Source organism: Notamacropus eugenii, chromosome 5, assembly GCF_028372415.1.
Source record: "Notamacropus eugenii isolate mMacEug1 chromosome 5, mMacEug1.pri_v2, whole genome shotgun sequence".
Lineage (NCBI taxonomy): Eukaryota > Metazoa > Chordata > Mammalia > Diprotodontia > Macropodidae > Notamacropus > Notamacropus eugenii.
Window position 1 is genome coordinate 272,461,188 of NC_092876.1, and position 274,236 is coordinate 272,735,423.

At 38.6% G+C, this 274,236-nt stretch overlaps 5 protein-coding genes, 1 long non-coding RNA gene and 5 pseudogenes across 18 annotated transcripts; 5 read left to right on the top strand and 6 right to left on the bottom strand.

Moving 5' to 3' along the window:
* Positions 1–8,833: 8,833 nt before the first annotated feature.
* On the bottom strand, positions 8,834–9,725 carry LOC140507861 (olfactory receptor 10N1-like; annotated as a pseudogene).
* A 19,241-nt stretch (positions 9,726–28,966) lies between these two features.
* Positions 28,967–29,899, bottom strand: LOC140509153 (olfactory receptor 10N1-like; annotated as a pseudogene).
* Positions 29,900–39,112: 9,213 nt separating this feature from the next.
* Positions 39,113–69,822, top strand: LOC140507862 (von Willebrand factor A domain-containing protein 5A-like; annotated as a pseudogene).
* Positions 69,823–80,167: 10,345 nt separating this feature from the next.
* Positions 80,168–144,069, top strand: LOC140506079 (von Willebrand factor A domain-containing protein 5A-like). Of its 10 annotated transcripts, none has more exons than XM_072612843.1 (20): positions 81,175–81,243; positions 84,308–84,405; positions 85,834–85,885; positions 86,001–86,203; positions 86,601–86,823; positions 86,975–87,150; positions 87,459–87,573; positions 88,386–88,552; positions 88,809–88,897; positions 89,106–89,250; positions 90,266–90,345; positions 90,639–90,753; positions 91,391–91,555; positions 92,037–92,137; positions 129,042–129,277; positions 129,875–129,952; positions 130,598–130,684; positions 141,204–141,340; positions 141,713–141,839; positions 141,991–142,737. In XM_072612843.1, the coding sequence occupies exons 3-20, from the start codon at positions 85,843–85,845 to the stop codon at positions 142,131–142,133; spliced, it is 2,430 nt and encodes an 809-aa protein (XP_072468944.1). In that variant the 5' UTR covers positions 81,175–81,243; positions 84,308–84,405; positions 85,834–85,842; the 3' UTR covers positions 142,134–142,737. The 10 variants fall into 10 exon arrangements, with proteins under 10 accessions (XP_072468945.1, XP_072468943.1, XP_072468944.1 ...); XM_072612848.1 differs by lacking the exons at positions 81,175–81,243; positions 84,308–84,405; positions 85,834–85,885; ... (10 more) ...; positions 92,037–92,137; positions 141,991–142,737 and adding exons at positions 117,334–117,433; positions 121,007–121,087; positions 122,528–122,579; ... (10 more) ...; positions 128,726–128,826; positions 142,771–144,069; XM_072612845.1 differs by lacking the exons at positions 81,175–81,243; positions 84,308–84,405; positions 85,834–85,885; ... (9 more) ...; positions 91,391–91,555; positions 92,037–92,137 and adding exons at positions 117,334–117,433; positions 121,007–121,087; positions 122,528–122,579; ... (9 more) ...; positions 128,085–128,249; positions 128,726–128,826 and having other exon boundaries at positions 141,991–142,752.
* On the bottom strand, positions 120,090–136,080 carry LOC140506082 (uncharacterized). Its single transcript, XR_011967765.1, has 3 exons — positions 133,111–136,080; positions 132,358–132,554; positions 120,090–120,577 (listed from the first exon to the last, which is right to left on the bottom strand). It is a non-coding gene; the product is annotated as an uncharacterized lncRNA (long non-coding RNA).
* Positions 144,070–151,291: 7,222 nt separating the features above from the next.
* LOC140506081 (olfactory receptor 10D1B-like) lies at positions 151,292–178,063 on the top strand. 4 transcript variants are annotated; one of them, XR_011967764.1, is made up of 3 exons: positions 158,787–160,291; positions 163,090–163,220; positions 177,241–178,063. XR_011967764.1 is itself a non-coding variant. In XM_072612851.1 (2 exons), exon 2 carries the CDS (start codon positions 163,203–163,205, stop codon positions 164,133–164,135), a length of 933 nt encoding a protein of 310 aa, XP_072468952.1. In that variant the 5' UTR covers positions 151,292–157,847; positions 163,090–163,202; the 3' UTR covers positions 164,136–166,107. The 4 variants fall into 4 exon arrangements, 3 of the variants coding, with proteins under 3 accessions (XP_072468952.1, XP_072468951.1, XP_072468953.1); XM_072612851.1 differs by lacking the exons at positions 158,787–160,291; positions 177,241–178,063 and adding an exon at positions 151,292–157,847 and having other exon boundaries at positions 163,090–166,107; XM_072612850.1 differs by lacking the exon at positions 177,241–178,063 and having other exon boundaries at positions 163,090–166,107.
* Positions 178,064–179,792: 1,729 nt separating this feature from the next.
* Positions 179,793–180,737, top strand: LOC140509154 (olfactory receptor 10D1B-like). The gene has a single exon (XM_072616987.1). It carries the CDS (start codon positions 179,805–179,807, stop codon positions 180,735–180,737), a length of 933 nt encoding a protein of 310 aa, XP_072473088.1. The 5' UTR covers positions 179,793–179,804.
* A 3,536-nt stretch (positions 180,738–184,273) lies between these two features.
* Positions 184,274–185,256, bottom strand: LOC140509155 (olfactory receptor 10G9-like; annotated as a pseudogene).
* A 48,123-nt stretch (positions 185,257–233,379) lies between these two features.
* LOC140509156 (olfactory receptor 10G9-like) lies at positions 233,380–234,362 on the top strand (annotated as a pseudogene).
* A 3,535-nt stretch (positions 234,363–237,897) lies between these two features.
* On the bottom strand, positions 237,898–238,842 carry LOC140506084 (olfactory receptor 10D1B-like). Its single transcript, XM_072612854.1, has one exon. The coding sequence runs from the start codon at positions 238,828–238,830 to the stop codon at positions 237,898–237,900; it is 933 nt and encodes a 310-aa protein (XP_072468955.1). The 5' UTR covers positions 238,831–238,842.
* A 13,466-nt stretch (positions 238,843–252,308) lies between these two features.
* LOC140506083 (olfactory receptor 10D1B-like) lies at positions 252,309–255,569 on the bottom strand. Its single transcript, XM_072612853.1, has one exon. The coding sequence runs from the start codon at positions 255,405–255,407 to the stop codon at positions 254,475–254,477; it is 933 nt and encodes a 310-aa protein (XP_072468954.1). The 5' UTR covers positions 255,408–255,569; the 3' UTR covers positions 252,309–254,474.
* Between the last annotated feature and the right edge of the window lie 18,667 nt (positions 255,570–274,236).

The following is a 274,236-nucleotide window of genomic DNA, read 5'->3' on the forward strand; positions in this document are numbered from 1 at the left end:
TGTATGATGGTGATGTCATTTTGATCCTCTTCAAGGACAACAACCAACCAACCAACCTCTGACCAGCCCAGCCCTTCATTGTCTGTTACCTCTGGACTACCACAGGCTATTTCCCACCCGAAATCCCATCTAGTCCTCTTCCCTGTTACCTCTGGGTCAGCCCAGGCTATTGGCCTGTCTTTGATCCCAACCAAATCTTCCCATAATCTTTTTCTCTATAAAACAGTCAGCCTTTTCTCTAGCAAATGCACAGATTCTTAAAATCTCACCAGCTACTAATAAACACAATAAACCTTGTCTCTGCCTGAAAAAAGGCTTGAGTGGTTAACTTCTTCCAAGGCAGACTCTCACCCTTTGCCCTACCATTTCAGGGTTCTTAGCACCCCTAGACTGCAACAGAGACAATCTTTTTTGCTTTTGTATTCTCAGTACTTAGCAGGTAACTGTCATGCATTAAGAATTTAATACTTGTTGACAAAAATTATGAGAATAAATATGTTATGGTATTTTTGAAGTTTTTCTAAATGCTTAAGTATAATTACAAATATCATGTGTTTCTGTAACTACTGGAAACAAAAGGTCCATCTAGGTGAAAGGGATAGCTAGTGGAACAGTTAATAATAGAGTGCTAGGCCTGAAGTCAAAAAGAGTCAACTTCCTGAGTTCAAATCTGGCCTCAGACACTTAGGAGCTATGTGACCCTGGGTAAATCAATTAATCTTTTTTGCCTCAGTTTCATCTTCTCTACAATGGGCTGAAGAAGGAAATGGAAAATCATTTCAGTATCCAAATGGGATCACAAAGAATAGACATGACTAAAATGACTCAACAACATCAAGTTGAAAACCTATTTGATTTCATAATTGCAAACAGTGTGAAAATAAAAGTCATTAATAGAAATGAGCACTGCATTAAACTTTGCTACCACTGATCTATTTGGCAGAAATAGAGGGGCAGAGAGAGAGTAAGGGAGAAACTTAAATGCCAACATAAGAAGTTTTGGACTTTACTCAATAGTTAGTAATAAGAAGTTGTAGAAATGACTAATATATATTTGTCATAAATTAAGAATTCCAGTTAGTATAATATCCCTCTTGGTTCTGAGTCAGCTAGTCAGTAATGATTATAGGGTTTTTATAGTCTTAAAGTTCCCAACTGTCACAAAATGCTAAAGGGATATGATTGCTAACAAATTTGCCACAACAACCTTTTCTCATTTAGGAGACTTCAGGTGAAAAGTATCATCCAACATAGAGAATACCATTCACAAGAGAAAGAAGAAAGCAGTTACAAGTAGGGACAGTCTCAGTGTGCTGCCTCCATGCCAAAGAGCAGGGTCTGGGGCATTACATTGCACATGAAGATTCAGAAATCTTCAGATATGACTATATATACCTAGACAGATTATATCTATGTGTACCTATATCTGTCTACAAATACATATACACACACATGGAGAAAGACACAGAGAGAGAAACCAAGAAACTGAGAAACCAAGAAACCAAGAGACCAAGCCTCTTTGATATCTCTGGGAATTGCCTAATTATCTCAAGGGGTCATGATTGGAAAAAGTTTAAGAAGCCCTAGCTACAGGACCAATGAAGGTATTTTCTAAATTACCTAATGGAGAGGTTGCAATGCAGAACAGAGAGGTAGGAAGATTAATTCTAATGTTACCATTCAGACAAGACAGTGAAAATGAGGACCTGGGGCTATCTCAATCAAGCTGTGTTTCACTGACTCACATCTTTCTAAAATAGGGGTCTCACCACATCATTGATGATTCAGTATATTCCAGTGTGTCTCTACTACCTCCAGGGTCAAAGATGAAACCCTCTTTTTGACTTTCAAAACCTTTCATCTGTCCCCTTCCTACTTCCTAAATTTTAACACATTCCCTCTGAGATTATTTCCAATGTATCAAATACGTACCTTGCTTATACATTGTTGTTTGCATGTTGTCCCCCACCACCATCACCACCATTTCCCCTCTAAACGGTAAGCTCTTTGAGATCAGGGCCTGTCTTTTATCTTTATATCTCCAGTCCTTAGCATAGTGGCTGACACATAGTTGGCACTTAATAAATGCTAGGTGACTGATTAACACGGTGAACGGTTTTTGAAAGAATCTGGAGAGAGTCAATGCAGGATTGTAGAAAGAAAAGTATTCATTTTTTTTTTTTAATGATAAGAATGAAGTCTGCCAACTTAGTCCAGTGAACATGACTTTGATTCTTGGTTTACCATCTGAGAGATTATTCCCCAGAAAATCTGCCCCAATTTCAGGGTGATTTTGTATCCATTTTGTCCATAGTTTAAAAGTCCCCACCAATGTATTTACTTTCACTCTACATCAAGAAGAATAAATTCATTCAAAGAAATGATATTTAATGAACTAGTATAAGAAAACAGCAATACCCAGGTCCCACCAGTCCTGGCTTCTTCACCTTCAGGAGCACAGCAATTTGGGAAGGGGTGGATGTATTTCCCCCTCTCTCCCCTTTGAGAGAATTTAATGGCAACTTAGGATGGAAGTATGTTGCAAAATGCATGCATTTACTCAGGTGACCTGAGAAGAGAGTTTCTAACCTTAGACTTTCAACCATTCTTCTTCCTTTTTATTTCAATTTGTGAGCACAGGTCAGAGAAAAGAAGTCTGATTATGTACTTTCCTACACCAAGAAATGACAAGAACAGAAACGATGATTGAATTCTTGAAGAAACAAACATATGGTGGAAGTAGAAATGTGCTTTCCTACTTGGCCTAAAATGAAATTTCTTGGAATACACAAGTTTTGTGTTTTCCCTTCCAGGGAGTTTCAATTTCAGATTTGGAGTTGGAACCATCTATAGAGGGGATTTCTTGAGCAACATAACAATCAGGCAAAGGAAAAGAATGTCCATGTGGCATCTGCAATGCAAAGAAAAGTAGAACTATGACACTTAGGAGGTGGGAGGAAGGGATGAAAGAGCTTAACTTTACCCCACCCCCCACAGTTACAGAGCTACTGTGAGTTATTTGGATAGTATAAGTCCCACAGAAAGGCAGTTTCCTATACAACAGCCGCATAGCCTTTTGGGAGAACTGAGGAGACTAAACCACAAAGGGCAATGTAAATCTGGACAGTACTGCGTAGGAACTTGTCAGAAAGCTAGGAATTCATCACAATGATGAAGTGTTGTTCTGCTGGAAATCATGAGTTCAGATTTTTCTGAGAGGATTTGTCATTAGTGTGTTACATATTTTCCATATCTGTTTATGAATTCCTTATGAGTCCTTTGCATTTTCTGTAGGTTGAAATAAATTTGTTAACTACTATGTGCATTTTTTACTTTGAATACTTATATGGGACTTGAGAATCCTATGATAATAGTTGTGGAAATCTAGACAAAAATTATACCAAACCTTTATTTTAGAGATTTTTCCAGAGTAAAATCTGAGTGGAAGCAATGAGTGATAGAAGCATTGATGAAACCCTAATAAAGCTGCCCCCAGCCCCAGTCATCCACCTTCTTTATAGGCCTCACTGAACAGCAGGCTCACTGCCCCTAGCTAACCAGTACCCTGGGATCCCATTCACATGTTTGAACAGGTGAGTTCTTGCACTCAACTACAATCACATCATCCATTTAGCCCAAGACAGCACCACAATACCTAAGTATCTATCTTGACCAGACAGTACCACAAGAGCTAGCCAATTGCAGGGCAGCATGGCCAGAATGTTAAACTACTGAACCATAGACCTCTACCCTATTACATAATCCCTTGACAAACCCTTCTTGCCTTTTTAATATTCATAATTTCTGTGATGTAATTGCATCTTGACCTTATAAAATCCACCTTGCTTTCTCTGAAGATGCTGATTCTTCTTGGAACTTAGCCAGCTTCATGAGAGGTGTGAATCTCAATAAATGCCTATACTTGGATTAGAGGTAGTCTGATTGAATTCTTTGAGATGGTTCCACCACAAACACAATATGAAATTGCCACAGTTTTGGGGCATCCCTAGGTGGGCTCTAGCCTAAACCCCAACAGTTTTGGCATCCCTAGGTGGGCAGGGTTTAGACAACAGCTTGACCCATTTGGGATCTATCTGCAAGACTGGGTCCAATCCATGTGAGACCACAATCTTGAGAGTCCATTCCCCTTGGGAGGGAGGCACTTAGGGGCCATGAGTTATACATTTCCCATTATCATCCTATACTCCCCTCCTCCTTAGAAATAAACAGGTTCTTATTACATAGGATTCACATTAGATGTATGTATCCCCATTCTCAGTATGGAAAATACAGGAGGCTTACATAACTTTCTTCAAGGTTCCATAAAAGGCCACTTCCTACATGAGTCCTATACTGATCTTCCTAGTAGAAAGTGCCATCCAAACCCTGATGTCAACTTGTATTTCCTTTTATAGATATTGCATTTGTTTCTCATCTGTATATAGATGATAGATGGATGGATGGATGGATGAATGGATGGATGGATGGAGAGAGAGAGTGAGAGAGAGAGAGAGAGAGAGAGAGAGAGAGAGAGAGAGAGAAGAATGTAAGGTTCTTGAAGGCAAGTTTTTGTATCTTCAGGACCTAATACAATACCTGGCAAATAGTAGATTCTTTTTTCCCCTTGGCAAGGCAATCAGGATTATGTGACTTGCCCAGGGTCATACAGCTAGTAAAGCATCAGGTATCTAGACTACATTTGAACTCAGGTCTTTCTGATTCCAGGGAGGGTGCTCCATTCACGTTACTACTTAGATGCCCCAAAATAGTAGATTCTAAATAAGAATGAATAAGGTATTTAAACAAGCAGTGGGAAAAGTGGACAAGCATTAAGTAGCATGTCTTGGAAATGCATATGTATTCAACAAAAGTAGTCAGCACATATGCATGAAAGGGAATAACAAAAAGCACACATGACCAGACATGAGTATGTACGAAACTTAGAGTAAAGAATGAGAAATATTTTTTTAGATATGACCAATGACGTAAATTCTTTTGCTTGACTATGCATATTTGTTAAAAGGGGTTTTAGTTTTCCTTCTTTCTTTCAAGGTTAGGTGTGATTGAGAGGGAGAAAAGGTTTGAGCTTTGTAAATTTTTAAAAACTAGGACCAGTGAGTTGACATACATACACACACATACATGCCTATATATATGCGTGTTTTCATTCATATTTACATATACATATATATGTATACACATATATACGCACAAATATATACATACATATACACATATATACACTAACATACACATACATGTACTTAGATATCTGTAATCATATTCATATATATGTCTATATGCATCTATGCTAGACTGTACTGTACTTGTTTATCCTCTGTTCTCTGAGGGTGGATAACATCTTCTTTCATGAGTTCAAATCTCTCCATATTTTTCTAAGTCCACCAACTCATCATTTCCTACACCACAACACTATTCCAACCTTGTACTGCCTAGTTATTTTAAATAGTCTAAAACAATATTGATTAATATGGCTGATATATAGTGTCATTACCCTCTTTTTTCTCTTTTGATTATATCTATTTTAGCTTTAACTTTGTCTGAACTCTCAATTACTACTCCTGCTTTTCTTCCTAATAAATTCTACTCCTGATCTTTATCTTATGTTTCTATGTATCTCTTATTTTCTATCCCTCTTGGCTCTTCTATTTTACTTCTACCTGCTACCTTGCCCTCCTATTATTTAACCTACCCCCCAAAAGATCCTTCCCTTGTCCTCTCCCTCCCACCCTTTCCCCTTATCTTCTTGTTTCTATCTGAATTGAGAAGACTTTTATAGCTATTCCAGATATATGTTATTTCCTCTTTATTCCATTCCCATTAATCTAGACACCCTTCTATATTTCCTCCCCTTGTCCTATTGCCTCACGCTCTTATTTCTTTATTAATTTAAGTGACTTTTATTCCCTTCTCAATGTATATGTTGTTCACTCACCCAGATCTGATGTGAGTAGGGTTCCCTCTAATAATTCCTCCCGTATCCTCTCCCCCTTCCTATTCCTTTAGTCTCTATTTCTTTCTGAATTTAGAAGGTTTTTACACTCTTCTAGATATATATGTATTTTTCCCTCTTTAACTCATTCCTGAGGAGGATTTCAGAAATACCAGCCCTCCTCTGCCACCTGATTCCTCTGTGTCAGTTCTTCCTCTCACACCTCATTTGTGTAAGATAATTACTCTTTTTATCTTTGTCCTAAACAATTGTATTTTTTAGAATTATATCATCCTCAGATCTATCTCAATCTTACCTTTGAACAACCCAATTACAAAAACCAATCTAGATATACCTTTCACATTTCCTCATGTAAGAAGTAAAGTCTGTCCTTATTGAGTCCTTTTGTACTTTGTCTTTGATGTGTACCTGATATTTCTCTTGGATCTCATGTGCCAATTTTCTATTAAGTTCAGGTTTTTTTGCAACAAAATCCTTAAAGTCTGGTAATTCATTGAATATACATTTTATTTTTCATTCAGAGTTATGCTTAACTTTGCTTGGTATGATATTTTTGTCCACAACCCCAGTTCAATTGTTCTTTGATATATAGTGTTCCAGAACCTGTGTGTGGTCTTTTGGTATCATCACTGATAGGTTGGTCTTATGTGATTCTAATTCTGGCTGCACCATATTTGAACCGGTTTTTTCTTGTTGCTCATAATATTTTCTCCTTGAAGTGGGTGCTTCAGAATTTGACTATGACATTCCTATAATTTTTCTTCATAAGATCTCTTTCAGATGGTGATCAGTGGATTTATTTTTCTATTGTTTTTTCCTCTTCTTGTTCTAATGCTTCAGGATAATTTTATTTATATATTTCTTGTATTATATCAAAATTCTTCTAAATCTGAGCTTTCTTAATCTGAAGAGAGGGATGGTGGTACTGGTGGTAGTGAACAAAACTTTGAATATAATATCAGAAAGTGAGTTTAAATTCCTTTCTTGTTATCATAACTAAGACATTAAATCTGTCAGGACTTCAGTTTTTTCATCTATGAAAAGATAATGATAATACTTGTACTACTTACCATAAATGGTTGTTGGATTAAAAGTACATTGTAAAGAACTCTGTAAACAGCAATTATTCCCTGGCTGTTCAGTTGTTTCAGACTCTTTGTGACACCATTTGGGGTTTTCCTCTCAAAAATACTGGAGTGCTTTGCCATTTCCTTTTCCAGATCATTTTACAGATGAAAAAATCAAAGCAAACAGGATTAAGTGACTTGCCCAGCTAATAAGCATCTGTAATGTCAATGTGATACCCCCAGCAGCTGCTATGATATTCATATCCCTATGGTTGGTTTGCAAAATATAACAAACTTTCCTCCTCCAAGATGAAATCAAAATATTTATTTGAAACATCCCTATTGAGATATCAGAAAGCAAGATTTAGTAAAGTACTTGTCACCAATCCAGGCAGCACTTACATTTCTCTCCTTCATGCCTCCCCATGATCAAGTTCCCCTAGGCAAGTTCTTCCCTCAGCCTCTTCTCTCCCCAGTTTTCCCTCTCCTCATCTTTCCCTCTCTCTACTCAACTTTATCTCTCTCTCCTTAACTTTCTCTCTCTGCCTGCTTCCCTCTCCACCCACACCTTTCCCTCCAAGCAATACAATATATACAGTTTCTAATCAAAGACTCAGCACTTGATTAGCTGAGAGCCCAGAAGTCTGGAAATCAGCTCTTAATTGGGAAGGTGTAGGAATCCCTGTTGTCCAGAGCCTTATTGACCCTACACCAGGGCTTCGTGTGAGACCTATTAAGTGGGTGGGGAAGATCTTATATTCCATTAACATTTCAGTGTCTGAGACCAGAATTGAACTCAGGAAGATGAGCCTTCTTGACTCTAGGCCTGGCACCCTATCCACTGTGCCATCTAGCTGCTCATTGTCTGGTTAATACTGCTTTATTAAAAGGGATTTCATTAGTTTGTTATCCAGATTCAGAGCCAGAAGCAAAATTTTATATATGGCTTGACATTGTTCTATGAATGATCCAACTCCATTAGAAAAGAAATGTGTCTTTTATGAAATCAAGAAATATCTTGTACTAAACATCAGCCATAAATAACCTCATTTTCTGAAAGTAAACTATGTCTGACATCATCTGCTTCTCATGATACACACAGACGTGAAGCAAGAATGTACTTACATTTTCCAAAAGCTCCTTGTAGCTGAGCACTTGTTGTTGACTCGCACCCCTATAATGGAAAGGTGAAATGAAAACCACAGTACTACTCAGTTATCCCTTAATGGACCATAAGCAGAATATTTTTTGGTTACAGTAGGTATCCTAGCTTGGAGTCGGGAAGACATGGGTTTAAGTCCTGTCTGTATTTTAAGAAAAATACAGAATGTGTAATCATGCAGGACTACCTTAACCTCTCTAGCACAAGCAACTTGCTAAGAATATGTTACATTTTAAGTTGCTGATCTACAATGTTGGAAGACATTTCCATATAGGAAGTTATTCACACCAATGAAATAATGGAACTAAGCTTTCCTAAAGAAATATTCACATTTCAAAGAGAGAATATTTCCCTTAAGATGGTCATTTCTATGAGGTTACAGTCTCTGCTGCCTTAATAACAGAGTCTTCCTAAGTTCCAAAAAGAATGTAAATTCTAAAAGGGGATAGTTCTTCAGGAACTTCTTCATCCTACTATTTTTTCTCCCATGGGTCTCATTTCTGGCACACATACCATCCAAAAATCAAAAAATTGTGACAGAGAGAGAGCACAGACATGCCTAACATTTGCAGACAGGTTGCATAAAGAGTTGGCAAAAGGGACTGACCAGGGAGACTGAGGCCTCCTTATTTAGGCCTCTGCAGTTAGTCCTGCCTCACGCAAAACTTTTTTCAAGGCTCTTTTCACTTCTTTGTTTCTCAGAGAATAGATTAAGGAGTTCAGCACAAGTGAGAAAATGTTATTCAAAATTTGAACCACAGCACCAAGCAAAGGGTTGGGTGTGAATGGAAAATAGATGATAATAATTGGTCCATAGCCACACATGATGGCAATGAGGTGGGCACTGCAGGCAGAGAAAACTTTGTTCCTACATTCAACTGAATGGATTGTCAAAGTGGCCATCCAATGAAGGTACTGTAGAAAATAATAGTGAAAAAAACAATATTAAAGTCAGAATGCCACCCTCTGGACTATTGAGTTTTTAGCACAGGCCAGAGATATGACAGAGGGAATGTCAGAAAAGTAATAGTCTACTTCATTGGGACCACAGTGAAGAAAGGTGAGTGATGCCAGTGGAGTGGCCTAGATACAACCTATCAACGAGGTACATGTGGCTAGGACCACACAAAATCTGAGGTTCATAATTACTGTGTAATGCAGTAGATGACAGATGGCAACGAAACAGTCATAGGACATCGGAAAGTATAGAATGCCCTCAGTGAACCCTAAAAACTGATGGAATAAGGGCTGGGAGGCATATCCCCTGTAAGAGATGGCTTGGCTATTTCCAGAGAGGAAGACCAGCAATTTGGGGGTGCTCAATGCAGGAAAAAATATGTCAAAAATAGATGAGTCCCAAGAAGAAATACATAGGTGTGTGGAGGAGAAAGGAGAAGATGATTGTCAAGGGGAAGGAAGTTCCCAGGCAAAGGCTGAAGGTAGTTGATTAAGATAACAAAGAGCACAGACTCCATCTCCTCTGTGTGTGGATTCCCAGAAGAATAAACTCAGTCACCTGCATGTGTTTTTTTTAATTGTCATGAGAGAGTCGGCCCTTGGGGAAGACAGAACAGCAAAGAGTGATATAGATTATAGGGACAGATGTTTTATTAGGTTGGCACAATATATATTCATCTTTGCTAATGTCTGCTTTATGTTGAAAAAGTCTTTTTTAAATATAAGAATTAGGAATACTGTTAAGCTCTTGAAGCAAACACTCCTTTCCCATCAGAGATTGTCATCTTCAACTAGCAGATATCAGGATTGGAAAGCAAAATGGATATCCTACTTGGATAAAATAAGGGCTGCTCAAAAGACAAAGTTGAAAAGGAATGGAGTAACTGCCTTTAGGAATATGAATACTAATCAATAAACATCTAAAATTATTGAAGAAAAATTGCCCACAATTAAAAAAGAAAAAGGCCCCAAATAAGCAGCTATCAGACATGTACTTATAAGCCTTGGATCTTTGCTACCAGTCAGCTAGTTCTCTCAATTCACAGGCAAATCATCCCCAGCACTATGTGACAGGGGAGGTCATCCAGGGCCAGGTCTAGACATCTGCTAGGAGATTAAAAGGTTATATGGTATGAACACCTCTGTTAATACAATCCTGGCCAAGGGCCAGGGTTTAGTGTGTCTAGGGAATGCATATGTAGAGGAACATGCTTATACTAATTTGAAATTGAAGGCCACATCTTGAAATATAAAGAAGTGCCTTTCATTGGAATGCAAAGCCATTCCATCTACCTCAAATAGCCCTCCTGGAGTACCTGAAAGGTAACTCCCAACTTCAAAATACCAAGCATTTCTAATAGATCTTTTGTCTGCTATTGATTCCAAGCATGATCTTTGTGATCACTACTTATAATTTTATATTCTATTAAGATTTACAAAACTCTTTTGCAAATTGATCTCACATAATTCTCAAAACACTGTGAAGTACGTGCTACAAATTTTATCTCTGTTTTACATTTAAGAAAACTGAGTTTGAAAGAATTTAAATGACATACCCATAGTCACAGAGTTAAGTTTCAGATTCTAGATTTGAATCAAGGTCTAACTAATTGTAAGTTCATAAGTCTATCCACTGTATCACATAGCTTCAGAATCAGCCAACCTTTGTCACAGAAAAAAAAAAATAAAACTGAGTTGAGTATTTCAGAGAAGGTGATTCAAGACTTCAATCTTGGTTTTTATGTGTGATCAGGTATTTGTTTCTTTATATGTCAGTGTTTTTGTCTGAATCCAGATAAAAACTCATGAATTTCCTGGGTCAGAGGGGCTCTGTTACCCCTCTACAGATCCTAATAACCCAATACCTTTGTTTCCATTTAGTTCTTTCTCTGGAGATCCTTCTAGGAAGATGATGCTTAACTTTAGAGTCATTTAAAAGTGCCCCTCAATGATGGATCCCCATTCTGTTCTCCATGGAATTGTCCAGGTTTGGGGTGCTGGGGACCCTAAAACACCAAAACGCCCAGTACTGCTCAAATGAATTTGACACAAGCCTTCTTAACGTCAAAGAAAAACAAAGTTTATTAAAGATTTGCCATATTGGGTTGACTCTTAAGGAGCCTAACCCTTTGTAACTCTTACATTTACAAGCAGGCTAGACACAAACTCAACTAGACAGAGTTTAAGCTGGATTGAATCCGAGTGTCATCATGGAGGCGAGATGGAACTTATGCAGAAAAAGATTGAGGGAAGAATCCATGTGTCACCAAGTAGTCTGGGGGCCCCAGGGATGGTCTTGATAGGGGAAGTCAGCCTGGAATGTAGATCAAGTCCAAGGAGCATTCTGATGGGAGTGGCCAGTGTCCAGACAATAGTACCCTGATAAGATGAAGGATCAAAGGCAGGGAGTACCTGGGCTGGGGGAACTGGACTTCAAGAGAATACTGAATCAAATTAGGGGAATCCACAGCACCCCCCAAGGACAGGCTATTCAGAAAAATGGGACCAAAACCCTCTCAGTCCAAGGGACAAAGGTCTCTGCTTGGCCTCATACCCCATCAGAATCAGAAAGAGACATCAAAATTGGGTGAATTTACATATCCAAGGGAAAATATGCTTGACTGGGACTGAGAAATATCTTTCTTCTTTTTGTCAAGTTTCTCATAAAGGGAAGAGGGAGCTGTTTCCTTCTACAGCTCCTTCAATTTTAGGTGCTTTATGGGACAAAAAGATCCTTACTCAAAATTTTAAATAAATGAAGAGGCTTCTCAATAAGAACAGAAAGAAAAGGATTTATTACAATTCTCGAGAAAGGGATGTCCTTCCACCAAGTCGGGGAATCTGATGGAAGGAGACAACTTACAGAAATTGAAGCACAATTTTATACCTTAATGCAGAGAATCCCACCTCCCCACTCTCCCACCTCTGCATTGACTGGGAGGCAGGCTCACAATCTAAGTGCAAAAAACTAGACAAACCCCTGGAAATCTTCACCTATCCCAACACAATTACCTCATCTGATATCTACCTTTACTGCTGATGTGGCTTTAGAAAGGAGGAGAGGGGAAGAAGTGGGAGCTGGTAGCATTGATATGGCAACAGTACAACAAACAAAGGGAAGATTTGAGTAACTTCCAAGTTCCAGCACTTTCACAAAGAAAGCTGGTAAGGGGGGTTGGAGAACCAAGTGACCATCCACAAGCCCTGGATACCTCAAACTCAGGTATCCAGGGAGAGAGACCTTATGGAAGAGAAATTTTATTTAGAAAATTCAACATTTCCCATATTTTTATTATGAAAAGTCTTCACAATCTCCTCATCTCTCTCAGTGCTGTGGAGCAAGAGGGTTCTGTAGCTGGCAACCTTGGCTTCTCCTCATCAGGCCAAGTCACCCACATTGAACCTCACAGAACTCTTTCCCTACCCATTGCAGTGACTTTCTCCTAGACTTTAGAGGACTGCAACTCATACAGGAATGGTGGTGGGGTTATAACTGGCCTTAATCTTCCTTTGTAATTTCATATTCAGATACATCACCAATTCAAGGAATCTGTAGAGCATGAGGAGCAAGTAGAAAAGAGACAACACAATGGTAGAGGTAAATCTCATGATATTTCTCTTGTAAATCAGGTTAAGGGATGACATAAGTTCATTAATTCTTTCTCTGAATGTGTTGATTCCCCCATGGTCTTCTCCTCAGCACTATATGAATTGTAGATAGAATGATGAAATGAAAGGGCTCCAATATCTCCAAGGTAGAAAAGAGGTGAATATGAAAAGGGAATAACCTTGGGCTCAACTAGCCAATTCCAGATCAGTACTGCATTTTTAAAGCCACACAATCTTCTCCCTTAAGCAAATTAACTTTGTTAATTACAATACCTTCCTCTCAACAACTCTGTAAAGTACCTAGCTTAAGTATTAGAGTAACCACAAGGGTGAACCTAAGACTGTCTTTCTTCATAATGAAAAATTACTAGGTGGCAGAGCTATCTTCTAGTGGCAAATACAAACTCCATCAGGAATGTCATCTTCAATAAAAGGAATAGAACTTCTAAAGTGTCAGAAGTTGTGGCTTCTCTCTGCTCCTCCACTCCAAAACCCCAATTATTTTTAAAAATGCAAGTACAAAAAAAAAAAAGGTTTTTAATCATTAGATGTAAGAGAGAGCTTTTCCCTCCACCCATACCACCACTTGTCTAGATCTTTATTAAGATCTCTCCTTCCTTCCCCTTACTTTTTGCCATCAGAACTTTTAGCTTCTGCCTTGCAGGCTAAATGACAACCTCCCTATTCCCATCTACACAGGAGGGAGTACATAATGCTTGCCTTTCTCTAATTCTTAATCCTATTTTCCTTCTTTTCAAAGTCCCTGAGCCCTTGGCTCTTTCACCACCCCTCCTAGCTCCTGATCACAGGTGGAAATGACCACTCACAATACTGTGTGTATGTTCATCCTTCATTGCTGAAGAAGACCATGCCATCAGAGAAATGATGACATGACTTGCACTTTTCTTTGTTTTGAGTGAGTGAGGGCTGTGCAGGTCACCAGCCTCACTTTTCCACCACAGCCATCTGAGTCCAGTGACCAGATATTCATCAGGATGACTGGAGATGACCCAGGATGAGGCAATTGGGGTTAAGGGACTTGCCCAAGGTCACACAGCTAGTGAGTGTCAAGTGTCTGAGGTGAGATTTGAACTCATGTCCTCCTGACTCCTGCATTGGTGCTCTATCCTCTGCACCACCTAGCTGCCTGGCACTCACAATACTAAGAGGGAGGTGTTAACCATATAATGCTGCCCTTAAATGACACTATCTGTCTCACAGAGCCTTACAATCTCTCCTGTCCTCTTCCAGACCCCACAAAAACCCCATGCATTACTATTCATTCTGCAAATTCATCCTATGGATCCCTGAGCTTTTCTATCTGTCCTGTTACCAACTCTTATCAACATGTATGTCTTACTTTTCTAATTTGAATCCTTAATGCCTACCATAGGATATGTACTTTTTCATTCATTTGTTCATTTATTTATTCATTCCCTATAAAAGTAAGATCTTTAAGGGCAAACATCATGAGAATAAATACAATACATAATTTTAAAAGGGTCTTTCCTCAGTTTTTATGAATGGTCACAAATGCCATTTAACTACATTGAGATTTGAAACAAAGGTCTATCTAGTGGAAAATTTATCAAAATCTATAATAAAAGTGAATAGAGAAGTATGAGTCATTTAACCAAAATGTGCATTATACCAAAATGTCTCTCAATTCATCTATTTGTCTAAAAATGCCAACCTCAAATGCCAGTCCAAGAAGTTTAGAGTTTATCTAATGGGCATTATTTAAAATTGTTCATCTGACTAATATAAACTATATCTCTTAAAAAGCTAGGAGATTCCAATTGTGGGAAGTAAAGTCTGTTGTCCACATTCCTAGGTGATAGGGGTTGTGACCTAGCATGGACAGGTTAGAGGTCAGAAATTAATGCCCATGCCCAAGGAGCTGTGTGACGAAGGGCCTATCAGAGAAGAGAACATGGAGTCATATGGCCAGGGGATGGTGGGAGATCCAAAGTTCAGAAAACAGTATAAGAAACCCCATCGTCCTGCACGTGCTGTAAGCTTGTAACCTTACTGGGGAGGCTACCTGTCCATTCAAGGGGAATGGACATAAAGATTAGTAAAAGACTTCCTGATTTCACAACAGGCATTATTCTATATTTGAGGTGAGCATGTTTCTTCTCACTGTTGGGGGCTTCTTAAATGGGTTCACTTCTAACACGATGATAGAAGGGCATTCCTAGTTCTAGCTGAATTAGTGATGTTGACTAGAGTTTTATAGCCTTAAAGTTGCCAGTCTGGATGAAAAGAAATTAAGTAAATATGATTGCTGACTGTCAATGCCCTTTGAAAGATTTTGGAGAATTAGAGAAATGGCAAAGCATTGGAGAAGAGCAAATGTTCATCTCTTTTTCTAGACTTGGAAGAGACAAAAATGGAACCTACAAATTATAGTTTACTGAATCTGACTCTGATTCCTGATGTAATAGTTTGAGGAGATGTTGATATTTAAGGAGAAATTCAGACACTAAGCATTAGGTAAAATGAACTGGAGAAGGAAATGGCAAATCAATGCAGTATCTTTGCCAAGAAAACCCCAAATGGGGTCATGGAGAGTCAGACATGACTGACAGGCCTCAACAACAACAACAATAAAGAATCAGAAGACTCTCATTCATGCTATTGAAGGGATGTGCACAGTTTAGTGACTTTGGGGGCAGAGTTCCAAATTGCTTTTAAGAGCTAGACCACTATACAATTCCACAAAGCTTAACTTTGACCACCTTTCCATTCTCTTTCAATTTTTTTTCTTTTTGTCAACTCTGCCAACATCATGGGTCTGATGTGGATCCTGAAGGTTGATTTAATTTGTATTTCTTAATTAGCGATTTGGAGCACTTTTTTATATGGTTGTTGATAACTTGTATGTCTTCCCTTGAATACTATCTATTCATATCCATTGTCCATTCTTCTTCTTTCCACCCACCATTCAAATTCAACTTGAATTTGTTCCTTATGTATCTTAGATATTGATCTTCATCAGAGTAACATGTTGCAAATATTATTTCTCTTCCCCTCCCTCCATAACTTATTTTCCTTCTAATTTTTATTGCACTTAGTTTTACATTAAAACCTTTCAAAATGTATTTGTAATCTAAATTGTCAACTTTTATGTTTTGTGATCCTTTCTATTGTCTGGTCTTTTCCCTGATCCATAGATTCAAAACATAATTTCTTCCTTTCTACTCTCTTTTGTCTATAATGTCACCTTTTATGCCTAAGGCATATACCCATTTGAAACTTATCTTAGCATGTGGTGTAGGGTGTTGGTTCATACCTAATTTCTGCCAGTCCAACATTCCCAAGATTTTTTGTCAAACAGTGAATCCTTATACCAGTAGCTAGGGTCTTTGGGTTTATTGAACACTATGCTATAACATTCAATTTGTTCTATATTGTATACTGGATCTGTTCCATTGATTGACCTCTTTTTTTAAAACAAATATTTCTAATAAACACTACTTCAGATAGTGACTCAAGGCATGGATTTTTACCAATCCCTATATCATGTAGAAAAATACTGACTTTGTACATCACTTTAAAATTTGCAAGCACTCTGTATATAGCATCTCATTTGAACCTCATGGCAGTAGTGTAAAGTAAAAGTTTTTGTTGCTGTGTAGTCATTTCAGTGGTATCTGACACTTGGGGACCCCATTTGGACTTTTCTTTGCAAAGATACTGAAGTAGTTTGTCATTTCCTCCTTCAGATTATTTTATAGATGAGGAAACTGAGGTAAAGAAGGTTAAGTGACTTGCCTAGGGTCACACAGTTAGTATATGTCTGAGGCCATATTTGAAGTAAGGTCTTCCTGACTCTAGACCCAGTGTTCTTTCTACCCACTGTGCTACCTAGCTAAAGTAAGTGTTACAGGTTTTATTAACTCCATTTTACGGATAAAGACACTGAGGCTCAAAAATGTTAAGTAAGTATTGCACGATCACAGAGTAAGTAAGGACCAGAGGCCAAATGGGACCCAAGTTTTCCTAACTCTAAGTCTAACCATCTATCCTCTACATTATTCTGCTTCTCCAGAAACAGCAAAACTCTTGTCACAGCAAAAGTTGAGCTAAACGTTGCATGCAATGTTGTTCAAACTTTTCAGCCTTTTCTTTTTGTTCTTGTATGGCCAGGTAAAACCTGCTGAATTCTCTGGGTCCAAGAGGTGCAGTCACCCATCCCCAGGCTCATAAAGTTGCTTCATACCTGCTAATCTGAATTTTCTTATAGGAAGGTGGTCCCTAATCATTTGACAGCCCTATTCCACTGTATTTTCACTCTGCAAAGCAAATAGATGGCCAAAAAATTAGGAATTCCATAGTCAAGGGGAAGTTCATTTGAATGGGAATTAGGTTATCTTTCTTCCTTTTCTCTAATTTCTTGTAAAGGAAAGATGGGGGTGTTTCTATCCATGCCTCCTTCTGCTTTAGGTGCCATGAAGCAGGGCTAGTGCTTTGTAGCTAGAGTTCCTAAGTGCTATCCTGAGCAGGCAAAATCACTCAGATTTTGAACAACTGACTTTCCTTATGCATTACAGTGATTCTTTCCTTGATATCAGAAACCCCAGCACTCACACAAGAGTAATGGTAGAATTAAAACTGTTCTTAGTTTCCTTTTGGGTTCTCATATCCAAAAACATCACACACTGAGGGAATCTGTAGAGCAGGGGGAGCAATTAGACCTTGGGTATCTTGAGATTTTAGAAAAGAGAACACTTTGGTAGAGATGTCACACACACATACACATACATATACAGACATATATACATACACACACAGATATATATATATATACTTATGTGGTTTGTGTGTGTGTATATTTATATTTCCTGACAAAACAGTCTCCAGAGTCTCACAGATTCACAAAATGCTTCTCTGAATGTGTTGGTTTCTCCACTCCAACCTCAGCAGTGGTATACACCATAGATACCATGAGAGAAAATCAAAAGTCCTTAACATCTTCAGGTTAAAACAGGTCAACAGGAAAAGAGTGTGACCTCAGACTTCACTGGGGAATTTCAGCTGTCTATTCTCTTTGTAAACCACAAGATTTTCTCATTAAAATACAATCCACTATGCTAATAATAATGATGGTGATGCTTTTCTTACAACAACTTTATAATATGCAAAATGCAAGTGTTCCAGTAATGCCTAAGGTAGGCCTGAGCTTGGTTTTCCTCCAGGCAAATTTTAATTCCATAAGGAATGCACTATTATACTTTCAATCAAAGGAATGGATACAATGAAATCTCATTTCATAGTTTCTATATTCCCACCTTCCTAAAATGAGTAATACTTTTTTGCCTCCCCCACAATCACCCTATAACCTTAACATGGAAAATTAACTAGCTTTCACTGCATAGGGATACAGCCATAAAGAGCCAGTATTATGGTAATAAATACAAGTGATTTTCAAAAGGTTTCCTGAATTCTTAAGTATAATTAAGTGTGACAAGTGATTTTATTACTTCTAAGGACAAACATCTTTCTGTTGGAACACTTATCTAATTTCATAGTGACAGTGAATGGAAAAACATGAGTAATTCTGAGTCATCACTTCTGGTAAGAATCTAAAAGAAGCTTTAACTGACAGGAAAAGGAGTTTATCTTTATTTAACACACTAGATATGTGGTTGTGATAAATTTAAATAGCTTGTCATTAAGGTATGCAATTCAGACATCATCCAGCTCCTCATTGTTCTGAGTTATCAAGTCAATGGTGTTAAGTAGCATTGTATAGACATAATTTTTCCAGTTTTGGTCACCAAGAGTTAAGGAGATGTGATTTTTGAGCTATGAACTTTAAAAGACTGCAGAGGATCTTCAGTGAATAAATAGTATAGGAATGTTAACTGGATTACCAGAAGAATATAAGCAAATAACCAAATGAAAAATTGCTCCAGAATCCTAATAATGCAAAATGAAAAGAGAAATGCAAATGAAAATAATTCCCATTTCTACCTCACACATCACATTGACAAAACAAAAAAAAATAAAATTGATAATTGTTGAAAGCAATGTGGGAGGATGAGTAGTATATTGCTGGTAATTCTCTGAAGTAGTCCAGCCGTTCTGGAAAGTAATTTGACATTCTACCCCAAATTCTCTACATTGAGAATAACCTTTGATCCAAAAATACTACTACTAGGCATTTATTCAGAAAAGACCAAAGACAGAGGGAAAGAACCTATATATATATGAAAAATATTTATTTCAGCCCTTTTCATTAAAGAGCTAGAAAAAAATTAGATACCATCTGAGGAATGGTTGAACAAATTGTGATATCTGAATGTAATAGAATATTATCACATTATGAGAAACAATGAAAGATGAATTTAGAGAGATCTGAGAAGGCTTGCATGAATTGGTCCAGGAGAATTAAGTATAATCAGGAGAACAATTTATACATTAGCTATATTTTAAAGGAAAAAAAAAGAATGACATAAAAATTTTGGTTAACCTGTCCTGACTCCTAAAGGCTTATGATTAAGAATACCTCTTGACTCTTGGCAGAGAGTGACAGACCATTAATGTAAAATAAGGCACACATTCCAGACATGATCAATATGTGAATTTGTTTTGCTTGATTGTAATTGCTCATTATAAGGGAAGAGTTTTGTTTTATTGTTGGAAAATTGTGGGGGAACACCATAGGGTAGAAATGGCAATTCAGGGGAAAAAAGGACAAGAGCACAGACAAGTTGTTTTTAAAATACATAGAAGATAGAAGGTAGCTCAGAATGGGTTGCAGGCAAACAAGGCAGCATTGGTTCTACAATGATAAATTTAATATAGACTTTTTAAAAACTGCATTTATACATGTACAATTTCACATTCTTCTTTACTCCCTTCTCTCCCAACTCCTCCTTCACAGCTTCCTTGCCAGCACTCTTGGTGCCTGCATACACATTCCTCCCTGCTTCCTTCTTCCCCCAGTTCTGGAACCATGAACTATGATCCAATGAACTCTGTCATTCTTTATCAGTGGAGTGCTTCTATTCTACCTACTCCTTTATTATTCCACTCAACATTCCTGCAATTTTCCAGACCAAAATACCTTTTTCTAGCTACTACTCCACAATGTACATTGTCTCCCCCGTTAGAATTAAAGGGTCTCAGTGTGCGAGGATTTTTCCTGGTAGACTTAGAAGTTCATTGCAATGCAAGGACTTTAAAAAATTCCTAACGGTCTTTTAAGGCAAAATGCCTTCCACATCCAGAGAAAGAACTATACAATTCAGTTGCAGATTGAACCAGATCATTTTCTTTTGTAATAAGTTTTGGTTTGTTATGTGATTTCTCCCATTCATTTTAATTCTTCTATACAACATGACTATGGTGAAAATATATTTAATAGGAATGTATGTGTAGAACCTATATATAATTGTATGCCATCTCAGGGAGGGAGGACGGAAGTGGGGGGGAGGGAAAGAAAAAATCTAGGTTGTATGGTAGTGATTGTGGAACGTTGAAAATAAATAAAAAAAGAATTTAAGATTCTGTCATTGTTTTCAAACTTATATTCCCAGTGTTTGGCACATAATAAGGATTTAAGAATTTGATTCATTCATTCACTCATTCATTCATCTACAAGCAATTCTAATTTTCTATTCTTCATTGCAGATAAAAATGTTTGTGCTTGTTGATGTTTGTGAAATTCACAACCAAAAAAAGTATATATTTTTAATATAGACCCTCTTTGATTGGCTGCCTCCATCTTTAAAACTGGTGAAACCCACCTAGTCTCTCTTCTTACACTATTTTTTCAGCTGCTATCCTTTTGGCTACACTCTTTCAAGACTCCTAACTGCTGCATTCAGCATGAATGCCCTGAACTGAACTGGTGAGAGAGGAGGATCTTGCCTTCCCCTACTTGCCTCTCTTTTATCCTAAATCAGAGAAATGGGCCTAGGCATGTTTGTTTCTGTTCTGTGTTGTTAGTTCTCCTTAGTTGCAGGAACTAGAGATGATTCTCATGAAACCCATGGGACCAGGAGTTTGAGCTACAGGAGCCAGGAACACAGGTGGGGTAGTACTGCCCAGAGTGCCAGTGTGATTGAGAAGGCAGGGTACTTTTGGACTTGAGCACCATAGGGGCTCTAATAGGAACATGGTATGAATTTAGTTCCCTTCGCCTCTCCTGAGACAGAAGTGGTACAAAGCATGGAGGGATTTGTGATGGGCTGTTTGCGAATTTGTGATTGTATCTTTTGATGTCAATGGTCCCTTTGTGAAACATTCAGAGTTGCATTAAAAAGGAAGATTATGAAGAATTAGAGAAGTACCACAGAACTGGGGAAGCACAAATGCTGATCCAATATTCAGGAAAGAGAGGAGAATGAAGTCCACAAACTACACTACAATGAACTAGACTTTGATTCCCAGTTTGGTGTTTGGGGCCCTTCTTAAGTTCTGGCCCTCCAGAAAAGCTACCCCAGAATCAAGATACTTTGTGGGTCTACATGAGCTCAAACTATGTACTTCCAAGTTCTTACTGAGGTGTTAATTTTTACTAGTGAAAGGACACAATAAGTTCAGAGGAAAAGCATATAATGAAAAATAAAACAAAGCAGTAATAGCACATTACTCCCAAATCTCTGCATTTTAACCTTTCCCTTTACATTTTTTTCTAGAGTCCAGGGGGACCAAGGGACAGACTTTTTCTTTCCCCACATTCCCTTTCTACCTCCCTCTCCAAGCAGGGAGTGGCAATTTGTAGAAAATGACCAGGTGCATGTGTTTCCCTAGGTGACCTGCAAAGGAGTTTTTTAGCATCAACTTCCCAGTGTTCTTCAATGATACTAAGCTATCCCTTTCTGATTACCTTTCTGAACACAGATCAGAGATTAGCAACCTGATAGTTGATTTTTCCACCACAAGAGAGGCTTTCATTACTTCTTACCTGGACTTTCAATGGCTCCAAACTAGTGTCCCTACATCTTGTCTCTCCTGTTCCAAACTGTCTGACACTACTTGGTTAATTTTCCTAGTGCAATGTACTGCTCTAATCATATTGCCCATTCCACTGCCTTCCTTCACAAAACTTATATGTTTGTTGCTTGTTGAAAAAAGTCCACAATCCTTACCTTGCCCAGCTTGCCCACCCCCCATCTATCCAAATTACACCTTAGTCATAGGACCATAGTATCATACAATGTAGAGCTAGCAGGAAATGGAGGTATTATCTAGACCAACTCACTTATTCTACAAATGAAGAAACCAAGGCCAGTAAAGAGTAAGTGACTGCCTGAAGTTATATGTAGAGGTTGTGTATAACAGAGTCAGAATGTGACTTATTTCTCTGACCCAAAATCATTTAACTATTTTCCTCTTGAACATAACCAATGAACATAGATTGGAATACAAATTATGCCAATGAGGTTCATTAATACCAGTTATTGACATAATGACAAAGTGATAGGAAGCATCATAGGAGTACTAAGCTGAGGAAAATGGATTTGGGGGCGTCAGGAAATGGTGGTGAGGGGAAATTTTCTTGTACTTTTAGACTTTGGGGTCTTCTTTCCCATCACACTGGAAGTTCCTTAAGTGTTAGTTCCCCCCAATTTTTTTTCCCCGTCCATTATGATAAAGACCTGGATCCAAGCAGAACTCAATGAGTTGCTTCATTTGAGCAGCTGGCTCTACCTTCCAGACCTGCCTTCAATGAAGTGAACTTTCTATCCTATCTCCTAAAGCAGAGAGTAGTCCAAAGCTGCTGCTATCAGCTTTCCTATAGCCACATCAAAAACTGAAACTAGTGGGATGGAGGAAGAGGAATGAGCTTTGAGAGGTGGAGAAGTACCTTTTCAACCTTTTATTATACAGTTGTTCCTTTTCTTGTATCTTACATTCTTACCAAACTAGAGTAGTAACCATTTCCCAAACACAGCTATTTACATTTAGTTACAGTATTCATTAATATAGAACATTCTTTACTTATTAAAGTTCTAACTATCTTGAAAGGCCAGGTCTGTTTGTGCACTCAAGTGAAATATGGAGGTCAGTGAGGAAAGGGTGCTGAATCAGCTTAAAGGATTAGCCTTCCTTAGTGTTAATTCATTACATCATTATTTGGTTGGACCTCTTGTTCTCTTGTCTTCTTGTTCTCTTGTCTTGTGTCTAGTCCTCTATCTCATTGGTCACATGACTTAGAAGTCCCTTTACACCAGAGGTTTTTAACATTTTTGTGCTATGGACCCCTTTGTTGAAGGCTGTGGAAACCTTCTTAGAATGTTTGTAAGCATATAAAATAAAATACATACTATCAAAAAGAAAACCAATTATATTGAAATATAGACATCTATATCTATGCATATATATCTAGCTAGCTAGATACACTTTTTTTTACAAAGAACAAGTTCATGGACCCCAGGTTAAGAACTCATGCTTACACTGACTTTTAAATGCAACTGATTACTCTTTAAACATAGGTACACCACAAACTTTAATTGAATAATGGCAATTTCTCCTCCTGAGTATGGGCTCAAGCAAGTTATACTGGTATATAGCCATAATCCTGGTTTCTAAGGAGTCTGGGACTGGTAAATTGCTTGAGTTTGGGAGTTCTGAATTATAGTAGGACTAAAACTGATCAGGTATCCTCACTAAGTTTGACACCAATGTGGTGAGCCCTCTAAGAGCGAGTTGAACAAACCCAGATTGCAAAAATGAAGCAGGTCAGTGCTTTCGTATTAATCAGGAGTAGGATTGGGCTTATGAGCAGCCACTTGGCTTCCAGCCTTGGTAAGATAGGGAGACATAATTTCTTTCCTACTCTCCACAAAAAAATATGGAACTTGTAATGAAATGTATCTCTGGTAGAGAACTACTCTAGCTAAGTTCAAAGAGATCATCAATCAAGAGTGATTGAAAATCAATTCAAACTGTAGAGAAGTTCTGATTACACTGATGGAGAGAATTCTAAAGCCAATAAAATCAAAGATCCTAGAAATATTGAAGTTTGACAGTATTCTTATTATAGAAAGATTATGATATAAACCCATTGTCAGTGTATTTTCTTTGATCATGTTGTAGTGTTATTGGATGAGGGATAAGAAAACTTGGGTTCAATAAGTAGGAGTAACTCTTCCATTTACTAGTGTAGCAGCAGTGTAGCCTATGCATAGGCATAGGGCCTATGGTTATGAGTATGCTGGCATAATTCTTTATTGCCAAACATAACAGACTCTCCACATAGAAGGCAGAACCAAAATATTTATTTAAACACCAGAAAACTGAATCCCAACACCAGAAAGTCAAATCCATCATAGAAATAAAGAAATCTATTCACAATAACAATGCAGTAGGCACCACCATCCCCAAGCCTTCCCCCTGTTAGGGCCTTCCCACAAATGAACACTCATAGCTTGCTTCCTTTCCCTCTCTCAGCTCTAACTGCTGTGACCAAGTTCCTCTCAGCTCTGTTCCACACTTTCTTCTCCACCATTTCCTGCTTTACCTGTTCAGCAACCTTCTCCCACCACAAGCTTCATATGACTCAGGCTTCCATGTGACTTAAGCAGGTCACATGGGCCTATTAATGGATGGGAAAGATCTTCCCATCAGGAAAAATACATTAACAATACAATTAGCTATGTGATCTGAGGTGAGTCAATTCTCTGTAGACTATGGTTTCTTCCCTTCTAACTCAAATAGCCTTTGAGTTACTTTTTCACTCTGGTTGACTGATTTAATTAATCCCCTTCCTTGTTCTTATCTAATATCCTTTGTGACTCAGTGTACTTTAGTTTACACAGCAGGTTAGGGTTTAGGGAGCAAGTTTTACTACTTATTGGAGATCTCATAGGCACCTTGAATTCAACATATCTAAAACCAGAATTCACCATCTTCTCCCCCTAGCTAAAACTACCCATCTTTATTCCAAAGTCCCCCTTTCCTGTTGAGGTCACCACCATCCTTCCCATCACCCAAACTGACATTCTTAGAGTCATCCTCAGATCTTCACTCGCCCTCACCCATATATTCATTCAATTGCTACATCTTGTTTATTGTACCTCCCTGGCATCTCTTGTAGATGTTCTCTTCTATTCACTCCTATAGTAACCATAGATTACTATAGAATATGATATAGGTATTACATGTTGCAAGACTATTGCACCAGTCTCCTTTTTGGACTTTTGTTTTCTAGTCTTCCCCTCTCTAATATATCATTCATTTAGCTATTGAAATAACCTTCCTAAAACCTAATCATCTATCTTGCAGGGTTGTTGTCAGGATAATCAATCAAATGAAATAATATTTGTTTAAAAAATAAGGTGCTTAACACAGTGCCTGTGTAGGAGGTGCTATATAAATGCTTGTTACCCACTGTATCCTGGGCAATCACTAGTCATCTTGACTTATGTCTTGCCACTGGGTTCAGATGACTCTAGAGGAAGGAGTGAGGCTGAAAAGTCTAAAGGACTGCAGCAAATATTTATAGCTATCACCTACAGAAAAAATTATCTTGGGGGTCCTCAATCCATTAATGAATATTTGCTAGAGCTGGAAATGGTTGGGGAAGGGCAGAATAAGAATAGGGGTAGTTGAGCAGTACAGTGGATAGAGTCCTGGCCATGGAGCCAGGAGGACCTGAGTTCAAATCTGGCCTCAGACACTTACTAGTTTTGTGACCCTGGGAAAGTCACTTAACCCCAATTGCCTTTGAAAAAAACAGTATTAGAACAGTTGACCTGGAAAATAGATCCAAGAGAGATAATATCAGTCACACAACTACCTGATAGCCATAATCAAAAGGAGGATCTGGACAGCTTCTTTCAAGAAGTTAACAAGGAAAACTGCCATAATGTCCTGGAATCAGAGGGCAAAATAGGCATTGAAGAAATCCACTGATCACCTCAGGAAAGAGATCCAAAAATAAAAACTCCAAGGAACATTATAGCCAAATTTCAGAACTATCAAGTCTAGGAAAAAGTAACACAAGTGGTCAGAAAGAAACAATTCAAATATTGGGAAACCACAATCAGAATTACACAGGACTTGGCAGCTGCAACATTAAATAGTGAAGATCATGGAACCTAATATTTTGGAAAGCAAAGGACCTAGGAATATAATCAAGAATCAGTTACCCAGGAAAATTAAGCATAATACATCAAGGCAAATAAAAAATAGTCAGTCAATGAAATAGAAGGATTTCAAGATTTCATAAGAAGACCAAAACTAAACCAAAAATATGACATTCAATATCAAGATCCAAGAGAAGCATAAACAGGCAAAAAGTTAAAAGAAAGCATAAGGTTTTCAATGGAGCTAAACAATTTACATCCCAACACAAGAAGATGATACTTGTAATTCTTAAAAATTGTACCACTAAGAGTATACCTAGAAGGAATACATATAGACAGAGGGTCTGGTAAATAAGGTAAATTTGAGGGAATGACATATAAAAATTAAGGGATGAGAAAGAGGAGTACAATGGGTGAAGAAAGAAGGGAGAGATAGAATAGGGTAAATTAATTTTCATGAAAAGGTCCAAAGGACCTATTACAGTGGAAGGGAAGATGGGAGGGTGGGGATCTCTTGAACCTTACTCTCATCTATATTGTCTCAAAGAGGGAATCATATGCACAGTCAGTTGATTATTGAAATTTATCTTACCTGACAGGGAAGTAGAAGGGGAGGAGATCAAGCAAAGGGGTTGGGGGGTGGGGAGAGAGACTGACAGAAGGGTGGGAAAATCAGAGGAGCTGGTAGACAGAAGCAAAGCACTGGTGAGAAGGGAAAGGGTTAAAGGAGAGAGAGGACAGAGCAGGAGGAAGGATGGGATGGAGGGAAATACACAGGTAGAAATCATAACTCTAATGTGAATGGTCTGAATTCTCCCATAAAATTGAAGCAAATAGTGAAGTGGATCAAAAACCAGAATCCTACAACATGTTGTTTCCAACAAATACACTTGAAGCCGAGAAACACAGAGGAAAGATACAGGAGGACATAAAGGACTGGAGCAGAATTTATTATGCTTCAGCTGAAATAAAAAAGCAGATCTCAAACAAAAAAAGCAAAAATAGATCTAATTAAAAGAGATAAAGAAAGCACCATGGACAATGAAGAAATATCACTACTAAAAAATGCATATACTAAGTGGTATAGCATGTAAATTCTTAAAGAAGTCAGTGAGAAACAGGAAGAAATAGATAGCAACACCAAACTAGTGGGGGAACCATCTCAAAACTGGTTAAATCCAACCAAAAAATTAAACAAGAAACTAAGGAGGTAAATAGATTTATTAGAAAAGTTAGATATGACAGATCTTTGGCATGATTTAGACATAAAAGGTGACACCATAAAGAAATTAGGAGATCAAGGATTAGTCTACCTGTCAGATCTATGGGGAGGGGAAGAATTCATGACCAAACAAGAGATAGAGAGCATTACAAAAGGTAAAAGAGATAGCTTTTATTATATTAACTTAAAACACCTTTGTACAAATAAAACCAATGCAACCATGAATATAAGGAAAAGAGAAAGATAGGAAATAAACTTTATAGTGCCTCTGATAAAGGCCTCATTTCTCAAATATAAAGGAAACTGAGTCAAATTTACAAGAATTCAAGCCATTCCCCAACTGATTTTTATCAAAGAATATGAATAGCAGTTTTCAGATAAAGAAATCAAAGCTATTTATACACATGTGAACAAGTGCTCTAAATCACTTTTGATTTGAGAAATGCACATTAAAACAACTCTGAAGTACCATCTCACACCTATCAGATTGGTTAATATGACAGAAAAGGTAAATGGTAAATGCTAAAGAAGATGTGGGAAAATGGGGACATTTATGTCCTGTTGGTAGTTATAAACTGACTCAACCATTCCAAAGAGCAGTTTGGAAGTATGCCAAAAGAGCAACCAAACTATAGGTCATGTCCAGTTGTCCTGCTCTATATCTGGCCAGATGTCTGTGGAGAAGAAAGTGAGGCATCCAACTCATTTGCAAGTCATGCCATTATCTTCCTGATGTCATAGTCCTCCTCAAGAACAAAGGACAAAGACAACAGCACTTCAGTTCACTGCTAGTTCTATACCCCAAAGAGATCATAAAAAAGAGAAAAGGATCCACATGTGCAAATATATCTATAGCAACCTATTTTGTGGTGGCAAGATATTGGAAATTCAGGGGATGCTCAACAATTGGAGAATAGCTGAACAAGGTATAGTATATGAATGTAATGGAATACTAATCTGGAATAAGAAATTATGAACAAGTAGATTTCAGGAAAACCTAGAAAGTGTCTTATGAATTGATGCAAAGAGAAACTGGCAAAACCAGGAATACATTTTACACAGCATCAACAACATTATGTGATGATCAGCTATGCATGGATCAGCTCCTCTCAGAAAGGCAATGATCCAAGAGAAGCAAAAAGGACTCATGAAGGAAAAAAACTATCCACATCCTCATAAAGAACTGATGGACTCTGAATGCAGACCAAAGCATATGTTTTTGACTTACTTTATTCTCTTGTGTTTTTTTTTTTCTTTTGATCTGTTTCTTCCTTCACAGTTGTAACTAATATGGACATACTTTTTACATGACAGTACAAATATAAATTATATCAAACTGCCTGACATTTTCAGAAAAATGGAAGTAAAGAAGAGAGGGGAGAGTTAGGACAGAGGGAGAAAACTTTGGAATTTGAAATCTTATAAAAATTGATGAAAAAAATATTTTGACATTTAACTGGGGAAAAGTTCTGTTTAAAAACAATAAAAAATCTATATTTCCCTGTATTTTGAGTCTAGCCTTAAGCTAAAGAAGGGTCTTTGTCCTGGTGTATTGTGCAATGGCAAGTATTGCTAAATAAATTGATATGCTTAGAAGATCAAATCTTTCTTTCCTAGGCATTTCATCACAATACTGATACATTGCTGAAATATATAAAACAAAACTATTGTGTCTTTTGAGTTATCAGACCTTCTCCAGACATTACCCTGCCCCATCCCATAGCTTCCATACTCACAGAGTATTATTTGTATCTAAGGTTCATCACAGGACAAAGAGGTCATGAAAGTATCCATATCTCAGATTTTAGGGGCAGAAAAAAGTAGAAATGAAGAAAAATATATTCCTTTTATCATTTTATTCCTGAGAGGGAGCTCAAAAAGAAACCAAAAGATCAAACAAGATTTGAAGAGATAATTGTGGCCCATTAGCTACACCTCTCCAATGGTTCCTGACCTGTAAAACACATTTTTTAGGGCCCTCTTTACTTCCTTATTCCTCAAAGAATAGATTAAAGAGTTCAGCATAGGAGTCACCAGGTTATTCAATATTGGAACCACAGCACCAAGCAAGGGGTTGGGTGTAGACTGTAGATAGATAATGATGACTGGTCCATAGGCACACAGGATTGCAGTGAGGTGGGCACTGCAGGTGGAGAAGGCCTTGCGCCTTCCTTCAGTTGAACGAATTCTCAAAATGGCTATCCCAATGCGGGCATAGGAGACAAGAATAGTGAAAAATAATGTTAAAGCCAGAAGACCAACATTAGTGAAACCTACCCTCTGGGCCAGGGAACTGTCAGCACAGGCAAGGGGTAAGACAGCAGGAACGTCACAAAAGTAATAGCTCACTTCATTTGGGCCACAATAGGATAATGAAAAAGTGAATGTAGTCAAGATGGTGGCATCAGTGCAGCCCACCAACCAGGCACCCATAACCAGGACCACACAAAGTCTGGGGCTCATAATGACTGTGTATCTCAGTGGGTGACAAATGGCAACAAAACGATCATAAGCCATTACAGAATAGAGAACACCCTCAGCACACCCCAAGAAATGGTAGAAGAAGAGCTGGGAGGCACAACCCCTATAAGAGATAGCTTGACTTTGCCCTGAGAGGTACCATAGCATTTTTGGAGAGGTCACTGAAGGGAAAAATATGTCAAAAATCGACAAAAGTCCCAAGAAGAAATACATGGGGGTGTGAAGGTGAGAGGAGGATAAGATGGCCAGCAGAATGAGTGAGTTCCCTACCAGAGTAAAGAGGTAGATGAAAAAGAAGATGATGAAGAGCACAGTCTCCAGACCCTCTGTGTGAGGGATTCCCAGCAGGATAAACTCAGTGAGCTCTGTGTGGTTCTACATCTTCCCAGAAAAGTCAGTCCTGGAAGAAGACACCAAAGCCCAAAGTGTGAGTCAGAGACAAGAGAAGTTTGATGATACAAATACATGTGAGGCCAATAATGTGTGTGTGTCCTTCCTTCGTTGCTGAAGAAGACCATGCCATCAGAGAAATGATGACATGACTTGCACTTGACTTTGTTTTGAGTGAGGGAGGGCTGTGCAGGTCACCAGCCTCACTTATCCTTCAGAGCCATCTGAGTCCAGTGACCAAATATTCATCAGGATGACTGGAGATGACCCAGGATGAGGTAATTGGGGTAAAGTGACTTGCCCAAGGTCACGAGCTAGTGAGTATCAAGCGTCTGAGGTGAGATTTGAACTCATGTCCTCCTGACTCCTGCACTGGTGCTCTATCTGCTGCACCACCTAGCTGTCCCTGGCCAATAACCTATGGTTTTGGTTAATCCCATAATATATGATTCTGTCAAAAGACACCAATAGGCTAGGAAAGCAAACCTGCCTGCTCCCATTAAGAAAGAACACCCTCAACTGTTTCATCAGCTCAGCACATTAGAGTTTACAAAACACTTTTCTCATAAACAATAATTAGAGATAAATAGTGCATATTACTCTCCTTGTTTTACAGATGAGGATGTTAAAGCTCAGAGAGTTAACATCACTTTGTTGAGTTAACCCAGCTTGTAGGAGTCAGAGTTGGCACAAATTCAGGGCTTTTCCTGACAAGTCTAGGGAGCTTTTTCTTTATCCCCTTCCCTCAGTGAATGTAAAGGGAAACATTAAATTGGAAACATTTTGGAAAGATTACAAAACATTTACAAAGAAATAAGTGGATTCCTACAACTGATGTGACAACAATAATTTTCTCTCAAAAGTAACAAGGTGACCTACAGTGACAAATGGGCAAACCCAAGGCAGTTTTCTTAAAGCTCTCTGAAGAGAAACAATATGAAACAATAAGGATTTACAGCCTCAGCTATAATACAAGATCATTATATCAGCAAGTACTTCACATGCAGTTATTCAATTAACAAGCATTTATCAAATACCTGCTGGGTACCAGACGTTGTACAAGGTACTGGATGTAACATTTAGATAAATCACAGACCTTCCTCTGAAGGTGTTTGCAGAAGATGAGACATTAAACCAGATATCTCTGAAACACAATAATGCATGAAAGGGGACATTGGGAAATATTTGTGAAGTTTGACTGTTGAAGGATTGAGAATAAATGCGATTGCTAAGGGAAAGGCAGTAAAAGATGAAGAAAACTGCATTTAGAACAGAGAAAAGGGCTAAAGACTGCATTATCAGCTCTGCAGATAAAAAACTGATCTCAAGTGTCGCAGGAATGAAAAATTCATTTGGCGGTCACTTATGGATAGCTTATATGCATAATTAAGGAGGGCTCCAATAGTGGGTTTTATTATGGGTGAAGGAAGGAATAAGTATCTATTATGCACCTACTATGTACCTGGTACTGTCCGTAGGTCTTTGTATGAGGTTAGAGTTCAAGGTACAATGAGAAAGTCTAGGATAGATAGGAATAAACTTTGCTGGATGTTGGTCAGCAACACTAGGTGTTGGACAGCAAAGTCACTCTCTGAGAGTTATGTCCTTTGCCTGAAATGCATTTAAAAGAAACCAACAAATATCCACCCCTGTTGAGGGCATGTCCTGTCACCAGCACCACAAAAAATTATTTATTTTTTTAACAAGTTTTCAAGTAACTTAAGCAAGAAATTTAAAGAAGCAGGGATATTGCAGGAGTTAAATCATCAAAGACAGTGTTTCAACAGGAATTACATGACCTGAAAACTACTTGTCTTAGGCACTGATTGGAACAACCAAACTTAGAAGGGGGACTTGCATCACTCAGAAGTAGGTATAGATTTATTATTTTGACATGGTAAGATTTTGCTTAAATCGTTTTGAGTTTTGAGCAGTTGTGTATTTGAGACTCCATGGAGAGCAATCCAGAGGACTAAATGCTTAATTCTGGAAATGCAGCAGGAGCAGCACCAGCTTTAATAAAGGCAGACTTTGCAGAAATGCTTTGAACAGGACTTCCTGAACTATGGGTATTTCTTACCTAAGCAGAGTCAGCTTGTAAGACAAAGATTCTCTGTAGCCTAGGAGGATTTAAGTATAGTTTATTTCTCCCTCTACATTCCTTCATGTGGTGATCTCATCAGCTTCCATGGATTTAGTTGCCATCTCTATGCTGATGGTTCTCAGTTCTACCTAGCCTTTTCTCAAACCTCTTCAATGACTTCCAATCTCACATCTCCAACTTGCCTTGCAGACATCTTGAACTCTATGTCCAATAGACATCATAAACTCAACAGATGCAAAACCAAACTCATAATCTTTCTTCTCCCCTACCCCCATTCCATATTACTGGAGAGGGCAACACCATCCTCCTATTACCTCAGGCTCAAAACCTAGGAATCATCCTCAACTCCGCACTATCTCTCATTCCCCATATCAAAGCTGTGGCCAAGGCTTATCAATTTTACTTTTGCAGGATCTCCAAGATATGCTTCCTGTTCTCTTGACACTGCATCTTCAATGATGCAGGTCCTCTTCATCTTATACCTAGAGTCTAGATATCCTTCTAGGTCCTTGAGTGCAATCTCTTGACTGAGTCCAAGTTTTACAGAACCAATCCTTTTATTAAGGGAATTTGTTCCATCAAGTTTGAATTCAAAGGGCCGCACTTGAAGACTCAGATAGCCACATGTGACCTATAGGCAGCAGATTCCCCACCCCTGACGATGATTGCAATAACCTGCTGGTGACTCTGCCCACCTGAATTCTCTTCCCAATTCACTTACTTCAGCCACTAAAATTGTTTTCTTAAAGTTCAAGTCTGACTAAGTCATACTCCCCACTCAATAAATTCCAGTGACTCCCCATTGACTCCAGGACTAAATAGCAAATGCTTTATTTGTTGCTTCATATAGATAGATAGATAGATAGATAGATAGATAGATAGATAGATAGATAGATAGATAGATAGATAGATAGATGATAGATAGATAGATATAGATATAGATAGATAAATGGATAGATATAGATATATAGATATGTAAGTATGCATGTACGTAACCCCTGTCTTACTTGCTTAGTTTTCTATATAGCCTCTAGGATTAGATACAAATTGCTATATTTGGCATTCAAAAGTCTTCACAATCCAGCTTCTTCCTACCTTTCCAGTCTTCCTACACCTTGCTCCTAAACATGGACTCTTCTATTCAGTGATACTGGTCTCCTAGCTATTGAAGGAAAAAGAAGTTCTCATCTCTCAGATCTGGGCATTTTCTCTGGCTGTCTGCCATGCCTGGAATGCTCTTCTGCCTCTGTTCCAACTACTGATATCCTTAGCCTCTAAATTCAACTACAATTCTTCTTTTACTGGAAGTCTCCCTCATCCACACTTTATTCCAGTGCTTTCCCTCTGTTAATTATTTCCCATTCATCCTGCATGTACGTTGCTTTGTATATATTTCTTTGCATTTTATCTCCCCCATTACACTGTAAGATCATTGAGGGCAGGAACTCTCTTTTTGTTAAGCAAGAAAACTTTATAAAAGCTCATTGAAAGGAACTGCTAGCATTGGGGAGCTAAGACACGTTTTTGGAGGAGATGGCTTCTGATCTGAGACTTGAAGGATTTGTAGAATTTGCACAGAGGTAAGAAAAGACTTGCAGGTGGAAAAGATCATGAAAACAAGCATGGAATTTCTTCACTTATATAATGAGAGGTATAAGATCTCTTTCAACATTATTTTATTCACTCTTTTTAGGGAATATGAAGTAATCTCTTTTGGCTGAAATGTAGGGTATATGAAGGGAAACAGTAGATAGTGCAGGATAAAGAGAATAGGGCTAGACTACAAAAGGACTTTTAGATCAAACTGAGTTTTTGTACCATTCAGAGAAATTAAAATGCTTTGAAAATCATTTGATCAGAGCTACCCCTCAGGAAGGGCAACTAAATGGATGAGTGGACTGAGCACTGGGCTTAGAATATGGAAAATTAATCTTCCTGAATTCAAAGCCAGCCTCAGACATTCACTAGCTGTGTAAGTGAATGGACAAGGCCCTTAATTGCATTTTCCTCAGTTAATCACCTGTAAAATGAGCTGGAGAAGAAAATGGCAAGCTACTCTAGTACAACCAAGGAAACCTCAAATAGGACTGCGAAGAGTTGGACAGGACTTAACAACAACTAGGACAAGGAACTACTTCAGAAAGGTTAATCTGTGTAGGATGGGGGTAGGGCTGGGTGTGAGGAACTGGAAGCTGGAAGATCTTTAAGGAGATCATTCCTGGAAAGAAGGAAAGGTGTTTGCAGAGGAAATGGGAAAGTAGAGACTGATCTGAGAAAGCAGAGTAAAGCATCTGTAGGCTATTCAAACTTTAAGTTAACCTGCAGGATCAAGCTATTGAAAGCCCTGGATCTAAGAGGTTGAGCTACCATAGGTAGCTCCTACTGTACTCCTCTCTTGTCTTTGGCATTTCAGGAATGACCTTAGGGTGATCTCAAGGTACACTCTCCTCTCCTAGGTCATCTGAATACATTTTCTTCTTCTCTGATGAGGCTAAGGAGAGAGGACCAAAAGGATGAAGGGAAGTCCAGGGCACTTACTCAGCCAAAACGGATGACTGACTAGTGTGAAAAATAGTGTTTCTCTTCAAGGGTAGATGCACCCCTTCAGCTTAGTCCTTGAGCTCATTTAGTTTCCATGGAGCAAGGCCTGGGCCCTAGTCAGGGACTCCAAATGTTCCTTTTTTCCATCATCATTCAAGGATAGGGTGACAATAACACTGAGGTTTGTTTCCCCATCCACAGCAGCCAATTCCTACCAAGCAGGAGGAGCTGCAATGTTTTCCATATTGCTGAAGGCTTAAATGGTGTTGGTCTCCCTCTGGGTTCCCATCCCCTGATATGTCCCCAGATATAGGGAGCCCTCACAGCAGAGGGACCAATTAATTAGATTTCAACTGTGGTGGGAATTTAGAAATGAGAAAACAATAGTAAGAAAATAATAATCAAGGCAAACGTCTCTGGAAAAGGAAGGGTCCTAAGGTTCCTAAGCTTCATCCTAAATACAAAATTGTTGCTACTTATTAACCCTGTGATCCAGTACTTAGGCTTAGGATCTGGCACATAGTAGGATCATAATAAGTGTTTACTGCCTGGCTGCCTGATCTAAAAGGGCTATATTGAAGGCAGCAGAGGTAGATCCCTATACTGCCTGAGCTATCTGCATATTAAGGAAACCCCAGACCAGAAATCTTCTTAGTCATTAGACTTGTGACACTTTATCAGTGCATATGAGGAGACTATGAAAAATGATTTATAATAATTATTGTCTTGGAGATTTAGAGTTTCTTCCAGCCCCCTTCTTCCAAAGTCCTGACTTTAAGCCCAGTTTTTCTTCAGAAGGACATTACTGATAATGAGATTTCATTAACTCTTTTTAATCTGGTCAGCCCTCAAACCAAGTTCTCAAATTATTTAATCTAAGGGAGGAAGCCCATTCTGTTATGACCAGGCTTGGATGGAGACAGATTCTTTTGTCTAAGCAGCCCAAATCCTGAAGGTGCTCTGGTAGCAGATTTTGTCTGCAAAGAGGTAAGACGATGATGAGGTGGCATTAGCCCCAGTTGAAAGGGCATATAAACTGTGTACCTGAACCCCAAAATCAACCTAGTCCTAGACTGGCTCTCCCATGCATATGGACTGTCAGCTTTCAGAGGACTCAGACAACCTAATTCTGTTTGTCTTTCTTACACCAAACTCTGTGTGGGGTTGACAAGACACACCCTGTGATTTTAATACAGAGGAAACATATACTAGAGTCATGGGATAAGTTCTGCTATGCAGTGCAATTTGAACTTTGCTGGTAACATCTTTAGGTAAGGTTGGATGTCATCACTTAATTAGCACATCTGGCAGAAAACCCACTCCTTTCCTAACATAGGCCTTAGCATTATTCCTGTTAGGATGAAAGTTCCCTAAGGAGTTCTGCCCACCACATTAGTTTTACAATAAATCTTTGCCAGCTTGAATTAAAGGAAATGCTTGAATCTGTGAATGCATTCCAGATCACCCTTTCCTACTCTCTAGTTCTTGAGGGACCCCTGAACCCTCAGAACTGCATTAGGACCAATTAACTAGATTTCAACTATGGTGTGGATATAATAAATATAATAAAGGAGAAAACAGTACAGAAAGCAGCAATCAAGACAAACATCTCAGGAAATGGAAGGGTTCTGATCCTGATCCTAAATACAAAATTGTTGCTACTCATTAATCTTTCTAGGACTTCACCTAGTATCTAGTACAACAGGGTATGGGACCTGGACCCCCAAAAAGCAACCCAGTTCCTGAACCTTCCCACACTTCCCCATCTAGATACTCAAAAATCCTTTCAACTGTCTTTTCCTTGTGGCCCTGACCCAGGTCAACCTTTAATTTTCTGTTACCTCTGATCCAGTCCAGCCCTTCATTATCTGTTACTTCAGGACCACCTTTGGCTACTTCCCAGCCTTAAACCCTGATAGATTCCTGTTCTGTTACTTCTTGGTCACCTCAGGCTATTTGCCACTCCTTAATCCTATCTAAATCTTCCCACAATATTTTTCCCTATAAAAAACATCAGTCTTATCCCTAGCAAATGCACCAATTCTTCAAATCTTACCTCTTTCTTTTGGTGACATTATAAACCTTGTCTCTGACTGAAAGAAAACTCCGGTGGTTGAACTCTTTCCAGGCAGACCCGTCCTCACCCTTGCATTTCAGGGTTCCCAAGATCCCTAGGTTGCAACAGTAGGATCATCATTAATGTTTATTGACTGACTGTCTGATCTAAAAAGCTTGTATTAAAAGCAGCATAAGCAGTTTCTGGTAGTGCCGCAGCTGCCCCTTATAAAGAAATCCCCAGATCAGAAATATTCTTAGTCATGAGACTTGTGTCACTTTATCAGTGTGTATGAGAAAAAACAGCCCTTGATTCTATACAGAGAAAACACATGCTAGAGTCATGGGATAAGCTCTGCTATGATGTGCAATTTGAACTTTGCTGGTAATGCAGCTTCTCCCTGTGTTAAGGAGCCAAGCTCCTTCCCTTCTCCCTTTACCCCAAGATACCAGAGAATGTAAATCACAGGGGGAGAGGTCAGTATAGATGACCAAGAGGGACTTGAGAAATGACAAGCAAACCAGGGCTATCTCTTTTACAGATTTGGTTCTCCAGCCCAAATCCTTAATTTCTTGCTGTGCTGCTCATCCTCCTCCTTGGTCCAAGGTTGGCCTAAGGCGGTAGTTTTTAAACTTTAGGGTCTCTATACTCCTTTACACTTAAAAAATGGATTGAGGACCCCCAAGATAATTATTTCTGTAGGTCATAGCTATCAATATTTACTGCAGTCCTTTCGACTTTTCTATCACATTCCCAGGAACCTCATGACCAGGAGCCTCAAGATACTAAAAGATAGCCTCAGCATCTCTGATTAGAGAGATAAGGTTTCCTCCCCAAACCTTCGTTTAAAGAGGGCACTCAAAGCAGCCAACTCTTAATTTGGCCACGAAGGCCTTTCCCATCTAGCTGTCATCCTTCTATTTTTTCCTCTCCTCTCTCTTCAGCTTCCATTTTTTAAAATCACCCTCCCCCCATTAGATTATAAACTCCTTTTTCCTATTTCCATTTGAGGCTCTAAGGGAAGTGGTCAGCATATAAAAACAGGTGCTTAATAAATGTTTATTGATTATTAGAAATTCATTGTTCCATCAATTAACATTTAGTAAACTCCTACTTATGTGCAAAGCATTGTGCAGAACTGGGCCCGGACTAGGAACTGCTTGTAGCAGCATGCGAAAGGATTTGGGGAGGCCCATGAAAAATGTAGAGGATGTAACGAAAGTAAAGATGTAATGAGTCCTTTGTCCAGGCCCTTCTACTAGCCACTTTTGTGTTGTCATGTAACTTGACTGGTGGGTTGCACTGCACACTCCCTACTGCAACAAACAAACCTCCAGCCAATTTAACCAAGATTTGGACAGAAGAAGAAAAAACAAAGAATTTTTTAGCACCAACATGTCTGTTAAAGGACTCATTTCTAAAATATATAGAGAACTGAGTCTAATATAAAATAGGCAGTTTTCAGATGAAGAAATTCATGCTTTCTATAATCATGAGAAAATGTTCTAAATCAGTATTTATTTGAGAAATGCAAATCAAAACAACTCTAAGATGCCACATCATACCTATCAGAATGGCTAATATGACAAAACAAGAAAATGATAAATACTGGAGAAGATGTGGGCAAATTGGAATACTAATGCATTGTTGGTAGAGTTGTGAAGTGGTCCAATCATTCTAGAAAGCAATTTGAAACTATGCCCAAAGAACTATAAAACTCTGCATTCCTTTTGACCTAGCAATACAACTTCCAGGTTTGTATCCCAAAGAAATCATAAAAAAGGGAAAGGACTCACATGTATAAAAATATGTGTAGCAGCTCTTTTTGTGGTAGCCAAGAAATGGAAACTGAGGGGATGCCCATCAGTTGAGAAGTGGCTGAAACAGTTGTGGCAAATGAATGTAATGGAAGATTGCTGTGAAGACTTCAGAAAAACCTGGAAAGACTTATATGAACTGATGCTGAGTGAAGGGAGGAGAACTAGGACAACATTGTACACAGTCACAATGTCCAGTGACTACCCTTGCTAGACTTATCTCTTCCTAGCAAGCAAGGATCTAAGACACCTCCAACAGACTCATGATGAAAATGCTGACCACTTCCAAAAAAAGAACTATGGAGTCTGAATGCAGATCATAGCATATGATTTACTCTCTCTTCTTTTTTTGTTTCTTCTTTCCCATGGTTTCTCCTATTGGTTCTAATTCTCTTTTACAACATGACTAATGTGAAAATAGGTTCAAAGTGAATGTATATGTCGAGCCTATATCAAATTGCACACTGTCTTAGGGTGGAAGGAGGGGAGAAATGGGGAGAAAGTTTGGAAATCAAAAAAATTTGGAAGTTAATGTTCAAAATTGAAAATGTCTTTTAAAAAATAGTTACTAACTGGAAGGATGATGAATAAATAAAGGAAAAAGTATCTAGTTGTTTTTTTTAAAAAAAGACCATTCAAGAGTAGTGAAACATGGATTGAGCTGAAATTGGTAAGGAAACTTAAGGATGACCAAAAAAAAAGGTGAATTTGGCTTCCTTCAGGAAGGTCACAGTTTATTAACTCTCCTTGGAAACAATGACAGCCACTACCAATAGAAACAAACCCTTTTGTTGACTTGAGAGTTCTCTGAATAAAGGTGGGACTGCCCACTTATGTCATCAATCATCCTTTTTCCTGTTCATGTACCTGTTCCAGGGCTAAAGTCACCACTTCTCCTCTAGCCTTTGTGGGTCTCCCATGTGTAACAACTAGTACAATTCTGTCAGTAAGTAAGGCTCACTGAGGTTAAGTAAATGGGTCACTGACTGAAGCTAGGGAAACTTGACTCTTGACTTCTCAGATTGAACAGGGACATATCTGTTCTTTGATCTCAACTTTGGGTGCTTTCTAAATGGTGGATTTTTTCTGTCAGAGAATTTTGGGTCCAACAAAAACTTAAGTTGACAATGGTGTTAGAACATTTGTGGATTACTTAAGATTTCATATTTCTTTGTTTTTATTTTAAATAAGATTCCACCGTGGAATACACTTGTGGTCTCCTCACCCACTTCAAGAAGCCAAGTAAGTCTACCATGAGTACAAGCAAGGATAACAAAAAAGAGAGATATCTCTGTAACCCTTCTGTGGAGTCTTTGGTGCTGAGAATTGAGGGCTGATGTGCATTTCCTTCCTCCAGTGCCCGTTAAGAGCATCTCAGTGGCTGTGTCTTTCCATGAGTTTGTGGCAGATGTGAATGCAACCCTGGACTACAAGAATGAAGAAGCAGATCCTGTGGAAGCATTCTTTGTGTTCCCCATGGATGAAGACTCTGCTGTTTATAGCTTCCAGGCTCTGGTGGATGGGAAGAGTATAGTGGCAGAAATACAAGAGAAGCAGCAGGTAGTAGGGATGGCACCCCAGGTCTCTCCATTGCATTCTTCATGTTCAGTCAGTATGTTTTATTGTAGTCTCAGCTAGAAACACTGAATTGTTTTTGTCCTCAAAATAGTTGCTCAAGCAACTATTTTGCTCATAGTATTCTCTTCTGACAAATGAGGTGATTGACCCAGATGGTCTTCCAGGGGCTTTCTGACCCTAAATCTCTGTTTCTTGACTGACACTATTTGAAGAGAAGTCAGCCTGAGTGGCTGTTGCTTCTCCCCTTAACCTTGCTGTCTTTTTCTTTCAGACTGCCTCCCCTAAGCCCTTTCCTTATCTCCTGCTTCTGCCTCTCTCCCCGAAGACTTCTTTTCCTCTTCTCCTTGTTCCTAAGATATCCTCATTCGTGCTGTTCTTTTTGCCCCTCAGGCTCAGGAGAATTATGAAAATGCCATCTCCCAAGGCCAGCAAGCCTTCCTTCTGGAGCAGGATAGCAGTTCTGGTGACATCTTCAGCTGCAGTGTAGGAAATTTGCCCCCTGGCCAGAAGGCTTCTGTCACTCTGAGCTACGTTCAGGAACTGTCCCTGAAGGAAGATGAGGCTGTTTGTTTTATCTTGCCAGCTATCTTAAATCCACATTATGTCCTGCAAGGTGAGGAGGTTGACTTCCTCCAGTAACAAGGGGAAGGCAGAGTGTGGATGGAAGAACAATGGGGTTATCTGGTTCTGTCTAGATGCTATGGCCTAGGTGAGAAAAGGAAACTTAGTTCCTCTTGGGATCCTCACTGTGTGGCTCATTGCAGAGTCAACTGAGGCAAACAACATCATGTCTCAAATCCCTCAAGTTCCTGGCAAGAAGCTGCCCTGCATATTTACTGTTAGTGTCAATGTCTGCTCTCCAAATGGCATGGAGAAGGTGGAGTCCAACTGTTCTCTGAGTCCCCTGCAGTATTTGAAAGATGACACATCGGTGGCCCAGGTTACTAAATAGGCAGACAGCACATTTGCCTTGGTAGCCCACTTCCATAGCTCAGACCCCTCCTTTTTGTTTCCAGTTACTCTCCAATGTCCTGAACTCACCCATAAGATGATGGTATTGTACCCATTCCTCTTTCTTCTAGACCTAGACATTTCTCCTTTCACACCAATTCCATCCCACCAGAGCATCACTGAATAATGGGAAGTTAACTCTCCAGCCCATTGTTCTCATCTGGGAATTCAGAAGAACCTCCTGGAATTTCCTTCTTGCTCTCCCATTGCTTCTGCTCTGCCTCATCCTAATTCAGGTCTCCTTGGCTGAAGGGCATCAGTTTGATCTAGATGTTGAGATTCTAGTTTACTGCAAGTTTGTGAACAAATCCACTATCTCTGTGGAGCTGACCCAGGCTGGTGCCAAACCAGGTGAGCCAATCTCAGGATTGTTCACCTTACTGAAGATCTACCTTCCAGGCATGCTGACATTTGACAGAGAGGTGCTGGTATAATTGTGGGATGGTTTTAACTATGGAATGTAGTAGTGGTCTCAGGAATCCAAAGAGGGAAATTCACTGCTTTACTGAAAAAGAACAAGCACCCCAATTGACAAATGGTCAAAGGATATGAATAGGCAATTTTCAGAGGAAGAAATTAGAGATATCTATAATCATATGAAAAAATGCTCTAAATCACTTTTTATTAGAGAGATGTAAATCAAAACAACTCTGAGATACATATCACACCTATAAAATTGGCAAACATGACAGAACAAGAAAATGATAAATGCTGGAGAGGATGTGGGAGAGTTGGAACACTAATTCATTGTTGGTGGAGCTGTGAGCTCATCCAACCATTCTGGAGAGCAATTTGGAACTATGCCCAAAGGGCTACAAAAATGTGCATACCCTTTGACCCAGCAATATCACTACTAGGATTGTATCCCCAAGCGATCATAAAAATGGGAAAGGGTCCCACATGTACAAAAATATTTATAGCAGCACTCTTTGTAGTTGCCAAAAACTGGAAGTCAAGGGGATGCCCATCAATTGGGGAATGGCTGAATAAATTATGGTATATGAATGTAATGGAGTACTATTGCGCCATAAGAAATGATGAACAAGAAGACTTCAGAGAGGCCTGGAAGGACTTATATGACCTGATGCTGAGTGAAAGGAGCAGAACCAGGAGAACTTTGTGCACAGCAACGACCACAGTGTGTGTGAGTTTTTTCTGGTAGACTTGGAATTTCGTAATAACGCAAGAACTTATTAAAAAAAAAAAATCCCAATGGTGCGTGGTTTTCTAAGCCAAAACTCTTTCCACACTCAGAGAAAGAAATATCGAAGTCATTCGCAGAATATAGCAGATCATGTCTGTGTGCATGTGTGTTTTTGTGTATCGTGTTTTGATTTGTTATATGATTTCTTCCATTTATTTTAGTTCGACTACATAGCAAGACTATAGTGAAAATGCACTGAGTAGGAAAGTATATGTAGAACCTATACAGAATTGTATGCTGTCATGGGGAGGGAGGGGGGAGTGGGGAGTAGGTGTGGGGGGGATAAAATCTTAATTTTATGGCAGTGATTGTAAAACATTAAAAAATAATAATAATAAAATTAAATTAAAAAAAGAACAAGGAAAGGTTTCATTATTGTATCAAATGTAGAAATGCTAAGGCTTAAAGAAAGAACAAAGTTACTATTCTGACTGTTGAATAGTATACTGTGGTACTTTGACCTAATTTAAAATCAAAATTCAGTGGAGTTTCAGACCCAGAATCCCAGAATTGGAAGAGATAGCAAAGGCCCTACTGTCTAATGCAGGATCTCTTTATAGAAGCCGTTGTCTAACTATGGCTTACCTATGTGTGCTTGCTTAGTTCATTTTGTTGGTAGGACCTTATGTTATGGCTTACCTGCATGTGTCTGCAGAGTTCATTTTGTTGGTAGGACCTTATATTTTATCCAACTTCAACTTAAGTTGATTAGATTAGGCACATGGTTCTAGATGGATGAAATCTTTTCAAAGTCTCTCATATTATGTATGTTTAGCCCAGTTGTGTAGTCCAACATATTTCTCTAATATATTTCACATAATGTCAAGAGATTTAGAGGTATGATCTATGCCTGATGGTTTCTTGTTCTGGTTAGGCTTTCATTGGCAGTTTTTTAAGTTTTCTTAAGTCCTTTTGCAACTACCTCAAAAATGCCAAACAAAATAAAAACACAAGGGATAAAAATTAAGCTCTCTTCTCTCCCTCAGTGCCTTTTCCACATCATTTTGTTTTCTGGTGCCTGCAGTACTTACATACATACTTGTACATATATACGTATATACACACACATACATACATACATACACACATACATATATATATATATATACACATATATATTTGTATATATATATATATATATATATATATATATATATATATATATATATATATATATATATATATATATATATATATACACACATATACACATATATATTTACCTCTGGGTATGTTCCCTAATGGGAGATCCAGCTGTGATGTTGACCTTCTACCCTGAGATTCCTGAGTCTCCAGGAGGGAGCACTGGTGAATTTATCTTCCTCATGGACTGCTCAGGGAGCATGTCATCTGGAATGAATAGCAAAGAAAGTGAGTACCCAATTGCACATTAATAGTGCCAAGGTACGAATATTTGTTCCCTTTCACATATCCTTTTTTTCAGGAATAAAAATGGAATTTAGGGGATTAAGTTAATCTTATAATGCAGTCACTATTTTCTTATGGTGCACTGAATTTGAATGCAACCGTTTTAACGGTAATTCATTGGGACTGAAATCATGGAGGGGAGAACTGGGCGAGGTCTATATATCAGAAGGGTGGAAAATGGCAGTTTTAATTTTTTTAATGTCTTCTCTACCTTTCTTCTCACTCAGAAATCTCTGGTGCTGTTGTTCGAGTTTATCCCTTGGCTGTTTTTTCAATATCTAGGGATTTGGATCATCCTTTGAGTCATTCTTTCCATGAGTCTCTGGCTGGAATCACAGAGCTGGGAAGGAGGATAGGAGGCAAAGGGGGAAATTTTGAGGGAGATATTACAAATAGTGTAGTTACAGAATTTGTAGTATAAGACCTGTCTTTGGAGCTGAGGCTTATGAGATGGGAAAGAGGCTTAACTTCCTGACACTGCTGGAAAAGTCTCTCATAGAATTCTCTTGTATGTATGTGTCTCAGAGAGAGTGTGGAGTACACACAGCAGTCCGTGGAGGAGACTGTGCAGCGTTAACGCTTTAGAAGCTAACCTGGGAGGGACTGAAATCTTAGAGCCACTGAAGAACATTTATAACAAATCATGCAGGCCAGGCTACCCTCCATATGTAAGCAACTGGGACTGGGACAAAGGGAGACAATAGTCTTGTTTAGTTGATGGATCCTCAGCATTAATCCTCTCTGAAGTCAGCAGTGATCAGATTTGTTTGGAGGCAGTTGGCATAAAGTGACTTGCCCAAAGTCACCCAGCTAGTAAGTGTCCGATGCTGGATTGGAACTCAGGTCCTGCTGACTCCAGAGCTGGAGCTCTATCCCTTGGGCCACCTAGCTGCCTCATGCTAAATCACTACAGACTGGGGAAATCTATAGAGTCTCCCCTTCCATAAGAAGAGTCTCATCCCTTGCACTAGGAATGAGATTTCTTGGCTATATGATAACAACTGAAAATTCAAATAGCAATTTATGATGCAAATGACACAAAGAAAAAATTATATCAATGATAATGATGCTTATATTGTTTGATTGTTACAACAACATGGTGAGGTTGTTTGTACAGATATTACTGTCTCCACTTTACAGCTGGGCCAACTAAGGTTTTGGTTTGAGTGACTTGTTCATGGCCACAGTACTATTTAAGTGATAGAGATGGCCTCCAAGCCAAGTCTTTGCTGATGGACAGTGAGTCCATCATTCTTTCTATTACACCCATTACCTCCCCAAATCTCTGCAGGGTTCCAGTAAAAGGTCCCACTCACAGAAGACCCAGACTATGCTTTTGGAGGCTCTGAATCCTCAGAGGTGTCCTGAATGAACCACCTGTGTCACAGATCTTGAGATATTTGTAAAGTGCTTAGCACAGTGTCTGGCACATAGTAGGTTCTTCATAAATACTTATTACCTTCTTCTTGCCACAACTCCATATCCCAGTTGTAACCACACCTACAATTCTTTTTTCTTTTCTTTTCTTTTTTAGTTTGTGGAATTTATTAATGGCAAAATCCCAAGAATGAAAAGGATTATAGAAAAGATCATATAGGCCTCCTCAACTAACATATAGCTGAAACATAAATCCCTTCCAGTATGTCTTTTTGAAAAATTGTATTTATTTACTTATTTTTAGATTTTGACATTCATTTCCACAAAATTTTGAGTCCAATTTTTCTCCCCATCTCTCCCTTCTCCCCACCCCATAATACCTTGCATTCTGATTACCCCTTCTCTCAATGTGACCTCCCTTCTCTCACACCCCACCCTTCTCTTACCTCATCTTATCTCTTTTCTTATACGGCAAGATAAATTTCTATACGCCATTACCTGTGTTTCTTGTTTCCAAGTTATATGCAATAATAATTCTCAACATTCATTTCTAATAATTTGAATTCCAATTTCTCTCCCTCCCTCCCTCCCTACCCATCCCCATTGAGTAAGCAAGCAATTCAATATAGGCTATATATGTATCATTTTGCATAAGACTTCCATAATAATCATGTTGTATAGTACTAACTACATTGCCCTCTATCCTGCCCTGTCCCCACCCTTTTTTTATTCTTTCATTTGACCTTGTCCCTTCACAAAAGTGTTTACTTCTAGCTATTCCCTTCTCCTATTTGCCCTCCCTTCTATCACCCCCCTCTCTCCACTTGTCACCTCCTCCCCTACCTTCCTGTAGTGTAAGATAGAGTTTCATACCAAATTTAGTGAACATGTTATTCCCTCTTTAAGCCATATGTGAAGAGGGTAAGCTTCACTTTTCCCCTCTTACCTTCTCTCTTTTCTCCTCCATTGAACCAGATTTTACTTCTCTCTTTTATGAGTTATAGCTTGCCCCATTCCATTTCTCCCTTTCTCTTCCCAGTATTTTCCTCCCTCATCTCTCAATTTTTATTTTTATTTTTTTTTATGGATATCATCTCATCTGATTCAATTCAACCTGTACTCTTGGTCTATGTGTGTGTGTGTGTGTGTGTGTGTGTGTGTGTGTGTGTGTGTGTATAATCCCTCCACTTACCCAAACACTTAGAAAAGTCTCAAGAGTTACAAATATTATCTTTCCATTTGGAATGTAAATAGTTCAGTTTTAGAAAGTCTTTTATGATTTCTCTTTTCTGTTTACCTTTTTCATATTTCTCTTCATTCTTGTGTTCGAAAGTCAAATTTTCTATTCAGTTCTGGTCTTTTCATCATGAATGCTTGAAAGTCCTCTATATCATTGAATGACCATTTATTCCCTTGAAGTACTATAAATAGTTTTGCTGGGTAGGTGATTCTTGGTTTTAATCCCAGTTCCTTTGACTTCTGGATTATCCTGTTCCAAACCCTTTGATCCCGTAATGTAGAAGCTGTCAGATCCTGTGTTATCCTGATTGTATTTCCACAATACTCAAATTGTTTCTTTCTAACTGTTTGTAATATTTTCTCCTTGACCTGGAAACTCTGAAATTTGGCTCCAATGTTCCCAGGAGTTTCTCTTTTTGTTCTTTTTCAGGAGGTGATCAGTGGATTCCTTCACTATTTATTTTGCCCTCTGGTTCTAGAATATTGGAGTTTTCCTTGATAATTTCATGGAAGATAATGTCTAGGCTCTTTTTTTTTGAACATGGCTTTCAGATAGTCCCATAATTTTTAAATTGTCTCTCCTGGATCTATTTTCAAGGTCAGTTGTTTTTCCAATGAGATCTTTGACATTATCTTCTTATTTTTTCAATCTTTTGGTTTTATTTTCTAACTTATTGGTTCATCTCACAGTCATTAGTTTCCCTGAACTTGATTCTCTCTTTTAAAGAAAGATTTTATTCAGTGAGCTTTTGAGCCTTCTTTTCCATTTGGCTAATTCTGCTTTTTAAAGCCTCCTTCTCCTCTTTAGCTTTGTGGACCTCTTTTTCCAACTGTGTTAGCCTCTTTTTAAAGGTGTTATTTTCCTCAGCATTTTTTTAGTTCTCCTTTAGCTGGCTGCTGATGTATTTTTCAAGCTGTTCTATGACCTGAGCCCATTTCATATTCATTTTGGAGGTACCAGAGGCAGAGGCCTTGACTTCCTCTGACAGTATGCCTTGCTCATCTTCATCTGAAAGGATAAAAGGAGACACCTGTTCACCAAGAAAGTAACCTTCTATGGTCTTATTTTTTTTTTCCCTTTTTTGGGCATTTTCCAACCAGTTACTTGACTTCTTAATCCTTTGTCAAGAGGAGGGTCCTGGTGCTCCTCCTCTCCCCAGTACTATGCTCAAGGCTGAGATTCAGATCAGCTGCTCAGCTCCCCCAAGGGCTATGGGTGGGGACAGGGCCACCACTGAGAGCTGAGGTTCATATCAGCTGCTCAATTCCCCCAGAGGCTTTAAGCTGAGCTGCCTAGACAATGGACCCAGGCTGCTTCCAGGTAGCTACCCACTGCCCACTGGTGCCACCCCGTGGGGCCATTGCTGGGGGAACCTCATTCCCCTCTCTCCAAGCTGGGAAAACCATCCCACACTGAACTTTGGAGCTTTCTTTGGAGCTTGTGAATTGAGGGATCTGGGATCCTCCAGGCTGGAAATTCTGATCCTGCAAGTATGTTCAGGTCCTGTTCCTCCCAGTGCCATGTGATCAGGCCTGAGCTCCCCTCTGCTCAGTGTCCTGTGAGAGAGAACTTCCCTGTCAGCCTTCCAGGTTACCTTTGGCTGGAAAACTCTTTCACTCTGTTTTTCTGTGGCTTCTACTGCTCTAGAATTTGTTGAGAGTCATTTTTTACAGATATTTTGTGGGCTGTGGGGGAAGCGCTAGAGTATGTGCATCTTTCTACTCCACCATCTTGGCTCCACCCCCCACATCTACACTACTGTTTACAAGTGACTTTCCAGCCTCCCCTTATAGACCCACAGTATTATGGAACTGAAGAGTGAGGTAACCTGCTCTATGGTGGAACAAGTGCTGTAGTTTGGGTCAGGAGAGTCCTGGGCTGAGGCACCTGATGTGGCTTTGAAGAATCTGTGCCTGCTTGTCTCCCTCTGTAGCTCTTCCTCTTCACAGATGGAGAGGTATGTGATACATGGAAGGTCATTGTTGAAGTTCAACGTCACAGTCAGAATCACAGGCATGGTTTTCAGGATTCAGCTTGTGATACATAACTTGTTCCCTGTGGCTCTGGGCCTCAGTTTGTTCATCTGTATATCCTCATATTATTTGATATGGGCCAGTCAGCCTCAAAGGTTTCTTCCTGCACACCATCTATGATTCTGTGATGATGATCTGTAGATGATTGGGTATGTTATCCTTCACCAGGACTCTACCCGCTAAGGCATTTGTCCTCTCATTCCCCACTGAAGTAGGGGTCAGGAATCCTTTCCCAAGACTTCCATTGGCCAGCCTGCTGTCTTCTCCTTGCAGTTGTTTCTTTTTTTGGAATTGGAGAAGGGGCTTCCACCAGCCTTATTAAAGGTGTAGCTCAGGCAGGTGAGGATACTACAGAATTCTTCACAGGAACGGAAAGAATGAAGCCCAAGGTGACCTGGTTTTCTGTTTTCCAAAAGCATCTGTTCTACACTGAGGCCCCACAAGAGCTCCTTGAGCAGGGATATGTCCTTGTCCCTACACCCTGTGCTCTGATGATTTTTGTTTGGAGGTGGTTGGGAAATGTGCCTGGTGGGTGAAGAGGGAACTTTCCCTTTCTACAGCCTTCACAGCTATAGACCTGAGAGTTCTTGAGTGTGGGGCAGGGGAGACCTCACTGTGTGTCATGGACTGCAGGATGTTCCCTGGGAAAGTCTCTGGTCATGACAGACAGATGCCCAAGGGACATGGGCATGAAGGGGAAGAAAGATATAAAGCCTGCCTGGGACTTTCCTTGTGTCCCTGGAGGTTCTGGGTCTACATCTTGGATTTACTTTTGCTGTTGATTGTAAAAATCCCACTATCCCAATTTCCCATAAATGACAAAAAGAACTGGGGCACAGATTGCAGTGATATGTTCAGGAGTTTGACAGAGGGTTGAAGCAAGGTTTCTCACATGACCAAGGGGGAGGAAATGTCTTTCAACCCTTGCTTATCGTCTTCCATCAAGTTCCTCCCTTCCTGTAAATCCTCCTTTTCTAGGGGTCTCTTCCAGCTCAAATCCTGTACCTTTCATTGTGTTCCCCCAGGCTCTCAGGTCCCTCAAATGGGCCTTGCAGCCACTGATACAGGATGTCTCCCTGACCTAGATTCTGCCCCTTGGGATGGGGCCTGCCTTGCTCTCCCCAGATCCTATGGTCATCTTCAGGGGTCAAAGGTTAATCATCTATGCCCACTTGAAAGGGACAAATGCAGTAAATCCCCCTTCCTACATTTGGGTCCCATGGTTGTGGTAGTCAATGTCCAAACAATATCCTGGGCTTATCCTTTTCTGTCAGTGGGTGGTGTATCTGCTCATCTGGAAGATGGCATGTGGAAGGCAGGAACAAGTGCTCTAATTTCGTTTCCCTTCTGGTATATGTGGACCTTGATAATGTTTTTTTCATCAACATGATTCCATTCTGATATAATGCAGTATGTGAGACAGAGGCATGGCTCTGGGTTCCAAGGACCTGGGTTCTAATCTCACCTCAGATGCTCATGATTTATGATCAGGGACAAGGCACTGAACTCCTTTGGGTCTCTATCCTGTTATGTAAAATGGGGGAGTCAGACTACATGTCTTCTGAGTTTGCTGCAAGCTGTAGTGCTATAATCTTATGCTTGTGATTTAGACCTTAAGACTCCACTTTAGGAGGCTGTCTACTCCCTGACCTCTCTGTTTATCCTGTCCTAGTCCAAACAGGAAGCAGATAAAGTATGTCTTCATTACACATTCCAAGCTTATGGCTTCACAAACACAGTGCCATTTTCCCTGGATCCCAAAGCAGATGACATGTAAGAATCCTTGATTATTCTTCTCTCCTTTTTCATTTGCCTGTTATTGAGGCTTCTCTTCCACCCTTTCTCATTAATCTCTCTCCTGTAGACTCATACATGTTTTCCTTTTATTCCTCATTTACTTTCCCCAGTTATTAGGAATGCTTAAGAATTCATGATTAGGACTGCCTTCCCAGGTCCCCATTGGTAGCACAAAAGATTGTCTTGTTCCAGACTGACCATTCATCACCTGGCTGCCAAGTCCTTGATCCAGCCCCTTGAGGGAAACTTACAGGATGCTGCAGAAGTGAAGAAAAGAGTGGTGGAAGTTAGCCTTTAGTTGGGAGTTGTCTCTTCTCACACTGCCTACATTGCTATCAATAAGGAACTCAAGCAGCCCATTCAGGGACCTGTAATTTGGAGGGACATTCCATTGGCATCTAACTTTCACAGGCTCTTCTTGTGTCAATGTTTAAGAAGTGGAGGTAAGGTGGATCGGAGTCCTTTTATTTCCATTCTAGAGATATAGAGGTCATATTGTTCTTTTTTGGAACATCAATTTTTGGAGAAGTTTTCCTTTTCTTTTATTGAAATCATAGCTAGAATTTCCAGATGCTTTCTTGGAGTAGCTTTGTTGCTACAATGGGAGGGGGGGGGGGAAGCATCTCTTGGGGGAGATAGAAAATCATAGGGAAGAAGGAAATTCAAGAGGGAAGAAGTATTAAGGAGCAGAAATCTTAGAGGTTAAGAAAGTCATACTTGCTAAAATTATAGCCATTCTATTCCTGTATCCCTTAAACTACACTTATATAGATGGGTGGAAAATATTGTGTAGCTGGGTATTTGCTCCCTAGAAAATACTGGGGACACATTGAACTGCCGGTGTATGGGACCACTTTGACAACTTCATAGACCGAAGCTCCTGGTAGAGGATCTTATAGCTAGAGAGAGACAGTATGGTGGGGGCAACACACCTTGAAGAATAGTGTTCCTTCCTCTGGCCTTCATGACTGACCCATGGAGATTGACACTGTTCTGATCTTAACTCCTGTCCTGCTAGATTTCAGACAGTTTGGCATGTCCTCCTCCCCTTCTATGTCCAAGTGGTGCATGTCCTAGATCTGTCACCATGAGAGAACGTGCTAATACAGGTGAGCTTGATGACCATGATGGTCTCAATCTATGTGACTCAGCCTCTTCCACAATGGTATTTGCCAGAGATAAGATTCCATGTTTTTCTTTTATTTTACATTTTGGTCCTTTCCCCTTGAGGAGTTTTCCAAAGTTCCCTCTATCTTCACAAAAAAGACTTCCATGACTGTAAATTCAGTGAAGCCTTCTTTTAAAATAGCATCACTATAAGGTAGCCCAAGCATTGTATTCACAGAGGATTCCATGGCTAGAAGTGAGTGGGACTCTTGATTCTGCTTTGGATTATTACCCCTTTGTGTACTGTAAACCTCTTGTTCCAAATGATTATTGTCTTGAAGCTTGACCTCTGAAAAGTACTATGCAAGGAAAGGAAGTTGATTTGATTCTGTGGACCTTGCTTGGTTCCCTTGTACAATGCTTACTTATATCATTTCTTCACAAAGTATACTCTTCCTGGTGGCTATGTATCAGCTCTTTCTTTTCCTCTCTTCTCTGATCCAATCTTCACCAGACTTTCAATAAAAGGAGAGGAATCTTGTTTATACAGGTTGGTTCCAAACAGTTCCATCCTTTTCCAGGATCTGCTATCACATATGCATCTGACATGCTCTTTAGTATATGATCTGTGAGCTTATAAGGAGTCACTGAAGTTCATTAAGAAGGGAAGTTACGTTGCTAGGTGTATATTTTATGAAAATTCCTTTTCAAGATGTCTGGAGGGTGGATTGGTGTGAGGAGAGATTTAAAGCAGAAAGGCCAGTAGGAGGTAATACAATAATTCCAGGGATGGTGAATTAGGTTGATTACCAAGTAGGTGGAAAGAAAGGGAAAAGAGTGCTATGGGAAATACATATGATCAGATTTGGCAACTGATCTGACTGTGTGGGGTGAATAAGAGGAATTGAGGATGACTCCAAGACCATAAATCTGTTGAAAGAAAGGTGGGCTATGCCCTTAACAGAAACAAGGAAATTATGAAGGACGGATTTTGAGAGGAAGATGAGTTCTTTTGTGGACATGTTGAGTTTGAGATGCCTACAGGACACTGAGTTTAAAATATACAATATGCACTTGGTCATGTGAGACTTGCTTTAGGAGAGAGATGCAAGGTAAAAATGTAGATCTGGGCACTATCTGCATGGAGATAATTAAATTGATGGGAGCTGGTTACATCACTGACTTAGTATAAAGAGAAAATAGAATAGAACCGTTAGCACAACTACAGTTAGGAATCATTGTATGGTTGATGGTCCAGAAAGGGAAACTGAGAAATTTTAGACAGATGGAGAGCAATATTACAAAAATTGCTAGAATTATAGACATTTTATTCTTGTAACATAAACTACAGTTATGTAGGAGAGTGAGTATCCTATATGCTAAGGATGCCTTCACTGTTAATTGCTGCAGATGGGTGGAGAAGGATTCAGATTCAGATTGAGAAAAGTCTATCTGATTTGGAAGTTAAGAGGCCATTGGTAATTTAGGAGAGAATACGTTCAAGTTAGTAATAAGATTGGATAGCAAGAAAGATGCTGAGAAGTGAGATAATCAAGGAAAGAGAGGCAGAGATTGTAAATAGCCTTCTTATTCATGTTGCCTGACAATCAGCTGGAAATCTCAATCTTGGTCTCAATCTCATTGTTCTTCACTTCCCATCTCTACATTTTTTCCTGCATTCAGCATGTAGCAGAGATTTGAAAACAAAACATAACTGTGGTCTTTAGGTCATTAGTTTCTTGCTCAATTCTTCATGATCTTCGGAAATGTATTCTGGGTTTGTTCTGGTGATATTCTTTGCCTCCATAGGATTGGGAGGTATGGGTAGTGCTTTCCAGGTAAGATAATCTCAGGAGGTTCTCCTATCATGTATTTGAATAGATTTATATCTCAGCAAGACAAAAAAGCTTTCTATTATTATGCTACACGTATAATTGATTCTAGAGGATAAAATCAGAAACCATAGTTAGAAACTGAAAAGTCACAAATGAAAGTTTGATATAAGAAAAAAGCACCTTATAAACTCGAGCTATGCAAAAGGAGAATGGGCATCCTTGAGGGAGAGAGTACCCTTTCACAGGAGGTCTTTAAGTAAAGGCTAGAGGCTTATGGTTGTGGGGTTATATGGAATCTGACCAGAGGACTACTGTGGTCCTTAAAATTGTGAAATTTTGTGATTCTCTGAAAAGGCTGTGTCAGTGAGGAAGTCATCAACCCTTCATTTTTGCCTTATTTTTCTCTGGCTATTTCACAAATGATCCTTCTAGTGAATCTACTTCATCATTCTTCTGAAGGCCATAATGTGCTTTATTAAAGGATTGAGCTCCCAGCATCACCTCCATGGGAAACTCATCAGACTTATTCCATAGCTCCACACATTCTGCCTCTTCACTTCCTTTTCTACGTTAAACTTGCCAGCTTAACATATGTGAGGATTCCCTTATTCTCTTTAGGATACTATGAGTACCCTGAAATATGAAGTTCTTACCTTAAAAATTCATAATTTAGTAATACATTGAAGAATTTTGCTAGTGGTCAAAATCTAGGTCACTTACCTGTAATAAAAACTCGACTCTTCTGGAAAATGAGGGAGAAAAAATTTCCGGTCTCACTGGGCTCTTCCTTATGTTCTTGTTTTTTAAAAGCAATTATTGGTATCATTTGCTTTTACATCCCTTTGTTTCTGAATATTTCTATTACCTGTCCTTTGCACTGTAACAAAAGAGAGCCAATCAACACATTAGTAGTCCCTGACAGTATATGCATTATTCCAAATCCATAGTACCTCAAACTCTGCAAAAAAAAAAAAAAATCCCTCATTCTTTCTGAGTGTTTCATTCTCTGTGATAATCTGGAGAGTCAGAGGCATTCCACCAGAATTTCTTTTCTGTCTTTTGTCAAGTCCAGTTCTTTTGGTAACTTACTATTATAAAAAATAAGTAGAGATTCATAGGTAAGAAAAATGCTGTAGTGATTCATAAGTAGGAAAACTAAAAAAGACAAGAAACTGCAAAAAATAGTTTTTCAAGAGATTTCAGCAATATTTATTGAAATGATTGCCTTGTACAGGGTTAAAATTGAATTAATATCCTATTTTCTTTCAAATAATACTTGAAACAAAAGATGCATTTGGAGGAGAATCACACATCTTAAGGTTGGAACACATACAGCCCACTATAATTTATAGTCAGTAAGTATTATTCACTTTTTTTAAAAAAAAAGAGACTATACTGCCATTGTCTGCGTGAAAAATATTTGTTTTCACATAAATGAATTCTGAAGAACCACAAAATATTCAATTTTGAAAGGAAGTCTCAATAAGTCTACTTGGTAAGAAATGTTCTTAAAGATGAATTCTTCATGAAACTTGGAACTTGATGCATATTCCTGATTTTTCAAAGCTTTCTCCTCACCTCCTTACTTTCTAGTTACCATTCATCAATATATCTGGTTAACCAGAAGAGAAGGAAGACTTACGGGTAGGAGTTTGCCAGTCAGGAATCAGCCAAAGTCAAGACAGGATACTTCCTGAGATCACAATACAGGATGAACCTACTCTTAAAGGTTTCTTTCTGATTCAAACGTTAACCTAACTCTTCTGTCATTTAGTGCATGAATATCTATTACTTCTATTCTCACAGGTTCCTGAAAAATTTCTCTTGCCCTCCATATACGTGTCCAGAGATTCTTTTTCCCTAATTTCTTTCTTTTTGGAAAAAAAAAACATGTAAGAACAATTTTAAACACTTTTTTGAGTTCCAAATTTTACTCCTCCCTCCTTCCTGCCTCTATCTCAGTGGTAAGCAAACTGATATAGGTGTTATATGTACAATCATGAAAAGCAGTTTCATATTAGTTATTTTCTGCAAGAAGACTTGAAAGAGAAGAAGGAAGAAAAAGAAAAATAGTATGCTTCAGTCAGCATCACTTCTTTCTCTGGATGCAGACAGCATTTTTCTTTTTTTTTTAAATTAATTTATTTAACTTTTAACATTCATTTTCACAAAATTTTGGGTTCCAAATTTTCTCCCCATTTGTCCTCTCCCCCCACCCCAAAAAACTGAGCATTCTAATTGCCCCTATCACCAATCTGCCCTCTCTTCTATCATCCCTCCCTTCCCTTGTCCCTATCTTCTCTTTTGTCCTATAGGGCCAGATAACTTTCTATACCCCATTGCCCGTATTTCTTATTTCCTAGTAGTAAGAACAGTACTCAACAGTTGTTCCTACAGCTTTGAGTTCCAACTTCTCTTCATCCCTCCCTCCCCACCCATTCCCTTTGGGAAGTCAAGAAATTCAATATAGGCCATATCTGTGTAATTTTGCAAATGACTTCCACAATAGTCGTGTTGTATAAGACTAACTATATTTCCCTCCATCCTATCCTGCCCTCCATTGCTTCTATTCTCTCTTTTGATCCTGTCCCTCCCCATGAGTGTCGACCTCAAATTGCTCCCTCCTCCCATTGCCCTCCCTTCAATCACCCCCCCACCCTGCTTATCCCCTTCTCCCCCACTTTCCTGTACTGTAAGATAGGTTTTCATACCAAAATGAGTGTGCATTTTATTCCTTCCTTTAGTCTACTGTGATGAGAGTAAGCTTCATGTTTTTTTCTCTCACCTGCCCCCTTTTTCCCTCCACTGAAAAGTCTTTTACTTGCCTCTTTTATGAGAGATAGTTTGCTCCATTCCCATTTCTCCCTTTCTCCTCCCAATATATTTCTATCTCACCCCTTAATTTCATTTTTTTAAGAGATCCAATCCTATTCAATTTACTCTGTGCTCTTTGTCTCTGTGTGTTTATGTGCATGTGTGTGTGTGTGTGTGTGTGTGTGTGTGCGTAATCCCACCAACTACCCAGATACTGAAAAGTTTCAAGAGTTATAAATATTGTCTTTCCATGTAGGAATGTAAACAGTTCAACTTTAGTAAGTCCCTTATGACTTCTCTTTGCTGTTTACCTTTTCATGCTTCTTTTCATTCTTGCGTTTGAAGGTCAAATTTTCTTTTCAGCTCTGGTCTTTTCATCAAGAATGCTTGAAAGTCCTCTGTTTCATTGAAAGATCATTTTTTTCCCCTGAAGTATTATACTCAGTTTTGCTGGGTAGGTGATTCTTGGTTTTAGTCCTAGTTCCTTTGACTTCTGGAATATCTTATTCCACGCCCTTCGATCCCTTAATGTAGAAGCTGCTAGATCTTGTGTTATCCTGATTGTATTTCCAAGGTACTTGAATTGTTTCTTTCTAGCTGCTTGCAATATTTTCTCCTTGACCAGGGAACTCTGGAATTTGGCCACAATGTTCCTAGGAGTTTCTCTATTTGGATCTCTTTCAGGAGGTGATCGGTGGATTCCTTGGATACTTATTTTGCCCTCTGGTTCTAGAATATCAGGGCAGTTTTCCTTGATAATTTCATGAAAGATGATGTCTAGGTTCTTTTTTTGATCATGGCTTTCAGGTAGTGCCAGAATTTTTAAATTATCTCTCCTGAATTTATTTTCCAGGTCAGTTGTTTTTCCAATGAGAGATTTCACATTACCTTATATTTTTTCATTCTTTTGGTTTGGTTTTGTGATTTCTTGGTTTCTCATAAAGTCATTAGCCTCCATCTGTTCCATTCTAATTTTGAAAGAACTATTTTCTTCAGTGAGCTTTTGAACCTCCTTTTCCATTTGGCTAATTCTGCTTTTGAAAGCATTCTTCTCCTCACTGGCTTTTTGAACCTCTTTTGCCAATTGAGTTAGCCTATTTTTCAAGGTGTTATTTTCTTCAGCATTTTTTTGGGTCTGCTTCAGCAAGGTGTTGACCTGCTTTTCACACTTTTTTGCGTCTCTCTCATTTCTCTTCCAGTTTTTCCTCCACTTCTCTAACTTGATTTTCAAAATCCTTTTTGAGCTCTTCCATGACCTGAGCCCATTGAATATTTAATCTGGATGTTTGGGATACAGAAGCCTTGACTTCTGTGTCTTTCCCTGATAGTAAGTCTTGTTCTTCCTCATCTGACAGGAAGGGAGGAGATATCTGTTCACCAAGAAAGTAACTTTCTATGGTCTTATTTTTTTTTTTCCCTTTTCTGGGCATTTTCCCAGCCAGTGACTTGGCTTCTGAGTGTCCTTTCCACAACCACCTTACCTCCAGATCCACCCAGCCAGAGCTTGGGGTCTGAGATTCAAATGCTGCTTCCTAGCCTTAGGGCTTTTGGCGGGGGCAGGTCTGCTATTCAGTGTGAGATTAAGTTCAGGTGCTCAGGTTGGGGAAGGGCCACCACACGGGGCTCAGTTCCCTCAGGGGGTTTATGTGGAGACCTTCAACAATGGATCCAGGCTTCTGCCTGCTTGGGGACCCCTTGTGCACTACTGCCTCCGCTGCTGCCTCCTGAGGGGGCCTGAGTTATGGAGACACCCCACTCCCCTCCTGGAGAGCCAAAAAGACTCTCTCACTCACCCCTGGAGCCTGTAGGTGGAGGGACCTGCGTGGCTGCTGGAGATTCTGTCCCTGAAGCCTGCTGGATCTGCTCCTCTTGGTGTCGCACAGCCAAGGCAGGGCTGGGCTCTGCTCCAGGTCCGGTGTGCAATGGACCTTTCGTGTCCATTTTTCAGGGCTCTCTGGAACAGAAATCTCCTCTACTCTGTTGCTCTGTGGCTTCCACTGCTCCAGAATTTGTTGGGAGTTCCTCTTTACAGATATTTTATGGGCTGTGGGTTTGGAGCTAGCATATGTGTATCTTTCTACTCCACCATCTTGGCTCCCAGAATTTTTCATCATGAGTGTTTTAGGGTTGTCTTAAATGATTGTATTGCTGAGAATAGCCAAGTCATTGACAATTCATCATTTTGCAGTATTGCTGTTACTGTGTACAATGTTTTCCTGGTTCTGCTTACTTCTCTTTATTTCTGTTCTTGTAAGTCTTTGCAGGTTTTTATGAAGTCATCATGCTTATATCATTGCTTCTAGCACAACGGTATTCCATTGTAATCATATGCCACACCTTGTTCAGTCATTCTCCAATTGATAGGCATCCTCTCTAATTCTTAGCCATCACAAGAAGAGCTGCTATAAATATTTTTGTACAAATAAGTTCTTTTTCTTTTTTTAAATTTTTATTCTTTTTGGGATACAGACCTAATAGTGTATTGCTGGATCAAAGGGTTGATTGCTTTCTGGACATAGTTCCAAAATGCTCTCCAGAATGGTTGGATCAATTTACAACTCCACCTACAATGCTTTGGTACCCCAGTTTTCCCACATCCCCTCCAACATTTGTCATTTTCCATGAATGTTAGCCAATCATTGGATGTAAGTAGTACATCAAAATTGTTTTAATTTGCATTTCTCTATTCAATAGTGATTTGGAACATTTTTCCCTATAAGTATACGTGGCTTTGACTTTTTTGTCTGAAAACTTTATGCTTAGAGCATTTATCAGTTGAGAATACCTTGTATTCTTAAAAGTTTGACTCCATTCTTTGTGTGTTTACCTTACTGTAATTCCCCCCTCCAGTTATCTGTTTTCCTTCTAATTTTGGTTGCATTAGTTTTGTCTATGCAAAACTTGTTTAATTTTACATAATCAAAATTTTCCATTTTCCATTTTGTAATGTTCTGTATATTTTGTTTGGTCTTAAATTCTTCCTTTTCCCATACATATGACAGATAAACCGCTCCATGTTCTCCTAATTTGTTAATGGTATTACACTTTGTGTACAAATCATGTACCCATTTTGACCTTATCTTGGTAATCAGTATGACATGTTGCTCTATGTATACCAAGTTTCTGCCATACTGTTTTCCAGTTTTCCCAGCAGTTTTTTCAAATTGGGAGTTATCATCACAAAAGTCTAGATTTGGGGTTTACCAACATTAGATTACTATGGATACTAACTACATTGTATTGTGTACCTAATCTATTCCACTGATCCACCACTCTATTTATCAGCCAGTGCTAGATATTTACTGCTTCATTAACACAGTTTGAGTTCTGGTACAGCTAGACCACCTTCCTTCACATTTTGTTTTTATTGATTACCCTGATATTCTTGACTTTTTGTTCTTCCTGATGAATTTTAATTTTTTCTATGTCTATAAAATAAGTTTTTGACAGTTGGATTGGTATGACACTGAATAAGTAGATTAAGTGAGGTAGAATTTTCATTTTTATTAAATTGGCTTAGCCTATCCATGAGCAATTAATATTGTTCCAGTTGTTTAGATCTGACTTTACTGATGTGAAAAGTGTTTTGTAATTTTGTTCATATAACTCCTGGGTTTATCTTGGCAGGTAGAGACACCCTCCCCACCCTGCTGCCCATGCAAGTATTTTATATTGTCTAGTTATTTTATTTTTTTATTTAGTATTTTCCCCCAATTACATGTAAACATGCAATTTAACATTCATTTTTAAAGTTTTGAGTTACAAATTCTCTCCTTCCCTCCCCATGACCTTCACTGAGAAGGCAAGCAATTTGACTTAGTTATACATTACTTATTTTCAATGGAATTTCTATTTCTATTTTTCTTGCTGTTGGACTTTTGCAATACATAGAAGTGCTTATGATTTATTTGGGTTTATTTTTTATCCTGCCACTTTATTAAAATTGTTAATTATTTCAGCTAATTTGTTTTAGTTGATTCTCTTGGATTCTATTAAGTATATCATCATATCATCTGCAAAAAGCAATGGTTTTGTGTTCTCATTGCCTATTCTAATTCTTTGAATTTCTTCTTCTTCTCTTATTGCTACAGCTAACATTTGTAGTAGACTGTTTCATACTAATGGGGATGATGTACATCCATGTTTCAACTCTGATTATTCTGGGAAGACTTCTAGCTTTTATCCCCATAACAGATAATTTTTGCTGATGGTTTTAGATGAATATTACTTATCACTATAGGAAAGCATTTCTATGCTTTCTAGTGTTTTTAATAGGAATTGTTATTGCTTTTTGTCAGAAGCTTTTCCTTCATGTATTGAGATCATATGATTTCTCTTGATCATGTGATTGATGTGGTCAATTACACTGATAGTTTTCTTTATTGAACCAGCCCTGATATATTCCTAGTATAAATTCCAACTCTCCATACTGTATGATCCTTTGATACATTTTTGTAATCTCTTTGCTCATATTTTATTTCAGTTTAGTATTTATTAAATTTTTACACCAAATTCATTGGGGAAATCAATCTATAGTTTTCTTTTCTGTTTTCAGCCTTCCTTATTTAGGTATCAGCACTATAATTTGGTAGGTCTCATTCTCTACCTATATTTCCAAATAGCTTATAGTTATTGGTATTAATTGTTCTTTTAAATGTTTGGTAGAATTCACTTATGAATAAATCTAACCCTGGAGATTTTCTTTTCTTTAGGAAGTTCACTGATGACTTGTTTAATTTCTTTTTCTCCAATGGAGTTTTTTAAATATTCCATTTCCTCTTCTATTAATCTGGACAACTTATATTTCTATAAATATTCATTCATTTCATTTACGTTGTTAGATTTAACTGGCAGATAATTGGGCAAAATAGCACCAACTAATTATTTTAATTTCTGTTTCATTGGTGTTAAATTTGCCCCTTTCATTTTTGATATTGGTACTTTGGGTTTCTTCTTTCCTTTTTTAAGTAAAATTAACTATTAGTTTATCCATTTTATTGTGTTCCCTCCCCACCCCATCCCCATAAAACCTGCTTCTAATCTTATTGTTACTTCAATGGTGTTCTTACTTTCAATTTTATTGATCTCTCAGTTTTCAGGATTTCCAATTTGGGGTTTAGTTGAGGATTTTTAATTTAATTTAATTTTAATTTTAACCTAGTACAGCGTTTTTTTTTTTTAAGTTTGCATGCCAAATTCATTGATGACTTCTTTCTCTATTTTATTGATATAAGCAATTAGAGATATAAAATTTCTCCTAAGGACTGCTTTATCCTGCATTCCATAAATTTTGGCATGTTATCTCGTTGCTATTCTCTTTAATGAAATTATTGATTGTTTCTATGATTTCTTTGACCGACTTATTCTTTATGATTAGGTTATTGAGTTTCCAATTAAGTTTTAATCTATCTATATTATTGAATGTAAATTTTATTGCATTATCATCTGAAAAGGGTGCATTTAATATTTCTGATTTTCTACATTTGGTTATGAGTTTTTTATGCCCTAATATGAGGTCAGTTTTTGTGCTGGTGTCATGTACTACTGACAAAAAGGCATATTCATTTCTATTCAATTTTCCCCAGAGATCTTTCATATCTAACTTTTCCAGAATTCTATTCACCTCCTTATCTTCTTTCTTGTGTTTCTTGCAGTTAGATTTATCTAGTTCTGAGAGAGGGAGGTTGAGGTCCCCCACTAGTATAGTTTTACTGTCTCCTTCCTCATGTGACTCATTGAATTTCTTAAGAAATTTAAATGCTATGCCATTTGGTCCATATTAGTTTAGTATTGATATTACTTCATTGTTTATGGTACCTTTGAGCATGCTTTAGTTTCCTTCCTTATCTCTTTTAATTAGATCTATTTTTGGTTCTGCTTTGTGTGAAATCATAATCACTATCCCTGCGTTTTTGTTTTTTTTTTTTTTTTACTTAAGCAGAATCATAATACATTGTTTTCAGTCCCTTACTTTTACTCTGTATATTTCTGTTTCAAATGTATTTCTCATAAACAACATATTGTAGGATACTGGTTTTTAACCTATTCTGCTACCCATTTCTGTTCTATAGGTGAGTTCATCTCATTCATATTTATAATGAGGATAACTAATTGTAAATTTCCCTCTATCCTGTTTCCCCTTGTTTATCCTTCTTCCTCTCTTCTCTTTCACCCTGTTCCTCCTCACAGGTGTTTTACTTCTAATCAATGCCTCCTCTAAACCATCTTCTCTTCTATCAACCCCTCTCCCTCATTTTTAATGTTCATCATTTTTTATTTCCCTAAAGGATAAGACAGACTTCTATGTACAACTGAGTAAGTTATTCCCTCTTTGAACCAAGTCCAATTAGAGTAAGATTAAACTTTAACTGCCAGCCCCCATCTACCCCTTTATTCTAATAGCTCTTTTATGCCTCTATTATATGAGATGATTTACTCCATATGTCTCCCCCTTCCCTCTTATCCCAGTACAATCTTCTTTCTCCTCCCTCAATTTTGGGGGTTTTTTCTTGGATATCATCCCACCATAGTCATCTCAAATCCACATCTTTTAGTCTGTGTATTCCTAATTGCCTTTATAGTGATAAAGTTCTAAGAATTAAAAATATCACCTTGCCATGTAGAAATATAAAGTTTATCCTCATTGAATCTCTTATGTTTTCTCTTTCTTGTTTCTGTTTTACCATTTTATGTTTTTCTTGAGTCTTGTATTTGAGGATCAGTTTTTTTATTAAGATCTGGTCTTTTAATTAGAATTGCTTGAAACTCCTCTATTTCATTAAATAACCATTATTTCCCCTGGTGGAGTATGTTCAGTTTTTCTGCATATGTAATTCTTGTTTGTTATCATAACTACTTTGCCTTGAAATAGATCTTATTCCAAGCTTTCTGGTTCTTCTATGTAGAAACAGCTAAATCCTGTGTGATCCTAATTGTGCCTCTGTAATGGTAATTATGAGAGTTAAAGTTCTTCCCCACCCATTGATGGGCCTGCCCATTAAAGGAAGCTTTATTAGAGGAGGCCCACACCTTTTGTTTATTGTCTAATGAGGCCCTGAGCCTCAAGGGTTATGATGCCTTCTGGCTCTGAAAAGTGTATAAATACTCTGAATTGAGGCTTTACTTTGGGGCTTAGTCATTGGAAGTGTTTGTTTGGCCAGACTAGACTGTGGGCAGCCACTAAGGAACATCCCCCCACCCCCACCCCTAACCCCCTCACTTTGAAAAACCAAGTGTAGGTGCTTCTCTCTCTGGTAGCTATGTACATATGGTCAGACAGTTGGATCTGTCTCTGTACCCTCAAGCACCCCAAGATGCATGGAAGGGGAGGCAGGGAGGGAGGGAGAGGGCTGCTATCACAGGCCAACACACAGAGCTTCCAAACTGTCTGATAGTAAGCAATATATACCTCCCAAATCAACAGACAGATGCAACTGCCTGACCACATATACAAAGTTACCAGAGATGGAAGCACCAGCATCTGGGTTTTCAAAGCCAGGGTCTCCTTAGCAGCTTCCCAAAGTCTCCTCTAGCCAAACAAAACACTTTCAGTTAGTAAACCCCAAAGCAAAACCTCACCCAAGGGCATCACAACCCTTGAGAACCAGTACCTTATTAGAAAATTAACAAAAGGTGTGGACTTTCCTACAAATCTTCCCAGGCCCATTAATGGGTAAGGAAGATCTTCTGTACTCACATTATTCAATCAGAGGCACTTGATTATACTGAAACAAAAAAAATGCATTATCAATACAGTCTATTGATCTGTGATGTATGTATTGCTTGCAGATAGACAGTTGGAAGCCCTGTCTGTTGATTATTATTTCTTTCCATTTTCTCTGAAGTTCAGGGTGCTGACTTTTTTCACTGAACTAAGTGAATGATATATGTGTTCTATTAAAATGATTGTTGATCCCTCAAAAGTTGGTTTCCTTTTAGAAAAACAGATTTCAGAACCTGTAATAGCAAGCCATTATGGATGTGTCAGAGTGATTGCTTTTACAGCTTCCAGAATATTTGAATTGTTTCTTTTTGTCTGCTTACAGTATTTTCTCCTTGACCAGGGAGTTCTGGAATTTGGCCATGATATTCCATGATATTGTATTTGGGAATCTCTGTCAGGTGGTGATCAGTGGATTCTTGCCATTTCTCTTTTATCCACTGGTTCTAACATATCAGGGCAGTTTTCCTGGATAATTTCTGAAAATATGATGTCCAGGCACTTTTTTTGAAATTGCCTTTATCTGGCAATCCTATAATTCTTAAATTATCTCACCTGGATTTCCAGATCAATTTTTTTTTTTTTTTCCAATGAGAAAGTTCACATTTTTTATGTTTTTATTCTTTTGTTTTATCATATCTTGATGTCTCATGAAGTCATCAGTTTCCTCAGGTACATTTCACATTTATATGGAATTATTTTTCTTAGGGAGATATTATCTTTTTTTTTTTCCATTGGGCCAATATTTTTTTTAAGGAGTTTTTTCTTTGGTAAATTTTTGTGTCACTTTTCCCACTTTTGGTGTTTCTTTTAACAAGGTGTTAACTCTGGTTTTGATGATTCTCTTGCAGGACTCATTTCTTTTCCCCATTTTCCTTCTTCTTTTCTAATTTGCTTTGAAAAATCCATTTTAATTTTGTAAAAATGTCTTGACATATAATTGGTGAAAATGCTATCTTAAAAATATCATTAAGGGAAAAATGAATACAAATAAATTTTAATCTTTTTCATGAGTTCAATTTTGGGCTTTGGACCAATTTACATTTTTCTTTCAGGCTTTACCTATAAACATTTTTATATTGTTGTTCTTATCTGATGTTCCCTGATACCATAATAACTTTATATAGTCAAGTTTTATTTTTTTGGTCATTTTTCTACCTATTTTCTGACTTTCTACTTTTATGTGAGTGTTGAGCTCTACTATTATATTGTCCCATACCCCTTGTAGTGGGGCTCTGGGGCCTTTCTGCTGACTTTGTCTGGGCTTCAAGGCCTATCAGCAGATTTGCACCATGTTTGGGGTGGTGCTGGTGGCTCACTATTGGCTTGTACTGCTGGCAGTGTCTTGCTGCTGGTTGGTTCTTTGGGGGGGGGGGGCATCACTCTTGATCAGCAGTAAGGGTGGGGCATAACTGGTGGCCTGCACTGGGGGCAGGCACCTTCTTCTCTTGTTGGTCTGTGACTCCAGACTTGTACTGGGGTCTCACCTACCTGATGGATTGCTCTGGGGCTCAGCAAGGCCTTAAGGGAATTGTTGCAGGTGGTGGTTGCTGTCTGAGGCCCCTTTGATATGAAACCTCAGGGCTCTCAAAGTAAGGTTATTGTAAGGAGCCCCCTCCATTTTGCCTTGTTGATTTATCCTGATTTGTCTCTAATAGGACTTTACATTTTCCCTCAGCTGCCATAGGGATGTGAGTGATGCTGAAGTTTGCTGTTTATTCTCCCAGACAAATCCCCTCCAGATTCTCCACTTCTGCACCTGATTTCCCTCCAAAAGGCAGATGGTTCCTGGGAACTGGATGAATCTGTGGCCTCAGTCCTGGGTATGAGTGTTCAGAGTGCATTGGCTGCATTGCCTGATCAGGTAAGATTCCAGACAGAGCAGGGCTTAGGGTGAGTATTAGGGGTTAAAGCAAGAGAAAGGGAGCAAGGGAGTATGATGTGCCTTTAGACAGAGTGATGGGAGCCATTGCCCATTAGATGTGGTCTGTGACTGAGAGAGGTTGATGGAAATACTTTGTAGGCCTTAAAGGTAGATAGTTCCTCATGATCAGTTGTAGAGGGCCAAGCTCTGGACCGTGGCCCCCTGGTGACCCCGGAGACGCCTGGGGGTGAGAACCCGCCTTTGGGTGCTGGGAACGCCCCTTACGGAGCTGAGCTCTGCCTCCAGGGCGGAACATGGGAGGAGCTACGGCAGGGTGTATAAGGGGGAACACGGGAAAGTCGGGAGGACTGGGGTAAGCAATAAAGTGCAGTAAGCAGCCTCCGGTGTACCGTTTGGTCATTCCCCTCCCCCACAGGAGGGGGCCGGAACCACTAGAAGACCGGTATAGCGGGTGGCTTACAGGAGAGGTAAGCTTCTAGGCGGTGGCCCCAGGCAGGCCCGGTGTACTCAGTATACAATTGTTCACTGAGGAGAGCAATAAGGGCAGAGAACTGGAAGGAGAAGTAGGTAATCTATCTGGGATCAGTTCTTTCTATGGCCTTGGATGGGACAGGAACAATCCAAAGATTTGTCTGCCCCTTTCTGGTGTCCCCAGACCCTGGGGCCTTTGTTCTGTATATTCTCTAGAGTAAAGATGTCCCAAGGTGGGCCACTATCTTGGCTGCCCTTACAGATGCACAGCTGCAGTTGGGACCAGAGAGAAGAATGGGAACTCCTGGAAAGGAAGGCTGTGGCATGGATCAGGGCTCGATCTGGTAAGGATTCTACCTTGAGAACCTTTCTCCTTGTAAATCAGGAGACTTACTGTTCCCTCAGGATACTGCCTCATTAACCTGACTACAGTGGGAGATGAAAGAACTGATGGCTTGATTCCTTTGTGTTCCACTTTTTTGGTCTTTCAACCTAGAGAAAGGACTCACAGGTAGTGAGGGAGATAGAGAAGATATGACAATAAGATTGGAAATGACAATGGGAAAGGGTGGTGGAATATCAAGAATCTTGACTGAATAGTCTTGGCTGTCTTTACATTCCTTCTGCCAGGCTACGAGCATCCCTCCTGCTTTAGTCCCATGGATGCCCCCAGGATGAACCTGAGGCTGATCTAACAGCTATTCACTCTTCTGGTTTCAAGAATATTGTACCCCAGAAGTACTTGTGGGGTCAGGAAAAGTGAAAGCAGAATTTAAATGATGAGAAAAGAGAAAGAGCATGACTTTTTGTGGGAATACAGTAGTGCCTTCAGTTAAATATAATAAATGCTTAGTGCATGTTTGCTGTAGCTAGAAATGGTTGGAGAGGGCAGAATGGGAGTAGAAGTAGCTAGGTACTTCTAGTGGATAGGTACTTCTAGTACAGTGGATAGAATGCTGATGCTGGAATCAGGAGGATCTGAATTCCAATCTGAACTCAGACACTTACTATCTGTGTGATCCTCAGCAAGTCTCTTAACTCTCTTTGCTTAAGTTCCTCATCTGTAAAGTGATCTGGAAAAGAAAATGGCAAATCATTCCAGTATTTTTGCCATGAAAACCCTAAGTGGGGTCACAGAGAATCTTATGGTACTGAAATCATACACATAGAACACGAAGAGGAGAAAGAATGAACAAAGGAAGGAGGGATGAAAGGAACTAGGATACAGACTGGTGAAGTGAATTTACTTCTCTGCTTTTCCTGGTATTTGTTGTATTATCCATCTTCTTGTGTTTCCAGACTTTTTCCTAGGTGAATGCATCAAAGCTGCCAATGCTCTCCTGAAATCATCTGTGGATCCTGTGGTCTTTGGCCTTTGAGAACAGAAACCGAAGTGTTTATCTTTGGCTGCTGTTCTTTACCCTCTGTCCTGCTAAAACCTGTTCATGTGCATTCCTTTCTGATTATGCTCATTCCCCACAAGGATTGGTCCATCAGATTCCTCTTGATTCAACTCAAATATTTTTTAAGGGCCCTACTATGTGTTGTGCATATGGGAGGATCTAACACTATGATGACAAAAATGGTAAGACTTCTCACAAGCAGTTTGCATTCTGTTATGGAAAGCAGCAAGTAAACAAATTAGCAAATTTGAAAATATATGCAAAATAAATAAAAATAATTTTATAGGAGGAGGGAAGAAAGGAGAATGAATCAAGAAAGAACTCTTTCAGTTCCACACACTTTTAAACTATATCATTCTTTGTGAGTTACCAGAACATCTGTCACTGCATCAAACCCTGCATCAAAAATCAAAGTTCAGGGCTGGGGAAGGCAGATGTTACTCTAGCTTTTCTCTTTACCCCCTTTACACTCTCAAGGCACATTAAAGAAAGAATGGTTTCCCCTGTTTTATAAATGAGTAAGTAGAGGAAGGGAGGTGCCTAGTTTGAAATGTCTTTTTGTCTATGTGCAGGTAGGGATTTGAGGAGAGAGTGAAAATTTAGATGGAGGAAGGACATGCATGTACCATAACATGTTACTGTATGATAAAATGAGAATTATTTGTATTAGATGACTTCAAAAAATTCTTATAACACTTTATCTTGTACATTACCTAGACAAAGCTGGGAAGCAGGTCAGAACCCAACACAAAGGCAGCTAGAGGTGGAAGACAGGCATTAGGGTTAGCCGAACTCTGTGTGGGCTTTACATCCTCTACTTCTACAAGCACTGATGAGCTCCCAACTTCATCTATGGCAGCTCTTAGAGACGAACCTGTGCTCATGGAGGTAGAATTCTGTGACTATGAGCTGTGGGCCCTTGGCTTTTATGCCCTGTTCTCTGCTCAGCAACAATAGTGATAGAGAGATCTGGGATAGAAACAAGCATCTCCCTCTCTCTGAGATGAAGGAAAAGGCCTTCTCTGCAGGTTGCAATCTTATATCCTCACTTGCTTTGTCATAGGTGTGTAAGCCTTTCAGAAATCCTATTATTTGCTGCAAATAATCTACTCCCCAGGATAAAATGACTTCCTTATTAGTACTATTTGTTTTATCTGGTATTTTCTTCTGCCTAGTCACAGTATTTGGTCCTTACACCCCTAAGCTGCTGTCCTGATTGCCTGCTTTTCCCAGTGGGCAAACTCCATCCCTCCTGCTCTTTTTCTCCATATGCGTCCCACTCTCCCAACCTATAAGTAGGATTCCATCATTCAGACTCTAGCTCCAGTTCCCTTGGGATGGGGATGCCTGTGGCAGGACTTCCCAAGAATGTCTTGATAACCCTGTAATTCATAGCTTTGGTGGAAGAGAAAGCAATGGAATGATCTAAGATCCTTAAAAATCTGCCTTGTTATCTGGTATTGGTAGAACATTCTCAGCATGTTTAGTGGGAGATATACAATCATGCCTTCATCTGTTCTAATCTTTCTCATTTTCTTATCATTTTTTTATGGAGACCAGGAGGTCTTAAGAAATTAGATCTATGACCTTCCTCTAGGCCATAGACCTTGATGCTCAGGGACTGAGGGATTTTATAGATCCTTATGGAGTCCTTGGGAGGTTCCCTCAGAAGTGTGGAGACTTCTAATAACAGGTTAATCTTCAGAATTGTGTATGTTTGTAGAGGGAATTTCTCTTAACTTGCTAAGGTCAATGTTCAAGTCAACCACAACCACTTTTGTCAGCAGCCCTTTTACAGGTCATCAGCTACAGACTGTCTCAGAAGGAGCTTTCCACAGGCCATCAAATGTTAGCAATTGTTCCAGTGATATCTTAGGGGACCAAACTAGCTGTGGTTTAAACCAAAGGCCACTTACAAGAGGCAGTAGAGATTTCTAGTGGTGAGGAGATATTGCAAGTACAAGTCTTTAACACATATTTTTAGAACAGACCCAGTTAATACAGCATAGAAAGATCTTATAAATCAAGTGCAATTAATATAATCAATATGTGTTTAATCACAAGTCATCTTAATAGCTTTAACATAACTAATTCAAACTTCATCCCATTCTGCTTAATTCACAAACAATTGTTCATACCCATTAAATCACAATGAGCTGAGTAAATACTGATTAAATCAAGAGGGATATCAAAATTATCTTTACCCTAATAACTTTCATAAGACTAAGTAATTTAATGTCAGTAGGGAAGGCCATTGTGTTCTGCTCAGGCTTGGGTAGTGACATGTTACTGTCTAGATAGCCCGAATTCAGGGAACGGTGTGATAAAAGAGGTATTTCCTCAGTCCAAAGGTAAAACGATGTTGGGGTAAAGAAAGAATATGTAAATGGTGCATCCTAAGGCCAAGATGTGCTCAGTTCCAAACTGCAGCTTCCACAAATAGACTCATGCATACTGCCAGTTTTGAGAGAAATAAACATGGGTTCAACATAATCCTGTTTGTTTTTCTTTTTTTTCTTTTTTTTTATTTTTTATTTTTTAATGTTTAACAATCACTGCCATACAATTGAGATTTTATCCCCCCCCACTTAACCCCCACTACCCCCCTCCCTCCCCACGACTGCATACAATTCTGTATAGATTCTACATATACTTTCCTATTGAGTATATTTTCACTATAGTCATGCTATGTTGTCAGACTAAAATAAATGAAAGAAATCGTATAACAAATCAGAACATGATACACAAACACATACACATACACAAACATGATCTGCTACATTTTGTGAGTGACTTCCATATTTCTTTCTCTGAGTGTGGAAGGCATTTTGCCTTGAGAAGCACCTTTGGGATTTTTTTTTTTTATAAGAAGTTTTTGCGTTATTACAAAATTCCAAGTCTACCAGAAAAAACTCACACACACTGTGGTCGTTGCTGTGCACAAAGTTCTCCTGATTCTGCTCCTTTCACTCAGCCTCAGGTCATATAAGTCCTTCCAGGCCTCTCTGAAGTCTTCTTGTTCATCATTTCTTATGGCGCAATAGTACTCCATTACATTCATATACCATAATTTATTCAGCCATTCCCCAATTGATGGACATCCCCTTGACTTCCAGTTTTTGGCAACTACATAGAGTGCTGCTATAAATATTTTTGTACATGTGGGACCCTTTCCCATTTTTATGATCTCTTGGGGATACAGTCCTAGTCAAAGGGTATGCACATTTTTGTAGCCCTTTGGGCATAGTTCCAAATTGCTCTCCAGAATGGTTGGATGTGCTTGCAGCTCCACCAACAATGAATTAGTGTTCCAACTCTCCCACATCCTCTCCAGCATTTATCATTTTCTTGTTCTGTCATGTTTGCCAATCTTATAGGTGTGATGTGGTACCTCAGAGTTGTTTTGATTTGCATCTCTCTAATCAATAGTGATTTAGAGCATTTTTTCATATGATTATAGATAGCTTTAATTTCTTCCTCTGAAAATTGCCTGTTCATATCCTTTGACCATTTATCAATTGGGGAATTCCTGTTTGTTTTTCTTACACTGAACTCTGAAGTCTTACAGACCTCACTATGCCCTGAGAAATGGCAGAAGAAAAGCTTGGGGGTACAACCCCTATCAGAGATAGCTTGGCTTTGCCCTGAGAGATACCATAGCATTTTTGGAAAGGTCACCAAAGGGGAAAATATGTCAAAAACATAAAAAAGTGCCAAGAATAAATAGATGAGGATGTGAAGGCATGAGAAGGCTAAGATGGCCACCAGAAGGAATGAGTTCCCTATCAGGGTAAAGAGGTAGATGAAGAAGATGACAAAGAGCTCAGTCTCCAGACCCAACATTCCCAGCAAGGTAAACTCAGCTCTCTGTGGTTCTTCATCTTCACAGGAAAGTCAGTCCTGGAAGAAGACACCAAATCCCAAAGTGTGAGTAAAGACGTCATAGACAGAGGGGGAGTTGGATGAGCAGGACACGTATACATGTGAGGTCAATAATCTGTGGTTTTGGTTAAAGAAAACAGCTTAAACCCATAATTTATGATTCTGTCGAAAGATATCAATAGACTAGGAAAGCAAACCTGTCCTCTTCCATTAAGAAAGACCACCCTCAGCTGTTTCATCAGCGCACATTTATGTGGCATGTTAGAGTTTACAGAACACTTTTCTCATAAGGATATTTAGAGACAAATTGTGTGTATTACTCTCTTTGTTTTAAGGCTCAGAGAGTTGACATCACTTTGCTGAGTTCACTCAGCTGATTAGAGGCAGAGCTGGAACAAAGTCAGGGCCTTTGCTGACAAGTCTAGGGTGCTTTTTCTTTATCCCCTTCCTCCCCATTGAATACAAAGGGAAATATAACTTGGAAAAATTTTGGACAAGTGTCAAAATATGTAAGAGGAAAAAAATGGACAAATGAATACTTACAAGTGATGTGGCGACAATAATTTTCTGTCAACTGTAATAGGGAGACCTATGGTTGGCAGATGGGCAAATCCAAGGCATGCCTCTTAAAGCTCTCTGAACAGAAACAATATGAAACAATAAAAATTCATTTAGTAGCCTCAGCCTCAGGAACTGCTGGACATATAGTTAATCATTCAATTGAGAAGCATTTATCAAACATCTAATATGCTAGGTACTAGATAAAACATTTAGATAAGTCTTCTGAAGGCATTTACAGTTTGGTAGGGAGATAAGACAATAACACAAACATCTATAATACACAACAGTGCCTGAAAGGAGCACTGTACATCTTGGAGATATTTGAGAAGTTTAACAGTTGAAGGATTGGGAATGAATGAGATTGCTAAAGGAATGTTTATAAGGGAGAAGAAAAATGGGCTAAGGACAGAGAAAAGGACTAAAGACCATGTCAATCATTTACCAAAGGTTTAGTTTGATGTCCAAAGAACAAATGAAATTGGTCTCTGCATTATGAGAGCCTTGTTCATGGGCAAATAGAAAGGGGTTCACCTTACCAAAGGTTTGGCCAAGGAACAAACAGAATCAAGCTATACATGGGTTATAATGCACTTATTTATTCTCATTTAGCCAGAGAATCATGCATTATATGGGATCAGAAAATAATTCTGAATTCAGAGGTAAACAAGCTGAAGGAGACCCTTTCTACACTTAGAGCAATTCCAACTTGGGATGCCTGTGTCAACCAAAATTTTAGCCTCATATGTTGTAATGGTAAGGGAATTTGATGATCTTTCCTACTCCATAATAGGCCCATGTGACCTGCTTTGAGCTTTGGCTTAACCCACAGCTTGAATCACATGGAACTGATGGTGGGAGGAGTTTGTTGTATGGGTGGAGCAGGAAGGGCAGTGCAGAAAGAGAGAGTGAGGCAGAGCTGAGAGAGAGCAGGCAGAGCAGAGTAGCTAGCATGAGTAGGAGAGTGAATGATTTTGCCTAAGGGAGCTTGTTTGTGGGGAGGCCTGACAGAGGGAAGAGATGGTTGTGCTCCCTCTATTGATAATCTATATAGATTTCTTTGTCACTATGATGATTTGGATTTCTGGTATTTGAATAAATGTCTTGGTTTCATCTCTGAGGAAGAGGGTTTATGTTTTGCGAATTTACCCCGGAAACACACTTGAATATCAATAGTGGCTACTGTAGGTATCATATTGGCACTACATATATGTTAACCATAATATGAGAAAAGAATTTCTTAATAGGATAGACTGTAAATACAATAAGATAAGTGTCAATGTGTCAATTGAAATTATAAATTCAGAATGTCTGTGTTTCCTCTATCATTAACATGACATAACGTAAGAAAACATAAAAAAAGTTCCATTATTTAAGAAGTTGTCTACCTCAAGGTACCTTATCCTTGGTAGTTATAAACAGAAGTATGCTCCTGGTCAGCTTCATCTGGCCTTATAGTTACTGACACAGGAAGGGGCAAATTAGGTTAATCCAGAGAGCAAAGCCAAGCATGTCCAGTTATTCCAGAGCAAGTAAAGCATTATGGTAGGTTAATTTGACCTCAGAGTAGGCCGACAATGTCTTTCTCCTGACCGGTCAATCCAGGTTTTAGACCATCCATTTAGGTGATGGGGGCATCAAAATAGTTCACAACTTCATTATTAGCTCTGTAGGTAAAGAAGAATGACCTCAAGTGTCACAGGAATGAAAAATCCATTTGAGTCCAATCATGGACAGTTCATATGAAGATTGAAGGGATCCATAGTTAACGAGGACTTGAATAGTGGGGGTTATTATGGGTGAGAGAAGGAATAAGTACTTATTATCTATCTACTCTGTGCCTGATAATTGGCACTTTGTATGAGATCAAAGTTCGGGGTACACTGAGAAAGTCTAAGACAGGTGGGAACAAACTATGCTGAATGTTGGACAGCAACACTGGATGTAGGTCAGCAAAGTCAGTCTTTGAGAGTGATATCCTCACCTGAAAGTTATTCAAGCAAGAAATTTAAAGAAGCAGGGATATTTCAGGAGATAAAATCATCAAAGATGTTGATTCAACAGGAATTAAATGATCCGGAAGGTACAAGTCTTAGGCACTTATTAGAAAAAGCAGACTTAGAAGAGGGACTTACAGCTGGGGTCTGAGATCACACAGAAATAGGTATAGACTTGTTACCTCGTCATAGGAAGATTTTTTAAAATGGTTTTGAGTTTTGAGACTCCATAGAGAGCAATACAAAAGACTAAATTCTCAACTCTTGAAATGCAGCAGCAGCAGCAGCAGCTTTAATAAAGGCAGACTTTGTAGATATGCTTTAAATAGAACTTCCTCATCTAAGGGTCTTTCTTACCTAAGCAGAGTCAACTTGTTAGATAAAAGATTCTCTGTAGCCTAGGAGGGTTTAAGTATAGTCTTTTTTCCTCTGCCTCTATATTCCTTCTCATGGTGATCTCATCAGCTGCCATCCATTTAATTGCTATCTCTGTGGTGATGATACTCAAATCCAGCTAGCCTTTCTTCAGACTTCTTTGCTTACCTCCACTCTCACATCTCCAATTTGCCTTCCAGACATCTTGAACTATATGTTTCATACGCATCTTAAATACATGAGTAAATCCAAACTCATCATCCTTCCTCTCCCCTGTCCCTTACCTTCCCTATTACTATAGAGGCCAACACAAACCCCCTATCCTCTCAGGTTCCAATCCTGTGAGTCTTCCTTCAAATCCTCATTCTCTTTCACTCTCCACATAGAAGCTGTGGCCAAGGCTTATCAATTTTACCTTTGCAACATCTCAAAAATATGCCTTCTATTCTCTGATACTGTGACCACTCTGATGGAGGTCCTCATCACCTTATACCTAGACTACTGTAATAGCCTGGTAGTGAGTGTGCCTACCGGAATTCTCTCCCCATTCTGCTCCTTCCTGCATTCAGTCACTACAGGGATTTTCTTAAAGCTCAGGTTGGACCATGTCACATTCCTTACTCAATAAATTCCAGTATAAATGATGAGGTTAATGGTGAGGGGAACCCCAAAATACCGACATTCCGTGTCGTGCTCGAATGAATTCGACTCAAGCCTTCTTAAAGCCAAAGAAAACAAAGTTTATTAAGGATTCGCCTAATTGGGTTGCCTCTTAAGGAGCCTAAGCATTTGTAACTCTTGTATTCACAAGCAGGCCAGACACAATCCCAGCTAGACAGTCTGAGCTGGATTGCATCTGAGCGCCTTCATGGAGGCAAGGTGGGACTTAAATACAGAGAAGAGTATAGGAGGGATCTGGGGGGTTGGTCTGGTAGTCCAGGGTGATGGGAGGGGGGGTTTAGGAAGGGTCTTGAGGAGAAGTCCAAGGAGGGTCAAACACTGGAAACAGCTGGAGGCTATCAGGAGATATCAGACAATGGAGGGTTTGGATGGGAAGCAGGTGGGGCAATCCAGAGATCTTGATAGGGGCAGTATGGGAATGGGGTTTTGATGGGATCAAGGGTGGGGAGTGCAACAGAGACCTGAAATGATAATGAAAAGCCCATGGGCTTCCTGACACTGCGGAACAAATGGGAAGATTAGATTTGAGTAAGAAAGGCTAGATTCTGTGAGGAGATTCAAGGGGAGCTCAAGGAGGCTCCCAGAGTCTGAACCTCATCATAAATAAATAAAATAATAAATAAATAAGGTCCCAGTTGGACCACAACCAAGATAGTGGCCCACCTTGAGACATCTTTAGACAACATACAGAACTGAAGGCCCTAGGGACCCCAGATGGGAGCAGAAAAATTTTGGGGTGGTTCCTGCCCCATACGAGACCGTAGAAAGGACTGATCCCCGATAGATTATCTACTTCCTATTCCAGTTCCTTGCACTTATTGCTCTCTAAGAAAACTCAAGATGCCCATTCCTGTGCCAGCAACTACAAGGACAGACGAAGCTGACCAGGAGTATTCTTCTATTTATCACTGCTGAGGACAAGGCTCCTTGAACAGCACACTGTCTTGCATAATGGCATTTTTCTTACCTTGGTATTTTAAGGACACATGTTATGTTATTTTATGTTATATTATGTCATGTTAATGATAGAAGAAATACAGGCATCTTGGAAATACAATTTCAACTGACACTTTGATACTTCTCTTGTGTCATGTATTTCCAAACTATCCTATTAAGAAACTTCCTTTCTTGTATTATAGTTCACACATATGGAGACTGAGTTTGGCTGACACAGGTATCCTGAGTCAGGAAGGAAGGGGGAATTGCTCTGACAATATAAGGTACCCTTTGTCTATTCTCCTTGTGCTCATATTCACAATGAACTGCCATGCATATCTCTCCATGCACGATCTGCCTGCTTTCAGAGACATAAACGTGCATGTGCATTGGAATTTTGTTTGTCCTTCTTAGAGCAAACTCCATAATGCTTGATGGTATACATATACATATATATGGGTATGTATATGTATATGTATATATATATGTGTTTATGTATATGTGTATGTATGCATATGTGTGTATATATATATAATATACCTATATATAAATAAGAGAGGTACCTAGTACCTCTCTTACTTTTCCACATTTTCTTTTTACATCTCATAGCCTCTAGCATCAAATACAAAATGCTATATTCGGCATTCAAACTCTTCATAAACCAGCATCTTCCTACCTTTCTAGTCTTCTCACACTTTATCCTGAACATGGATTCTTCTATTCAGTGGTATTGTTCTCCTAGCTATTAAAGGAACAAGAAGCGCTCATCTCTCACCCCTGGGCATTTTCTCTGGCTGTCCTCCATGTCTGAAATGCTCTCCCTCCTCTGTTCCACCTATGGACCTCCCTAGCATTCTTCAAGTCTCAATTACAATCCTTCTTTTTACTGGAAGACTTCCTCATCTTCACTTTATTCCAGTATTTTCCTTCTGTTAATTATTTCCCATTCATCCTACATACAGCTTGCTACATATATCTATATATGTAAATATTTGCATGTTATCTCCCCCATTAGAGTGTTAAAATCCTTGAGGGCAGATAGTCTCTTTTTGCCTCTTTTTGTATGTCTAGCACATAGCTCAGTGCCTGACACACAGTAGTCACTTAATAAAAGTTTATTAATTACTTTTTGTAATGAACAATTATTGTTGACAGAGATTTTTTAAAAAATTAAACAAAAGGCATCATACCTGACAGAAAGGTGCTTATCATCCAATGGGGGACACAGAATATATGCATAGAAAACCACCATACAAAACAGAGTGAGATAAAGGTATGAGATAGCAGCAAGAACTCTGTGTCTGGAGCCAGAGGATCTTGGTTCAAATCCTATTCCTAATCTATGGGATAAAAGACCCTTACTCAAAATTTTAAATAAACGAAGAGGCTTCTTGATAAGAACAGAAAATGATTTATTACAATTCTTGCGAGAAAGGGGCGTCCCTCTACCAGGATGGGGCAATCTGATGGAAGGAGGCAACTTACAGAAATTGAAGCACAATTTTATACCCTAACACAGAGAATTCCACTTCCCCACTATCCCACCTCTCCATTGGCTGGGAGGCAGGCTTACAATCTAAGCATGAAAAACTACACAAAGTCTGGGAAATCTTACCCTATCCCAACACAATTACCTCATTTAATACCTAACTTAACTGCTGATGTGGCTTTAGCAAGGAGGGGAGGGAGAGCAGGGGGAGCTGGGAGTGTTGACGTGGCAACAGTATAACAGACAAAGGGGAGATTTGAGCAACTTCCAAGTTTCGACTACAATCCACAGCACTTTCACAAAGAAAGCTGGGAGCTGGTGGAGGGGGGCCAACTGACTTCTCACAAGCCTTGACTTCCTGAAACTCAGGTATTGAAGGAGAGAGGCCTTATAGAAAAGAAATTTTATTTAGAAACTATATTCTCCATATTTTTATTTTGAAAAGTCTTCACAATGTACTTATCTCACTCACTAATACTTACTAATATTTTACCTTGGGCAACTCTTTGAACCTTCTGGGTCTCAATTTTCCCATGTGTAAAATGAAAGTGCCTTAACAAAAGAACTGAGATCACTTACAACTCTGGATTTGTAATCCTTTTAAAGAAAGAAAGTTTTATAGGAACTCCTACAAAGTAACTTCTAGTACCAGGAAGCAAAGAAGGCTTCTGGGAGGAGATGGTTTCTGATCTGAGACTTGAAGGATGCATAGAATTTCCCTAGAGGTAAGAAAGTACTTTGAGGTGGAAAAAATTGTGAAAACAAGTCCTGGGAGTTTCTTCATTTGGATGATGAAAGGTATAAGATCTCTCTTAGCATTATCTTCTTGACTATGTTTAGGGAATGGGGAGTCATTACTTTTGGTTGGAATGTAGGCTTTGTGAAGGGAAATGGTAGATAAGGTTAGATAAAGAGCAGGGCGAGGCTACAAAAGGGCCTTTAGGCTAAACTGTGTTTTTGCAACATTCAGAGAAAGCAAAATATTTTGAAACTCATTTGATCAGAACTATATTTCAGGAAGGGCAACTAGGTGGGTGAGTGGATTGAGCACTGGGTTTAGAATTAGGAAGATGGATCTTCTAGAGCTTAAATCCAGCCTCAGACACTTAATAGCTGTGTGACCCTGGGGGAGTCTCTAAATTCCATTTGCCTTAGTTTCTCATCTGTAAAATGAGCTGAAGAAGCAAATGACCAACCACTCCATTACTTCCAATAAAACCCCAAATAGGGTTGAGAAGAGTCAGACTGGACTAAACAACAACCAGGACAACAAACTACTTCAGAACGATTAATCTGTGTAGAATGGGGTAGGGTTGTGTGGGAGGAACTGGAGGCTGGGAAATTTTTAAGGAGATCATTTCTTGTAAGAAGAAAAGGTGTTTGCAGTGGAAATGGGAAAATAAGGACTGATTTGAGAAAGCAAATAGACTTGTAGTCTATTCAAACTTTAAGAAGTTTGGCCAGCAGGATGAAGATATTGAAAGCCTTGGATTCAAGAGGATGAGCTACCAGCAGCTCACAGTCCCTACTATGTTCCTCTCTTGTCTTTGGTATTTCAGTAATGACCTTGGGGTGATCTCCAAGGTATACTCTTCTCCTAGGTCATCAATTTCTTCTTCCCTATGAGTCTAAGAAGTGAGGACCAAAAAGATAAAGGAAAGTCCATGGCACTTACTTGGCCAAAAAGGATGATTCATCAGGCTGAAAAATAATATTTCTCTTCAAGGGTGGATGTATTCCTTCAACTCAGTCTTCAAACTCACTTAGGTTCCATGGGACAAGGCCTGAGCCTTAGCCAGGGACTCCAAGTATTCCTTTTTTCTCATCATCATTCAGAGATAGAGTGACAATAATGTTGAGGTTTGTTCCCTCATCTACAGCAGTAAATTCCTACCAAGCAGGAGGAGCTGCAATGTCTTCCATACTGCTGAAGGCTTAAATGGTCTTTGTCTCCCTCTGGGCTCCTAATCTAATAGGGGCAACAACATGCAAAAACAACATATAAAAAGCAAGCTGTATGCAGTCTGGCCTCAAAGCCGTTTTGTAATCTAGCCCTGCTCTCTTTATCTAACCTTATAACCCCAGATGTAGGGAGCCCATTGAGTTGAAGGATTAATTAGATTTCAATTATGCAGTGCACTTAGAAATGAGAAAACAATAGTACAGTAAATAGCAATCAAGACAAACATCTATGGAAAGGAGGGGTCCTAAGGGTCCTGATCCTGATCCTAAATGTGAAATTGTTGCTACACGTTAACCCTGTGATCCAGCACCTGGCCTAACGTCTGGCACATAGTTAAGAAGAAATATGGGACCTGGACTCCAAAGAAGCAACCCAGCTCCTGAACCTTCCCACACATCCTCCCCTCTATACTCAATAATCCTTTCAAATGTCCTTTCCTTGTGGCCCTGACTCAGCCCAAGATTCAATTCTCTGTTACCTCTGACCCAGCCCAGCCTTCAAGTTTCTTTTTTGCTCTCAGACTCAGCCCAGCTTTCAATTCTCTGTTAACTCTGACCCAGCCCAGCCTTCTATTCTGTTACCGTAAAGGCCTGCTGGCAAGTATACATGTTGCATTTGAACAATGTGGCCCACCTATCTGAGTGGCACTCTCTAAAGCATAGTTTGAATACTTGGCAGTTCAGTTCAAGTAAGGACCTCATGTCTGGTACTTTATCCTGCCAGGAAATCTTCAGAATCTTCCTAAGACAGTTCAAATGGAAGCCATTCAGTTTCCTGGCATGGTGCTGGTAGACTGTCCATGTTTCATAAGGCATAGAAAAATGAGGTCAACACCACAGCTCTGTAGACCTTCAGTTTGGGAGTCAATACCTCTTCTCTCCTATACTTTTCTTCAGAGCCTCTGAAACACTGACCTAGGTCTGGCAATGTGTGTGTCAACCTCATTATCAATGTGTATCTCCCTGGAAAGTACACTACAAAGGTAAGTGAACAGACCCACAGCATTCAGAACTTCTCCATTTGTTGTAACCGATGGTTCCATGTAAGGATGGTGTGGTGGTGACTGATGGAGCACTTGTGTTTTCTTGGTGTTAGTTGTTAAGTCAAAATTAGCACAAGCAGCAGAGAATTGATCCATACTGTGTTGCATTTCAGCTTCAGTGGCTGCATTGAGGGCACAATCATCTGCAAACAGAAAATCATGTACCAGCACTCCCCCTTGGGTGTTGGCTTGTAGGCTTTTCAAATCGAAGAACTTACTATCTGTGTGGTAGTTGACCTTGATGCCTTATTCATCCTCATTGAAAGCATTTGACGACATAGCTGAAAACACTGTTCTTTGTTTAAGGTGAACATATTTCTCACAATTGGGGGCTCCTTTCTCACAAGGACAAGTAGTGCCCTTTGATGTGGGGTTTGCCAAGGCATCCTGTAGAAGGTGGGATTTTAGTTTGGACTTAATGTTTGAAAAATATATTAATTCATAAAAAATAGTGATTAGTAAGCTCACTTAATTTATCAAATTACATAATTTTATGGAAATAACTAATTTCAGAACAAAAAGTGAGAAAGTGTCATTGTTTCACTTCACACACAGAGTCTAACATCTGGCTTAACAGAAGACATCTGGATTCTCATATTAGCTTCTTCATTCAATCAATGATCATTTTTTGGTTGAAGTTTATGAAGAAAACCTGGCTTCACATAGTTTGGACAAGGGAATATTTTAATAGGCAAATAGCGTCATAGTATCATGAAATAGCAACCCTGGGGACCCTCTGCAAAGAATTTAGAGAACCCCAGGGGTACGCGGACCAAACTTTGAGAATCCCTGACTGAAGAGCTTTTGGTGAAGCCTTAAGAGCCATATGGTGAACGTTTGAATGTGGAATCATGAACTTGCAGACAATCCCTTGAATTCCTAGGACTTAGTTTGTAGTCAGTGCCTAGGGGAAGGCGGGGCTTTCTCGGAAACCTAAACAGATGCTTCTTTCACTTTTCGGGGAAACCAGCAAGTTGCCAGTACTGAGCAGGTAGGTATGGGCGCGCCCTCCCCAGAAGCTTGGGTCTTACCCCCTTTTCTGCCAGGTTATAGTACCTTAGCTAATGGTGTGCGGTTTCCCTCCAGCCCTCCCAGCCCCATCCCCTCCCTCTTTCACCCTCATAGCACCCCCAGCCTCATCCCCAGCCGCACCCGAACCCTCCCAGCAAGGGCGGCTGTTCTGGGTCAGACTCTGGGGCTCAGATGTCTCTGTCCCTCCAGGCGGTCCGGGCACGGGGCAGCTTATTTCCTTGTCTTCCTGATGGCTCGCTGCCTTCCGTATCCCATGCCCTCCACGCCTATGCAGCGGTGGGACATCCCCTCCTGCTCAGAGTTTCTTGCCACTTTGAAGTCCGGTCTTCCTGGGGGCTGCCCTGCGGGACACATGTAAATAGTATGTGGCGGGTCCTGCTCCTGAATGCGAGGTCCCCTCTTCACTGGGTTTCCTCCTGCCTCCATGGCTGTGGGTCTCCCATAAAGAAGTGGCGTCTGCCCTACTGGGCACCGGCAGATCCAGGCCCTCAGGGATTTCTTATGTCAAGTAGGGAGGGTGTGGCACCAAGAGAAAAGAAGAAAGTCTCTAAATCTGGGCTTCGGTTTGGGAACTTCACTAGTCGGATGTTGACTATCTTTGAAAACCCACTTTCTCCCCCTAGTCCCCTATTAAATGCCCTGCTTTCCACCTAAACTTGGGAGGAAGGCTTGTGCATTGGAAAGGACTCCGGACTTGGAACCAAGATTCAGAAGACCTAACTTTGAATTCTGTTTCTGAACCTTGGACAAATCACTTCCCATGTCTGTACCTCAGTTTCCTCTTTTAAATGAGAAGGGAGTACTTCTCATGGAAACTTCTCTCTCTGACATTCTGCCATTACGAGAATTTAAACCTTGTTGCCCAGACCTCCTGTGGTTCACTCATTTTGTACAATCTTTTTCCCCTCATTGCCTTCCTACTCTTTGCTTAGAACTGTTGCAGGGACAGAGTTTTTGTTCCAGTCAGATCTGTTAACACTGCAGTTTGTATTATCAAGAACTTCCCTCAGGGCAGCAGCCTGTTCTGACTGCTTTTTGCAGGCCCCACCCAACTTTAGCTGGGATTTTGCCTGATTGTTCTTGATCACATTCTTGCAGAAACTTGGGGCTAGTTGTTTAGAGTTGACTTGGAAGGCTCATGTGTAGTAAATGTGGACTTCACACTGAGTTCTCAGGGTGAACCTATGTTCACTACTTTAAGGTGATAATTAGCAAACATTTATTAAACGCTTATTATGTGCCAAGACATCTAGGTGGCACAGTGGATAGAATGTGAAGCCTGGAGTCAGGAAGACTCCTTAGTGAGTTCAAACTCATTCTCAGACACTTACTAGCTGTGTGATCCTGGGCAACTCACTTAACCCTGTCTGCCTTTCAGTTTCTCCTCTGTAAAAGGAGTTGGAAAAGGAAATGTCAAAACACTTCAGTATCTTTCTTAAGAAAACCCCAAATGGAGTCAGGAACAATCAGATAGGAATGAATCTGAAGACCAACACAAAAAAACCATGCTAGGCCTATGCAAATGCTGAGGTTACAAGGAAAAGCAAAAACAGCTTCTGCTCCCTAAGAGCTCATAGTCTGTGGGAAAAGAAAACATGACAATAACTAGAAGCTATTTTTCAAAATATTATTAAATCCTAAGGAAAAAGCATATTAAATATTAAAATATTTTAAAAATAGAAGTTAGGGCTGTGCATGAAGAACCAAAGAATTGTGCCACAGGTTTTCAGAAGGGTAGGAACCCTTTCCATCAATTTTCACTTTCTTGGTTTCCTAGGAAAGTTCAGCCAAGGTTAGCAGTGACTTCTTGGGACTGTTTTGACCTTATTGTGTTCACTGAATGTTCAGAGTTGTTTCTTAGCTATCTTTTTAGAATTTTTTTTTAAGTAAGCAAGGGCAACATTATTTCTTTCCATAAGATATTAGGATGCCAGTGGGAAGTCTTCCCTGTGGAGTGATACAGGTCAGGGATTGACCTGGCTCGTCGCAGAGAAGCTGGGAGACTTCACTAAACATGACAACCCTCATTATACCCAATGGGATTGCTTATTTAGAATTGTCAAGTCCTGAGATAAATCAAAGCTCTGAGTTGAGGAATAAAGCATTTTTCATTGAGAAACCAGGTTAAATTCCAAGGTAGGAAACGAGCCACTCTGGGAAGTGACCCAGCAACCAACTCACTGGGAAAGGTTCTGTCAGCAGGGTGAAGCCCACCCCTCAGAATACAGAGGAGACCAAGCTGGGTTGAAAGCAGAAACTTTTTCTTAGGAGGAAAATCAGATAGTAGGGCAATGGTTCCTGGTACAAAGGAGCTGATAGCCTAGAAGAGGCAGATTTATGCTTGAAAAGCACAAAAAAGAGGTTCATGGAAGGGCTGAGATAAAGAATAGTTTACCCCAAAAAGGTAGACATAGAAGCAGGATGCTTTGAAGGAAAAGTTGACCACAAGGCTGGTTTGGGCCAGTTTTGGGGGAGGGATTTTAGCTCAGCAAGGTTAGCCAGTGAACACCAGTAAAGGAGTCTGGGAGGGAGCAAGGCTTTGACTCACTGCAGGCTCCTGATTAGCTTCTTTCAGCAAACAGGCTATTATCTGTGTCCAGTACATCTGCCTAGTGAGGTAACTCATAGAAAACAGATATTAATCTCAGGGGCACTTCCACATTTCTAATCCTTTGAGATGAGGGGGAAGAAGGTAGTATGAGGTTGGAAGGCCTTGTTAAGAGTCTCCAGTGGCCCTTGGCAAGGAAACCCTTTTCATTCTGGCTGTTTTACCCTTCATGCCATGAATCCCACTGGCAGGGTCAAGGATATTAGAAGCTGAACTCTAGTTTAGGCTAAGTTTCTATCCCAGATAAAATCTCTGGGTGGGGAGTTGGGGTGCAGTTTAGCCCAACCTAAACATGAGTAAATATCTTAAGAGCAGGAATGTAAAACCATTCTTGAAATTCTGACATTACTAGGATCATTAAGGGAGTGGCAGGTTACATTTGATATTAATAATTTTCTGTCATTATATTAACAAGTTTCTGTCAGAAGTTACTCTGATGAGAAAATCGAAGCTGGAGGTAGAAAGCAAAGTGGACAGAAGAGTTGGATAAAGACCCAGTGATAGTAGAAAAAGGTATGGTAAATACTGTCATCAAAGTATATTACAGAACACTGAAAGAGGACATCAGTGAGTACACTGAGACACATCACAAATGAGACTCAGATATTTCAGTTCTCTAAACATCTACTAGAACCCTTTCCTTCTCCTTTGCCTTCCCCAACCAGAACAGCTAGTACCTTTTTTGACTTTCTTTAAAGATAATTTAATCTGTCAAAAAATAGAAAGACAAACATGGGAAGTCCATTTTGAACCTGCTGCTCACCAAGAAGGAACAAAAGATTGTGGGGAGAGGGTATAGAAACTTCAATGGGGAAATAATCACTCTAACTTAGAATTTGTGATAGAGAAGTGGAGAGCCAGGCAGTTTGACCCAGAGTCTAGATTTTGAAAGGAGAGTCCAAGGGGTGCAGAGACAGAAAAAGTTGAATTTCATAGCCCAGATTTCTACAGGTTTTCCAACGCAGTAGCAAACCTCTTAAATCTATTGAAGATTCCTTTTAGATTGTGAGGTCCCTAAAAGGAGGAACCATCTTTTTAAACTTGCATCACAATGATTTGTGCATAGTAAATGCTTAATAAATGCTTTGTCATATATTCAACCAACCATTGTTGATGACCTCCCAAGACTGTTCTCAAAAATCAAATTATTTAATGAATCCTGTCAGGAAGATAAAGGGAAATAGCCTAAAGAAAATCCCCAATGACCACTTGGAGAAATTTACAAACAGCTTAGAATTTTTAAAAAATATTTGTAAAGGAGGTGAAAGCAAGATCAGGTAATGAAGAATGAATGCAAAAGCATGCCTTTGTCATGTCAGAAAAACATAGTAGAGTGCTGAAACATGGATTGAGCTAAGACTGCTAAGGAAATCTAGGGATGACCAAAAAAGAAGAAGAATCTGTCTTCCTTTAGGATTTGGGTCACAGCTTGGTAAGACTCAGAGGGGGAGTTCATCAATAACACACTCTCCTTGGAAACAACTACAGCCCCTGCAACAGAAACAAGCCCTTTTGTTGACTATATAGTTCCTCCCTGAATAAAAGTAGGGACTGGCCACTTTGGGCATCAGTCCTCCTCTGTCCCCTTACTTTACCTGTTCTGAGACTGAAGCCACCACTTCTCCTCTAGCCTTTCTGCATCTCCTACGTGTTCAGCTATTGCAATTCTATCAGTGGGTAAGGTTCACTGCACCTAAGTGAGTGAGTCAGTGAGTGAGCCTAGGGGAACTTCACTCTTAGCCTCACAGATTGAATGGAGACATGTCTGTTCTGTCTGACCTCTTCTTTCCCTGTTTCCTGCCACCTTTGCCTACCTTCCAACTGGTGGATTGTTTCTTGCAGAGAATTCTGATTCAATAAAAAGCTGAGTCAAGAATGGTGTTGGAACAACATCTATGGATTACTTAAGAGTTCACTTTTCTTTGTTCTTATTTTAAATAGAGTTTCACCATGGAATACCCTTGTGGTCTTCTCACCCACTCCAAGCAGCCAGGTAAGTCTACCATGAGTACCAGCAAGGAAAAGAAAAAGGAGAGAGAACTCTATAGCCCTTCTGTGGAGTCTTTGGTGCTGAGAATTGAGGGCTGATGTGCATTTCCTTCCTCCAGTGCCCCTTAAGAGCATCTCAGTGGCTGTGTCTATCCGTGAGTTTGTGGCAGATGTGTCTGCAACCCTGGACTACAAGAATGAGGAAGCAGATCCTGTGGAAGCATTCTTTGTGTTCCCCATGGATGAAGACTCTGCTGTTTATAGCTTCCAGGCTCTGGTGGATGGGAAGAGTATAGTGGCAGAAATACAAGAGAAGCAGCAGGTAGTAGGGATGGCACCCCAGGTCTCTTCCATTGCATTCTTTGTGTTCAGTCAGTATGTTTTATTGTAGTCTCAGCTGGAAACACTGAATTGCTTTTGTCGTCACTTGAGCAGCTGTTTTGCTCATAGTATTCTCTTCTGATAAATGAGGGGATTGACCTAGATGGTCCTCCAGGGGCTTTCTGATCCTAAATCTCTGTTTCTTAACTGATACCATTTGGAGAGAAGTCAGCCTGAGTGGCTGTTGCTTCTTCCCACCTTGCTATCTTTTTCTTTCAGACTGCCTCCCCTAAGCCCTTTACTTATCTCCTCCCTCTGCCTCTCTCCCCCAAGACTTCTTTTCCTCTTCTCCTTGTTCCTAAGACAACCTCATTCCTGCTGTTCTTCTTGCCCCTCAGGCCCAGGAGAATTATGAAAATGCCATCTCCCAAGGCCAACAAGCCTTCCTTCTGGAGCAGGATAGCAGCTCTGGTGACATCTTCAGCTGCAGTGTAGGAAATTTGCCCCCTGGCCAGAAGGCTTCTGTCACTCTGAGCTATGTTCAGGAACTGTCCCTGGAGGCAGATGGGGCTGTTCGCTTTGTCTTGCCAGCCGTCTTGAATCCCCGGTATCTCCTGCAAGGTGAGGAGTCTGACTTCCTCCAGTAACAAGGGGATGGCAGATTGTGGATGGACAAACAATGAGGACATCTGATTCTGCCTAGATCCTATGGCCTAGGTGAGAAAAGGAAATTTAAGTCCTCCTGGGATCCTCACTGTGTGGCTCATTTCAGAGTCAGCTGAGGCAAACAACATCACCTCTCAAATTCCTCGGGTTCCTGGCAAGGAGCTGCCCTACACATTTAGTGTCAGTGCCAATGTCTGCTCTTCAAATGGCATTGAGAAGGTGGAGTCCAACTGTGCTCTGAGTCCCCTGCAGTATTTGGAAGATGACAAAACTGTTGCCCAGGTAACTAATAGGGTAGGGAGCACTTTTTCCTTGGCACTCCTGCCCACTTCCGTACCTCAAAGCCCCCTTTTTGTTTCCAGTTACTATCCAATGTCCTGAACTCACATTTAGCATGGTGATATTGTACCCTCTCCACCTCCTTCTAGACCTAGACTTTTCTCCTTTCATAACAACTGCATCCCAGAGTATCACTGACCATCGGGGAGTTAACTGTCCAGCCCCTTGTTCTCATCTGGGAATGCAGAAGAAGCTCCTGGAATTTTCCTTGTTTTCTTAGCATTGCTGTGCTCTACCCCATCCTCATTCAGGTTGCTTTGGCTGAAGGACATCAGTTTGATCGAGATGTTGAGATTCTGGTTTACTACAGGGAGGTGAACACACCCAGTGTCTCTGTGGAGATGGCCCAGGCTGATGCCAAACCAGGTGAGCCAATCTTAGGAGCTTGTTCATCATGCTGAGGATCTACCTCCCAGGCATGGTGACGCTTGGCAGAGAGGTGCTGATATAGTTGTGGGTTGGTTGTACCAATGATACTCAGTGGTGGTCTCAGGAATCCAAAGAGGGTGATTCATTAACTTACTACAAGAGAACAAGGAAGGATTTAATTATTATTCCAAATGTAAAAATTCTAAGGCTTAAAGAAAGAACAAAGGTATTGTTTTGACTGTGGAATATTATACTATGATACTTTGACCTAATTTAAAATCATAATGTAGTATATAGTCACAGTCTCAGAATCCCAGAATTGGAAGAGATAGCAAAGGTCCTACTGCCTAATGCACGTTCTTTCTATAGAAGCTGTTGTCTAGCTGTGGCTTTCCTGCCATGTGCTTGCACAGTCCTTTTTGTTGGAAGGACCTTATATTTTATCCATCTTCAATTAAAGGTGACTAGATTAGGTACATGGTTCCAACTGGATGAGATTTTTTGAATTCTCTGTTGTGATGTGTGACCAATCCCATTGTTTAGTATATAATGTCAAGAGATTTAGAGACAGTCCCTGCGTGTGATGGCTCCTTGTCCTATGCAGTTTTTCATGGGCAATTTTGTAAATTGTCTTAAGTCCTTTTGCAACTAGGACAAAAATACAAAACCAAAACAAGAACTCAGGGTGGTAAAAATTGAACCTTTAACCTCACTTAGCTTCTTTCCCACATTATTTTGTTTCCTAGTGGCCTGTGGTATATATTTTGGTTTTTTAAATTTTCTTTAATATTTTTTTAACCTCTGGGTAGGTTCCCTGATGGGAGATCCAGCTGTTATGGTGAGTTTCTACCCTAGCATCCCTGAGACTCAAGGAGACAGCACTAGTGAATTTATCTTCGTCATGGACTGCTCAGGGAGCATGTCATCCCCAATGAATAGCAGAGAAGATGCCCAGTTGCGCATAGACAGTGCCAAGGTACCAGCTTTTCTTCCCTTTTATATCCCTATTGCCTAAACGTTTTTCCAGGAGTGAAAATGGAACTTATAGGATTTAATTAATCTTGTAAGTTACTGACTATTTGCTTGTGTTGGGCTGAATTAGAATGTGAACACTTTAAGGGTAACTCATTGGGACTGGAATCATGGAAGGGTGAAAACCAAGTATTTCAAGGATGGAAAAGAGCAGACTTCCTTTTTCTTTTAACATCTTCTCTACCTTTCCTCTTACGCAGGACACTTTGGTCTTACTGTTGAAGAGTTTGCCCCTTGGCTGTTTTTTCAATATCTATGGATTTGGATCATCCTTTGAGTCATTCTTTCCGTGAGTCTCTGGCTAGAGTCACAGAGCTGGAGAGGAGGATGGAGGGTAAAAGAAGAAGTTTAAAGGAAGATATTAAAAATACCATAGCTAGAGAATTTGTAGAACAAGACCTCCCTTTGGAACTGGGGCTTATGACAGGGGGAGGAGGCTTAAGTTCCTGACACTGCTGGAAAATGTCCCTCAAGGAACTCTCGTGTATGTGTCTCAGAGACAGTGTGGAGTACACGCAGCAGTCCATGGAGGAAGCTGTGCAGAGAGTAAAGGCTTTGCAAGGTAACCTGGGAGGAACTGAAATCTTAGAGCCACTGAAGAACATTTATAGCAAATCCTGCAGGCCAGGCTATCCTCGTCAGGTGAGCAACTGGGACTGGGACAAAGGGAGACACTAGTCTTGATGAGTTGATGGGTCCTTAGCATTCATCCTATCTGAAGGCAGCAGTGATCAGGTTTGTTTGGAGGCAGCTGGGGTCAAGTGACTTGCCCAGAGTCACCCAGGTAGTAACTGTCTGAGGCTGCATTAAGGCTTAGGTCCTCCTGACTCCAGGGCTGATGCTCTAACCCTTGGGCCACCTAACTACTCCATATTACATCGCTAGTAAGGACAGACTCAGGAAGTCTAATAATCTCTCCTCCCATAAGAAGAGTCTCATCCCTTGCACTAGGAATGAGACTTCCTGGGTATATAATAACAACTGAAAATTCAAATAGCAGTTTGTGATGCAAATGACACAGAAGAAATTACATCAATGATAAAGATCCAATTTATGTTGTTTGATTATTACAACAACATTGTGAGGTTGTTTGTACGGATATTATTGTCTCCACTTTACAGCTGGGCCAACTAAAGTTTTGGGTTGAGTGACTTGCTCATGGCCACAGGACTATTTAAGTGATAGAGATGGCCTCCAAGCCCAGTCTTTACTGCTGGACAGTGAGTCCATCATTCTTTCTATTACACCCTTTACCTCCCCAAATCTCTGCAGGGTTCCAGTAAAAGGTCCCACTCACAGAAGACCCAGACTATGCTTTTGGAGGCTCTGAAACCTCTCAGGTGCCCTGAATGAATGTGTCACAGATAAGATATTTTTAAAGTGCTTAGCACAGTGTCTGGCAGATAGTAGGTTCTTCATAAATGCTTATTACTTTCTTCTTGCCACAAGCCTATATCCCAGTTCTAATCACATCTACATTTCTGCTGAGAAGTGGCCATCCAGCATCCCCTTATAGACCCACAATAATGTGAAACTGAATAGTGAAGTAGCCTGCCCTATGTTGGGACAGCTGCTGTAGTTTGGGTAAGGAGAGCCCTGGGCTGAGGCACCTGATGTGACTTTGACAGGATCTGTGCCTGCTTGTCTCCCTCTGCAGCTCTTCCTCTTCACAGATGGAGAGGTGTGTGATACATGGGAGGTCATTGCTGAAGTTCAACGTCACAGTCAGAATCATAGGTATGGTTTTCAGGATTTAGCCTGTGACACATAACTTGTTCCCTGTGGCTCTGGGCCTCAGTTTGTTCATCTGTAATACCTTCATATTATTTGATTTGGGCCAGCCAGCCTCCGGGGTTTCTTCCTGCCTAATATCTATGGTTCTGTGATGATGATCTGTAAATGGCTGGGTATGTGATCACTCATTAGGACTCCACCCCCTAAGACATCTGTCCTGTCATTCCCCACTGAAGCAGGGGTTAGGAACCCTTTCCTGAGACTTCCTTTGGCCAGCTTCTGTCTTCTCATTGCAGGTGTTTCTCTTTTGGAATTGGAGAAGGGGCTTCCACCAGCCTTATTAAAGGTGTAGCTCGGGCAGGTGGGGGCACTGCAGAATTCATCACAGGCATGGATAGAATGCAGCCCAAGGTGACCTGGTTTTCTGTTTTCCAAAAGCATCTGTTCTGCACTGAGGCCCCACAAGAGCTCCCTGAGCAGGGATATGTCCTTGTCTCCACACCCTGTGCTCTGATGATTTTTGTTTGGAGATGGTTGGGAAATGTGCCTGGTGGGTGAAGAGGGAACTTTCCCTTTCTACAGCCTTCACAGCTGTAGACCTGAGAGCTCTTGAGTGTGGGGCAGTGGAGACCTCACTGTGTGTCATGGACTGCAGGATGTTCCCTGGGAAAGTCTCTGGTCATGACAGACAGATGCCTAAGGGACATGGGCATGAAGGGGAGGAAAGATATAAAGCCTGCCTGGGACCTTTCCTTGTGTCCTGGAGGTTCTGGCTCTACACCTTGGATTTACTTTTGCTGTTGATTGTAAAAATCCCACTATCCCAATTTTCCCATAAATGACAAAAAGAATTGGGGCACAGATTGCAGTGATATGTTCAGGAGTTTGGCAGAAAGTTGAAGCCAGGTTTCTCACATGACCAAGAGGGAGGAAATGTCTTTCAGCCCTTACTTATCATCTTCCATCAAGTTCCTCCCGTCCTATAAATCCTCCTTTTCTAGGGGTCTCTTCCAGCTCAAGTACTGCAGCTTCCATTGTGTTCCCCCAGGCCCTTAGGTCCCTCAAGCGGGCCCTGCAGCCAGTGGTACAGGATGTCTCCCTCACCTGGACTCTGCCCCCTGGGACGAACTCGGCCCTTCTCTCAGCAGCTCCTACTGTCATCTTCAGGGGTCAGAGGTTAATCATCTATGCACAGTTGAAAGGGGAAAATTCAGTAAGTCCCCCTCCCTACTTTTGGGTCCCATGGTTGTGGAACCAATGTCCAAACACGGTCCTGGGCTTTTCCTTTTCTGGCAGTGGGTGGTTTATCTATTCATCTGGAAGATGGCATGTGGAAGGCAGGAACAAGTGCTCTAATTTCCTTTCCCTTCTGGTATACGTGGACCTTGATAATGTTTTTTCCTGAATATGATTCCACTCTGATCTGGTGCAGTATATGGGACAGAGGCATGCCTCTAGGTTCCAAGGACATGGGTTCATTTATCACCTCAAATGCCTATGACTTACGATCAGGGACAAGTCACTGAGCTCCTTTGGGCCTCTGTTCCCAGTTATGTAAAATGAGGGAGTCAGACTGTGTGTCTTCTGAGGTCACTGCAAGCTCTATGGCTATGACCTTATGCTTGTGATTTAGACCTCAAGACTCTCCTTAATGGGCAGTCTGCTCCCTGACCTCTTTCCTTATCCTCTTCTAGTCCAAACAGGCAGCAGGTGAAGTATGTCTCTGCTACACACTCCAAGGTGAAGGCTTCAGGAACACAGTGCCATTCTCCCTGGATGCCAAGGCAGATGACAAGTAAGAATCCTTGGTGCTTCCTCCCTCCTTTTTCATCTGCCTCTTTTTGAGGGTTCTCTTCCTCCCTTTCCCATTAATCTGTCACCTGTGAACCCAGACATTTATTTTTTTTAATTGCCATTTGCTTTCCCCAGTTATTGGGAATCATTAGGAATTAGGGGTTAGGACTGCCTTCCCAGGTGCCCATAGGTAGCACAGAAGATTGTGTTGTTTCAGACTGACCGTTCATCGCCTGGCTGCCAAGTCCTTGATCCAGACCCTTGAGGGCAACTTACAGGATGCTGCAGAAGTGAAGAAAAGAGTGGTGGAAGTTAGCCTTCAGTCGGGAGTTGTCTCTTCTCACACTGCCTACATTGCTATCAATAAGGAACTCAATCAGCCCATTCAGGGACCCCTAACTTGGAGGGACATTCCATTGGCGGATCCTTATCACAGGGCCTTCCAAAGTGTAGGTAAGGTGGATCTGAGCCCCTTTTCTTATATTCTAGAGATATAGAGATCATATGGTATTTTCTGCCCTTTTCATTTTTTCGAAATCCTCACTAGGATTTTGAGATGCGTTATTGGAGTAGCTTTTCTGCTGCAATGGGAGGGGACAAAGCATCTCTTGGGGGAGATAGAAAAATCATCAAAAAGAAAAATAAAGGAGGAGTAGAGAAGAAATATGAAGAAACAAAAATCTTAGAGGTGTGAAAGTCATCCTTGCTAAAATTGAAGCCATTTTTATTTTCTGTTTCCCTTAAGTTACTCTTGAGTAGATGGGTGGAAAATATTGTGTAGCTGTGTATTCACTCCCTAGAAAATATTGGGGACACATTGAACTGCTGGTGTACAGGACCACTTTGACAGCTTCAGAGATAGAAGTTCCTGGATAAGGATCTTATAGCTAGAGGTAGAGAATATAATAAGGGCAAAACACTTAGAATAGTCTTCCTTCCTCTAAACTTCCTGGCTGACCCAGGGATTCTGAGGCTGTTCTGATCTTAATTCCTGTCCTGCTTGGTTTCAGGTGGTGTCCCATATCTTCTTGCACCTTGTGGTCCTCCACCTCCCCCGAACCTCTGCAGCTTTACACCGTGTCCTTATTCTGGTGAGATTGATGACTGGGATGATAGCTATGTCCCTGACTCAGACTCTTCTATGTTGATATGTTCCATAGGCAAGATTACATTTTTTTCTTTTATTTGTGTTTTGGTCTTTTCCACCTGCAGGATCTATGAGACCAGGCCATTATCGCTTGAGAAAAGCCAAGTTGGCCATGAGTGTAAATTCAGGGGGGCATTCTTTGAAAATGGGATCACCTGTATTGAACCAAAGCATCATGATCCCAGAGGATTCCATGACTGGAGGTGAGGTGGACTCTGAACTCTGCTCTGTGTCATTACCCCTTTCTGTGCTGCAAACCTCTTGTTCTAAATGATTATTGCTTCCAGGCTTTACTTTTGAAAAGTATTAGGCAAGGGAACGAAGTTGATTTGTTTCCATGTTGTCACTGTGGGCCTTGCCTGGCAGCCTTGTTCCCTTGTTACTTATGTCATCTCTTCACAAAGATATACTCTTCCTGGTGGCTAAGCATCAGCTCTTTCTTCTCTTTTCTCTGCTCCAGTCTCCAGCAGTCTTTCAGTAAAAGGAGAGGAATCTTGTTTATACAGGTTGGCACCAAACATCCCCATGCTTTTCTAGGATCTGCTATCTCAGATGTGTCTGGAGTGCTCCTTAGTATGTGATCTGAGAGGTTATAAGGAGTCACTGGAGTTTATTAAGAAGTGAAGTCACATCAAGTGAAGGTCTGCATTTTAGGAAAATCACTATTGCAGGTGTTTGGATGACGGATTGAAATGGGTTGAAACTTAAGTCAGAGAAGCCAGTGAGGAGGCAATGCAATAATCCTAGGGGGAATGAATAAGCTTGATAACCATGTAGGTGGATGGGAAGGAAAGAGAGTGCTATGAGAGGTAGATGTGATCAGCTTTGGCAACTGATCTGGCTATGTGAGGTAAATAAGAATCATTGAGTCTGATTGCAAGATTGTAAATCTGTTGATTGAAAGGATGGTTATGCCCTTAACAGAAATAAATTATGAAGAAGGATGTACTTGGGGAGGAATATAATGAGTTACTTTTGGGACATACTTAGTTTCAGATGCCTACAAGATAATTTGAGTTTCAAATGTGGAATAGGGATTTGATTATGTGAGATTGTAGCTCTAGGAGAGAGATGATGGCTAGAAACATTGTTGTGGGCAAAGGGAGATAATTACATCTTTGAGAGCTAATTATGTCACCTGTGTATAAAGAGAAAATAAAAGTCCTTGTGCAGAACCTTTGAGTATAACCACAGTTAGGGATTATCGTATGAGTGATGGTCCAGGAAGACTGAGAAGAGTGTGTAGGCTTCACCTCTAATTCTAATTCTTAGCTATCATAAGAAGACCTGGTATAAATGTTGTTGTACAAATAGGTTCTTCTCCTTTTTTTTCCCTTTTTACTCTCTTTGGTATACAGACTAACAGTGGTATTGCTGGATCAAAGGTTATATGCAGTGTGGTTGCGCTTTGGGCTTATTTCCAAATTGCTCTCCAGAATTGTTGGATCAGTTTACAACTCCACCAACAATGCATTAGTGTCCCAGTTTTTCCATATCCCTTCCAGCATTCTCCATTTTCTTTTTATGTCATATTATCCATTCATTGGATGTGAGGTGGTACCTCTGTGTTGTTTTACTTTGCCATTCAGTAGTGGTTTGGAGCATTTTTTCATGTGACTACAGTTAGGTTTGATGTCTTTGTCTGAAAACCACCTATCTGTATCATTGGACCATTTGTGAATGGGGGAATGTCTTTTATTCTTACACATTTAACTCAGTTCTTCATATATTTAAGAAATGAGACCTTTATTAAAAAGAAAAAACTAAGAAATGAGACCTTTATTAAAAAGAAAACACTTACTGTAATTTGCCCCCTCATCCTCTTCTTCCCAACCCCTTTACCTCCTTTCCTAATAGTTTGGATTGCACTGTTTTAGTCTGTGCAAAAAGATTTAATTTTTTATAATTGAAATGATCCATTTTACATTTTTAATGCTCTCTGTAACTTGTTTGGTCTTAAATTCTTCCGTTACTATATATATCTGACAGGTAAACTCTTGCATGATCCCCTAATTTTCTTATGGTATCACCCTTTATGTATAAATCATGTACCCATTTTGAGTTTATCTTGGTATACAGTATGACATAATAGTGTCTATCAACTTTTTGCCATGCTATTTTCCAGTTTTTCCAGCAGATTTTGTGAAATTGAGAGTATTTGTCCCAAAAGCTTGGATTTTGGGATTTATCTAACATTAGATTACTGTGGTTATTTGCTATTTTGTACTGTGTACCTGGTGACGACTGGTGATAGCTCAGGATGCAGTGGATGACCTTGGAGTCTTGGGTGTCTAACCAAGCTCTAAGTGCTCCACATTCTTTTGTCCAGACTGCTAGAAGCAGCTGAGTCTCCTGATCAAGCCACATTCTCAGCAGGAGGAGCCAGCCTCCTTGCAGCCCACTTCCTCATTGAATATCCACCAATCAGTGTTGATTTTCACTTGTCCAGGGAGTTCCCTGTCAGAAGGTACTTGCCCGATTTAAGGTGTTTCTGAGTCTCTCTTGTCATCTTTGGTTATAGAGAGAGACCCCTGAACATCAATTTATTGTTTGCCGGCTAGCCTAGTTAATAAATTGATTGATTACCCAGAAACTCTGTTTCTCAGGGTTTTTTCCATTCATCACACAAGTTAACAGATGTAAAAATACAATGAATTTCTAATTCAATTCAATGAGCATTTATTAAGGACTGGCTATGTACAAGACACTCTGCTAGGTATCAAGTCTACATAGCAAAGAGAAAAACAATTTTTACCCCAAGGAGCTTATAGTCTGTGAGCCAAAAAACGTTATTAGATAGATTCAAGAGAGATGATCCCCGTCATGGTTTGAGAAAGCTTGGTGTGGAGAAATTTCTTAGATTTTTACTCCATTATTCTGGGCTGGAGATTGGGCTTAAAGGCTTTATGGCAACACTATATGCAGTTCTTTTAAACTTGAAATGATTTTTCAGATTTTTCCTACCCCCAAGTTACCCATAAAAGAAACTGTAGCTCATTTCTTCTCTCCAACAGACTTATTTTAGATGTAAATTGCCCTTGAAAACCTTTTCCAAAGTGAAACTGAAATTAAAAGTTATATCCTCTGAGATAAGAAGAAAAGTTTTCAGAAATGCACTTTGCAGCAAGAATGTCTTGGATGCCACAGACTACTAACAAAATAACTGAACACAGGGTAAAACTCTGCCATTTAGGGCTTTCAGAGAAAACAGATAGTTTGTACCATTTGTCCTGCTGAAAGAAAAGTAAAAAGTAATTTCACAATAGTCAATAAACCCTAATTCTGGCTTTGGGAAATGCTGACAGAGATGGAAAGATGTTTAGTCTAACTCCTTTACCTTATGGATGAGAAAATTAAGGCCTGGAAAGGTTAAGGTACCACAGGTAGCAGTTAAACTGAGGTCTTGCTATTGTAGAGTCAGCACTTTTCCTACTATACCAAGCTGCCTACCTCAACCCATCCTGCAATTCTTCTTCAATTATTGTAGCCATTCTTAGAGGCAGCTGGGTGGCACAATGGATTGAGCATTAGGCCTGGAAGTCAGGGAGATCTTATCTGAAATCCAATCTCAGAAACCCACTACCTGTGGGACTCTAGACAAATCACTTACCCTCAGTTTCTTCAGCTATAAAATGGGGATAATAACAGCACCTGCTTTGCAAAGTTAATTGTGAGGCTCAAATAAGATAATGTTTGTAAAGCGATTGGCACATAGTAGGCATTATATAAATGCTTAATGCCTTTCCCTTACTCCTAAGCAACAAGCAAGAGTGACGTTCAAATGCCTGGCCCCACTATTTACCAAAAAACCCTATGTTAATGTAATCTGACTTCTACTCAAAGGATAGTTTTCCTGCAAGACAAGACAGTGGAATGGTATGGAATGTTATCCATACAAAAGATGTAACTCCCAATGGCTGGGACACTGTCTGTGTCAAATTCTTTCCTTTAAATCTTCTTCATTCAGATACCTGACCTCCATTCTGGTTGGTTTTCTCCTTCATTAGTTGAATCACACCCTAAACTCTTAAGGGAGGGCTTTGAGGTCAGGGACTCCCTTCCCCAGGGTAAGGACTCTCCCACACTGGACCCTATTCATAATCTAAACAGAAGTTAGATCTCCTAATTGGGTTGTGTCCTGCCCAAGATTGAAGAGCATGTTCCTGGAGAGCTAGGGGTAACCTCAATCAGTCATATTCTTCAGAGACTGACCTTAACAATGAGGAAATTGAGGAGAAAAGCCTGGATCCCAATTTATCAATTATTTATTACTATAATCGTGAAATAATGATTTTTCTCACTTGTTTAATCCATTCTTTCCCAGCTTTAATTTGTTCTTGAATACCCTCCCCCCCATATTTGGTCACTGGATTCAGATGGCTCTGGAGGAGAAATGAGGCTGGTGACCTTGCACAGCCCTCCCTCACTCAAAACTGTCAAGTGCAAGTCATGTCATCATTTCTCTGATGGCATGATCTTTTTTGGAAATGAAGGATGAACACAACACAAGTGCTCCACGTTGCCTGCTTTATCTGCCTTCATGGCCGTTGGAACAAATTGTTCCCTTCCACCCATTCCACCAGAGGAAATCCTCACATACTTGAGGTAGACAACCCCCTAACTCACCAATGAGTTTGAGACCCCTTGGTTACCCTCAACCTGGTTTGACCCATCTGCCACAATGGCTTACTGGGTGTGGCCACTGCTCAAGCTGCAGCTTCTTGGAGCCACAGGTGGAACAGGTAGACACTAAAGGTGGAAACAGCCCTGAAAAGGGCTTGGCAGGCATCCACCAAAGGAACTGATCCTCCCTGAACAGACAGACCCTACACCCCTATTCATGCTTAAATTGGATTTAAGTGAGGCAAGGTTGCATGAAGTTGTGAGCCTCACTCTCTCCTCCAGAGTCATCTTATTCCAGTGGCAGGACAGATGACTTCACTGTGGTGACTCTGGAGAATAGAGTCAGGCTGATGACTTGGTGCAACTCTGCCTCACTTAAATCCAATTTAAGCACGAATCAAAAGACATCACCTATGCCATTTCACTATTATCCCTCAATTTTATGAAGACCTAGGGACCCTTATCATCAATGTGCCAAAAGAGGACAAGCTTATAATTATGGGTGACTTTAATGCTAGAGTGGGCTCAGACAACCAGACTTGGCAGGAAGTCCTACAGAGGGATGGAGTTGGAAACAGCAACAGCAATGGTCATTTACTGCTGAAGACTTGTGCATTGCATGACCTCATCATGAGGGCTTATGGAAAATTATGTCAAAATTTGGTTGCCGGGAAAAATTCATCAGTATTGTACATCAATTTCATGATGGCATGTTTGCCCAAGTTCTGGAAAATGGACAATGCTCTTGTGCCTTCCCAGTCACTAATGGAGGGAAACAGGTGTGTGTGCTTGCTCCCATGCTTTTTTTTAACATGATGTTTTCAGCCATGTTATCAAATGCTTTCAATGAGGATGAACATGGCATCAAGGTCAGCTACCGTACTGATGGTAAGTTCTTCAATTTGAAAAGGCTGCAAGCAAGACCACAGTGGAGGGAGTGTTGGTGCATAATTTTCTGTTTGCAGATGATTGTGTACAATGCAGCCTCTGAAGCTGAGATGCGACAAAATTTTGGCCTAATATTTAACACCAAGAAAACATAAGTCCTTCTCCAGCCACCACTCCACCATTCATTCATGGAACCATCAGTTGCAACAAATGGAGAAGTTTTGATTGCTGTGGATAAGTTCACTTACCTTGGTAGTGTACTTTCCAGGGATGTACACATTGACAATGAGGTTGATGCATGCATTGTCAGAGCTCGCTCATTGTTTGGGAGGCTCCGAAGAAAAGTATGGGAGACAAGAGGTATTAGACTGACTACCAAACTGAATGTTTACAGAGCCATTGTGTTGACCTCATTGTTGAAACATGGACAGTCTACCATTGCCATGCCAGGAAAGTGAATTGCTTCCATTTGAACTGTCTTAAGATTCTGAGGATCACCTAGCAGGAAAAAGTACCAGACAATGAAGTCCTTGCTTGAGCTGAACTGCCAAGTATTCAAACTACTTCAGGGAGCGCAACTCTGATGAGCTGTCCATATTGTTCAAATGCAAAATGTGTGCTGGCCAAAAAGACTATTTTATGGAGAATTTGCTTGGGGCAGGTAATCACATGGTGGTCAGAAAAAGTGATAAACAAGGACACTCACTTGAATTTGACTGTGCAACATGGGTGACATTGGCACAGCATGGCGTGCCCACATCAGAAAGAGTACTGTGCTCTTTGAGCAAAGTAGAATTGAGACAGCACAAAGGAAATGTAGGATGCACAGATTTGGAGTATCTATCCCAAATGTTCCCATGGACTATCTGTGCCCAGCCTGTGGTAGAACATTCCAAACTCATGTTGGTCTGATCAGCCACAGTTGGACACACTGAAATTTCACTTTATCATGGTGATATCATTTTGGTCCTCTTTGAAGATGAAGGACAACAACCGTGTACCTAATCTATTCCACTGATCCACCACTCTGTTTATTAGCCAGTGCCAGATTGTTTTGATAATTACTGCTCCACTAACAAGAGTTTGAGATCTGGTACAGGTAGACTACCTTTGTTTACATTTTTTTTATTTGATTACCTTGATATTTTTGACATATTGTTCTTCCATGTGAATTCTATTTTTTTCTAGCTCTAAAAAATAGTTTTTTGGTAGTTGCATTGGTGTGACACTGAATAAGTAGAATTTCCATTTTTATTAAGTTGATTCATCCTATCCATGAGCAATTAATATTTTTTCCAGTTGTTTAGATCTGACTTTGTTGATTTGAAACATGTTTGCTAATTTTATTCAGGTCATTCCTGGGTTTTTCTTGGCAGGTAGACCTTAAAGTATTTTATATTGCCTAGTTATTTGATTTTTTTTTTTAATTTAGTATTTTTCCCAATTACATGTAAACATGTAATTAACATTGGTTCTTAAAATTTTGATTTCCAAATTCTCTCCTTTCCTCCTCACCCCCTTAACTGAGAAAGCAAATAATTTCATTTAGGCATATATTAGTTATTTTCAGTGAAAATTCTTTTTCTACATTTCTTGCTTCTGAACTTTGTTGGTTCATTCCCATTACATATAATGCTTGCTGATGGTTTTAAATAAATATTACTTATTATTAAAAAGTTGCATTCCCATGCATTATAGTGCTTTTAACAAGAATTGATGTTGTATTTTGTCACAGACTTTTTACATCTATTGAGATGATCATATGATTTCCTTTGTTCTTGCCATTAATATCATCAGTTATACTGACAGTTTTCTTTAATGAATCAGCCTTGATATATTCCCGGTATCAATGTCACAGGTTCATGGTGTAGGATCCTTGTGATATTTTGCTATAATGTCATTGCTAGTATTTCATTTAAATTTAGTATTTATTCAGAATTTTTGCACTCACATTCGTTAGGGAAATTGATCTATACTTTTCTTTTTTTGTTTTCTCTCTTCCTGGTATGGGTACCATAATTTAGTAGATTTCCTTCTCTACCTGTATTCCAAATAGTTTATATACTACTGGGATTAATTGTTCCTTTAAAAATTTAGTTGAATTCATTTGTAAATCCATTTGACCCTGGGAAATTTTTTTTTAATCTATTTATTTTTGGATTTCAACACTCATTTCCACAAAATATTGAGTTCCAATTTTTCTTCCCATTTCTCCTCTCCCCCCTTCCCATGAAACCTTGCATTCTGATTACCCCTTCCTGCAAGGTACCCTCCTTTCTATCACACCCCACCCTTCTCTTATCCCCATCTTCTCTCATTTCTTGTAGGGCAAGATAAATTTCTATACCCATTACCTGTGTTTCTTATTTCCCAGTAATATGCAATAATAATTCTCAACATTCATTTCTAATACTTTGAATTCCACCTTTTCTCTCTCCCCCCGTCCCTCCCCACCCATCCCCACTAAGAAGGCAAGCAACTCAGTATAGGCTATATGTGTGTTGTTTTACAAAAGACTTCCATAATAGTCATGTTGTGTAAGACACACTATACTGCCCTACATCCTACCCTGTCCCCTTTTTTTTCTATTTTTTTATTTGATCTTGTCCCTTTCCAAAAGCATTTACTTCTAATTACTCCCTTCTCCCATTTGCCCTCCATCCTATCATCCCTCTCACCTCACTTGTCCCCTTATCCCCTACTTTCCTGTAGTGTAAGATAAATTTTCATACCAGATTTAGTAAGCATGTTATTCCATCCCTAAGCAGTATGTGAAGAGAGTAAGCATCACTTTTCCCCTCTCACCTCCTCCCTTTTCTCCTCCATTGAACAAGGTTTTTCTTATCACTTTTATGAGTGATAGCCTGCCCCATTCCATTTCTCCCTTTCTCTTCCCAATATTTTCCTCTCTCTCCCATTAATTTTATTTAATTTTTTTATGGATATCATCTCTTCTGATTCAACTCAACCTCTTCTCTCTATCTATGTGTGTGTGTGTGTGTGTGTGTGTGTGTGTGTATGTGTGTATGTGTATGTGTTTGTTTGTATAATCCCTCCACCTACTCAAATACAGAGAAAAGTCTCAAGAGTTACAAATATTATCTTTCCATGTAAGAATGTAAACAGTTCAGCTTTAGAAAGTCTTTTATGATTTCTCTTTCCTGTTTACCTTTTCATGCTTCTCTTGATTCTTGTGTTTGAAAGTGAAATTTTCTATTCAGTTCTGATCTTTTCATCATAAGTACTTGAAAGTCCTCTATATCACTGAATGACCATTTATTCCCTTGAAGTATTGTACTCAGTTTTGCTGGGTAGATGATTCTTGGTTTTAGTCCTAGTTCCTTTGACTTCTGGAATATCCTGTTCCAAGCCCTTTGATCCCTTAATGTAGAAGCTGTCAGATCCTGTGTTATCCTGATTGTGTTTCCACAATACTTGAATTGTTTCTTTCCAGCTGCTTGCAGTATTTTCTCCTTGACCTGGAAACTCTAAAATTTGGCCACAGTATTCCTAGGAGTTTCTCTTTTTGTTCTCTTTCAGGAGGTGATCAGTGGATTCTTTCAATATTTATTTTGCCCTTTGGTTCTAGAATATCAGGGCAATTTTCCTTGATAATTTCTTGAAAGATAATGTCTAGACTCTTTTTTTGATCATGGGTTTCAGGTAGTCCCATAATTTTTAAATTGTCTCTCCTGGATCTATTTTCGAGGTCAGTTGTTTTTCCAATGAGATGTTTCACATTATCTTCTATTTTTTTTCAAACTTTTGGTTTTGTTTTCTAACATCTTGGTTTATCTTATGGTCATTAGCTTCCCTGAACTTGATTCTCTCTTTTAAGGAGCTATTTTGTTCAGTGAGCTTTTGAACCTCCTTTTTGATTTGGCTAAATCTGCTTTTTAAAGCCTCCTCCTCATTGTATTTGTGGACCTCTTTTTCCAGTTGAGTTAGCCTATTTTTAAAGGTGTTATTTTCCTCAGCATTTTTTTTGGTTCTCCTTTAGCAACCTGCTGACATGGTTTTCAAGCTCTTCTATGACCTGAACCCATTTCATATTGTTTTTGGAGGTACTGGAGGCAGAAGCCTTGACTTCCTCTGACAGTATGCCTTCTTCTTCCTCATATGAAAGGATGGAAGGAGACACCTGTTCACCAAGAAAGTCTCCTTCCATGGTCTTCTTTTTTTTTCCTTTTGGGGGCATTTTCCCAGTTATTTGACTTTTGAATCTTTTATCAAGAGGAGGGTCCTAGTGCTCCTCCTCCTCCCCCCAGTACTTTACTCAAGGCTGAGGTTCAGATCAGCAGTTCAATTCCCCCAGAGGCTTTAAACTGAGCTTCCTGGACAATGGACCCAGGCTGCTTCTGGGCCCACTGTAGCCACCCACTGCCCACTGCTGCTGCTGCTGCTGCTGCTACTGCCACCACCTATGCCACCACCTAGGGCTAGGGCTGGAGGGACCCTGCTCCCCTCTTGTCCAGCTGGGAAAGCCCTCCCACACTGACTTTGGATCTTTCTTTATTGCTTGTGGATTGAGGGATCTGGGACTCTCCCTGCTGGGAATTCTGCCCTGGAGATTTAGGTCCTGTTCCTCCCAGTGCCACGTGGCCAGGGCTAGGCTCTGCTCAGCATGCAGCCTGATATACCTTTCCTGTTGGCCTTCCAGGTAACCTTTGGCTGGAAACCTCTTTCACTCTGTTGTTCTGTGGCTTCTGCTTCTCTAGAATTTGTTGAGAGTCCTTTTTTACAGGTATTTTGTGGGCTGTGGGAGCAGCGCTAGAGTATATGCATCTTTCTACTCCGCCATCTTTGGGGTATTTTTCTTAGGAATTTCTTTGATAATGTGGTCAATTTCTTTTTTTTTTTCCTAAAAAGGAGTTATTTAAGTATTCTATTTCCTCTTCTTTTAATGTAGGCCATTTATCTTTTTGTAAATATTCATCCATTTCCTTTAGATTGTCATTTTTATGGGTATAGCTGGGAAACAGCTGCTACTGATTGTTTTAAGTTCTGGTTCATTGCTGATAAATTTGCCCCTTTCATTTTTAATACTGGCAGTTCAGTTTTCTTCTTTCATTTTTTAAATCAATTAAGCAATGGTTTATCTATTTACATTTTTCATAAAACCAGCTTCTAATTTTATTTATTAGTTGAAAGGTATTCTTTCAGTTTTATTAATTTCTCTTTCAGTTTTCAGGATTTTCAATTTGGAGTTTAACTGAGAAGTTTTGATTTGTTCTGTTTTTTTTTTTCTTTTTTTTTTTTAATTTGTGAGCCCAGTTTATTGTCCTGTCCTTTTCTATTGTATTGGTGTAAAAATTTAGAGTTATAAAATTGAACCTAAGTATTACTTTGTCCTGCACCCCCTAAATTTTGGTATGGTGTCTCATTGCTATTCTATTTAATGAAATTATTGTTTCTATTATTTCTTCTTTAACCCACTTATTCTTTAGGATTAGATTGTTTCATTTCCAGTTAAGTTGTAATCAATCTTTCCATTTTATTGAATGTAATTTTTATTACATTTTGATCTGAAAGGGGTGCATTCAATATTTCTGCTTTTCTGCATTTAGTTGTGAAGTTTTTATGTCCTAACACATGGTTAGTTTTTCTGGAGGTGCCATGTGCTGCTGAGAAAAAGACATTTCTTTCTATTCAGTTTTCTCTAGAGATCCATCATATCTAACTTTTCCAGAATTCTGTTCACTCCTTAACTTCTTTCTTGTTCATTTTGTGGTGAGAGGACATTGAGTTACTCCACTAGTATAGTTTTACCATCTATTTCCTCCTGTAACTCATTCACCTTCTTCAAAAATATCGATGTTATACCATTTGTTGTATGTCTGTTTATTATGGATATCACTTCATTGTCTATGGTACCTTTCAGCATACTTTAGTTTCCTTCCTGATCTTTTTTAATTAGGTCTATTTTTGTTTTGTCCAAAATTGTAGTTACTATCCCGTTTGTGTGGGTGTGTGTTTGGGTTTTTTTTGCTTCTGTTGAAGCATATTACATTCTGCTCCAGCCCCTTACCTTTACACTGTATGTCTCTGTTTCAAATGTGTTTCTTGTAAACATTATATTGTAGAATGCTTTTTAGTCTATTCTATTATCCATTTCTCTTTTAAAGGTGAGTTCATCCCATTCATATTTATAGTCATAACTAACTATGTATTTCCCTCCACCCTATTTTCCCCTGTTTATCCACATTTATACCTTCTATCCTCTTTCCTTTCACCCTGTCACTCCTCACAGGTGTTTTAATGCTAATCATTGCCTCCTCTAATACCCTCTCTCTTCTATATACCCCCTTCCCTCTTCTCAATCTTCCTCACTTTTTACTTCCCTAAAGGGTAAGATAGATTTCTGTATCCAAATGAGTATATTATTGTGTCTTTAAGATGAGAGTAAGGTTAAACTTTGCCTACTACCCCCCATCTTCACTTCATAATAATAGCTCTTTCACACCTCTTTTATGTGAGATGATTTACCCCGTTCTGTCTCCTGCTTCCCTCTTCTCCCGGTACTGTCTTCTTTCTCACTCCTTAATTTTGTTTTTTTGATTTCATCCCATCACAGTCACCTTACACTGGCATCCTCTGTCTGTGAATACTCCTAATTTCTCTTCTAGTGGTAAAGTTCTTAAGAATTATAAATATCACCTTGCATGTAGGAATAGAAACAGTTTATCCTCAGTGAATCTCTAACATTTTCTTTTTCTTGTTTTCTGTTTTATGTTTTTACATTTCTCTGGAGTCTTGTATTTAAGGAACAGTTTTTAAAATTTCATTTTAGTTTTGAACATTCACTTCTTTCATATTCTGAGTTCTAAATTTTCTCCTCTTTCTTTCCCCCTTTCCCCAAGACAGCATGTGATGTGATATAGGTTATCTAAATACATTCATATTAAACATATTTTCACATTAGTCATATTGGAAAGAAAGTTGTAACCAAAGGGAAAAACCATGAGAAAGAAGAAACACAAACGAAAAAAGATAGAGAAAAAAAGATTGTGTGTTTCAATCTGCATTCAGACTCTATCATTCTTTCTCTGGATGAGGGTAGCATTTTCCATCATGCATCTTTTGGAATTTTCTTATAACCTTGGTTTGCTGAGAATAGTAAGTCTATCAGAGTTAGTCATCGCACAATGCTGCTGTTGTTTTGTATAATGTCCTACTGCTTCTGTTCACTTCACTCAGCATCAGTTCATGTAAGTCTTTTCACGTTTTTATGCAGTCTGTCTGCTCATCATTTCTTAGGGAATAATACTATTCCATTGCATTCATATACTAGAACTTGTTCAGCCATTCCCTCAATTTCCAATTCTTTGCCACCACAAAAAGAGCTGTTACAAATATTTTTGTACATGTGGGTCCTTTCCCTTTTTTATCCTCTCTTTGGGATACAGAACTAGAAGTGGTATTGCTGGGTCAAAGAATATGTACAGTTTTATAGCTCTTTGGGCATAGTTCCAAATTGCTTTCCAGAATGCTTGGATCAGTTCACAACTCCATCAACTCAACACTGCATTAGTATTCCAGTTTTCCCACATCTTCTCTAATGTTTAACATTTTCCTGTTTTGTCATGCTAGCCAATCTGATAAGTGTGATATGGCCCCTCAGAATTGTTTTGATTTGCATTTCTCTGAACAATAGTAGGTTAGAGCATTTTTTCATATAACCTAGACAGCTTTAATTTCTTCCTCTGAAAGCTGCCTGTTCATATCCTTTGACCATTTACCAATTGGGGAATGACTTGTATTATTGTAAATTTGACTCAGTTCTGTACATATTTTAGAGATGAGGCCTTTATCAGGAACACTGACTGTAAAAATTGTTTCTCAGCTTTCTGCTTCTCTTCTAATCTTGCTTTCCTTGACTTTGTGCAAGACCCTTTTAATTTGCTATCATCAAAATGATCCATTTTGCATTTCATAATGTTCTCTATCTCTTTTTTGATCATAAGTTCTTCTGTTCTCCATAGATCTGACAGGTGAACTATTCCTTACTGTCCTAATTTGCTTGTACCATCAGCCTTTGTATCTAAACTGTGTACCCATTTTTGACTTTATCTTGGTATGTGGTGTAACATATTGATCTATGCTTAGTTTCTGCCATCCTGTTTTCCAGTTTTCCCAGCCATTTTAGTTAAATAGTGAATTCTTGTCCTATAAGCTGGAATCTTTGGGTTTCTCTAACAGGAGATTACAATAATCCATGAGGGCTGTGTTTTGTGTACATAACCTATTTAACTGATCTACCACTCTGTTTCTTAGCTAATACAAGTAGTTTTGATGATTGCTTCTTTATAATACAGTTTTAGATCTCGTATAGCTAGGCTATCTTCCCTTTTCATTAATTCCCTTGATATTCTAGACCTCTTCTTCTTCCAGATGAATTGTATTATTTTTTTTGTTTTTTGCAAAAATCAATTTTTTTTAAAATTCAGCTTTGGTGTTTTAATTAGGAATACTTGAAAGTCCTCAGTTTCATTAAATAAACATTTTCCTCCCTGAAGGAGTACACTCAGTTTTGCTGGTTACGTGATTCTTGTAATCCTAACTCCTTCCAGAATATATTTTAAGCCTTCTGGTTCTTTTATGTGTAAGCTGCTAAATCCTGTGTAATCCTGAATATGCCTCCACAGTATTTGAATTGTTTCTTTTTGTCTGCTTGCGGTATTTTCTCCTTGACCTAGGAGCTCTGTAATTTGGCTGTGATATTCCTTGGAGTTTTCATTTTGTGATCTCTTTCAAGTGGTGAGCAGTAGATTCTTGCCATTTCTGTTTTATCATTTTGTTCCAATATATCAGGAGAGTTTTCCTTGATAATTTCTTAAACTATGAGATCCCGGTACTTTTTTTCATCTTGACTTTCTGGCAGTTCAATAATTCTTAAATTATCTCTCTCAGTTTCCAGGTTGATTTTTTTTTTCAAATGAGAAATTTCAGATTTTCTGTTTTTGAAATTGTTTTAATTATGTTTTATCAAGTCTTGATTTCTCATGGGCATCTTTTGCTTCCTCCTGACCATATCTCACTTTTAAGGAATTATTTTCTTCACTCAGCTTTTATGCATTTTTTTTCCCCATTTGGTCAATTTCGTTTTTTGAAGAGGTATTTTTTTGTTGAATTTTTCTGTATCTTTTTCCATTTATTGTGTTTCTTTACCCAAGCTGTTGGCCCTTTTTTTAATGGTCCTCATGCATTTCTTTTCTCAATTTTTCTTCCATTTCTCTAATTTACTTTTAAAAGTCCATTTTTAAATCCTGTAAAAATGAATTCTAAAAATGTTAAGACATATAATTGGGGAAAAAAGTAAAATACTATTTCAAAAAATTATTATTTGGGGGGAAAATAAATAAAACTCTTTTTTAGTCTCTTCCATGAGCCCTTTTGGTGACTGTGACCAATTTACATTTTTCTTTGAGGCTTCAAATTTAGTCATTTTGACACTTTTCTGTGACTTGCATCCTCCCTATCACCATACTCTTTTCATATAATCATATAAGGTTGTTTTTTTGTTGTTGTTTTGTGGGGTTTTTTGTTCATTTTTTGTATCTGTTTTGTGACTTTGTACTTGTAAGTGAGTGTTGGGCTCTGTTTCTACACTGTCCTGTCTGCTGTGCCCAGGCTCTGGGGCCTTGCTACTGGCTTTCCCTGGGTCCCAGGGCCTAGGGGCTGACCTGCACTAGTTAGGAGGGCCTCCCTGCTGGCTTGCACTGTGGGTGGGGTCTTGCTATTGCCCAACTGGAGGTAGGGGGGGTCACTGTCATGAATGAGGACAGAACTAGTTGGTGGCATGTACTGGGGACCAGGTCTTACTCTCCTTTTCATCTGGGAATCCTAGTTTGCACTAAGGCAGGGTCATGCAAGTGGATTGCCCTGGGGCTTAGCAAGGCCTCTTTGGAATTTGGGGGGCATTTACTGTCTGAAGTCTCTTGGATGTAAAGCCTGGGGTTCTCAAATTAGGATTATTGCGAGCAGCTCTCTCCATTTTACCCTCCTACCTAATATAGCCTGCTTTGTGTCTAGTAAGTCTTAACAGAATGACATTTTCCCTCAGCTACCATGGGGGTGTGAGTGATGCTGAAGTTTGTTGTTTATTCCTCCAGACAAATCCCCTCCAGATTCTCCACTTCTGCAGCTGATTTCCCTCCAGAAGGCAGATGGTTCCTGGGAACTAGATGAATCTCTGGCCTCAGTCCTGGGTATGAATGTTCAGAGTGCATTGGCTGCATTGCCTGATCAGGTAAGATTCCAGAGAGAGCAGGGCTTAGGGTGGGTATTAGGGTGTAAAGCAAGAGAAAGGGAGTATAATGTACCTTTAGATGGAGTGATGGGAGCCATTGCCCATTAGATGTGGTCTGTGACTGAGAGGTTGATGGAAATACTTTCTAGGCCTTAAAGGTAGATAGCTCCTCATGCTCAGTAACATTTGTTCATTCAGGAGAGCAGTAAGGGCAGGGAACTGGAAGGAGAAGTAGATAATCTATCTGGGGTCAGTTTTTTCTATGGTCTTGGATGGGACAGGAACCATCCAAAGGTGTATTTGCCCCTTTCTGGGGTCCCCTGACCCTGGGGCCTTTATTCTGTATATTCTCTAGAGTAAAGATGTCCCAAGGTGGGCCACTATCTTGGCTGTGCTATGGATGCACAGCTGCAGTTGTGACCAGAAAGAAGAATGGGAACTCCTGGAAAGGAAGGCTGTGGCATGGATCAGGGCTCGATCTGGTAAGGATTCTACCTTGAGAACATTTTTCCTCATAAATTAGGAGACTTACTATTTCCTCAGGATACTGCCTCATTAACCTGACTGGTGGGAGATGAAAGGATTGAAAGGATTGATGACCTGATTCCTTTGTGTTCCACTTTTCTGGTCTTTCCACCCAGAGAAAGGACTCATAGGTAGTGAGAGACATAGAGGAGACATAACAATAAGATTGGAAATGGCAATGGGAAAGGGTGGTGGGATATCAAGAACACTTGACAGAGTAGTCTTGCCTGTCTTCACATTCCTTCTGCCAGGCTGCTAGCATCCCTCCTACTTTAGTCCCATGGATGCCCCTTGAGGCTGATCTGACAGCTATTCACTCCTCTGGTTGCAAGAATGTTGTACCTCAGAAGCGTTTGTGAAGTCAGAAAAAACGAAAAGGGAAGTTAAGGGATGAGAAAAGAGAAGGAGCATGACTCTTGGTGGGAATATAGTAGTGCCTTCTGTTAAACGTAATAAATGCTTACTGCTTGTTTGCTGCAGCTAGAAATGGTTGCAGAGGGCAGAATGGGAGTAGAAGTAGCTAGGTAGTACAGTGGATAGAAAGCTGATGCTGGAGTCAGGAGGATCTGAATTCCAATCTGGCCTCAGATGCTTACTGTCTATGTGACCCTCAGGAAGTCCTTTAACCCTGTTGCCTCAGTTTCCTCATCTGTAAAATGATCTGGAGAAGGAAATGGCAAACCACTCCGTTATCTTTGCCAAGAAAACCCCACGTGAGGGGGGGGTCACAGAGAGTTGTACACTATTGAAATGATACAACTACAAGAAGAGAAAGAATGAATAAAGGAAGGAGGGATGAAAGGGAATAGACTTGAAACAGTTACTCCTCTGCTTTTCCTGGTATTTGTTGTATTATCCATCTTCTTGTGTTTCCAGACTCCTCCCTGGGTGAATGCATCAAAGCTGCCAATGCTCTCCTGAAATCATCTGTGGATCCTGCTGTCTTTGGCCTTTGAGAACAGAAATTGAAGTGTTTATCTTTGGCTGCTGCTCTTTACCCTCTGTCCTGCTAAAACCTGTTCATGTGCATTCCTTTCTGATTATGCTCATTTCCATGAGGACTGGTCCATCAGATTCTTTTAGGTTTAACTCAAATATTTTTTAAGGTCCCTACTATGTGTTGTGCATATGGGAGGATCTAACATATCATGACAAAAATGATAAGTGTTCTCACAAGAAGCTTGCATTCTACTGGGGAAACCAAGTACACAAATCAGAAAATTTGAAAATAAGTACCAAATAATTAAAAATAATCTGATGGGGGGAGGGGAGAAAGGAGGAAGGATCTAGAAAGAACTTTTTCAGTTCTGCAAACACTTTTAAACCAGATCATTCTTTGTCATTAAAATCCATGACATTCAGGGCTGGGGAAGGCAGATGTTACTCTAGCTTTTCCCCTTCCTCCCTTTAGATTATCTCAAGGCATATTAAAGTAAGAATGTTTTCCCCTGGTTTATAACTCCGTAATGAGAGGGAGGGAAGTGTCTACTTTGAAGTGTCTTTTTTTTTTTTTTTTGTCTGTGTGCAGTTAGGGATTTCACTTTTGAGGAGAGAGTGAAAATGCAGATGGAGATAGAGCATGCATGTACCATCACATGTTATTGTATAACAAAACTAGAATTATTTGCATTAGATGACTTGACAAAAATTCTTATAACACTTTATCTTGTACACTACCAAGACAAAGCTGGGAAGTAGGTAAGGACCCAAAACAAAGGGAGCTAGAGGAGGAAGGCAGGCATTAGATTTAGCCTAACTCTGTGCCTGGGGGATCGCTTCAGAAGGGATACCTAAACTGCACTCTACCATTCTCATCCTGTCTGTATGGGCTTTATATCCTCTAGTGCTACAAGCACTGATGAGCTCCCCATGCCACCTATGGCAACTGTTAGAGACATAGAGACTAACCTGTGCTCATGGAGGTGGAATTCTGTGAGTATGGGCTGTGGACCCTTGGCTTTTATGCCCTGTTCTCTACTCAGCAACAGTAGTGATAGAAAGATCTGGGATAGAAACAAGCATCTCCCTCTGTCTGAGATGAAGGAAAAGGCCTTCTCTGCATGTTACAATCTTATATCCTCCCTTGCTTTGTCATAGGTGTGTAAGCCTTTCAGAGATCCTATTATTTGCTGCAAATATTCTACTACCAAGCATAAAATGACTTGCCTAGTAGTACTGCTTGTTTTATCTGGTATTTTCTTGTGCCTAGTCACAGCATCTTAGTCCTTCTACCCCTAAGCTGCAGTCCTGATTGCCTGCTTTCCCAGTGGGCAAACTTCATGCCTTCTCTTTTTCTCCATAGGTGCCCAACTGTTCCAACTCATAAGTGGGACTCCATCATTCAGCCTGTAGCCCTAGTTCCCTTGGGTTGTGGCAGCACTTCCCCAGAATGTCTAGACAAGCCTGCAATTCATGGTATTGGTAGAGGAGGAAGGGCAATGCAACGTTCTAAGATCCTTACAAATCTGCCTAGTCATCTGGTATTGGGAGAACATACTGTCTGTTTAGTGGAAGACACACAACCCTGACTCCACCTGTTCTCCCTTTCTCATTTACTTTTCATTTTTTAGGGAGACAAAGGGGCCCTAATAAATTATATTCAAGACCTTGCTTTAGGCCAAGGACCTTGATGCTCAGGGGCTGACAGATTTTATAGACTGGGGAGTACCTGGGAGGTTCCCTCAGAATTGTGGAGACTCCTAATATAACAGGCTAATCTTCAGAAGTGTGTGTCTCTGTGGAGGAATTTCTCCTAATTGGCTAAAAGCAATGCCCAAGTCAACCACAACCACTTTGTTCAGCAAGCCTTTCACAGACCATCAGCTACAGGCCAGCCATCTTAGCAGGGACTTTCCACAGGTCATCAAACATTAGTGATTGGCCAGTAGTATCCTAGGGCATGACACAAGTTGTGTTTTTAAAGCAAAGGTCATTTAGGAGACTCAGCAGTGATGGGATATTGCAAATACAAGTCCTTAACATTTGTTAATATGTTGTTTTAGAACACACCCAGCTAATATAGCATAGAAAGATCTTATAAATCAAATACAATTAATATAATCAGTATGTGCTTAATTAATCATAACTCAACAGAATTAGTTAACATACCTAATTCAAACTTCATCCTGCTCTGCTTAATTCACTAACTCACTGATATCCCTTAAATCACAATGAACTGAGTAAATACTGATTAAATCAAGCAGGGATATCAAAATTATCTTTACACTAAAAACTTTCTCCAGAGGAAGTAATGTAATCTAAGGCAGGGAAGTCCATACATGGTGCCTGCTTTGAGAGAAATAAACATGGATACAACCTTACCCTGTTTGTCCTTCTTAAACTGAACTCTGAAGGTTTACAACCCTCAAAATGCTCCAAGAAATGGTAGAAGAGCTGGGAGGCGCAGCCACTAGAAGAGATAACTTGACTTTGCCCTGAGAGGTACCATAGCATTATTGGACACATCACCGAAGGGGAAATATGTCAAAAACCAATAAAAGTTCCAGGAAGAAATAGATGGAGGTGTAAAGTCAAGAGAAGGAAAAAATGACCATAAGAATGACTGAGTGCCCTACCAGGGTAAAGAAGTAGGTGAAGAATTAGCACTGTATCCCAGACAGATCATAAAAATGGGAAAAGGACCTTCATGCATAAATGTATTTATAGCAGGTCTTTCTGTGGTATCCAAGAATTGGAAATTGAGGGGATGTCCATCAATTGGAGAATGGCTGAACAAGTTGTGGTATATGAATGTGGTGGAATACTATTGTGTTGTAAGAAGGGGTGAGCAGCTGAACTTCAGAAAAACCTGGAAAGACTTATATGAACAGATGCTGAGTGAAGTGAACGGACCCAAGAGAACAACTTGGATTGTATGTAGTAACAACCACTTTGTGTGATCACCAGCTTTATTAGATTTAGCTCTTCTTAGCATTGCAAGGCTCTAAGACAACCTCAAAAGGCTCATGATGAAAAATGCTGTCCACATCCAGAGAAAGAACTATGGAGTCTGATTGCAGAGTGAAGCAGACTATTTGCTCCCTTTCTGTTTTCTTCTTTCTCATGGTTCATCCCATTGATTCTAAATCATCTTTACAACATGACTGATAAAAAAATATATTTAATATAGATGTATAAGTAGAGCCAATATCAGATGGTGCAAGGTCTTGGGGATGGGGATGGGATGGGAAGGATAGGTCTTTCTCAGGTGATGGAGGGCTCAAAGTGGTTCACAACTGCATTATCAGCTCTGCAGGTAAAGAATGATCTCAAGTGTCACAGGAATGAAAAATTCATTTGGGGGTCAATCATGGGAGAGCTCATATGTAGATTTAAGGGATGCATAATTAAGGAGAGGTCTAATAGTAGGGGTCGTTATGGATGGAAGAAGGAATAAGTATTAATCATCTACCATGTTCCTGGTACTGCACTTGGCTCTTTGTATGAGCTCAGAGTTCTAGGTACACTGAGAAAGTCTAGGATAGGTAAGAAAACTTTGCTGGATGCTGGAAAGCAATAGTGGATATTGGACAGCAAAGTCACTCTCCAAAAGTGATGCCTTGCCTGAAATGAAATCTAAAAGTAACAAATATCCACCCCTGCCTGGGGACATGTCTTGACACCACCACCACAACTCCCATTACAACCACCACATCGAAAATGATTTATTTGACCAGTTTTCAAGCAAGAAGTTTTAAAAAGTTTATCTTTTTATTACAATTATTTTTCTTTTTATTAATTAATTTTTAGTTTTCAATATTTGCTACCACAAAATTAGGTAAGAAAGACCCAGAGTTCAGGAAGTCCTATTTAAAGCATATCTGCAAATTCTGCCTTTATTAAAGCTGTAGAGTGTAAGCTCCTTGAGGGCAGGGACCCTCTTTTTATATCTCTTAACATCTCTGCCCAAAGCACAGTGCATGGCACACTGTAGTCACTTAATAAAGTGTATTGATTAATTACTTTTGTTATACATTATGACAGTGAGAGATATTTTTAATGAACAAAGACCTAGTACCTGACCTAAAGATGCTTATCATCCAATAGGGGAGATAGGACACATGCTTTAAGAACCTCCATACAAAGTAGAATAAGATAAGGCTATAAGATAGCAGAAAGAATCCTTGCTCTGGAGCCACAGGATCTTGGTTGAAATCTTGCTTCTGTTACTTACCAATATTTTCACCTTGGGCAAGTCTCTTCATCTCCTGGGTTTCGATGATCTCAACTTCAAAATGAGAGGGCCTTTATAGATGGACTGGGTTTACCTTCAACTCTAGATTGTAATCCTATTAAAGAAAGACAGCTTTACAAAAGCTCACTGAAAGGAAGACCCAGCATTGGGAAGCTGATGGCTTTCTGGAGGAGATGGCATCTGATCTGAGACTTGCAGGATGAGGATGAGTAGAATTTCCACAGAGGTAAGGAAGGATTTTGAGGTGGAGAATATGATCAAAAGTCCTAGAGGTTTCTTCATTTGTATAATGAAAGGCATAAGTTCTCTTAGCATTATCTTGGTTTGTTGTTGTCTTTCCTTCTTGAGGAGGATCAAAATGACATCACTCTACTTGAGTCAAGTTTCAATGGGTCCAGCTGTGACTGGTCAGATCAATACTAGTTTGGAATGCTCTACCACAGGTTGGGCACCAATAGCCTGTGTGAACATTTGGGGTAGATACTCTAAATGTGCACATCCTGCATTTTCTTGGAGCTGTTTCAGTTCTGCTTTGCTTACAGAGCACAGCACCTTCTCTGATGATGGCATGCCATGCTGAGAGGTCCTATGCCAGTCACACAATCAATTCCAAAGTTCATAAGAGAGACCTTGAGAGTGTCCTGTATTGAGTATGTTTAGGGAATGTGGAGTCATCCCTTTTGGTTGGAATGTAAGCTTTGTGAAAGGAAACGGTATATAGGGTTAGGAAAAAGAGTAGGGCTAGACTACAAAAGGGCTTTTAGGCCAAACTGTGTTTCTGCACCATTCAGAGAAAGTAAAATGTTTTGAAACTCATTTGATCAGTGCTGTACCTCAGGAAGGGCAACTAGGTGGGTGAGTGGACTGAGCACTGGGCTTAGAATAAGGAAGATGAATCTTCCTGAGTTCAAATCCATCCTCAGACACTCATTAGCTGCTTGATCCTAGACAAGTTTGCCTCGGTTCCTCACCTGTAAAATGAGGTGGAGAAAGAAATGGCAAACCACCCTAGTACTGCCAAGAAAACCCCAAATAGGGTTGGGAAGATTTGGACAGGATTTAACAACAACTAGGACAGTAAAGTACTTCAGAAAGGTTAATCTGTTTAGGATTGGGGTAGGGTTGGGTGGGAGGAACTGGAGGCAGTGAGATTTTTAAGGAGACTATTTCTGGAAGAAAGGAAAGGGGTTGGTGGAGAAAATGGGAAAGTAGGGACTGATTGGAGAAAGCAGAGCTAAGCACTTGGAGTCAATTCAAACTTCAACAAGTTTGACCAGCAGGATCAAGCTATTGAAAGCTCTGGCTCCAAGAGGATGGGCTACCATAGCATCTCACAGTCCCTACTGTGTGCCTCTCTTGTCTTTGGCATTTCAGCAATGGCCTTGGGGTGATCTCAAGATGTACTCTCTCTCCTAGGTCAACTGAACACAAATTCCTCTTACCTAATGAGCCTAAGAAGTGAGGACCAAAAGGAATTAGGAATTTTGGGGTACTTACTTGGCCAAAGAGGATAACTGAGCAGGCTAAAAAATAATATTTCTCTTCAAGGATGGATGTACCCCTTTAACTCAGACCTCAAACTCATTTAGGTTCCATGGGGCAAGGCCTGGGCCCTAGCCAGGGACTTCAAATATTCCTTTTTTCACATCATCATACAGGAATAGGGTAATAATACTATTGAGGTCTGTTTCCCCATCCACAGCAGTAAATTCCTGCCAAGCAGAAGGAGCTGCAATGTCTTCCATACTGCTGAAGGCTGAAATGGTCTTGGTTTCCCTCTGGGTTCCCATCCTCTGAAATGTCTCCAGACATAGGGAGCCCACTGAGCAGAGGAATGGCTGGGATGCTTGGATGCTTGTGCTTGGACCCCAGTTCGAAGTTCCCATTTCTCCCTAGCCTCAAAACACTATCCCTGACAGTTTTCTCCCCAGCCCAAGGACACCATGCCTAGCAATAAGTCATGAGTGGGCCTCAGTAAGACAAAGTATCTTTTCCTGTTACAATAACCAGCTGACCTCTGTAGAATTCCCCTTGTCAAAAGAAGATTGTCTTGAACCAGCAGAATTGTCATGTATTGCTTCCCACAGTTACGGTATACAATTCAAGGTCAAGCTGTAGACATCAGCTCTAAAAGGTTTCTTGCTACAGATATAACAGACCACAAATATATCCCTTGGTGACCTCCCCCCCATTCCTCTTCACCCCCATTTTAGAGTAGTGACCAAGGTTGTATGTTTAATAAACTTTGTTTTTCTTTGACTTTAAGAAGTCTTGAGTAGAATTCATTGGAGCAGGACCCAGTGTGTCGGTATTTGGGGTACCTAGCACCCCTAAACATCAGCAGTTGGACAAGAGAAATATTTTAATAGGCAAATAATGTCTTAGTATCACGCAAATAGCAACCCTGACGATCCCCTGAAAAAGAATGTAGAGAACCCCAGGGGTACACTGACCACACTTTGAGAATCCCTGACTGAAGAGCTTTTGGTGAAGCCTTAAGAGCCTTGTGGTGAACGTTTGAGTGCGGAGTAATGAATTTGCAGACAGTCCCTTGAATGTTGCTTACACAGTTTATAGTCAGTGCCTAGGGGAGGGCGGGGCTTTCTCGGAAACCTAAACAGTTGTATCTTTCACTTTGAGGGGAAACTAGCCAGTTGCCAGTGCTGACCAGGTAGGTATGGGCGCCCCCTCCCCAGAAGCTTGGATCTTACCCCCTAGTACTTAGCTAATGATGTGCGTGGGTTTCCCTCCAGCCCTCCCAGCCCCATCCCCACTCCCTCTCTCACCCTCATCCCCAGCCGCACCAGAACCCTCCCAGCAAGGGCGGCTGTTCTAGGTCCGGCTCTGGGGCTCACATGTCTCTGTCCCTCCAGGCGGTCCGGGCACGGGGCAGCTTATTTACTGGTCTTCCTGATGGCTCGCTGCCTTCCGTATCCCATGCCCTCCACGCCTATGCAGCGCTGGGACATCCCCTCCTGCCCAGTTTCTTGCCACTTTGAAGTCCGGTCTTCCTGGGGGCTCCCCTGCGGGAGACATTTAAATAGTATGTGGAGGGTCCTGCTCCTGAATCCAAGGTCCCCTCTTCACTGGGTTTCCTCTTGCGTCCATGGCTACGGGTCTCCCATAAAGAAGTGGCGTCTGCACACCTGGGTACCGGCAGATCCAGGCCCTCAGGGATTTCTTATGCCAAGTAGGGAGGCTGTGGCGCTAAGAGGGAAGGAGAAAATCTCTAAATCTGGGCTTCGGTTTGTGGGCTTAGACGAGTGCGACCTCTGAAAACCTGTCTTCTCCCCCGGTCCCGCTATTAAATGCCTTAAAGACCTCCTAAGGTTGAGAGGAAGGGTTGTGCTTTGGAAAGAACTCCGGACTTGGATCTAAGATTCAGAAGACCTGAATCTGAATTCTGTTTCTGAACCTTGGACAAATCATTTCCCTTTTCGTGGCTTCAGCTGTACTAGTTACAAAGTACTTCCAGCGCTTTGGACCTTTATGAGAACTTTGGCCTTGTTGCCCAGGCCTCCTGTAGTTCACTCATTTTGTACAATTTCCTGCTCTGTCCCTTCCTGTTCTTTACTTAGAGCTGTGGAAGGGCAGAGTTTTTGTTCCAGCCAGATCTACTAATGCTGCAGGTTCTAGTACCCTGAGCCTTGCCCCCTGTTCTGACAGCACTTTGCGGGCCCCACCCAGCCTTAGCTAGGATTTGCCTGATTGTTCCTGATCACATTCTTGCAGAAACTTGGGACTGGATGTTGAGAGTTGACTTGGAGGTGATAATCATTTAATATCATTTCTGGATTTTAATAAGGGGCCCAGCCTGAATTAACCAGAAGAAGAGGCTGGACCTAACAGCTTCTTTGTTTTCTGAGTAAAGTCAGAGAATACCTCTTCCTAGGTCAACAAGGTCAGATGGGGCTGACTTAAGAGCACTCTTTTGGAGACCCTTAACCCAAGACACTATCTTGAATAAAGGGATTTTTTCCGGTATCTTAATAGTTTGTAGACATATACTATGTTATGGCATAGAAAACACAGATATCCTGGGTTGTAATTTCAATTGACACTCTGTCAACTCTCATATTGTATTTGCCACCTCTTCACTTAAGAAAATTCCTTTCTCATGGTATAGTTAAACACATATAGACATCATAAATCTGAGGGACACAGATGTTCTTGGATTGTCCTAAAACAGACTTAAGCCTGGTCATTCTTGTAACAGTCAGAACTTATGGCTCCTTGTACAAATTTTCTAGCTTAGACTAGCCCAAAGGGATAAAACTATATGCATTAACATATCCCCTAGCCTGTTTGCTTCCTTTAATCAAATTTTGAGGTGAACTAGGTGTCATATGGCATAAATAAGGACTTCTGCACAGCTGAATTCTCTGGGTGAGTCTAGGTTTTACTGCTTTAAGGTGATAATTAGCAAGCATTTCTTAAACACCATGTGCCAAGACCTCTAGGTGCTACAGTGGATAGAATGCCAAGCCTGGAGTTAGAAAGACTCCTCTTCTGTGAGTTCAAACCCATCCCCAGACACTTAATTAGCTGTGTGATCCTGGGCAAGTCACTTGCCTCTCAGTTCTTCCTTTTTAAAATGAAGTGGTGAAGGAAATGTTAAAGCACTTCAGAACCTTTGCCAGGAAAACCCCAAAAGGGGTCAGGGACAGTCAGACAGGAATGAACCTGAACAAGAAAAAAGATATGGTAGGCAATACGCAAATGCTGATTACAAGGAAAAGCAAAAACAACTTCTGCTCTCAAAGAGCTCATATGCTGTGGGAAAAGAAACCATGAAAATAACTTAATATTTATTAAAATATTACTAAATACTAAATAAAAACTTGTTAAATGTTAAATACTTTAAAAAAAAGAGAAGTTAAGGCTGAGCATGGAGGGCCAAGGAACTGCTACAGGTCTTCAGAAGGGTAGGACCCATTCCCATCAATTTTCACTTTCTTGGTATCATGGAGAAGTTTAGCCAAGGTTAACGATGACTTCTTGTGGCTGTTTTGACCTTTTAGTATTCACTGAATGTTCAGAGTTGTGTCTTAGCTAACTTTTTAGAATTTTTTTTAAGTAGGTAAGGGCACCACTATTTCTTTTCATAAAATATTAGGGTGCCAGTGGGAAGTCTCCTTGTCATCCCCAGAGAGTCCGCTGTGGAGTGATACAGGTCAGAGACTGACCTGGCTCATGGTAGAGAAGAAGCTGGGAGAAGACTTCCCTAAACATGACAACCATCACTATACCCAATAGGATTGCTTGTTTAGAATTGTCAGGTCTTGATATAAATCAAAGCTATGAGTTGAGGAATAAATCATCTTTACTTGAGAAACCAGGTTAGATTCCAGGGTAGAAAACCTGTCGCCCTGGCAGCCAACTCACTGAGAAAGGTTCTGTCAGCAGGGTGAAGCCCACCCATCAAAATGCAGAAGAGACCAAGCTGGGTTGAAAGCAGAAACATTTTATTAGGAGGAAAAACAGACTCTAGTGCAGTGGTTCCTAGTACAAAGGAGCCCATAGCCTAGCAGAGGCAGGGGAGATTTATGCTTGAAAAGCGCAAAAAGGATGTTCATGAGGGGCTAGGAAAAAGAATAGACAATCTTTCCCATAAACAGGAGGACATAGAAGCACATGCTTTGAAGGTAAAGTTGACCACAAGGCTGCTTTGGACCGGTTTTGGGGGAGGGATTTCAGCTCAGCAAGGTTATCCAGTGAACACCAGCAAAGGAGTCTGGGAATGAGCAAAACTTTGGCTCACTGCTGATTGGCTTCTTTCAGCAAACAGGCTTTTATCTGTGTCCAGTGCATCTGCCTGGTAAGGTAAATCATAAAAAACAGACACATTAATCTCAGGGGCACTTCCATAGTTTCTTATCATTTGAGATAAGGGGAAGGAGGTGGTATGAGGTTGCAAGGTCCTAACAAAGGAGTCTACAGTGGCCCCTGGCAAGGAAACCCACTTCATTCTGGCTGTTTTGCTCTTCATGCCATGAATCCCACTGGAAGGGGGCAAGGACATTAGAAGCTGAACTCCAGCTTAGGCTAAGTTCCTTTCCACGATAAAATCTGTGGGTGGGGAGTTAGGGTACAATTCAGCCCAGCCTAATCGTGAATAAATCTCTTAAGAGCAGGAATTTAAAAACATTACTGAAATTCTGAAATTACTAAGATCATTAAGGGAATGGCAGGTAATATTTGGTGTTAATAATTTTCTGTCATAATGTTAACAATTTTCTGTCAGAAGATACTCTGATGAGAAGATCCAAGAACTAAAGCAAGGTCAGCAGAAGAGTTGGATAAAGACCAGTGACAGAAGAAAAAGGTATGGTAAATACTGTCATCAAAGTATATTGCAGACCACTGAAAGAGGACATCAGTAAGGACACTGACACACATCACAAATTTTACTCAGACATTTCAGTTCTCTAAACATCTACTAGAACCCTTTTTTTCTTCCTCATCTTCTCCAACCAGAACAGCTAATACTTTTCTGACTTCAATGATAATATCCTCCTTCAAAAATTGAAAGAAACCAACTAGGGAAAGTCCATTGTGAATTTGATGCTCACCAATAAGGAAGAACTGATTGTGAGTGGAGGGGACAGAAACTTTGGTGGGGAAGTCATCACTGCAGCTTAGAATGTGTGACAGAGAAGTAGAGAGCCAGGCAGAGTTTGACACAGGCTCTAGATTTTAAGAGCAGACTTCAAGGGGTACAGACACAGAAAATGTCGAATTTCATGACCCAGATTTCTACAGGTTTTCCAAAGCAGTAGCAAACCTCCTAAATATATTGAAGATTCCCTTTAGATGCTGAGGTTCTTAAAAACAGGAACATCTTGGTTTCTAAACTTGTTTCACAGTGTTTTGCACCCAGTAAGGGCTTCACAAATGCTTTGTCATTCATTCAACCAACCATTGTTGAATACCTCCCAAGACTGCTCTCAAAAATGAAATTCTTCAGTGACTCCCTTCAGGAAGACAAAGGGGAATAATAAATAGCCTAAAGAAAACCCCCTATGACCACTTGGAGAACTTTACAAAAAACTTAGAATTTTTTTTTTTAATAGTTGTAAAAATGGTGAAAGCAAGATCAGGTAATGAAAAATGAATGGAAAAGCATGCCTTTGTCATGTAAGAAAAACATACTAGACTACTGAAATATGGATTGAGCTAAGACTGCTAAGGAAATCTAAGGATGACCAAAAAAGAAGAAGAATCTGGCTTCCTTTAGGATTTGGGTCACAGCTTGGTAAGACTCAGAGAGGAGAGTTCAACAATAACACACTCTCCTTGGAAACAACTACAGCCCCTACCAACAGAAACAAGCCCATTTGTTGACTATATAGTTCCTCCCTGAATAAAGTAGGGACTGCCCACTTTGGGCATCAATCCTCCTCTGTCCCCTTACTTTACCTGTGCTGGAACTGAAGCCACCACTTCTCCTCTAGCCTTTCTGCATCTCCTACATGTTCAGCTATTGCAATTCTATCAGTAGGTAAGGCTCACTGTGCCTAAGTGAGTGAGTTAGTGAGTGAGCCTAGGGGAACTTGAATCTTGGCCTCACAGATTGAATGGAGACATGTCTATTCTGTCTGACCTCTTCTTTCCCTGTTTCCTGCCACCTTTGCCTGCCTTCCACCTGGTGGATTGTTTCTTGCAGAGAATTCTGATTCAATAAAAAACTGAGTCAGCAATGGTGTTGGAACAACATCTATGGATTACTTAAGAGTTCACTTTTCTTTGTTCTTATTTTAAATAGAGTTTCACCATGGAATACCCTTGTGGTCTTCTCACTCACTCCAAGCAGCCAGGTAAGTCTACCATGAGTACCAGCAAGGAAAAGAAAAAGGAGAGAGAACTCTATAGCCCTTCTGTGGAGTCTTTGGTGCTGAGAATTGAGGGCTGATGTGCATTTCCTTCCTCCAGTGCCCCTTAAGAGCATCTCAGTGGCTGTGTCTATCCGTGAGTTTGTGGCAGATGTGTCTGCAACCCTGGACTACAAGAATGAGGAAGCAGATCCTGTGGAAGCATTCTTTGTGTTCCCCATGGATGAAGACTCTGCTGTTTATAGCTTCCAGGCTCTGGTGGATGGGAAGAGTATAGTGGCAGAAATACAAGAGAAGCAGCAGGTAGTAGGGATGGTACCTCAGGCCTTTCCATTACATTCTTTCTGTTCAGTCAGTATGTTTTATTTGTAGTCTGAGCTGGAAACACTGAATTGCTTTTGTCCTCACTTGAGCAGCTATTTTGCTCATACTATTCTCTTCTGACAAATGAGGGGGTTGACCTAGATGGTCCTCCAGGGGCTTTCTGACCCTAAATCTCTGTTTCTTGACAGACACCATTTGGAGAGAAGTCAGCCTGAGTGGCTCTTGCTTCTCCCCCTGACCTTGCTGTCTTTTTCTTTCAGACTGCTTCCCCTAAGCCCTTTCCTTATCTCCCCTTCTGCCTCTCTCCTCCAAGACTTCTTTTCCTCTACTTGTTCCTAAGACATCCTCATTCCTGCTGTTCTTCTTGCCCCTCAGGCCCAGGAGAATTATGAAAAAGCCATCTCCCAAGGCCAACAAGCCTTCCTTCTGGAGCAGGATAGTAGCTCTGGTGACATCTTCAGCTGCAGTGTAGGAAATTTGCCCCCTGGCCAGAAAGCTTCTGTCACTCTGAGCTATGTTCAGGAACTGTCCCTGGAGGCAGATGGGGCTGTTCGCTTTGTCTTGCCAGCCATCTTGAATCCCCGGTATCTCCTGCAAGGTGAGGAGTCTGACTTCCTCTAGTAACAAAGGGATGGCAGAGTGTGGATGGAAGAACAAAGGGGATATCTGATTCTGCCTAGATCCTATGGCCTAGGTGAGAAAAGCAAACTTAATTCCTTCTGGGATCCTCACTGTGTGGCTCATTTCAGAGTCAGCTGAGGCAAACAACATCACCTCTTCAATTCCTCGGGTTCCTGGGAAGGAGCTGCCCTACACATTTAGTGTCAGTGCCAATGTCTGCTCTTCAAATGGCATTGAGAAGGTCGAGTCTAACTGTGTTCTGAGTCCCCTGCAGTATTTGGAAGATGACAAAACTGTTGCCCAGGTAACTAACTAGGAGGGGAGCACTATTGCCTTGGTTCCCCTCCTGACTTCCATACTTCAAAGCCCTGCTTTCTGTTTCCAGTTACTCTCCAATGTCCTGAACTCACATTTAACATGGTGATATTGTACACTCTCCATCTTCTTCTAGACCTTGACTTTTCTCCTTTCACATCAACTCCATCCCAAAGCATCTGACCAATGAGAAATTAACTCTGCAGCCCCTGGTTCTCATCGGGGAGTTCAGAAGAAGCTCCTGGAATTTTCCTTCTTTTCTTAGCATTGTTCTACTCTGCCCCATCCTCATTCAGGTTTCCTTGGCTGAAGGGCATCAGTTTGATCGAGATGTTGAGATTCTGGTTTACTACAGGGAAGTGAACACACCCAGTGTCTCTGTGGAGCTGGCCCAGGCTGATGCCAAACCAGGTGAGCCAATCTCAGGAGCTTGCTCACCATGCTGAGGATCTGCCCCCTAGGCATTCTGACATTCGTCAGAGAGGTACTGATAGACTTGTGAAATGGTTGTACTAATGATATGCAGTGGTGGTCTCACAAATCCCAAGAGGGTGATTCATTACCTTACTGAAAGAGAACAAGGAAGGATTTCATTATAATACCAAATATAGTATTGCTAAGGCTTAAAGAAAGAACAAAGTTACTGTCCTGACTGTTCAATATTGTGCTATCATCTTGTGACTTAATTTAAAGTCATAATTTCTTGTAGTCTCAGACCCAGAATCCCAGAATTGGAAGAAATAACATGGACCCTACTGTCTAAAGCAGGTTCTTTGTATAGAAGCTGTTGTCTAGCCATGGCTTCCCTTTTTGTTGGTAGGACCTTATATGTTATCCATCTTCAATTTATGGTGATTAGATTGGGCACATGGTTCTAGTTGGATGAACTCTTTTGGGATTCTCTCAAGTGATGTGTGACCCACCCAATTGTTTAGGTCAGTATATGTCTCTGAGGTACTTCACATGATGTCAAAGGATGTAGAAGTACCCTGTGCATGAGATGGTTCCTTGTCCTGTACAGATTGTCATTGGCAATTTTGTAAGTTGTCTTAAGTCCATTTGCAACTAGAACACAAATGCAAACCAAAAATAAGAGCTGAAGGTGTGATAATTAAACCTTCTACCTCACTCAGCTTCTTTCCCACATCATTTTGTTTTCTGGTGACATGTGGTATATATTTTGGTTATTTATTTTATTTCATATATTTTTAACCTCTGGGTAGGTTCCCTGATGGGAGATCCAGCTGTGATGGTGAGCTTCTACCCTGCCATCCCCAAGTCTCAGGGAAAGAACACTGCTGAGTTTATCTTCCTCGTGGACTGCTCAGGGAGCATGTCTTCCCGCATGAGTAGCACAGGTTTCCAGTTGCGCATAGATAGTGCCAAGGTACCAGCTTTTTTTCTCTTTTATGAGCCTCTTGCATACAGTTTTTTTCAGGAGTGAGAATGGAACTTGTGAGATTAAATTAATCTGGTAATGATTATTTCCTTATGTTGGGCTGAATTTGAAAGTGACCCCTTTAAGTGTAACTCACTGGGACTGGAATCATGGAGGGGAGAACAGGGTGAGACCCAAGTAGCACAAGAATGGAAAATGGCAGACTTCATTTTTTTTAATAATGTCTTCTCTCTCTTTCCTCTCAGGAAACTTTGGTCCTGCTGTTGAAGAGTTTGCCCCTTGGTTGTTTTTTCAATATCTATGGATTTGGATCATCCTTTGAGTCATTCTTTCTGTGAGTCTCTGGCTAGAGTCACAGAGCTGGGGAGAAGGATGGAGGGTAAAAGGGGAAGTTTTAGGGGAGATATTACAAATAGCATAGCTATGGAATTTGTGGTATAAGACCTGTCTTTGGAGCTGGGGCTTATGAGAAGGAGAGGAGGCTTAAATTCTTGACACTACTGGAAAATATCTCTCATGGAACTCTGATGTGTATGTGTCTCAGAGAGAGTGTGGAGTACACGCAGCAGTCCATGGAGGAGGCTGTGCGGAGAGTAAAGGCTTTGCAAGCTAACCTGGGAGGAACTGAAATCTTAGAGCCACTGAAGAACATTTATAGCAAATCCTGCAGGCCAGGCTATCCTCGGCAGGTGAGCAATGGGACTGGGACAAAGGGAGCCACCAGTCTTGTTTAGTTGGTGGGTCCTCCGCATTAATCCTGGCTGAAGTCAGCAGTGACCAAGTTCATTTGGAGGCAGTTGGGGTCACGTGACTTGCTAGTAAGTGTCTGAGGCTGGATTGGAACTCAGATCCTGCTGTCTCCAGGGCAGGTGCTGTATCTCTTGGGCCACCTAGCTGCCTCATGTTAAGTCCCTAGTAAGAACAGACTTGGGAGATCTAACAGAGTTTCCCCTCTCATAGAAGGATCTCATCCCTTGCCCTAGGAATGAGTCCTATTAGCTATACAATGACAACTGAAAATTCATTTTGCAATTTGTGATGTGCATGACATAAATGAGAAATTATATAAATGATAATCGTATTATTTATGTCATTTGATTCTTACAACAATTGTGAGGTTAGTCCTACAGATGTTATTGTCTCCACTTTACAGCTGGACCAACTAAGGTTTGGAGTTGAGTGACTTGCTCATGGCTATAGAACTAGTTAAGTGATAGAGACGGCTTTGAAGCCAGGCCTTTACTGATGGACTGTGAGTCCATCCTTCTTTCTATTACACTCACTGTCTCTTCAAATTATTGCAGAGTTCCAATGAAAGGTCTCGCTCACAGAAGACCCTGACTCAGCAGTTTAGGATGCTCTGAAAACTCCCAGTTTAGGAGGCTCTGAAACCTCTCAGGTGCCCTGAATGAACTACCTACATCACAGTTGCTGAGACTTTTTAAATGCTCAGCACAGTGGCTGGCACATAGCAGGTGCTTCATAAATACTTATTACCTTCTTCCTGCCACAACCCCATATCCCAGCTCTAATGGCATCTATACTGCTGCTGGCAAGTGGCCATCCAACCTCCCCTTATAGACACACAGTAATGTGGAGCTGAACAGTGAGGTAACCTGCTCTGTGGTGGGACAGGTGCTGTAGTTTGGGTCAGGAGAGCCCTGGGCTGAGGCACCTGATGTGGCTTTGACAGGATCTGTGCCTGCTTGTCTCCCTCTGCAGCTCTTCCTCTTCACAGATGGGGAGGTGTGTGATACATGGAAGGTCATTGCTGAAGTTCAACGTCACAGTCAGAATCATAGGTATGGTTTTCAGGATTCAGCCTGTGACACATACTTGCTCCTTGTGGCTCTGGGCCTCAGTTTCTTCATCTGTAATATGAAGGATTTGGACCAGCCAGCCTCAGGGGTTTCCTCCTGCCCACTATGATTCTGTGATGATGATCTGTAGATGGCTGGGTATGTTATCCCTCACCAGGAGTCCACCCCCTAAGGCATTTGTCCTCTCATTCCCCACTGAAGCAGGGGTTAGGAACCCTTTACTACGACTTCCATTAGCCAACTTCTGTCTTCTCATTGCAGGTGTTTCTCTTTTGGAATTGGAGAAGGGGCTTCCACCAGCCTTATTAAAGGTGTAGCTCGGGCAGGTGGGGGCACTGCAGAATTCATCACAGGCATGGACAGAATGCAACTCAAGGTGACCTGGTTTTCTGTTTTCCAAATGCATCTGTTCTACCCTGAGGCCCCACAAGAGCTCCCTGATCAGGGATATGTCCTTGTCCCCACACCCTGTGCTCTGATGATTTTTGTTTGGAGGTGGTTGGGAAGTCTGCCTGGTGGGTGAAGAGGGAACTTTCCCTTTCTACAGCCTTCCCAGCTGTAGACCTGAGAGTTCTTGAGTGTGGGGCACGGGATACCCCTGTGTGTCAAAGGGTGTTGAGGATGTTCCCTGGGAAAGTCTCTGGTCAAGACAGACAGATGCTTAAGAAACATGAACATTAAGGGAATGAAGGGTAAAGTCTGCCTGGGACCTTTCCTTGTTTCCCTGGATTTTCAGCTTCTACAACTTGGCTTTACTTTTTTTGTAATGGCAAAATTCCCACTCTCCCAATTTTCCTGTAAATGACAAAAGGAACTGGGGCCCAGATTGCAGTGATGTGTTCAGGAGTTTGGAAGAGTGTTGAAGCCAGGTTTCTCACATGACCAAGGAGGAGGAAATGTCTTTCAGCCCTTACTTAGCATCTCCCATCAAGTTCCTCCCTTCCTGTAAACCCTCCTTTTCCAGGGGTCTCTTCCAGCTCAAGCACTGCAGCTTCCATTGTGTTCCCCCAGGCCCTCAGGTCTCTCAAGCAGGCCCTGCAGCCAGTGGTACAGGATGTCTCCTTCACCTGGACTCTGCCCCTTGGGATGGAGCCTTCCTTGCTCTCCCCAGCTCCTATGGTCATCTTCAGGGGTCACAGGTTAATCATCTATGTCCGGTTGAAAGGGACAAATGCAGTAAGTCCCCCTCCCTACTTTTGGGCCCCATGGTTGTAATAGCCAATATCCAAACACTACCTTCGGCTTTTCCTTTTCTGTCAGTAGGTAGTTGATGGGCTCATCTAGAGGATGGCACATGGAAGGCAGGAACAAGTTCTCTAATTTCCTTTCCCTTCTGGTATACGTGGACCTTGATAATATTTTTTCCTGAATATGATTCCACTCTGATCTGGTGCAGTATATGGGACAGAGGCATGGCTCTGGGTTCCAAGGACATGGGTTCATTTATCACCTCAAATGACTTATGATCAGGAACAAGTCACTGAGCTCCTTTGGGCCTCTGTTCCCAGTTATGTAAAATGAGGGAGTCAGACTGCGTGTCTTCTGAGGTCACTGCAAGCTCTATAGCTATGATCTTATGCTTGTGATTTAGACCTCAAGACTGCCCTTAATGGGCAGTCTACTCCCTGACCTCTTTTCTTATCCTCTTCTAGTCCAAACAGGCAGCAGGTGAAGTATGTCTTTGCTACACACTCCAAGGTGAAGATTTCAGGAACACAGTGCCATTCTCCCTGGACCCTAAGGCAGATGACAAGTAAGAATGCTTGGTGATTCCTCCCTCCTTTTTCATCTGCCTGTTTTTGAGGGTTCTCTTCCTCCCTTTCCCATTAATCTCTCTCCTGTGGACCCAAACATCTATTTTTTTTATTGCCATTTGCTTTCCCCAGTTATTGGTAATCATTAGGAATTAGGGGTTAGGACTGCCTTGCCAGGTGCCCATAGGTAGCACAGATGATTGTCTTGTTCCAGACTGACCATTCATCGCCTGGCTGCCAAGTCCTTGATCCAGACCCTTGAAGGAAACTTACAGGATGCTGCAGAAGTGAAGAAAAGAGTGGTGGATGTTAGCCTTCAGTTGGGAGTTGTCTCTTCTCACACTGCCTACATTGCTATCAATAAGGAGCTCAATCAGCCCATTCAGGGACCCCTAACTTGGAGGGACATTCCATTGGCTGGTCCTTATCAGAGGGCCTTCAGAAGTGTAGGTAAGGTGGATCTGAGCCCCTTTACTTATATTCTAGAGATAAAACAGGAATATTGGTGTTTTGTATTTTGTATTTTGTGTTTTGTATTTTGATGTTTTTGTTTTTGTTTCTGGAAATTATGACTGGAATTTTCAGATGCTTTATTGGAGTAGCTTTTCTGCTGTAATGGGAAGGGAGGAAGCATCTCTTGGGGGAGATGGAAAAATCACAGAGAGAAAAGAAATAAAGGGGACTGGATAGAAGTATTAAGAAGCTGAAATCTTAGAGGGCAAGAAAGCCATGCCTGCTGAAATTATGGCCATTATTTGCCTATGTCCTTTAAACTACAGATATGTAGCTGAGTACACAATGTTGTGTAGCTGGGTATTACCTACCAAGAAGATATTGGGGACACACTCAACTGTTGTTATAGGGGATCACTTTGACACTTACAGAGACAGAAGCTCCTAGGGTAGGATCTTATCACTAGAGAAAGAGGTTATGCCAGGGGCCTCACACATTGAAGAATAACTTTCCTTCCTCTGGACTTTCTCACAGTATCTGACCCACAGATACTGAGGTTATTTTGATCTTAATTCCTGTCATGCTGGGTTTCAGGTCATTCTGCATCTCCTGCTTGCCTGTCAAACCTTGTCATATTCAACGGCCCTGTTAATGAGTTCTTCTCTGATTATGGTAACTGTCTGACTCAGACATTTCAATGATACCACCTAATAGAAGTAAGATTCCATTTTTTTTCTTTTATTTTGTATTTTTGCCTATTCCACCTGTAGGATTTTTCAAAAATATCTGCTGTATCTTCTAAGGTTACCTGCTCAGTATAAAGAGAAAATAGAAGTCCTCAGGAAGAACCTTTGAGTATAACCACAGTTAGGGATTGTGGTATGAATAATGGTCAAGGGAAGGAAATTAGGAAGTGTGGGTCAGATGTATAATGGTGTCACAAAAATGGCTAAAATTATCACCACTTTAGTCCTGTATCCCTTAAACTGCAGTTCTGTAGATGGGTTCAAAATATTTGTAGATGAGTATTACCTACCAGGAAAATTTTGGATGTTGAATAGCTGGTGTAAGGGACCACTTTGATACCTCCAGAGACAGAAGCTCCTGGGGGAGGATTTTTATGGCTAGAGAGAGGGTATGCCAGGTACCACACACCTTGAAGAATAGTCTTCCTTCCTCTAGATTTCCTGCCTGACCCTGGGATACTTAGAAGGTTGTTCTGATTTTAACTCCTATCCTGCTGGGTTTCAGGTACTTTTGTAACTCCTTTGCCCATTTCATTTTCATATGCTGCGTCTCTGACATCCAACACCTTAGAAGATGGTTGTGCTTTATCCGAGCCTGAAGATTTGGATGATTGTGATAGTTGTGGATTTTACGGTTCCACAATGATGTCTACCAGAGGTAACATTACATTTTCTCTCTTATTTTGTATTTTGGACTATTCCACCTGTAAGATTTTTCTAAAGTGCCTGCTCTTGCTTAACAAAAAAGAAGACTGCCATGTTTGCTAATTCAGCCCAACCTTCTTTTAAAATGGCATCACTCCAAGGTAGCCCAAGCATCATATTTAGAGAGGATTCCATGGCTAGAGGTGAAGGGAACTCTGGACTCTGCTTTAGATCATTGCCCCTTTGTGTTTTTAGATCATTACCTCTTTTACAAATGATTATTGCTTTGAGGCTTGACTCTGAAAAGTATTAGGCAAAGGAAGAAAGTTGACTTTTTTCATATTGTCATTGTGGGCCTTGCTTGACTGCCATGTACCCTAGTAACTCATATCATTTCTTCACAAAGGTATATTCTTCCTGGTGGCTAAGCATCAGCTCTTTCTTCTTCTTTTTTCTGTGCTCTAGTCTTCACCAGACTTTCAGTAAGAGCAGAGGAATCTTCTTTATGCAGGTTGGCACTGAACAGCTCCATCCTTTTCCGGGATGTGCTATCAGAGATGTGTCTGGAGTGCTCCTTAGTATGTGATCTGTGAGGTTATAAGGAGTCACTGGAATTTGTCAAGATGGGAAGTCACATGGTTAGGTCTACATTTTATAAACATCACTTTTGCAGATGTCTAGATGATAGATTGGTGTGGGGAGAGACTTAAGGCAGAGAGGACAGTGAAGAGGCAATACAATAATCCTAAGGATGGTGAATTAGGTTCATGATCATGTAGGTGGATGGAAAAGGAAGAGAGTGCTATGAGAGGTAGACATTATTGGACAACTGATCTGGCTGTGTGGGATGAATAAGAGGAATCGAGGATGACTCCAAGTTCATTAATCTGTCGACTGAGAGGATGGCTATGCCTTTAACAGAAACAAATTATGAAGAAGTTTGAATTTGGGGAGGAAGATAATAACTTATTTTGTGGACGTGTTGACTTTGAGATGCCTACAGTATCGTGAGTTTAAAATGTTGAATAGGCATTTGCTTATGTGAGACTGTAACTCTAGGAGGGAGATGTGGGCTAAAAATATAGAGTTAGGCATTATCTGCATGGAGATAATTAAATTTATTGGAGCTGGTTATGTTACCTACTCAGTATAAGGAGAAAATAGAAGTCCTCAGGAAGAATCTTTGAGTATAACCACAGTTACGGATTGTGGTATGAATAATGGTCAAGGGAAGGAAATTAAGAAGTGTGGGTCAGATGGAGAATAGTGTCACAAAAATGCTAAAATTATCACCATCTTATTCCTGTATCCCTTAAAGTACAGTTATGTTGAAGAGTATGTATTCAAGAAACTAAGAACATCTTCATTGTTAATTTCTGAAGATAGGTTGAGAAGGATTAGGATTGAGAAAAGTCTATCTGATTTGGAAGTTAAAAGACCATTGACAATTTAGGAGAGAACATTCTGAGTTTAGTAATAAGACTGGCAAGCAAGAAAGATATTGAGAGGTGAGATAATTGAGGAAGTAGAGGCAGAGAGCGTAAATAGCTTTTCATTTATATTTCCAAGCAATCATCTGGAAATCCCAGTCTTGATCTCAGTCTCGATCTGTTTTTCACTTCCCATCTCTACTTTTTCCTCCTGCATTCATCATGTAGCAGTGATTTAAAATCAAACAAAGCATACCTGTGGTCTTAAGATCTTGACTTTCTTGCTCAGTTTTTCATGATCTTCAGGAATGTCTTCTAGGTTTGTCCTGGTGACATTCTTTTCCCCTGTAGGATCAGGAAGAGTGAATAGTGGTTTTCGGTGAGATAACCTCAGGAGGTTCTCCTGTCATGTACTTGAATAAGAAAGCTTTCTTTTGTTATGGAGAAATGGATCTAGAGGATAAAACCAGAAGCCATAGTTAGAAGGTGGAAAGTCACAAGAAAAAGTTTGACATAAATAAAAAAACCTTATAAACTAGAATTATGCAATAGAAAGAGGGGCTGCTTAGAGGTAGTGAGTTCACCTTTGCAGGTGGTATCTAAGGAAAAGCGGAAGGGATGGTGTAGTGGGGATTCATGTAGGGTCATTTGGAATTTGACCAGAGAACAATTGTGGTTCCTCAAAATTCTGAAATTTTGTGATTCTCTGAGAAGGCTGAGTTAGTCAGGAAGTCATCAGCCATTTTTGCCTCGTATTTTTGACTATTTAGCAAATGGTCTTTCCAGTGAATCTACTTCAGCATTCTTCTGAAGGCTAAACATGTGCTTTACTAAAAGGACTGAGCTCCCAGCATCACTTCCTTGGGAAGCTCATCAGACTTATTCCATAGCTCCACATATTCTGCCTCTTCACTTTCTTCTCTACATTGAACTTGCCAACTTAACACAGGTGAGGACTCTCCTGTTCTTTATAACCTCCCAGTCCCCTGAAACATAAAGCTTTTCTTACCTTTCAAAATTCATGACATAGTAATATACTGAAGAATTTTGCTAGTAGTTAAAATTAAGGTCAGTTGCCTATAATAGGAAGACATCACTCTCTTCTCTTTTCTGGAAAATAAGGGGAAAAAATGAGGGCTCTTCCATTCTTTTGCTATTTAAAAAAATTATTAGGATAATTTGTTTTTATATCACTTTTGTTTCTAAATCATCCTCTTCCCCCATCCTTTATATTGTAACAAAAGACAGCCAGTCAACACATTAGCTGTGTCTGACAGTATGTCAGCATTTTTCCAAATCCATAATACCTCCAGCTTTGCACAGAAAGGAGCTTCCATTCCTTTCGAGAATATATCATTTGCACTGATAAACTGGGATAGTCAAGAGGCATTCCCCCAGAATTTCTTTTCATTCTTTCTTTTTTTTAACCAAGTTCTGTTAGTAAGTTAATTTTTAAATAAATAAGTGGATGTTGATAGGTAGGAAATATTAAAAAAGATAAGGCACAGAAATAAAGCATTTTGAGATTTCAGCAAGATTTATATAAACAGTTACTCCATAGAGGATTAAAATTAAATTGTCCTGTTTATTTTTCTTAGTACTTCAAACAAAAGATACATTTTTGAAGAATCTTCCATTTTAATTTTGGACACATAGGGCCCACTATAATTTGTAGTCATTTATACTCATTAAATTTGTAGTCATTAATATTGTTTTCTTTTTTTAAAAAAGAGACTATACAGACCTTGATTGTGTGGAAAATATTTAGTTTCAGCAGAACCAGGAGATCTTTGTGCACAGCAAGGACCACAGTGTGCGAGAGTTTTTTCTGGTAGACTTGGAATTTTGTAATAACGCAAAAACTTCTTATAAAAAAAAAAAATCCCAATGGTGGTTTTCTAAGGCAAAATGCCTTCCACACTCAGAGAAAGAAATATGGAAGTCATTCACAGAATGTAGCAGATCATGTTTGTGTATGTGTATGTGTTTGTGTATCATGTTTTGATTTGTAATATGATTTCTTCCATTTATTTTAGTCCGACTACATAGCATGACTATAGTGAAAATGTACTCAATAGGAAAGTATATGTAGAACCTATACAGTATTGTATGCAGTCGTGGGGAGGGAGGGGGGTAGTAGGGGGTAGGTGTGGGGGGGATAAAATCTCAATTGTATGGCAGTGATTGTTAAACATTAAAAAAAAGAAAGAAAAGAAAAAATAAGATATATCTATAAAAGCAAAATAAAAAAATAAAAAAAATTAAAAAAAATATTTAGTTTCACAGAACTGAATTCTGAAACTGTATAAAATGGTTAACGTTGAAGAGAAGTCTCAATAAGCTTACTTGGTAAGAAATATTCTTAAAGATGAATTATGTAATAAATTTGAATCTTGATATATATTCTTGTTTTTTCAAAGCTTTCTTCTTACCTCCTTACTTTCTAGTTGCAATTTATCAATACATCTAATTATCCAGAATAGAAGGAAGGCTTAGGGGTAGGAGTTTGCCAGTCAGAAATCAGCCAAAGTCCAGACAGAATACATAGACATCATTAGAGACTTCCTGAGATCACAGTACAGTAGGATGAACCTACTCTTAAAGGTTTCTTTCTGATTCAAATGTTAATCTAGCTCTTCAGTTATTTAATGCATGAATATGTATTACTGGAACTGCCAGATAGGTAAAGATAGATGGTATATTCTCACAGGGTATTGAAAAAGTCCTCTTGCTCTCCATATGTGCTCCTCTACCATTCTTATTAGTAGTTTTCATGGTCAAGCCTTTTCATTGTGCTTGGGGTGCTTTTCCCCTAGTTATTTCTTTCTTTAAAAAATATCCCATTTTGTTTTTCTTCCAATTACGTGTAAGAACAATTTTAATCATTTTCAAAAAACTTTTTGAGTTCCAAATTTTAATCTTCCCTTTCTCCCTGCTCCCTCTCCAGATAGTAAGCAAACTGATGTAAGTTATAAGTGTGAAATCATGTAAAACATTTCCATATTAGCCATTTTGTGGAAGAAGCCTTGCAGGAAGAAAGGAAAAGAAGGAAGGAAAAGAAAGAAAGGAAATCAAGAAAAGAAAGGAAGGAAGAAAGGAAAAGAAAGGAAGGAATGAGGGAAAAGAAAGAGGGAAGGAAGGAAGGAAGAAAGGAAGGAAGAAAGGGAAGGAAGGAAAAGAAAGAAAGGAAAGAGAAAGGAAGAGAGGAAGGAAAAGAAAGGAAAGAAAGGAAAGAATGAAGGAAAGAAAGAGGGGAAAGGAAGAAATGAAGGAATGATGGAAGAAAAAGAAAGAAAGAAAAGAAGGGAAAGGAAGAAAGGAAGGAATGATGGAAGGAAAAGAAAGAAAAGAAAGGAAAGAAGGAAGGAAGCGAAGGAAGGAAGGAAAAGAAAGGAAGGAAGGAAGAAAAAGAAAGAAAGGAAGGAAGGAAGAAAAGAAGGAAAGAAAGAAAGAAGGGAAGAAAGAAAGAAGGGAAGGAAGGAAGGAAAAGAAAGAAAGGAAAGAGAAAGGAACAGAGGAAGGAAAAGAAAGAAAGGAAAGGAAGGAAGGAATAAAAAGAAAGAAAAGGAAGGAAGGAAAGGAAAGAAAAAAAGAGAAATTAAGAAAGGATGGAAAAGAAAGAAAGGGCAGAAAGAAGGAAGGAATGAAGGAAAAGAAAGAGGAAAGGAAAGAAGGGAGGAAGGAAAAGAAAGAAAGGGAGGAAAAAGGAAGGAAGGAAGGAAAAGAAAGAAAAGATGGAAGGAAGGAAGGAAAAGAGGGACAGGAAAGAAAGGAGGAAGAAAAAGAAGGAAGGAAGAAAGAGAGGAAGGAGCAAAGAGAAAAATAGTATGCTTCAGTCAGCATCAGATTTTTCTCTGGAAGTTGACAGCATTTTTGATCATGAGTCATCATCATATTGCTGAGAATAGCCAAATCATTCAAAGTTCTTCATTGTACAATATTGCTGTTACTATGTGCAATATTTTCGTGGTTCTGCTCACTTCACTTTATATCGATTCATATAAGTTTTCTGGTTTTTCCTGAAGTCAACTTGCTTATTATTTCCTTTTTTTTTAAAATTAATTTATTTATTTAACGTTTAACATTCTTTTTCACAGAATTTTGGGTTCCAAATTTTCTCCCCCCTTGTCCCCTCCCCCCACCCCAAAACACCGAGCAATCCAATTGCCCCCATCACCAATCTGCTCTCTCCTCTATCATCCCTCTCTACCCTTGTCTCCATCCTCTCCTCTGTCCTGTAGGGCCAAATAACTTTCTATACCCCTTTACCTGTATTTCTTATTTCCTAGTGGCAAGAACAGTACTTGACAGTTGTTCCTAAAACTTTGAGTTCCAACTTCTTTTCTTCCCTCCCTCCCCACCCCCTCCCTTTGGAAGGCAAGCAATTCAATATAGGCCAAATCTGTGTAGTTTTGCCAATGACTTCCATAATAGTCGTGTTGTATAAGACTAACTATATTTCCCTCCATCCTATCCTGCCCCCCATTACTTCTATTCTCTCTTTTGATCCTGTCCCTCCCCATGAGTGTTGACCTCAAATTGCTCCCTCCTCCCCATGTCCTCCCTACCATCATCCCCCCCACCCTGTTTCTCCCCTTATACCCCACTTTCCTGTATTGTAAGATAGGTTTTCATACCAAAATGAGTGTGCATTTTATTCCTTCCTTTAGTGGAATGTGATGAGAGTAAACTTCATGTTTTTCTCTCACCTCTCCTCTTTTTCCCTAAATTAAAAAAGTCTTTTGCTTGCCTCTTTTATGAGAGATACTTTGCCACATTCCATTTCTCCCTTTCTCCTCCCATATATTTCTCTCTCACTGCTTGATTTCATTTTTTTAAGATATGATCCCATCCTCTTCAATTCACTCTGTGCACTCTGTCTCTATGTGTGTGTGTGTGTGTGCATGTGTGTGTGTGTAATCCCACCCAGTACCCAGATACTGAATAGTTTCAAGAGTTACAAATATTGTCTTTCCATGTAGGAATGTAAACAGTTCAACTTTTATAAGTCCCTTATGACTTCTCTTTGCTGTTTACCTTTTCATGCTTCTCTTCATTCTTTTGTTTGAAAGTCAGATTTTCTTTTCAGGTCTGGTCTTTTCATCAAGAATGCTTGAAAGTCTTCTTTTTCATTGAAAGACCAATTTTTCCCCTGAAGTATTATACTCAGTTTTGCTGGGTAGGTGATTCTTGGTTTTAGTCCTAGTTCCTTTGACTTCTGGAATATCCTATTCCACACCCTTCGATCACTTAATGTAGAAGCTGCTAGATCTTGTGTTATCCTGATTGTATTTCCACAGTACTTGAATTGTTTCTTTCTAGCTGCTTGCAATATTTTCTCCTTGACCTGGGAACTCTGGAATTTGGCCACAATGTTCCTAGGAATTTCTCTTTTTGGATCTTTTTCAGGTGGTGATCGGTGGATTCTTTCAATATTTATTTTGCCCTCTGGTTCTAGAATATTAGGGCAGTTTTCCTTGATAATTTCATGAAAGATGATGTCTAGGCTCTTTTTTTGATCAAGGCTTTCATAATTTTTAAATTGTCTCTCCTGTATCTATTTTCCAGGTCAGTTGTTTTTCCAATGAGGTATTTCACATTATCTTCCATTTTTTTCATTCTTTTGGTTTTGTTTTGTGATTTCTTGGTTTCTCATAAAGTCATTAGCCTCCATCTGTTCCATTCTAATTTTGAAAGAATGATTTTCTTCAGTGAGCTTTTGAATCTCCTTTTCCATTTGGCTAATTCTGCTTTTGATAGCATTCTTCTCCTAATTGGCTTTTTGAACCTCTTTTGCCAAATGAGTTAGCTTATTTTTCAGGGTGTTATTTTCTTCAGCATTTTTTTGGATCTCCTTTAGCAGGGTGCTGACCTGCTGTTCATGCTTTGCTTGCCTGTCTCTCATTGCTCTTCCCAGTTTTTCCTCCACCTCTGTAACTTGATTTTCAACATTTTTTGAGCTCTTTTTGAGCTCTTCCATGGTCTGACCCCATTGAGTGGGCTGGGATACAGAAGCCTTGACTTCTGTGTCTTTCCATGATGGTGAGCATTGTTCTTCCTCATCAGAAAGGGAGGGGGGAGCTACCTGTTCATCAAGAAAGTAACCTTCTATAGTCTTGGTTTTTTTTCCCTTTTCTGGGCATTTTCCCAGCCAGTGACTTGACTTCTGAATATCTTCTTCACACCCACTTTGCCTCCATATCCACCCAGCCAGCACTTGGGGTCTGAGATTCAAATGCTGCTCCCCAGCCTCAGGGCTTTTGGTGGGGGCAGGGCTGCTATTCAGTGTGAGAGCAAGTTCAGGTGCTCAGGTGGGGGCAAGGCTGCCTCCAGGGCTCAGTTCCCTCAGGGGATTTATGCAGAGACCTTCAACAATGGATCCGAGCTCCTGCCTGCTTGGGGAGCCCCTGTCTGCTCCCACCTCCACTGCTGTCTCCCGAGGGGGCCTGAGTTTTGGGGGCACCCCACTCCCCTCTCGACCTGCCAAAGAGACCCTCTCACCAACCCTTGTCACCTGTGGGTGGAGGGACCCACATGGCTGCTGGAGATTCTGTCCCTGAAGCCTGCTCGGATCCTCTCCTCTGGGCGGCGCCGGGCGGCCAACGCAGTCCTGGGCTCTGCTCTGCATCCGCAGTGCAAAGAACCTTTTCCGAGAGGTTTTCAGGCTCTCTGGAACAGAAATCTCATCCGCTCCAATGTTCTGTGGCTTCTGCTGCTCCAGAATTTATTGGCAGTTCTTTTTTACAGATATTTTATGGGCTGTGGGTTCAGAGCTAGCGTATGTGTTGTGTTTTTACTCCGCCATCTTGTCTCCGCCTCCCAGAAGCTGCTTATTATTTCTTATAGCACAATAACATTCCATTATAATCATATACCAGAACTTGTTCAGGCATTTCCCAATTGATAGACAATCCCGCAATTTCTAATCTGTTGTCATCCTGAAAAGAGATGCTATAAACATTTTTGTACAAATAGGTTCTTTCCCCTCTTTTTCTTTTCAGTCTCTTTGAGATACAGACCTAACAGTGGCATAGCTGGATCAAAGGGTACGCACAGTTTGAATGCCCTTTGAGCATACATCAAAATTGCTCTGCAGAATGGTTTGATCAGTTTACAACTCCACCATTTGTGTATTAGTATTCCAGTTTTCACACATCCCCTTCGACATTTATCATTTTCCTTTTTTGCCATGTTATCCAACCATTGGATGTGAGGTGTATAAGATTTCAGAGTTGTTTTAATTTGCAATTTTCTACTCAATAGTGATTTAGAGCATTTTTTCATAAGACTAGACATAACTTTGATTTCTTTGTGTGAAAATCATCTTTTCATATCTTTGGACCATTTCTCAATTGGGGGATGTCTTGTATTCTTATAAGTTTGACTCAGTTTTTCTTATATACTTGAAAAATGAGGCATTTATCAGAGAAACTAGCTATAATTTCTCCCTCTCCCCAGGTATCTGCTTTCCTTATAATCTTTTGTTGCATTAGTTTTGTCTGTGCAAAAACTTTTTGATTTTATGTAATCAAAATTATCCATTTTACATCTGATAATGCTCTCCAGATCTTGTTTGGTCTTAATTTTTTCTGTTACCCATGCATCTGACAGATAAACTATTACACGCTTTCCTGATTTTCTAATGGTATCGCCCTTTATGTGTAACTTGTGTACCCGTTTTAACCTTATCTTGGTATACAGTATCAAATTGCTCTATGCCAATTTTCTGCCATACTGTTTTCTAGTTTTCCCAACAGATTTTGTCAAATTGGAAGTTTTTGTCACAAAAATCTGGATTTTTGCCATTTCTATTTTATCCTCTGTTTCTAATATATCAGGGCAGTTTTCCTTGATAATCTCTTGAAATGTGATGTCCAGGACATTTTTGATCATGGTCTTCTTGTAGTTCAGTAATTCTTAAATTATTTCTCCCAGATATCTAGGTCATTTGATAAGAAATTTCACATTTTCTTTTTTTTTCTATTCTTTTAATTATGTTTTATCGTATCTTGATGTTTCATGGAATCTTTTGCTTTCTCATGTCCAATTCTAAATTTTTAAGGAATTATTTTCTTCAGTGAACTTTTGTGTCTTTTTTTTTTCCCCATTTTGGCTAATTCTATTTTTTTAAGGAGTTATTTTTTGGTGAATTCTTGTATATCTTTTTCCTTTTTTTTGGTTTTTTTTTACCAAGGTGCTCATCTCTTTTCCCAGTTTTTCTTCTGCTTCTCTAATTTTATTTTAAAAATATATTTTAAATCTTTTAAAAATGAATGCTAAAAATATCTACATATAATTGAGAAAAAAGTAAAATATTATTTAAAATAGTATCATTAGAAAAGAAATAAATAAAATTCTCTTTAAGCTCTTCTGTAAGTACATTTTTGGGGCTCAGACCAATTTACATTTTTCCTTGAGGCTTCACATGTATTCATTTTGACACTATTATTGTCATCTAAGTTTGTGCCTTGAATCCTCCCTGTCACCACAGTAACTTTATACAGTTGAATTTTTTTGTTTTTTCTCATTTTTTTCTGCCTGTTTTGTGACTTTGTGACTTTGTACTTGTATGTGAGTATTTGGCTCTGCTCCCACACTGTCCTATGCCTCTTGTACCCAGGCTCTGGGGCCTTGCTACTGGCTTTCATTGGGCCTCAGGTCCTAGATGCTGTCTTGCACTGGTTAGGAGAGTCTCCCTGCTGGCTTGAACTATGGGTGGGCTCTTGCTGCTGCCTGGCTAGGGGTGGTAGGATGTAAATACTGGTCAGGAATGGGGGCAGGATTAGCTGGTGGCCTCTACTGGGGACCAAGCCTTGTTGTCCTTTTGGTCTGGCAACCCTTGCTTGTACTAGTGTAGGGCCTCCCAGGTGGATTGCCCTGGGGGTCAGCAAGGCCTTGGGGGAATTTGGGGGCACTTGCTGTCTGAAGCCCCTTGGATATGAAACATAGGGGCTCTCAAAATATCATTAGGGCAAGGAGCTTTCTCCATTTTACCCTCCTAACATGTGCTGTTTCTCTCTAGTAGGTCTTAACAGAATGACATTTTCCCTCAGCTGCTGTGGGGGTGTGAGTGACACTGAAGTTTACTGTTTATTCCCCCAGACACATCCCCTCCAGAGTCTGCACTTGTACAGCTGATTTCCCTTCAGAAGGCAAATGGTTCCTGGGAACTGGATGAAGCTCTGGCCTCAGTCCTGGGTGTGAGTGTTCAGAGTGCATTGGCTTCATTTCCTGATCAGGTAAGATTCCAGAGAGAGCAGGGGGTAGGATGGAGTGTGTATTATGGGGAAAAGCAAGAGAGAGGGAGCAAGGAAGAACAATCTACTTTGGAACAGAGTGATGAGAGCCGTTGCCCATTAGATGTGGTCTGTGACTAAGAGAGGTTGATGGAAATACTTTCTAGACCTTAAAGGTAGATAGCTCCTCATGCTCAGCAAACATTTGTTCATTCAGGAGAGCAGTAAGGGCAGGGAACTGGAAGGAGAAGTAGATAATCTATCTGGGGTCAGTTCTTTCTATGGCCTTGGATGGGACAGGAACCATCCAAAGGTTTGTCTGCCCCTTTCTGGGGTCCCCCGACCCTGAGACCTCTGGTTCTGTATGTTCTCTAGAGTAAAGATGTCCCAAGGTGGGCCACTATCTTGGCTGTTGTGTGGATGCACAGCTGCAGTTGGGACCAGAGAGAAGAATGGGAACTTCTGGAAAGGAAGGCTGTGGCATGGATCCAGGCTCGATCAGGTAAGGATCTGCCTTGAGAACCTTTCTCCTTGTAAATCAGGAGATTTACTTTTCCCTCAGGATACTGCCTGATTAATCTGTCTGGGGTGGGAGATGGAAGGATTGATGGTCTGATTCCTTTTTGTTCTACTTTTTTGGTCTTTCAACCCAGAGGAAGAACTCACACGTAGTGAGGGACATGGAGGAGACATGAGAAGAAGGTTGGAAATGCCCATGGGAAAGGGTGATGGGATATCAAGAACTTTTGACAGAGTAGTCTTGGCTGTCTTCACATTCCTTCTGCCAGGCTGCTAGCATCCCTCCTACTTTAGTCCAATGGATGCCCCCAGGATGAGCCCGAGGCTGATGTAACAGCTATTCACTCCTCTGGGTTTCAAGAATATCGTACCTCCAAAGTGTTCGTGAAGCTAGAAAAAGCGAAAAGGGAATTTAAGGGATGAGAAAAGAGAAGGAGCATGACTCTTGGTGTGAAGATAGTACTGCCTTGTGTTAAACATAATAAATGTTTAAAGCATGTTTGCTGTAGCTAGAAATGGGAAGGGAAAGGCAGAATAGGAGTAGAAGTAGCTCAGTAGTACAGTGGATAGAATACTGATGCTAGAGTCAGGAGGATCTGAATTCCAATCTGGCCTCAGATGCGTACTAGCTGTGTGACCCTCAGCAAGTCCCTTAACCCTGTTGCCTCAGTTTCTTCATCTGTAAAATGATCTGGAGAAGGAAATGACAAACCACTCCAGTATCTTTGCCAAGAAAACCCCAAGTGGGGTCAGAGAGAGTTGTACACTATTGAAATGATACAACCACAAGAAGAGGAGAAAGAATGAATAAAATAAAGAGGGATGAAAGGAAATAGGATACAGACTAGTGAAGTGAATTTACTTCTCTGCTTTTCCTGGCATTTGTTGTATTATCCATCATCTTGTGTTTCCAGACTCCTCCCTGGGTGAATGCATCAAAGCTGCCAATGCTTTCCTGAAATCATCTGTGGATCCTGCTGTCTTTGGCCTGTGAGAGTAGAAATGGAAGCATTTATCTTTGGCTGCTGCTCTTTGCCCTTATGCTGCTAAAAACCTGTTGATGTGCCTTCCTTTTTGATCATAATCATTCCTCATAGGGGTCGGTCCATTGCAATTCAAGTGTTTATCAAAGACCCTACTATGTCTTGGACATGAGCTAACAGCTAATACTATGAAGACAAAAGTGATAGTCTTCTCACAAGCAGCTTGCATTCTTCTGAAGAAAGCAGCAAGTATACAAATTAGCAAATCCGAACATACACACAAAATAAATAAAAACAATTCTTTTTGGGGGAAAGTGGAGAAATAGGCAGAAGAAGTAACAACTGGAAGAATCAAGAAAGGCCTGTTTGGGTCCACAAACACTTTTATACTAGACCATTCTTTGTGGTTACCAGGATCTGTCACTGCATAAAATCCATGAAGTTCAGGACTGGGGAAGGTAGATGCTGCTCTCACTTTTCCCCTTCCCCCAAGCAGAGTATCTCAAGGCACATGAAAGAAAGAGTGCTTCCCCTCTATTTCATAAATGAGCAACAGAAGGAGGGAGGTGCTAGTTTGAAGTATCTTTTACTCTATGTGTAGGTAGGGATTTCACTTTAAAGGAATGAAAATTGAGATAAAGGCAGGACATGCATCTATTATGACATGTTATTGTATAACAGAACTAGAATTATTTGCTTTAGATGACTTTAAAAAATTCTTGTAAGACTTTATCTTGCGTACTACTTGGACAAAGATGGTAAACAGGTAAGGACCCCAAACAAAGGCAGCTAGGGTGAAAAGTTTAACATAATTAGGTTTAACTTGGGGCATGGGCTTGGGAAGAGATATCTGAACTGTTCTGGACCATTCTGATATTGTCTGTGTGGGCTTTATATCCTCTGCTTACAAGCACTGATGAGCTCCCCATGCCACCTATGGCATCTGTTAGAGACATAGAGACTAACTTGTGCTCATGGAGGTGGAATTCTATGACTGTGGGCTGCGGGCCCTTGGCTTTTATGCCCTGTTCTCTGCTTGACAACAATCGTAGTAGAGAGATCTGGGATAGAAACAAGCATCTGCCTCTCTCTGAGATGAAGGAAAAGGACTTCTCTGCATGTTACAATCTTATATCCTCACTTGCTTTGTCATGGGTATGTAAGCTTTTGATAAATCCTTTTATTTGCTGCAAATATTCTATTACCCAGAATAAAATGACTTGCCTATTAGTGCTGTTTGTTTTAGCTGGTATTTTCTTCTGCCTAGTCATAGTATCCTGGTTCTTACATCCCTAAGTTGCTGTCCTGATTGCCTGCTTTCCCAGTGGGCAAACACCATCCCTTCTGCTCTTTTTCTCCATATGTGCCCAACTGTCCCATATCATAAGCAGGACCCTATAATTCAGCCTGTCACCCCAGTTCCCTTGGGTTGGAGATACCTGTGGCAGGATTTCCCAGGAATGTCTAGATAAGCCTGCAATTCATGGCATTGGTGGAGGAGAAAGAGCAAAGGAATGATCTAGCATCCTTAAAAATCTGCCCAGGTACCTGAAAGAGCATTCTCAGTCTGTTTAGTGGAAGATACACATTCCTGACTCCAACTGTTCTCATTTACTTATCACGTTATTATGGAGTGGCGCAGAGTTGGCTCCCGAAGCAGTGAGGTCCATGACTTAACCTTTTGGCCATGGACCTTGATGCTCAGGGGCTGAGGGTTATTATAGATACTTGGGGAGTCCTTGGGAGGTTCCTAATAAGAGGCTAATCTTCATAAGAGTGTGTGTGTGTGTGCGTGTGTGTAGGGGAGACTGAATTGGCTAAGGTCAATGTCCAAGTCAACCACAACCACTTCTATCCATAGGCTTTTTACAGGTCATCAACAATATCTCATCTTAGCAGTGGCTTCCCACAGGACATCAAACATTGGTGATTGACCAATAGGGTCCTAGATGACTAAGCAAGTTGTGATTTTAAAGCAAAGGAATGTCAGTAATGATTCCTAGGGGTGAGGGGATATTGCAAATACAAGTCCTTAACACATATTAATATATGTTCTTAGAACAGGCCTAGCTAATGCATCATGTAATGATCTTATAAATCAAATGTAATTACTATGATCAATGTATGGTTAATTAGTCATAACTAATTTTAGTAGCATTAACTAACATAAGTAACTAAAACTTTTCCCATTCTGCTTAATTCACTAACATTCACTGACACCCATTCAATCACAGTGAACTGAGTGAATACTGATTAAATGCAGTAGGGATATCAAAATTATGTTTACCCTAAGAACTGTTCTAAGACTCAGTAATATGAAACACTCTTAAAAGCTTATCTTTAAGCAAGTACTTTTCACAACAATCTTAAGAGTTGGCGACCAAGTAGATAACTATCAATAATATAGGAGCTACAAGCAAGTCAGGGTGCTATGGGTAGTAAGGGTAGGGGTTAGGAAATGGAATGTTGCCTCCTGGAACACTTGAAGTTTTATTTCAGAAATAAGACCTCTGTGCAAGAGGTGGAACAAAAACTCTGAACTAGGGCTGAGGAAACAGGTTTTAGTCCTCCCCTGCCCTGTGATTTTTGAGTTTACTCCATATGAAATAAAACCTCCAAATGCTAGGTTTGAGGGTGAGGGGAAGAAAGACTTGAGAAGGGGAGTAGTAACAGGTAATTCTAAATGCCATTATAAAAATATATTTCAGTTCTATATTCTATATTGTGATCTATTGATGAGAAAAGGAGAAGAAAGGGTGCTAATTAGAATTTATTAAGTACTTTCTATGTGGCAGGCAGTGCAAGAACACTTGGATGGTTATGGTTGGATGAGAAGAGCTCAAGAGAGGCATCAGGAACAGTTGAAAGGAAAAGTGATTAGAGTAGAGGATTTGAAGGACAGGCATGAAGTTTGAAACTAACACTGCAGTCAGCCCAGATGTTCTGATAACTGTAAACTTCTAGCCTTGAAACTAGTATTTCAGGGTTATCTCAGCTACATCTGAGGTGCAATTTAATTCAATCTAACCAAAATTTATTAGGGTCTTGGTATGATGGACTCCATTTTTCTTGAAGAAAGAAATCATTGTCATCTCTTGTTCCTGAGGGTATCTGTGTTAGATGGTAGGGCTGTATCATCTGAAAAGAGTGTGCCTCTCTTTTGTGGAATTGGACTGACTTAGGAGGGCATAATTTTCCTTCTTTACAGCTTTGTTATTCAAGTTCCTATTTCTTCTTAGGAATGAATCTGAACAAGAGTCAGGTCTTTTGTCAGAGAAGTGGAGGAAAAAAAGAGTAAAATGGAAAGGAAAGGGAGAAAAGGTTCTGAAGTGAATATATAAACTCCATGTAAGTTAGTAAATCATTTGGTCTTCCATTAGAATAATGTGCCCCATGTTATTTCTGTCCTGAAGACTTAATTATCACATAGCTTGTAAGTGTCACATATCTAAAGCCGGATTTCAACTCAAGTCTTCTGACTCCAGGGCTGGTACTCTATTCACTGGGCCACCTAGCTGCCTCCAAAATACTTTTGTTTTTTAAATTAAGATGTGTTTGCTCAGGGATCCATGAAACTTCTACTCATGTTTAAAGATTTTAGAAATTAACTTTTTGGTTAAATTTCTACCTTTGTCTAAGTTCCTTTTATTTTCAAAAGCTAAAAAACTGTCCTTTATGTTTTTTGACAGGCAAGGTTATCTTCCTCTACAAGTCCCAAGGCTTGCATTTTAGACAGATTTTTGTTTATTTAAGTATTCTGAGGTTTGAGCTGTTGGTCCATGCCTAGTTTCTACCAAACTGCTTTCCAGTTTTTGCAGTGATTTTTGTTAAGTAGTGAGGTCTTGTCAACACATCTTGGATCTTTGAGTTTATCAAACACTAGATTCCTTCATTCATTTACTAATGTGTGTTGTTTCTTAGTCAATACCAGATCATTTGAAATCTGGTACTACTAAATCACTTCACATTTATCTCACTGATTCCCTTGATTATCTTGATCTTTTGTTCTCCCAGATGAATTTTTTTATTATTCTTTCTAGTTCTATATTTTGTGGGGGTTACTTTGATTGATACAGCACTGAATAGATTCATTTAGATGGGATTATTTTTATTATATTGGTTCATGTGGATCTAACTTTATTTGTATGAAAAGTGTTTTGTAACTGTGTTCACATAGTCATTTGGTTTTCTCTTGGCAGGTAGTGTCTCAAGTATTTTACATTGTTTGCAGTTATTTTAAAATAGAAATCTAATGACTTATCCTCATTTACACAGATAGAAAGTGTAAAAGAACTGATCCATTCTCTCATTTATTTTTCCTACTCAACTTCTTCTGTGTACTTCTGCTGTCATACCTGTTGCTAACTACTTGAACAATTCCATCAGATTCTCTGCTCTAGTTTGAGGTTTCTGTGGAAATACTTTCAAGCTTCATGTCTTGTGGTTCTTATTGAGTTTGAGGTAGCTTTCAGATAAATGTGTGAGATTTGAGATTTTGCTAAATGAATATTGCTTATCTAGAGTTTAGAGATTGGTCAGAGAAAACACTGGGTTTTCTTTCTATTCTTTGAGAGTATGTTTTATGTCTTAGTTAGTTTGTAATGTATATATTTGATGGTTCACCCAAAAGGGTTAGAAAAATGTCAATTCCAGGTCAGGGCTGCTTGATATGGCAGGGGATTGTGACTGAATCAAAGACAAACAAAGTAGAATATGGAAAGTGGTAATCAATAGCTTCAGCAAGGAGAACAACAAATCCCCAGGAATCTTGGTAACTGAACAGTGTCTAGAAAATCAGGCTATTTGTGATCCTTTTCCTTCTCCCAGATCTCTTCTGAAAAGTTGGAGAAGAGAAGAAAGAAAAAGGGAGAGAGAGAGAGGGGCGGAGAGAGAGATAGAGAGAGAGTATCTCAGGGAAGGAGGTAAAAAGAAACATGGATGAATAGAGTAAGCCATCCAAACAAAAGAAGTATGCACATTTGGAATGGGAATGAATTAAAATTGATGTTTAGGTAGTTGTATAGATTTACCAAGTTGCTTCTCTGCCTGTAAACCTTTGGCTGAGGAACAATTTAGCTGTTCTTCCAGAGAGGATTCTAGAACCAGTGATGACCTCTAACTTCTCCCCTCTCCCCAAATTTATCTCTGCCTACAAAAAGAAGGTATTTTACTGTTATGTTTCTATGCTTTTTAAGTATGCTGTAATCTCTGATTTAATTTGTATTTTTGAAAATATTTTGCCTTGACACAAAATCTGTGAACTGCTTTTTGCTGCATGTCTGTATGTTAATATCAGAGAAGTCAAATCAAATATACAGACTTCAACCTTGTCAAAGATCTAACTTTTCTGTCCAAAACATTGAAGTGATGATGGAGGATTCTATGAAATATGTATGTGAAGATCTTAAGCTAATGATTTTTTAAATTAACAAAGTATATCTATAAGCTTCTAAAGTTTCAGAGAGAAACCCACAATTCTTTTTTCCAATTTATTTATTAATTTTGTTTTCAACATTCATTTCCACAAGATTTTGAGTTTCAAATTTTCTCATCTGTCCCCTTCCCCCACCCCAAAACACTATGCATTCTGATTACTTCTTCACCCAATCTACCCTCCCTTCTATCACACCCCTACCTTCCCTTATCTGTATCTTGTCTCTTATAGGGCAAGGTAGATTTCTATACCCCATTACCTGTATTTCTTATTTCCCAGTTACATGCAAAAACAATTCTCAACATTCATTCCTAAAACTTTGAGTTCCAACTTCTCTCTTTTCCTCCCTCCCTACCCATCCCCACTGAGAAGGCAAGCAATTCAAAATAGGCTATATATGTGTAGTTTTGCTAAAGACTTCCATAACAGTCATATTGTGAAAGATTAACTATATTTCCTTCCATCCTATCCTACCCTCCCATTTATTCTATTCTCTCTTTTGACCTTATCCCTCCCCAAAAATGTTTACTTCTGATTACCCTTTCCTCTCATTTTCCCTCCCTTCTATCATCCCCACACACTCCACTTATCCTCTTCTCCCCTACTTTCCTGTAATGTAAGATAGATTTTCATACCAAATTGAGTGCTCATGTTATTCCCTCCTTAAGCCAAATGTAATGAGAGTAAGCTTCACTTTTTCCCTCTCACCTCCCCTTTTCCCTCCATTGAAAAAGATTTTTTGATAGGCAGAGCCAACATGGCGGAGTAGAAAGACACACATACGCTAGCTCCAAACCCACAGCCCATAAAATATCTGTAAAGAAGAACTCCCAACAAATTCTGGAGCTGCAGAAGCCACAGGACAATGGAGCAGACGAGATTTCTGTTCCAGAGAGCCCTGAAAACATCTCACAAAAGATTCGTCATGCCCCGGACATGGAGCCGAGCCCAGCCCTGCCTTGGCCGTGCAGCACCGAGAAGAGTGGATCCGAGCGGGCTTCAGGGATGGAATCTCCAGCAGCCGCTCAGGTCCCTCCACCCATGGACCCCAAAGGTTGGTGAGAGGGTCTTCTTGGCTTGCTGAGGGGGAGTGGGGTGCCCCCATAACTCAGGCCCCCTTGGGAGGCAGCAGTGGAGGCAGGAGCAGACAGGGGCTCCCCAAGCAGGCAGGAGCCAGGATCCATTGTTGAAGGTCTCTGCATAAACCCCCTGAGGGAACTGAGCCCTGGAGGCAGCCCTGCCCCCACCTGAGCACCTGAACTTGATCTCACACTGAATAGCAGACCCGCCCCCACCAAAAGCCCTGAGGCTGGGGAGCAGCATTTGAATCTCAGACCCCAAGGGCTGGCTGGGTGGATCTGGAGACATGGTGGGGGTGGAAAGAAAACTCAGAAGTCAAGTCACTGGCTGGGAAAATGCCCAGAAAAGGGAAAACAATAAGACTATAGAAGGTTACTTTCTTGGTGAACAGATAATTCCTCCCTTCCTTTCTGATGAGGAAGAACAAGGCTTACCATCAGGCAAAGACACAGAAGTCAAGTCTTCTGTATCCCAGCCCACCCAATGGGCTCAGGCCATGGAAGAGCTCAAAGAGGATTTTGAAAATTAAGTTAGAGAGGTGGAGGAAAAACTGGGAAGAGTAATGAGAGAGATGAAAGAAGAGCATGAAAAACAGGTAAACACCCTGCTAAAGGAGACCCAAAAAAATGCTGAAGAAAATAACACCTTGAAAAATAGGCTAACTGAATTGGCAAAAGAGGTTCAAAAAGCCAATGAGGAGAAGAATGCTTTCAAAAGCAGAATTAGCCAAATGGAAAAGCTCACTGAAGAAAATAGTTCTTTCAAAATTAGAATGGAACAGATGGAGGCCAATGACTTTATGAGAAACCAAGAAATCACAAAACAAAACCAAAAGAATGAAAAAATGGAAGATAATGTGAAATATCTCATTGGAAAAAACAACTGACCTGGAAAATAGATGCAGGAGAGACAATTTAAAGATTATGGGCCTACCTGAAAGCCATGATCAAAAAAAGAGCCTAGACATCATCTTTCATGAAATTATCAAGGAAAACTGCCCTGAGATTCTAGAACCAGAGGGCAAAATAAGTATTCAAGGAATCCACAGATCACTGCCTGAAAGAGATCCCAAAAAAGAAACTCCTAGGAACATTGTGGCCAAATTCCAGAGTTCCCAGGTCAAGGAGAAAATATTGCAAGCAGCTAGAAAGAAACAATTCAAGTACTGTGGAAATACAATCAGGATAACACAAGATCTAGCAGCTTCTACATTAAGTGATCGAAGGGTGTGGAATATGATATTCCAGAAGTCAAAGGAACTAGGACTAAAACCAAGAATCACCTACCCAGCAAAACTGAGTATAATACTTCAGGGGAAAAATTGGTCTTTCAATGAAAAAGAGGACTTTCAAGCATTCTTGATGAAAAGACCAGAGCTGAAAAAAAAATTTGACTTTCAAACACAAGAATGAAAAGAAGCATGAAAAGGTAAACAGCAAAGAGAAGTCATAAGGGACTTACTAAAGTTGAACTATTTACATTCCTACATGGAAAGACAATATTTCTAACTCTTGAAACTTTTCAGTATCTGGGTAGTGGGTGGGATTACACACACACACATGCACACACGCACACACACATAGAGACAGAGTGCACAGAGTGAATTGAAGAAGATGGGATCATATCTTAAAACAATGAAATCAAGCAGTGAGAGAGAAATATATTGGGAGGAGAAAGGGAGAAATTGAATGGGGAAAATTATCTCTCGTAAAAGAGGCAAGCAAAAGACTTATTAGTGGAGGGATAAAGAGGGGAGGTGAGAAAAAAACATGAAGTTTACTCTCATCACATTCCACTAAAGGAAGGAATAAAATGCACACTCATTTTGGTATGAAAACCTATTTTACAATACAGGAAAGTGGGGGATAAGGGGATAAGCAGGGTGGGGAGGAGGATGGAAGGGAGGGCATGGGGAGGAGGGAGCAATTTGAGGTCAACACTCATGGGGAGGGACAGGTCAAAAGAGAGAATAGAAGTAATGGGGGACAGGATAGGATGGAGGGCAATATAGTTAGTCTTATACAACATGACTATTATGGAAGTCATTTGCAAAACTGCACAGATATGACCTATATTGAATTGCTTGCCTTCCAAAGGGAAGGGGTGGGGAGGGAGGGAGGTAAAGAAGTTGGAACTCAAAGTTTTAGGAACAACTGTTGAGTACTGTTCTTGCTACTTGGAAACAAGAAATACAGGTAAAGGGGTATAGAAAGTTATTTTGCCCTACAGGACAAAAGAGAAGATGGAGACAAGGGCAGAGAGGGATGATAGAAGAGAGGGCACATTGGTGATAGGGGCAATTAGAATGCTCAGTGTTTTGGGGTGGGGGGAGGAGACAAAAGGGGAGAAAATTTGGAACCCAAAATTTTGTGAGAATGAATGTTAAAAGTTAAATAATAAATAAATGAATGAATGAATAAATGAATAAATAAATAAAGATAAAAAGAAAAAGATTTTTCTTGCCTTTGTTGGTTAGAGATAATTTGCCCCATTCCATTTCTCCCTTTCTCCTCCCATTATATTCCTCTCTCACCCCTTAAGTTAATTTTTTTAGATATTCTTTCCTAGATCGATTGATCTATCTATCTATCTATCTATCTATCTATCTATCTATCTATCTATCTATCTATCTATCTATCTGTCTATCTGTCTATCTGTCTATCTGTCTATCTGTCTACCAGTCTGTCTGTCTGTCTGTCTGTCTATTTGTATAATCCCTCCAACTACCCAAATACTGAGAAAAGTTTCAAGTTATAAATATTATCTTTCCATGTAGGAATATAAACAGTTCAACTTTAGTAAGTCCTTTATGATTTGTCTTTCCTGTTTACATTTTCATGCTTCTCTTGATTCTTGTGTTTGAAAGTCAGATTTTCTATTTAGCTCTTGTCTTTTCATCAAGAATGCTTGAAAGTCCTCTGTTTGATTGAATGACCATTTTCCTCCCTGATGTATTATACTCAGTTTTGCTGGGTAGATGATTCTTGGTTTTAATCCCAGTTCCTTTCACTTTTGGACTATCATATACCAAGCCCTTTGATCCCTTAATGTAGAAGCTGCCAGATCCTGGGCTATCCTGATTGCATTTCCACAATACTCAAATTGTTTCTTACTGGCTGCTTGCAATATTCTCTCCTTGATCTGGGAACTCTGGAATTTGGCTACAACATTCCTAAGAGTTGTTCTTTTCCTATCTCTTTCAGGAGGTGATTTGTGGATTCTTTCAATATTTATTTTACCCTCTGGTTCCAGAATATCAGGGCGATTTTCCTTGATAATATTATGAAAGATGGCATCTAGGCTCTTTTTTTGATCATGGCTTTCAGGTAGTACCATAATTTTTAAGTTGTCTTTCCTGGATCTATTTTCCAGGTCAGTTGTTTTTCCAGTGAAATATTTCACATTGTCTTCTATATTTTCATTCTTTTGGTTTTCTTTTGTAATTTCTTGGTTTCTCATAAATTCATTAGCTTCCAATCTGCTCCATTCTAATTTTTAAAGAACTATTTTCTTCAGTGAACTTTTGAACCTCCTTTTTCATTTAGCTAATTCTGCTTTTTAAAGTATTCTTCTCCTTCTTTGGTTTTGTTGGGCCTCTTTTGCCATTTGGGTTACTCTGTTTGTAAAGGTGTTATTTTCTTCAGAATTTTTTGGGGGTCTCCTTTAGCAAGCTGTTGACTCACTTTTCATGATTTTCCTGCATCTCTCTCTCATTTCTCTTCCCAAGTTTTCCTCCACTTCTCTTTCTTGGTTTTCAAAATCCTTTTTGAACTCTTCCATTGCCTGAGACCATTGCATATTTATTTTGGAGGTTTCAGATGCAGAAGCCTTGACTTTTAGGTCTTCCTCTGATGGTATGCGTTGTTCTGCCTCATCTAAAAGGGTGGAAGAAAATACCTGTTCACTAAGAAAGTAACCTTCTATTGTCTTATTCTTTTTCCCTTTTTGGGGCATTTTCCTAGCCAATTACTTGACTTTGGAGTTCTTTGTCAAGAGAAGGGTATATACTCTGGGGACCTGTAAGTTCTCAGTTCTTCCAAGGTGGCACAATCAAGGGAGAGGAGTTTAGTCCTCTCCTGGACTGAGCTCTGGTCTGGGGTCAACTGCAAGCACTCTTTTCTGCCCAAGATCTGCCAGTAGAATTCCCCCTGCAGAGCCTCCAACCGCTGCACCATGCCACCAGATCTCCTTCTCCTCACCCCAGGACCACCACTTAGGGCTCAGATTCAAATCAGTGGCTCAATTCCCCCAGGGGCTTTAGGCCAGGGTACCAACAATAGAATCTGCCACCACCTGGGGCCTCCTGGGGCTACTTGAAGCCAGAGTTAGGGCACAAGAACCCTGCTCCCTTCTCAGGCAGATGAAAGAGTTTTCTCAGTGACCTTTGAAGCTGCCTTTGGTATTTGTGGGTTAAGGAATCTGGGAATCGCAGCTGCTGCCATGAGGTACCTTGAAGCCTGCTATGGTTCTTTCCCTGATGCAGAGTGGCCAAGGCTGGACTGCACTCTGCTCCATGCCTGGTGTGATAGACCTTTCCTGTTGGCCTTTCAGGCTGCCTTGAACTGAAAATCTCTTTTACTCTGCCGTTTTCTGACTTCTGCTGCTCTCGAATTTGCTTAGAGGCATTTTTTACAGGTATTTTATGAGCTGTGGGGGCAAAGCTTTTAGAGGTGCATCCTTCTCCACCATCTTGGCTCCTCTTGAAACCCGCAATTCTTGAGACCAAATCACCACTAGGCTAAGGCCAAGAAATTTTTGGTTTTTTATCCTGAGACAGGCTACTTTAACCATAGGTGCATTTGTCAAATTTTCTGGCCCAGTTAGTGGTGGGGAAGGGTGAGAACTAAGGGAAAATCAAATCTAGGATCACCCAGTGGAAAGACAAAAGTGTAGGAATAATTTGTAACTCTTCTATTTGGAGGATGGAATAAGAAAGAATGAAGTGTTTCTTTTTTCTGCCTTTGTTTTCCCTTTTCACCCTAACCTACCAAATCTTGCTCCACAAAAGTATTTAATGTTCCTAGCTATGTGCCATCCAATCAAACTGTTTTTTTTTAAGGGTGTTATTTTCTTCAGCATTTTTGGGGGTCTCCTTTAGCAAGTTGTTGACTCACTTTTCATGATTTTCTTGCATCTCTCTCATTTCTTTTCCCAATTTTTCTTCCACCTCTCTTCCTTGAATTTCAAAACCCTTTTTGAGTTCTTCCATGGTCTGAGACCACTGCATATTAATTTTGGAGGTTTTTGATGCAGAAGCCTTGACTTTTAGATCTTCCTCTGATGGTATGCATTGTTCTTCCCCATCAGAAAGGATGGAAGAAAATACCTGTTCATCAAGAAAGTGACCTTCTATAGTCTCATTTCCCCCCCCTTTTTTTTGGCATTTCCCCAACCAGTTACTTGATTTTTGAGTCTTTTGTCAAGTGGAGGGTATACTCTAGGGACCTGTAAGTTCTCAGTTCCTCCAGTGTGGCACAGTCAAGGGAGAGAAATTTACTCCTCTCCTGGCCTGAGCTCTGGTCTAGGAGCTACCAAAGCTTTTTTGCCCGGCATTTGCAATTAGAATTTCCTTTCCAGAGCTTCCACCAGTTCCACCATGCCAGCATTCTTCCTCATCCCAGGGCCACCACTCAGGGCTGAGATCCAGATCAGTGGCTCAATTGCCCCAGGATCTTTAGGCTGAGGGCTCTAAAAATGGATGCTGCTGCTGTTGCTACCACCACCTGGGGCTGGGTCTAGGGGAAGACCTTGCTCCTTTCTCACCCAGGAGAAAGAAGCTTTCTCACTAATCTTTGAAGCTGTCTTTGGTGTTTCTGGGTTGAGTGATCTGGAAACCACAGCTGCTGCTGAGGATTCTGCCCCTGAGGCCTGTTCTGGTCCTGTTCCTGCTGGAGCCCTGTGGCCAAGGCTGGACTGAGCTCCATGGGCTCTGCGCCCCATGAGATAGACCTTTCTTGTCAGCCTTCCAGGCTACCTTGGACTGTCATTTTGAGGCTCCTGCTGCTCTAGAATTTGTTTAGAGTTATTTTTTACAAGTATTTTATGAGCTGTGAGGGAAGAGCTAGAGTAGGTACATCTTTCTACTCTGGCATCTTGGCTCTGCCTCCCATCCCATCAAATTGTTTAAGAAATAAAAAAAAAAAACTGTTTATTCTTAGTCCTCTCTATTTCAACCTAAGTCTCCAGTTCCTTTAGTTGTTTCCTAATATGACATGGATTCCTGACTCATCATTTTTTTGCTCACTTTCCCCTGGAAGCATTCCAGTTTCCTAAATTCCCTGTAAAATGTAGCTCCCAGAATGACATCTAGATGCTTAAAATATATTTATTGACTAATATCAGCTTAATCATTTCCTTGAATTGAGACAATTGTTAAATAAAACAGAAATAAATGATGATGATAACATTGAAATAGAAGTTATACAAATCCCATTACTTAGAAAGACTGAGAGGTTAGGAGATAAGCAGATAATAAGCCCAGTAAATAGGGATTTTGGATTCTGGATTGAAGGTTATTACACAAGATAACCACAATTGGGATGCACCCATTTCAGATCCCTTTTTCCTATTTCACCATTGCTGTTCCCAGAGGGATAAATGACTGATAAGAAGGAAACTCTGAACTAATTGCTTCCTCAGAGGATTCACTGAATGCATCATATCCCAAGAGCTACATCAGGGGATCCAAATACCTTTCTGGATTCTGGAACCTCAGAGGAAGCAATTCAGGGGAAATGTTTTGGTTGTATAGTCCCTCAGAGACCCCATCACTGATAAATAATAATAATATTGGAGCTTCTTTAGTAAGAAAACAATCTTCCCTGCTTTCAGTAGCTGGGAATCAATGAATGTTAAGGTACAGATAGTCTTAAGTGGGGGGAAACAGTCTTCCACCAAGACCTGCCACATTCACCCATGAAGAGTGTAAGTACCTGGGCTGGTTATCCATCTGTCTACCCTGCTTTCCTAGTGACTGAAGAACGGAGAAGAACAGGACTGTTATATAGTCCTTTAAATGATCTGGAGGGTCTCTTCCTCACTGGAAAAGCCACTGAAATACAGCAAAGCCACAAATTTATTAAAGTAGGCAATAAGAGTGGGGAGTAGGGGGTTGACTTTCTTGGACCTGAGTTTTAATGGATATAAAGTCACTTAGGAGCAAAGAATAAAGAAACTTAGTCCTTACCTCTCCTACCTCCTATTAGAATTTAATCTTAGATATCCTGGTCTAGATAGTCTCATTCCCCCCTTTTTCCCTTGATTGAATATAATTAGAAATATACCCTAAATAATCCCTTAAATAAAATAAAAAAATTATAGACCTTAAGTTCAGTTTAACTCTAAAATTAATAATGGCATCTCCTGTTTGTTCAATATTGTAAAGCTTATAAAATACTTTTCTCAAAACCCTGTCAAATAATATTAATTCTTCCCATTTTACAGACACTAAAACTGAAAGGAATTTGACACCTTGCAAGTATCAGAACTAGGAGTCAAACTGGAAGTCATTCCCAACTGCAAGAACCTTTCTATTACTCCACACTGATTTTATCTCATGAGTAATGACACAAATATGAAGAAAGAAAATATGTGATTTTTTTTCAAGGAGGAGAATTCATAGGATGGCAATGAATCCACTCCAATATAGCTCATAGCCAATTTATGATTTAATAAGAACAGAAGCTGGCATTTATATAACATTATAACATTAAAGCCTTTTAATTCACTCATTTTCTCCTTAGTGTTATCTTCATTTTATAGCTAAGAAAACAGAGGCCCAGGGATGTTTGTTGATTGGACCAGATTGACAAAGCTAGTAAGTGTTTGAGACAAAATTCAAAATTGTTTCCAACACCAATACTCAATTCACTGTGCCATGCTGACTCTAGAGGAGATCAAGTCCTAGACTTGCTTAAGGTCCATAGCAGTTAGTGATTTGCCTGTGATCCACAGGAATATTTGAAACCATGTCTTTCTGACTCCAACTTCAAAATACTCTTATACTGTGCTGCCTCTATATGAGTAAGGGTAACTGGAATTTCATGTTTTATGTCTAGTTGGAAGGGACACAAAGATAGGAAGGAACAAGGATATATATATGTATTAGGAAGGTTTCTTGGAGAAGTTAGCATTAGAGCCAGATTTTAACATATTTCTAGACTTTCAAGAGACTGTGGGGGTCCTGAGCGCAGTAAGGCTACAAAATGTGGGCACACAATAAACCAAACTGCTATGAGTGTATGTATCTCAGCTTAAAATGACTTAGAGTAATAGTGATAACAACAATAATTCATCTATTTAACACTTCAAAATTGTGTATGTTTTTATAGCATTAAGACAAGATTTGGAATCTCTTATATGGAGCTACATTACAGATACTTTGAGTTAGAATTGGAATCCATTGCCTCAGGACAGCAGAGCCGGGACAGACATAAAAATAATCCTGATGTATATCTTAATGACACAAGGCCTGAGAAATCATGAGATATTTCTGGTAAGAAGTGAAATCTCTTATTTTTTTCTTGAGACTCTCTGGGGTTGAAAACTCAGGTATATATTTACAGTCAGTGAATGAATGTTGGCCTTAAAGCTGAGGGCTATCAATAGGAAACATTTGGTCTACCTTAGCCGAATTCAGAGTATACATGTTAATTGTCATCAGCATTTCAGAGAAGATTTGGATTAGATGCTTTTGTAGGAGGAGGGTAGATTCAACTTCATGCCCACACAGAGAGGCATCAGCAGTATGGCATACTAGAAAGAATATTAGCTGTGATCTCAGGAGAAGCCTCTATTTCAGTGTCGACTCCTACACTTCACATTTGTAAGATGTTTAATAAAACCCCTTACTTCCCTTAATGTCAGTGTTTTTCATCTTGAAAATATGAATACTTGTTCTACTTCTACTTCATTGAAAGCCTTGAAGAAAAAAGACTATAGAAAATGTGCTTTTATTATTGTTCTTGCCCTAAGATTTTGCCATTGTTTGACTTTTGACTGAATAGAAATGACATTTTTTGTGCATAGTCAGAGTATGTCAAAGGAAGGAAAAAAAACTTCCATAATACATATTAGTACATTATTCAGGCAAGGAGTTACTATGAAATATTTTACATCAGTTTAGTTTTTGGTACTTTCTGGAAAGTCAGGTAAGTTGACAGGAGGATGGATATGGCAGCATGCTAAGGATCAATTGGTTCTTATTGCAATTAAGTTGGTTGCCAAGAGTTAAAGTGACTGTCAGTTGGAAGCCCAGTTGAGCACACGGGGAGATCACTAGAGTTCCATGGTCTGGTCCCCATACTTGTATGGCCATGTACTTTATTTGATCAATTCACCAATCAGGCTGGCACTAACCCAGGTTAAAATAGATCCGTTTATAAATAAGAATGACAATAATTATTGTTTGTTTTTTTTTAGCAAATATAATGGCCTCATTTTCTTGTGCCCCAATGGTAGAAGAAATTTGTTGTTGTTCAGTTATTTTCAATCATATCCAACTCTTTGTGACCCTATTTGGGATTTTCTTGGCAAAGATACTGAAGTCGTTTGCCATTTCCTTTCCCAGCTCATTTTACACACAAGAAGCTGAGGCAAACAGTGTTAAGTAATTTGCTCAGAGTCATATGGCTAGTAATTATCTGAGGCAAGATTTGAACTCAGGAAGATGTCTTCTTTCCTACAGGCCTAGTTACCCAGTGTGGAGGTTACCACGGTTTTATCAAAGTGCTACTAGAAGAGGGTAAGGTCTGGCAGGTCCCTTCAAACTGGAAAAGCTTCAGATGCCAATATACAGTACAGAAAATTAACCTTGCTAAGTTTACAGAGATTTTTTTTTCTTGGTTGGCCTCAGGATGTTGACATTTTTGGCCACAGCAAATTCAGAGACTTCTGCTATGTAACATGTCATCTGCGACTACAGAGGCAAAATACATTTGATGAAATCATGTTTCCTCCTAGGTTTTGGAGTTTACTAACAATGCCACAATCAAGCTTTAACCATTTATTTTGATATCAGGGTGATGGTATTTGACCAAGCTTTGATCAATATTAGCAAAGAAAAAGAAGAACTGTAGGGATATTTCTTTCCCTGGTTTTGTCTTTTCCTTTACTATCGATCCCATATTTAACTTATGTTACTATGTTGAGTATGGCTGCTGTTCATTCAACATTCTCACTGTCCACTATACATGAATGCCAATCTTTAGCCTTATTGCATCTGTCAGAACAGTTAAACTGTACTTCACACACTTCAACTGCCTCTATTAGATCATCAGTTGGGGATGGGGGAGGGAAGACGCAGGTCTGTAACCATAACTATAAATAATGAAGGGTAGCTGGAACATTGGTCTATGGTGCTGTCAGAGGGGAAGCATTTCCAGAATGTGATGGTAGAAGTTTATTTCTTGAAGTGACTGCCAGGCTCTGACCTCATTGAAAGTTACTTTGCTAGTCTGTGCTACTCCCATCACACCCCTAGGATCCCTTTTCCTTAGGGCATCCCTTCTAGAGAAGACTCCCCAACAACATCAATTGCGGCACAGGTTAGATTCCCTAATGGATAATGGTACCCTTGCACCTATGATCTAGTTGTCCTTAGGACCAGTAATATTGTGCACATGCTTTTCATTGAATTTGCCCTAGGCACCTGGATTGTTATAGAACGACGTCAAATTGTACACAGGCTGTCCTCGTCATATTTCTAATAGAATATCATACATGGTGGCAAATGTTCTCCCCATTGAGAGGTATGGGTAAGAAATGAGGGCAGCGTCTTCAGAAATCAAGCTTGAGAGAAAACAGCAATAATAATAAATAGCATTTATACGGTGCTTACTATATGCTGGTCAATTTGATCCTGACAACAAACCTGGGAGGTAAATGTGATTGTTACTCCCATTTTACAGATGAGGAAACTGAGGCAAACAGAAGTACCTAGTAAGTATCTGAGGCTGAATTTGAACTCAACTTTTCCTGACTCCAGGACTTTTGCTCTATCCATTTTACCAGTATAATTTATAAACTTCTCTATGAGTCCTGTTATAGGAAGAATTTATTGTCTCCCAAGCAATGCTACATTTACAATTCATTTTCAGTAATGTTTATGTTCAAAGTCACATTTAATTCAGCCTATTATTAGCAGTACATCATATCATAGCTTCAAATTTTATAGTCAAAGAAACTCCAAAAAAAATAAGAGATAAAGATAATTTTACTTGGATGCCCCACTTTGTCATACTAAGGTTACCTTGAATTCTTAAAGGCTTCAAATGTACAGTGCAAATTCAGTGAAGTTCTCTCAGACTCAGCTTCAGTAATAGGCATGGTGATAAACTGTAACTCAAGTAGTCTAGAAACTTGCAGGGAGGCTTACCACAAAGGGGTTGATGCCTTTATGAAACCATCTACAAAAATTTAGCATGGTTGAGATCTGCACAGTGAATGGAGGACTCATATTGAGAAATCTTTTGCAGCTCTAATAAAATGTGACAGATTATGCTTTTGATTGCATTCAGTTATTGAAATTTGGGAATCACATGTGACCCACAGTGAAAATGATCATTAAAAATTATGTAATATGAAAAGGTACAAATTCAAAATGTCTTCAAGTTTGTATTATCTTCACCAGTGATACATTCACTGAACATACCTGTGTCCTGTCATAGGTGAAGGCTTCCCTTGGCCTTTACTTGCTTTCTGAGGGATACTTTCATGTTCAAGGCACCCTCAATTTTCTCTGAGTTGATGTTTTTTCTCTTCTGCCACCCTTCTGTTGATTGCAGCTCTTTTGAGGCTGTTTGATCAAGGAGAGTGGAGAGTTTGCAGTGTCATAGAAACTTGAAGAAAAGAGAGTTTTATGAAGAACAATGTCAAAGGCTGCAGACAGGTCAAGGAGGATGAGGACTAGGAAGAAGAGGTTGTCTGCTAATTAGAATCTTGATTATTGGTAAATTTGGAGAGTGCAGTTTGAACAATTGGACGCCAGACTGTACAAATATTAAGAAGAGGAAAAGAGCAAATAAAGTGGAAGCTGTGAATGGTCTTCTCCAGGAGTATAATCACAAAATGGAAGAGAGATATAGGGTGACAGCTAACAAAAATGGACATATTGAGGGTTTTTTGAGGACAGGGCAGATATGATCATGTTTATAGGTGGTAGGGAAGCGGCCAGTAGATAGGGAGAGATTGAAGATAAATGAGAGAGTAAGGATGATAGATATAGGGGGCAGTGTGCTGGAGAAGGAAAGGAAGAATGAGGATTACTGGTGCATATAGAAGTATTTGCCTAGGCAAGGTAAATAGTCTCCTGAATTTGAAACCTGCCTCAGAAACTCTCTACCTATGAGATCATTATGCAAGTCACAGCCTCTTTCTTAGTTTCTTCATGGGTTTAAATGGGGTTCTATCTTACAGGGTTGTTATGAAGATTAAATGAGATACTATATGTAAATGACTTTGCAAACCTTAAGGTACGACCTAAGTGCTGATAATGATATTTGTTTTTGTTGTTGTGATCATCGTGCCCAGTCACCCTCTACCCTAAAATATCAAGAAGCAAGGTGGACACTGGATGGTCCATGCTTCTGGCTTAGTGAAGTATTTCTTGAGAGAAAGCACTCCAGTATCTTTGCCAAAAAAACCCCAAATAGGGTCAAGAGGAGTTGAACATGAATGAAATGACCAAACACCAAATATGAAAGAAGGCTTTAGCATCTAGGGAAATGGTAAAAAGCCTCCTACAGAATGGAGAATTTGAGCTGGGCTTTGAAGGAAACCAGAGAGGCAAAGGTGAGAGGAATGGATCATTTCAGGAATGCAGAAATAGTCAATTCAAAGGCATAGAAATTGGAGTTGGAGTGTCTTTTTAGAGTAAGTAAAAGCATACCAATAGAGTTAATAGAAGTATGAAATATGTATGGTGTAAGAAGGATGGAAAGGTAAGCATTGACCAGGTTATGAAGAGCTTTCAATTTTAAACATAATTTCAGATTTGATCCTGAAGATAATAGGGAGCCACTGGAGCTCACTGGGCAAAGGGATAACCATTAGATCATTATTTCTGAAAGAATACTTTGACACCTGGGTGTAAGATGAATTGGAGCAGGGAGATATAAGCCAGGGAGACCATATACAAGATTATTTCAATGTTTTAGAGGAGAGGTGATAAGCACCTGGGCTTATGTTGTGGCTGTGTGAGTGCAGAGAAGGGAACAAGGAAGTCAGCGAGGTAGAAAGAAGGATTTGAAAATGGATTGGATATACCGATGGCAGAGAGGTCAAGGTTATAGGCCTAGTGACTAGGAAGATGAAGCTACCCTTTATAATATTAAGGTAGTTCAGAAAGGGGGAGGCTTTGGAGAAAAGATAATGGGTTATATTTTGTACATTTTGGTTTTGAGATGCCTAAGAGGCATTCAGTTTGAGAGTTCTAAGAGGCATTTGGAGATGCATGACTGGATGATGAAGATGATGATGATGATGTTGAGGAGGAAGATGATGATGATGAATAATTGACTTGCCCAGGATCAGACAACTTGTAAATTTCTAAGGCAGTTTTAAAACACATATTCTCCTTACTCCAAGTTCAAGACACTATGCTATCCTGTCTCTCAGTTGAGGTAACAGATAAGAAAGCATTTTGTAACTATAAGGCTATAAATATCAGCTATATGTCAAAAATCAGACAAAGCTCTTCCATTATAAAGCCATCAATTATTATGTTTTTTCTTTTATAGGTATATTTATATCATGTCCATTGAACCTTGTCTTGGACCTCTAACACTAGCATTCACCCTTTTGGATCCTGTGCATTCCATACCTGGGATTGGTTGATGTTTTCTTCACACAGATGAAGAATTATACAGTAGTGAGTGAGTTTATTCTCCTGGGAATCCCCCACACCAAGGGACTAGAGATTCAACTTTTTATTGTGTTTTTATCTTTCTATTTCTTTACCCTGCTGGGGAACCTGATTATTTTATTAGCCATTATCTCTTCATCTCGCCTTCATACACCTATGTATTTCTTTCTGTGTAAACTCTCTATTTTGGACATATTTTTCCCTTCAGTGAGTTCACCCAAAATGTTGTTCTACCTCTCTGGGAAAAGCCATGCCATCTCCTATGGGGGCTGTATATGCCAACTCTTTTTCTATCATTTCCTTGGCTGTACGGAATGTTTTCTGTGCACTGTGATGGCCTATGACCGTTTTATTGCCATTTGTTTTCCTCTGCGGTACAGAGTCATCATGAGCCATAAGGTATGTGCCATATTGGCCACAGGGACCTCATTTTTTGGCTGTATTCAGGCCATCTTCCTAACTGCCCTCACCTTCCAGTTACCCTACTGTGGACCCAATAAGGTAGACTATTACTTCTGTGATATCCCAGTGATGCTGAAGCTCGCCTGTGCAGATACCTCAGCCCTAGAGATGGTGGGTTTCATCAGCGTAGGCCTTATGCCACTTAGCTGCTTCCTTCTTATACTTACTTCTTATAGTCGCATTGTTTGGTCCATCTTGAAGATCCGCACTGCAGAGGGACGGTACAGAGCCTTCTCCACTTGCAGTGCTCACCTCACAGCCATTCTTCTCTTATATATACCTGTTGTCCTCATTTACTTACAGCCTACCCCCAATCCTTGGCTGAATGCCACTGTTCAAATACTGAATAATCTGGTTACCCCTATGCTGAACCCCTTGATCTTCAGCCTAAGGAACAAGGAAGTGAAAGCATCCTTAAAAAAGGTGCTGCAGCAGGTTGGGTTCCTTTCTGAGAAGTGAGAGAGAAGTCTAGAGATAGAGCATTTGCATTTTTTACTTAAGAGAGACTCCTGAACTTTGTATCTCTCCCCCTTAATTTCTTCAATCCTTTTGATCCCCTTTCTTTACAATACTACTATTACTATTTAGATTGTTCTCCTGGTTCTGCCCACTTCACTTTGCATCAGTTCATATAAGTCTTCCCAAGTTTTTGTGAAATCATCCCCTTCATCATTTCTTACAGCACAATAGTATTCCATCATATTCATATACCATAACTTGTTCAACTATTACTCAATTGATAGGTATCCCCTCAGATTCTAATTCTTCATCACCACAAGAAGAGATGCTATAAATATATTTGTACATATGGGTCCTTTTCCATTTTCTTTGATCTCCTTGTGCTATAGAGTTAGTCATAGTATTACTGGGTCAAAGGGCATGCATAGTTACAAATTGCTTTCCAGAATAGTTAGACTAGTTCACAGTTCCACCAACAACACATTAGTGAACCTATTTTCCCACGTCCCATCTGGAATTTATCATTTTCCTTTTCTGTTATTTTAGCCAATCTGATAGGTGTAAGGTGGTACCTCAGAATTGTTTTAATTTTCATTTCTCTAATCAATAGTGATGTAGAGCATTTAAACATGGTTGCTTTGATTTCTTCTTCCGAAAATGTCCTATTTATATCATTTGACCATTTATCAATTGGGGAATGGCTTTTAATGTTTTTAAATTTGACTCAGTTTTCTCTGTATTTGAGAAATGAGACCCATATCAGAGAAATTTGCTGTAAATTCCCTCTCCTTGTTTCTTCTTCCATTTTCTTATAATTTTGGCTGCATTGGTTTTGTTTGTGCAAAATTTTTTAATTTTATGTAATCAGAGTTATCCATTTTACCTCCAATGAACCTCTCTATCTCTTGTTTGATCATAAATGCTGTGGGATATTGGTTTGTGCCTAATTTTTCCCAGATTGCTTTCTGGTTTTCCTAACAGTTTTTGCCAAATAGAGAGTACTTGTCTCAATAACTGGGATCGTTGAGTTTATCAAACACAAAGTTATTGTTCTTATTTGTTTCTGTATATTGTGTTCCTAATCTTTTTCATTGAGCAGTGTCTATTTCTTTTCCAGTATCAAATTATTTTGATTATGATCAGTTTGTAATATAGTTTGAAATATGGTGCTTCTAGGCCACCTCTTCATTTTTTTCTCTGATTCCTTTAGTAGTCTTGACTTTTTGTTTCTCCAAATGAATTTTATCATCTTTTTTAACTCTGTAAATTAATTCTTTGGTTGTTTGATTGTACAGTACTGAATAAGTAAACTACTTTAGGTAGTATTTTTATTATGTTAGCTTGACCTATCCATGAGCGATTTATTTTTCTCTGTTTGGCTCTATCTTTATTTGTATGAAGATTGTTTATAATTGTGTCCATATGTTCCTGTTCATGTTTTGGCAGATAGACTCCCAAGTCTTTTATACTTACAAGTATTTTATACTTACAGAATCATTTAAATGCATTTTCTCTTTCTGTCCCTTCCCGGTGAGTTTTATTTTGGTAATATATAGAAATGTTGGTGATTTGTATGCATTTATTTTATATCCTGCAACTTTGTTAAAGTTGGTTTTTTTTGAGTAGTTATCCATGGTTCTCTAAATATGCCATCATATAATCTACCAAAAAAGTGACAGGTTTGTTTCCTCATTATTTATTCTTATTCCATTTTTTTCACTTCTTGTTGCTACAGCTAGCATTTTTGAACATTATTGAGTAATAATGGTGAAATATGCATATTCTTCCTTCACCTATGATATTATTAGAAAGGCTTGTAGTTTACTCCCATTACAGATAATACTTGCCCTTTGTTTAAGATAAATGCCACTTTTCATTTTGAGAAAAGCCTCATTTATTCCTATGCTTTCTATTACTTTTTAATAGGAATGAGTGCTATATTTTGTCAAAAGCTGTTTCTGAGTCATTTGTGGTAATTATGTAATTTTTCTTATTTTTGTTATTTATATGATTAATCATGTTTATATTTTTCTTATATTGAGGCAGTCCTACATTCCTGACATAAGGACAGCCTGGTAATAATAATAATAATAATAATAATAATAATAATAATCTTTGTGAAATATTACTATAAGCACATTGCTAGTATTTTATCTAAAAATTTTCCATCAATATTCATTAGGAAGATCAGTTTATAGTTTTCTTTCCTTGTCTCTCTTCTTTAGGTATTAAAACTATATTTGAATCATAGAAATAATCTGGTAGGATTAGTTCTTTACAGTTTATATATTATTGGAACTCATTGTTTAAAAATAATTCATAGAATTCACCTGTAAATTCATCTGCTTCTTTTGCTTTTATTTCTTAAAGAGCTAATTTATGGATTGTTCAATGTATTCTTCTCAGATGGGGCTATTTAAATATTCTATTAATGTAGACAATATATTTTTTATAAATATTTATTCCCTTCAGCTAAATTTTTAGTTTTATTGGCATCAAGTTGGGCAAAATGGCTCCTGATAATTGCTTCAATTTCAGCTTCAGTGCTTGTGCATTCATCCTTTTCATTTTTATATGAATAATTTGCTTTTGTTCTTTCTTTTTTAAATAAAAAATCCAAAAGTTCATTTTATTGTTTTTTTTAAAAAATAAACTAGCTCCTAGTTTCATGTATTAGTTCAATGGATTTTAAACTTTGAATTTCATTAATTTTTCATATGATTTTTAGGACTTTTATTTTGATATGTTATTTTGGCATATTGTTTTTTATAGTTTTTTTTAGTAGCATCTCCAATTCAGTTATTTGCATTTCTCTGTTTTATTGATATAAGGATTAAGTGATATAAATTTCCCCCTAAGTAGTACTTTGATGGCATAGTAGATAGAGTGCCAGTGTGAGACCTGTGGCTTCAGACACTTACTAACTGCAGGACTCTAGGCAAATCACTTAACTCTGTTTGCCTTTGTACTTCATCTGTAAAATGAGTTGGAAAAAGAATGACAAACCACTCCAGTATCTTTGCCAAGAAACCTCAAGTGGAGTCATAAAGAGTTGGACATGAATAAAATAACTCAACAACAAAACACAAATTTTGTCATTTCATTTGATGGTTGTCTTTATCTGTAACAATTAATTGATTGTATCTGTGACTTATTCTTTGACCAACTAATTTTTTAGCATTAGATCATTTAGTTCCCAATTAATTTTTAATTTATGCTTCCAAGGTTCTTTATCAAATGTAACTTCTATTACATTATGGTTTGAAAAGGATACATTTAATATTTCTGCTTTTTTTGCATTTGTTGTTTGTGAGGTTTTTATACCCTAATATATGATAAATTTTTGGGAAGGTGCTGTGTAAACTAATAAAAAAAATTGTACTCCTATTTTGATTCAATATTCTATACAGTCTATCATATCTATCTTTTCTATAATTCTATTTATCTCCTTAATTTATTTCTTGTTTATTTTGTTAAATTTATCTGAGTCCAAGAAGGAAAAACTAAGGTCCTCCACTAGTATAGTTTTGCTATCTAATTCCTTCTGTTATTTCTTTATTTTTAAGAATATGGATGCTACGCCATTTGACATGTATATGTTCAGTATGATACTAATTCATTGTCTATGGTTACCTTTAAGTAAAAATGTAATTTATCTGATTATCTCTTTTAATCAGGTCTCTTTTTGCTTTTCTTTTGTCTGAGATCATAATTGCTACACTTGTCTTTCTGTACTTCATCTAAAGCGTAATAGATTCTGCTCTGGACCCCTATTTCAACTCTCTGTGTGTCTTTATGCTTCAAATGTGTTTCTTATAAACAACATAATTTGTTTTGGTTTCCAATACAATCTTTTGTTTTCTGTTTTATGGGTGAGTCATTCCATTCACACTCACAGACATGATTGCTAATTGTGTATTTCTTTTATTATCTTACTATTATCTTATCTTGTTTTTTTTACCCTGTGCCCTCCTTAAAAGTCTGTTTTGCTTCTTACCACTGCCTCTCTTAATCTATATTTCCTCTTATTCTCTTCCCCTTTCTTTTAATCCCTCTTTCTTCCACTTCCTTGTTGGGCAAGATGAATTTTTCTACCCAATTGAGTGTGCGTGTGTATTCTTCCTTCCTTGAACCAGTTCAAATGAAAGTGAAATTTAACTGTTCTATTCATATTTTTAAAGGCTGTTTTCATGTTTATCCTATGTTATCTATACTCTAGGCTAAATGTCAAATTATTTCAACCGTTTCTATGCAATCACACACAATTTCCAATCCCCTCACCAATTTTGCTAATCTTCCTCTGAAATCACTCCAGTTTGTCAAGGTTCCTTTAAAGTTTCCTAAAAATACAGCGAAGTTTAATACACAAATGCTAAATGATATTGATTAATTCCTTCCTCAAATGAAGACAATCATTAAATATAAGTGAAATCTATGATAACCAAGATGTAGAAATGCAGCTTGGAGTGGAATTGGGATAAACTGTAAAACTTGTAAACATCAACAGAATAGGAACCAGACCATAGTGCAAGAGAACATTATGGACAGGGTAGAAGGTAATTCAACCAGTACTAGAAGGCATATCTGGAATTTCCCATTTCAGATGCTTTGTTTCCTATGATCTCACCATCACTCTTACCCAATGAGTATATTGGGAGAGATAGGGGGGTACTCTGAATTAATTACTCCCTGAGAGTAGTTACTGAATATATCATGTCCCAAGAGCTATACAAGGAAATCAAAGAATTTTTTTTTTCATTATTGAAGCCTCTGAGGAAAAAATTCAGAGTGTACGGCCAGAGGTGGGTCTTGTTTGTGCAATACCTCAGAGACTTTTTTGTTGATAAATAAGGATAGAATTGAAACTCCTTTGGTGGGAGCACAACCTGCCCTGCCTTCAGTTTCTGGAATCAATGAATGTTAGGTTATAGATGATATTCTTAGATACTATATAGAGGAAACAGCCCTCCACCAATGTCTGCCACATTCACCCATTATCAAGGTAAGTACAAGAACTGTTTGTCCAGCTGTTTTTCCTACTCTCACATTCCATTAAGAAAGAACACAGTCACAAGGAAGGTGGCTGCTGGATGATCCTTTGGTCTAAGAATGGTACTTTTTTTGGTGCTAATTTTGGGACTTTCCTTCCTGCTGGGAAGTCCTAAAAAATATAGCAAGTCCATAGTGCTATTGCACTGGATGGTAAGGTGGCTTCTGGGTGTAATAGAGCTCCCTTGATTTGTTATATTGACCCTCTTATTAAATTTTTATTTTGGATATGGTGATCAATATAGTTCCATTCTTTCTATCTGCTTATCCCTGAATATAGTGAGGAACAGTATCCTTTATATATTCATTGACATAGATAATTTAATTGTAGACTTGGGTCTCTTCTAACTTTAAAATCATATGAGTATTTTGGATAATACTAGAATTATAGTTGCATTATTATAGAGAACTTTCAGGTGAGAAAACTCCTATTAATGCAGGATAGTAGCTACTCTGGAACTTATAGTCTTAATGAGCTGCCACCTTAGAGAACTGTGAAGTTGAGTGACTTGCTTAGGTCACACAGCTACTATGGGTCAGAAGTATGACTTGAACCTGGCTTTAACACTAGGTCTCTATACTATACTACCTCTCCTGACAATAGTAGCTCAAATTTGTATAGTGCTTTAAGGCTCATAAAATGTTTTCCCCACAACACTGTGAAGTGGGTAATAAGAATAATTAGTCTCTTTTAAGATAAGGAAATTGATACTTAGAAAACTGAAATGACTTGCCAGGTTCATAGAATTAAAAATGAGAGAAGGGACTTGAACAATGTTCTCTCACAACTCCAAGTGTCCTTTTTAGTTGCATTGTATTCATTCTATGTATTGTATTCATTGTATGCATTGCTTTCCTAGTTCTTACTTGATCTGCATCAATTCACATCAGCCTTGTTATGCTTCTGAATTTTTCATATTCAATATTACTAATGGAACATTAATATTTCATAATATCTATGTACCATAATTTATTTAACTCTTTCCCAATTACCATACAACTACTTTTTTCCTAGTTCTTTCCTACCATAAAATGTACTGGTATGAATATTTTGCTATGCATACAACCCTTATGTTTTTGACCTACTTGGGCTATATGGCTAGCAATGGAATTTTGGGGCTGCTTTATGAGGGGCATAGCTTCCAGGATTAAGATAGTTCAACTGTGCTCTGCCTTTGTCAGTCCTCAGCTATATCATGTTCAGTTCAGGGATTCATAGTTGAAGAAGAACATTAATAAGTTGGAGTATGTCCAGAGAAGGGCAACCTATATGGTAAGGGTCTTAACTCAATGTCATATGAAGATTGATTGAAAGAACTGGGTAGCTTTAGTCTAGAGAAGAGAAAACTCAGGAGGGCAAAATCTTCCTACTGGTAATAATCAATTAAATATTATCATTATAATAATTAATAATCATAATGATTAATTATTATATAACGATTAAAACCATATAATAATTATTGTATAATATGTTATTAAATATATTAAATTCTACTATGCATTATATATTATTATGTTATATTTTGCAACATTATATATTATATAACATTTTGTAATATATAATTATAAATAATATAAATAATTAATCTCCTCTGATAATAATAATTTATGAATTATTAAATTGTTTCAAAGTACGTGAAACTTTGTCATGTAGTGGAGGGACGAGGCTTGTTTCCTTTGGCATGAAAGGGAAGATCTAGGAGTACTGAGTAGAAGTTTCAAAGAGGAAAGTTTAGACTCTTTATTAGAAAAAATTTCTTAGCAATTAGAAGTATCTCCAAGTATTATGGGCTGCCTAGAGAGATGATGGGGTTTTCTTCCTGGGAGCTCTTCAGGCTGACTCCTCAGGGGTATTAGAGAATTCCTTTTAAGGTATGATTTCAACTAGATGGCCCTAAGGTTCCTTTAACCACTCAAGTTCTATGATCTACAGATAAGTAGACAAAGGTTATGAACAAACAATTCCTCTGAATAAGAATCACAAAACTATTTATAACAATACTGAAGACAGATCCAAATTAATAATTATAAAAGAAATGCACATCAAAAGATTTTCAGGGCATTTAAAAAATCTCACACATCTCAAATCACCTTTGGCAAGGATGGTAAAAGGTAGAAAAAGCAAATGTTGGAAAGACAAGTACCATAATGGATTGTTAGGAGAGCTGTGAATTGGTCCAGTCATTCTGGGCAATTTGAATTTATGTTAGGAAATTAAGGAAGAGTTCCATAATTTTTTGATCTAGCAAACTCACTGCTAGCAATATATTATATTAAGGTCAAAGATAGAAAGTTTAGTGAGAGAAATGATTATTAAATAATAAATTCCCTGACCTTTCCCAAAATTTTGCCCCACCTACCCTATCTTATCTGGGTGAGGTTGTCACCTCACCCAACTAGAAAAACTTACAAAGAATTTAATCTAAGGTGAACTCTGAGTATTGTGCTCCATTTAGGCAGATTTGGGCAGGGGGTGTAGATCCTTTGTCTAGATTGCTCAAGGCTGGAGGTGATTTGAAAGTAAATGGCATGATCAAAGTCATATCACCCAGCCCCTTGTTAGAATAGTTCTATCTCTCATTGTAATATTCATTCTCTCTTACTACTTGATAACCAATCAGAGCTGATTGCCACCCTCTGAAACACCCACTCCTCCAAAGGCATGTAAGCATTGAGTGGGTGTAGGGCCAATGTGATATTCGTAGTGCCTATGGCAGCCATGAATATGCCAGCACAATTCTGAATCACGAAACACAACAGACTGTCCACATGGAAGACAGTGCCAAAACATCTATTCAGATACCAGAAAGCCAAATCCATCATAGCAACAAAAACCTATATACAATAACAATGCAGAGAACAACACCATCCCCAAGCCTCCCCCCTGCTAGACTTTCCACAAAGCTGCTCCATTAAACAAATCGCAAAAGTCCTTTCAGTCATGTTACCCAGGAGCCTGTATCCTTCCTACCTCTGACTGCTCTCTGACCAATTTCCTCTCAGCTCTGCTCTAGCTCTGCCTCTTCCTGTTCTACCCATACAGCAAACTCCTTCCACCACAAGCTCCATGTGACTCAGACTCATATGACTCAGGGTTCCATTTGACCCAGGCAGGTCACTTGGGCTTGTTAACCAATGGGAAAAATCTCCCCATTTAAATTACCATTATAGTGGGTTCTATAAAGGATCCTTAGCATTAGAGAATGTTACTGACCTTTTAATGAATTATATGCTAGCATGATTAATAAAATTATTAATTAGAAATTATGTCCCATAGTTTTTATATGTCACAGTTTGCTGACCAGATGAAGGGACCAGAGCTCTGCACTCCATATTCTTAACAAAATATTTCTCTATGTCTTGGACCCGGATGGAGAATTTCTCTACATAGGCAAGTTTTTTCTTAGAATTCTGTGATATGACTCTCCCTTTTATCAGTAATTAGGTTTTCTCTGTGTATGTTTTGTCTGTTTTAAATGTTTGAGCTGCAGCTTTCTAATTTTCACTCTCAATAGTAAAGCAGTGATCAATAAGATTAAGGTCTATTGGCAATATCTTCTCAAGCCAGGTTATTGGGGGTATATTGAGTCATGCACAAGTTGTGGGAAGCCTCTGTCAAAGAAGTCTTTGAGAGAAGTCTTGTTTTTAAACTGAGTTTTGGGGCCTGATCTGGCAGAGATATGTGGTGAGCTGCCTGAGAAATTCAGGGTTTATTTTGAGATTGTGGCCTGGGCAGCTCAATCCTACTATTAAATAGGCATGGTCCAAAATTTCTTGCAGGTAAGATTTCAGAAAGGGAAACCAAGACAAGCTATGAGGATATCAACTCTTGTAAAAGTTAAAAGATTTGGGAAGCATGTTTTTAGGTAGTTAAATTTAATTGCAGGATTGGATGTGGAACTGAGTAAAAAAAGTCTGTAGTAAGCACAAAAGGGAGCATACAAGTAAGTGAAACAGGAGAATAGAGAGGACTCCCAAGTAAGTGAAGTAATTTTTAATCTCTACTTTGATTTGTGTTATTTTTTTATCTGTATCTTTGTTTTACCTCTGTGGGAATCATTAAGATAATGGCCTTCATTTGTTAAGTGGGGGAACTGAAAAAGCAAGGTGAGTCTCCCCCAGGATATAATTTTTTAAAAGAGGTAATATTAATTCTGGGTTCTCTTTCTGTCTTTTATTGTGTTTATAGATTTGAAGGTGGAATGAGAGAAGGGATTCCTCCCCTCACACAGCATATCTGAAGTGTTTCAAACTGCAATTTTAAAAAAGTTTTTATTTTTAATCTTTCAACGAACTTTGATCATGGTTTTTCTATCATAGTCTTAGATACAATCATGTTAGTGTTTCAGCAATTAATGTTGAAAATGTACATTGACATTGTAAAAGTGCTTTTATAAGTAATGTTGGCAAAAGGTGTGAGAGAAATACAACTCTCATGATTTGTAAATCATTAAGTGTCAACTCTTGCCAGATTTTGAGAAGTGAAGAGTACCAGGAAAGAAAGGAAAGTGTGACTTAATATGACAACGTAACAGATCTCTATTGTTAACTAGGCTGTCAAGCCTTTTGTAAACTGTTAACAAGCTTGGCAAATAAAAATGGAAGACATGTGCTCCAAGCTCCTGTTGTTCCGGGAAAGTTGCCCTGGGTGCCCATGTGGCAGATCGTCTGAGTATGTTGAGAAGATTAGACAAATTTAGTCTTTATGTAAGTAGATATATTGAAAATTTTGTAGCTTGATTTGAGAACCAATACAGACATAGGAGGTTTGGAGAAATTTGATGAGCATTGTGTTCACAACTGTGATAATTAAAATTTCTTAAATACTGTCATTTTTAAAATGTTTAGCAGTGGAGTAGCTGGAAATAGTGAATTGTATAATATAAAATGCTTCAAATAAATAACCCTTGTGTAAAATATAATACTAATTGAAATTAGAAATTGAGGTTCTATATGATATTATTTGGAAAATAGATCCAGGTGTGATAAGAATTTATTCTGGTCTTATTTTAAATGAAATTTATTGTCATACCATTTGGGTCAGGAAGATTGTTAGCTATGTGATTTTAAGCCAAGTTAGTTACTTCAGTGATGTGGTTTGTAATGTGTTTTTTAAAAAAATACCAATGTTAGGTATTTAATTTTTAATTTGATTGTTCATTGTTTTTAGAAATGTGGTTAGAAGAATTTGTTCTTCATTTTTTTTTTTTAGGTTATGGGTTTAATTGTTAAAAGACAGAAGTAAATCTGTTATAAAATTAAAAAATATCAGTAACATTGTGTGCTTGCAGATTGGTAGCTGAGTTAGGGTCTCAATATTATAAGATTTCACAATCTAACCCCATGCTTTAGGTTAAGGTGCAATGATTTGATTTTAGTTAAGAACCAGAAATTGCAAGGAAAATATCTTTTATTCCCTTGAAAAAATCAGTCTTTAGTCAACTTCAGCCTAAGAGTTGTTGGTCACCCACCCCCATCTTTCAGGTTAATCTGTAGGAAGCCCATATTAAATCTAACAGCATATACATTTTAGACATGGTAAAAATATTGATTATTGTGATCTGTGACTATTGTTTAAAATTTTTAAATTTTTTTTGTATTTAAATTAAATATTATTTAATTAAATCTTGGCGAAATTGGCCATGCCCTGCTACCATTCATTCAAATACCTTAGGTTTTAGAATCTCATAATATTTTAGCTCAGCATACTTTGTTAACCTAATGATAACGGTTGTGAATTCAAGCTGTTTGTAAAAATTTTATATGTATTTCTAAGTATGAGTATGTGGAAATTGGAAGCTGAATACTTAGTCCAGCCCCTTATCTGAAGTCTCAACTAGGTAAAGGAGGTAAGGGATTGAGAATTGATCCAGCTCTTTGAGGAAGTAGGGGAAAAATTATACAGAGCTGGAAACTGTCACCACCTATCACATATACATACACACACACACACACACGTGTAAACACACACAAAGTTATGGATAATAATCTTTTTTTCTTTTGAATCATTAACAGTAGCCAGGTCTTAGAAATTTAAATGTTACCGTTAAAGATTATAAATCTGGATTTGACTTGATTTGATTTAAGCCAAAATCTGTCCTAAAGGAAAACAGAACGTAGTCTGAGTGTGTTCTCCTATTAGGTTAATTATGGCAAATCAGAATCTAATATAAAAGAAATTTGTTATTTGGCATTAAGAAATTTATTAGTCATGTGATCCCAAGCAAGTTGTCTCATATCTCTTTACCTCACTTTACTGTTCTATAAGGGCATAATGATGTCACCTACTTCCCAGGGTAGTTTCCAGAATCACATGATTATACAGTGCTTAACACAGTGCCTGGTATAGGGCAGATGCTGTATATTAACTATTTTTATTTAATTAGATGTAATTGCTTCATACTTGGTAACTTTATATGGAGTTTTAGATGTGGTCACTATACTGTGCCACTGGTGATGAGACGAATGATTTTCTGTGTACAGTAATTTGGAAACACGTCTCACCGAATGCTGGCTACTTGATTGGTAATAGATTTGTTTCAGATTTCAAATATATAATATTGTTTATAGTATTTTTATGTTCCTAAATTTTCTTATATTGTGAAATTTGGTGAACCATTGTTACCAGTGGTAGAAAAGCAACTTCTCTTATAATCTATATGCTGTTAGATTAAAAATTGTACTGTTAGAAAAGGTAAAAGAACAAAGGTCTGAAAACTGTTGTGTAATTTTATCAGATTTGTTGACCACATGCATAATATTCTGAAGTACTATAATTAAGAAATTATAAACTTTGAGGTTTACCTATATATTTAAGAGGGAAGTTTCATCAAAAATTATTTGTCTATCACTTATGGCAATTAAGAGATTGTTAATTAAGTTATTTGGAGTTACTGTCATAATGGTAAAATCTATCAAGTATTTATGCAGATATTTTAAAAGGAAAATTGATAATTGATTAATGTGTGGGAAAAGGAACAAAGAAAAGACCTTGTAAAATCATCTAAGGTTATTGTGTGTGTGTGTGTGTGTGTGTGTGTGTGTGTGTGTGTGCGCGTGTGTGTGTGTGTTAATTTGGAGATTTATAGCAATTGGCCAGTATTGTTTTTCTAGGGATTCAAATGAACTATCTATGTAGGATTCCAGAATGTAATTATTTTCTTGATTTCTAGTGATATATTTTATACCACAATGAGTTTATATCCTAAAAGAAGACAAAATGAAGAAAAGGATATTGAAAATTGTTAAAAACTTGTCAACTTTGTTATTGTGATAAGACTAATTTAATTGGGTATATTTTTGGCTTTGCTTCACTTAGAAAAAAACAGAATCTCACCCTCATTGCAAATACTTTTTTGACTAGTGGGGGTTGGTAATTAGGAATTTGTAGTAATTAGAAATTTATTTTATTTTTATGGTATTTTGGGGATTGATTTATGATATAGACAATTTGCACCAACTTAGTCTTGATAAATTCCAGTTTTAAGGATTTGTTTTTGCTTTAAGGGTTGAATAAGAAATATGTCAGTTTAGAGATTTCCAACTAATTTTCTTCATGAAAGCCTAGTATTATCTTTTTAACATCAGGATAAATTTTAAGCTATTTTTAAGAAAGAGAAATACTTTTAGGAAGGAATACTCAGGCAAAAACAAAATTCAGAACCATCCTGGAACCAATCTTTTGTTACAATTGAAGTTAATCTGGCAACTTTTAAATAAATTTCTTTTGTGTTAGTCCATCTTTTTTTTATTAAAAAGTGTTCTATTAATAATTCTTCACTGGAACCTCATTTTCCTAATGAAGTAATGCTCAATGCTAAGTATAAAAACTGGGTTCTAATTTTTTCTTTGTATCTGAGTTTCTTGGATTTATCAACATGAAAACTGGCTAATCTAAAAATGTAAAGTCTCTGATATAAGAGGTTCCAAATTTGATTTTCTAGTAGCTGGGGCAAGATTTTAGCTTTCATCTGACTTGCTTATTCACAAAGTAAATTTAAAATTTTGTTAAGACCAATTGTGTAGGATAATTTTTTAACAGAGGACTTTTTAACAGAGAAGAAGATCTCTCCAAGTGACCTGAATCAGAGAAGCCAGTCATCTGGAAACTGTTCTGAGACCCAAAAGCAGAAGACTGCATCAGATGTTTCCAGAAAAGCAGACTACTATACAAGATGAGACTTCTATGAAAGGGTCAATTTTCTTTATTTTTTATTATTTGATTTTTCCTATGTGCCTTTTATCTGTAAGTTTGCTTAACACAGCAGACTTCCCTCTTTGATTTCATCAGTCTGATCAATCTTTTTCCCTTTTCCCCTCATGTTGTTTCCCATCATAAGCCCTATTATTAGAAATGAAGTGTTTGTCATTTCAGCTATAATTCATAAAGACTCATGTCTCTCAATGGAATCAAATGGGGAATGAGAAAAATGATTATTAAATTAAAAAAAATTGAGGAGATTCCTGAACTTCCCCCAAAATTTACCGAACCTATACTATCTTATCTAGGTGGAGTTGTTGCCTCACTCAACCAGAAAACCTTATAAAAAGTTTAATCTAAGGTGAATTCTGACCCACTGTGTTCCACTCAGACAGATATGGGCAGATCTCTCAGTGCTAGAGGTGATTTGGAAATAATGACATGATCAAAGTCAAATCACCCAGCCCCTCATTAGAATAGCTTCATCTTTCATTGTAATGTTCCTTTTCTCTCATTACTTGTTAACAAATTAGAGCTGATTACCATGCTCAGGAACAACCATTCTTCCAAAGGCATACAAGTGTTGAGTGGGTTCTATGAGCAGTCATTGGCATAAGAGAAAATTACTGATCCCTGTTATTAATTAATTTTATGCTAGCATGATTAATAAAATGATTAATTACCCAGAAATTATGTGTCTTGAACTTTTTAAATGTCATGTTAGATATACTACAGTAGCATCACTTCTCATTTCAAAGAATTGGAAACAAAGTAGGGATCCATTGATTGAGGAAACATTAAACAGATTGTGGTATATGAATGTAATCACGCGAAGAATACAGGGAAGATTGGGAAGTAAGAATAAAGTAAACAGCTAGGAAAACAATATAAATGAAGACTAACACAATGTAAATGGAAATCACAAAAAAAAAAAAAAAAAAAAACCAAAAGACAAAATTGAAGCAGAAGACTGTGCAAAATGACCAGGAATTATCTTGAAAAAGAGATATGAGAATAAATCTTGGTTTGATTTTTTCAGAGGGTTGGGCAATGGATAGGGAACACTCCAGGCTCCATCAGACTTGATTGATGTGTTGCTTTGTTTTGCTAAATTGCTTTTTTCTCCATTTTTATTCTTTATCATAAAGAATTGGGGATATATTTGGAAATGAAGATGTTAGAAAAATTATTAAAATTAATTTAAAAAATAAAAAAGTATCTAATATAAAAATTAATATAAAAAAGGTCAAATTGCCTTCAATTTATGGGGTAAAGTGATAATAACTGACACATTTACCTTAGAAGACAGTACCATACTCCAGTTATGTGGAAGGGCATGCCTTGTCTTGATCTAGCTATTTGAATAATTTCTTCAGATTCAGAATATTTTTCACCCCTTCTAAGTATATTACAATCTTTTCCCATTTCTGAGGAGTTTTAAATCTTTTCCAGTTCTTTAATCGAACACAGCTCTAAGCTTTTAAAGCTGATGTCATATTATACACAGTCATGCTGTACCACAAACCATCCTTGATATCACTGTCAAAAGCAAACTATTTCTCTGGATTGTCCATGGCTCTTTCCCAAATTGATCATTTCTGTCTTGTTATGTATTTAATAGAAGGAATGATGGGAAAAACCAGCTACTATCAGAGTTTATAAAAAAAAAAAGCGAAACCAATACAATCCATCAGTGGAAGGCTCATTTTGCAGAGATGACCGATTTCACTTCATTGTGAATCTACCCAATGGATATTGGAAAGAACTTGGTGTCATAAAATATAGTTTCAAATGCCTCTTTCACCACTTATCAAGTCAATAAATTTGGGAAAATCTTTGAACTTTTTTGAGCCTCAATTTCCTTCTCTGTTAACTCAAGATAAAAATAATCATCCTACCTCCATCACAGAGCCGTTGTGAAAATTAATTATAACAATAGCTAATTATAGCGATATAATAATAATAGCAACAACTAAATAGCACGCCAGAGTTTGCAAAGCACTTTACATTTGATCCCCAAAATGACTTGGTGGATGTTATCCTTATTTCATAGATGAAGAAAGTGAAGTTGAGACTGTCTAAGTATCTACCTCTGATAAGTGTTTGAAGCAGTGTTCACATCCAGCTCTTTCTTACTCCAAGTCCAGAACACATCGTTCCATGTTTCCTCTCAAATGACATGTCATATGAGAGAGCAGGTGGTCCCCTTAAAGCAATATAATATAGTATGTTAGTCAAATGTCAAATCTATTGAAAACCTCTATTTCAAAGCCAAAAGTGGTTTTATTTGTATATTTGTGTGTATCTTTTAACAGGTATATTTTCTTCATGGCTATTGATCTTCATTTTGCATCTCTGATGTCTGTACCCATCCTTTGGTACCCTGTGCCCCACCACTAAGTATTGAATCTTTCCTGGAGATGAAGAATCATACAGTGGTAACTGAGTTCATCCTTCTAGGAATCCCCCACACAGAAGGGATGGAGATTGAACTCTTCTTTGTGTTCTTATCTTTCTACTTCTTTACCTTAATAGGGAACCTAACTATTCTGTTAGCCATAATTTCTTCTTCTCGTCTTCACACCCCCATGTATTTCTTTCTGTGCCAGTTGTCTATTTTTGACATATTTTTTCCTTCAGTGAGTTCCCCCAAGATGCTATTCTTCCTTTCTGGGAATAGCCATACCATATCCTATGGGGGCTGTGTATGCCAACTCTTTTTCTATCATTTCCTTGGCTGCACTGAGTGTTTCCTATATACTGTGATGGCCTATGATCGCTTTGTTGCCATCTGTTACCCTCTTCGGTACACAGTCATCATGAACCATAAGGTATGTGCCATCTTGGCCATAGGGACCTCATTTTTCGGCTGTATTCAGGCCACCTTCCTCGCTGTTCTCACCTTCCAGTTGCCCTACTGTGGACCCAATAAGGTGGAATACTTCTTCTGTGATATCCCAGTGATGCTGAAGTTAGCCTGTGCAGATACCTCAGCCCTGGAGATGGTGGGTTTCATTAGTGTGGGTCTCATGCCTTTCAGCTGCTTTCTTCTCATCCTTACTTCTTATAGTTGCATTGTTTGCTCCATCTTGAGGATACACTCAGCTGAGGGCAGACGTAGAGCCTTCTCCACTTTCAGTGCTCACCTCACAGCCATCCTCCTATTTTATATGCCTGTGGTCCTCATCTACCTACAGCCTACCCCCAATCCTTGGCTGAATGCCACTGTTCAGATCCTGAATAATTTGGTCACCCCCATGCTGAACCCTTTGATCTATAGTTTGAGGAACAAAGAGGTAAAATCATCCCTAAGGAAGGTACTACAGCAGATTGGGTTCCTACCTGAGCAGTGAAAGACAGACAATGGAAGCAGAGACAGATTAACAAAGGCAAACACAGAGAAAGAATGATTAATTTTTTTTTAGTCATCAATATGTCTTGAATATTCTATCTCTCCTTAATTTCATTCTCACCCTTTTTAAAAACCCTCTTTCATCTCCCAGTGGCCCTTTTTGCATTTGGTTGCAATGACTATCCCCTTAAGAATAATTACTATCATTGAAGTTCAAATTTTACTAAGAGTTTTGTGAAAACTACTGAAATTATTGCCCCTATTTCTAAGAAGAGTCCAGTGAAAGTTTAAGTGACTTGACCATGGTCCTATAGCTAGCAAAGATTTAAGATAGGATTTGAACCAAGGTCTGCCTGAGTCTAAGTCCAGCCTGCATTAGACTTTTTGATTCTTGGAGAGATATTAATCACTCACTCATATTTAACAGCCAAATTAATCCCCCAGATCAGTGGTAGCCATTTAAATTTTAATTCAATAAGCAAACTTGGACACAAGCAGGAAAAACATATCTGGGACCTGAAGCATAGAGAAGATATATTTCTTCAGCCTTCCACTTTTGTTCAAGTGTTTGTCCTTGACTCATAACCAGAGCCATTCATCTACTGTGAGGTGGGTAACAGAGACTGTAAGGAGGTTGAAATGATAGTAGACTAGAAAAATGTCTGAGATCAGATGACTGTAGCTCAGTGTGGGAATGTCTTACCCCTGCCTGACCTGTTGGGAAAAACCAGTGCAGAATGCTCATCACACACTATGCCTGTATGAAGACAATGGATCATTTCTTTGGTAAGTGGATGTGACATTTTACTTTTTCTTCCACAAAGACCATTCCAATTCCCTTTGAAATGGCATTCCAGCATATGAGGCTATTGTTTTCATGGCCCAATTCACCATAAGTCATTTTCTAGGAGTCTCTTTAATCACTGTGGAGGTTGAACTCAGGACTCCTTGGGAAGGAGAAAGGGAAATGGAAAGCAGGAATGAGGGAGGCCTGAGGTGATCCCTATTGCTCCTTTCTCTCTGTCTAATTTCAAGAGGCAGTGAAAGCTTCTAGGCTTAAGGAATCACAAGAACATATTCTATGGGCTTCCATTTGTGCAAGAAGTTTGAGGACCTAGGTCAGTCCTCAGGATCTATGAATTTTTTGGTTCTCTTCAGTCCTACCTAAATGTCATTTAACAAAAAGAGTTGTAGAAGATGGGCATGGGAGAACAGGAGGAAGATATGGACAAGGATCAATCTGCCAAGATCTGTTTTATCTTATTTTCCAGTGTGGGAATATCCCAAACTCTGATGACCTGTACATGGAATCAAGGTCCTACCCTTAAATCCCTGAAAGACACAGTGAGACAAATCCACCACAGGATCTCAGCATCAAAAAGGAAATTGAATAGGACACCTGAGAACAGTTTAATTTCTAACTACTCAGTGGGGTCTGTCAGTGGCTCCACAGGGGTGGCAACTAACTCCAAATTGAGGATGATGCAAGGATAAGGAGACTGACACCAGAATAGTCCAGAACCTATATCAGACAATCAAAGGACTGAGGGAGAAGTCGTGGTTTGGGAAAGAAAGTTGGCCCTAATACTTCTCAGTTCATCTGGATCAATAGCAGATGATGTATGAAAATATTTAGAGTAGTGTCTTTGCTGATTCATATCATTAACTCCAATCTACCCAATAAAGTGAGAGAGATAAGACAAAGCAATTCAATTTGTTCATGGTTGGTTTGGATCAGATGATATCTAGAGTCCTTTCCAATGCCAAGAGACAGCTGGTCAGACAGTGCTGAGTCTGAAGTAAGGAAGTCCTGAATTCAAATACAGCCTCAGATATAGAGTAGAAATATGACCTTAGTCAAGTCACTCATATATACTTCAGTTTCTTCAACCGTAAAGTGGAGATAATAATAGAACAAATTTTGTAAGATTTTTGTGAGGATCAAATGAGAGTCACTTTACACAGTGACTGGCATATAGTAGGCACTTAATAAATGTTTATTCCCTTTCCCTTTTCTTCTCCTTTCTCCCAAGACATAATGTGTGAAGACAGTGGAGATGAATGCAGAACTATGGAGCTGGGAGTTTACCTAAACTAAACTCAGGGGGAGAAACACAAAAAAATAAAGCAAAACCAAAAAGTATTGCCAAAGCTTATTTCCAAGCTAATCAGCCCACCTCCATTATTCAATATAATTCTCTATTATGAATTAAACTGCATATAGATGCTAATGGAACCCCTTCCTTCCCATAGCAAGGATACATTAAATGTTCTGGGATTATATTTTTTCCTGCTCCTGCCCCCTTGTCTGCCCTTGAATACATTCCCATATTGCAGTCAATTACACAGTCCCCTCCTTTTCAAAATTATTTTGTAACAGACTTTTTACTAAAAGTTCAGAGTTAAGCATGATTTTTTCTAGAGATATGTTATCAGCTCTTCAGAGGGTTGAGGAGACACTCACAGGATACCTTGCCAGAGATAACTGTCCTCACATATTTTTTTGTGAAATCTAATCTCTTTTAATACAATTTCCATTTCAAGTAGTATTCCTTGTTCTTATTCCTAACCAGAGGTGTTCAAAAGTCCAATGTTTTGTGATCAGCCCCATAAGGGTGATTCCTCTTAAGAGAAGAAACACATAGGGTGTGTAGGGATATCTTCCTTCCACCTCCATGAGAAACATTTTCTAATCTTTCTCATAGCTCCCATATATTTTTCTGGGAAATAATAACAACAATAGCTGACATGTTCATGGGGCTGCTAGGTGAAACAGTGGATAGAGTTCAGGGTCTGGAGTCGGCAAGACATGAGTTCAAATCCAGTCTCAGATACTTACTCTCTGTGTGACCCTGGGAAAGTCACTTAACCACCACTTGCCTCAGTTTCCTCATCTGTAAAATGGGGATAATAATAACACCTGCCTCCCCAGGTTCTCATATAGATCAAATGGGATAACAATTGTAAAGCATTTAGCGTGGTACCTGGCACATAGTAAGCACTGTACAAATGTCAGCTGCTATTATTAATATTCAGAGTACATGGTATAAACATCTCATTTCACAGTTCACATCTCATTCCTCAAAAATCCAATGTCAATGGAGAAAATAAATATTATTTTTTACCACTTTGGAGATGATAAACTGAGACTCCAAAAAGTAAGGCAATGTGATACAAATCTCTAAAGCAGTGTGGGACACAGCTGGAATCCTAAGATTTCTCTCTCCATGTAAATAAGTCCTTTCATGATGACCACACTGCTGCTTCTCAATAATCAGATGAGTTCCTCAATCCTGTTATCATACCTTCTGTAAGATATCCATGAGGAACTCAGTGAATGGGATATTCATTTACCCTGACTTTTCTTATTTCCAAATTTCCATTCTTTTAATATTTCCAAATAAAATTCACAAGCATGAATGTGTTAAAAGACCACAGAGTCATCATTAGAATTATAATAGCAGTGATTTTTCCGACTCAAGAAAGAAAACACAATGAAGTCTGGCAAAATATATTTACATATACATATATGCACACACACATCAGAAAATATAGACATGACCAACCCACTCGCCCCCAATGATCTATTTACTTTTAGCAAAAACTCTGCTTTGTAACTTGAGCAGAGCTGTCTTCACCTCCTTGTTCCTCAGTGTGTACACCATAGGGTTCAACATGGGTGTCAGCACAGTGAAGAAAATAGCAACAATTACATCCACGGCATCTTCAGTGCCTGGTCTCAGGTAAATGAAAAGACAAGGTAAAAAGAAACAGAGCCACAACGCAGTGGGAGGCCCAGGTCTGGAAGGCTTGTATCTGCCTTGTGCTGTGCGGATCTTCAGGATCGCACGGACAATGGACATACAGGAAAGAAAAATCAGGAAGAAACAGGTAAAAGTAAGTACCCCAATGTTAAGAAAAATTACCGTCTCATTGTCTGAGGTATCTGCACAGGCTAATTTGAGAATGGGGGGTGCATCACCAAGATAATGCTCAATCTGATTGGGTCCACAATAGGAAAGACGGAAGGTCAGGGTAGTCTGGATAGTAGAGAGAAGGGCGCCAGAGAGCCATGTGCCTCCTGCTAGAAGGGCACAAGTTTTCCCACTCATCATGGCGGCATAGCGCAGAGGGTGAGTTATAGCCAGGAAGCGGTCAAAGGACATGACTGTATAAAGTAAGCACTCAGAGCCCCCCAGAAGGTGAAAAAAAAAGAGCTGAGCTACACAACTTTGAAAAGAGATGGCCCCACCCTCTGGAGATAAGAGACCCATGAGAATCTTGGGTACGGTGACAGTAGAAAAACATGTGTCAATGAAGGGGAGGTTGGCCAGGAAGTAGTACATGGGGGTGTGGAGGTGGTTATCTACCTTGATCACTGTCAAGATGAGGAGGTTTCCCACCAGAGTCAGTACATAGATCACTAAGAATATTCCAAACAGGGTGGTGTCCAGTTCTGGTGGATGTGGAATCCCCATGAGGATGAATGTGGCCACAGAGCTCTAATATTTCCTTTCCATTTAGATTGTAGGTGTTTTACCTAAAGTGGAAGAAGAAAATATCAGTCCAAAAAGATCCACAACCATGTAAATTACACAATGTCAGAGATAGAACTCACTAGCTTCAGGTATAACTCAATCCAACAGCTTCATTTACAGGTTAGGAAATTCATAATGAGAATGTTAAAAGGAAGAAGTGAAGGGCATTGTAAAGCTACTGGATTTGACACTGACGGATCCATCTTTATATTCTTTAATACTTGTTAAGTGTATTATTTAATAACACTTGCTAAGGGAGTTATTTAGCTTTCTTACTGTCGGTTTCGCCCTATATAAAATGATTTATTAACCTATACAGTTCATTTCACCTCTTAACCATATACAATTGCACAGTATAAGAAGTTCAGAAGTTAAACATTGGTCCTCTGAGTCCAAATCCAATGCACTTTTCATTATCAATAAATTCCCCCCAAAACACAACTTCTACTCATGTTCCCAGACTATTAGTCACAGAGTACCTAGGGGTGGAGGAGAACCTAGGATTACCTCTGTGGTATTATCCTTTGGATTGCAGGAGCAACTCCATCAGACCATACTTCTCATTAGGAATCAACCAGGAGACTCACATAACTGCACTTGAGCTAGGGTGTCCTCTTCTACAAATACATATGGAATCATCAGGGAGAGTTGGTACAAACTTAATATACAATTGTTAGGAGAGAATTTGAAAGAATTCTGATGGAGCTTTCCTTGGGTTTTTGGCTCTCTTCTGTCTAGGAAATTCAGTTGAATCCAATGGTCTTCCCCCATCTTAAATGCATAGCTGGCACTTTATGCCACCAGAAGTCACATTATTTTAGATGACTGTCTTTCCAGTTCTCTCTGTCTTTGATGAGTCTCTTCAACTCCTGCTGTAGAAAATTTTCCTACTCTGACCCACTGCCAATCCTAGAACATTGCAATTGCTAACTCACAGGCTACCCGGGGCCTCTAGACTTTTCAAAATTCTCCAGTTATTCTTAGGTGCTCATTTACCTAATATCAAGATACAGAGACTGATGAGGCTTTGTGCTTATAGTCACATGGAATCTGGGTGTGAGAGGGGACAACTGCCTCCACCTAAGTCTCAAGGCCAGAATGAAATAGTCCTCACATCTCATAGATAGGAAGGAAGAAGATTTGAAATGTTCTGTACCTTGCTTTTACAGGATCCCTGAGTTATTAGTTTTTCTGGCTCAGCAGTCAATTAGGTAACTCATTATTAATACACAGCCTAAAGCTCTCAGCCATGTATAACTAGAAGTAGACTTGCCCTTAAGTTTCCAAGTGGTTTGATGAAACAATGCAGGGTATATCTGTGTATACTCTAAGGACTAGCCCCTTCATGCCAGTTGAATTTATATACAAAATAGATCCAAGGTGATTCACTGCACAGGGAATTAGCAGTTGTGAGGGTCAGGAAAGATTTCATTTAGAAAGTAGCACTTTAGTTGAGTTTGTATGGACACTGGGGGTTCTATGAAGCAGTGATTTAAAAAAGGAGTTAATTCCATGAATGTAAGACAGTTTGTTTAAAAGGTAGGAGATGAGAAATGGAGTGCTGTGCACCATTATCCATCCCAAGGTCACTTTGCATGGACTGCAAAACATATGAAGAAGAAAATATGTAATATGTCTAGAATAGTTTGTTTGGACCAAGTTGTGAAAAACTTTAAATGCCAGAGGGAGATAAGATGAGACTATTGTTTTAGGAAAATCACTTTGGCAGACTTGGGAAATATGATTTGAGTATAATTAGGAGACTATTACAATAGGATAAGGAAAAGGTAAAAAGGATCTGACTTAGCGTTGATGTCTGTATGAACAGAATAAGGAGAATTAATGCAATGGATATTGTGTTGATAGGAATGGCATCCCACTGCCATGAACTAAGACATAAATGGATATTGGAGAAGGATTTCATCTTTTTAGATTGCCAGGTACCTCCATAGTTGAATCAACAAAGTGACTTAAATCTCATTTGTAATATACTCTATAGGACAGAGTGCCCAAACAAAGAAACCAAAATCTAGTATTGAACATACTTCCTAGTGAGATTTACTCCACAGGGTTCACTCTATATAGACCTCCCTCGAAGAAATGACATCTTTGTCATCAAACTGGGAGGGGAAGACCCTCAGGGTTGCTGTTTCCAAGAGAAACAGTTACCATTGACAGGTTCTGAGCCAGGAGGGCTCAAAATATAGGCATTAAGTGAAGCTTGGGTAGGGACCTAGTCTGATCCAATATATGAGCTTCAGGGTGAACTGGATTTTAAAGTTTTGTGCAAGAAGAAAGAAAGAAAGAAAGAAAAAAAGAAAGAAAGAAAGAAAGAAAGAAAGAAAGAAAGAAAGAAAGAAAGAAAGAAAGAAAGAAAGAAAGAAAGAAAGAAAGAAAGAAAGAAAGGAAGGAAGGAAGAAAGAAAGAAAGAAAGAGAGAGAGAAGAAAAGGAAGGAAGGAAGGAAGAAAGAAAAAGAGAAGAAAAGGAAGGAAGGAAGGAAGGAAGGAAGGAAGGAAGGAAGGAAGGAAGGAAGGAAGGGAGGAAGGAACAAATCTAGTCAATAAACCCCAAGTTAACTGGGCAGCTTCTGGTCATCAAAATTTATCTTCCTTTGGAGAGCAGAATGAGAGGAAGGGGAGAAGGAGAGTGAAAGGGAGAGGGAGAAGGAAAGGGAGACGACAAGCTGAGTTACCCAACTAGTTGGGTCCTGATATAGGCAGCTCATTCTACTCACAGGTTGTGTTTCTCCTTCATTTTTGAAGAGGATCATGACATCAGGGAAATGGTGACATGACTTGCAGTTGACTTTGATTTGAGTGAAGGAGGGTTGTGAAAGATCACCAACCTCAGGTGACATAGTGGATAGAATGCAGGACTTGGAGTCAGGAAGACTCATTTTCATTTTTCTCATAGTCTCCTACAAAATACTCTCCTTAATTACCCTTGTCCTTTTCCTTTTCTGAGATCCTTTCAAGATAAAATGTTTTCTCCATGACTAAGTCTTGTTGATGGAGGTTTTCCATAAAGCCTGCAGAATAGTGCTTCCATGCTGGTCATCATCAAGAGAGCACTCAATTGTTTACACATGTACCCATCTTGTCATATCCTAATCCTGGCTCTATTCTAAAACTATGAGATATCAAATATTAATGCAGTGGCAATACAGAGTTCCTCCACTAATGGCTAGGGTGAGCACCCATTAGTTAACATTTCTTTCATTACTACATCCTCCATAGGGTCTAAATTAACCCTGTCATTCTTATTTGAATAAGACACATTTTGTTCTTTTATTTGTCCCTTCTCTTCAATCATGGGAAAGTTACAAAATCAGAGAATCTTAACTCATAGGGACCTCAGAAGTCATCTAATTGAGTATTATGATTCTTGCAAATAGGCAACTGGCCCCATGGAGAAAAGGAACTGGCTTATTTGAGGAACTCGAGAAAATTAGTGGCAGAATCAGAAATAAAACTATGTCTCCTGATGCCTTATCCCTTCTGTTTCTGTCCAGGACAGTTTATGGCATGATAAATATTGAAAAGCCACATTGACCAAAAGGTTTCACCTCAAAATTGATCAAACTCAGGGAAGAGAAAAGGTCCTCAGGCAAAAGAGAATAATGTTTAAACTCTCTTTTTTGAGGGAAAATCAAGGAATACAGAGTCAGTCAGACTAGACCCTAAGATAAAATGTTGTTATGTGAAGAGGCAGCAGATGCCTAGGAAATTTCTGAGCTTATGGTTACAAAAATTATATTTTAAACTATTAAAGATTAAAGACAAAGAAAATAGTTGACTAGTATAATGAACATCAGAATCACTGATCAGTTTGTTTTTCATTGTCATCAGGATTTATATTGTTAGATCAGTGTTTTTATAACAGAAACTTTCTCTAAGAAAGGGGAAGGGAGCGAAAGTTTGATATTTCATAGGATTAGATTATCACATTTTTGCAGTGTGAAGTTTACAGAATAGTTTTGTAGCCTTTATTTCATAGAATTCACACAATTTTCCTGGGAACTATGCATTATGGGCATTATCTTCATTTCCCCCATAAAGAAACTAAGGCTCAGAGATGTTAACTACTTATAGAAATTTGAATCAGTAGGACTGATGTCCTTCTTTTGACCTTGATTTCAATGATCATTTCATTTTGCCTTGCTGTAATTCCAAATAATAAATAGGAAGGAAAATAGGATAATGGACTCACAGGACTGCAAATCTAAAAGTCTGAGGAGAAACAATCATATCTGTTAGTTTGCCAAAGGTTCTGTACATTTCTTATGATGATAAGGCATACCCATTCTTGAGAATCTTAAATTAATCATTGAGGATCTCTTCAACCTCACACTTAGAGCACAGTTATTTCCTCCAAATTCTGATTTTATTGATTTACTTATTTTTGGTAGTGAAGTAACTTCCTGGTCTATGAAATTTGGCCTTCTGTGAACAGTGGACAATAAGTCAAAGAATGCAGAGAAAATTAGCAACAATGTGAGGTGTACAAAACTTAATAAAAAAGTCATATGAAGAGAAGACTCACCCCACAGTCTGTGGCTCTTCCTGGTGGTCAAAAATATCTGGGTTCCCCTGCCCCCATTTTTCATTAGTTTTCAACTGGTTGGAGATATTGGTCACAAAATGCAGTTCAAGGAGTTTAGACAGCATTTACTTCAGAGTGGGAAAGGGTGGTTAATATATATATACAAGAAGAGAATAATTGATATAACAAAAAGAAGTGGGTGAAAGAGAACTTAAATTGGAATAAAGGTCCTCTGGGATGAGGTTACTCTCAAGATCCCTGAGCTTCCTCGCTTGGATGAAAAAGAAGAGTAAACAATTGAGATACTGTTCTTAAGGGCACATATGGGAGTACTCTGTATTTACTTCTCCATCCTTCCATACTCATATAGACTGATGCTGAGAGGAAAGCCATGTCTTTGTTTGCTAATTTTTATGACTTGACGATGTAACGTACAACGAGTACTTATGTATCCTGTTTTGCTTATTTTAAAGTACTTTCTTCATGAATTTAAAGCCAGCTCCCACCCCACAATGTGTTCTCTCTGGGGAGCCTTGAGGATCTTTCTGGAGACTCATTCTTTACTCTCTGAAAAGTTGTTCTCAAGTTACTTGCAAACATTTGGACTTGAGGTCCTACCTGAGAAGTAATTCTCTAGCTTCTCTGTGGAACATAGAAGAGCATTACCTAGGTAGGTTTCTAGACAAGGATGAATATTAAGACTCTGGCAACCAAATACTGATTTTTTATTTATTTTCACACTTGTTTTTGTACAATAGAAAAGTCTAAATAAAACAGGACTTAAACACTGCAATAGAATATCATTCCCTCAACACAGTTCAACAAAGTGGCATAAAATAGCCTTTGACTAGTAGAAGACACAAAATTGAAATTATAAAAATTTGCCAATTAATAATAAAAATCAAGGCTATATGTTAGCTTTAACAAATTAATGTCACAAAAGCAAAGAATCCCAGAATTTTAGAGTTGTATTGGATGTTAGAATCCATTTAATACAGCTTGCATCTGAACAAGAGCTTCCATTACAAACTACCTAAATGATCTTTGCTTGAAGAACTTTGGGGAGGGTGTGGGTAGGGAACATAACCTTACCAGACAGCAGTTCCACTGTGAAATGTTTCTGGTCATCAGATGCTGTCTGATCATGGCCATAGACAACAAGTGTATGACCTCCCTTGTTTTATATGTCTCTCATGTGCCTCTATTAATGCAGCCTAAGATTATATTACTTTCTAACCTGTGATTTCACGGTGCTGACTCATACTAATGTTACTGTAGGGTCCAATAATCCTCCAGATCTTTTTCAAATGAATTACTTTATAGCCTCACCTCCCTATCTTATGGAATATCAAGAGCCACCAAGCCCTATGCCATCTTTTCTAGATCTTTATGAGTGAAACCAATACATGAATCAAAGACTTTTAAAAAGGAATATTTGAAAAGGAATCATTAAGGGCTTCACCAATAGTAGCTGTCAGTACATCAAATCTTTCATGTCACACAATCACCTGAATGGCTTAGGGTATGCAAGATCCCTCTGTGTTTATTGGTTGTTCACTAGGGAAAAGCATAGGATTCAGTAACTTTTTATTTGGGATTTTATTATGAACTGGGTATGATTTAAGTTCTTACAGTGTTCAAGGTTTGGAATAAATAAAATAGGATTTGTAGACTATATGACAGCTAACAAAGGTCAGTCAATTGCCAAGAATTTAATTGGAACTTAATATGTGCCAGAAAGTTTGGGAAGCACTGCAGATACAAAGCAAGGTAAAAAAAAATAGTCCCTGTAATCAAGGTACTTTTATTCTAATAAGGAGAGATTCTAAATAACTAGATAGTTAAAAGAAACACATATACACATGTGTGTGTATATATCTATATATGCATGCATATATATTGTGCATAAGTAAATCCACATATACATCTATGCATTATATACATATAAATTTATGTATCTGTGTGCATGTATCTCTGTATATATGTATATGTAGGTATATATAATATACTCTCTCCATGTACATATATATACATGCACATATATCTTGTGAACTCCACAAACCCCAATTTAAAACAGTCTGTTCTAAGAAACAGACAAATGAAATTAGGGTGCATGTGTCTATGGTTTAATTTCTATTAACCTGGCTTGACATGCATTGTACTGGAGTTACAGTGCAAAACTGAGCCCCTGCTAAGGAGACCAGTTCAGAACTGGTTTGATTTGGAATTTGGGGGCATAAATTATATGCCTTTCAAAGAGTAGGTGTTTCCAAGGGATGACAATCAACTCTGGTTGGTCGAAATGCTGGGAGGTGGACTATATTAAAATGAGATCTTGATTGATTTAGGTCAGTTAATCCAGCTCAAAGAGACATCAATTTCTGTATCACCCATCTTAACAACAGGGAGGAATCAACATTTTCCCAGACCTACCTGGACAACATAATGAGCAGGAATAGACCCATTTAGAGAAGATCTGGACGTCCTTCTGAAAAAGGACTGAACTTTTAAAGAAAGGAGGATGGGGAAGCTCTGAGTTTCCAAGAACATGATTACTAAGAAAAATCATTTTTCACAATCTATATAGATGATTCTGTATATACATGTGTGTGTGTTTATGTGTGTGAAGACACAAAGTGGTAGAGAGAGAAAGTGAGAGAGAGACCATGTCACACACATACATTTGTGGAGGGAGGGGTTGAGGAGAAGCAGACAATGATAGAAAGTGACAGATTGATAAAAATAAAGAAATAGAAAGAAAAAGTATGTAGGACACTTTCTAAAAGGTGAGACATTGTCATCTAGGGGGATTGGGAAAGTGGGAAAAGACTCTTCTAGGTGAAATTTGAACTTAGTCTTGAAAGCCAGAGAAATTAAAAGGAGAACATGTGGCATGGGAATGGGAGGTGGAGTATCATCAGAGAGTTGTTGTTGTGTTTGTCCTTCATTCTCAAAGATGACCATGACATCAAGATGATGACATGATTTGGAGTTGACTTTGAGTGAGGGAGGGCTGTGCAAGGTCACCAACCAAACCTTCTTCTCCTGAGCCATCTGGGTCCAGTGGCACGATATTCATCAGGACAACTGGAGATGCCCCAGAATGCGATGTGAGACCCTGGCCCTTTCATGTTTAGGTCTTTTTCCAGTCTTTTTTTGAGTGAGATACACCTGTTCAATGAATAGGCTTCTTTAAGTTACTCAAGGGATCACTGATATTTGCTTAAAAATGAGCATAGCATGCACAGTATGGCAGCACTCCGTGGCTAAACACAGTTTAGCCAGACAATTGAGGAACAGAGGGAAAGGGGACTGGTGCATGTGACTGTATGCTGCACCTCCAAGTCTGAGGGAAAGAGTTCAAGATTTATTTCAGTCTATTTCTCACTTCTGGGAAGTCACTGTAAGCAGAGACAGAAGATTGTTAACATGGACTGAATAGTGAGTGAGAAGGTTGCAACATTTTGGTGAGATTCAACACGTAGGGAAACTACCATCAAAGAAGGAGTCAGAAAGTGATCAATAGGGGAAAATAAGGCAACCTGTCCAAATTAACAAAAATGTAAAGAAGAAGAAAACACAATTAATGACTGAGCACAAAAAAAAAAATCAGGTAAAAAGAAGTCAGGCACCTACAAGTAAATATTGTAAGATAAATGAAAATGAATCAATAACTACTGTTGCAGAAGACCCTGTAGATTCTAAAGAGAGCAGAGAAGCAAAGCAAGATATTCCAAAATTGTTTAAAATAGAAATAAGGTTTATGAAAGCTGAATTTGTGACCTGAACAACAGAAATACTTGAAAGAATAGAAAAAACTTGAATCTACAATGGCAAGTCTCACTAAAAAACCAAAGAGAACATAAGTGATTATATATAAGTAAAGGGAATCTGGAAAAGTAGAAGGAAAAATCCATAACATTAAAAGAAGGCATGGTCTATAAAAAAAATAATGCTCTTAAGGATAGGAGATGCAAATTTAATTTAAGGATTAAAGTGCTCCCATAGTAACATGAAAAGACAAAAAACTTGAACACTATTACGCAGAAAATAATAGAAGAAAACTGAATAGAATTTCTGAACAGATAAAACAAGGTGCCAATTGAAAGAATATATAGATCCCCTTCAGGAAAAAGAAATGCCTATGGCAAACTCCAAGACATGTAGATGTAAAAATGAATGATTTCATAAACAACGAATCCTGCAAGGAAAAGATTTTAGCCTTGTAAAATGGCAATATTTTTGAAAGAGGCAGTTGTTTGTACTTTGAAAGTTTCTCAATCTAAGAATCCTAGAATTTTGACAATGAATTCATTCACAATTTTTACATTGCTAAATGACTTATATTTTTCCCCTGAGTATATATGCTACTTTATAAATTACTTCAATGGTATTATTCTCAGGTCTTATTTCTGCTTTTTTAGAGTATTCTTTGCTTTTGATTTTCATTTTTTAATTTCTAAATACGATGTTTCACACTTCTCCCTCTAATTTAAAATATTTGTGGTCCTTACGAGTATTACAATGCTAATGAGCACTGAATTTCTTTAATATTGATATTGCAGTATCACAAAGAAGCAAATCATTTTATCTGTAGCAGAAACAAGATAATATTGCAATTCCCAGTCTTCACTAAAAAATCTGTTTTCCTCTTTCAGGGTTCTCTTGGTCTTCTTTGCCGTAATGGGCTGTTAAGCCAAGTGAATTTTTAAAAAATAGTATTGAGCTGTGAAACTATTCACAAATTCCACTTCAAACAGAAACACAGAGCACTGCTGTCAAAAGCTGATAACAGACTGGTGTTCTCTACCCTCATAAACTCTTGCCTATTAGCCTTGCGCACTAGTGGCGGTTATCAGGAGGGAGAAGTTAGAACTAAATAATGAACATAGCAGCCATCAATTTAGCCCTGATGGCTTACTAATGTTCTAATTGTGCCTGTCAGTCTGGAAAGATTATTTCATTGAAATTTATTTTATTCTTTGGTATTTTAAATATATTCATTTAATAAATAAAATAAAAATATAGAAAACATCCAAAATGTATTAATAAAAATAAAAGGATTAGTTCTATTAAGTTTGGATTCAGTTAAAAGACTGCATTTGAGGACCTGGAAGGCTACATGGCCTTAAGGCTGCAGCTTTCCCACCCTTGCTCTAACATATGGGGTGAAAGAATGAAATATTAGATTGAAGAAATGGTATGCCAAAGGGTAACATAAAAGTGATTTCATTAGTTCCCATAGATTTAATTACTATCTCTCTGTTGTCTCAGATTTATGTATCTAATTTCTCTGACCTCTAGTCTGTCATCTCTAATTTCCTTTGTGATATCTTGAAGTAGATATCCAGTAGACATCTTAAACTCAACATGTCCAAAACCAAACTCAATATCTTCTCCCATCCCAAATCCTCCTCCTTCTTAAATTCCTTATTTCCTTATTATTGGAGAGGGCAACATCTTCTCCACAGGCCCTCAGACTCCCTTCTCTCCTGACACTGACACCACCTTTGTTAGAGGCCCTCATCACCTCATCCTGTACTATTCTAATAGCTTGGCAGTGGATCTGCCTGCCCCAAGTCTCTCCCCACTCTAGTCAGCTTTCCAAGTGATTTTTCAAAAGGTCCAGTATAATAATGTCAAGTACTCCCCCCACATCTCTATCCTTCACCCCATTCAATAAACTTCAGTGGTACTCTATCACCTCCAGGAGCAAATACAAAATATTCTTTTTGGCATTCAGTGACCTTCATATCCTAGACTCTTTCAACATTTACAGTCTTCTTTTTAAAAGAATATATAATTTATTTATTTTCAGTTTGCAACATTCACTTCCACAAGATTTTGAATTCCAAGTTTTCTCTCCATCTCTCCCCACCCCCCACCGCAGTACAATGTACACTCTATCCACTTCTTCTCCCAATATGTCCTCCCTTCAATCAACCTCTTCTCCTATCCTCCTCTCCTTTTATTTTTCTATAGGGTAAGATAGATTTCTATACCCCACTGCCTGTACATCTTATTTCTCAGTTGCATGCAAAAATCAATTTTTAGCATTTATTTTCAAAGCTTTGATTTCCACATTCTCTCCCTTCCTCCCTGCCCACGTACCCTCATTGACAAAGCAAGCAATTCGATCTAGGTCATACATGTAGCCATGCAAAACACTTCCATAATGGTCATGTTGTGAAAGACTAACCATGTTTTCCTCTATCTTGTCCTGTCCTCCATTTATTCCATTCTCTCTCTCTTGATATGTTCCCCACCAATAGTGTTTCCTTCTTATTACCCCTTCCCCAATTCTGCTGACACTTTTATTACCCTCCCTCTCCTATACCCTTCCTTCCTTTCTTCCTGTAGGATAAGATAGATTTCCATACCCAATTGAGAGTATGTTATTTCTTTCTTATGCCAAATCTGATGAGAGTAAGGTTTACTTATTCCATTTCAATTCTCCCCTCTTACCCTCTATTGTAAAAGCTCTTTTTGGTCTCTTTTATGTGAGATGATTTGCTACATTCTGCCTCTCCCTTTCTCTCTCCCCCAATGCATTCCTCTCAACAGTTAATTTTCTTTTTTAGGTATTCTCCTGTGTCAGCAAGGACCCTGACATACACTGGAGGGTCTCCTGTACAGGTTCCTAGATCTGCTTTTCTAAAAGGAAAGCAACTCTTGAAGGGTCAACAATCACTTTAGGAGAAAAAGTCAGCACCCTGAACTGAAGAAAAAGTACAAAGAAATAATAGTTAACAGAGAAGGCTTCCAACTATCTGGCCATAAGATTATATATATATATATATGAAGCACCAACATCTCGGTTTTCAAAGCTGAGAGACTCCTTTGTGGCTGCCTGGTTTCTTGTCTGGCTAAATAAACACTTCCAATGAGTAAGCCCCAAGGTAAAACCACAACTCAGAGTATTTTCAGAAGCAGAGAGCATCACAACTTTTGAGAACAAGAACATTAGAAATTAACAAAAGATGTGGGCCTCCCATAATCAAGCTTTCCTTAATGGGCAAGTCCATTAATAAGTGAGGAAGATCTTTAACTCTTATTAACATTACATTTCCCTACATATTCAGCTGACCCCATGCCCTCTGTCCATACATATACATATACACACAAACACACACTTATACATACGTACACATAATACAATATACATACATACACATTCACATACACACATACATATATGTATTCCCTCTAAGTACCCTACTACTGAGAAATGTCTCATGGGTTACACATATCATCTTTCTATGTAGAAATGTAAACAGTTCAACTTCATTGAGTCCCTTATGGCTTCTCTTTCCTATTTATTTTTTCATATTTCTCTTCACTCTTGTATGTGAAAGTCAAATTTTCTATTCAACTCTGGTCTTTTCAACAAGAATGTTTGGAAGTCCTCTATTTCATTGAACCTCCATTTTTTCTCCCTGAAGTATCATACTCATTTTTGATGGTAGGTGGTTCTTGGTTTTAATGCTAGCTCCTTTGACCTCTGGAATACCATATTCCAGGCCTTTTGATCCCTTAGTGTACAAACTTCTAAATCCTGTGTTACCCTAATTGTATTTCCACAATATTTAAATTGTTTCTTTCTGGCTGCTTGCAATATTTTCTCCTTGATTTGAGAGCTTGGGAATTTGGTTGCGTATTCCTAGGAGTTTTCCTTTCAGTGTCTCTTTCAGGAGCTGATCAATGGATTATTACTATTTCTATTTTGTTCTCTGGTTCTAGAATATCAGGGCAGTTTTTCTTGATAATTTCTTGAAAGATGAAGTCTAGGCTCTTTTTCTGATCATGATTTTCAGGTATACCAATATTTTTCAAATTATCTCTCCTGCACCTGTTTTTCAGGTCAGTCATTTTTTTCAATCAGATATTTCACATTATCTTCTATTTTTTCATTCTTTTGGTTTTATTTTATAATTTCTTGGTTTCTCATAAAGTCATTAGCTTCCATTTGCTCCACTCTAATTTTTTAGGAATTATTTTCTTCAGTGAGCTTTTGGACCTCTTTTCCATTTTTCCAGTTCTGATTTTTAAGGCATTCTTCTCCTCATTGGCTTTTTGGACCTCTCTTGCCATTTGGGTTAGTCTATTTTTATAGGTGTTATTTCCTTCAGCCTTTTGAGGGTCTCCATTAGCAAGCTGCTGATTTGTTTTTCATTATTTTCTAGCATTGCTCTCATTTCTCTTCCCAATTTTTCCATGTTCAAAAATCTTTTTTGAGTTCCTCCATGGTTTAACACCGTTTCATATTTTTTTGGAGTCTTTGGATGGGGGAGCCTTGACATTGCTGTCTTCCTCCGTTGCATTCTTTGATCTTCCTCCAGTTGCATGCTTTGATCTTCCTCATCCAAAAGAATGGAAGAAAATACCTTTTCTCCAAGAAAGTAATTTTCTGTACTCTTGTTTTTTGTCTTTTTTTGACATTTTCCCAGCCAATAACTTGACTTTTGAGTTCTTTGTTAAGTGTAGGATATATTGCCCCAAGTTTCACAGGTTTTGTATAATTGTTTTCAGAAATGTCTTTAGGGACCTGTAAGTTCTCAGTTCCTCCAAAGTGCTACAATAAAGGAAGAGGTGTTTAATCCTCTTCTGGCCTGTGCTGTGATCAATGAGTCCTGGAATTGTGAATAGGATTCCCTCTCCACATAGCTGCCACCAGTTCTTCCACACCAACCCTCCTTTTCCCCCCAGGACTGCCACTCAGGACTGCAGCCCAGATCAGTCACTGGATTCCCCCACAATCTGTAGACAATGAGCTGAAGAAGCAGCTGCCACTCCTTCAGTGACTGCTGCTACTCTGGGACTGAGGCTAGAGCTGGGGCCTGATCACACTTACTCCTTACCCAGGTGAGAAAGCTGTCCTCAGAACTCTCTCCTTCCTCATCTTTGCCTATTGTCTTCAGTTAAGTCCCAAATACAGTCCCATCTTCTCCAGAAAGTCTTTATCAGTCCTTCTTAATTCTAGTGCCCCCTCTCTTTTAATTATGTACTATTTATTCTCTATATAGCTTTTTTTTCATACTTATTGATTTGCTCATTATCTTCCTCATTACCATGTTAGCTCCTTGAGGGTAATTATCTTTTTCTTCTTTTTGTGTCATGAGCACATAGCATGGTTTCTGACTCAATAGATGCCAATAAATGTTTATTGATTGACAGCATAGCCAACTCTACACATAATTTCTTTGTATACCAGTGACTAAAGTGTTGATGCCAGTGTAGAGAAAGGTATTATGTATACATTTTCCTAGGTTTCTGGTTTCATGGAATATAATCCAAAAAGAGACAATATTCTCCACAGGATACCATAGACCTTCATGGCATAGGAGTCTCAGATACAAAAATTGTGCTGATTTTTTAAAAATCAATATATTTTATTTTTTCACTAATCACATGTTAAAGCAATTTGTTACCACATTTTTTAAGTTTAGAATTTCAAATTCTCTCCCTCCCTTCTATCCTAGTCCTCCTCCCTACCTGAGACAGTAAGCTGTCAGAGAAAGTTTAAAACAGGTACAATTATGTAAAATATATGAATCATTTTTTTCCAAGAAGACTAGAATTAAAGAAAAAGAATGAAAGAAAGTGAAAAAAATGGCATGCTTCAGTCTGTATTCAAACAATATAAGTTCTTTCTCTAGAGGCAGATAGTATGCTTCATGCTTTAGCCCTTTTAGTAGTTCGTGCTTTAGTCCTTTGTTATTGTCTTGGATGATTGTATTGTTGAGAAAAGCTAAATCATTCACAGATTTTCATCATACAATATTGCTGTTACTGTGTACAACGTCTTCTGGTTCTGTTCACTTCACTTTGCATCAGTCTTTCCTGGTTTTTCTGAAATCATCCTGCCTGTCATTTCTTATAGCACAATAATATTCCATCAAAATCCTATAGAACAGCTTGTTTAGACATTCCCTAATTGACACACATCTCTTTGATTTCCAATTTTTAGCCACCACCACAAGAACTTCTATAAATATCTATGTACAAATAGGTCCTTCCCCTCCCCATTTTTATGTACTTGGGATATAGATATAGAAGTAGTATTGTTGAATCAATGGGCATGTGCAGTTTTATAGCTTCTTTGAGCATAGTTCTATATTGTTTTCCAGAATGGTTGGATCAGTTAACAGTTCCACCAACAGTTCATTTCTGTCCCAGTTTTCCTACATCTCCTCCAACATCCATCATTTTGCCATATTATGATTTGTCATCATGCCAATCTGATAACTTTGACATAGTATCTCACAGTTGTTTCAATTTGGATTTGTCTAATTAATAGTAATTTAGATCATTTTTTCTTATGCCTATAGATAACTTTGATTTCTTTATCTGAAAACTACCTGTTTGTATCCTTTGACCATTTGTCAATTGGGTAATGATTTGTATATTTGAGAAATGAGGCCTTAATCAGAGAATGTTGTTGCAAAAACATTTTCCCCAGTTTACTGTTTTTCTTTTAATTTTGATTACATTAATTTTGTTTGTGCAAAATCTTTAAATTTTATACGATCAAAAATATTTATTTTGCATTTTGTAATGCTCTCTGTCTTTTCTTTCAAGATAATTTACTCCATTCTATCTCTTCCTTTTTCCTTTTCCCAGTACATTCCCCTCTCACCCATTAATTTTATTTTCTAAGAGATCATCCTGAATATAAGCAGTTCAACTTCAATAAGTCCTTTATGGCTTCTCATTCCTATTTACTTTTTCATGCACCCTCTTGAAACTTGTATTTTAAAGTCAAATTTTCTATTCAACTTTGGTCTTTCCATTGAGTGCTTTAACATTCTCTATTTCATTGAATCACCATTTTTTTTCTTGAAATATTATACTCATTTTTGCTTGGTTTTAATTTTAGCTCCTTTGACTTTGGTAACATCATGTTCCAAGTCCTTCAGTCCCTTAATGTACAAGCTGCTACATCTTATGTTTTCCTGATTGTATTTCCACAATACTTGAATTGTTTCTTTCTGGCTGCTTGCAATATTTTCTCCTTGACCTGAGCATTCTGGAATTTGACTACAACATTGTTAGGAGTTTTCCTTTTGGTATCTCTTTCAGGAGGTGACCAGTGGATTCTTTCAATTTCTATTTTACCCTCTGGTTCTAGAACATCAGAGCAGTTTTCCTTGATAATTTCTTGAAAGATGATATCTAGGATCTTTTTTTGATCATGGCTTTCAGGTAGTCCAATACTTTTTAAACTATCTTTTTTGGATCTGTTTTCTAGGTCAGTTGTTTTTCCAATGAGATATTTCACATTGTCTTCTATTTTTTTATTCTTTTGGTTTTGTTGTATAATTTCTTGATTTCTCATAGAGTCATTAGTTTTCATTTGGTCCATTCTAATTATTAAGGAATTATTTTCTTCAGTGAACTTTTGGACCTCCTTTTCCATTTGGCATTCAGCTTTTTAAGGTATTCTTCTTCTCATTGATATTCTGCTCCTCTTTTACCACTTGGGTTAGTCTTTTTTAAGGTGTTACTTTCTTTAGCATTTTTTGGGTCTCCTTTAGTGAGCTGGTAAATTGCATCACTCTCATTTTGCTATCCTATTTTTTCTTTTACTTCTCTTACTTGATTTTCAAAATCCTTTTTGAGCTCTTCCATGGCCTGAGACCAATTCATATTTTTCTTGGAAGCTTTGGATGTAGGAGGTTTGACTTTGTTGTCTTTTTCTGGTTGTATGTTTTGATCTTCCTTGTCATCAAAGTAAGATGTTAAAGTCTGATTTTTTTAATGCTACTTGCTTACTTTCCCAGCCAGTTATTTGACATTTTTTTAGCTCTTTGTTAAGGTAGACTGCTTCCAGAGTGGAGAGTGCACTGTTCCAAGCTTCATGGGTTTTGTGAAGCTGTTTTTGGAGATATTTTTAGGGATCTATAAATTTTCAGTTCTTGCAAGATTGCATGACCAAAGGAGAGGTGTTTATAACTCTCCTGGTCTGTGCTGTGGTCTGTGAGTGACCACAAGCACTTTTTTGTGCCTTGAAACCGTAAAAAGAATTCCTTCTCCACCACTGCCACAAACTCTGCCACACCAGCCTTGCCCCAGGACTCCTCCTCTGCCACCCAGGACTGCAACCCAGATCCAAGTAAAGGCAAAGCAACAGAATCCTGCCTCAGTGTGAGCAAGAGATCCATTCGATCCCTTTCTGATCAACCACTTGATCTCCTTACCATCTGTGAGCTGAGAATTCCAGAAGCAGCCTCTTCTGCTGCCGCCCTAGAACTATGGCCAGATCACAATCCTTTCTCACCCAGGTCTGACAAATGTTTCCTATTGACTTTCTAAGTTGTCTTTGAGCTTGTGGGTTGAAAAGTCTTAATTCTCTTGGATGATTGGTATTGCTGAGAAAAGCTAAATTATTCACATATTTACATCACACAACCACAGCTATCAATGATTCAGTTCCCTGAGGTCTGCAACTGTGATTCTTTCTCAGACTGTTGCAACAGATCTTTCCTATAGCCTTTCTAGATTGTCTTGGGCTGCAAATTTGTTTCACTCTGTCATTTTGTGGGTTCTGCTGCTCTAGAATTTGTTTAGTCATTTTTTACAGGTACTTAGAGGGGTTTTGGGGGAGAGCTCAGAGAGATCACAACTTTCATTCCACCATCTTGACTCTACCCTACTACTCCTGGCAATTTTACTTTTTAGGGAGTGCTCTTCAGTGAATTTTTGTGCCTTCTTTTCCATTTGGCCAATTCTACTTTTTAAGGAGTTGTTTTCTGTAGTGCACTTTTTTCCTATTTGGCAAATTATATCTTTTAAGGAATTGTTTTCTACAGTCAATTTTTGTCGTTCAGTTTCAGAGCCATTGATTCTCTCTTGCATACTTCTCATTTCTTTTCCCAAATTTTCTTCTGCCCTTATTTGACTTTTAAAATCCTTCTTGAGCTCTTCCAAGAAGGCTCTTTCAGCTTGAGATCAGTACCTATTCCCCTTTGAGGTTTTGGATGTGGGTATATCAACAATGTTATCCTGTTTTGAATTTGTGTTTTGATCTTCCTTGTCCTCACAGAAAGAACCTGTGGTCATTGTCTGTTTCTGCTTTTTCTTCTTATGATGTTTACCTATTTCCTGGCTTTTAGGTTGAGGGGTCCTGCTGGAGTACAACAGGCACTGTCCCAAGCTTCCTGTCCTTGTCACTGGTTTTGTGTGCTAGGGTCTCAGGTGTTGGCAATTGGAGACTTTAGGGGTGCGGCCATTTACCTGGTATTGAGTGGTGGTGGCTGGCAGGTGCTGAGGGCAGGTAGGGTTTTCTGCATTTCCTGGGGGTACACTGAAACTGTCTGGGTAAGGGTCATGTCTGGCCCCTAGAAGACACCTGCTCACCCAGGGTGCTCTGAAGCATGTGAAGGTTTGGCTGTTGGGGGACACCTGCCCTCTTAAAGCCATACTTTTTGGAGTTGTGCTGAAGTACTGGAAGGTTTGGCTGTTTGAGGATGTCTGCTGTCCTGGAACTGTGTTTTCTGGAGTTGTGTTGAATCACAGGGTGGTTTGCTTGCTGGAAGATGTTTGCCCACTGGGTGTACATGGTGGGTCTCAAAGCTGTAGTCTACTGGTTCCTCTGCCTGTGCCAAGGCACTCAGGGGGTCCTGGTGTTGGCACTTGCCTGCTCCATCACCCTGGGGCTTAAGATCTCTCTTTCATTTACTGAGGTGGGTCTTGCTGGTGGTTTGTTGGGACACCTCCCATCTTATACTGCTCCCCTTCCACCAGAGCAAAAAGGACCTTTCCCCTTAATTCCCTAAGCCGCCTGAGCTAAAAGACTGCTGTATCCCATCTTTCTGCTGGCTCCCACTGTAACAAGATTTTTTCATAGGGTCATATTTTCTGGGTTTTTAGAGGTCAATAAGGAAGAGTGAGAGTGACTTACTGCTTCCTCTGCCATCTTTGCTTGCAGAAGTCCTTGTAATTGTGTCTTTTGATGCTATTATTTTGAACTAACCATTTACTGTGTATATACTCTTGGTCAAGAAATGGAAATAGCAGCACAATGCTAAAGATTTAGGTCTCTTGGGTTTGGGTGACTGAGGAAGTTTATAAAGTCACAGTTGTGCCCAGATATCACCAACATGGTTACATGGATTCTGTTGGAGGTGTCATCTCTCCATTACTATTGAGGCTAACTCCATGCTGTCAATCACTCATGTTCATAATTGAGATATCATCTTTGACTTCTCAATCTCACACTTACTCCCCATAGCCAATCCTCTGCTAAGACAAGTCAGTTTTAATTCCATGAAAAGAAAGAAAGGAAGAAACAAGTGAAGAAGGGATGGAGGGAGTAAGGAAAGAAAAGAAAGAGAAAGAAAGAATGAGAGAGAGAAAGAGGAAGAGATAAACGAACAAAGGCCAAGAATTTGTACCTGGGGTCTAGGAGAAAAAAAGAGAAGAAGGGCAGAGTAGCAGAAACAGACTGCACTAGGCATAGAGCACAATTGCTGAACATGCTCTTTCCTTGCCTCTTTGTTTGTGAAGAGGAATTGGGGAGGAAAAGAGAAGGAAAAGTATAAGAGAATATAATGGAAGAAAATACACAAGTAATGTACAATGTGACTGTGAATTAAATGAGCTCAACTACAATATGAAAGAGTATAGAAGAATAGATTAGAAAGCAGGATTCAACAACATGTTGTTTACAAGAAACACACTTGAATCATAAAGATTCACACCAAGTTGAAAAAAAAGACCTGGAACAAAATCCATTACCTTTCAGGTAGACACAGAATTACTCTGCATCCAAGGATTTCACTCAGATTTGAAATGGAACTTTATCAGAACTACTTTTCTGGGTAAAAGACCCAGGGCCCCTCTTCTCTCTTGGATGTAGTTCTCATAGAGTGTTCCACAATAATTCATCACTGCTTAGAGAATGTGAGATAATTATGCTATTTTCTTGCCCCTTGAGAGTGGTAAAGCCATTCTTTAGGATTTCTCCCCTAAGAACTCCTACCTTACTCTCAATTGAGTTTCAGGCCCCCCATCTTTCTCCAACCATGGGCTTTTTCCTATGTCCACTTATCATATAGTATCTTCTGATTTTATTTTGCTTCCTTCTAAAAATGAGGTATAAAATTTTGGGGTATGCTCAGTTTCAAAATCTTGAATAGAAAATACGGGCTAGGAACGTTAAACTTGGGATTTTGTACACTTACAGTATAGAGGTAATTCATTGTGTTTGGGAGTGCTTAGAGCCAATCTGAGCCCTCACCAACTACAAGCTTGAAAATACATACCTATAGATCTGATCTTGCTGATGATAGGTCTGTGTCATCAATAAACTCAATTATACGTGTAGAGAAAAGTTAGCATATCACACAAGAGCTACGCTATCTGACTTATGATCAGACTAAAATGCTGTTGTAGAACCAGAAGGAGAAGCAGTTCTATATGCAACCAGATGAGAATACTCACCTATGAAATAAATGCCTTGCATGATATTTTATATATTGGCATATATTGACACATGAGTTAATGCTTCATGATCTGGAGTTATATTTTGCAGTTTATGTCTATTTAGTCATGTGCTAGACATATCAATTAGTTATGTACTTTTTGTTTATTTACATATGGGTAACCCTTTTGTGTGAATTATTATGATATAGCCCAATTGATATAATTCCTGCTTGCTACACATTGATGTCATTAACATATGTGACCATTGTCTACTATAATATGGTTATGTATGTATGATCAAGATGTGGACACCTAATATATTCTGCAAATAATTTAGCCATTGAGTCACTAAAGCAGTCATTGCCTATGGTTTGGGGATAATTATTTTTGCTATATTGAGCATTTATATTGGTCATGCTGTCTGTGATCTATATTTATAGGTGTCCAGTACACTCAAGGGGGTTTCAAGAAGAAAGGAGAAATGTCACCACTCCCACAGAAACCTTGCCATGGAGATTTGGTGCCTTTAAGTTTCTACATGTCAGTGTCCACTTGCCCAGAATTACTCATGGTTCCTAAGGCTTTTCACTTTGAAAGGGCTTTCTAGGAAGAAGCCACACAGCTAAGAAAGAGAAACTATGTGAAGAGGCAGAAGAAAAAAGAGGATGGTGAGCAGTGTTAGCTCTCCATTATCCTGCCAAGACATTAGAGGAAGTTTTGCCACTATAAGAAAAAGCAGGGAAAACAAGAGGAATTGAGACTTTGTACCATGAAAAAGTATGCATGAAATTGAAGAGAGACAGGATCAGGCAAGTCAGTGATAGCAGACCAGAGGAGACAGTTGAGCAGGAAGCTGTGGTGGTTAATGAGATACTTGAAGTCTACTTCACAGCACCCATCTTTCTTATGCTTCTCTGTAGTATTGCTTGGAGAATACACCAGCTCCCTTTATTCATCTGATCATTTTAAAATCCCATTTTCCCCTCTGATCTGTAAGAAGAAGGCTGGAGGAAAGAAGAGATTCAAACTCCTAGGTAGCAGCCACTGCAGCCTACAAACAGAAGCCCTGTTCTGTTTCAATGTTTGTCTCTGTTTCTATGCTATTGGAAATTTCTGGTAAAGTATATGGACATTTTTGGTAAAGTATATGGACATTTATAATGAATTTAGTCCAAGTTATGATGAAGTTCAAGCTTGAGCAAAGAGTGCAAGTTAACCCCAAATGAGGAGATTTTCCTTAGCAGAGGTGTGAATGAGCTGATTAGAACTACTTTTTCTTTTATTTTAATAATCTTTGTGACATTCATAATCCATATTCCTTCTAAATCCTGAGAAATACTTAATAAGGAAATGAACAATGAAAGAGATGGAGATTGATGTGTTGGATTGTTTTTTCCTTTTTTGGGTAACCACCCCACACACACAACACTCTAGCAAAAAACTTCACCTGACTAGAGAGTTAAAATTAATGAACACCAAGATTATCCAAAAGGATGAGTGTGGAACAGTCATCTCCCTGCTTCCTCTGTTTCTGCCTTGGTGGTAGTGGGATGTTAGCAGTACTTCAAAATAATATAACAGCGATCACACAAAATAAGCACATAAAACAATTTCTTAGTGTGGGCCTTCAGCACAGGCACTCCACCATTCCCCCCTCAAATGAATGGGACCCGCAATCTTTGGGTAAGGCACAAAGGTCTCTTCTTCCAAAACTACCTCCTGCTAGGATTGGATGTACAGCTGTCCCTGCCCCAAGAGGTCCCATTCAAGGGATCAGTTCTTTAGCTGAAATCCAGAGCTTGATTGACACCAAGTCAAAGGGTGACACTCACAGTCATGGACAGGGGGTGACATCCAGCTAAAGCAATCAGGCATCTGCAGGTGGTGGGTACTAATCCTGCAGATAACAAATCTGACAAACAAGGTGAACAAACAAAAAGCCAAAAAGAAACAAGAAAGTAACGAAATGCTTTGCAAATACAACAAGAAAGATATTCCTTGTTTTGAAGGAGTTTATTTTCTAATAAGAAAATGCATCTGCCTATTGTGATTTATCTTGCCTGGTCTCAAAAGGTACAACTAAGAACAATAGGTAAAGAGCACATAGAAATATATTTTGATGGTCTATGATATTTTTTCTCTCACAGTTCAAGTAATCAAAAAGTGGAATGGGTTGTCTTAGAAAGTAGTAGCTTCCTAATTGCTGAAGATCTATAAGCAGAGATGGGATGGTCAGGAGTGGCATCAATGATGTTGTACATGGGTTAACCATTTAGATATGGGTTGGACCAGATGATTCCTGGGTTAGCCCTGAGTTAGCTTCCAGTTCAAAACTTCTGTGATTCTCTTACTCTGTTACTTGTGACATTCCATTGGGTTATTATTTTATTTTATTTTATTTTCCCTGGGGTAGATCCTTCTTGGCAACTGAAGAATCACACACTAGTGATTAAGTTCATCCTCATGGGAATACTCACACTAAGGGGCTGGAAACTGAGCTCTTCTTTCTGTTTCTGACATTCTACCACCTCACCCTGTTGGGTAATCTGCTCATTCTCACAGCTATAATTTCTTCTTCCCAACTTTACACCCCCATATATTTCTTCCTGGCAAATCTATCTGACACATTTTTTTCCTTCAGGAAGTTCTCCTTAAATGTTGCTCCACTTCATGAGATACAGTCACATCATCTCTTTCCAGGGCTATGCCTCCCAATTTTTCTTCTACCATTTTCTGGGCTGCCCTGAGTGTTTCCTTTATACTGTGATGCCTTATGACTGCTCTGCAGTCATTTATCACCCAATGACATATACAGTCAATATAAACCAAAGGGTATGTACTGTCCTGACCATGGACCATCTGTAGATAGATAGATATGGATATAGAGATATAGAGATATAGAGATATAGATAGATAGATAGATAGATAGATAGATAGATAGATAGATGTAGATATAGATAACTGAATTTCAATATACACAGTTTCTTATATAATCCTATTTCATTCTGAGCATTTAAAAACAACATTCTTTGGGAGCCAAGATGGCAGAGTGGGAGCAACTACTCACCTAAGCTCTTAGAGAAACTACTTTGGATACCTCTAAAAAGAGAATCTGACCAAATTTTGGAGGAGCAGAATCTAATAGGAGACACACTATGGCAGATTCACAGCCCAGGACAGACTAAAGGGTCAACGGGAAGGTTCTGTTCTGGGGGGGTGGAGGAGCACACAGTGCAGCCCACAGCAGGGCAGAAGCAGGAAGCCCCAGGTGGTCAGAGGCAGCAGCTGCACTGCAGGATCTTGGGCATATCAGCCCAGAATGCGAGTCCAACAGAACTGAGTGAGTGAGCCAATCAGCAAGAACTAGAAAGAGCAATCTCATTTAAAGCTAGGGTAGACACTATAAAATATCTGGGAGTCTACCTGCCAAAACAAATCCAGGGACTATATGAACACAATGTGCAAAACACTTGGCACAATTAAAGACAGATCTAAGTAAGTGGAAAAAATCAGTTGCTTGTGGGTGGGCAGAGCCAATATAATAAAAATGACAATTCTACCTAAATTAGTTTACTTATTCAGCATCATACCAATCAAACTACCAGATAATTATTTTGCAGAGCTAAAAAAAAATATCAAAATTCAACTGGCAGAACAAAAGATCTAGAATGTCAAGGGAACTAATGGAAAGAAATGCTAGGGAAGGTGACCTAGCTCTACCAGATCTCAGATTGTATTATAAAACAGCAATTATCAAAACCACTTGGCACAGGCTAAGAAACAGAAGGGTAGACCAGTGGAATATGTTAGGTACTCAAGACACAGTAGTTTATGAATATAGCAATCTATTGTTTGATAAATCCAAGGAACCCAGATTCTGGGATAAGAACTCACTGTCTGACAAAAATTTCCGGGAAAACTGGATAACAATGGGGTGGAAATTAGGCATAGACCAATGCCTGGCACCATACATAAGAATAAATTGCAAATGAACACATGATCTAGGTCTAAAGATTGATACTAAAAACATATTAGGGGAACAAGGATTAGTGTATTTCTCAGATTCATGGAGAAGGAAGAATTTTGGACTAAAGAAGAGATAGAAAGGATTATGAAGAACAAAATGGATAATTTTGATTACATTGAACTGAAAAGTTTTTGCACAACCAAACCCAATGTACCCAATATTAGGAGTGAAGCAGAAAACTGGGAAAGAATTATTGCAACCAGTGTCTGTGATAAAGGCCTCCTTTCTAAAATATATAGAGAACTGAGTCAAATATACAAGAATATGTCATTTCCCAATTGATAAATGGTCAAAGGATATGAACAGGAAGTTTTCAGAGGAAGAAATTAAAGCTATGTATAGTCATTTGAAAAAATGCTCTAAATCACTATTGATTAGAGAGATGCAAATGAAAACAATTCTGAGGTACCACATCACACCTCTCAGATTGGAAAACATGATAAATACTGGAGAATATGTGGGAGAGTTGGAATACTAATTCATTGTTGGTGGAGCTGTGAGCTGATCCAACCATTCTGGAGAACAATATGGATCTATGCCCAAAGGGCTACAAAAGTGTGCATACCTTTTGACCCAGCAATATCACTTCTAGGACTGTATCCCTAAGAGATCCTAAAAATGAGAAAAGGTCCCACATGTAGAAATTCATAGCAGCTCTCTTTGTGGTAGCCAAAAAAGGGGACACCTGTCAATTGAAAAATGGCTGAATAAATTGTGGTATATGAACGTAATTGAATAGTATTGTGCTATAAGAAATGATAAACAGGAACACTTCAGGGAGGCCTGGAAAACTTATATGAACTGATACTGAGTTAAAGGAGCAGAACCAGGAGAACTTTGTACACAGCAACAACCATAGTGTGCAAGGACTTTTTCTGGTAGACTTAGTACTTCATTGCAATGCAAGGACTTAAGTAATTCCCAATGGTCTCTTTAGGTAAAATGCCTTCCACATCCAGGGAAAGAACTATGGAATTTGATCACAGAATGTAGCAGATCATTTTCTTTTGTATTATGTTTTGGTTTGTTTTATGATTTCTCCCATTCATTTCAATTCTTCCATGCAACATAAAACTGTATGCCATCTCAGGGATGGAGTGGGGAGGTAGGTGGGAAGGAGTGGAGAGAAGAGAAAAATCTAAGATATATGGAAATGATTACAGAACACTGAAAACAAATAAAATAAGAAAAAAAGGAAAAAAAATTCTTCCCAGGAGTTTATTTGTTTCATTAGACTTCCAAATGAGTCCATACTACAACAAAGGTTCAGAAGCCCTATATGTAGTCAATTCCCTTCTTTTGTCTTCATGTAAGCTATGTTGGACCTTTCTAGCTTTTCAGGACAAGTTTGAAGGACTTTTTTTAGGTTAAATACATTTGGACTGTCTGAGACTTTAAAAAAAAATTAATATAAGGGTAGTTGGAATAGCCAGGAGTTATCAAGGGCTCCTTTAGGGAGGCCAGAGGCAAGTGGTTAATGATGATATACTTAGTGTAGTCTGCGGAACCTAGATATGCTAAGGTTCCTCCCCTCCACCCTTGTCCCATTTCCTAGTCTTTTGAAACTTCTCTGATGTCCTGAAGCTCAAGGGGTGGAGCTGGGAAAAGCACAAGTGGGAGGCCTCAGTTAGAAGGGAGCCATCTCTAACTGAGGCACCTTGTCAATTCTCAGTCCCACAGGGTAAAGAACAGATGTCTGTTAATCTACAATCTTCCTGAGCCAAAGCTATGAATCGAGTTCATGTACATGCTACTCTCAAAAACAAGATGTTAAATTTTCAGAAACTAATTCCATTAATAAAGGGATGGACACGGCATCTCAGGAAGGATGCAGTATCAAATAGTAGAACTATTCAGTAGAACAGGGAAGGAAATGACAGTTGTGTGCTAACCTCTAGCATGTAATCAGGTGCTCCATTCATGACTACAAAGACTTATATGGGGTTTCAGTGACTATCTATTTCCAGAACTGAGAAGTCCAATATTCCTTAGAGCCATAGCACAGTTTCCCCAGAAGCTCTCTGTTAGGGAGTGTTGTATCTCCTCTTATTTTCTTTAAGAGGCAGAATGGTTAATTGGGAACCAAGCAGAATATTTCCTGGGGGACACCTGTGGAGGTGGCAATCATTTGGTAATGGATGTAAGTGTTTTGTACCTGTTTCATTTGCCTGTTTTGTGTAGTTGATGTGTTCAACTTAGTCTTTTAATTCATGCCATTTGGTTTCATTGAGTGGTAAACAAAACTCTGAAAGAGGATCATTAGTGATGAAGATAGATACATAATTATTCTCACAGTGTTGTGGGCCTGGGTCTAACTGACAAGGGGGATAAATTGAGGGGCCCTGGGTCTAAGTATGAAGCCATAACTTATTTTTTTCCAAGTCATTGCACTTTGTCTTGGTTACCTCATCCATCAAAGTTGCCCCATTTAAAAGAAAGCTAAAATCTCCTAAGATCCTTTCCAGTTGTAAAATTATGACTGATTTTTCAATTCTTAAATATGTTGATGGATTCATTGTAACAAATAAAATTCATCTTGGTCCAGTCCATTTAGCAGGGCATATCCTAACATAGCACAAAATTTTGGAGCTAGAATGAGCCTTAGAGTCTCACAAAGATGAATTGATTTTTCTGTTCCTTTGATCAAATTTCTTTTATTTTCTTAAAAATTGAGATCTAACAGGCATTCCACATTCTTCTGTGTATTTTTGAGCTCTCTCTCTCTCTCTTTCTCTCTCTCTCTCTCTCTCTCTCTCTCTCTCTCTCTCTCTCCCTTTCTCTCTCTTTCCCTGTCACTGTCATTTCCCCTTTCTGTAAATATGAGAGGTGTCCCCAGGCTTTAAGATAAATGCTTTCTTTCATTCTTGCCCTCTTCTGTTCCTCATTTAGTTACTGTCGTATAAAATTTCTTGATAAAGACATCTTCAAATTCACTACTCTTTCTCTTGTCAAGATCCATCATTCTAATGAAGATATTCTATGTAAGGCTGACAAAAATAGTGGTCTTTTTTTTCAATTCTCATTGTCCTTGGCCTTGATGGATCTTTTGCTACTATTGGAATTTACTACTAGATAACGTCTCCTCCCTTAACTTCAGAGACACCTTGCTCTTTGGGTCCACCATTGCTCCTTCTCTGACTTATTGTTTGAACTCTCAACTTTTACTGATCCATTAATGAGGATCTTTCTAAACTGTCCTCAATTCTCTTTTGTTCTCTCTTTATCCTCTCTCCCTGGACAGTCTTTTTTCAACTGGTGGTTTCTGATGAGGGCTGGAAAGGGATGGGGGAGTGAAAGACCCCAAAGACCAGAATATAGGGGTAGATCCCCTGGAATGAATTTGTGGACTCAAGCATTCTTAAGTCAAGGTAAAGATTTATTACACTTTTCAGTGGGCTAGAATTCTTAGGGAACCTGGAACTTTAAAGGGGTACAGGTAAAGTTTATGTAGGATATTCTATAGTAAAACATGCGCCAAATATGCTAACTGGGTGATTCATGGTGGGATTAGGGAGTGGTTAGTTCTTGTTTTCCTTAATTTAAATTTCATTTATTCATTCATTCATTCATTCATTCATTTATTTATTTAAATTTTCAACATTCATTTCCACAAAATTTTGGGTTAGAAATTTTCTTCCCATTTCTCCCCTCCCCCACCCCAAAAGGCCGAGCGTTCTAATTACCCCTATCACCAATCTGCCCTCCCTTCTAACATCCCTCCGTTCCTTTATCCCCATCTTCTTTTTTGTCCTGTAGGGCAAGATAAATTTCTATACCCCATTACCTGTATTTCTTATTTCCTAGTTGTATGCAAGAACAATACTCAACAGTTGTTCCTAAAACTTTGAGTTCCAACTTCTCTTCTTCCCTCCCCGCCCATCCCCTTTGGGAAGGCAAGGAATTCAATGTAGGCCATATCAGTATAGTTTTGCAAATGACTTCCATAAAAGTCATGTTGTGTAAGACTAACTGTATTTCCCTCCATCCTATCCTGCCCCCCATTTATTCTATTCTCTCTTTTGATCCTGTCCCTCCCCAAGAGTGTTGACTTCTAATTGCTCCCTCCTCCCACTGCCCTCCCTTCTATCATACCCCCCACCCTGCTTATCCCCTTCTCCCCCACTTTCTTGTATTGTAAGATAGGTTTTCATTCCAAAATGATTGTGCATTTTATTTCTTCCTTTAGTCAACTGTGATGAGAGTAAGCTTCATGTTTTTTCTCTCACTTCCCCCCTTTTTCCCTGCACTGAAAAGTCTTTTACTTACCTCTTTTATGAAAGAGAATTTGCCCCATTCCATTTCTCCTTTTCTCCTCCCAATATATTTCTCTCACCCCTTAATTTCATTTTTTAAATATATGATTCTATCTTATTCAATTCACCCTGTGTTCTCTCTCTCTCTCTCTCTCTCTCTCTCTCTCTCTCTCTCTCTCTCTCTCTCTCTCTCTCTCTCTATCTCTGTGTGTGTGTGTGAATGTGTATGTGTGTGTGTGTAATCCCACCAAATACCCAGATACTGAAAAAAGTTTCAAGAATTACAAATATTGTCTTTCCATGTAGGAATGTAAACAGTTCAACTTTAGTTAAGTCCCTTATGACTTCTCATTGCTGTTTACCTTTTCATGCTTCTATTGATTCTTGTGTTTGAAAGTCAAATTTTCTTTTCAGCTCTGGTCTTTTCATCAAGAATGCTTGAAAGTCCTCTATTTCATTGAAAGACCAATTTTTCCCCTGAAGTATTATACTCAGTTTTGCTGGGTAGGTGATTCTTGGTTTTAGTCCTAGTTCCTTTGACTTCAGGAATGTCATATTCCATGACCTTTGATCCCTTAATGTAGAAGCTGCTAGATCTTGTGTTATCCTGATTGTATTTTCACAATACTTGAATTGCTTCTTTCTAGCTGCTTGCAATTTTTTCTCCTTGACCTGGGAACTCTGAATTTGGCCACAATGTTCCTAGAAGTTTCTTTTTTTGGATCTCTTTCAGGAGGTGATTGGTGGATTCTTTCAATATTTATTTTGCCCCCTGGGTCTGGAATATCAGGGCAGTTTTCCTTGATAATTTCATGAAAGATGATGTCTGGGCTCTTTTTTTGATCATGGCTTTCAGATAGTCCCATAATTTTTACATTGTCTCTCCTGGATCTATTTTCCAAGTCACTTGTTTTTCCAATGAGATATTTCACATTGTCTTCCATTTTTTCATTCTTTTGGTTTTGTTTTGTGATTTCTTGGTTTCTCATGAAGTCATTGGCCTCCATCTGTTCCATTCTAATTTTTAAACAAGTATTTTCTTCAGTGAGCTTTTGAACCTCCTTTTCCATTATCCTAATTCTGCTTTTTAAGGCATTCTTTTCCTCATTGGCTTTTTGGGCCTCTTTTGCCATTTGAGTTAGCCTACTTTTAAAGGTGTTATTTTCTTCAGCATTTTTTGGGTCTCCCTTAGCAAGGTGTTGACCTGCTTTTCATGCTTTTCTTGCATCTCTCTCATTTTCCTTTCCACTTTTTCCTCCACCTCTCTTACTTAATTTTCAAAATCCTTTTTGAGCTCTTCCATGGCCTGAGACCACTGAATATTTATTTTGGATGTTTGGGATACAGAAGCCTTGAATTTTATCTCTTTACCTAATGGTAAGCATTGTTCTTCCTCACCCAAAAGGATGGGAGAAGATATCTGTTCACCAAGAAAGTAGCCATCTATAGTCTTATTTTTCTTCCCTTTTTGGGGCATTTTCCCAACCAGTTCCTTGACTTTTGGGTCCTTTGTCAAGAGTAGAGTATACTCTGGAGACCTGTAAGGTATCAGTTCCTCCAAGGTGGCACAATCAAGCATGTACACAGGTCTGGGAGCAGGGAGAGATTTTTGTGCTCAGAATCTTAACAGAGTTTCCTCTCCACAGCCACCTGTTCTCTAATTCTGCCAAGCCAGCGCTGGGTGCTGAGGTTCAGATAAGCTGCATGGGCAGAGTCACCATTCAGTATGAGATAAAGATCAGCTCCCTCAGGGCCTCTACACAAGGCTGAGTTAATAATCAGTTCCTCAGTGCCCCAGAGTTTTTACAAGCCAACAATGGATGCGGGCTGCTGTAGGGGCTGCTGTGGGAACTGCTACCACCTGCCTGATGTGGCCTCTGCAGCTGCTGCCTGAGGTCAGAGCTATGGGTAGGCCCTTCTCCCTTCCCAGCCAGCTGAAAAACCCTGTCACTGACCTTTGACACCTGTGGGAAAGAGAAGGAAGTTTTGCTGGGGGAGGCTATGTCCTTGGGCTGGGGAGAAACTGTCTGGGATAGTATTTTGAGTCTAGGGAGAAATGTGATTTTTAGTGAAAAATGTGATTTTAGAATTGGGGTCCTACCACATACACCCAATCACCCCAACAGTTTCCACCACAAACTCTTTACATATGACTTCCAAATTTATAGTTTCAGATTTGAACTCTTTTCTGAATTCCATACCCACACCTCCACTTTTCCTACTTGAATGTCCAAGTGGTAAGGTAAGTTTACCTTGTTCAAATTGAGTTTCTCATTTTCCACTTTAAATCTCTTCCTTCTTATGACTTTATCATTTCTATATGTGATACCTGTCTTCCCCTTCCTCTTACATTGCCATATAGAGGCAAGTAGATTGTATGTTAGACTTGGAATTAAGAAGAACTGCATCATATTCTGCTTTAGACATTTATTAACTATGTTAACTTGAGCAAGTAACTTAACCTCTCTCAGCCTCAGTTTCCTGGTCTGTAAAATGGGTATAACAATAACATTCATCTCAAACGGTGTTTAGTTAGGGGCAAATGATCTTAATTAAAGCATACAAACTTCTTTGAAAACCTTAAATTTCTATATAAAAACAAGCTGTTATTACATCCTGAACCTTGAGGTTATCTTTGCCTCTTCTCTATTTTTTCTCTCATATCTAAACAATTACCAATTCCTATTGATTTCATCTCCATAGCACCTCACCTCTGTCTGCCCCTCTTTGATACTCCTGTCCCTATCTTAGTACTACCCCTCATTGCCACCTGCCTAGATTAGCCTTCCTAAAAGGTTCTTCTGATTCCTCTCTCCCCTCTTCAACCTAAACTTATTATCAGAATGTTCTTTCTAATACATAGATTTGTTCAAAATACTCTGCTCAAAAATATTCACTGGCTCTTTGCATACTGAGTTCAACCACCTTTGGCTAGTATTCAAAAGCTGCACAATCTGTAGCCATTTTACCAATCCAGCTTTATTTCATATTGTTATTGTTGTTATTCAATCACATCTGACTCTATGTGACCCCATTTGGGATTTTCTTGGGAAAGATATTGTAATGGTTTGGCATTTTTTTCTTCAGCTCATTTTACAAATGATGATCTGAGGCAAAGAGGGTGAAGTGACTTGCCCAGGGTCACATAGTTAGTTGGTTTCTGAGGCCAGATTTGGACTCAGGAACAAGAGTCTTCCAGACTCCAAATCCAGGGATCTATCAGCTGTGCTACCTGACTGCCCCTGTTTCATTTTATTCTCCCTGTTTATTCTCTTCTCTGTTACTCAATGGACTCCATTCTTTTTTCCTCTAACCTTTTATCTGTCTTCTATGACTGGATTGTCTTTACTTCTACTTTTTGTATGCTTAGTTTCTGCCCATTCATAGATTTACATGCAATTTGAGCTAGAATCTTAGAGATCAAGTTCAGTCTTATTATCCATAAAACCCAACTTAAATATTATCACAGGAAGAATGCCTTCCTTGCTCTCAGATCTCTCCTTGCCCAAGATTTCACAAAATACTTTGTTCTGAACTTCTCAAATGCACTTTTCTCATAATATCTTATACTAGTGTATGTAGGACACCCAAATGTCTTGGTGCAAATTCAAGCTTTTTACAACAGAAAACTGTACTAAGACTTTTGGGGCACCCTATGTGTTTATGTGATACTTCCATGACAGCCTGTGAGCTCTATAGGCTAAGGACTGTCTTATTTAAATTTTTCATCTCCCCTAGCACTTTGCATACAGTAAGTGCTTAATAAAGGCATGCTGGATTTACACTGAGGCTTTGCTATTCTAATAAAATAAAATTTATAAGACATTTCATTATAATGTAACTTTGTTACTATTTGTGATTTATGTATATTTCTTCCACCAACACAGATCACAATCTCAATATAACCTAATAGAGGTTATTACAACAGTTTCTTCAATGAAAAAAATTCATCATTTTGCAGGCAACTTCATGATGAGCCCTTCACAATTTAGGCAGGACAATGATAAAAGCAGATCTATCTTCAAAGTCTTTTCATTTTGGAGGGACCTGACAAGATTTGCTTTTAAAGGCTTTCTAGATACAGGGTGACCTCCTTGTATGACAAAGAGTTTATTAGAAATGTAATAATATGCATAGTCAATACTGGGCTTCAGTATAACTTTGTCCTTCAGTCAAATACAAATTCTTTGTGATCCCTTTTGGGGTATTCTTGTCACAGATATTGGAGTGATTTGCCATTTCCTTCTCCAGCTCATTTTACAAAAGAAGAAACAGAGGCAAACAGGGTAAAGTTTCTTGCTAGTAAGTGACTGAGGCCAGAACTGAAATGAAAAAAATAAGCTGAGTCTTCCTGACTTCAAGCCTGGTGTTCCATCCACTGATCCACCTGGTTGCCTCTAAGTATGGCTAATCAGTGCTAAGTATTAAGAGAGTAAAACAAATTACATGGGTATGATGGAGTCTACTGTGACATAAGAAATGAGGAAGATTATAATTTCAAAAACACAGAGAAAGACAAATAATCTGATGAAGGGTGAAATGAGCAAAACCAGAAGGACAATTTATGCTATAAAAATGAATGATTATGAGGATTTTTATAAACTGATGAATGAAAAGAACAGAACTGGTAGAACAATTTATGCAAACACATTATAAAAATAAATTACTTTCAAAGCTATAAGAACTATGATCAACCCAGGAGACCAATTATAAAATCTGCCTTCCATTATAGAGAAGTGATAGACTTAGGGTCAGAATGATAAATACAGACACACACACACACACACACACACACACACGCACACACATACAATAAACATATATATGCTTATATGTTTGTATTTTTTAATACAGTCATTGAGGAAATTTATTTTCCTTGACTATGTATATTTGTTACAAAAAATTTAATTGTTCTTTCCTCTCTTCATGGGAAGGAAGTGGAAGGGAGAGAAAATGAATTTCTTTTAATTGTTTTTTTTTTTAAAAATATGTTGCATATGTATAGGGGGATGGGGTAGTACTACAGATTCAAACTATAACCTGCACTTTCAGATGAGGTCACTGATTAATTATGAGTATGATTTAACAATTTTACTTGGTTACAAATGATCTCTCATGAGATGGAAATAATTGGTAAATGTAAATGAAACTTCAATAAAGCTAACAAAAATGAAAAATAAAGAAGGTTTTCTAGTACTATACCTACTTTCTCCAGGGTGTTAACATTTCAGTTGTATGACCCAGATAAGACTCAGATAATACTTCCCTAGGAGAATATGGATCCCTTCCAATGAAGATTCTGAGCTTAAGGGGTTAGAGAAAAATCTATAACCATTGTCACGCATGAATACCTTGGCTTATCTAAGCAAACATTTCTCTTTAATCAATTGTACCAGTCTATTCACTGACATGCCTTCTATGACCAGGAAGATTTCAAATCATCTAAGCAAGTCTCCATGTTGAAAGGGAGAGTTAGTATTAAGCTTCGAAACACACTCAAATTTTTAACCTCATCATAGATTGTTAGAAAAATCTGCTTTTTCTGGGGTAGACCTAGTTCAGGCTAATTTGGTTAGGCTCAGGATTACTATATATATATATATATATATATATATATATTTACAGGCTGTATAACATCTAGTAAAAGAAGTTTAACATCATCACAGAAATATTAATAATAATTTGAATTTGCATAGTACTTAGAAGTTTGCAAGGCACCTTATCAATAATTCTCATTTTATCCTCATAATAAACCTGCAAAGTAAGTGCTATTGTCATCTCCACTTTTCAGATAGGGAAACTGAGGAAGAGTGAGGTTAAGTGATTGTCACAGAGTTACAAAAAGAGTAAATGTCTAAGATTTAGACACGGATTTAAATACCCATGTCTTCCTGACTTCAGGTCCAGAGTTCTATCTCTTGCATAACCTGAAAGGATATCAAACAAGGATACAGGATTTATTCAGTTGCTGCAACTCCCTTTACCTTACCATTTGTTAAGCGGGTGTGTCAAGTCAGTAGGATTCATCAAGTCTATGAACCCTCCTTGTGTGTTTGCCTTGTACACAATTAAATGACTACAAAATTGTTTGAAAACCATAGCTCCCTCTCCCCCTCAAATAAATTAAATCTTATGAATGGTTTCATTTTCTTTTAGGGAAAATCTACTTTAATTACATCTTCTTACCTCTAACTACCAGGGACTGCATTTCAGGTATGTTTTTCTTGAAAGAAAAAGAAAAAACATACATCTGGAGGTGTGTAAAAATCCTCTGGACTTGTAGAGAGGTGAGCGAACTGGAGAACAGGCTGGGGGAGGGATTTTTAGAAGGGTGTGTAGATTAAAATTTTGGAAGGTGGGGGAAGAGGATAAGAGACGGACTCAGAGATATGGGTAGAATAAGGACTAGGAGGGCAAAGGAAGGAAAAAAGGAAACGGGTGGGGTAAAAAGAAAGACTGAGAAGGACAATAGTGAGCAAAAATAAGATGGAGGGAAATTCACAAATACAAATTATAATTTTCAATATGAATAGGATGAACTCACCCATAAAAAACAAAGTGAATAGCAGAATGGATTAAAAATAAGAATTGAACCATATGTTGTTTACAAGAAACACATTTAAGAATGATAGATACAAACAGAGTTAAATTGGAGGCTTGGAGTACAATTTACTATGCTTTAACTGATTCAAAAAAGGCAGTGGTAGCAATTATGATCTCAGACAAAGTTAAGTTAAAATAGATTTAATTAAAAGAGATAAACAGGGTAGTTGCATTTTGATAAAAGGAAACACAAACAATCAAGTAATATTGATACTAAACCTACATGTACCAAATACTGTAGTATTTAAATTTTAAAATAAAACTTAAATGAATTATAAGTGGAGATAGAGAGAAGTATTATAATAATGGGGAACTTTAATCTTTCTCTCTCAGAACTAGATAAATCCAACCAAAACATAAATAAGAAAGAAGTTAAGAAAAATGAACAGAATTTTAGATAAGCTAGATATGACAGCTATCTGGAGGAATTGAATGGAAATTCAAAGGGATATACATTTTTCTCAGCAGTTAATGGTACCCTTAGAAAGACTGATTATGTATTAGGGCACAAAAATTTTAGATATAAAAACAGAAAAATAAACATTAAAAATATACTTTTCCTATCACAATGCAGCAAAATGACATTTAATGAGGAAACACAGAAACATATTAAAAAGCTAAATGGAGATTAAGTAACCTAATCTTAAAGAATGAGTGGGTTAAAGAACAAATCACAGAAATAATAAATAGTTTCATTAAAGAGAATTACAGCAGTAAGACAACACAACAAAACCTATGGATACAACAAAAGCAGTGATCAGAGGAAAATTATACATGTGTGTATACATATGTGTATATATGTGTGTATACATAAATATATACATAATCTTATATATTACAATAATAAAGTAGAGAAAGGTGAGATCAATGAATTAGGTATACAGTTTTTTTAAAAAAATTAGGAAAAAGCAAACTAAAAATCCCTAATTAAACACTCAATTGGAAATCCTAAAATTTAAAGATGAACTGAATAAAAATGAATGCAAAAAATTTAACTTCACTTTTAAAAAAGAGAGAAAACCAAATAACATATTAAAAATGAAAAGGGTGAAAATGCCACTAATGAAAATGAAATTAGAGGAAGTATAGAGTAATTTTGCCAAATTATATGCCAATATGTTTAACAATTGAAGTGAAATGGAAGAGTATTTACAAAATTATAAAATGCCTAGATTAGCAGATGAAGAAATAGAATAGCTAAACAGAATTATTTTACAAAAAAATGAATCAAACAGGCCTTAAAATAGTTTCCTAAGGAAAAAAGTACCAGAATTAGATGGATTTAAAGATAATTTGACTTTCACATACAAGAATGAAGAGAAATATGAAAAAAGTAAATAGGAAAGAGAACTCATATGGGACTCATTAAAATTGAACTGTTTACATTTCTACATGGAAAGATGACATTTGTAACTCATGAAACCTCAATAGTAGAGCAGTTAGAGTGAATACATATATGTGTGTATGTGAATGTGTATGTATGTATATTATATTATATGTGAGTATGTATAAGTGTGTGTTTGTGTGTATATGTATATGTATGGACAGAGGGCATGAGGTCAGCTGAATAGGAAGGGAAATATAATGTTAATAAGAGTTAAAGATCTTCCTCACTTATTAATGGACCTGCCCATTAAGCGAAGCTTGATTATGGGAAGCCCACATCTTTTGTTAATTTCTAAAGTTTTGGTTTTCAAGAGTTATGATGCTCTCTGGCTCTGAAAATACTCTGAGTTGAGGTTTTACCTTGGAGCTTATTCACTGGAAGTATTTATTTGGCCAGACAAGACTCCAGGCAGCCCCAAGGAATTGCCCAGCTTTGAAAACCCAGATGTTGGTACTTCTGTCTTTGGTAATTATGTATGTATGAGCAGACAGTTGGATCTGGCTGTTCATCTGTGATATATGTATCACTTATGGCCAGACAGTTGGAAGCCCTCTCTGTTAATTATTATTTCTTTGTATTTTTTCTTCAGTTCAGGGTGCTGACTTTTTCTCCTGAAGTGATTGTTGACCCTTCAAGAGTTGCTTTCCTTTTAGAAAAGCAGATCTAAGAACCTGTACAGGAGGCCCTCCAGTGTATGTCAGGGTCCTTGCTGACACAGGAGAATACCTAAAAAATAAAATTAACTGTTGAGAAGAATGCATTGGGAGAGAGAGAAAGGGAGAGGTAGAATGTAGCAAATCATCTCACATAAAAGAGACCAAAAAGAGTTTTTACAATAGAGAGGAAGAGGGGAGAATTGAAATGGAATAAGTAAACCTTACTCTCATCGGATTTGGCATAAGAAAGAAATAACATACTCTCAATTGGGTATGGAAATCTATCTTATCCTACAGGAAGAAAGGAAGGAAGGGTATAGGAGAGGGAGGGTAATAAAAGTGTCAGCAGAATTGGGGAAGGGGTAATAAGAAGCAAACACTATTGGTGGGGAACATATCAAGAGAGAGAGAATGGAATAAATGGAGGGCAGGACAAGATAGAGGAAAACATGGTTAGTCTTTCACAACATGACCATTATGGAAGTGTTTTGCATGGCTACATGTATGACCTAGATCGAATTGCTTGCTTTGTCAATGAGGGTACGTGGGCAGGGAGGAAGGGAGAGAATGTGGAAATCAAAGCTTTGAAAATAAATGCTAAAAATTGATTTTTGCATGCAACTGAGAAATAAGATGTACAGGCAGTGGGGTATAGAAATCTATCTTACCCTATAGAAAAATAAAAGGAGAGGAGGATAGGAGAAGAGGTTGATTGAAGGGAGGACATATTGGGAGAAGAAGTGGATAGAGTGTACATTGTACTGCGGTGGGGGGTGGGGAGAGATGGAGAGAAAACTTGGAATTCAAAATCTTGTGGAAGTGAATGTTGCAAACTGAAAATAAATAAATTATATATTCTTTTAAAAAGAAGACTGTAAATGTTGAAAGAGTCTAGGATATGAAGGTCACTGAATGCCAAAAAGAATATTTTGTATTTGCTCCTGGAGGTGATAGAGTACCACTGAAGTTTATTGAATGGGGTGAAGGATAGAGATGTGGGGGGAGTACTTGACATTATTATACTGGACCTTTTGAAAAATCACTTGGAAAGCTGACTAGAGTGGGGAGAGACTTGGGGCAGGCAGATCCACTGCCAAGCTATTAGAATAGTACAGGATGAGGTGATGAGGGCCTCTAACAAAGGTGGTGTCAGTGTCAGGAGAGAAGGGAGTCTGAGGGCCTGTGGAGAAGATGTTGCCCTCTCCAATAATAAGGAAATAAGGAATTTAAGAAGGAGGAGGATTTGGGATGGGAGAAGATATTGAGTTTGGTTTTGGACATGTTGAGTTTAAGATGTCTACTGGATATCTACTTCAAGATATCACAAAGGAAATTAGAGATGACAGACTAGAGGTCAGAGAAATTAGATACATAAATCTGAGACAACAGAGAGATAGTAATTAAATCTATGGGAACTAATGAAATCACTTTTATGTTACCCTTTGGCATACCATTTCTTCAATCTAATATTTCATTCTTTCACCCCATATGTTAGAGCAAGGGTGGGAAAGCTGCAGCCTTAAGGCCATGTAGCCTTCCAGGTCCTCAAATGCAGTCTTTTAACTGAATCCAAACTTAATAGAACTAATCCTTTTATTTTTATTAATACATTTTGGATGTTTTCTATATTTTTATTTTATTTATTAAATGAATATATTTAAAATACCAAAGAATAAAATAAATTTCAATGAAATAATCTTTCCAGACTGACAGGCACAATTAGAACATTAGTAAGCCATCAGGGCTAAATTGATGGCTGCTATGTTCATTATTTAGTTCTAACTTCTCCCTCCTGATAACCGCCACTAGTGCGCAAGGCTAATAGGCAAGAGTTTATGAGGGTAGAGAACACCAGTCTGTTATCAGCTTTTGACAGCAGTGCTCTGTGTTTCTGTTTGAAGTGGAATTTGTGAATAGTTTCACAGCTCAATACTATTTTTTAAAAATTCACTTGGCTTAACAGCCCATTACGGCAAAGAAGACCAAGAGAACCCTGAAAGAGGAAAACAGATTTTTTAGTGAAGACTGGGAATTGCAATATTATCTTGTTTCTGCTACAGATAAAATGATTTGCTTCTTTGTGATACTGCAATATCAATATTAAAGAAATTCAGTGCTCATTAGCATTGTAATACTCGTAAGGACCACAAATATTTTAAATTAGAGGGAGAAGTGTGAAACATCGTATTTAGAAATTAAAAAATGAAAATCAAAAGCAAAGAATACTCTAAAAAAGCAGAAATAAGACCTGAGAATAATACCATTGAAGTAATTTATAAAGTAGCATATATACTCAGGGGAAAAATATAAGTCATTTAGCAATGTAAAAATTGTGAATGAATTCATTGTCAAAATTCTAGGATTCTTAGATTGAGAAACTTTCAAAGTACAAACAACCTGCCTCTTTCAAAAATATTGCCATTTTACAAGGCTAAAATCTTTTCCTTGCAGGATTCGTTGTTTATGAAATCATTCATTTTTACATCTACATGTCTTGGAGTTTGCCATAGGCATTTCTTTTTCCTGAAGGGGATCTATATATTCTTTCAATTGGCACCTTGTTTTATCTGTTCAGAAATTCTATTCAGTTTTCTTCTATTATTTTCTGCGTAATAGTGTTCAAGTTTTTTGTCTTTTCATGTTACTATGGGAGCACTTTAATCCTTAAATTAAATTTGCATCTCCTATCCTTAAGAGCATTATTTTTTTTATAGACCATGCCTTCTTTTAATGTTATGGATTTTTCCTTCTACTTTTCCAGATTCCCTTTACTTATATATAATCACTTATGTTCTCTTTGGTTTTTTAGTGAGACTTGCCATTGTAGATTCAAGTTTTTTCTATTCTTTCAAGTATTTCTGTTGTTCAGGTCACAAATTCAGCTTTCATAAACCTTATTTCTATTTTAAACAATTTTGGAATATCTTGCTTTGCTTCTCTGCTCTCTTTAGAATCTACAGGGTCTTCTGCAACAGTAGTTATTGATTCATTTTCATTTATCTTACAATATTTACTTGTAGGTGCCTGACTTCTTTTTACCTGATTTTTTTTTTTGTGCTCAGTCATTAATTGTGTTTTCTTCTTCTTTACATTTTTGTTAATTTGGACAGGTTGCCTTATTTTCCCCTATTGATCACTTTCTGACTCCTTCTTTGATGGTAGTTTCCCTACGTGTTGAATCTCACCAAAATGTTGCAACCTTCTCACTCACTATTCAGTCCATGTTAACAATCTTCTGTCTCTGCTTACAGTGACTTCCCAGAAGTGAGAAATAGACTGAAATAAATCTTGAACTCTTTCCCTCAGACTTGGAGGTGCAGCATACAGTCACATGCACCAGTCCCCTTTCCCTCTGTTCCTCAATTGTCTGGCTAAACTGTGTTTAGCCACGGAGTGCTGCCATACTGTGCATGCTATGCTCATTTTTAAGCAAATATCAGTGATCCCTTGAGTAACTTAAAGAAGCCTATTCATTGAACAGGTGTATCTCACTCAAAAAAAGACTGGAAAAAGACCTAAACATGAAAGGGCCAGGGTCTCACATCGCATTCTGGGGCATCTCCAGTTGTCCTGATGAATATCGTGCCACTGGACCCAGATGGCTCAGGAGAAGAAGGTTTGGTTGGTGACCTTGCACAGCCCTCCCTCACTCAAAGTCAACTCCAAATCATGTCATCATCTTGATGTCATGGTCATCTTTGAGAATGAAGGACAAACACAACAACAACTCTCTGATGATACTCCACCTCCCATTCCCATGCCACATGTTCTCCTTTTAATTTCTCTGGCTTTCAAGACTAAGTTCAAATTTCACCTAGAAGAGTCTTTTCCCACTTTCCCAATCCCCCTAGATGACAATGTCTCACCTTTTAGAAAGTGTCCTACATACTTTTTCTTTCTATTTCTTTATTTTTATCAATCTGTCACTTTCTATCATTGTCTGCTTCTCCTCAACCCCTCCCTCCACAAATGTATGTGTGTGACATGGTCTCTCTCTCACTTTCTCTCTCTACCACTTTGTGTCTTCACACACATAAACACACACACATGTATATACAGAATCATCTATATAGATTGTGAAAAATGATTTTTCTTAGTAATCATGTTCTTGGAAACTCAGAGCTTCCCCATCCTCCTTTCTTTAAAAGTTCAGTCCTTTTTCAGAAGGACGTCCAGATCTTCTCTAAATGGGTCTATTCCTGCTCATTATGTTGTCCAGGTAGGTCTGGGAAAATGTTGATTCCTCCCTGTTGTTAAGATGGGTGATACAGAAATTGATGTCTCTTTGAGCTGGATTAACTGACCTAAATCAATCAAGATCTCATTTTAATATAGTCCACCTCCCAGCATTTCGACCAACCAGAGTTGATTGTCATCCCTTGGAAACACCTACTCTTTGAAAGGCATATAATTTATGCCCCCAAATTCCAAATCAAACCAGTTCTGAACTGGTCTCCTTAGCAGGGGCTCAGTTTTGCACTGTAACTCCAGTACAATGCATGTCAAGCCAGGTTAATAGAAATTAAACCATAGACACATGCACCCTAATTTCATTTGTCTGTTTCTTAGAACAGACTGTTTTAAATTGGGGTTTGTGGAGTTCACAAGATATATGTGCATGTATATATATGTACATGGAGAGAGTATATTATATATACCTACATATACATATATACAGAGATACATGCACACAGATACATAAATTTATATGTATATAATGCATAGATGTATATGTGGATTTACTTATGCACAATATATATGCATGCATATATAGATATATACACACACATGTGTATATGTGTTTCTTTTAACTATCTAGTTATTTAGAATCTCTCCTTATTAGAATAAAAGTACCTTGATTACAGGGACTATTTTTTTTTACCTTGCTTTGTATCTGCAGTGCTTCCCAAACTTTCTGGCACATATTAAGTTCCAATTAAATTCTTGGCAATTGACTGACCTTTGTTAGCTGTCATATAGTCTACAAATCCTATTTTATTTATTCCAAACCTTGAACACTGTAAGAACTTAAATCATACCCAGTTCATAATAAAATCCCAAATAAAAAGTTACTGAATCCTATGCTTTTCCCTAGTGAACAACCAATAAACACAGAGGGATCTTGCATACCCTAAGCCATTCAGGTGATTGTGTGACATGAAAGATTTGATGTACTGACAGCTACTATTGGTGAAGCCCTTAATGATTCCTTTTCAAATATTCCTTTTTAAAAGTCTTTGATTCATGTATTGGTTTCACTCATAAAGATCTAGAAAAGATGGCATAGGGCTTGGTGGCTCTTGATATTCCATAAGATAGGGAGGTGAGGCTATAAAGTAATTCATTTGAAAAAGATCTGGAGGATTATTGGACCCTACAGTAACATTAGTATGAGTCAGCACCGTGAAATCACAGGTTAGAAAGTAATATAATCTTAGGCTGCATTAATAGAGGCACATGAGAGACATATAAAACAAGGGAGGTCATACACTTGTTGTCTATGGCCATGATCAGACAGCATCTGATGACCAGAAACATTTCACAGTGGAACTGCTGTCTGGTAAGGTTATGTTCCCTACCCACACCCTCCCCAAAGTTCTTCAAGCAAAGATCATTTAGGTAGTTTGTAATGGAAGCTCTTGTTCAGATGCAAGCTGTATTAAATGGATTCTAACATCCAATACAACTCTAAAATTCTGGGATTCTTTGCTTTTGTGACATTAATTTGTTAAAGCTAACATATAGCCTTGATTTTTATTATTAATTGGCAAATTTTTATAATTTCAATTTTGTGTCTTCTACTAGTCAAAGGCTATTTTATGCCACTTTGTTGAACTGTGTTGAGGGAATGATATTCTATTGCAGTGTTTAAGTCCTGTTTTATTTAGACTTTTCTATTGTACAAAAACAAGTGTGAAAATAAATAAAAAATCAGTATTTGGTTGCCAGAGTCTTAATATTCATCCTTGTCTAGAAACCTACCTAGGTAATGCTCTTCTATGTTCCACAGAGAAGCTAGAGAATTACTTCTCAGGTAGGACCTCAAGTCCAAATGTTTGCAAGTAACTTGAGAACAACTTTTCAGAGAGTAAAGAATGAGTCTCCAGAAAGATCCTCAAGGCTCCCCAGAGAGAACACATTGTGGGGTGGGAGCTGGCTTTAAATTCATGAAGAAAGTACTTTAAAATAAGCAAAACAGGATACATAAGTACTCGTTGTACGTTACATCGTCAAGTCATAAAAATTAGCAAACAAAGACATGGCTTTCCTCTCAGCATCAGTCTATATGAGTATGGAAGGATGGAGAAGTAAATACAGAGTACTCCCATATGTGCCCTTAAGAACAGTATCTCAATTGTTTACTCTTCTTTTTCATCCAAGCGAGGAAGCTCAGGGATCTTGAGAGTAACCTCATCCCAGAGGACCTTTATTCCAATTTAAGTTCTCTTTCACCCACTTCTTTTTGTTATATCAATTATTCTCTTCTTGTATATATATATTAACCACCCTTTCCCACTCTGAAGTAAATGCTGTCTAAACTCCTTGAACTGCATTTTGTGACCAATATCTCCAACCAGTTGAAAACTAATGAAAAATGGGGGCAGGGGAACCCAGATATTTTTGACCACCAGGAAGAGCCACAGACTGTGGGGTGAGTCTTCTCTTCATATGACTTTTTTATTAAGTTTTGTACACCTCACATTGTTGCTAATTTTCTCTGCATTCTTTGACTTATTGTCCACTGTTCACAGAAGGCCAAATTTCATAGACCAGGAAGTTACTTCACTACCAAAAATAAGTAAATCAATAAAATCAGAATTTGGAGGAAATAACTGTGCTCTAAGTGTGAGGTTGAAGAGATCCTCAATGATTAATTTAAGATTCTCAAGAATGGGTATGCCTTATCATCATAAGAAATGTACAGAACCTTTGGCAAACTAACAGATATGATTGTTTCTCCTCAGACTTTTAGATTTGCAGTCCTGTGAGTCCATTATCCTATTTTCCTTCCTATTTATTATTTGGAATTACAGCAAGGCAAAATGAAATGATCATTAAAATCAAGGTCAAAAGAAGGACATCAGTCCTACTGATTCAAATTTCTATAAGTAGTTAACATCTCTGAGCCTTAGTTTCTTTATGGGGGAAATGAAGATAATGCCCATAATGCATAGTTCCCAGGAAAATTGTGTGAATTCTATGAAATAAAGGCTACAAAACTATTCTGTAAACTTCACACTGCAAAAATGTGATAATCTAATCCTATGAAATATCAAACTTTCGCTCCCTTCCCCTTTCTTAGAGAAAGTTTCTGTTATAAAAACACTGATCTAACAATATAAATCCTGATGACAATGAAAAACAAACTGATCAGTGATTCTGATGTTCATTATACTAGTCAACTATTTTCTTTGTCTTTAATCTTTAATAGTTTAAAATATAATTTTTGTAACCATAAGCTCAGAAATTTCCTAGGCATCTGCTGCCTCTTCACATAACAACATTTTATCTTAGGGTCTAGTCTGACTGACTCTGTATTCCTTGATTTTCCCTCAAAAAAGAGAGTTTAAACATTATTCTCTTTTGCCTGAGGACCTTTTCTCTTCCCTGAGTTTGATCAATTTTGAGGTGAAACCTTTTGGTCAATGTGGCTTTTCAATATTTATCATGCCATAAACTGTCCTGGACAGAAACAGAAGGGATAAGGCATCAGGAGACATAGTTTTATTTCTGATTCTGCCACTAATTTTCTCGAGTTCCTCAAATAAGCCAGTTCCTTTTCTCCATGGGGCCAGTTGCCTATTTGCAAGAATCATAATACTCAATTAGATGACTTCTGAGGTCCCTATGAGTTAAGATTCTCTGATTTTGTAACTTTCCCATGATTGAAGAGAAGGGACAAATAAAAGAACAAAATGTGTCTTATTCAAATAAGAATGACAGGGTTAATTTAGACCCTATGGAGGATGTAGTAATGAAAGAAATGTTAACTAATGGGTGCTCACCCTAGCCATTAGTGGAGGAACTCTGTATTGCCACTGCATTAATATTTGATATCTCATAGTTTTAGAATAGAGCCAGGATTAGGATATGACAAGATGGGTACATGTGTAAACAATTGAGTGCTCTCTTGATGATGACCAGCATGGAAGCACTATTCTGCAGGCTTTATGGAAAACCTCCATCAACAAGACTTAGTCATGGAGAAAACATTTTATCTTGAAAGGATCTCAGAAAAGGAAAAGGACAAGGGTAATTAAGGAGAGTATTTTGTAGGAGACTATGAGAAAAATGAAAATGAGTCTTCCTGACTCCAAGTCCTGCATTCTATCCACTATGTCACCTGAGGTTGGTGATCTTTCACAACCCTCCTTCACTCAAATCAAAGTCAACTGCAAGTCATGTCACCATTTCCCTGATGTCATGATCCTCTTCAAAAATGAAGGAGAAACACAACCTGTGAGTAGAATGAGCTGCCTATATCAGGACCCAACTAGTTGGGTAACTCAGCTTGTCGTCTCCCTTTCCTTCTCCCTCTCCCTTTCACTCTCCTTCTCCCCTTCCTCTCATTCTGCTCTCCAAAGGAAGATAAATTTTGATGACCAGAAGCTGCCCAGTTAACTTGGGGTTTATTGACTAGATTTGTTCCTTCCTCCCTTCCTTCCTTCCTTCCTTCCTTCCTTCCTTCCTTCCTTCCTTCCTTCCTTTTCTTCTCTTTTTCTTTCTTCCTTCCTTCCTTCCTTTTCTTCTCTCTCTCTTTCTTTCTTTCTTTCTTCCTTCCTTCCTTTCTTTCTTTCTTTCTTTCTTTCTTTCTTTCTTTCTTTCTTTCTTTCTTTCTTTCTTTCTTTCTTTCTTTCTTTCTTTCTTTCTTTCTTTCTTTTTTTCTTTCTTTCTTTCTTTCTTCTTGCACAAAACTTTAAAATCCAGTTCACCCTGAAGCTCATATATTGGATCAGACTAGGTCCCTACCCAAGCTTCACTTAATGCCTATATTTTGAGCCCTCCTGGCTCAGAACCTGTCAATGGTAACTGTTTCTCTTGGAAACAGCAACCCTGAGGGTCTTCCCCTCCCAGTTTGATGACAAAGATGTCATTTCTTCGAGGGAGGTCTATATAGAGTGAACCCTGTGGAGTAAATCTCACTAGGAAGTATGTTCAATACTAGATTTTGGTTTCTTTGTTTGGGCACTCTGTCCTATAGAGTATATTACAAATGAGATTTAAGTCACTTTGTTGATTCAACTATGGAGGTACCTGGCAATCTAAAAAGATGAAATCCTTCTCCAATATCCATTTATGTCTTAGTTCATGGCAGTGGGATGCCATTCCTATCAACACAATATCCATTGCATTAATTCTCCTTATTCTGTTCATACAGACATCAACGCTAAGTCAGATCCTTTTTACCTTTTCCTTATCCTATTGTAATAGTCTCCTAATTATACTCAAATCATATTTCCCAAGTCTGCCAAAGTGATTTTCCTAAAACAATAGTCTCATCTTATCTCCCTCTGGCATTTAAAGTTTTTCACAACTTGGTCCAAACAAACTATTCTAGACATATTACATATTTTCTTCTTCATATGTTTTGCAGTCCATGCAAAGTGACCTTGGGATGGATAATGGTGCACAGCACTCCATTTCTCATCTCCTACCTTTTAAACAAACTGTCTTACATTCATGGAATTAACTCCTTTTTTAAATCACTGCTTCATAGAACCCCCAGTGTCCATACAAACTCAACTAAAGTGCTACTTTCTAAATGAAATCTTTCCTGACCCTCACAACTGCTAATTCCCTGTGCAGTGAATCACCTTGGATCTATTTTGTATATAAATTCAACTGGCATGAAGGGGCTAGTCCTTAGAGTATACACAGATATACCCTGCATTGTTTCATCAAACCACTTGGAAACTTAAGGGCAAGTCTACTTCTAGTTATACATGGCTGAGAGCTTTAGGCTGTGTATTAATAATGAGTTACCTAATTGACTGCTGAGCCAGAAAAACTAATAACTCAGGGATCCTGTAAAAGCAAGGTACAGAACATTTCAAATCTTCTTCCTTCCTATCTATGAGATGTGAGGACTATTTCATTCTGGCCTTGACACTTAGGTGGAGGCAGTTGTCCCCTCTCACACCCAGATTCCATGTGACTATAAGCACAAAGCCTCATCAGTCTCTGTATCTTGATATTAGGTAAATGAGCACCTAAGAATAACTGGAGAATTTTGAAAAGTCTAGAGGCCCCGGGTAGCCTGTGAGTTAGCAATTGCAATGTTCTAGGATTGGCAGTGGGTCAGAGTAGGAAAATTTTCTACAGCAGGAGTTGAAGAGACTCATCAAAGACAGAGAGAACTGGAAAGACAGTCATCTAAAATAATGTGACTTCTGGTGGCATAAAGTGCCAGCTATGCATTTAAGATGGGGGAAGACCATTGGATTCAACTGAATTTCCTAGACAGAAGAGAGCCAAAAACCCAAGGAAAGCTCCATCAGAATTCTTTCAAATTCTCTCCTAACAATTGTATATTAAGTTTGTACCAACTCTCCCTGATGATTCCATATGTATTTGTAGAAGAGGACACCCTAGCTCAAGTGCAGTTATGTGAGTCTCCTGGTTGATTCCTAATGAGAAGTATGGTCTGATGGAGTTGCTCCTGCAATCCAAAGGATAATACCACAGAGGTAATCCTAGGTTCTCCTCCACCCCTAGGTACTCTGTGACTAATAGTCTGGGAACATGAGTAGAAGTTGTGTTTTGGGGGGAATTTATTGATAATGAAAAGTGCATTGGATTTGGACTCAGAGGACCAATGTTTAACTTCTGAACTTCTTATACTGTGCAATTGTATATGGTTAAGAGGTGAAATGAACTGTATAGGTTAATAAATCATTTTATATAGGGCGAAACCGACAGTAAGAAAGCTAAATAACTCCCTTAGCAAGTGTTATTAAATAATACACTTAACAAGTATTAAAGAATATAAAGATGGATCCGTCAGTGTCAAATCCAGTAGCTTTACAATGCCCTTCACTTCTTCCTTTTAACATTCTCATTATGAATTTCCTAACCTGTAAATGAAGCTGTTGGATTGAGTTATACCTGAAGCTAGTGAGTTCTATCTCTGACATTGTGTAATTTACATGGTTGTGGATCTTTTTGGACTGATATTTTCTTCTTCCACTTTAGGTAAAACACCTACAATCTAAATGGAAAGGAAATATTAGAGCTCTGTGGCCACATTCATCCTCATGGGGATTCCACATCCACCAGAACTGGACACCACCCTGTTTGGAATATTCTTAGTGATCTATGTACTGACTCTGGTGGGAAACCTCCTCATCTTGACAGTGATCAAGGTAGATAACCACCTCCACACCCCCATGTACTACTTCCTGGCCAACCTCCCCTTCATTGACACATGTTTTTCTACTGTCACCGTACCCAAGATTCTCATGGGTCTCTTATCTCCAGAGGGTGGGGCCATCTCTTTTCAAAGTTGTGTAGCTCAGCTCTTTTTTTTTCACCTTCTGGGGGGCTCTGAGTGCTTACTTTATACAGTCATGTCCTTTGACCGCTTCCTGGCTATAACTCACCCTCTGCGCTATGCCGCCATGATGAGTGGGAAAACTTGTGCCCTTCTAGCAGGAGGCACATGGCTCTCTGGCGCCCTTCTCTCTACTATCCAGACTACCCTGACCTTCCGTCTTTCCTATTGTGGACCCAATCAGATTGAGCATTATCTTGGTGATGCACCCCCCATTCTCAAATTAGCCTGTGCAGATACCTCAGACAATGAGACGGTAATTTTTCTTAACATTGGGGTACTTACTTTTACCTGTTTCTTCCTGATTTTTCTTTCCTGTATGTCCATTGTCCGTGCGATCCTGAAGATCCGCACAGCACAAGGCAGATACAAGCCTTCCAGACCTGGGCCTCCCACTGCGTTGTGGCTCTGTTTCTTTTTACCTTGTCTTTTCATTTACCTGAGACCAGGCACTGAAGATGCCGTGGATGTAGTTGTTGCTATTTTCTTCACTGTGCTGACACCCATGTTGAACCCTATGGTGTACACACTGAGGAACAAGGAGGTGAAGACAGCTCTGCTCAAGTTACAAAGCAGAGTTTTTGCTAAAAGTAAATAGATCATTGGGGGCGAGTGGGTTGGTCATGTCTATATTTTCTGATGTGTGTGTGCATATATGTATATGTAAATATATTTTGCCAGACTTCATTGTGTTTTCTTTCTTGAGTCGGAAAAATCACTGCTATTATAATTCTAATGATGACTCTGTGGTCTTTTAACACATTCATGCTTGTGAATTTTATTTGGAAATATTAAAAGAATGGAAATTTGGAAATAAGAAAAGTCAGGGTAAATGAATATCCCATTCACTGAGTTCCTCATGGATATCTTACAGAAGGTATGATAACAGGATTGAGGAACTCATCTGATTATTGAGAAGCAGCAGTGTGGTCATCATGAAAGGACTTATTTACATGGAGAGAGAAATCTTAGGATTCCAGCTGTGTCCCACACTGCTTTAGAGATTTGTATCACATTGCCTTACTTTTTGGAGTCTCAGTTTATCATCTCCAAAGTGGTAAAAAATAATATTTATTTTCTCCATTGACATTGGATTTTTGAGGAATGAGATGTGAACTGTGAAATGAGATGTTTATACCATGTACTCTGAATATTAATAATAGCAGCTGACATTTGTACAGTGCTTACTATGTGCCAGGTACCACGCTAAATGCTTTACAATTGTTATCCCATTTGATCTATATGAGAACCTGGGGAGGCAAGTGTTATTATTATCCCCATTTTACAGATGAGGAAACTGAGGCAAGTGGTGGTTAAGTGACTTTCCCAGGGTCACACAGAGAGTAAGTATCTGAGACTGGATTTGAACTCATGTCTTGCCGACTCCAGACCCTGAACTCTATCCACTGTTTCACCTAGCAGCCCCATGAACATGTCAGCTATTGTTGTTATTATTTCCCAGAAAAATATATGGGAGCTATGAGAAAGATTAGAAAATGTTTCTCATGGAGGTGGAAGGAAGATATCCCTACACACCCTATGTGTTTCTTCTCTTAAGAGGAATCACCCTTATGGGGCTGATCACAAAACATTGGACTTTTGAACACCTCTGGTTAGGAATAAGAACAAGGAATCCTACTTGAAATGGAAATTGTATTAAAAGAGATTAGATTTCACAAAAAAATATGTGAGGACAGTTATCTCTGGCAAGGTATCCTGTGAGTGTCTCCTCAACCCTCTGAAGAGCTGATAACATATCTCTAGAAAAAATCATGCTTAGCTCTGAACTTTTAGTAAAAAGTCTGTTACAAAATAATTTTGAAAAGGAGGGGACTGTATAATTGACTGCAATATGGGAATGTATTCAAGGGCAGACAAGGGGGCAGGAGCAGGAAAAAATATAATCCCAGAACATTTAATGTATCCTTGCTATGGGAAAGAAGGGGCTCCATTAGCATCTATATGCAGTTTAATTCATAGTAGAGAATTATATTGAATAATGGAGGTGGGCTGATTAGCTTGGAAGTAAGCTTGGGCAATCCTTTTTTGTTTTGCTTTATTTTTTTGTGTTTCTCCCCCTGAGTTTATAGGTAAACACCCAGCTCCATAGTTCTGCATTCATCTCCACTGTCTTCACACATTATGTCTTGGGAGAAAGGAGAAGAAAAGGGAAAGGGAATAAACATTTATTAAGTGCCTACTATATGCCAGTCACTGTGTAAAGTGACTCTCATTTGATCCTCACAAAAATCTTACAAAATTTGTTCTATTATTATCTCCACTTTACGGTTGAAGAAACTGAAGTATATATGAGTGACTTGACTAAGGTCATATTTCTACTCTATATCTGAGGCTGTATTTGAATTCAGGACTTCCTTACTTCAGACTCAGCACTGTCTGACCAGCTGTCTCTTGGCATTGGAAAGGACTCTAGATATCATCTGATCCAAACCAACCATGAACAAATTGAATTGCTTTGTCTTATCTCTCTCACTTTATTGGGTAGATTGGAGTTAATGATATGAATCAGCAAAGACACTACTCTAAATATTTTCATACATCATCTGCTATTGATCCAGATGAACTGAGAAGTATTAGGGCCAACTTTCTTTCCCAAACCACGACTTCTCCCTCAGTCCTTTGATTGTCTGATATAGGTTCTGGACTATTCTGGTGTCAGTCTCCTTATCCTTGCATCATCCTCAATTTGGAGTTAGTTGCCACCCCTGTGGAGCCACTGACAGACCCCACTGAGTAATTAGAAATTAAACTGTTCTCAGGTGTCCTATTCAATTTCCTTTTTGATGCTGAGATCCTGTGGTGGATTTGTCTCACTGTGTCTTTCAGGGATTTAAGGGTAGGACCTTGATTCCATGTACAGGTCATCAGAGTTTGGGATATTCCCACACTAGAAAATAAGATAAAACAGATCTTGGCAGATTGATCCTTGTCCATATCTTCCTCCTGTTCTCCCATGCCCATCTTCTACAACTCTTTTTGTTAAATGACATTTAGGTAGGACTGAAGAGAACCAAAAAATTCATAGATACTGAGGACTGACCTAGGTCCTCAAACTTCTTGCACAAATGGAAGCCCATAGAATATGTTCTTGTGATTCCTTAAGCCTAGAAGCTTTCACTGCCTCTTGAAATTAGACAGAGAGAAAGGAGCAATAGGGATCACCTCAGGCCTCCCTCATTCCTGCTTTCCATTTCCCTTTCTCCTTCCCAAAGAGTCCTGAGTTCAACCTCCACAGTGATTAAAGAGACTCCTAGAAACTGACTTATGGTGAATTGGGCCATGAAAACAATAGCCTCATATGCTGGAATGCCATTTCAAAGGGAATTGGAATGGTCTTTGTGGAAGAAAAAGTAAAATGTCACATCCACTTACCAAAGAAATGATCCATTGTCTTCATACAGGCATAGTGTGTGATGAGCATTCTGCACTGGTTTTTCCCAACAGGTCAGGCAGGGGTAAGACATTCCCACACTGAGCTACAGTCATCTGATCTCAGACATTTTTCTAGTCTACTATCATTTCAACCTCCTTACAGTCTCTGTTACCCACTTCACAGTAGATGAATGGCTCTGGTTATGAGTCAAGGACAAACACTTGAACAAAAGTGGAAGGCTGAAGAAATATATCTTCTCTATGCTTCAGGTCCCAGATATGTTTTTCCTGCTTGTGTCCAAGTTTGCTTATTGAATTAAAATTTAAATGGCTACCACTGATCTGGGGGATTAATTTGGCTGTTAAATATGAGTGAGTGATTAATATCTCTCCAAGAATCAAAAAGTCTAATGCAGGCTGAACTTGGACTCAGGCAGACCTTGGTTCAAATCCTATCTTAAATCTTTGCTAGCTGTAGGACCATGGTCAAGTCACTTAAACTTTCACTGGCCTCTTCTTAGAAATAGGGGCAATAATTTCAGTAGTTCTCACAAAACTCTTAGTAAAATTTGAACTTCAATGATAGTAATTATTCTTAAGGGGATAGTCATTGCAACCAAATGCAAAAAGGGCCACTGGGAGATGAAAGAGGGTTTTTAAAAAGGGTGAGAATGAAATTGAGGAGAGATAGAATATTCAAGACATATTGATGACTAAAAAACAATTAATCATTCTTTCTCTGTGTTTGCCTTTGTTAATCTGTCTCTGCTTCCATTAAGTCTGTCTTTCACTGCTCAGGTAGGAACCCAATCTGCTGTAGTACCTTCCTTAGGGATGATTTTACCTCTTTGTTCCTCAAACTATAGATCAAAGGGTTCAGCATGGGGGTGACCAAATTATTCAGAATCTGAACAGTGGCATTCAGCCAAGGATTGGGGGTAGGCTGTAGGTAGATGAGGACCACAGGCATATAAAATAGGAGGATGGCTGTGAGGTGAGCACTGCAAGTGGAGAAGGCTCTACGTCTGCCCTCAGCTGAGCGTATCCTCAAGATGGAGCAAACAATGCAACTATAAGAAGTAAGGATGAGAAGAAAGCAGCTGAAAGGCATGAGACCCACACTAATGAAACCCACCATCTCCAGGGCTGAGGTATCTGCACAGGCTAACTTCAGCATCACTGGGATATCACAGAAGAAGTATTCCACCTTATTGGGTCCACAGTAGGGCAACTGGAAGGTGAGAACAGTGAGGAAGGTGGCCTGAATACAGCCGAAAAATGAGGTCCCTATGGCCAAGATGGCACATACCTTATGGTTCATGATGACTGTGTACCGAAGAGGGTAACAGATGGCAACAAAGCGGTCATAGGCCATCACAGTATATAGGAAACACTCAGTGCAGCCAAGGAAATGATAGAAAAAGAGTTGGCATACACAGCCCCCATAGGATATGGTATGGCTATTCCCAGAAAGGAAGAATAGCATCTTGGGGGAACTCACTGAAGGAAAAAATATGTCAAAAATAGACAACTGGCACAGAAAGAAATACATGGGGGTGTGAAGACGAGAAGAAGAAATTATGGCTAACAGAATAGTTAGGTTCCCTATTAAGGTAAAGAAGTAGAAAGATAAGAACACAAAGAAGAGTTCAATCTCCATCCCTTCTGTGTGGGGGATTCCTAGAAGGATGAACTCAGTTACCACTGTATGATTCTTCATCTCCAGGAAAGATTCAATACTTAGTGGTGGGGCACAGGGTACCAAAGGATGGGTACAGACATCAGAGATGCAAAATGAAGATCAATAGCCATGAAGAAAATATACCTGTTAAAAGATACACATAAATATACAAATAAAACCACTTTGGGCTTTGAAATGGAGGTTTTCAATAGATTTGACATTTGACTAACATACTATATTATATTGCTTTAAGGGGACCACCTGCTCTCTCATATGACATGTCATTTGAGAGGAAACATGGAACGATGTGTTCTGGACTTGGAGTAAGAAAGAGCTGGGTGTGAACACTGCTTCAAACACTTATCAGAGGTAGATACTTAGACAGTCTCAACTTCACTTTCTTCATCTATGAAATAAGGATAACATCCACCAAGTCATTTTGGGGATCAAATGTAAAGTGCTTTGCAAACTCTGGCGTGCTATTTAGCTGTTGCTATTATTATTATATCGCTATAATTAGCTATTGTTATAATTAATTTTCACAACGGCTCTGTGATGGAGGTAGGATGATTATTATTATTTTGAGTTAACAGAGAAGGAAATTGAGGCTCAAAAAAGTTCAAAGATTTTCCCAAATTTATTGACTTGATAAGTGGTGAAAGAGGCATTTGAAACTATATTTTATGACACTAAGTTCTTTCCAATATCCATTGGGTAGATTCACAATGGAGTGAAATCAGTCATCTCTGCAAAATGAGCCTTCCACTATTGGTTTCGCTTTTTTTTTTTTATAAACTCTGATAGTAGCTGGTTTTTCCCATCATTCCTTCTATTAAATACATAACAAGACAGAAATGATCAATTTGGGAAAGAGCCATGGACAATCCAGACAAATAGTTTGCTTTTGACAGTGATATCAAGGATGGTTTGTGGTACAGCATGACTGTGTATAATATGACATCAGCTTTAAAAGCTTAGAGCTGTGTTTGATTAAAGCACTGGAAAAGATTTAAAACTCCTCAGAAATGGGAAAAGATTGTAATACACTTAGAAGGGGTGAAAGATATTCTGAATCTGAAGAAATTATTCAAATAGCTAGATCAAGACAAGGCATGCCCTTCCACATAACTGGAGTATGGTACTGTCTTCTAAGGTAAATGTGTCAGTTATTATCACTTTACCCCATAAATTGAAGGCAATTTGACCTTCTTTATATTAATTTTTATATTAGATACTTTTTATTTTTTAAATTAATTTTAATAATTTTTCTAACATCTTCATTTCCAAATATATCCCCAATTCTTTATGATAAAGAATAAAAATAGAGAAAAAAGCAATTTAGCAAAACAAAGCAACACATCAATCAAGTCTGATGGAGCCTGGAGTGTTCCCTATCCATTGCCCAACCCTCTGAAAAAATCGAACCAAGATTCATTCTCATATCTCTTTTTCAAGATAATTCCTGGTCATTTTGCACAGTCTTCTGCTTCAATTTTGTTTTTTGGGTTTTTTTTTTGTGATTTCCATTTACATTGTGTTAATCTTCATTTATATTGTTTTCCTAGCTGTTTACTTTATTCTTACTTCCCAATCTTCCCTGTATTCTTTGCGTGATTACATTCATGTACCACAATCTGTTTAATGTTTCCTCAATCAATGGATCCCTACTTTGTTTCCAATTCTTTGAAATGAGAAGTGATGCTACTGTAGTATATCTAACATGACATTTAAAAAGTTCAAGACATAATTTCTGGGTAATTAATCATTTTATTAATCATGCTAGCATAAAATTAATTAATAACAGGGATCAGTAATTTTCTCTTATGCCAATGACTGCTCATAGAACCCACTCAACACTTGTATGCCTTTGGAAGAATGGTTGTTCCTGAGCGTGGTAATCAACTCTAATTTGTTAACAAGTAATGAGAGAAAAGGAACATTACAATGAAAGATGAAGCTCTTCTAATGAGGGGCTGGGTGATTTGACTTTGATCATGTCATTATTTCCAAATCACCTCTAGCACTGAGAGATCTGCCCATATCTGTCTGAGTGGAACACAGTGGGTCAGAATTCACCTTAGATTAAACTTTTTATAAGGTTTTCTAGTTGAGTGAGGCAACAACTCCACCTAGATAAGATAGTATAGGTTGGGTAAATTTTGGGGGAAGTTCAGGAATCTTCTCAATATTTTTTAATTTAATAATCATTTTTCTCATTCCCCATTTGATTCCATTGAGAGACATGAGTCTTTTCAATGAATTATAGCTGAAATGACAAACACTTCATTTCTAATAATAGGGCTTATGATGGGAAACAACATGAGGGGAAAAGGGAAAAAGATTGATCAGACTGATGAAATCAAAGAGGGAAGTCTGCTGTGTTAAGCAAACTTACAGATAAAAGGCACATAGGAAAAATCAAATAATAAAAAATAAAGAAAATTGACCCTTTCATAGAAGTCTCATCTCATATAGTAGTCTGCTTTTCTGGAAACATCTGATGCAGTCTTCTGCTTTTGAGTCTCAGAACAGTTTCCAGATGACTGGCTTCTCTGATTCAGGTCACTTGGAGAGATCTTCTTCTCTGTTAAAAAGTCCTCTGTTAAAAAATTATCCTACAAAATTGGTCTTAACAAAATTTTAAATTTACTTTGTGAATAACCAAATCAGATGAAAGCTAAAATCTTGCCCCAGCTACTAGAAAATCAAATTTGGAACCTTTTATATCAGAGACTTTACATTTTTAGGTTAGCCAGTTTTCATGTTGATAAATCCAAGAAACTCAGATACAAAGAAAAAATTAGAACCCAGTTTTTATACTTAGCATTGAGCATTACTTCATTACAAAAATGAGGTTCCAGTGAAGAATTATTAATAGAACACTTTTTAATAAAAAAAAGATGGACTAACACAAAAGAAATTTATTTAAAAGTTGCCAGATTAACTTCAATTGTAACAAAAGATTGGTTCCAGGATGGTTCTGAATTTTGTTTTTGCCTGAGTATTCCTTCCTAAAAGTATTTCTCTTTCTTAAAAATAGCTTAAAATTTATCCTGATGTTAAAAAGATAATACTAGACTTTCATGAAGAAAATTAGTTGGAAATCTCTAAACTGACATATTTCTTATTCAACCCTTAAAGCAAAAACAAATCCTTAAAATTGGAATTTATCAAGACTAAGTTGGTGCAAATTGTCTATATCATAAATCAATCCCAAAAATACCATAAAAATAAAATAAATTTCTAATTACTACAAATTCCTAATTACCAACCCCCACTAGTCAAAAAAGTATTTGCAATGAGCGGGAGATTCTGTTTTTTTCTAAGTGAAGCAAAGCCAAAAATATACCCAATTAAATTAGTTTTATCACAATAACAAAGTTTACAAGTTTTTAACAATTTTCAATATCCTTTTCTTCATTTTGTCTTCTTTTAGGGTATAAACTCATTGTGGTATAAAATATATCACTAGAAATCAAGAAAATAATTACATTCTGGAATCCTACATAGGTAGTTCATTTGAATCCCTAGAAAAACAATACTGGCCAATTGCTATAAATCTCCAAATTAACACACACACACACACACACACACACACACACACACACAAATAACCTTAGATGATTTTACAAGGTCTTTTCTTTGTTCCTTTTACCACACATTAATCAATTATCAATTTTCCTTTTAAAATATCTGCATAAATACTTGATAGCTTTTACCATTATGACAGTAACTCCAAATAACTTAATTAACAATCTCTTAATTGCCATAAGTGATAGACAAATAATTTTTGATGAAACTTCCCTCTTAAATATATAGGTAAACCTCAAAGATTATTATTTCTTAATTATAGTACTTCAGAATATTATGCATGTGGTCAACAAATCTGATAAAATTACACAACAGTTTTCAGACCTTTGTTCTTTTACCTTTTCTAACAGTACAATTCTTAATCTAACAACATATAGATTATAAGAGAAGTTGCTTTTCTACCACTGGTAACGATGGTTCACCAAATTTCACAATATAAGAAAATTTAGAAACATAAAAATACTATAAACAATATTATATATTTGAAATCTGAAACAAATCTATTACCAATCAAGTAGCCAGCATTCGGTGAGACGTGTTTCCAAATTACTGTACACAGAAAATCATTCGTCTCATCACCAGTGGCACAGTATAGTGACCACATCTAAAACTCCATATAAAGTTACCAAGTATGAAGCAATTACATCTAATTAAATAAAAATAGTTAATATACAGCATCTGCCCTATACCAGGCACTGTGTTAAGCACTGTATAATCATGTGATTCTGGAAACTACCCTGGGAAGTAGGTGACATCATTATGCCCTTATAGAACAGTAAAGTGAGGTAAACAGATATAAGACAACTTGCTTGGGATCACATGACTAATAAATTTCTTAATGCCAAATAACAAATTTCTTTTATATTAGATTCTGATTTGCCATAATTAACCTAATAGGAGAACACACTCAGACTACGTTCTGTTTTCCTTTAGAACAGATTTTGGCTTAAATCAAATCAAGTCAAATCCAGATTTATAATCTTTAACGGTAACATTTAAATTTCTAAGACCTGGCTACTGTTAATGATTCAAAAGAAAAAAAGATTATTATCCATAACTTTGTGTGTGTTTACACGTGTGTGTGTGTGTGTGTGTATGTATATGTGATAGGTGGTGACAGTTTCCAGCTCTGTATAATTTTTCCCCTACTTCCTCAAAGAGCTGGATCAATTCTCAATCCCTTACCTCCTTTACCTAGTTGAGACTTCAGATAAGGGGCTGGACTAAGTATTCAGCTTCCAATTTCCACATACTCATACTTAGAAATACATATAAAATTTTACAAACAGCTTGAATTCACAACTGTTATCATTAGGTTAACAAAGTATGCTGAGCTAAAATATTATGAGATTCTAAAACCTAAGGTATTTGAATGAATGGTAGCAGGGCATGGCCAATTTCACCAAGATTTAATTAAATAATATTTAATTTAAATACAAAAAAAATTTAAAAATTTTAAACAATTGTCACAGATCACAATAATCAATATTTTTTATCATGTCTAAAATGTATATGCTGTTAGATTTAATATGGGCTTCCTACAGATTAACCTGAAAGGTGGGGGTGGGTGATCAAGAACTCTTAGGCTGAAGTTGACTAAAGACTGATTTTTTCAAGGGAATAAAAGATATTTTCCTTGCAATTTCTGGTTCTTAACTAACATCAAATCATTGCACCTTAACCTAAAGCAAGGGGTTAGATTGTGAAATCTTATAATATTGAGACCCTAACTCAGCTACCAATCTGCAAGCACACAATGTTACTGATATTTTTTAATTTTATAACAGATTTACTTATGTCTTTTAACAACTAAATCCATAACCTAAAAAAAAAAAAATGAAGAACAAATTCTTCTAACCACATTTCTAAAAACAATGAACAATCAAATTAAAAATTAAATACCTAACATTGGTATTTTTTAAAAAACACATTACAAACCACATAACTGAAGTAACTAACTTGGCTTAAAATCACATAGCTAACAATCTTCCTGACCCAAATGGTATGACAATAAATTTCATTTAAAATAAGACCAGAATAAATTCTTATCACACCTGGATCTATTTTCCAAATAATATCATATAGAACCTCAACTTCTAATTTCAATTAGTATTATATTTTACACAAGGGTTATTTATTTGAAGCATTTTATATTATACAATTCACTACTTCCAGCTACTCCACTGTTAAACATTTTAAAAGTGACAGTATTTAAGAAATTTTAATTATCACAGTTGTGAACACAATGCTCATCAAATTTCTCCAAACCTCCTATGTCTGTATTGGTTTTCAAATCAAGTTACAAAATTTTCAATATATCTACTTATATAAAGACTAAATTTGCCTAATCTTCTCAACATACTCAGACCATCTGTCACATGGGCACCCAGGGCAACATTCCCGGAACAACAGGAGATTGGAGCACATGTCTTCCATTTTTATTGCTAAGCTTGTTAACAGTTTACAAAAGGCTTGACAGCCTAGATAACAGGAGAGATCTGTTACGTTGTCATATTAAGTCACACTTTCCTTTCTTTCCTGGTACTCTTCACTTCTCAAAATCTGGCAAGAGTTGACACTTAATGATTTACAAATCATGAGAGTTGTATTTCTCTCACACCTTTGGCCAACATTACTTATAAAAGCACTTTCACAATGTCAATGTACATTTTCAACATCAATTGCTGAAACACTAACATGATTGTATTTAAGACTATGATAGAAAAACCATGATCAAAGTTCCTTAAAAGATTAAAAATAAAAACTTTTTTAAAATTGCAGTTTGAAACACATCAGATATGCTGTGTGAGGGGAGGAATCCCTTCTCTCATTCCACCTTCAAATCTATAAACACAATAAAAGACAGAAAGAGAACCCAGAATTAATATTACCTCTTTTAAAAAATTATATCCTGGGGGAGACTCACCTTGCTTTTTCAGTTCCCCCACTTAACAAATGAAGGCCATTATCTTAACGATTCCCACAGAGGTAAAACAAAGATACAGATAAAAAAATAACACACATCAAAGTAGAGATTAAAAATTACTTCACTTACTTGGGAGTCCTCTCTATTCTCCTGTTTCACTTACTTGTATGCTCCCTTTTGTGCTTACTACAGACTTTTTTTACTCAGTTCCACATCCAATCCTGCAATTAAATTTAACTACCTAAAAACATCCTTCCCAAATCTTTTAACTTTTACAAGAGTTGATATCCTCATAGCTTGTCTTGGTTTCCCTTTCTGAAATCCTACCTGCAAGAAATTTTGGACCATGCCTATTTAATAGTAGGATTGAGCTGCCCAGGCCATGATCTCAAAATAAACCCTGAATTTCTCAGGCAGCTCACCACATATCTCTGCCAGATCAGCCCCCAAAACTCAGTTTAAAAACAAGACTTCTCTCAAAGACTTCTTTGACAGAGGCTTCCCACAACTTGTGCATGACTCAATATACCCCCAATAACCTGGCTTGAGAAGATCTTACCAATAGACCTTAATCTTATTGATCACTGCTTTACTATTGAGAGTGAAAATTAGAAAGCTGCAGCTCAAACATTTAAAACAGACAAAACATACACAGAGAAAACCTAATTACTGATAAAAGGGAGAGTCATATCACAGAATTCTAAGAAAAAACTTGCCCATGTAGAGAAATTCTCCATCCGGGTCCAAGACATTGAGAAATATTTTGTTAAGAATATGGAGTGCAGAGCTCTGGTCCCTTCATCTGGTCACCAAACTGTGACATATAAAAACTATGAGACATAATTTCTAATTAATAATTTTATTAATCATGCTAGAATATAATTCATTAAAAGGTCAGTAACATTCTCTAATGCTAAGGATCCTTTATAGAACCCACTATAATGGTAATTTAAATGGGGAGATTTTTCCCATTGGTTAACAAGCCCAAGTGACCTGCCTGGGTCAAATCGAACCCTGAGTCATATGAGTCTGAGTCACATGGAGCTTGTGGTGGAAGGAGTTTGCTGTATGGGTAGAACAGGAAGAGGCAGAGCTAGAGCAGAGCTGAGAGGACATTAGTCAGAGAGCAGTCAGAGGTAGGAAGGATACAGGCTCCTGGGTAACATGACTGAAAGGACTTTTGCGATTTGTTTAATGGAGCAGCTTTGTGGAAAGTCTAGCAGGGGGGAGGCTTGGGGATGGTGTTGTTCTCTGCATTGTTATTGTATATAGGTTTTTGTTGCTATGATGGATTTGGCTTTCTGGCATCTGAATAGATGTTTTGGCACTGTCTTCCATGTGGAGAGTCTGTTGTGTTTTGTGATTCAGAATTGTGCTGGCATATTCATGGCTGCCATAGGCACTACGAATATCACATTGGCCCTACACCTACTCAATGCTTATATGCCTTTGGAGGAGTGGGTGTTTCAGAGGGTGGCAATCAGCTCTGATTGGTTATCAAGTAGTAAGAGAGAATGAATATTACAATGAGAGATAGAACTATTCTAACAAGGGGCTGGGTGATATGACTTTGATCATGCCATTTACTTTCAAATCACCTCCAGCCTTGAGCAATCTAGACAAAGGATCTACACCCCCTGCCCAAATCTGCCTAAATGGAGCACAATACTCAGAGTTCACCTTAGATTAAATTCTTTGTAAGTTTTTCTAGTTGGGTGAGGTGACAACCTCACCCAGATAAGATAGGGTAGGTGGGGCAAAATTTTGGGAAAGGTCAGGAAATTTATTATTTAATAATCATTTCTCTCACTAAACTTTCTATCTTTGACCTCAATATAATATATTCCTAGCAGTGAGTTTGCTAGATCAAAAAATTATGGAACTCTTCCTTAATTTCCTAACATAAATTCAAATTGCCCAGAATGACTGGACCAATTCACAGCTCTCATAACAATCCATTATGGTACTTGTCTTTCCAGCACTCTCCAACATTTGCTTTTTCTACCTTTTACCATCCTTGCCAAAGGTGATTTGAGATGTGTGAGATTTTTTAAATGCCCTGAAAATCTTTTGATGTGCATTTCTTTTATAATTATTAATTTGGATCAGTCTTCAGTATTGTTATAAATAGTTTTGTGATTCTTATTCAGAGGAATTGTTTGTTCATAACCTTTGTCTACTTATCTGTAGAATCATAGAACTTGAGTGGTTAAAGGAACCTTAGGGCCACCTAGTTGAAATCATACCTTAAAAAGATCTAATACCCCTGAGGAGTCAGCCTGAAGAGCTCCCAGGAAGAAAACCCCATCATCTCTCTAGGCAGCCCATAATACTTGGAGATACTTCTAATTGCTAGGAAAGTTTTTCTAATAAAGAGTCTTAACTTTCCTCTTTGAAACTTCTACTCAGTACTCCTAGATCTTCCCTTTCATGCCAAAGGAAACAAGCCTCGTCCCTCCACTACATGACAAAGTTTCACGTACTTTGAAACAATTTAATAATTCATAAATTATTATTATCAGAGGAGATTAATTATTAATTATTTATATTATTTATAATTATATATTACAAAATGTTATATAATATACAATGTTGCAAAATATAACATAATAATATATAATGCATAGTAGAATTTAATATATTTAATAACATATTATACAATAATTATTATATGGTTTTAATCATTATATAATAATTAATCATTATGATTATTAATTATTATAATGATAATATTTAATTAATTATTACCAGTAGGAAGATTTTGCCCTCCTGAGTTTTCTCTTTTCTAGACTAAAGCTACCCAGTTCTTTCAATCAATCTTCATATGACATTGAGTTAAGACCCTTACCATATAGGTTGCCCTTCTCTGGACATACTCCAACTTATTAATGTTCTTCTTCAACTATGAATCCCTGAACTGAACATGATATAGCTGAGGACTGACAAAGGCAGAGCACAGTTGAACTATCTTAATCCTGGAAGCTATGCCCCTCATAAAGCAGCCCCAAAATTCCATTGCTAGCCATATAGTCCAAGTAGGTCAAAAACATAAGGGTTGTATGCATAGCAAAATATTCATACCAGTACATTTTATGGTAGGAAAGAACTAGGAAAAAAGTAGTTGTATGGTAATTGGGAAAGAGTTAAACAAATTATGGTACATAGATATTATGAAATATTAATGTTCCATTAGTAATATTGAATATGAAAAATTCAGAAGCATAACGAGGCTGATGTGAATTGATGCAGATCAAGTAAGAACTAGGAAAGCAATGCATACAATGAATACAATACATAGAATGAATACAATGCAACTAAAAAGGACACTTGGAGTTGTGAGAGAACATTGTTCAAGTCCCTTCTCTCATTTTTAATTCTATGAACCTGGCAAGTCATTTCATTTTTCTAAGTATCAATTTCCTTATCTCAAAAGAGACTAATTATTCTTATATTACCCACTTCACAGTGTTGTGGGGAAAACATTTTATGAGCCTTAAAGCACTATACAAATTTGAGCTACTATTGTCAGGAGAGGTAGTATAGTATAGAGACCTAGTGTTAAAGCCAGGTTCAAGTCATACTTCTGACCCATAGTAGCTGTGTGACCTAAACAAGTCACTTAACTTCACAGTACTCTAAGGTGGCAGCTCATTAAGACTATAAGTTCCAGAGTAGCTACTATCCTGCATTAATAGGAGTTTTCTCACCTGAAAGTTCTCTATAATAATGCAATTATAATTCTAGTATTATCCAAAATACTCATATGATTTTAAAGTTAGAAGAGACCCAAGTCTACAATTAAATTGTCTATGTCAATGAATATATAAAGGATACTGTTCCTCACTATAATCAGGGATAAGCAGATAGAAAGAATGGAACTATATTGATCACCATATCCAAAATAAAAATTTAATAAGAGGGTCAATATCGCAAGTCAAGGGAGCTCTATTACACCCAGAAGCCACCTTACCATCCAGTGCAATAGCACTATGGACTTGCTATATTTTTTAGGACTTCCCAGCAGGAAGGAAAGTCCCAAAATTAGCACCAAAAAAAGTACCATTCTTAGACCAAAGGATCATCCAGCAGCCACCTTCCTTGTGACTGTGTTCCTTCTTAATGGAATGTGAGAGTAGGAAAAACAGCTGGACAAACAGTTCTTGTACTTACCTTGATCATGGGTGAATGTGGCAGACTTTGGTGGAGGGCTGTTTCCTCTATATAGTATCTAAGAATATCATCTATAACCTAACATTCATTGATTCCAGAAACTGAAGGCAGGGCAGGTTGTGCTCCCACCAAAGGAGTTTCAATTCTATCCTTATTTATCAACAAAAAAGTCTCTGAGGTATTGCACAAACAAGACCCACCTCTGGCCGTACACTCTGAATTTCTTCCTCAGAGGTTTCAATAATGAAAAAAAAATTCTTTGATTTCCTTGTATAGCTCTTGGGACATGATATATTCAGTAACTACTCTCAGGGAGCAATTAATTCAGAGTACCCCCTTATCTCTCCCAATATACTCATTGGGTAAGAGTGATGGTGAGATCATAGGAAACAAACCATCTGAAATGGGAAATTCCAGATATGCCTTCTAGTACTGGTTGAATTACCTTATACCCTGTCCATAATGTTCTCTTGCACTGTGGTCTGGTTCCTATTCTGTTGATGTTTACAAGTTTTACAGTTTATCCCAATTCCACTCCAAGCTGCATTTCTACATCTTGGTTATCATAGATTTCACTTATATTTAATGACTGTCTTGATTTGAGGAAGGAATTAATCAATATCATTTAGCATTTGTGTATTAAACTTCTCTGTATTTTTAGGAAACTTTAAAGGAACCTTGACAAACTGGAGTGATTTCAGAGGAAGATTAGCAAAATTGGTGAGGGGATTGGAAATTGTGTGTGATTGCATAGAAACGGTTGAAATAATTTGACATTTAGCCTAGAGTATAGATAACATAGGATAAACATGAAAACAGCCTTTAAAAATATGAATAGAACAGTTAAATTTCACTTTCATTTGAACTGGTTCAAGGAAGGAAGAATACACACGCACACTCAATTGGGTAGAAAAATTCATCTTGCCCAACAAGGAAGTAGAAGAAAGAGGGATTAAAAGAAAGGGGAAGAGAATAAGAGGAAATATAGATTAAGAGAGGCAGTGGTAAGAAGCAAAACAGACTTTTAAGGAGGGCACAGGGTAAAAAAAACAAGATAAGATAATAGTAAGATAATAAAAGAAATACACAATTAGCAATCATGTCTGTGAGTGTGAATGGAATGACTCACCCATAAAAGAGAAAATAAAAGATTGTATTGGAAACCAAAACAAATTGTGTTGTTTATAAGAAACACATCTGAAGCATAAAGACACACAGAGAATTGAAATAGGGGTCCAGAGCAGAATCTATTATGCTTTAGATGAAGTACAAAAAGACAAGTGTAGCAATTATGATCTCAGACAAAAGAAAAGCAAAAAGAGACCTGATTAAAAGAGATAATCAGATAAATTACATTTTTACTTAAAGGTAACCATAGACAATGAATTAGTATCATACTGAACATATACATGTCAAATGGCATAGCATCCATATTCTTAAAAATAAAGAAATAACAGAAGGAATTAGATAACAAAACTATACTAGTGGAGGACCTTAGTTTTCCCTTCTTGGACTCAGATAAATTTAACAAAATAAACAAAAAATAAATTAAGGAGATAAATAGAATTATAGAAAAGATAGATATGATAGACTGTATAGAATATTGAATCAAAATAGGAGTACAATTTTTTTTATTAGTTTACACAGCACCTTCCCAAAAATTTATCATATATTAGGGTATAAAAACTTCACAAACAACAAATGCAAAAAAAGCAGAAATATTAAATGTATCCTTTTCAAACCATAATGTAATAGAAGTTACATTTGATAAAGAACCTTGGAAGCATAAATTAAAAATTAATTGGGAACTAAATGATCTAATCCTAAAAAATTAGTGGGTCAAAGAATAAGTCACAGATACAATCAATTAATTGTTACAGATAAAGACAACCATCAAATGAAATGACAAAATTTGTGTTTTGTTGTTGAGTTATTTTATTCATGTCCAACTCTTTATGACTCCACTTGAGGTTTCTTGTCAAAGATATTGGAGTGGTTTGTCATTCTTTTTCCAACTCATTTTACAGATGAAGTACAAAGGCAAACAGAGTTAAGTGATTTGCCTAGAGTCCTGCAGTTAGTAAGTGTCTGAAGCCACAGGTCTCACACTGGCACTCTATCTACTATGCCATCAAAGTACTACGTAGGGGGAAATTTATATCACTTAATCCTTATATCAATAAAACAGAGAAATGCAAATAACTGAATTGGAGATGCTACTAAAAAAACTATAAAAAACAATATGCCAAAATAACATATCAAAATAAAAAGTCCGAAAAATCATATGAAAAATTAATAAAATTCAAAGTTTAAAATCCATTGAACTAATACATGAAACTAGGAGCTAGTTTATTTTTAAAAAAAAAACAATAAAATGAACTTTTGGATTTTCTATTTAAAAAAGAAAGAACAAAAGCAAATTATTCATATAAAAATGAAAAGGATGAATGCACAAGCACTGAAGCTGAAATTGAAGCAATAATTAGGAGCCATTTTGCCCAACTTGATGCCAATAAAACTAAAAATTTAGCTGAAGGGAATAAATATTTATAAAAAATATATTGTTTACATTAATAGAATATTTAAATAGCCCCATCTAAGAGGAACACATTGAACAATCCATAAATTAGCTCCTTAAGAAATAAAAGCAAAAGAAGCAGATGAATTTACAGGTGAATTCTATGAATTATTTTTAAACAATGAGTTCCAATAATATGTAAACTGTAAAGAACTAATCCTACCAAATTATTTCTATGATTCAAATATAGTTTTAATACCTAAAGAAGAGAGAACAAAAGACAAGGAAAGAAAACTGTAAACTGATCTTCCTAATGAATATTGATGGAAAATTTTTAGATAAAATACTAGCAATGTGCTTATGGTAATATTTCACAAAGATTATTATTATTATTATTATTACCAGGCTGTCCTTATGTCAGGAATGTAGGACTGCCTCAATATAAGAAAAATATAAACATGATTAATCATATAAATAACAAAAATAAGAAAAATTACGTAATTACCACAAATGACTCAGAAACAGCTTTTGACAAAATATAGCACTCATTCCTATTAAAAAGTAATAGAAAGCATAGGAATAAATGAGGCTTTTCTCAAAATGAAAAGTGGCATTTATCTTAAACAAAGGGCAAGTATTATCTGTAATGGGAGTAAACTACAAGCCTTTCTAATAATATCATAGGTGAAGCAAGAATGTGCATATTTCACCATTATTACTCAATAATATTCAAAAATGCTAGCTCTAGCAACAAGAAGTGAAAAAAATGGAATAAGAATAAATAATGAGGAAACAAACCTGTCACTTTTTTGGTAGATTATATGATGGCATATTTAGAGAACCATGGATAACTACTCAAAAAAAACCAACTTTAACAAAGTTGCAGGATATAAAATAAATACATACAAATCACCAACATATCTATATATTACCAAAATAAAACTCACCAGGAAGGGACAGAAAGAGAAAATGCATTTAAATGATTCTGTAAGTATAAAATACTTGTAAGTATAAAAGACTTGGGAGTCTATCTGCCAAAACATGAACAGGAACATATGGACACAATTATAAACAATCTTCATACAAATAAAGATAGAGCCAAACAGAGAAAAATAAATTGCTCATGGATAGGTCAAGCTAACATAATAAAAATACTACCTAAAGCAGTTTACTTATTCAGTACTGTACAATCAAACAACCAAAGAATTAATTTACAGAGTTAAAAAAAGATGATAAAATTCATTTGGAGAAACAAAAAGTCAAGACTACTAAAGGAATCAGAGAAAAAAATGAAGAGGTGGCCTAGAAGCACCATATTTCAAACTATATTACAAACTGATCATAATCAAAATAATTTGATACTGGAAAAGAAATAGTCACTGCTCAATGAAAAAGATTAGGAACACAATATACAGAAACAAATAAGAACAATAACTTAGTGTTTGATAAACTCAATGATCCCAGTTATTGAGACAAGTACTCTCTATTTGACAAAAACTGTTAGGAAAACAAGAAAGCAATCTGGGAAAAATTAGGCACAAACCAATATCCCACAGCATTTATGATCAAACAAGAGATAGAGAGGTTCATTGGAGGTAAAATGGATAACTCTGATTACATAAAATTAAAAAATTTTGCACAAACAAAACCAATGCAGCCAAAATTATAAGAAAATGGAAGAAGAAACAAGGAGAGGGAATTTACAGCAAATTTCTCTGATATGGGTCTCATTTCTCAAATACAGAGAAAACTGAGTCAAATTTATAAACATTAAAAGCCATTCCCCAATTGATAAATGGTCAAATGATATAAATAGGACATTTTTGGAAGAAGAAATCAAAGCAATCATGTTTAAATGCTCTACATCACTATTGATTAGAGAAATGAAAATTAAAACAATTCTGAGGTACCACCTTACACCTATCAGATTGGCTAAAATAACAGAAAAGGAAAATGATAAATTCCAGATGGGACGTGGGAAAATAGGTTCACTAATGTGTTGTTGGTGGAACTGTGAACTAGTCTAACTATTCTGGAAAGCAATTTGTAACTATGCATGCCCTTTGACCCAGTAATACTATGACTAACTCTATAGCACAAGGAGATCAAAGAAAATGGAAAAGGACCCATATGTACAAATATATTTATAGCATCTCTTCTTGTGGTGATGAAGAATTAGAATCTGAGGGGATACCTATCAATTGAGTAATAGTTGAACAAGTTATGGTATATGAATATGATGGAATACTATTGTGCTGTAAGAAATGATGAAGGGGATGATTTCACAAAAACTTGGGAAGACTTATATGAACTGATGCAAAGTGAAGTGGGCAGAACCAGGAGAACAATCTAAATAGTAATAGTAGTATTGTAAAGAAAGGGGATCAAAAGGATTGAAGAAATTAAGGGGGAGAGATACAAAGTTCAGGAGTCTCTCTTAAGTAAAAAATGCAAATGCTCTATCTCTAGACTTCTCTCTCACTTCTCAGAAAGGAACCCAACCTGCTGTAGCACCTTTTTTAAGGATGCTTTCACTTCCTTGTTCCTTAGGCTGAAGATCAAGGGGTTCAGCATAGGGGTAACCAGATTATTCAGTATTTGAACAGTGGCATTCAGCCAAGGATTGGGGGTAGGCTGTAAGTAAATGAGGACAACAGGTATATATAAGAGAAGAATGGCTGTGAGGTGAGCACTGCAAGTGGAGAAGTCTCTGTACCGTCCCTCTGCAGTGCGGATCTTCAAGATGGACCAAACAATGCGACTATAAGAAGTAAGTATAAGAAGGAAGCAGCTAAGTGGCATAAGGCCTACGCTGATGAAACCCACCATCTCTAGGGCTGAGGTATCTGCACAGGCGAGCTTCAGCATCACTGGGATATCACAGAAGTAATAGTCTACCTTATTGGGTCCACAGTAGGGTAACTGGAAGGTGAGGGCAGTTAGGAAGATGGCCTGAATACAGCCAAAAAATGAGGTCCCTGTGGCCAATATGGCACATACCTTGTGGCTCATGATGATTCTGTACCTCAGAGGAAAACAAATGGCAATAAAACGGTCATAGGCCATCACAGTGCACAGAAAACATTCCGTACAGCCAAGGAAATGATAGAAAAAGAGTTGGCATATACAGCCCCCATAGGAGATGGCATGGCTTTTCCCAGAGAGGTAGAACAACATTTTGGGTGAACTCACTGAAGGGAAAAATATGTCCAAAATAGAGAGTTTACACAGAAAGAAATACATAGGTGTATGAAGGCGAGATGAAGAGATAATGGCTAATAAAATAATCAGGTTCCCCAGCAGGGTAAAGAAATAGAAAGATAAAAACACAATAAAAAGTTGAATCTCTAGTCCCTTGGTGTGGGGGATTCCCAGGAGAATAAATTCACTCACTACTGTATAATTCTTCATCTGTGTGAAGAAAACATCAATCAATCCCAGGTATGGAATGCACAGGATCCAAAAGGGTGAATGCTAGTGTTAGAGGTCCAAGACAAAGTTCAATGGACATGATATAAATATACCTATAAAAGAAAAAACATAATAATTGATGGCTTTATAATGGAAGAGCTTTGTCTGATTTTTGACATATAGCTGATATTTATAGCCTTATAGTTACAAAATGCTTTCTTATCTGTTACCTCAACTGAGAGACAGGATAGCATAGTGTCTTGAACTTGGAGTAAGGAGAATATGTGTTTTAAAACTGCCTTAGAAATTTACAAGTTGTCTGATCCTGGGCAAGTCAATTATTCATCATCGTCATCTTCCTCCTCAACATCATCATCATCATCTTCATCATCCAGTCATGCATCTCCAAATGCCTCTTAGAACTCTCAAACTGAATGCCTCTTAGGCATCTCAAAACCAAAATGTACAAAATATAACCCATTATCTTTTCTCCAAAGCCTCCCCCTTTCTGAACTACCTTAATATTATAAAGGGTAGCTTCATCTTCCTAGTCACTAGGCCTATAACCTTGACCTCTCTGCCACCGGTATATCCAATCCATTTTCAAATCCTTCTTTCTACCTCGCTGACTTCCTTGTTCCCTTCTCTGCACTCACACAGCCACAACATAAGCCCAGGTGCTTATCACCTCTCATCTAAAACATTGAAATAATCTTGTATATGGTCTCCCTGGCTTACATCTCCCTGCTCCAATTCATCTTACACCCAGGTGTCAAAGTATTCTTTCAGAAATAATGATCTAATGGTTATCCCTTTGCCCAGTGAGCTCCAGTGGCTCCCTATTATCTTCAGGATCAAATCTGAAATTATGTTTAAAATTGAAAGCTCTTCATAACCTGGTCAATGCTTACCTTTCCATCCTTCTTACACCATACATATTTCATACTTCTATTAACTCTATTGGTATGCTTTTACTTACTCTAAAAAGACACTCCAACTCCAATTTCTATGCCTTTGAATTGACTATTTCTGCATTCCTGAAATGATCCATTCCTCTCACCTTTGCCTCTCTGGTTTCCTTCAAAGCCCAGCTCAAATTCTCCATTCTGTAGGAGGCTTTTTACCATTTCCCTAGATGCTAAAGCCTTCTTTCATATTTGGTGTTTGGTCATTTCATTCATGTTCAACTCCTCTTGACCCTATTTGGGGTTTTTTTGGCAAAGATACTGGAGTGCTTTCTCTCAAGAAATACTTCACTAAGCCAGAAGCATGGACCATCCAGTGTCCACCTTGCTTCTTGATATTTTAGGGTAGAGGGTGACTGGGCACGATGATCACAACAACAAAAACAAATATCATTATCAGCACTTAGGTTGTACCTTAAGGTTTGCAAAGTCATTTACATATAGTATCTCATTTAATCTTCATAACAACCCTGTAAGATAGAACCCCATTTAAACCCATGAAGAAACTAAGAAAGAGGCTGTGACTTGCATAATGATCTCATAGGTAGAGAGTTTCTGAGGCAGGTTTCAAATTCAGGAGACTATTTACCTTGCCTAGGCAAATACTTCTATATGCACCAGTAATCCTCATTCTTCCTTTCCTTCTCCAGCACACTGCCCCCTATATCTATCATCCTTACTCTCTCATTTATCTTCAATCTCTCCCTATCTACTGGCCGCTTCCCTACCACCTATAAACATGATCATATCTGCCCTGTCCTCAAAAAACCCTCAATATGTCCATTTTTGTTAGCTGTCACCCTATATCTCTCTTCCATTTTGTGATTATACTCCTGGAGAAGACCATTCACAGCTTCCACTTTATTTGCTCTTTTCCTCTTCTTAATATTTGTACAGTCTGGCGTCCAATTGTTCAAACTGCACTCTCCAAATTTACCAATAATCAAGATTCTAATTAGCAGACAACCTCTTCTTCCTAGTCCTCATCCTCCTTGACCTGTCTGCAGCCTTTGACATTGTTCTTCATAAAACTCTCTTTTCTTCAAGTTTCTATGACACTGCAAACTCTCCACTCTCCTTGATCAAACAGCCTCAAAAGAGCTGCAATCAACAGAAGGGTGGCAGAAGAGAAAAAACATCAACTCAGAGAAAATTGAGGGTGCCTTGAACATGAAAGTATCCCTCAGAAAGCAAGTAAAGGCCAAGGGAAGCCTTCACCTATGACAGGACACAGGTATGTTCAGTGAATGTATCACTGGTGAAGATAATACAAACTTGAAGACATTTTGAATTTGTACCTTTTCATATTACATAATTTTTAATGATCATTTTCACTGTGGGTCACATGTGATTCCCAAATTTCAATAACTGAATGCAATCAAAAGCATAATCTGTCACATTTTATTAGAGCTGCAAAAGATTTCTCAATATGAGTCCTCCATTCACTGTGCAGATCTCAACCATGCTAAATTTTTGTAGATGGTTTCATAAAGGCATCAACCCCTTTGTGGTAAGCCTCCCTGCAAGTTTCTAGACTACTTGAGTTACAGTTTATCACCATGCCTATTACTGAAGCTGAGTCTGAGAGAACTTCACTGAATTTGCACTGTACATTTGAAGCCTTTAAGAATTCAAGGTAACCTTAGTATGACAAAGTGGGGCATCCAAGTAAAATTATCTTTATCTCTTATTTTTTTTGGAGTTTCTTTGACTATAAAATTTGAAGCTATGATATGATGTACTGCTAATAATAGGCTGAATTAAATGTGACTTTGAACATAAACATTACTGAAAATGAATTGTAAATGTAGCATTGCTTGGGAGACAATAAATTCTTCCTATAACAGGACTCATAGAGAAGTTTATAAATTATACTGGTAAAATGGATAGAGCAAAAGTCCTGGAGTCAGGAAAAGTTGAGTTCAAATTCAGCCTCAGATACTTACTAGGTACTTCTGTTTGCCTCAGTTTCCTCATCTGTAAAATGGGAGTAACAATCACATTTACCTCCCAGGTTTGTTGTCAGGATCAAATTGACCAGCATATAGTAAGCACCGTATAAATGCTATTTATTATTATTGCTGTTTTCTCTCAAGCTTGATTTCTGAAGACGCTGCCCTCATTTCTTACCCATACCTCTCAATGGGGAGAACATTTGCCACCATGTATGATATTCTATTAGAAATATGACGAGGACAGCCTGTGTACAATTTGACGTCGTTCTATAACAATCCAGGTGCCTAGGGCAAATTCAATGAAAAGCATGTGCACAATATTACTGGTCCTAAGGACAACTAGATCATAGGTGCAAGGGTACCATTATCCATTAGGGAATCTAACCTGTGCCGCAATTGATGTTGTTGGGGAGTCTTCTCTAGAAGGGATGCCCTAAGGAAAAGGGATCCTAGGGGTGTGATGGGAGTAGCACAGACTAGCAAAGTAACTTTCAATGAGGTCAGAGCCTGGCAGTCACTTCAAGAAATAAACTTCTACCATCACATTCTGGAAATGCTTCCCCTCTGACAGCACCATAGACCAATGTTCCAGCTACCCTTCATTATTTATAGTTATGGTTACAGACCTGCGTCTTCCCTCCCCCATCCCCAACTGATGATCTAATAGAGGCAGTTGAAGTGTGTGAAGTACAGTTTAACTGTTCTGACAGATGCAATAAGGCTAAAGATTGGCATTCATGTATAGTGGACAGTGAGAATGTTGAATGAACAGCAGCCATACTCAACATAGTAACATAAGTTAAATATGGGATCGATAGTAAAGGAAAAGACAAAACCAGGGAAAGAAATATCCCTACAGTTCTTCTTTTTCTTTGCTAATATTGATCAAAGCTTGGTCAAATACCATCACCCTGATATCAAAATAAATGGTTAAAGCTTGATTGTGGCATTGTTAGTAAACTCCAAAACCTAGGAGGAAACATGATTTCATCAAATGTATTTTGCCTCTGTAGTCGCAGATGACATGTTACATAGCAGAAGTCTCTGAATTTGCTGTGGCCAAAAATGTCAACATCCTGAGGCCAACCAAGAAAAAAAAATCTCTGTAAACTTAGCAAGGTTAATTTTCTGTACTGTATATTGGCATCTGAAGCTTTTCCAGTTTGAAGGGACCTGCCAGACCTTACCCTCTTCTAGTAGCACTTTGATAAAACCATGGTAACCTCCACACTGGGTAACTAGGCCTGTAGGAAAGAAGACATCTTCCTGAGTTCAAATCTTGCCTCAGATAATTACTAGCCATATGACTCTGAGCAAATTACTTAACACTGTTTGCCTCAGCTTCTTGTGTGTAAAATGAGCTGGGAAAGGAAATGGCAAACGACTTCAGTATCTTTGCCAAGAAAATCCCAAATAGGGTCACAAAGAGTTGGATATGATTGAAAATAACTGAACAACAACAAATTTCTTCTACCATTGGGGCACAAGAAAATGAGGCCATTATATTTGCTAAAAAAAAACAAACAATAATTATTGTCATTCTTATTTATAAACGGATCTATTTTAACCTGGGTTAGTGCCAGCCTGATTGGTGAATTGATCAAATAAAGTACATGGCCATACAAGTATGGGGACCAGACCATGGAACTCTAGTGATCTCCCCGTGTGCTCAACTGGGCTTCCAACTGACAGTCACTTTAACTCTTGGCAACCAACTTAATTGCAATAAGAACCAATTGATCCTTAGCATGCTGCCATATCCATCCTCCTGTCAACTTACCTGACTTTCCAGAAAGTACCAAAAACTAAACTGATGTAAAATATTTCATAGTAACTCCTTGCCTGAATAATGTACTAATATGTATTATGGAAGTTTTTTTTCCTTCCTTTGACATACTCTGACTATGCACAAAAAATGTCATTTCTATTCAGTCAAAAGTCAAACAATGGCAAAATCTTAGGGCAAGAACAATAATAAAAGCACATTTTCTATAGTCTTTTTTCTTCAAGGCTTTCAATGAAGTAGAAGTAGAACAAGTATTCATATTTTCAAGATGAAAAACACTGACATTAAGGGAAGTAAGGGGTTTTATTAAACATCTTACAAATGTGAAGTGTAGGAGTCGACACTGAAATAGAGGCTTCTCCTGAGATCACAGCTAATATTCTTTCTAGTATGCCATACTGCTGATGCCTCTCTGTGTGGGCATGAAGTTGAATCTACCCTCCTCCTACAAAAGCATCTAATCCAAATCTTCTCTGAAATGCTGATGACAATTAACATGTATACTCTGAATTCGGCTAAGGTAGACCAAATGTTTCCTATTGATAGCCCTCAGCTTTAAGGCCAACATTCATTCACTGACTGTAAATATATACCTGAGTTTTCAACCCCAGAGAGTCTCAAGAAAAAAATAAGAGATTTCACTTCTTACTAGAAATATCTCATGATTTCTCAGGCCTTGTGTCATTAAGATATACATCAGGATTATTTTTATGTCTGTCCCGGCTCTGCTGTCCTGAGGCAATGGATTCCAATTCTAACTCAAAGTATCTGTAATGTAGCTCCATATAAGAGATTCCAAATCTTGTCTTAATGCTATAAAAACATACACAATTTTGAAGTGTTAAATAGATGAATTATTGTTGTTATCACTATTACTCTAAGTCATTTTAAGCTGAGATACATACACTCATAGCAGTTTGGTTTATTGTGTGCCCACATTTTGTAGCCTTACTGCGCTCAGGACCCCCACAGTCTCTTGAAAGTCTAGAAATATGTTAAAATCTGGCTCTAATGCTAACTTCTCCAAGAAACCTTCCTAATACATATATATATCCTTGTTCCTTCCTATCTTTGTGTCCCTTCCAACTAGACATAAAACATGAAATTCCAGTTACCCTTACTCATATAGAGGCAGCACAGTATAAGAGTATTTTGAAGTTGGAGTCAGAAAGACATGGTTTCAAATATTCCTGTGGCTCACAGGCAAATCACTAACTGCTATGGACCTTAAGCAAGTCTAGGACTTGATCTCCTCTAGAGTCAGCATGGCACAGTGAATTGAGTATTGGTGTTGGAAACAATTTTGAATTTTGTCTCAAACACTTACTAGCTTTGTCAATCTGGTCCAATCAACAAACATCCCTGGGCCTCTGTTTTCTTAGCTATAAAATGAAGATAACACTAAGGAGAAAATGAGTGAATTAAAAGGCTTTAATGTTATAATGTTATATAAATGCCAGCTTCTGTTCTTATTAAATCATAAATTGGCTATGAGCTATATTGGAGTGGATTCATTGCCATCCTATGAATTCTCCTCCTTGAAAAAAAATCACATATTTTCTTTCTTCATATTTGTGTCATTACTCATGAGATAAAATCAGTGTGGAGTAATAGAAAGGTTCTTGCAGTTGGGAATGACTTCCAGTTTGACTCCTAGTTCTGATACTTGCAAGGTGTCAAATTCCTTTCAGTTTTAGTGTCTGTAAAATGGGAAGAATTAATATTATTTGACAGGGTTTTGAGAAAAGTATTTTATAAGCTTTACAATATTGAACAAACAGGAGATGCCATTATTAATTTTAGAGTTAAACTGAACTTAAGGTCTATAATTTTTTGATTTTATTTAAGGGATTATTTAGGGTATATTTCTAATTATATTCAATCAAGGGAAAAAGGGGGGAATGAGACTATCTAGACCAGGATATCTAAGATTAAATTCTAATAGGAGGTAGGAGAGGTAAGGACTAAGTTTCTTTATTCTTTGCTCCTAAGTGACTTTATATCCATTAAAACTCAGGTCCAAGAAAGTCAACCCCCTACTCCCCACTCTTATTGCCTACTTTAATAAATTTGTGGCTTTGCTGTATTTCAGTGGCTTTTCCAGTGAGGAAGAGACCCTCCAGATCATTTAAAGGACTATATAACAGTCCTGTTCTTCTCCGTTCTTCAGTCACTAGGAAAGCAGGGTAGACAGATGGATAACCAGCCCAGGTACTTACACTCTTCATGGGTGAATGTGGCAGGTCTTGGTGGAAGACTGTTTCCCCCCACTTAAGACTATCTGTACCTTAACATTCATTGATTCCCAGCTACTGAAAGCAGGGAAGATTGTTTTCTTACTAAAGAAGCTCCAATATTATTATTATTTATCAGTGATGGGGTCTCTGAGGGACTATACAACCAAAACATTTCCCCTGAATTGCTTCCTCTGAGGTTCCAGAATCCAGAAAGGTATTTGGATCCCCTGATGTAGCTCTTGGGATATGATGCATTCAGTGAATCCTCTGAGGAAGCAATTAGTTCAGAGTTTCCTTCTTATCAGTCATTTATCCCTCTGGGAACAGCAATGGTGAAATAGGAAAAAGGGATCTGAAATGGGTGCATCCCAATTGTGGTTATCTTGTGTAATAACCTTCAATCCAGAATCCAAAATCCCTATTTACTGGGCTTATTATCTGCTTATCTCCTAACCTCTCAGTCTTTCTAAGTAATGGGATTTGTATAACTTCTATTTCAATGTTATCATCATCATTTATTTCTGTTTTATTTAACAATTGTCTCAATTCAAGGAAATGATTAAGCTGATATTAGTCAATAAATATATTTTAAGCATCTAGATGTCATTCTGGGAGCTACATTTTACAGGGAATTTAGGAAACTGGAATGCTTCCAGGGGAAAGTGAGCAAAAAAATGATGAGTCAGGAATCCATGTCATATTAGGAAACAACTAAAGGAACTGGAGACTTAGGTTGAAATAGAGAGGACTAAGAATAAACAGTTTTTTTTTTTTATTTCTTAAACAATTTGATGGGATGGGAGGCAGAGCCAAGATGCCAGAGTAGAAAGATGTACCTACTCTAGCTCTTCCCTCACAGCTCATAAAATACTTGTAAAAAATAACTCTAAACAAATTCTAGAGCAGCAGGAGCCTCAAAATGACAGTCCAAGGTAGCCTGGAAGGCTGACAAGAAAGGTCTATCTCATGGGGCGCAGAGCCCATGGAGCTCAGTCCAGCCTTGGCCACAGGGCTCCAGCAGGAACAGGACCAGAACAGGCCTCAGGGGCAGAATCCTCAGCAGCAGCTGTGGTTTCCAGATCACTCAACCCAGAAACACCAAAGACAGCTTCAAAGATTAGTGAGAAAGCTTCTTTCTCCTGGGTGAGAAAGGAGCAAGGTCTTCCCCTAGACCCAGCCCCAGGTGGTGGTAGCAACAGCAGCAGCATCCATTTTTAGAGCCCTCAGCCTAAAGATCCTGGGGCAATTGAGCCACTGATCTGGATCTCAGCCCTGAGTGGTGGCCCTGGGATGAGGAAGAATGCTGGCATGGTGGAACTGGTGGAAGCTCTGGAAAGGAAATTCTAATTGCAAATGCCGGGCAAAAAAGCTTTGGTAGCTCCTAGACCAGAGCTCAGGCCAGGAGAGGAGTAAATTTCTCTCCCTTGACTGTGCCACACTGGAGGAACTGAGAACTTACAGGTCCCTAGAGTATACCCTCCACTTGACAAAAGACTCAAAAATCAAGTAACTGGTTGGGGAAATGCCAAAAAAAAGGGGGGGGAAATGAGACTATAGAAGGTCACTTTCTTGATGAACAGGTATTTTCTTCCATCCTTTCTGATGGGGAAGAACAATGCATACCATCAGAGGAAGATCTAAAAGTCAAGGCTTCTGCATCAAAAACCTCCAAAATTAATATGCAGTGGTCTCAGACCATGGAAGAACTCAAAAAGGGTTTTGAAATTCAAGGAAGAGAGGTGGAAGAAAAATTGGGAAAAGAAATGAGAGAGATGCAAGAAAATCATGAAAAGTGAGTCAACAACTTGCTAAAGGAGACCCCCAAAAATGCTGAAGAAAATAACACCCTTAAAAAAAAACAGTTTGATTGGATGGCACATAGCTAGGAACATTAAATACTTTTGTGGAGCAAGATTTGGTAGGTTAGGGTGAAAAGGGAAAACAAAGGCAGAAAAAAGAAACACTTCATTCTTTCTTATTCCATCCTCCAAATAGAAGAGTTACAAATTATTCCTACACTTTTGTCTTTCCACTGGGTGATCCTAGATTTGATTTTCCCTTAGTTCTCACCCTTCCCCACCACTAACTGGGCCAGAAAATTTGACAAATGCACCTATGGTTAAAGTAGCCTGTCTCAGGATAAAAAACCAAAAATTTCTTGGCCTTAGCCTAGTGGTGATTTGGTCTCAAGAATTGCGGGTTTCAAGAGGAGCCAAGATGGTGGAGAAGGATGCACCTCTAAAAGCTTTGCCCCCACAGCTCATAAAATACCTGTAAAAAATGCCTCTAAGCAAATTCGAGAGCAGCAGAAGTCAGAAAACGGCAGAGTAAAAGAGATTTTCAGTTCAAGGCAGCCTGAAAGGCCAACAGGAAAGGTCTATCACACCAGGCATGGAGCAGAGTGCAGTCCAGCCTTGGCCACTCTGCATCAGGGAAAGAACCATAGCAGGCTTCAAGGTACCTCATGGCAGCAGCTGCGATTCCCAGATTCCTTAACCCACAAATACCAAAGGCAGCTTCAAAGGTCACTGAGAAAACTCTTTCATCTGCCTGAGAAGGGAGCAGGGTTCTTGTGCCCTAACTCTGGCTTCAAGTAGCCCCAGGAGGCCCCAGGTGGTGGCAGATTCTATTGTTGGTACCCTGGCCTAAAGCCCCTGGGGGAATTGAGCCACTGATTTGAATCTGAGCCCTAAGTGGTGGTCCTGGGGTGAGGAGAAGGAGATCTGGTGGCATGGTGCAGCGGTTGGAGGCTCTGCAGGGGGAATTCTACTGGCAGATCTTGGGCAGAAAAGAGTGCTTGCAGTTGACCCCAGACCAGAGCTCAGTCCAGGAGAGGACTAAACTCCTCTCCCTTGATTGTGCCACCTTGGAAGAACTGAGAACTTACAGGTCCCCAGAGTATATACCCTTCTCTTGACAAAGAACTCCAAAGTCAAGTAATTGGCTAGGAAAATGCCCCAAAAAGGGAAAAAGAATAAGACAATAGAAGGTTACTTTCTTAGTGAACAGGTATTTTCTTCCACCCTTTTAGATGAGGCAGAACAACGCATACCATCAGAGGAAGACCTAAAAGTCAAGGCTTCTGCATCTGAAACCTCCAAAATAAATATGCAATGGTCTCAGGCAATGGAAGAGTTCAAAAAGGATTTTGAAAACCAAGAAAGAGAAGTGGAGGAAAACTTGGGAAGAGAAATGAGAGAGAGATGCAGGAAAATCATGAAAAGTGAGTCAACAGCTTGCTAAAGGAGACCCCCAAAAAATTCTGAAGAAAATAACACCTTTACAAACAGAGTAACCCAAATGGCAAAAGAGGCCCAACAAAACCAAAGAAGGAGAAGAATACTTTAAAAAGCAGAATTAGCTAAATGAAAAAGGAGGTTCAAAAGTTCACTGAAGAAAATAGTTCTTTAAAAATTAGAATGGAGCAGATTGGAAGCTAATGAATTTATGAGAAACCAAGAAATTACAAAAGAAAACCAAAAGAATGAAAATATAGAAGACAATGTGAAATATTTCACTGGAAAAACAACTGACCTGGAAAATAGATCCAGGAAAGACAACTTAAAAATTATGGTACTACCTGAAAGCCATGATCAAAAAAAGAGCCTAGATGCCATCTTTCATAATATTATCAAGGAAAATCGCCCTGATATTCTGGAACCAGAGGGTAAAATAAATATTGAAAGAATCCACAAATCACCTCCTGAAAGAGATAGGAAAAGAACAACTCTTAGGAATGTTGTAGCCAAATTCCAGAGTTCCCAGATCAAGGAGAGAATATTGCAAGCAGCCAGTAAGAAACAATTTGAGTATTGTGGAAATGCAATCAGGATAGCCCAGGATCTGGCAGCTTCTACATTAAGGGATCAAAGGGCTTGGTATATGATAGTCCAAAAGTGAAAGGAACTGGGATTAAAACCAAGAATCATCTACCCAGCAAAACTGAGTATAATACATCAGGGAGGAAAATGGTCATTCAATCAAACAGAGGACTTTCAAGCATTCTTGATGAAAAGACAAGAGCTAAATAGAAAATCTGACTTTCAAACACAAGAATCAAGAGAAGCATGAAAATGTAAACAGGAAAGACAAATCATAAAGGACTTACTAAAGTTGAACTGTTTATATTCCTACATGGAAAGATAATATTTATAACTTGAAACTTTTCTCAGTATTTGGGTAGTTGGAGGGATTATACAAATAGACAGACAGACAGACAGACAGACTGGTAGACAGATAGACAGATAGACAGATAGACAGATAGACAGATAGATAGATAGATAGATAGATAGATAGATAGATAGATAGATAGATAGATAGATAGATAGATAGATCAATCGATCTAGGAAAGAATATCTAAAAAAATTAACTTAAGGGGTGAGAGAGGAATATAATGGGAGGAGAAAGGGAGAAATGGAATGGGGCAAATTATCTCTAACCAACAAAGGCAAGAAAAATCTTTTTCTTTTTATCTTTATTTATTTATTCATTTATTCATTCATTCATTTATTTATTATTTAACTTTTAACATTCATTCTCACAAAATTTTGGGTTCCAAATTTTCTCCCCTTTTGTCTCCTCCCCCCACCCCAAAACACTGAGCATTCTAATTGCCCCTATCACCAATGTGCCCTCTCTTCTATCATCCCTCTCTGCCCTTGTCTCCATCTTCTCTTTTGTCCTGTAGGGCAAAATAACTTTCTATACCCCTTTACCTGTATTTCTTGTTTCCAAGTAGCAAGAACAGTACTCAACAGTTGTTCCTAAAACTTTGAGTTCCAACTTCTTTACCTCCCTCCCTCCCCACCCCTTCCCTTTGGAAGGCAAGCAATTCAATATAGGTCATATCTGTGCAGTTTTGCAAATGACTTCCATAATAGTCATGTTGTATAAGACTAACTATATTGCCCTCCATCCTATCCTGTCCCCCATTACTTCTATTCTCTCTTTTGACCTGTCCCTCCCCATGAGTGTTGACCTCAAATTGCTCCCTCCTCCCCATGCCCTCCCTTCCATCCTCCTCCCCACCCTGCTTATCCCCTTATCCCCCACTTTCCTGTATTGTAAAATAGGTTTTCATACCAAAATGAGTGTGCATTTTATTCCTTCCTTTAGTGGAATGTGATGAGAGTAAACTTCATGTTTTTTTCTCACCTCCCCTCTTTATCCCTCCACTAATAAGTCTTTTGCTTGCCTCTTTTACGAGAGATAATTTTCCCCATTCAATTTCTCCCTTTCTCCTCCCAATATATTTCTCTCTCACTGCTTGATTTCATTGTTTTAAGATATGATCCCATCTTCTTCAATTCACTCTGTGCACTCTGTCTCTATGTGTGTGTGCGTGTGTGCATGTGTGTGTGTGTAATCCCACCCACTACCCAGATACTGAAAAGTTTCAAGAGTTAGAAATATTGTCTTTCCATGTAGGAATGTAAATAGTTCAACTTTAGTAAGTCCCTTATGACTTCTCTTTGCTGTTTACCTTTTCATGCTTCTTTTCATTCTTGTGTTTGAAAGTCAAATTTTTTTTTCAGCTCTGGTCTTTTCATCAAGAATGCTTGAAAGTCCTCTTTTTCATTGAAAGACCAATTTTTCCCCTGAAGTATTATACTCAGTTTTGCTGGGTAGGTGATTCTTGGTTTTAGTCCTAGTTCCTTTGACTTCTGGAATATCATATTCCACACCCTTCGATCACTTAATGTAGAAGCTGTTAGATCTTGTGTTATCCTGATTGTATTTCCACAGTACTTGAATTGTTTCTTTCTAGCTGCTTGCAATATTTTCTCCTTGACCTGGGAACTCTGGAATTTGGCCACAATGTTCCTAGGAGTTTCTTTTTTGGGATCTCTTTCAGGCAGTGATCTGTGGATTCCTTGAATACTTATTTTGCCCTCTGGTTCTAGAATCTCAGGGCAGTTTTCCTTGATAATTTCATGAAAGATGATGTCTAGGCTCTTTTTTTGATCATGGCTTTCAGGTAGGCCCATAATCTTTAAATTGTCTCTCCTGCATCTATTTTCCAGGTCAGTTGTTTTTTCCAATGAGATATTTCACATTATCTTCCATTTTTTCATTCTTTTGGTTTTGTTTTGTGATTTCTTGGTTTCTCATAAAGTCATTGGCCTCCATCTGTTCCATTCTAATTTTGAAAGAACTATTTTCTTCAGTGAGCTTTTCCATTTGGCTAATTCTGCTTTTGAAAGCATTCTTCTCCTCATTGGCTTTTTGAACCTCTTTTGCCAATTCAATTAGCCTATTTTTCAAGGTGTTATTTTCTTCAGCATTTTTTTGGGTCTCCTTTAGCAGGGTGTTTACCTGTTTTTCATGCTCTTCTTTCATCTCTCTCATTACTCTTCCCAGTTTTTCCTCCACCTCTCTAACTTAATTTTCAAAATCCTCTTTGAGCTCTTCCATGGCCTGAGCCCATTGGGTGGGCTGGGATACAGAAGACTTGACTTCTGTGTCTTTGCCTGATGGTAAGCCTTGTTCTTCCTCATCAGAAAGGAAGGGAGGAATTATCTGTTCACCAAGAAAGTAACCTTCTATAGTCTTATTGTTTTCCCTTTTCTGGGCATTTTCCCAGCCAGTGACTTGACTTCTGAGTTTTCTTTCCACCCCCACCATGTCTCCAGATCCACCCAGCCAGCCCTTGGGGTCTGAGATTCAAATGCTGCTCCCCAGCCTCAGGGCTTTTGGTGGGGGCGGGTCTGCTATTCAGTGTGAGATCAAGTTCAGGTGCTCAGGTGGGGGCAGGGCTGCCTCCAGGGCTCAGTTCCCTCAGGGGGTTTATGCAGAGACCTTCAACAATGGATCCTGGCTCCTGCCTGCTTGGGGAGCCCCTGTCTGCTCCTGCCTCCACTGCTGCCTCCCAAGGGGGCCTGAGTTATGGGGGCACCCCACTCCCCCTCAGCAAGCCAAGAAGACCCTCTCACCAACCTTTGGGGTCCATGGGTGGAGGGACCTGAGCGGCTGCTGGAGATTCCATCCCTGAAGCCCGCTCGGATCCACTCTTCTCGGTGCTGCACGGCCAAGGCAGGGCTGGGCTCGGCTCCATGTCCGGGGCATGACGAATCTTTTGTGAGATGTTTTCAGGGCTCTCTGGAACAGAAATCTCGTCTGCTCCATTGTCCTGTGGCTTCTGCAGCTCCAGAATTTGTTGGGAGTTCTTCTTTACAGATATTTTATGGGCTGTGGGTTTGGAGCTAGCGTATGTGTGTCTTTCTACTCCGCCATGTTGGCTCTGCCTATCAAAAAATCTTTTTCAATGGAGGGAAAAGGGGAGGTGAGAGGGAAAAAGTGAAGCTTACTCTCATTACATTTGGCTTAAGGAGGGAATAACATGAGCACTCAATTTGGTATGAAAATCTATCTTACATTACAGGAAAGTAGGGGAGAAGAGGATAAGTGGAGTGTGTGGGGATGATAGAAGGGAGGGAAAATGAGAGGAAAGGGTAATCAGAAGTAAACATTTTTGGGGAGGGATAAGGTCAAAAGAGAGAATAGAATAAATGGGAGGGTAGGATAGGATGGAAGGAAATATAGTTAATCTTTCACAATATGACTGTTATGGAAGTCTTTAGCAAAACTACACATATATAGCCTATTTTGAATTGCTTGCCTTCTCAGTGGGGATGGGTAGGGAGGGAGGAAAAGAGAGAAGTTGGAACTCAAAGTTTTAGGAATGAATGTTGAGAATTGTTTTTGCATGTAACTGGGAAATAAGAAATACAGGTAATGGGGTATAGAAATCTACCTTGCCCTATAAGAGACAAGATACAGATAAGGGAAGGTAGGGGTGTGATAGAAGGGAGGGTAGATTGGGTGAAGAAGTAATCAGAATGCATAGTGTTTTGGGGTGGGGGAAGGGGACAGATGAGAAAATTTGAAACTCAAAATCTTGTGGAAATGAATGTTGAAAACAAAATTAATAAATAAATTGGAAAAAAGAATTGTGGGTTTCTCTCTGAAACTTTAGAAGCTTATAGATATACTTTGTTAATTTAAAAAATCATTAGCTTAAGATCTTCACATACATATTTCATAGAATCCTCCATCATCACTTCAATGTTTTGGACAGAAAAGTTAGATCTTTGACAAGGTTGAAGTCTGTATATTTGATTTGACTTCTCTGATATTAACATACAGACATGCAGCAAAAAGCAGTTCACAGATTTTGTGTCAAGGCAAAATATTTTCAAAAATACAAATTAAATCAGAGATTACAGCATACTTAAAAAGCATAGAAACATAACAGTAAAATACCTTCTTTTTGTAGGCAGAGATAAATTTGGGGAGAGGGGAGAAGTTAGAGGTCATCACTGGTTCTAGAATCCTCTCTGGAAGAACAGCTAAATTGTTCCTCAGCCAAAGGTTTACAGGCAGAGAAGCAACTTGGTAAATCTATACAACTACCTAAACATCAATTTTAATTCATTCCCATTCCAAATGTGCATACTTCTTTTGTTTGGATGGCTTACTCTATTCATCCATGTTTCTTTTTACCTCCTTCCCTGAGATACTCTCTCTCTATCTCTCTCTCCGCCCCTCTCTCTCTCTCCCTTTTTCTTTCTTCTCTTCTCCAACTTTTCAGAAGAGATCTGGGAGAAGGAAAAGGATCACAAATAGCCTGATTTTCTAGACACTGTTCAGTTACCAAGATTCCTGGGGATTTGTTGTTCTCCTTGCTGAAGCTATTGATTACCACTTTCCATATTCTACTTTGTTTGTCTTTGATTCAGTCACAATCCCCTGCCATATCAAGCAGCCCTGACCTGGAATTGACATTTTTCTAACCCTTTTGGGTGAACCATCAAATATATACATTACAAACTAACTAAGACATAAAACATACTCTCAAAGAATAGAAAGAAAACCCAGTGTTTTCTCTGACCAATCTCTAAACTCTAGATAAGCAATATTCATTTAGCAAAATCTCAAATCTCACACATTTATCTGAAAGCTACCTCAAACTCAATAAGAACCACAAGACATGAAGCTTGAAAGTATTTCCACAGAAACCTCAAACTAGAGCAGAGAATCTGATGGAATTGTTCAAGTAGTTAGCAACAGGTATGACAGCAGAAGTACACAGAAGAAGTTGAGTAGGAAAAATAAATGAGAGAATGGATCAGTTCTTTTACACTTTCTATCTGTGTAAATGAGGATAAGTCATTAGATTTCTATTTTAAAATAACTGCAAACAATGTAAAATACTTGAGACACTACCTGCCAAGAGAAAACCAAATGACTATGTGAACACAGTTACAAAACACTTTTCATACAAATAAAGTTAGATCCACATGAACCAATATAATAAAAATAATCCCATCTAAATGAATCTATTCAGTGCTGTATCAATCAAAGTAACCCCCACAAAATATAGAACTAGAAAGAATAATAAAAAAATTCATCTGGGAGAACAAAAGATCAAGATAATCAAGGGAATCAGTGAGATAAATGTGAAGTGATTTAGTAGTACCAGATTTCAAATGATCTGGTATTGACTAAGAAACAACACACATTAGTAAATGAATGAAGGAATCTAGTGTTTGATAAATTCAAAGATCCAAGATGTGTTGACAAGACCTCACTACTTAACAAAAATCACTGCAAAAACTGGAAAGCAGTTTGGTAGAAACTAGGCATGGACCAACAGCTCAAACCTCAGAATACTTAAATAAACAAAAATCTGTCTAAAATGCAAGCCTTGGGACTTGTAGAGGAAGATAACCTTGCCTGTCAAAAAACATAAAGGACAGTTTTTTAGCTTTTGAAAATAAAAGGAACTTAGACAAAGGTAGAAATTTAACCAAAAAGTTAATTTCTAAAATCTTTAAACATGAGTAGAAGTTTCATGGATCCCTGAGCAAACACATCTTAATTTAAAAAACAAAAGTATTTTGGAGGCAGCTAGGTGGCCCAGTGAATAGAGTACCAGCCCTGGAGTCAGAAGACTTGAGTTGAAATCCGGCTTTAGATATGTGACACTTACAAGCTATGTGATAATTAAGTCTTCAGGACAGAAATAACATGGGGCACATTATTCTAATGGAAGACCAAATGATTTACTAACTTACATGGAGTTTATATATTCACTTCAGAACCTTTTCTCCCTTTCCTTTCCATTTTACTCTTTTTTTCCTCCACTTCTCTGACAAAAGACCTGACTCTTGTTCAGATTCATTCCTAAGAAGAAATAGGAACTTGAATAACAAAGCTGTAAAGAAGGAAAATTATGCCCTCCTAAGTCAGTCCAATTCCACAAAAGAGAGGCACACTCTTTTCAGATGATACAGCCCTACCATCTAACACAGATACCCTCAGGAACAAGAGATGACAATGATTTCTTTCTTCAAGAAAAATGGAGTCCATCATACCAAGACCCTAATAAATTTTGGTTAGATTGAATTAAATTGCACCTCAGATGTAGCTGAGATAACCCTGAAATACTAGTTTCAAGGCTAGAAGTTTACAGTTATCAGAACATCTGGGCTGACTGCAGTGTTAGTTTCAAACTTCATGCCTGTCCTTCAAATCCTCTACTCTAATCACTTTTCCTTTCAACTGTTCCTGATGCCTCTCTTGAGCTCTTCTCATCCAACCATAACCATCCAAGTGTTCTTGCACTGCCTGCCACATAGAAAGTACTTAATAAATTCTAATTAGCACCCTTTCTTCTCCTTTTCTCATCAATAGATCACAATATAGAATATAGAACTGAAATATATTTTTATAATGGCATTTAGAATTACCTGTTACTACTCCCCTTCTCAAGTCTTTCTTCCCCTCACCCTCAAACCTAGCATTTGGAGGTTTTATTTCATATGGAGTAAACTCAAAAATCACAGGGCAGGGGAGGACTAAAACCTGTTTCCTCAGCCCTAGTTCAGAGTTTTTGTTCCACCTCTTGCACAGAGGTCTTATTTCTGAAATAAAACTTCAAGTGTTCCAGGAGGCAACATTCCATTTCCTAACCCCTACCCTTACTACCCATAGCACCCTGACTTGCTTGTAGCTCCTATATTATTGATAGTTATCTACTTGGTCGCCAACTCTTAAGATTGTTGTGAAAAGTACTTGCTTAAAGATAAGCTTTTAAGAGTGTTTCATATTACTGAGTCTTAGAACAGTTCTTAGGGTAAACATAATTTTGATATCCCTACTGCATTTAATCAGTATTCACTCAGTTCACTGTGATTGAATGGGTGTCAGTGAATGTTAGTGAATTAAGCAGAATGGGAAAAGTTTTAGTTACTTATGTTAGTTAATGCTACTAAAATTAGTTATGACTAATTAACCATACATTGATCATAGTAATTACATTTGATTTATAAGATCATTACATGATGCATTAGCTAGGCCTGTTCTAAGAACATATATTAATATGTGTTAAGGACTTGTATTTGCAATATCCCCTCACCCCTAGGAATCATTACTGACATTCCTTTGCTTTAAAATCACAACTTGCTTAGTCATCTAGGACCCTATTGGTCAATCACCAATGTTTGATGTCCTGTGGGAAGCCACTGCTAAGATGAGATATTGTTGATGACCTGTAAAAAGCCTATGGATAGAAGTGGTTGTGGTTGACTTGGACATTGACCTTAGCCAATTCAGTCTCCCCTACACACACGCACACACACACACACTCTTATGAAGATTAGCCTCTTATTAGGAACCTCCCAAGGACTCCCCAAGTATCTATAATAACCCTCAGCCCCTGAGCATCAAGGTCCATGGCCAAAAGGTTAAGTCATGGACCTCACTGCTTCGGGAGCCAACTCTGCGCCACTCCATAATAACGTGATAAGTAAATGAGAACAGTTGGAGTCAGGAATGTGTATCTTCCACTAAACAGACTGAGAATGCTCTTTCAGGTACCTGGGC

Bases quoted from the DNA above. Each gene is read 5' to 3' on its own strand.
- LOC140506079 (XM_072612844.1), top strand. From the start codon at position 85,843: ATGGAATACCCTTGTGGTCTTCTCACCCACTCCAAGCAGCCAG. The intron at 85,886-86,000 runs GTAAGTCTACCA...TCCTTCCTCCAG, and splicing joins CACCCACTCCAAGCAGCCAG to TGCCCCTTAAGAGCATCTCA. The intron at 87,574-88,385 runs GTGAGCCAATCT...ACCTCTGGGTAG, and splicing joins CCAGGCTGATGCCAAACCAG to GTTCCCTGATGGGAGATCCA.
- LOC140506081 (XM_072612851.1), top strand. From the start codon at position 163,203: ATGAAGAATTATACAGTAGTGAGTGAGTTTATTCTCCTGGGAATCCCC.
- LOC140509154 (XM_072616987.1), top strand. From the start codon at position 179,805: ATGAAGAATCATACAGTGGTAACTGAGTTCATCCTTCTAGGAATCCCC.
- LOC140506084 (XM_072612854.1), bottom strand. From the start codon at position 238,830: ATGAAGAATCATACAGTGGTAACTGAGTTCATCCTTCTAGGAATCCCC.
- LOC140506083 (XM_072612853.1), bottom strand. From the start codon at position 255,407: ATGAAGAATTATACAGTAGTGAGTGAATTTATTCTCCTGGGAATCCCC.